Source organism: Neophocaena asiaeorientalis, unplaced genomic scaffold (assembly GCF_003031525.2).
Source record: "Neophocaena asiaeorientalis asiaeorientalis breed wild unplaced genomic scaffold, Neophocaena_asiaeorientalis_V1.1 scaffold67, whole genome shotgun sequence".
Taxonomy (NCBI): Eukaryota; Metazoa; Chordata; class Mammalia; order Artiodactyla; family Phocoenidae; genus Neophocaena; species Neophocaena asiaeorientalis.
The window spans coordinates 2009475-2224585 of NW_020173731.1; the positions used below are offsets into that span (position 1 = coordinate 2009475).

Consider the following 215111-nt stretch of genomic DNA (forward strand, 5'->3'; position numbering starts at 1 on the left):
ATTAGTAGAAGTAGAAGTAGAAAGAAAGAAAGAAAGAAAGAAGGGAGGGAGGGAGGGAGGAAGGAGGGAAGGAAAGAAAAAAAGAAGATAAAGTAAAATAAAATTAAGTAAGATAAAATGTAATAAAGTTATTAAAATAAAAATAATAATTATTAAGAAAAAAAGGAAAAAAATAATTAAAAAAAAAAAAAACCGGACGGATAGAACCCTAGCACAAATGGTGGAAGCAAAGCTATACAGACAAAATCTCACACAGAAGCATACACATACATACTCACAAAAAGAGGAAAAGGGGAAAAAATCATAAATCTTGCTCTCAAAGTCCACCTCCTCAATTTGGGATGATTTGTTGTGATATTCATGTATTCCACAGATGCAGGTACATCAAGTTGATTGTGGAGCTTTAATCCGCTGTTTCTGAGGCTACTGGGGGAGATTTCTTTTTCTCTTCTTTGTTCTCACAGCCCCCAGGTGCTCAGCTTTGGATTTGGCCCCGCCTCTGTGTGTAGGTCGCCGGAGGGCGTCTGTTCTTCGCTCAGACAGGACGGGGTTAAAGGAGCTGCTGTTTCGGGGCCTCTGGCTCACTCAGGCCGGGGGAGGGAGGGGCACAGAGTGCGGGGCGGGCCTGCGGCGGCAGAGGGCGGCGTGACGTTGCACCAGCCTGAGGCTCGCCGTTCGTTCTCCCGGGGAAGTTGTCCCTGGATCACCGAGGCTCGCGCCCGTCTCTGGAGCTCCTTTAAGCAGCGCTCGACCCTCCCCTCGCGCACCAGGAAACAAAGAGGTAAGAAAAAGTCTCTTGGCTCTTCATTAGGTCCAGACTTTACCCCGGACTCCCTCCCGGCTAGCCGTGGTGCACTAACCCCCTGCAGGCTGTGTTCACGCCGCCAACCCCAGTCCTCTCCCGGCCTCCGACCGAAGGCCGAGCGTCAGCTCCCAGCCCCCGCCCGCCCCGGCGGGTGAGGAGACAAGCCTCTCGGGCTGGTGAGTGCCGGTCGGCACCGATCCTCTGTGCGGGAATCTCACCACTTCGCCCTCCGCACCCCTGTTGCTGTGCTCTCCTCCGCAGCCCCGAAGCTTTTCCCCTCCGCCACCCGCAGTCTCTGCCCGCGAAGGGGCTTCCTAGTGTGTGGAAAGCCTTCCTCCTTCACAGCTCCCTCCCACTGGTGCAGGTCCCGTCCCTATCCTTTTGTCTCTGTTGTTTCTTTTTTCTTTTGCCCTACCCTGGTACGTGGGGGGTTTCTTGCCTTTTGGGAGGTCTGAGGTCTTCTGCCAGCGTTCAGTAGGTGTTCTGTAGGAGCTGTTCCCCGTGTAGATGTATTTCTGGTGTATCTGTGGGGAGGAAGGTGACCTCCGCGTCTTACTCTTCCGCCCGGATTTTCTTCATATACTTTAACTGAAGCAATATTACAATAGACTATAGAGACAATATGAAAATCTAGATATCCTCTCTTCAGCCAGACATTAAAGAAATTTGCAAAAATGTCCAATAATGCCACTCTTCCCATTAAATTATTTTTGGTTGAAGAATGTTGTTTTTCATTAAAATATATACTTGTGTTGACATAATGAACCTATTATTATTTTAAAATGAATATGTAGGTAATTGTTTTAAACATTTCTGTTTACATGGCAAATGCAGTAGATATCAGTAGCTATAAGCCATGTAATCAAAAACTTTCTTGGGTCCTCAATAATTTTGAAGAGCATACAGGGATCCTGAGACCACCAAGGTTAAGAATCACTGGTGTCTATTGTGTGGCTTCTTCACACCATATTATCTCTTCAGGCTAGGATTCTAGAAGATAGGATGAGAACTAAAATTGTCTGCATAAAATGAACGGGAATAGGGCAAAAATAATTGTCGTCAGACACGATTCTAGAAATTGCTTGCTTTGAAATAAGGAGAAAGGGACAATTTGTTGTGATTAAAGGTATATACTGATTAATGAATAAAATGTTTTGGGGAGGACATTTATGGTTTCGTTTCAACTGGAAAGTTGTCAAGCTACTGTTTACTGTTTCTGTAAATATGAGGGTAGTTATAATCTTAAAAAGTGCCCAATGGTGATATTCAGTTTCTTTCTTTCTTTCTTTTTTGGCTGCGCCAAAGGGCATGCAGGATCTTAACCCCGACCAGGGATTGAACCTGTGTCCCCTGCAGTGGAAGCTCAGAGTCCTAACCACTGGACTGCCAGGGAATTCCCCCAGTGGTGATATTCTTATCTTTTAACATGGAGAGATATGGATCTTCATAAGTAAAAATTTATTTTTTAAATGTGTTTGAGACCATGTCCATTACCTCTGGCTTCATAATGGTAATTTCTTAGATTTCCCCCATACTCTACAAACCAGAGTAACTTCACTATGGTCTTTCTTTGTTCTAATCAGTGCCTTTACCCAGGCTTGAAATCTCATGCAGTCTTTGACTCTTTTTTTCTACTTTGTTTCTAATCAGCTGCCAAATTGTATTGTCACTTCTTTCTAAAGTTGCTTCACATTTGTTCCTTTCTTCTCTATCCCCAGTGCCCTCCCCTAGTTGGGTGGTCATCACCCAATGCCTGGATTTCTATAGCCGCTTCCTAGCTGATCACTCTGCTTCTGGGTACATTAAAAATCTAAAACAGTGATTTGATCTTTCCAGTTCTGAGCATAAAAGCTTCTGGAGGCTCGCCATTTCCCATAAAATAAAGTTCCTCAGCCCAACATGCAGGGATATTGAACACAATTATTTGTCCCCAGACTATATGTTCAAAACATCTTTCTTGACAGCTCATCATGAGTCCTTTACTTCAGGTAAGGAAGCTTTCCTACCTCCTGCATAAGATATGCCTATTATTGAAACTAGAACTTTACATGTGTTACCCTGGACATAGAAATGTCCTCTTCCTCTTCTAGTTACAGGTTCCATGCTCACTCCTTATCCAAAGTTCAAGTCCCAACTCTTTTTTGAAATACTCTTCCCTTTCTAATAGCATTTATAAACAAAAATATCAGTAAATAAATGATTAGAGTGCCTCAGTGCTATGAAATATGGGTAATATGGGTGACCTGAGGCAGAGAATACTGGATATATATTTTTTATTGTTGAAAGATAGTATGATAAGCAATAGGATTTGGAGTTAGAAGACCAATTTCAAACCCGTTTTGGGTAAGGGAATTTTGACACGTCGTATTAGCTTTATGTATTTGGGGTCCTCACACGTAAAATGGGCATGTAAATATCATCCATCTTATGGGATCATTGTAGGATCGAATAAGAGAATGTTCCTTAAAAATGGTAAAGCTCCATAAGAATGTTATTGTTATGCTATTATTATTGTCATTATTGTTTTTGTTTCATGCATGTATGTATTTTTATACCCCCAATTAGATTGTAAGCTTTTGGAAGGGAAGTGTTGAGTCATTCTTTACTTCGGAATTCCCCCTTGGTTACTAGTATGTAATAAAGATTTGAATAAGGCTTGTTGAATGTACAAATAAATTTTTACCAACAAGAGAATTAAGAGGGCTGTGGTAATCCACAAATACATTTTTGTTTTGTTAAGAGAAAAAATACAGGTTGGGAGGCTAGCAATGTGAAGATTACACTGCTTTCATTGAGGGATTGTCTCACAGTGATGAAAATAGTCTTACTACTGAAATCTTATGAGCCACAAGAATTTTAAAAAGATTCCAAGATAAATAATTTATAGCTTCTCAAGGGAGAATGAGGTCAAAATTCTACAGGGAAAGAATGAACCAAAAAAGAGGAGACTTGAGTATGAATCAACATGAAAAGTAAAACTATAATACAATATAAGTTTAGCTAAATTCTGGGACAGTAGCTTACCTCTTACATAAAATAATGTAAAGAGATTATATATAGTTAAACTCTTAATATTCAATCAACTGAATGATTGGCAGCTTATATGAAGGACTATGGCACTATATGGAAACCAGTGTTAGGTGAATACATTTTCAGTGCTTTCAGAATTATAAGAAATGCTCTTAAATTTCTAATAACAAAATACTGTCTTTAGTTACCATATACTATAACTAAAATTAAATTCTGATCCAATGAGAATGTTCAAGGTTAAGAATAGGCTGGTAAGAAAAGGAATATAGCACCATAAATGTGTATGTATGTGGGAAGAGAGAAATAGAGAAAATGTACCTCATAAATAGAGGGATCAAATGAGTATGACGAAACCAGAGGATGCACCCAAGAGGTTAATGCCCTGCCTGTCCCTGTTTCACTGCCTTCCTCCAACCTTTATAGTTGGACCTGCTATGGGCATTGCTCAGCTCTGCTTCAGACTCTGGAACCAAATCAAGTAAGACATCATAAGCCCTAAGTTAATAGTTTGTTGGCTCAGCCTCAAGTAAAAGACGTTACTAATCTCTCTCTGACTTTGAGCCTTACCTAGTTCTCATCTTCTGCCTCTTACTATGATTGAAGTGAGTCCCTCCTTTGTTTCCTCTGTAACTATGCCCTGGCTGATTTGGGGTCCTGTGCAGTAACATGTTACTTTTTACCACTTCTCTTTGTCACAAACATACCACTGATTCTTCTAAGTCTGGGGGACTTTTTGCCTTCTACACAATATAGGAAAATAAATTGCAAAGCTATAAACAAGATATGCTGAAAAAGCACCTAAAATATAAATTTGATTTTCTTCCCATTGAGGAAAGAATGGACTTTCTGTAATAACAAGTAGAAAAAAGTTCAGAAGAATGGTGAACTCTTGATATTTTGCTGCTGAAGCATGGGACCCACAAGCACATTTATATAGAACTGACCCACTGAGCAAGCACAGTCCAACTCTGACAATTCTATGAAAGCCAAAGCAGTTGAACCAGTACTTCAGGGTCACAATCTAAGCTGTTGTTGAAGTGAAAGTTCTAAGCTGTGCTCCACAAGAACCTTTGGAAATATGATTGTTTTGGTCTTCAGTGAAGTTTTCCTGAACACCTACTATATGCCAAGCTATGTGCTAGCTATTAGGACTTCATAGATGAATGGGACTGGGTTTCTGTCCTCAGGGAGCTCACTGTCCTGGTGGGTAAGGAGAAGAGAAAGAGTTGTGGTGATACATTAAAAAAATGATTGAAAGACTATACTTTCAAGGATCATTTCTATGTTCATTATTGGAGAATTTTCTCTTTGGTGGGAATGTAAATTGATACAGCCACTATGGAGAACAGTATGGAGGTTCCGTAAGAAACTAAAAATAGACCCAGCAATCCCACTACTGGGCATATATCCTGAGAAGACCGTAATTCAAAAAGAGTCATGTACCAAAATGTTCATTGCAGCTCTATTTACAATAGCCAGGACATGGAAGGAACCCAAGTGTCCATCTACAGATGAATGGATAAAGAAGATGTGGCACATATATACAATGGAATATTACTCAGCCATAAAAAGAAACGAAATTGAGTTATTTGTAGTGAGGTGGATGGACATAGAGTCTGTCATACAGAGTGAAGTAGGTCAGAAACAGAAAAACAAATACCATATGCTAGTACATATATATGGAATCTAAAAGAAAAAATGGTTATGAAGAACCTAGGGGCAGGACAGGAATAAAAACACAGACGTAGAGAATAGACTTAAGGACACGGGGAAGGGGAAGGGTAAGCTGGGACGAAGTGAGAGAGTGGCATGAACTTATATATACTACCAAATGTAAAATAGATAGCTAGTGAGAAGCACCCACATAGCATAGGGAGATCAACTTGGTGCTTTGTGACCACCTAGAGGGGTGGGATAGGGAGGGTGGGAGGGAGACGCAAGAGGGAGGAGATATGGGGATATATGTATATGTATAGCTGATTCCCTTTGTTATAAAGCAGAAACTAACACACCATTGTAAAGCAATTATACTCCAATAATGATGTTAAAAAAAAAAGATTGCATGAAGAGATTTGGGACTTCATGGTATTTGGCCACTCTGAATAGTCAGAACAACAAACAAAATTGTATAATATCAGTAATAATTGGGATCCTATTTCATTTGAAAGTCTACTTTTTGTCTCCTAAGGAGAAATCGTAAAACTGTGATGGAAATGAATGTAAGGATTGAAAAAAAAGAGAGATAATAATAATTAGTATCAAACTCTTGCAGTGTAGCAAAGGAAAAATAAATGCATATGGTTAGAGATAAAAAAATTAAAATCAGTACTAAAAATAACAATATGGTACAGCTTGAAAAAACTAATAAAGGACATGATTACAGGGTACTCTCATTTGAATGATTAGAAAAGACTTTGAGAGTAGTTTCTAACCAGAACCTGAAGGTGATGATGAAAATAAATTCTTATCCTATAGCTAAATCTAGGTAAGGACAAACATCAGTAAATTTGGTTGAAGGATGACAATTAAATATTGTTGGCTAAAGCAGAGGGGTCAAACTGATGATTAATACAATATTAGTTGAGGTTTGGTATGGGGAAGATAATGGATGACTTTCAACTTTAGGCTCATGTGGATCTAGGGACTTGTGTGGCAAGCAGTGGAGCAGATCATAAAAGTTTAGAACTAGGACCATATAACCCAACAATCCCACTACTGGGCATATACCCAGCGAAAGCCATAATTCAAAAAGACACGTGCACCCCAGTGTTCACTGCAGCACTATGTACAATAGCGAGGTCATGGAAGCAACCTAAATGCCCATCGAAAGATGAATGGATAAAGATGTGGTACATATATAAATGGAATATTACTCAGCCATAAAAAGGAATGAAACTGGGTTATTTGTAGAGATGTGGATGGACCTAGAGACTGTCATACAGAGTGAAGTAAGTCTGAAAGAGATAAACAAATATCGTTTATTAGCGCATATATGTGAAATCTAGAAAAATGGTACAGGTGAATTGGTTGGCAAGGCAGAAATAGAGACACAGATGTAGAGAACAAAGGTATGGACACCAAGGGGGGAAAGTGGCAGGGTGGTGGTGGTGGTAGGATGAATTGGGAGATTGGGATTGACATGTATACACTAATATGTATAAAATAGATAACTAATAAGAACCTGCTGTATAAAAAAAATTAAATAAAAAAAAAGATACAGTCTCTTTATTGGAACAACCAAACACATGCCTTGATATTTGTGGTACATTTATTTATCCGGCACATGCTTTTTCCTCTAGGCAAATAAGCAGAGAATATGCTAGAAACAAACAAACAAAAAAAGAGTTTAATACTAGGAGTCAGCTGAAAGCAGAGGAATCTGTTGTCTGTGAGAGTCAGGGGAGCAAGTGTTTATGGTCTGCTGACAGAGTAGAGATATTCATTCATTCGTTCATTCATTCACTCATTCCTTAATCTAGTGTTTATTGGTCATTTGCTATGTTCCAAGAAATGGTCTAAGCACCATGGATGCAATAGGGAGTAAAACAGACATGACCTCAAACCTCATGGAACTTACATCCTAGTGGAAAGAGTCAGAAACAGATAACAAACCATAAGAAAAAATACCAGATAACAACTGCATTGCCGAAATTACACTGAATAATATGGAAGAGAGACTGAGTTGTTTTCTCAAATCTGGGGGTGGGGAAGGGAGGTGAGTAGGAGAGGGCCCTTTGAAGACATGACAGTTAAACAAAGACCTGATGTCAAGAAGGAGCCACGCACATACACAGAGGGATGTGTGGCTGGGATATGCACAGTCTGGTGGAACAATTCCCAGCGGACGGACTAATTCCAACACCCCGGGAGGCCAATGTGGTCAAGAAGGAGTAGGAAAGAAACAAATGGAAGGATCTCAGGAACTTAAACCACAATTCTGAAGTATATAGAAGCAGAGAACTAGGTCAGAGAGAACATGTCCAGAGCTGGGTGTGGGCGAAGGTGTGGGATTCAGTCACTGATAAACTGGGCAAAGTTAGAATTCAGTACAGTTTGTTGTAAGTAAGGAACCAGAAGTTAACTTGGATCTGAGGCAGTGTTTTCTGGTGGAGGTATTTATAATAATAATAACCACAGTTATAGTGATCTACCCGTATACCTCTGACAGCCTTTTGTTCTCTCTTTGCCTTTATAGCTTTAACTCATTTTCGCCTATTGGTTGAAATCACGCATCCCATCCTCTTGACCCAACTCCCAAATTTTGGTCAACTTTAGGATTCCTTCCTCAGGGTTCCACTAGTACACAGCGCATTATTATTCCCACATAGTCACATTGCTTTATGTTTATATTTTTATATTTTGCTACTATGTGAGGTTTTTTCAGGGTGAGGGATTACTTCTTTTTCTTTATATTCCAAGTAACTGACATAAGCTCTGGTACAAAGAAGTGCTCAATATATAATTTTGGTTGAATAAATGAACGAAAAAATGAGTAGATGATGGCTTACTTAAATCCTTTGTGAAATTAGGCAGGGCAAATGTATAAAATAATAGTAGTTAAATGAGTGAGTATGTTTAATACATGCCAGGTGCTATACTTGCATTATGTCTGTAAATTCTCATAGCAAGTCATTGTGGTGGAGAGTGAAATCATCTACCTTTCAGAGATGAATAAACTGGAGCTCAGAATCAATAACGAGCAACAGCAAGGTTATACCCCTGGTGATGGGCAAGGCTGGGAAACGATGCTGGATTCTTTCCACCACTGTGCTTATCTTATCCAGTTAGCCCAAGATCACAGCACAGAGGGTGTTAAAATCACAGATCTGTGCAAGAAGGAAAGTTTTCTACGCAGGAGCAAACAGTAACTGATTGCTATGAATGTTTTTGATTTACTAGGCAGTGGAGAACTATTTGAGATTTTGAATGATACTATAAATGCAATATGCTATGATGGAAGTGATCTTTGAGATAAATATTTTCCACTGCTCTGGCTACTTTGTACAGGCTGAATTACAGAGAGACCAGTTGGTGTTTATCACAGTTCTTCCAGATGGGGAATTATGCAGAATTAGTATTGTAACCCTAGAACTAGAAAAGAAACAATAATAGTATAAGAGATACTGAGCAGGGAAAAAAAATGAAAGAACTTAAAATCTCATTAAATGTGGGATAACAAGGAGAGAGTTAATTCAAATGTAACTCTAGGATTAAGAGCACTGGGGAATTTGGGATATCATCTAATTAGAGGAATGTGCTAAATGCTGCTTAAAATTTATTACAGTTTTTAGATATCCTAATGGTCCATGTAAAAATCATGGAATGGATGATTGCATAAGTCATGTCTCAGTTCCTCATCTTTAAACTGGTAAGAATTTTCCTAGGTGATTTCTAGGGTCATTGTCCTCTCTGAATTTGTAAGTTTCTTGTGAATTGAAGCAGTTTCCTTCTTTTACATGCACCTCCATTTCCTTCCCTCTTCTTATTTCAAAATAATGGCCCTGAAAGTGATCATTATCTGGCTGAACAAATATGTTTAAAAACAAGTATATAATCAGAACTCTTTCCCAGGTTTTATACACATAAAGTGCTTTTTTTAAAGTTTGCAAGGCCTGAAAATGTTTGTGGCTGCTTCTTTTTTTTTTTTTTTTTACCTCTTGCGTCTCCCTCCCACCCTCCCTATCCCATACCTCTAGGTGGAACTAAAGCACCGAGCTGATCTCCCCATGCAATGTAGCTGCTTCCCACTAGCTATCTATTTTACATTTGGCCCTGTATATATGTCAATGCTACTCTCTCACATTGTCCCAGCTTACCCTTCCCCCTGCCCGTGTCCTCAAGTCCATTCTCTATGTCTGCATCTTTATTCCTGTCCTGCACCTAAGTTCATCAGAACCATTTTTTTTTTAGATTCCATATATATGTGTTAGCATACGGTGTTTGTTTTTCTCTTTCTGACTTACATCACTCTGTATGACAGATTCTAGCTCCATCCACCTAACTACAAATAACTCAATATTATTTCTTTTTATGGCTGAGTAATATTCCATTGCATATATGTGCCACATCTTCTTTATCCATTCATCTGTTGATGGACACTTACGTTGCTTGCATGTACTGGCTACTGTAAATAGTGCTGCAATGAACATTGTGGTACATGACTCTTTTTGAATTATGGTTTTCTCTGGGTATATGCCCAGTAGTGGTATTGCTATGTCATATGATAATTCTATTGTTAGATTTCTAAGGACCCTTCATACTGTTCTCCATAGCAGCTGTACCAATTTACATTCCCACCAACAGTGCAAGAGGGTTCCCTTTTCTCCACACCCTCTCCAGCAGAGAGGGTGTTTGCAGATTTTTGATGATGGCCATTCTGACTGGTATGAGGTGATACCTCATTGTAGTTTTGATTTGCATTTCTCTAATGATTAGTGATGTTGAGCATCCTTTCATGTGCCTCTTGGCCATCTATATATCTTCTTTGGAGAAATGTCTATTTAGATTTTCTGCCCATTTTCGGATTGGATTGTTTGCTTTTTTGATATTGAGTTGCATGAGCTGCTTGTAAATTTTGGAGATTAATCCTTTGTCAGTTGCTTCGTTTGCAAATATTTTCTCCTATTCTGAGGGTTGTCTTATTGTCTTGTTTATGGTTTCCTTTGCTGTGCAAAAGCTTTCAAGTTTCATTAGGTCCCATTTGTTTATTTTTGTTTTTATTTCCATTTCTCTAGGAGGTGGGTCAAAAAGGATCTTGCCGCGATTTATGTCAAAGAGTGTTCTTCCTATGTTTTCCTCTAAGAGGTTTTTTTTTTAACGTTTATTTATTTATTATTTCTTTATTTAATTTAGTTTTTGGTTGCATTGGGTCTTAGTTGTAGCACACGGGATCTTCATTGTGGTGTGCGGGCTTCTCTCTAGTTGTGGTGTGCAGATTTTCTCTTCTCTAGTTGTGGCGTGCAGGCTCCAGGGAGTGTGGACTCTGTAGTTGTGGCATGGGTTCCAGAGCACGTGGGCTCTGTAGTTTGTGGCTCGTGGACTCTAGTTGAGGTGGGCAAGCTCAGTAGTTGTGGCATGCTGACTTAGTTGCCCCGCGGCATGTGGGATTTTAGTTCCCCAACCAGGGATCAAACCCCTGTCCCCTGCATAGTAAGGCGGATTCTTTACCACTGGACCACTAGGGAAGTCCCTCCTCTAAGAGTTTTATAGTGTCTGGCCATACATTTAGGTCTTTAATCCATTTTGAGTTTATTTTTGTGTATGGTGTTAGGGAGTATTCTAATTTCATTCTTTTACATGTAGCTGTCCAGTTTTCCCAGCACCACTTATTGAAGAGGCTGTCTTTTCTCCACTGTATATTCTTGCCTCCTTTATCAAAGATAAGGTGACCGTATGTGCGTGGGTTTATCTCTGGGCTTTCTGTCCTGTTCCATTGATTAATATTTCTGTTTTTGTGCCAGTACTGTAGCTTTGGAGCCTGATTTCTCCAGCTCCGTTTTTCTTTCTCAAGATTGCTTTGGCTATTCGGGGTCTTTTGTGTTTCCATACAAATTGTGAATTTTTTTGTTCTAGTTCTGTGAAAAATGCCATTGGTAGTTGGATAGGGATTCCACTGAATCTGTAGATTGCTTTGTGTAGTACAGTCATTTTCACAATGTTAATTCTTCCAATCCAAGAACGTGATATATGTCTCCATCTATTTGTATCATCTTTAATTTCTTTCATCAGTGTCTTATAGTTTTCTGCATACAGGTCTTTTGTCTCTTTAGGTAGGTTTATTCCTAGGGTTTTATTCTTTTGGTTGCAATGGTAAGTGGGAGTGTTTCCTTAATTTCTCTTTCAGATTTTTCATCATTAGTGTCTAGGAATGCAAGAGATTTCTGTGCATTAATTTTGTGTCTTGCTTCTTTACCAAATTCATTGATTAGCTCTAGTAGTTTTCTGGGAGCATCTTTAGGATTATCTATGTATAGTATCATGTCATCTGCAAACAGTGACAGCTTTACTTCTTTTCTGATTTGGATTCCTTCTATTTCTTTTTCTTCTCTGATTGCTGTGACTAGAACTTCCAAAAGTATATTGAAAAATAGTGGTGAGAGTGGGCATCCTTGTCTTGTTCCTGATTTTAGAGGAAATGGTTTCAGTTTTTCACCATTGAGGACGATGTTGGTTATGGGTTTGTCATATATGGCCTTAATTACATTGAGGTAAGTTCCCTCTATGTCTACTTTCTGGAGAGTTTTTTTTATCATACACGGGTGTTGAATTTTGTCAAAAGGTTTTTCTGCACTTATTGAGAGTATCATATAGTTTTTCTCCTTCAGTTTGTTAATATGGTGTATCACATTGATTCGTTTGTGTATATTGAAGAAACTTTCATTCCTGGGATAAACCCTACTTGATCATGGTGTATGATCCTTTTAATGTGCTGTTCGATTCTGTTTGCTAGTATTTTGTTGAGGATTTTTGCATCTATGTTCATTAGTGATATTGGTCTGTAGTTTTCTTTTTTTGTGACATTTTTTCCTGGTTTTGGTATCAGGGTGATGGTGGCCTCGTAGAATGAGTTTGGGAGAGTTCCTCCCTCGGCTATATTTTAGAAGAGTTTGAGAAGGATAGGTGTTAGCTCCTCTCTAAATGTTTGATAGAATTCACCTGTGTAGCCATCTGGTCCTGGACTTCTGTTTGTTGGAAGATTATAAATCACAGTTTCAATTTCAGTGCTTGTGTTTGGTCTGTTTTTATTTTCTGTTTCTTCCTTGTTCAGTCTCAGAAGGTGTGGTTTTCTAGGAATTTGTTCATTTCTTGCAGGTTGTCCATTTTACTGGCATATAGTTGCTGGTGGTAATCTCTCATGATTCTTTGTATTTCTGTAGTGTCAGTTGTTACTTCTCCTTTTTCATTTCTAATTCTGTTGATTTGAGTCTTCTCTCTTTTTTTCTTGACGAGTCTAGCTAATGGTTTATCAATTTTGTTTATCTTCTCAATGAACCAGCTTTGCATTTTATTGATCTTTGCTGTTGTTTCCTTCATTTTTTTTTCATTTATTTCTGATCTGATCTTTATGATTTCTTTCCTTCTGCTAACTTTGGGGTTTTTTGGTTCTTCTTTCTCTAATTGCTTTAGGTGCAAGGTTAGGTTGTTTATTCGAGATGTTTCCTGTTTCTTAAGGTAGGATTGTATGGCTATAAACTTCCCTCTTAGAACTGCTTTTGCTGCATCCCATAGGTTTTGGGTGGTCGTGTCTGTGTTATCATTTGTTTCTAGGTATTTTTCATTTCCTCTTTGATTTTTTCAGTGATCACTTCATTATTAAGTAGTGTATTGTTTAGCCTCCATGTGTTTGTATTTTTTACAGATCTTTTCCTGTAATTGCTATCTAATCTCATAGCATTGTGGTCGGAAAAGATACTTATACAATTTCAATTTTCTTAAATTTACCAAGGCTTGACCTGTGACCCTAGATATGATCTATCCTGGAGAATGTTCCATGAGCAATTGAGAAAAATGTATTAGGTCCTGGTTAAACATTTCTTGTATTTTCTCCTTTCTATTTCCAAGAGTTTGGATCATCTTTACTGTCATTACTCTGAATTCTTTTTCAGGTAGACTGCCTGTTTCCTCTTCATTTCTTTGGTCTGATGGGTTTTTACTTTGCTCCTTCATCTGCTGTATATTTCCCTGTCTTCTCATTTTGTTTAACTTACTGTGTTTGGGGTCTCCTTTTTGCAGGCTGCAGGCTCGTAGTTCCCGTTGGTTTTGGTGTCTGCCCTCAGTGAGTAAGGTTGGTTCAGTGGGTTGTGTAGGCTTTCTGGTGGGTGGAACTGGTGCCTGTGTTCTGGTGGGTGGGGCTGGATCTTGTCTTTCTGGTAAGCAGGGCTGCATTGGGTGGTGTGTTTTGGGGTGTCTGTGAACTTAGGATGAATTTAGGTAGCCTCTCTGTTAATGGGTGGTGGTGTGTTCTTGTCTTACTAGTTGTTTGGCATGGGGTGTCCAGCACTGGAGCTTGCTGGCCATTGGGTGGAGCTGGGTATTAGCATTGAGACGGAGTTCACTGGGAGAGCTCTCGCCAATTGATATTACACGGGTCTCTGGTGGTCCAATGTCCTGCACTTGACTCTCCCACCTCGGAGGCTCAGGCTTAACACCAGGCAGAGCACCAAGACCCTGTCAGCCACATGGCCAAGTATGTGGGGAGTTTCTTGCCTTTTTGGCAGTCTGAGGCCTTCTGCCAGTGTTCAATAGGTGTTCTGTAGGAGTTGTTCCACATGTAACTGTATTTTTGATGTATTTGTGGGGAGGAAGGTGATCTCCACGTCTTACTCCTCCACCATCTTGTAGGCCCCCCATGACTGCTTCTTGTCTTTGGTAAGCATTGCTTCACAAAACCACCTGTTTTTCTTTCTTTTTTAAATTTAAATGAAGTTTACATTTTTTTATTTTAAATTTTTAAATTTAAACGAAAATTTAACCCAGAGTTATGAGGCTGTTTTCTATTATGGTTTCCTCCACTGTAATCATTTGATAAACTCTTCTTCTGTTTACCGTACTTTCATTAATTTCACAGCAGACACCCTCAGAAATGGCCAAGGAACTCTACTGTCATCAATCATCCAGTTGAGGTATGTTGCAGAGTGTTAAAATTTCATTCTAGAACCTTAATATGAGAAACAGAAGCATACTAGTTTGTGTTAATTATGGTCCTGAATTCATTGAGCCTTATCTTAAAAAAAATTCAACCAGAATTTGGGGAGCATAATTCAGAATTTGGTAACACAAAGAAGAAATATTATAGGAAAACATGTTATTATCATATATAAAATGCAGAGCAGTGGAATCTTGGAAATTAAGATACTGATTTATCACACTGTTTCTTGAATTAATTAAGATCAGTTATCGAAACTAATAGAATAAAAAATAACAAGACAAAAGAGCTTAGAAAGCTAAGCAGAGGGAATTCATTCATTTCAAAAGATCTATTGCATACTAGTTATTAACTTACGCGGCATCATGTTTTACATAGTTTATACAGCAGAACACAAAATAGACAGTCCTTGCCCTCCCCAGGAGTGTAGTCTAGAGCATGAAACTATAGGAAATGTAGGCACTGCATAAATGACTTGAAGTGTTAAGATGGAGAATCGCAGGGGAAATAAAAGGAAAAGGAGAGAAGCCTGGTTTGTTTGGGCAGAGAAAGGTGGGTGTTGGCCTGGTAAAATCTTTTTGGAAAAAGGAATCTTTAAATTGAAAATTGAAGTTAAGTAGATGTCAGCAAGGCAGAGATGTTGAGAAAGAAATGTGATTTGTGTGAAGGTAATTAGACAGTCAAGAGTATGAGATATTCTTGGAATTGAAAAAAGTCCAGTTAGCTCTGGAGAAAAGAGAAACAGATGATACTTATTGAGTCAAGGTGTTCTGAGACCATGTCAAAGAGAATGGGTAGCATTCCAAAAGAAGTGGGGAGACATTGAAGGGAATTGACAAAAGATTTGTGTACTGCAGTGATCATGATCATGTTAGCTGCTATTAGAGAAAGCTTTGGAGGGGAAACGAGTGAAAGTTGGGAACATATATGTGTATATCTATATGTGCCTCTCAGACAATATGTCTACCAAGCAATAAGGTAGATTGTATTAACTGAAGAAAGAGCAAGAGGAAGTTTGGGATTATGATTTATCACATTTATGCTGCCTGGTGAAGTCTTCCTTCTTGATGACAACACTTGTTAAGAGATTGCAAACATTTGTACTGCTGGAAGTGTTCCCTAGCCTTTCTGGATAGGGTTCAAAATTATGGTTCCCAGACCTTTGGATATCAGGGATCAAAAATTACTTCCCTCTCCCCCCCACAAAAAAACAAAACAAAACAATAACCCAAATAAAAATTTGAATTGCCATTCTAACACCAAACTTTAAAGAATACAATCTCACAAGAAATGGTAAGCCTTCTCATTCCTCTGAAAGGATGGTTAATAACATTTTTGTGCATAAGATTTTCCTCATTTTTCTAGTTCTGTAGTTCACAAAGCTATAACATTTTGTCTTGTTCAGAGTAGCCCAAAGACTGAATTTTGTAAACCTCAGCTCCACCTACCACAGAGACAGGATAAAAACCGGTATTGCCCTTACCTGTGAATCAAACATACCCAAAGTCACTTAAGAGTTTGAAAAATGCCTTAATTCCCCACCTGTGTCTTTTAGGATAGACTAGAAGGGGCTTAACCTCTCTTACCGAGAAAGTGGCAGAGTTGCTTATTCATTGGAGGAGAGCAGAGGTTTCTCAGAGTTTTCCTTTGTTTAATAACTACTAGATTTGTAAATATACCCCTGGAAGACACAACACAATTCTGATGAGTCATCGTGCTTTCATATAAGGGTGCTGAAAAGTAACCTCAGAATAGGAACAGAAACTTAAAACCTCTTATTTTAAGACTTCCCTGACTTGTGTTATTTTTCTAAGGAACATACACATACAATAAAATAGCTGCATATATATTAATATATATTGAAAATATTTAGAAATTAAAGATCCAGTGAGTGAGCATCTCTGAAAATGTTTGTTTCATAGACACTGTATTTTTGCTTTCACTTTATTCTTAATTAAAGTAGTTCATCTGGTGGAAGAAAACTTTGGGAACAGGAAAATGTAATTTTTGTCTCTATATAAAGCAGGCTTAAGAAGGTCTGAGAGTTTAGTCTTAACCTGGAGAGGAATGACACTAGCATACTTCCCACTAGCACATCAAGAGGAGTATTTCCAGAAACTTGAACTTCTTGCTTCCTTCATCATTCCTTAGATATTTTAGAGCAGAATAAATGCTATTATTACTAGGTAAAATCCTGCCTATGTACAACGTGATATTTGTCAAACTTGTTTTAAGTTACATATATTAAAAAAAAACAACAATAAAAATGCCATGGGTTTCGAAATCAGGAAGACTTGAGTCTGGATCTCTGCTCTAACACTTAATAACCTACCTTGGGCAATTTAGTGAACGTGTGCCTTAGTTTCTCATTTATATGAGAATATTATTCATTATTAATTAATGTGGATAATACCCTGTTATAGTGCAGTTGAAAGTGAATGAAACAGCATCAGTATGTTTTCTGGACCCTCAATAAATGAGTACTATTCTCTTCTCATGTTCATTCTTCTGGTTCTAGTATCCAACCCTCCCTTTCCACCTAGATCCCTTTGGATGTACTGGATGTTGGATATCCATCTGCCTGATCTAGAGTGTTCTCCACAGGGAAACATACAAATGTTAACTTTCCCATTGCTTCTCAGATCAAAGTTTGACTCTTCGATTAATTGTGGATTTGAACTGAGTTTTAGTTACAAAAATGTTTAACAAAATTTTGTTTATAATAGTGGAAAATGTTGGAAATAGCGTAATATCTTAAAATAAGTTATCCTTTAATAAATTCTAGTGTACTCATATATTGTAATATTACACAACCATTAAAAATATCTTATTGGCATGGAAAAATATTTCCAACATGCTATGGATAGGGAAAAATAGAAATAAAGCAATGTATACAGTGTAATGATATGAAAAATCATATGTACATGCATAGAATAAAAAACCAGAATGATATACAACAAATGTTAACAATTGTTATCTCTGGATGGTGGGATGTGCGATTTTTTCTTCTCTTTCTTCTAAATAACTAGGCCAGTGGCTATGACTTCTATAAGACAGGATGTAAGAAATGTGACATTTATTTTCCTAGTCAAAGTTAAACTGCTCCTAGTCCCTATCTGGCTAGGACATTTAATTTCAAGCATTATTATTATTATTTTTTTTTGCGGTACGCGGGCCTCTCACTGTTGCGGCCTCTCCCGCTGTGGAGCACAGGCTCCGGACGCGCAGGCTCAGTGGCCATGGCTCACGGGCCCAGCCGAGCGGCATGTGGGATCCTCCCAGACCGGGGCGTGAACCCGTGTCCCCTGCATCGGCAAGCGGACTCTCAACCACTGCACCACCAGGGAAGCCCACAAGCATTATTGAAACTTCTTTCCTCTTAAAATTATCCAAGTTTGTGCAAGTGTCCTGTGGATCTTGTAAAGTTCCAATCATTTAAATAGAATCTTCACGTTTTGTTTTATTGCCATTACCCATGATAAGCCCATGCCCAAACCACATCATGCCTTTAAATCTAAGGAATTTTCTCTTTCCCCTGGGCCCAGCTTGAGTCCTACAAACTCCTGCAGATATAGTCCAATGTTACCTTAGGCACTGTGCATTTTGTGATCCCAAATCTTTTCATTCCTCCTCAAATTGTTCTTCTTATTTTCACATGGCAAAATTGTTTCCCACTATGAATAAACTGGCTTTCTTATTCAGGTATTAATTCATGATGTAAGTGGAAATTGGAAGTTGAAATCTAAATATACACTATTAAATGCATACTTATTATGTATCACTATGTATATACTAATATGTAATAATATGTATTATTATTGTATAAGGTACTAGAATCCTTAATTTTAAGTGGAGTCTCTGAACCATCAATCTTATACAAATTATCTTCTACCATGTGGCCAGGTAGCCATTCCCCAGAGGTCTTGCTACCTGCTCTTGATCTGAGGGATTGGGTTACCAGCACTCTGTAAATAAACAAATCATCTGGATCCTTTCTACCTTGTCTTCACATTTGCTCCCTTTCATAATTCCCTATAAGAACTTGCACTTTGCAAACATATTGGGAAAAAACATGGAGGGAAGTGGGGAGTACAGGGGAGTAATCTTCTCCATGCTTTATAGTGGCTGCTTTAGTGGTTATACTTCTTAAAAGATTATTTGTTAAGGGAACACAATATCATGATTTGGAGTAGAGAAGAAAAACTACCCACAGCCCTGAGAACTAAACACAAAAGGATGGCACATGCATTTTCAAAATGTTCAACAGTGAAATTTTTACCTTTCTAATACGAATTTTTAAAAAAAAAAAACAGCTATCAGGGACCAAAACAAAACGTGTGTTTATAAAAACTCAAAACTTTCCCAATTCTTATTTACTTGGGAGCTTTTTCTTTGACTTCTAAGGCTCAATTAATCTGTAAATAGGCAATGGGAAAGAGCTATAGAAGGAGATATGTAATTTGAGGTCAAAGGTTTGGTTTAAACTTTGATGTTCACTTTTGGGTAAATCACCTACTCTGCAAGGCTGCAAGTGCTACCAGGATGCCCAGTTAATCCCAGAGGTTACATGCAACTCCTTCGGATGACTCTAGTACACTGGAAAGAGTTTCTTCTCTAAGGAATCATGTCTGCCTCCCCGAGGACTTAAAAGCAGAGGACACATTTTATAATCCCAAATCTCCTTCCCCAAATTGTTTTTCACAACTTTCACTTGGCAAAACTGATCCCAGCTAAGAATAAACTGACTGACTTGTTCAGACATAACTATATGAGGTAAGCAGCAATTTGAAGATTAAATCTTGAACCTTAATAAAACATTAAATACATACCATGTATAAGACATTGTCTCTAACTCTAGATTGAGTCTCTGAATCATCAATCTGTTACAGATTATCTTCTCATACCATGTGGTTTGGTTTACTCCTGGAGTTGAGTTTTGTCAAATTGTCTCAACCTTCCAAATCATCTTTCTCATCTTGATAAGTCTCCTCCCCTACAGGGAGTTCACCATTCCTTCTTGACACAGTAATCACTCAGGTTTTCCCCCTCCTCACATTACTGTCTCCATTCTTCAGTCTATGCTGCTGTGTTACTAAATACCAGGTTAATAATGTCATTCCCTTGCTAAGAGCCAAGAAACCAACACCCATCTCTGACAATTAACTACCATATTCAAAACAGAATAGTGCAACTAACCACTACCATCTTTGATAGCTGGGAACTTTCTTTCTTTCTGTCTTTTTTTTTTTCAAATTTGCCATTACATTTATTTATTCTCTTTTTGTAAAATTTTATTTTTTTAATTGAAGTGTAGTTGATTTATAATGTTGTGTTAGTTTCTTCTTTTTTTAAAATTTTTGGCTGCATTGGGTCTTCATTGCTGCGTGCGGGCTTTCTCTAGTTGAGGTGAGTGGGGGCTACTCTTCATTGCGGTGCACAGGCTGTTCACTGCAGTGGCTTCTCTTGTTGCAGAGCATGGGCTTTAGGCGTGTGGGCTTCAATAGTTGTGGCATGTGGACTCAGTAGTTGTGGCTCGCGGGCTGTAGAGCACAGGCTCAGTAGTTGTGGCACACAGGCTTAGTTGTTCCGCAGCATGTGAGGTCTTCCTGGACCAGGGCTTGAACCCATGTCCCCTGCATTGGCAGGCAGATTCTTAACCACTGCACCACCAGGGAAGTCCTGTTGTGTTAGTTTCAAGTGTACAGCAAAGTGATTCAATTATATATATACACACACACACACACACTCACACACACAGGACCTACCTATACAGTAGGTCCTTGTTGGTTACCTATTTTATATATAGTAGTGTGTATGTGTTGATTCCAAACTCCTAAATTATCCCCCTCCCCCTTTCCCCTTTGGTGATAGCTGGGAAGTTTGTTTTTCATCACAGGAAAATGTCTAAATTCCTCCATCTGTTTTTGAAGAATTTTTAAAATCTGACCTCCAGTGTACATTTCTGAACTGCTCTCCCCACAAACTCTTCTCCTTTTAGAACTGCCTTTGCACTTCCTCCCAACCATTAATTCCTGCCTTTGCTACTTAAATTGCTCACAGCTACCCATCAAAATCCAATCCTAGTTTCATGGCCCAGTTTTGATTTCAGATTTTAGTACTTTGTTGTCTCTTCCTCACTCTAGCACTTCCTGTTCAAGACACTTGTAATGGCTTTTAGTCATATATGTCTTTCATGTTTCATGTGTCAATATGGGTTTCTGTGCTTGTACTTGCTGGTTCTTCTGTCTGAACATTCCTCCCACACTGTTTCATGGCTGGTTGGCTTAGTCTCATCTTTCAATCAAAATGTATCCTCAGAGTGGTCTTTCCTGGACTTTTTTTTTTTAAGTCATTATCTTGTTCATCTTGTTCCTTGACTCCCCTGTGCACTAGGATGTGAGCTACATGAAATACAGACCTTGCCTATCAATTGCTCTCTCTCTCCAGTGCCTAACCGTATGCTAGGCACAGGATAAATAGGCAAGACGTCTGGGGAATGGCTATATGGAGTGCTTGGTAAAGTTGGGTTATGTCTTTAGAAGTTCTCAGGACCAATCTTGGCATGGAAGCAGCGTAAAAGCTTCTTACTTTCAAGAGAGGAAGTGACTTGGCCAGTGGGCCTATCAGTAGTAACATGTGCTTACTGAGTTTAATTTTTGCCTCCCCAAGCGTATCACAGAATTTGTAAAGGATCTCCTAGCACAGACATTTAAAAATCATTGTGAATGAGTGATCAGATGAATGAATCATATTTATTGGGTGAATGGATGCTGTTTACTAAACACATATTAACTTCAAAGAGGATGCTGTGTAAAGATTGGTGGAACATTTCAAAATAATGACCATATGTAACTTAAGCCATGCATTTATTACAATTAGCAGAATGGCTGTTAAGGGAAATAGAAATATCTAGAAAGCCAAATGAAAGGGAGATTGTTTTTCTAGAACTATGATTTATAGCAAAATAATCATACCTTCTTCTTTCTCCCTATTTTAGTGATAAATCAAAATATTATCTGATATTGCAGTGCTTTCTTTAAATGTAGCAAGTTATAAGCAGTAATGGACTTACAACTGTTTAGGATATTAGTCTAATATTTTATTTTTATTTCAGTTCTTGGACCACTGCTATTTTCAGGAAAGTAAAAATACCTCAGTAGTGTATTAATTAGGAAATATTTAAATTTGTTGAGTCAACAATGTTTTCTTTAATAGTCCTATCTGTAGAAAACAGTTGGATCATTTTGCTAATTGGAATGAATTAGATTAGCAGAAATTTTTATTTTTTATAGCAGCTTTTGGATTTTTGTTGTGGTTATAAATTATCAAATTTTACTCTATCCTAAAAAATAAATTTGGGATGAACTGAGATTTAAGGCTAGATTATAAATGTAATGAAATTAAATTTTGTTATGTGACTATTCTTGTTATTTGGGTGAAGATTAAGAGTTGTCTTTATTGTGTTTCCAATCAGAGAAAACTTTTATATATATATGGATTTTATATATATATATATATAGAATGAAGGAAAACAGATTTTTCCAAAGAGAACATGTTGGTCTTGACAATGTATTTGAAAAATCAAATAGCAAAAGTGCTTTTGAGATACTTACTCACTGGTTTTATAAACATAAGTACAGGAATGCTGTTATCTTCATCCTCTAATGGAATCCCTTTACTGACATCATCGGAGCTCAGTTAGTTGAGGAACTCTGGACATTTGCTTAGCAGTAATTCTTCCTAATCAGGATTGCCTTCAAAGCAAAAGACATGTGCTCAACCTCTCACATGGTTTCCAGTACATTTAAATTCCAAGAGTACAGGAATTTAAAAAACCCTATAAAGTGTCTGCAAGGCAGTTTCTGAGCTGTGTGATTGGGCTCGTGCCCATTCTGACAGAACTGGTGACATTAGACATGCGCTTGCTTTACCAAATTTAGAGGGATCTTGGAGAGCAGAAAACAGCTTGTACCTTATTTTTTTTTGGAAAATAATTACATTTATTATAGTCCCCAAAGTCAAGGGTCTTATTTTTTTAATAGATCTTTAGTGAAGTATAAATGCTTCACAATAGTGCACTAGCCTCTGTTGCACAGCAAAGTGAATCAGCCACATACATCCTCATAGCCCCTCCCTCTTGAGCCTCCCTCCCACCCTCCCTATCCCACCCCTCTAGGTCATCACAAAGCACCGAACTGATCTCCCTGTGCTATGCGGCTGCTTCCCACTAGCTAACTATACATTATTTCCACAAGTAGGTAAGATGAATTAGGACAACTTGGTTTTGTCAGAAGTTCCTTAACATGATGTATCTGTAGTCAAATTTTGTACTGTGTATTAAGTCATGTTAATCACTGACAATATGACTCCATTTGTATAATATAAATTTGTAAGTCAGGGATTTGGTTGATTTGGGATAGGCTGAAAAGGTGGTCAAACAAAACAAAATTATACACTGAAAAAATTGTCGGACAGACTTGGATTGAAATCCTGGCTTCACTACTGATTTTATGTGCTTAGGATTCTATATAAAGACAGTAATGCATAATTTCATGAATATAGTGGTTAATGATACTGCAAATGTAGTGATAATACAAAGTATGTGGTCCAATATAGGCTCTATATAAGGAGCAACAATGATATTACTATTGCTTTATTTGGTATAGTCCTCTTAATATATTTTTAAAAAAACACGGAGGAGGAGAAAGTTTAATAAAGTAGTAATAATCTGCCTAACATGTTCAATTAAAAGAAGAATAATTAACACGGGGTGGGGAAGAGGAGGGTGGGACAAACTGGGAGATTAAGATGGACATATATACACTACTACACGCAAAATAGCTAGCTAGTGGGAACAAGCTATAAAGCACAGGAAGGGCTTTCCTGGTGGCACAGTGGTTGAGAATCCACCTGCCAATGCAGGGACAAGGGTTCGAGCCCTGGCCTGGGAAGATCCTACATGCCACGGAGCAACTAAGCCCGTGAGCCACAACTACTGAGCCTGAGCTCTAGAGCTCGCGTGCCACAACTACTGAAGCCCGTACACCTAGAGCCCGTGCTCCGCAACAAGAGAAGCCACCTCAATGGGAAGCCCCTGCACCACATCGAAGAGTAACCCATGCTCTCTGCAACTAGAGAAAGCTTGTGTGCAGCAACGAAGACCCAACGCAGCCAAAAATAAATAAGTAAATAAATAAATAAATTTATATAAAAGAAAGAAAAGCACAGGAAGCTCAGCTTGGTGCTCTGTGATGACCTAGATGGGTGGGATGGGGGTGGGTGGGAGGGAAGTCCAAGAGGGAGGGATTATAGGTATACATATAGCTGATTCACTGCATTATACAGCAGAAACTAACACAACATTGTAAAGCAATTATACTCCAAATAAATAAATAATGTTTAAAAAAATGAACTATTAAAAAAAGAATAATTAAGAGAAAATTATTGCTTCCATTTTTCAGGTCAAAATTATTGATGCAAACATATGGTATAGTAAATGTACATTGAAGGTACAGATGATGAGTCCCAGTAGATATTTAGCTATTAAAATAGAGTTCTTATTGTTCATAAATATACTATCTCTAGATCTGTGCTTTCAACACAACTAAGTTTTACTTATTTAAAAATTTTTAAATTTTATTTATTTGGTTGTGCCATGCAGCTTGTGGGATCTCAGTTCCCTGACCTGGGATTGAACCCTGGTCATATCAGTGAAAGCCCAGATTCCTAACCGCTAGGCCACCAGGGAACTCCCATGACATCTAAGTTTTAAATTAATTGTAAATATATTTTAATTAGGATCCATTTCATCCTTATCTCTTATTAGCTTCATATTTACAGGAATTGTATTAGTGTCTGTCGGGGCATAAAAAAATAAACTTCCTCTTCTTTAGTACGGATGGAAATGGCAGTAGGGTGGCAGTAGGGTGCTATTTGGGTGTCAGGTTTAAGACATCTTTGAACCTAATATCATGGATAACAAATTCAACAAACATCCTTTGAACTCCTAATATGTTATGGACTTTGTGTGCCAAGAGGGTTTACTAAAATTAAGAAGGCTTGTTTCCTACTATCATGTAGCATAAAATATTTTTCCTTTAATAAGTGTTCTTACTGAAACTGAAAGATTAATTATGCTGGAAAGGGGAGTGGGTAGAGAAATTTTCCAGACACGGTATAATTGAGCTAACCCTTGCAGAGTAAGTAGGGTTATTTTAGTAGAATTTAAGGGAAAGGTGTGCAAGGAGATTAGTCTCTGTGGTAGTCTGAATGAAAGATGAGAGTTAATTAGCTGGATGACAAAAAATTCACAGGTGAGAATTACTTTCATTTTCTTTGATTGGGGCATCTTACTAACTTGATTTTGTTAATACATAAAGAGAGGAATGACTCATATTAATTGTATTCATAGATAAATAGTAAGAATATCAGTTTATTGTTTTACCTTCACTATAGTTGCATTATGAACTAGAACATGCAAGTGTAGCAGTGGAAAAGAGGGACATATTATTATAAGTAAATTGGTTAATTGGTGACCATTGAGAACCTTCCCTGTTTCTATCTGCAATCTGGATTAGATTTCCCCGTTCAGCATACCATGCTGGCTAATAATTTTCGTTGGATGTATGGATTTAACTACCAAACAGTATCTCATTCCTCAAGTCCAAGTAAGTTTATGGGAGACAAATCACTTTCATATGGTTAGAATACAGGATAGGTGAAGTGGAAGCAGTGAAAATGACAATAGAAAGCAATTGCATATAGAGGAAGAAAAATCAATCATGAAAACTTCAGGTTTTTCTTTTCTGCTTTTCAAGCCATGGGTTTTGACAAGTAGGTACTTTCTGGTAGTTAATTTGGCCAGTTTTTAGGCCATTCCTTTTGCTTAATTATCCAGTGCTTAAATTAGCTTAATATCCTCAGTCTATATTTTTGAAAATATTGATAATTAATGGTAAAGGGTCTGAAACTTATTGACTAGCAATAATGCACAAGGTGGGATTGGACTCAAAGAGGCTGCTACATACTCAGTTTCAGATGAGTCCTACCTGTATTCCTTCTCCTAACAGATCTTCTTGATGGTTAGGCCTGGAAAAGAGGGGTCCGACCAATTCATCCCACAGACTGAGGCAGGCTATGAAAGCAGGGGCTTTCTTACCTAAGGTGGAGATTCTTGAACTCATAGGCTAATGTTGGAAATATTTTTGGAGGAACTAGGACAAAGTAAGGATAGTCAATCTGAATAGGTATCATTCATCTAGAGGTCTATGTACAATGAGATCGTAGGTAGGGAGCCAAACTGAACGGAATGTGGGCAATGGGAGGTGGTCCGGATATCCGTTCCAGAGAGGGAGAGACATACCTGCAGTAGATTTTATTCACTATAAGGATGAAGATGTCAGCCCAATTTAGTAAGGCTGAAAAGAGGCAAATATCTCCCCATATGTTTTAACCCTAGCCATAACATATCCTGAAATTCTCTTTGAAAGTATTTAATCAAAATTTTTCTTATCTTTAACAGATTACACACTATTGGATATCCCCTCCAAATACTGAGTTACAACTTTTTATTATCAACCTGACCCGAGCACTGTGAAGCTGCTTTTCAAAGGAGTCTTTCTTCACCAGGGTCTTAGGATGAATGTGCCCTGCAAAACATATTCTTTCTTTACCTGGGGAAAAAGGTAAAAAAAAATAGTAGTGTGCTCTCTATTCCTCTACTTAGCACACTTAACCTTACAGAAATTTAGGATCTTCTTTGGAAAGAAAACAATCTTGGCTTCCTGAGACACCACAGGCCTTTTTTTAGGAAGGTGAGACTAATAGTATAACAGGTTGAATTTATAGGAGAAAATCAAGACAAAAAGGAGTTGAATTCTGAGCTACAGAAAGCAGATAATCCAGAAGATTTAATGATGGGGTCTGCAGAAATTATATTCTTTGAAAATGTTACAAGAGAGATAGGAGAGTGTGCTCAATGTTAGCTTAAAGACAAAATCGGAAGATCCTGTGTTTGAAAAACAAAGATACACTAAATGAATGTGTCAGTCTTTAAAGACACTAATTTTTTGTTTTGTTTTAAAATTTTATTTTATTGCGGTAAGAACAATTAACATGAAATCAACCCCCTTCAATTTTTAAGTGTACCCCACATTATGGTTGACTATAGATATAATGTGGTACAGCAGATCTCTCCAACTTCCTCATCTTGCTTAACTGAAACTTTATGCTCACTGATTTGTAACTCCCCATGACCCCCTCCCCTCAGCCCTTGGTAACCACCACATTTTTAATTTTTTATCTTCAAATATATTTAGTTGCTCAGAGTTTGACATTCAGAAAAAGCTAAATGTAATGACTAATTATTATGGTGTTCATATTAGCTACAGATTAATACTAAAAAGTTAGAATTAAAGTCACTTATTCTTTTTTTTATAAATGAAATTGATTTTAGTAATATAAGTTTTTTTGGCCGTGACATGTAGTATCTTAGTTCACCAGCCAGGGTTTGAACCCATGCCCCCTGCAGTGGAAGTTGGAAGTGCACAGTCTTAACGACTGGACCACCAGGGAAGACCCAGGTCATTTATTCTAACGTTGCAAAAAAAACCAAAAAAAAAAAAAAACCCTCAAGTTTCTGTTATAATTCATAGCGAATTGCATGATAACATCTCATGGATGATTGATAAAGAATAAAAAGAAAGAAGTCATCTTGTAAAGACAGTAACTGATTCTTGCAGAATTTGGATAAATTTAAACAATATACCTTCTTTGTTACAGTGTTATCAGGTATTTGAATTTACTTTGCATATTTCTAGTTTAACCTGATTTGATTTTTCCCCCTAAATCTCAACATATGTATTACATTCTCCAGTATGCCTTGGGTTATCCATATTTTCAATGGAGTTCTTAACTTGTTTGGAAAAAAAGGAGGAAGCAGTAACTACTTAAGGACAAGAAGTACTTTCAGACACATGCATACATAGACTCCATGTAATTTAGGACTGTTTAACTTACATATTATTTAAGCATGTTTTCTGACTTCAAACTCCTAGTTCTGATAAGTAAACATTTACATTTAAGACATTAGCTGCTCTGAGAACAACGCTTTTCCTCCCTTCCTCCTTAATTCCACCTTAACACATCTGCAAAGACGAAAGGAAACCAGCTCACATTTTAGCCCCTCCTACCAAGGATAAGACTTGAACTTCTCTGTGGTCCCGGGCTGAGAAAGGATCCTGACAGAAAGCTAGAGGTGTAAAGGAGCCTGAGGAATCTCATTGTAAGTCTGGGAACTGTAAGCAATATATTTACTCTTCCCTCGCTTGCTCCACTTCTCTCTCCCGCCCTCCCTAGCTTTTAGTTTGTATCTTGCTTGGAAGGAAGAAAGGACGAAGGGAAGCCTAGGATTCACCGCTGTGAAAAGTCTGCATGTCCTCTGAGTTTTGAAATGAGATACAGATCAGGGACCTTAATTTCCTTCTAACAAATGCCAGTTTGCTTTCCGGGGTCTAAATGCACTGTGGAATCCGACGATAAGGATTTCCTTCCTGTACAGCGCCGAAAGAAAGCGAACGTTCAGAAAGGCAGTAAGGTGGCTCTACTTAGCGCTCCACGTGATGCCACCCGGTGGTTGCCTATTCCCATTATTGAGCAGCCTGCTCTTTGACAGCCCTAAGGATCTTTAGCGAAGAAATTTATCAACTAATTTAAGGTTTAATTAAAAAATAGTCATTTCGGTTACTTACGCAAAGCATTCCTGGGTATTTAATGTGTGGCAGTGTTAATGCGAAAAAACAAACAACATTGAAAAATTAATTGTATATTGACTGGTATTCTGATTCGTCCTTCTAAGTTATTTGACATGCCAGGAGAACAGAGCTCGAAACAAGATATCGGAAAAGATTTGCTTAAATAAGAAAGCTAAGTTTTGAGAGTGAATACTATTTTAGTAATTTTGTATTGGAAGCATTTGTAAAAAAAAAAAAGGCATTTGGCTTTGAAATAATAGTGGTTTAATGGTTTAACTTATTTAAGTTTCCTATAACTTGTACTCATTTTAATCTTAAAATTAGTCATTTTTACCTCAAAACTAGGACAAGAAATGCTCTTTATGTTGGTTGATGATGTAGGTAAGCACTTATTCATCTAAGGCAGATGGAGAATACTAGAGGTGGACCATTTGGATGGATGTCAATTCTAAGTTATGATATTTGCATATATGACCCTTTGGGTTCAAGGAGAATTTCTGTTTTGTTTTGTGTCTGTTTGCTGCATACATTTGGAATTGTAGCCTAAGAGATGTTTGTAGAGAATAGTAGTGAAAGAAACCTTGTTAAGAGTTTTAAAATTATGTTCCAGAGATCTCTAGACCTTGCCAGTCAAGTTTGATATTGGGATTAAACAACAGGTATTTGTTTCTTTCAGTGAGCAGAGGAAGAGTTAAATTTTAAGTTAAGCAATAACTGTGAAATGCATAGAGAAGCGTTTAATCTGCATTTGTTCAAAGCAGCTTTACAAACTTCCTGTAGGGGAAGCACATTTTATGGGACAAGAAACTAAGAAACCTATTTAGTAATTTTCCTTGTCCCAATTAAACATAAATGAAAAATATCTCAAAAGTGACTTGCAATGTTAAAATCCTTTTTTTTTTTTTTTACATTTTACGTTTATCAGTTTCTTGCTAATAGTACCTGATAAAGGTCATCCCACAGAGATACTTTGGCCTGTGTTTTCAACCCATCAGTATCATTCCTAGTGTCTCTGCTTAGAAAGCAAAGTCATAAAATGAAATCATTTGCATTAAAAAAAGATACGTTCCAGGAATGAAAAAGAGGAAGAGAGAATTAGCTGTGTTTCCTTTTCCTCTCTTACGCCTTTTTATTTACCATCAGTTGTTTTCTTCCTCTTACTTGCAGATTTTATAGCATTAGTTATTCTCAGCTTCTTCTTTTTAGTTTGTTTTATCACAGACCCTTTTACAAATCTTATGAAAGCTGTAGACTCCTTCCTAGAATAATGACACTTTTGCTCTCAAACATGCACAAATGTTGAGACCCCTTTAGGAATTTCACAAATCCCCCCAAACGATTCATGTCATGTGAAAACATAGTATTTCTTAGAATTTCGGAGCTTTCTGGCGATTTCAGATAATTAGCAAATTGTTTTACTTATGAGTAAAGAACTGCCTCACAGTGAATATTGCACTTATTCAGTTAGTGTTCTGGAACTCTAAGTAATTGGTGTAATGGAAAAACTACTGCCTGGAAACCAAATGACCTAGATTCTAGACTCCACCCTGATAGTAATTAGCTGTACAATATTAAGCTTGCCATTTTTCTGTGACATCTGATATTTTTTATTGCTGAATGCAATAAGTAAAACATAATAGGGAAGTAAGATACAAGTTATTTTTTATTGGATTGTGGGATGTCTATATTTGCTGCTTTTGTTCCAAAATTCCTAATGATATTTCCCAGCATAATTATGTTTTATAACATTCCTGTTTATTACAAAGATAATTCATGCTTACTGTTTAAATCCTGTTACATATAGAAATTGCAAAGAAGAAAAGGAAAATTGAACATATAGTCCCCACAAAGGGTAACTACTTTAAAAGAAAAAAATTATTTATTTATTTGGTTGTGCTGGGTCTTTGTTGTGGCAGGCGGGCTCCTCAGTTGCAGCTCGTGGGCTCCTTAGTTAGGGCAGGTGGGCTCCTTAGTTGTGGCACATGGGCTCCTTAGTTGAGGCAGGCGGGCTCCTTAGTTGTGACATGCGAACTCTTAGTTGCAAGGGGTAACTACTTTTAAAATTTTATTCATTCAATCAAAATATTTATTGGGTAACTAGCATGCATAAGCACAGAGACAAGGAATTCATATATATACATCTATTTATGCTTCTAGACATTTTTCTACACATACACTCACATGTAGATTTTACAGAGTTGTGATCACACTTGTAAAAGATAAACTGAGGCATATTAAAACTTTTGAGTTCATTTGGCAAAAATTGATTGGCCTGGGGCAGTGCCCAACCAGAAGTGGTCAGGAGCACTTCACTGACATGATATATGGGAGAGAATTTTATAGAGAAAAAGCAGAAGCAAAGTAAGGAATTTATGGATTGGCTACAGCTTAAAGCTTAGTTGGCTGTTTATGAATGACTGTCCTTACGTTTCAATTTTGTACCTTCAAGGCATTTACCAGCTTAGATTTTGGTTTGCTGATGTAGGCTGCAGTGGCATTAGAGTCACCTTAGTCTAATGGCCTCCTTGTTTAATTAATTTAGCACACTGCTGATGCTGTTTCATAACATGCTTCCACTCAATCATGAAATTTTCTCTTAAAACGTATTTTTATATTCATGTGTTATTTTATATTCATTCATATCTTAAATATTACTAAGTCCCTACTATGTGTCAGCCACTATGCAAGTGATGGCAATCTAGCCATGAGCAAGAGAGTATGGTTCTAAGATGTAATTTTTAGTTTATGGAAATGTTGTATTGGCTGATTATAAGTTGCTGGATATTTAGGTGGATTAAAGTTTTCCACTATTATAAATAGTGTTTCATTTAGGACCTCAATATAAATGTTTGTATATATCTTTGTTTATTTCCTTTGGATAGATTCTTAAAATGCATTTTTCAAGTTCTAACAAAAGTTCCACTAATTACAGGTTATGAGATCATAAGCCAAATGCTTTATCAAAATTTTCTTTTCTCAGCTGTAAAAGAATAGTAATAATAATAATTGAGTATTTGGAGGATTTAAAAAGCATTTAGCAAAATATTGTAGAGTACTAGTTATTATTTTTGCCATTTTGCTCTTGAGAAGGATTGGATCCATTTATCAGTAGTATAAGAGAGTAGAATTTCCCTAAGCCAACATTGTGTTATCACTCAAACAGAACAAACAACAACAAATCCAAAAACTGAGACAATTGTTATATGAAAATGGTATCTTGTTTAAATTTGCATTTTTTTTCAGGAATAAGGTTGAACAATTTTCATGGTGGACACTTGTATGCCTATGTTTGCGAATTGCATCTTTCAATGTGATTTTTAAATCTTTTTTCAGTTTTAATTTCTAATATGGTAAATATCAATGGATATAACTCACATAATCAAAGGCTCTTTGCGGTCCTCAATAATTTTGAAGAGTGTTAGGGGCCTTAACATGAAAGGCTAAATTTTGAAATGGAAATAGAAATTCTGTAAACATTGCTTTTTTCAAGTTTAGAGGATTGTTCTTGTTTCCTGATACCTTTTCTTTAACAATGGGTGAGATGCATAGAAAAATGAAAGCAAGTCATTTTTATTCTCACTGTCTGTCATCTTCTACAAAATTCAGGGGACTTGAAGAGGTTTCCGAGAAGAGGGCCAAAACCCTTGTAGAATCTCGCACAGCTTTAGGAACATCCAGACTTGCTTAATGCAAGAAGATGGAGCTAGAGATAGGTCTAAAGGTTACAGGATGATTCTTTCGAAAGGTTTTGTAAGAAAGATGGTGTCCATGTTTGTCAAGAACCAACTTAGAGAAAATGAATATAAGCTTTAGGCCATTCATCTTGTACTCCTTGGCGACTAGGGCAGTGACAGTTGGGAGAACCAAAAGGTTGGTTCAGGGGTTCTTTCCAAAGAAGACATTAAATAGAGCAGATATTGTTCCTGCCTTTTTTTTGGGGGGGTGGGTATGTGGGCCTCTCACTGTTGTGGCCCCTCCCGTTGCGGAGCACAGGCTCCGGACATGCAGGCTCAGCGGCCATGGCTCACGGGCCCAGCTGCTCCGCGGCATGTGGGATCTTCCCGGACTGGGGCACGAACCCGTATCCCCTGTATCGGCAGGCGGACTCTCAACCACTGCGCCACCAGGGAAGCCCTGTTCCTGCTTTTTGATACCACTATTTGCGTGAGCAAAAGAGATGTGCCCAAATTTTGCTACTCTTGCCATTCTGTGATTCTCAGTTTTTTGGATTCTCTTTGATTCTTAGTCTACCCTCAGAACAATTCTTTGAAAATACAGTTTATCTCTCCTCTATACAAATATAAAATAAGCTTAAATATTGATAATTCAGTGCTCGCCATAAGCGGATATATGAAGCTGTACAACCAGTCTGATCACTTATTGAATGAATTCAAATAGCTTTAGAGAAACTCAGCAATCACCTATAAGTGATCGCGGTCAGAGTTTAGTAACCACTGAGTCAAAGATGGAGGGCTGAGAGACCAAGTTGCACTCATTTTCCTTCCATTCCCTTCTTAGGGGGAAGGGAATGCACTTGTAAATCAGCTGCTCCCTTTTCCTTAATCTTCCTCTTCATTTGCTTGACTTCTGGAGTCTATAGGGAAATTTAGGTATTTTAGGTAACAGTGTGTTTTGAATTAGAAAACAAATATCCAGGGCTTCCCTGGTGGCGCAGTGGTTGAGAGTCCGCCTGCCGATGCAGGGGATACGGGTTCATTCCCCGGTCTGGGAAGATCCCACATGCCGCGGAGCGGCGGGCCTGTCAGCACGTCTGGAGCCTGTGCTCCGCAACGGGAGAGGCCACAACAGTGAGAGGCCCGCGTACAGAAAAAAAAAAAAAAAGAAAAGAAAACAAAAATCCATAATATGTGTAATTTCAGTATTCCATAGTATGAAGAATTCATGTATTTATAACAGTTTAGTTTTTCATTTTATTATTTAATTTACAATCTGTTTTCTGATTACCTAGTTTGAAAAAAAAATCAGAGGGACAATAATACCTTTCGTTTGCATAGCATTTTGTGGTTTATAAAGAGATTGCTCAAGAACTTTATTCCCACAATAACCATGTAAGTTAGCAGAGCAGATATTCACATTTTGCAGATGTGAAAAGAGAAGTGTTGGAAAGTTAAATAGCTTATTTAATATCCGAGTCATGATTTCCATTTTGATGCATTTTGTATACTTCAATTAACTAATTGATTAGTTTATATTTCCAGTTTTGATGCGTGTTATTTAAGACTGTCAACCTCCCCCTATTTGTTAACATCAGAAAAATTATACGGGAAGAACCATAAAATACACATCCTCATGCACGTTTCCATATTAACTCAATTGTTCTGTTCTTATAACTGGATTACTGATTGGCATAATAGAAGAAGTTGCACAAATTTAAGAATGATTGAAGAAGTAGCATATGATTTAGAATTTCTCATTTTGTAACTATTCAGCATTTTATAAAGATATATGCCACGTTAACACAATAAAGTATATGAAGTTTAATCCAAAAATACAAAAGAGATATATTATGAGTTGTATAAGAAACACTAATTCTACCAACGGTTTTACTTTCATTTGGTAATAGAGCATTTTTTTAGAATATTCTGAGTATAACCTACAGAGCCTATGGTTCTTTTTGGCTCTTATTAATCCTGGTGGTTGGCATAAAGCATTTGTATCAAAATGGTTACTCTGACCTTGGATTTATCATTTGTAGAAAAAAATCATTATTATTTTACCTTTCCTAACAACCCAGTAGCTTATGGTATACCAGGTATTCCTTTTCAGGAGTAAAAATCAACTTTAGTTATAACGTTGCCTTATTGTACATATGTATAACTTCATAACAAATAATACATAGTAGGTCATGTTTGACTGCTAGATGCAGCTGCACCACTAGAAACGTTAGGTCAGCAAATGGCTTCTGAATTTCAAAGTCAGTAAATTGACACACTTCCTATTTGCCTCATACTTGTACATCCACAGCTTTAATAAGATAAGCAAGTTGGGCGCAGTACCTCGGCAATAAACTGGGATGTTAGACTCCGTGTGTATTCTTGTGGGATTCCTGGATCTGTAATTGTAGAAGAGACAGTGTCTGCCTGGGTTAGTCTAGGGGCAGGAAAATGGTGTCTTTAAGTTTTCTTCAGGCTTTCTCTTATTTATTTATTTATTTTTTGGCCGTGCTGCACGGCATGCAGGATCTTAATTCCCTAACCAGGGATCGAACCAGTGTCCCCTGCAGTGGAAGTGCGGAGTCTTAACCACTGGACCGCCAGGGAAGTCCCCAGGCTTTCATTTTTTATTACTTGAAACAAAAGGGTAATCTGTTTTGTGGACTGTTTACATGTAGTTGATGCAATATTATGAAAGTAGTAAGAAAAGTAATTTAGAGCAATTAAGTAAGAATTTATAGAAAAGTACTCTGGGGAAAAGTATCTAAAGATGTATACGGTTATGAGGATATGCTGTGTAGATTCCAGCATCTATAATTAAGATATCTTAATATCCATCAGTCCCTTGTTATATCTACCACAAAGCTCAAACAGGTATCAACTTCCTTTCCATTTAACTGTCATGAAGAAGAGGCAGATGAGTTTAAAACGGGTTGAGGTCATGAACTCAGATCTCAAAGAGGTAACAGTAGGGCATTTCTGTAGGTCATGGAATAGTCTTCAAAATCACTACTTTCAGTGTACAATGGGAATTCATGTTCAAATATAACTTCAAAGTATCATTATATCATTGATTAGTAGAAGATGCTATTAACATATTTTAGGAAGATTTCTCACAGCAAATTTAAATTCTAATTTAAAGAGATTTCTTAGTTAATTAAAAATTTAGTTGCAAAATATTAAGATGGTTGCTTCTAATCTGCTGCTTGGTACTTATTTTTTGAGGTAGTGACAATCCGGGATTTATATTTAAAAAAAAAAAAGTCCACAATGTTTATATGAGATTTTTTTTTCTTATCCTTATCACTGACAATCCCTCTGTTAATGAAAAGCAATAAAAGCATCAGTTTTGTGAAACTCATAAAGTGTTTGCAGAAAATTTTACTATCTGCTTAAATTATGTGTTAAGTTGACAAGTTGGCTTGGTTGATTAATACCTTATGAGCTATTGTCACAATGAAAAGAACATTCTTGTATGAATTACAATTTTCTGTGAAGAAAAGAATTCCTAGATACTATTTCATGAATATATGTAGCATGCCTAGGAAAAGAGTAGGAAAAATGTACCTTTTTAAATACTTAGAAAAAGAAGAGGTATTAGAAGCAATTTAGATAGTCTGTACTCTCTTTTTCACTTAAGAATTTTACCTGTTGGATCAAGAAAAAAAAAAAGGCAGATGCTAATATAATCCAGGAATTTTTGATCACTGGGCTATGTGCATTTATTCCTTCACCAGTTCAGTATGTTTTAATTAATACTAACTACATGCTAGGCACTGTCCTACATTTAGGGCATACATGGATGAATAAAGAGTTAATTCCCTCTTGGAGGAGAGAGTTGATAATTAAGCAAATAATAAACAAATAATAAAAGAAGCAAATGGACTTTAATAGTACAGGCTAACCTGGGGAGGTGAAGGATGGAAAGGTTTCCCTGCGAGGTAAAATTTAAGCCGAGATGTGAGGGATGAGAAGCCAGGTGTGAGAGGTGCCTAGAGTGAGGGTAGTGTGGCTCAGATGGGGGGCTCCAGGCAGAGAACAGCATTTGTAAATGAGCCTGCAAAGGAACAACCAAGATATCAGATGGAAAACCAGTAGTTAGGATGATGTCATGGGAACAAAGGAGGGAAAGTGCTTCCAGAGAAACAGAGGATAGGAAAGTGATGACCATATTTGAAAACTTGGAGGTCATTAGTGGTCTTTTTTTTTAAAAAAATATTTATTTATTTGGCTGCGCCAGGTCTTAGTTGCGACATGCGGGATCTAGTTCCCTGACCAGGGATCGAACCTGGGCCCCCTGCATTGGGAGCACGGAGTCTTAACCACTGGACCACCAGGGAAGTCCCTCATTAGTGGTCTTGATAAGAGCAGTTCCAGTGGAGTGGTGGGGACTCAGTGAGATGGCAGAAGGGATAGGAGTGGAGGACTCTGAGGACATGGATAGGTACAGTGGGAACAAATGGCCCTTTAGAGAAATTTGTCAGTGAAACCCAGCATAAAAATGGAGACATGGAGGGAAAAGGAATATGGAGTTATGGGAGACTGTAACAAAGCTAGCCAATCAGATTTTCCAGTAGAAGGTAAAGGTTGATGATTCAGAAAAGAAAGGCATGGCCATCAGAGGGAAGTACTTGAAGAAGATAGAGGGATTTTGCGTCTAGAGAGCCATGTGTGGGGCTAGGTCCGCAACACAAGGAGGAGCTCTGCCTCCTTCGTGAGAGGGAGAAAGAGAACCCAAGTGCCTGGGCAGAGGAGTTTGCAGTTTTGCTGGTGGGAAAATGGGAACTTCCTCCTGGTGCCTTCTGTTTCCTCAGTGAAGGGAGATGAGGTCACAGCCAATAGTGAGGGTGAGGTGAGGCGAGAGACTTGCGGGGGAGAGGAAAGTCTTTCTAGCCTGGGACTTCAAGGGCGCCAGAAAAACTTAGAAAGGCGTTGTGTAGTGGTGAGAGCCTCTTTGAGTTCTGAGAATGTAAACATAAGATTAAAACCCAGTCTGTCAGGTTAGGTCGTTTTTCTCCAGCTATGTTTAAATGCTAGGAGCAAACCCAGAGAAGCCAGAATGGTTGAGTTTTCTTAGAGTGGGTTTTTTTTTTTTTTTTTTTTTTTGAGTGTGAGTTTCTAAAGAAAGAAAATCTGGAAATCCTTAAAATGAACAACCAATACACTAAGCAAACAAAACAAAACACCTAAAACAAAAATGCATAGAAATTGATGAATTTGTAGAATACAGATCTTTTTACCTAGGGTAATTATTAACTAGTAAGGAACAGTCACAAATTGGCTTGATTTCCAACATTTAGTCGGCAGGGATTCAGTCTTTGTTCCTTTCAAACTCTTCGTTTCCTTGCCTAGCCAACTGCTAGGCCCAGTTCTACACTTCAGCGAATCTCAATGCCTTTACCTGTTCTAGGAGCCATCACGCTAGGCTCCGTTTCCTTCTTAGTTGCTAGAATTGTTTTCAGTTCTGAATGTTTAACCGTGACCTTGCCTGCCTTTCTTGGATATCTAGCTAAGTTCCTGTGTAGAGTTTATATCTTACCCCTCAACTTTGCCTACTTTACTCCTGCACTAAGGCCACCTTGGTGCTCCCTGAAAGACAGTGCTTTGTAGACTTGGAACCATTACAACTCTGCAGTGTAAAGAGGGCTGAGACATTCAGTAGTAATAATCAACCATCGAAAAAGAGAGTCTTTCTTTTACAGCTCTGTTAGCAGGATGTTCTTTCTTCAACCTGACAAAAATCCTTCATTTTGCAACTAAAAGTCATTTCCTTCTTTTTTTTTTTCAATCTTTAGAGTTTTAGAGAACAGCTGGTTATCATAATCACCATAATCAAACTGATATTTTTTTTAAGAACTAAAACAATTTCATTGAAACACTGACTCTCGTATTTCCTTGAAGTTTAGAAAAATCTTGTTTCAATAAATTTTTAATGCATTAGCCGTTTCTCATAAATCCTTCTCTTGAAGTGCTTTAGTTTTACACTGTTGATGGCCAGGTGCTTCCATGAATGGAAGCAGTGAGTCTGTGTGGGTCAGGCTGAGCAGGGAGGTGGGGAGGACAGATGCACTTGAGTTTGCTTCTGGCTCAGATGTTTCCCAGATGCACTGCTTGGCACTCAGGAGATGCCTCTTTGTCCTCCTTCCCTCCCTACCTCAATAAGACATGTCTATCATGTGTTGGAAAGTCATCCTACACTTTATTCCTGGTTCTGCCCATATTTCCTTAGGCTGTGGTATAGATATAGTTATGGAACTTCTTCCTGTCCAAAATGAAGGGGAGAGTGTAACATTGCTTTTGTTAATTTCATATTTTTACAAAACCCATTGAGGCATTATATCTCATCAGCAGAAGCTCAACTGAAACATTCTTACAGATTTTATTAATATCCTTGGCACCGTTCTCCATTGCTGATCAAAGGTTGAGGAAATGTATATTTCACAATTTGGAGCAAATGAGTATTTCTAGTTCATTTCAACCTGTGTTTATTATATGTAACACCTAAATATTCAGGTTGGGCTTACATGTTTATTATGGTGCTAGCAGAGTACAAAAATAACAGTTTTCTATTGCTTTACCCTTTATAGTGCTGAAAGTTCTTCTGTCTTAAAAAATTTTACATTGAACTTTAGACTTGCATAGATGTACTCCACAGAAGTAGAGAGAGAAAACCCTTCAATGCGTACATTGAGACCATTTAAGGGGTCTACTACACTGCATAGATTCCATGTATTTCAATATAATTGGTTTCCTTTGTAATCCAGAGTTTTTATTTTAAGAACTTCATAGTGTCATACTATATCATGGGGTCTGTAGGCTTCACCAGACTGCCAAAGGGATTCAAGGCATAAAACATATTAAGAACTCCTGAGAATTTCCCCTCAAATGCATACTTTCTATGTACAGAGTTCTTAATCCTGCAAAAGATTGAATTGCCTGTTTATTTCAAAAGTGAATTGCCATTCACAGTGTCTAGAAGCACGTTTCTAAAACTTCTTACAACCTGAAAAAAGAATGATGAACTTGAATTCCTATTGTACGTTACACAATCCAGGACTTGTAGAATGCTCGTGTCATGGTTAGTGGTTTAACTTCCCAGTAACCCACGAGATGGGAGGGTGTACAGTGCCTCTGATCTTCCACAACTCCTGCTATTTTTTTCTGTCATCTTTTTCCACTTCAAGATCATAGTCAACATCCATATTTTAGTTACAAGATCAACCTCATGGGCTGCTTGAAATAGTTACCATGTTAGTTGAGAAGTAAAACAACTTCAAAATGTTATAACTCATCCAGTAATAAACTGTCTCTCATGAAACATTTAAGCCAGCATGACGGTTTTCCTGGGGGTTTTCCCTGGACTCTTTTCTTTAGAAAAAGATACGGCTTTCCCTGCTGTGGCAATCTTGGGTACGTCATAAAAAGAGGCAGCAATTAAGGAGGGAGTGGAACCCTCAACAAAACACAAATACTCCCTAGGGGAGCATATTTGCAAACCCTCTGGTCTGGAGAGAGAAAGTTGTAGAAGTAAATGCACTTTTCAAAGCCCATTCCTTTTCCCGGCATTTTGTGCCACATTGCTAGGTATATTTCAAAAGTGTTAACACTGATACCTCTCCATTATCAGTTTCTTTTAAGTAGAAGGTAAAACATTTTCCATTTTCTGAAAATGAGCATAGTAAACACTTGTCAATGTGGTATTATTCCTTAGTGGTCTGTGTGGGAAGAGGAATTTTTAAAAACAATCCATGTTGCATTTGTAAGTCAACATCTTATAACTATGATTCACATCTAGAAAAATCTAAAAGATGAAAATGACTCTTTTTAAGCTTTATTTGACCAATCACAGAGAGAAATTCAGTTGTTCATTTCCTTCAGATTCATATCTTGAGCCTACTTCACACCACCAGACAATAACTTGGCCATTTAAAATATTGGTCAAACTACATTGTATACAAATGCTCTTTTAATTTTGGCTAAATTCCCTTTTTAGCCTGAGTATGCTTGGTTGGGGATGGCGGTGGGGAGAGGAGAGGGTGTAAAGAAAGGGCACCTGGTTGAGAGTGGCGAGACGAGTTCAGCTGTTTCCCTAACTGGGTGAATTCTCTAGGTTTGTTTATATCTTTAGACCTCAGCTTACAAATTTGCACAAGGTCTGTCTAGGTGGTGATTATGACTGTTTCTTCCAATTCCAAAATTTTCTGACCTTAAAATACAGCCAGAGTGGCTGCTTGTTTTTGGCCACTGAAGAGGTGAAACAATGGAAAATAACAGCAAACTGGAAGGTCAGAGAAAGAAAACCAGAAAACTGGCTCTGGAGTGAGGAGACATTCTTGCTTCATCTGTAATGCAGCGTGTGAAAATGGGCCAGCCAGTTTGCTGGCCCTTAAAATAGGTTTATCTGGATTTGTACTTCCCAATTGTGAAGTGGTAAAATAAATAACATTATGCATTGTGTTTCATTTATGTACTCTGTGTGTGTGTGTGTGTGTGTGTGTGTGTGTGTGTGTGTGTGTGCACTTTTAAAATAACCAGATGAGGATGAGGGAGGCTGGTCCATCTAAATAGTGCTGTGCTCTCTCTTCTTTATCTCCTCACAATCCTAGTTGAGGTGCTTGTATGATATCTGGACTCCTCTGGCTGGTTGCCCCTCCCTCCTCAAATGCCACCTTTCTCCATTAACAACTGTATGCATCTTTGTTTAACTGTTACATTTATATTATTGAACTGTGTTATAGACTGAATTGTGCCCCTCCCCATTCACATATTAAAGTCCGAACCCCCCAGTCCCTGAGAATGTGACTGTATTTGGAGATCAGGCCTTTAAAGAGGTGATTGAGTTAAAATGAGGCTCTTAGGATGGGCCCTCATCCAGTTGACTGGTGTGGTTATAACAAGAGGAAATTTGGACACCCTAAGAGACACTAGGGGAGCATGGGTACAGAGGAAAGACCATGTGAGGATTCAGGGAGAAGATAGCCTCTTCAAGCCAAGAAGAAAGGCCTCAGAAGAAACCAAACGTGCTGGACACTTTGATCTTAGCCTTCTGGCCTCTAGAACTGTCAGAAAATGTTTCTGTTGTTTAAGCCATGTAGGTTGTGGTGTTTAATTATAGTAGCCCTGGCAAACTAATACAAAGTGTCACTTCCACCCTGTCCCCTCTCTCTTCCTGTCCTTTAGAGGCTTTTGTAGAATGGCAGAATGATGTAGAAAGAAAATCTAGTATGAGTCAGAGGGTCAGGATTCTAGGGCCAACTCAACGTTTGTCACCCAGGGGAACGTTGCTTAGTCTTTCTGGGAGACAATATTCCTTGTAAAGTGTGAGTAAGGGCGACCATCTGCCTCAGTTTGAGTTCTCAGTGATTTTTAGACAAATCACTCATGCTTTATCTCTAAAATAGCAATAATAATCCCTCTCTTATTACGAAGACAAAACAAGACGGCGTATATAAATCACTTAGTGCAATAACACTGGCATCTGGGAAATGCATAATGTGAACTTTTGAAATTAAGCATTCAGATTAGTAGTTGCTGAGATATCTTCCAGCTTGTCATTCCAGGTTCTATAATTACACTCTACTTCCCCTTGATTATTTCTCAACCCAAAACCTCATCTGTGGTCTAATCAGCTTTCCCCAGTAATCCATATACATTCCAAGTTTGTTGATTCATCCTTTAGTAAATGGTAATTGGGTAATCACTTGGGGCCCAACAAGAATACAGGGAGAAGGAGACAGAACTTCCCTCTTGTTGTTCACAGCTAGAGGAGACATACCCTCTAAATAATGGTGATAGAGTACATAACACTGCGGTAGGAGATATCAAGGAGAAATATAAGGGTCCTAACCATGTAGATAAAGAGATGGTTTACTTCAGAGAGTGAGTTTATACAGAATCCTGAAGGACAGGAAGAGACTATCCTGCACAGAAGGTGTGTGGGGGAGGGAGTTCCCTGGTGGTCCAGTGGTTAGGACTCTGCGCTTTCACTGCCAAGATCTGGGTTCGATTCCTGGTCCAGGAACTAAAATCCCACAGGTTGCACGCAGCGCGGCCAAAAAAAAAAGGTATGTGGGAGAGAGGTAAGGAGGGTTTTGGGTGGCTGGGTGGCACCGGTGAGAGCCTGAGATGCGATGGGGCATCTCCACTGTGGCTGCAGCTTGCTGCTCATGGCCTTTTCCTAGAGCGCATGTTTCTACCTCCATTTCTAGACATCTAGGCCCTTTTGTGGTTTCAAATATCAGCTCAGGTATTTGCCTTTTCTAGCAAGCCTTGTTTATTTTAAACCAGTTGAATCTTTCTCTGCTCTGAAACTCCAGTAGATATTCCATATATATTTGTCAGGTTAAATAATGAACTTTTAATAATACAAATTTGAGAGATGAAGAAGCAGTGTCAGTGACCTAGGAATAAAAGCAGAGTAGAAAAATTCAATTCAAAAGGAATAGTGTGGATGGACATCAGTGAGGGACCAGGCGTCTCACTGTGGGACCTGAGAGTCATGTACCATACTCTTGGGTTCCTGGCTTGAGAAATAGACCCAGTTCATTAATCTGTTCCTTTATATCTGGTGGCATGCTTGTCTATTTCCTTGGGAACAGGGCAGTTCTCTTAACAGGTTTTCTGTATTAAACTTAGGGTACAGCCTGAGAGACAGTTCTAATATAAAGCAGCTCATGTACTTAATTCTTATTGTTTCTTCATTCCTCTGTGCCTGTGGATGATAACAGACTCTTTGCTTAGCCTAGGTTTAAGAATTTAAAACTTTATTAATGCCCTAGTAACTTTAGTAATGCCTTGGTATATATGAATGATGATGATGGAAACAATAATGCACTTCATGCCTTCACGCTTTTAGAACATTCTTCTATATCCAGAATAATGGAGAAAGCTTTGAATTTTGAAGCAGATAAATCAGAGCCATATATATATAATTTAATGGATCAGAAACAGCAGGACTTTTTAATCTCTATTAAAACTCATTGTTGAATATGATAAAGTACACAGTCTTTATAAAATGTGCTCAACAAATTTACCTACTTGAATTTCTTAGAAATCTCCATAGAACCAAATAAGTCTCAGGAATTTGGGGGAAAACATCAGTTTCCTAAAAAACAATAACAAATGATAATTTTGTATATTTATGGCCCACTAGGTACTATGCTTAATAATTGACATAGTTTTTCTCATTTCATCCTCTCACTGCCTCTGTGAGGTGTGGGGACCATTTCCCCTATTTTATAGGTAAAGAAACAATCGTAATTGTTTTGGGGCTCCATGAACTGCGCCCAGATAAGACAGCAAACTTAACTGGTCAATGTTGTTTGTGTTCTGATGCTCCATCCATTATCTGTTCCCCATCTCTCTCCCTCTCTTCAGGCCTTCCTATTCCCTAAGACACAACAATATTGAAATTAGGCCAATTAATAACCCTACAGTGGTCTTTAAATGTTCAGGTGAAAGGAAAAGCCATGTGTCTCTCATTTTAAATCAAAAACTGGAAATAAGTTTAAACTTAGTGAGGAAGGTATGTTGAAAGTTGAGATCAGTCAAAAGCTAGGCCTCTTGTACCAAACAGTTAGCTAAGTTGTAAATGGCAAAGGAAAAGTTCTTGAGGAAATTAAAATGCTACTCTAGTGAACACATGAATGATAAGAAAGTGAAACAGCCTTATTGCTGATATGGAGAAAGTTTTAGTGGAATGGATAGAAGATCCAACCAGCCACATTTCCTTCAGCCAAACCCTAATCCTGAGCAAGGCTCTAACTCTCTTCAAGTCTATGAAGACTGAGAGAAGTAATAAAGTTGCAGAAGAAAAGTCTGAGTCTAGCAGACGTTGTTTCATGAGGTTTCAGGAAAGAAGCCATCTCTAAAACGTCAAAGTGCAAGGTGAAGCAGCAAATGCTGATGTAGAAGCTGCAGCAGGTTATCCAGAGGATCTAGCTGAGATCATTAATGAAGGTGGCTACACCAAACAACTGATTTTCAATGGAGGTGAAACAACATTAAAATGGAGGAAGATGCTATCTAGGATTTTCATAGCTAGGGAGGAGAAGTCAATGCCTGGCTTCAAAGTTTCAAAGGATAGGCTGATTTTATTGTTAGGGGCTAATGCATCTGGTGACTTTAAGTTGAAGCCAGTGCTCACTTACCATTCTGAAAATCTCAGGGCCGTTAAGAATTATGCTGAATCTACTCTGCCTGTACTCTATAAATGGAAACACAAAGCCTGTGTGACAGCATATCTGTTTAGAACATGATTTACTGAATATTTTAAGCCTATTGTTGAGACCTACTTCTCAAAAAAAGGATGCCTTTCAAAATATTACTACTTCTCACTGACAATGCACGTGGTCACCCAAGAGCTCTGACAGAGATGTGCAATGAAATTAATGTTGTTTTTATGCCTGTTGACACAACATCAATTCATTTGACTTTCAAGTCTTATTCTTTAAGAAGTATACATTTTTGTAAGGCTATAGCTGCCATAGATAGTGATTCCTCTGATTGATCTGGGCAAAGGCAATGGAAAACTTTCTGGAAAGGATTCACCATTCTAGATTCCATGAAGAACATTTGTGATTCATGGGAAGAGGTCACAATATCAACATTAAAGGAAGTTTATAAGAAGTTGATTCTAACCTTCATGGATGACTTTTAGGAGTTCAAGATTTCAATGGAGGAAGTAACTGCAGATGTGTTGGAAATAACAGGAGAACTAGAATTAGAAGTGGAGCCTGAAGATGTGACTGAATTTCGGCAATCTCATGATAAAACTTGAAAGGATGAGGAGTTGCTTCTTATGGATGAGCAAAGAAAGTGGTTTCTTGAGATTGAATCTACTCCTGGTGAAGATGCTGTGAAGATTGTTGAAATGACAGTAAAAAGTTTAAAACATTACATAAACTTGGTTGATAAAGCAGTAGCAGGGTTTGAGAGGATTGACTCAAATTTCGTTTTGTTTTAATATTTAATTTTTTGGAGGGGGCTGTGTCGGGTCTTAGTTGTGGCACGCAGGCTCAGTAGTTGCAGCATGCAGGCTCTATAGTTGTGGTGCATGGGCTTTCTAGTTGTGGCCTGCGTGCTTAGTAGTTGCAGTGCATGGGCTTGGTGGCCCCACGGCATGTGGGATCTTAGTTCCCCAACCAGGGATCGAACCCATGTCCCCTGCACTGGAAGGCTGATTCTTAACCACTGGACCACCGGGGAGGTCCCTTGACTCCAATTTTGAAAGAAGTTATACTGTGGGTAAAATGTTCTCAAACAGCATTGCATGCCACAGAGAAATTCTTCTTGTAAAGAAGAGTCAATTGATGCAGTAAACTTCATCGTTGTCTCATTTTAAGAAATTGCTACACACACAAAAAAGAAATTGCCATAGTCACCCCAACCTTCAGAAACCACCATCCAGCAGCCATCAACATCGAGGCCAGACCCTCCACCAGCAAAAGATTATTATTCGCTAAAGGCTGAGATGATGGTTAGCCATAAAGTATTTTAAATTAAGGTTTGTACATTGTTCTTTTGGATACAATGCTACTGCACACTCAGTAGACTACATTACAATGTAAACATAACTTTTAAATGCACTGGAAAACCAAAAAATGTTTGCAACTTGGTTTATTGAGATATTTGCTTTGTTGTGGTGGTCTGGAACCAAACCTGCAATATCTCTGTGGTATACTTGTGATAACCTCTTATTTTCCCGTTGTCCTGTAACTCTAGGCAGGGAAAGAGAATGACAAAACACTCTAGTCTGTGTTTTTTTTTTTTGTCTTTTTGGTTTTTTTTTCACCTTTCCCAGAGAAGTCCATCTTGCCCTGATAACGTGACTAACAGGGTTTTGGACAGACCACACAATATGAAGCATTCACTGAAAGTCAACAGTTGCATTGCACAGGCAAGTGTGTGTTGAAAAGTGTATCTGCATTTCCCTTTCATTAGTGTTCTGGAAGTTTCTAATTACAGGGCAGCCAAGGAAAAAAAAAGAAATTATGAGCTTCATATCTCTTGCTTCAGACTTAAAAGACTGTATACTCACAAAGACTGTTATTCAGCTTAGTTATAAAAAACAAAAAAACCCAAAACTGCTGTTTTATGAGTATTCATTCATGATATCATTCATGATACATCATTCATGATAGTGGTTATGCAAATTAGTTGCAATAATGTTTCCAGGCTAAGCTAGTTGTTTGGGGGAAGATATTTTCCTGGTATTTAATGTGGCTAGGTGGACAGAAATGCCTTAATTTCACAGAACCTAAAATACCTACTGTTACTATTAACAGTTTAGGGGGAAAAAGGATGAATGGGTGCCTATTTGTAACTGGGACTGAAAATGTCATCACTGTCTGGCAATAATGACCAATGATTTTATTCTGAAGAAAGTGAACCTTACCCAATAATTTTCCCATATGACTCCTTTGTTACTTCTTTTGAACATAACTTTGGAATGAAAATTGTTCATATAAATTACATCTATCCTTGTGTATTGGACTTTTAAACTAATTTTTTATTTTGAAATAATTTAAGGTAAGGAATTGCAAAAGTATGGAACTTCCCTGGCGGTCCAGTGGTTAAGACTTTGCCTTCCAATGTGGGGGGTGTGGGTTTGACCTCTGGTCAGTGAGCTGAGATCCCACATGCCTCACAGCCAAAAAACCAAAACACAAAACACAAGCAATATTGTAAGAAATTTAATAAAGACTTTAAAAAAATGGTCCACATCAAAGAAAAATTGCAAAAAAACTTCCATATATTCTTTACCCAGATTTCCCAAATATAATATCTTGAATGGCCATAGTTCATTATCAAAACCAGGAAACTGACATTGGTAGAATGATATTAACTAAACTATAAACCTTATTTGGATTTTATTAGTCTTTTGTATGTATTAGATTTTATCGAGCCTGACAACCTCTGCCTTTTGATTGGAGGGTAAAATTCATTCACATTTAATATTATAGTTATCTGCAGTGGTTATGTTCCAAGACTCCTGGTGGATGCCTGAAATCTCAGGTATGCTGTATCCTACATATATTATGTTTTTTCTTATTCATACCTATGATAAAGTTTAATTTATAAATTAGGCACAGTAAGAGTTTACCAACAATAATTAATAATAAAATAGAACAATTATAGCAATATATGTAATGAGAGTTATATGAATTTGGTCTCTCTCAAAGTATTTTATGGTACAAATTTAATACCTTTTCCACCTTAGCTAAGCACCTATCTGCACTGTAGCAGTAACGTTTGCAGTTTGAGGTGTGACAGCAAAACTAGCACGGATTTCTTTTTTCTTCTTCAGTTTCACAGATAAAAGATTCCTTCTTACTGTAGATCCTAGCACCCTCAGCATACAATTTTTTTTTCTTTCCTTAAGTTGAGAACATTCACCTTTTCATTTATAGGAAGCACTTTACAGTTTCTCTTTGGCATATCCGAATTGCCAGCATCACTACTCTTGTGCTTTGGGACCATTATTAAGTGAAATAAGGGTTACTTGAATTCAAACACTGAGATACTGCAACAGTCAGTTTTATAACCAGGATGGCTACTAAGTGGCTAATGGGTAGAATACTTTGGACAAAGGGATGATTCATGTTTCGGGTGGGATGGAGCAGGATATTATGAGATTTCATCATGTTACTCAGAACAGTGCAAAATTTTAAACTTATGAATTGTTTATTTCTGGAATTTTCCACTTAATATTTTTGGACTTCAGTTGACCACAGGTAACTGAAACTTTGGAAAGGGAAACAGCAGATAAGAAGGGACTACTATATTATAGTTATGGTTGGATTTCCCTCTGCCATTTTGCTTTCTGTTTTCTATATGTCTCATTGCTTTTTTTGTTCCTCTGTTCCTTGTGTTAAGTTGGTATCTTCTAGCAGACCATTTTAGTTCCTTTGTTGATGTTTTAACTATATTTTTGAGTGATTTTCCTAGTGGTTACTCTAGGAATTATTTCTAGGTGCACCTTAATTTATTACAATCTACTTTATGCAAATAATAACTTAATTCCAGTAAAATATAGAAACTCTGCTCTAACATAGTTCCAATCCCTCCCCACTCCTTTGTGCTATTATTATCATATATATTAATTCTATATATGTTGTAAACCCAACAATACAGTATTGTAATTTATTGCTTTACATATTCCATTTCTTTTAAAGAAGATTAAGAAGAAAAGAGAAAAATTGTATTTATAAAATATTTTATATTGATGTATTTATTTACAATTTCTTTCTTCCTATGGATTCAATTACCATCTTGTGTTCTTTCCTTACTCTGTTATAACCCCAATTTCTTCCCCCTTTTGTACTATTATTTTCAGATATATTACATCTTTAAGTCCAACAACACAATTTTATTATTATTTTATGTAATTGACTTCTAAATCAGTTAAGAGAAGAGAAAAAATATATGTATTTATACCATCATTTAAAATTTTCTATATACTTACCTTTATCAGTGCTCTCTATTTCTTTGTGTGGATTTGAGTTACTATCTGGTGTCACTTCCTTTCAACCTGAATGTTTTCCACTATTTCTTGTAATGCATATCTCCTAGCAAAAAATATTATCTCAGTCTGTATTGATGTGGGAATGTCTTTTTTTTTCTTCTTTTCTTGAAGGATAATTTTATTGGATATAGTATCCTTGGTTGACAGTTTTATTCTTTCAGCACTTTGAATATGTCATCCAATTGCCTTCAAGCTCCATTGATGAGAAGTCATCTATTAATCTTATTTTGGTTACCTTGTACATGATGAACCTTTTTTCTTCTGTAACTTCCAAGATTTTATTTTTGTCTTGGATTCTCAACAGATAGAACTCAACAGATAGAATATGTCTAGGTTTGGATCTCTTTGTATTTTTCCCACTTGGAACTGGTTGAGCTTTTCAACATGTTTTTAATCAAATTTGGGAAATTTTCAGCCATTATTTCTTCAAATATTTCTTCTTTCCTTTTTTTCTCTCCCCTCTGAGATTCCACTTGCATATACATTAGTGTAGTTGATGTTGTCCCCAGTCTTTGAGGCTGTGTTCATTTTTCTTCATTATTTTAATTTTATTTTTCTGTTCTTCAGATTGAATAATCTCTATTGAGGCACCTTTCAATTCACTGATTCTTCTACAAGCTCACATCTGTTTATCCTCTCTAATAAATTTTTCAGTTATTTTTAAAATTAATTAATTATTATTATTATTTTTTGGCTGTGTTGGGTCTTCGTTGCTGCGTGTGAGCTTTCTCTAGTTGAGGCCAGCGGGGGCTACTCTTCATTGCGGTGCGTGAGCTTCTCATTGCAGTGGCTTCTCTTGTTGCAGAGCACGGGCTCTAGGCGCATGGGCTTCAGTAGTTGTAGTACACGGGCTCAGTAGTTGTGTCTCGTGGGCTTTAGAGCACAGGCTCAGTAGTTGTGGTGTATGGACTTAGTTGCTCCGTGGCATTTGGGATCTTCCCCACCCAAGGCTCAAACCTGTGTCTCCTGCATTGGCAGGCAGATTCTTAACCACTGTGCCACCAGGGAAGTCCTCAGTTATGTTTTAACTCCAGATTTTCCATTTGGCTATTTTTCTAATGTCTGTATTTCTTTATTGCTATTTTCTATTTGATATGTTATTGCAACATACTTTCCTTTAATTCATGCTTTCCTTTAGTTCTGTGAACGTATAACAGGCGCTGTGAAATATTTCTTAAGTTCATAATCTGGGGTCCTTCAGAGATAGTTATTACTGACTGCTTTTTTTCCTGTGTGTGGCTCATGAGGTCACAATTTCCTGTTTTTGTTTTTAGTGGTTGTTGTTGCTGAAAACTGGATATTTTAGATTATATATTATAGCAACTCATGGATTCTGATCCTTTCTCTGGGAAGGTTACTGTTGCTGTTTATTTGTTTGTTTTAGTGACTTTCCTCTGCTTGCTCTATGGAGTCTTCCTCTTCCCCTACAATGTTCAGACTCTGTATCAGCTCAGTTATTTTCCATTCTTGTTTTTATTTTTAAGCTTAGTAAGGTAGGAAAAGAGATATCCCTGAATGGATTTAAAGAACAAAAGGATGTTGCTCTAGGATAAAGTGCCATGAGCAATGTTTTTAAATATCTATTTGCCTTGTAGTTTCTAACCTAATAGACCTGGGCAGTTAGCTGTTGTACACATGCTTCCCACTTTTGGCTTTAATATATAGAGAGCCTCTATCCAGGTCTTGATGCAGGATATGGTAGTGACAGTAGTAGTGGTGAATAGTTGGGTGGTAAACACAGGGGTTATGAATGGAGTTGCTAGAAATGAGAAGAGGAAATAAAGTTGCTGACACCAAACTTTGGGCGCCAGTAACAAACTTCCTCTAAACATTTTGAGTACTAGTCTTACACCTTCTGGAATTTCACTTATTCTGCTTTTTTTTTTTTTTTTAAATTGGAGAGTGATATTTAACATCCTTTGACGTTAAGGATAGTTAGGAGTGAAAAAGAGAGACATCAGAAGAGAGTGTCAGTGCTAGTCTGTGAATTTCCTTCGTACGTAAACCTGACATAATGTAATATCCATCCATCCATCCACCCATCTATCCAACAAATATTTATCCTGAACCTACTATATTTTTAGGCATAGCGCTAGGCAGTAGGGATGGATAACTCTTTGAACAAGATAAATGTGGTCACCAAATTTATGCATCTTTAATTCTCTCAGGAAAGGCAGACATTGTATAAGTGGAATGAAAGGCTTGAAAGAGAAGTACAAGGTATAAATGGAACCAGTAACAGGCAGACCAAACGTATTCTGAAGGTCATGGAAGGCTTCTCTGTCAAGGTGACATTTAAGCTGTGTCCTGGAGAGTGGGTGAGCTATATCTAGTGAACAGTTGCCTACAAGGCTCTACATGATCTGTCCATGACTATTATTTCCAAACTCATCATAAGCCATTTTCACTCTTGCTCACCATTCACCAGCCACTTGTCTTCTCTCAGTTCCTCAAATTTCCCGCTTGGAACACTATATTCTAAATTCATTCCGCCTCACCTTCTATAGTTAGCTCCTTTCCAGAGATCAGGTCTCAGGTTATTCTCTAGTTCCACTTTTTGCTTGTTTCCATCATTTTGTACAGCACTGTTTCTAATTGTTTAATATTTCATTTAGCTGCTTTCAAGTTAAACTGGTACTTCAGAATGAGCAAACATTTCTTTTAAAACATCAGCATTAAAATTGAAATTTAGCATGAATATGTTTTTAAAATTCTTAACAAATATCTAAAGTGAAAAATGTTCCTTTTTTATTGTGAATTTGTGTAATACTGAGCCAGTTAAGAAAACAAACAGTGGCATGTGGTTTTTTAATTATAAATAGTACAAAAACAATTTTAATTTTCTGTAATTTCAATATATTTCTCATGAAATACTTGGCAAATGCAAAAAAAAAAAATCCTGGAGTTTCCCAATAATTACTCACAGAATAAATTTGAACAAGAAATATGGAAATTAAGAAGTACTATCAGAATGTTTATCCTTTCCTAAATTATGTGAGTATACCCATGCATATAAACAATTAAGGAGCTCAGTCTAACTGGTCCCCTTGGATAGAGTTTTACTTCCTAAGGTTCACACCCATTATCATCTAAATCTTGGGAATACATCCAAGAGAAGGCTTAACAATAAGGATTGTTTATTTTGTAGGTTTTAAAGAAGCTAGAGTGCCAGAGAAGACTTTTGAAGTGTGAAGAGATTTCCTGTAATTGAAATCAACATGTCATTTATAGATCCTTATCAGCACATTATAGTAAGTCATTTACTGTTTATATATTCTTCTGGGAGGGGGCAGACATACTTTTGTGCGAGTATTGCTGATGTGGCTAGTAAAGTATAAAACTATGAAAAGCCTTGGACTTTTTATGAAAATCATATGAACTTAGTGTGTTTCAAATAAGGTAGAATCTGTAATAAAAGTAACTCATCTCCTCTTTTTATCACTGTAAGTTTACAGAAAAGAGGGACTTGGAGGGAAAAAATACCAAAATATATGTAACAGTATTGAACATTCATGGAACAGTAAAAAGTGTAGTTTTCACTCAGCAATTATCAGCCTGCACACTTCACATGAATTGACAGAGAGAAGATAAAATAATTATTGAGTTAAGGGCTATATTTTGGTGTGCATTTTCAGAGTAATTAATTTTGTAAACTCTCCCTTAGTTAGATGTATTTAAGTGAACTCTTTTATAGGTGGACAATTTTTAATAAAAAGTTGAATAATTCAAATTTTGGTATGTAATTTTCCAAACTCCGTTGGAAGTGTACACTCTTTGATCAAAAAAGCAGAGGAGAAAAATTTCTTTGCTGAATTTAACACTTGAGATCCAGTTAGATTTATATGGACTAGAAATCGTTTTTATGGATGTTAAGGAATAATACAAAGCCTCATTTTTATTCAGAATGAAACACTCTTCTCTTACCCTACAGCCCTTTCGAGCTGCCATCCTCTTTCTTTCCCTGCTTGGATAGCAAGGATTAATGTACTATAACTTTTTGTAGTTCTTTCTTCCATTCACAGCTTGAATCATTGAAAACTGGACTCAGGTTTTCCACTTTATGGAAAGGTCTCATCAAGGGCCTCTTTGGTGCTGAATCAAATGGATTCTTCAGGTCCCCTCCCCCGTCCCCATCTCTGTTGGTCATTCTCCTCTTCTTAAAACTCCTTAAAAGTTTTTTTTTTTTTTGCAAGCTTCTCTTAATGTTTGACTCCTTTTTTAAACTGAGGCATAGCATATATAAAGTGCATACATTTTAATTGTTCAGCTTGATGGATTTTTACATGAAACCATGAAACCATCATACAGATAAAAATACACATTATAAGTACCCTAGAAGAGTTATTCATGTCCCTTCCAGTCAATAAACTCCACAAAACTAACCAATATTTGTCTTCTATTACCAAAGATCAGGTTTCCTGTTCTTGACCCTCATGTAGATGCCTGCATTCAACATTTTGTCTGCGAGATTCATTCATGTTATTGTGAGTAGCAGAATTCCACACTTCTACATTGCCTTGTAGTATCTCATTATCTGATACAGTATACCACAAACTATTTATCTAGTCTACTGATAACCCTCATGTCCTCACCGAATGGCAATGGTACCTTTGCTAAATATCAGGCAACCATATATGTGTGGCTTGGTTTCTTTTCTTTTCTATTGGTCTATTAGTCTTTGTTTGCCCCAGTACCAATCTATCTTAATGTCTATAGCTTTGAAATGTGTCTTTATATATGGTAGTGTGAATCCTCCAACTTTTTCTTCTTCAAGATTGTCTTGGCTTTTCTTAGGCCTCTGCACTTCCATACAGGTTTTGAAATCAATTTGTCAATATACACACACACACATACACACACACACAAATGCTGGGATTTTTATTAATACTGAAATTATTCTGTAGATGGATTAGGGGAGAGATGACATGATAGTAATATTGAATCTTCCAATCTATTTACAATCATGAAACTAATGTTAAACTAATGTTTCACTAGAAACTAAAAAGCTAACGTATTTACATGGAAATACAAGTGTTTTTTATAGATCCAGTGAACTTACAGAATTTCTTTATTAATTCTAATAGTTTGAAGTTTTTTTAGATTTTCAACTTACACATTCCTGTTATCAGTGAATAATTCCAGTTTTCCTTCCACTGTTATGGTGTTCTGTAGATGAATTTTAACATTGAGGGTAGGTGCAGATTAGTTTTTTCTTACCCTACCACCTCAAGAGAGATGGATAATTTCTATAACTCAGAGAATTCAATCAAAGTGTTCATTCTTAAACCTTAACATGAAATCTGGCACTTGAAACTGAGAAGGAAGAGAAGATTAAGGTGTATAGCCCTGAGCTTGAGATAAAAACCAATAATAATTCTAAATCTTAACATTTATACTTTCAATTCAGTTTATCTCCAAATCTATTTTAATATTTTTTTCTGAGCACTTATCACCATTTATTGAATGCCCATTATGTACTACTCCCTGTCAGTAGGCACTGGGAAATCAAAATAATCCTTGAACTGAGCTTATGTCTAGCAGAAAAATAATTTATAATAACTTTAAGGGCTCTGATAGGAACAATGAAGATTACTCTGGGAATATACAACATGAATAATAACAGGAATCCTTCTGGAATTCCTAAAGGAAGTGACATGGGAGCACAGACCTGAAGGTATAGTAGAAGTTAGGTGAAGGGAGAGAAAATGACTTTTCTGGATTGGGAAAAGCATATGTGAAGTAGTCTGGAGGTGAGAAAGTACATGTTGTAAGGAAATGAAAGAATTTCGGTATGGCTGGAGCATAACACATTTCGAAGAAATTATTATTTCAAATGACCTTCACTTTTCTGTCTAATATGACCAGGCCTTATTACTAACTGCTATGCAGGCCTCACATGTCTCATGTCAGATGGCCGTATTAACAGGCCATTTAGTTCCTTTTTTTAACACGGCAGAGCATGTTTAAAACCAAATTGCATCTGGATGTTTTAAGACTCATTTCTGTCACCTTTTCTTGCAAATTTGGTTAACTATAGACAAATATTTAGGCCATAATAATTACCTATGTGGCATCTTAATATGATGAAGCATGCTAAAACCACATATCTATAACACATTTTTCTTGACCTTCTCCAGCATCAGAATTGAACAATCATTTAGCGTTCCGGTGTATAGCCCTTTCCAATGAGAGGGTCCTAAGAGCTTTATACTTTCATTCATGCTTGTTTTTGCTGTGTGTGTGTGAAAAAAAAAACTGTGCATGTGTGTGTGTAAATTTTTCTAGTGACAAAATTTCCTGCCCTAGTTATCACAGAAGGATACTTTTCAAAATATATAACTGAGAATACTTTTATTACAAGGGAAAGATGGGGAAAACTAAGCCAACTTACTAGTAATGAAGGGTGCCAGACAGGTCGACACAGTTTTGGCTGCCTCAAGGCGGTGAAGATTGGACTAACCCTCACCACACCTGTAATGCAGAGACATGTTGGAGAATCGTGTGGGCTGATGCAGCAAGTTCTCTTGTTTCCAATGGTGACAGCTTTTAAGAATGTAGGAGAAAATGGAGTAATATATATAGGGCACAATGCAGTTCCCATATGTCTAGAGTTGTTCTGAGGTACTTTCCATCCTGAAGGGTATTTGTGTATTTGTGTCTCCAGAATCTACTGAAGTTCTTTTGGACCAGGAAGATATCAATCTTGCAAAGATAGATCAAATATAAAATACTTATAAAAATTTCCATCTTTTTACTCTGAAAAGATGAGTCACTTCCCTGGAGTGAAAAAAAATCTAGAGCTCTTCCCACCACCAATTAGCAATGGAGGGCCACTGTCCCACATCCACGGAAAACTGAGTTCTTGTCCACACTGAGGTCAACCACCTGGGTATGTGAGCATGACTGCCTGCTGAAATACAGGGATATTTGAAAAAGGTCATTGTAGGATGACTGGAAATGTTACCAAAAAAGTAGGAAGCTATTATTCTAGATTATTATGGTCACAGGGTGGGGGGGAAAAACACTGGTGTAGGTAATCAAAGAACTAGTGTTTTAGTGGTAGTTCCAGACTTTAGTTACGTGCTCTTGAGCACTTAAACTGACTTTTAGCTGCTTCATATGAAGTATGAGTAGTACCTGCTGTGTCTGTTCCACGGGGCTTTTATAAATAATAAATCATTGTGTACACAAGCATTTTTTTTTACATCTTTATTGGAGTATAATTGCTTTACAATGGTGTGTTAGTTTCTGCTTTATAACAAAGTGAATCAGTTATACATATACATATGTTCCCATGTCTCTTCCCTCTTGCATCTCCCTCCCTCCCACCTTCCCTATCCCACCCCTCCAGGCGGTCACAAAGCACGGAGCTGATCTCCCTGTGCTATGCGGCTGCTTCCCACTAGCTATCTACCTTACGTTTGGTAGTGTATATATGTCCATGCCACTCTCTCACTTTCTCACAGCTTACCCCTCCTGCTCCCCATATCCTCAAGTCCATTCAGGAGAAAAAGTAGAAAGAAAGAATTAGTAGAAGTAGAAAGAAAGAAAGAAAGGAGGGAAGGAGGGAGGAAGAAAGGAAGGAGGGAAGGAAGGAAAGAAAGAAGATAAAGTAAAATAAAATGAAGCTATTAAAATAAATAATTATTAAGAAAAAAAAATTTTTTAAAAAATGGTCGGACAGAACCCTAGGACAAATGGTGGAAGCAAAGCTATACCGACAAAATCTCATACAGAAGCATACACATACACACTCACAAAAAGAGGAAAAGGGGAAAAAATCATAAATCTTGCTCTCAAAGTCTACCTCCTCAATTCATTCATTATGTATTCATGTATTCCACAGATGCAGTACATCAAGTTGATTGTGGAGCTTTAATCCGCTGCTTCTGAGGCTGCTGGGAGAGATTTCCCTTTCTCTTCTTTGTTCTCACAGCCCCCGGGGACTCAGCTTTGGATGTGGCCCTGCCTCTGCCTGTAGGTCGCCTGAGGGCGTCTGTTCCTCGCTCAGACAGGACGGGGTTAAAGGAGCCGCTGATTCGGGGGCTCTGGCTCACTCAGGCCGAACCGACAAAATCTCATACAGAAGCATACACATACACACTCACAAAAAGAGGAAAAGGGGAAAAAATCATAAATCTTGCTCTCAAAGTCTACCTCCTCAATTCATTCATTATGTATTCATGTATTCCACAGATGCAGTACATCAAGTTGATTGTGGAGCTTTAATCCGCTGCTTCTGAGGCTGCTGGGAGAGATTTCCCTTTCTCTTCTTTGTTCTCACAGCCCCCAGGGGCTCAGCTTTGGACTTGGCCCTGCCTCTGTGTGTAGGTCGCAGGAGGGCATCTGTTTTTCGCTCAGACAGGACGGGGTTAAAGGAGCCGCTGATTCGGGAGCTCTGGCTCACTCAGTCCGGGGGTGGGAGGGGCACGGAGTGCGGGGCGGGCCTGCGGCGGCAGAGGCCAGCGTGACATTGCACCAGCCTGAGGCGTGCTGTGCGTTCTTCCGGGGAAGTTGTCCCTGGATCCCAGGACTCTGACAGTGGCGGGCTGCACAGGCTCCCCAGAAGGGGGTTGTGGATAGTGACCTGTGCTCGCACACAGGCCTCTTGGTGTTGGCAGCAACAGCCTTAGCGTCTTATGCCCATCTCTGGGGTTCGCGCTTTTAGCCGAGGCTCGCGCCCGTCTCTGGAGCTCCTTTAAGCAGCGCTTGACCCTCCCCTCGCGCACCAGGAAACAAAGAAGTAAGAAAAAGTCTCTTGCCTCTTCAGCAGGTCCAGACTTTATCCTGGACTCCCTCACGGCTAGCCGTGGTGCACTGAGCCCCTGCAGGCTGTGTTCACGCCGCCAACCCCGGTCTTCTCCCTGCTCTCCGAATGAAGCCCGAGCCCTAGCTCCCAGCCCCTGCCCGCCCCTGCGGGTGAGCAGACAAGCCTCTTGGGCTGGTGAGTGCCGGTCGGCACCGATCCTCTGTGTGGGAATCTACCCGCTTTGCCCTCCGCACCCCTGTTGCTGCGCTCTCCTCCGCGGCCTCGAAGCTTCCCCCCTCCGCCACCCACAGTCTCCGCCCGTGAAGGGGCTTCCTAGTGTGTGGAAACCTTTCCTCCTTCACAGCTCCCTCCCACTGGTGCAGGTCCAGTCCCTATTCTTTTGTCTCTGTTTATTCTTTTTCCTTTTGCCCTACCCAGGTACGTGGGGAGTTTCTTGCCTTTTGGGAGGTCTGAGGTCTTCTGCCAGCTTTCAGTAGGTGTTCTCTATGAGTTGTTCCACGTGTAGATGTATTTCTGGTGTGTCTCCAAGCATTCTTTAGAATCTTAATAAGGTAGGGTATTTCTAGGGGGCATCAGAATGTGAGATAGTGCTGCTGGGAAATCAGAAATATAAAGGTGACAAAACTATTACAAGATCACAGCACTGTGCACAAAGGAATAATGAGTTTTATGGCAAATAGCATTTTTTTAACATCTTTATGGACTATAATTGCTTTACAATGGTGTGTTAGTTTCTGCTTTATAACAAAGTGAATCAGTTAACCCCATATCCTCAAGTCCATTCTCTAGTAGGTCTGTGTCTTTATTCCCGTCTTACCCCTAGGTTCTTCATGACCTTTTTTTTTTCTTAGATTCCATATATATGTGTTAGCATACAGTATTTGTTTTTCTCTTTCTGACTTACTTCACTTTGTATGACAGACTCTAGGTCCATCCACCTCACTACAAATAACTCAATTTCGTTTCTTTTTATGGCTGAGTAATATTCCATTGTGTATATGTGCCACATCTTCTTTATCCGTTCATCTGTCGATGGACACTTAGGTTGCTTCCATCTCCTGGCTATTGTAAATAGAGCTGCAATGAACAGCAAATAGCATATTTTTTGTGAGCACTATCAAATTGTAGATAAGTGAGGAAGAGGGCAGTTAGGAATAAGCTTCTAGCCTTTTCCCGATACCAGCCATTCCCTGCCACAAGCCTCTAACCTGAGGCAGAAGTACACACATTTAAAGTAAGGTCCATATTTCTGCTTCTTCACCACAGAGCACAGATTAGAAATCCTTAGAAGGTCACCAGGTTTACTTCTCAGTTCTTGAATTTTGATTTGGTTCTTTTTAAAAACTTCTGAGCCATTTTTTATTCCTTGGCTATTTGGGGTCTTTTGTGTTTCTATACAAATAGTGAAATGTTTTGTTCTAGTTCTGTGAAAAATGCCAGTGGTAGTTTGATAGGGATTGCATTGATTCTGTAGATTGCTTTGGGTAGTACAGTCATTTTCACAATGTCAGTTCTTCCAATCCAAGAACATGGTATACCTCTCCATCTGTTTGTATCATCTTTAATTTCTGTCATCAGTGTCTTATAGTTTTCTGCATACAGGTCTTTTGTCTCTTTAGATTGGTTTATTCCTAGGTAGTTTATTCTTTGTTGCAATGGTAAGTGGGAGTGTTCCCTTAATTTGTCTTTCAGATTTTTCATGATTAGTGTCATTAGTGTCTAGGAATGCAAGAGATTTCTGTGCATTAATTTTGTGTCCTGCTACTTTACCAAATTCATTGATTACCTCTAGTAGTTTTCTGGTAGCATCTTTATGATTCTCTGTATATAGTGTCATGTCATCTGCAAACAGTGACAGCGTTATTTTGTCTTTTCTGATTTGGGTTCCTTTTATATTTTTCTCTTCTCTGATTGCTGTGGCTAAAAATTCCAAAAGTATGTTAAACAATAGTGGTGAGATTGGACAACTTTGGTTTGTTCCTCATCTTAGAGGAAATGATTTCAGTTTTTCACCATTGAGAATGACGTTGGCTGTGGTTTTGTCATATATGGCCTTTATTATGTTGAGGTAAGTTCCCTCTATGTCTACTTTCTAGAGAGTTTTTGTCATAAATGCGTGTTGAATTCTGTCGAAAGCTTTTTCTGCATCTATTGAGATGATCATATGGTTTTTCTCTTTCAATTTGTTAATATGGTTTATCACATTGATTGATTTGTGTATATTAAAGAATCCTTGCATTCCTGGGATAAACCCCACTTGGTCATGGTATATTATCCTTTTAACGTGCTGTTGGATTCTGTTTGCTAGTATTTTGTTGAGGATTTTAGCATCTATGTTCATCAGTGATATTGGCCTGTATTTTTCTTTCTTTGTGACATCTTTGTCTGGTTTTGGTGTCAGGGTGACGGTGGCCTAGTAGAATGAGTTTGGGAGTGTTCCTCCCTCTCCTATATTTTGGAAGAGTTTGAGAATGATAGGTGTTAGCTATTCTCTAAATGTTTGATAAAATTTGCCTCTGGAGCCATCTGGTCCTGGGCTTTTGTTTGTTGGAAGATTTTTAATCACAGTTTCAATTTCAGTGCTTGTGATTGGTCTGTTTATATTTTCCGTTTCCTCCTCGTCCAGTCTCAGAAGGTTGTGCATTTCTAAGAATTTGTCCATTTCTTCCAGCTTGTCCATTTTATTGGCATAGAGTTGCTTGTAGTAATCCCTCATGATCTTTTGTATTTCTGCAGTGTCAGTTGTTACTTCGCCTTTTTCATTTCTAATTCTTTTGATTTGAGTCGTCTTCCTTTTTTTCTTGATGAGTCTGGCTAATGGTTTATCAATTTTGTTTATCTTGTCAAAGAACTAGCTTTTAGTTTTATTGATCTTTGCTCTCATTTCCTTCCTTTCTTTTTCATTTATTTCTGATCTGATCTTTAAGATTTCTTTCCTTCTGCTAACCTTGGGGTTTTTTTGTTCTTCTTTCTGTAATTGTTTTAGGTGTAAGGTTGTTTATTTGAGATGTTTCATGTTTCTTAAGGTAGGATTGTATTGCTATAAACTTCCCTCTTAGAACTGCTTTTGCTGCATCCCATAGGTTTCGGGTCGTTGTGTTTTCATTGTCATTTGTTTCTAGGTATTTTTTATTTCCTCTTTGATTTCTTCAGTGATTTCTTGGTTATTTAGTAGTGTATTGTTTAGCCTCCATGTGTTTGTATTTTTTCCAGATTATTTCCTGTAATTGATATGTAGCCTCATAGTGTTGTGATCGGAAAAGATACTTGATACAATTTCAACTTTCTTAAATTTACCAAGGCTTGATTTGTGACCCAAGATATGATCTATCCTGAAGAATGTTCCATGAACACTTGAGAAAAATGTGTATTCTGTTGTTTTTGGATGGAATGTCCTATAAATATCAATTAAATTCATCTTGTTTAATGTTATCATTTAAAGCTTGTGTTTCCGTATTTATTTTCATTTTGGATAATCTGTACATTGGTGAAAGTGGGGTGTTAAAATCCCCTACTATGATTGTGTTACTGTAGATTTCCCCTTTTGTGGCTGTTAGCATTTGCCTTATGTATTGAGGTGCTCCTATGTTGGGTGCATAAATATTTACAATTGTTATATCTTCTTCTTGGATTGATTCCTTGATCATTATGTAGTGTCCTTCTTTGTCTCTTATAATAGTCTTTATTTTAAAGCCTATTTTGTCTGATATGAGAATTGCTACTCCAGCTTTCTTTTAATTTCCATTTGCATGAAATATCTTTTTCCATCCCATCACTTTCAGTCTGTATGTTTCCCAAGGTCTGAAGTGGGTCTCTTGTAGACAGCATATATATGGGTCTTGTTTTTGTATACATTCAGCCAGTCTATGTCTTTGGGTTGGAGCATGTAATCGATTTACATTTATGGTTATTATCGATATGTATGTTCCTATTACCATTTTCTTAATTGTTTTGCATTTTTTATTGTAGGTCTTTTCCTTCTCTTGTGTTTCCTGCCTAGAGAAATTCCTTTAGCATTTGTTTTAAAGCTGGTTTGGTGGTGCTGAATTCTCTTAGCTTTTGCTTGTTTGTAAATGTTTTAATTTCTCTGTCGAATCTGAAGGAGATCCTTGCTGGGTAGAGTAATCTTGGTTGTAGGTTTTTCCCTTTCATCATTTTAAATATATTGTGCCACTCACTTCTGGCTTGCAGAGTTTCTGCTGAAAGATCAGCGGTTAACCTTTGGGGATTCCCTTGTATGTATTTTGTTGTTTTTCCTGCTTTTAATATTTTTTCTTTGTACTTAATTTTTGATAGTTTGATTAATATGTGTCTTGGCATGTTTCACCTTGGATTTATCCTGCATGGGAATCTCTGTGTTTCCTGTACTCGATTGACTATTTCCTTTACCATATTAGGGAAGTTTTCAACTCTGATATCTTCAAATATTTTCTCAGTCCCTTTCTTCTTCTCTTATTCTTCTGGGACCCGTATAATTCCAATGTTGTGCAATGTTGTTCCTCAGGTCTCTGCGATTGTCCTCAATTCTTTTCATTCTTTTTTCTTTATTCTTCTCTGCCATAGTTATTTCCACTATTTTATCTTTCAGGTCCCTTATCCGTTCTTCTGCCTCAGTTATTTTGCTATTGATTCCTTCTAGAGAATTTAAAATTTCATTTATTTTGTTGTTCATCATTGTTTGTTTGCTCTTTAGCTCTTCTAGGTCCTTTTTGTACATTACTTGTGCTTTCTCCATTCTATTTCCAAGATTTTGGATCATCTTTACTATCATTACTCTGAATCCTTTTTCAGGTTGACTGCCTATTTCCTCTTCATTTGTCTGGTCTGATGGGTTTTTACCTTGCTCCTTCATCTGCTGTGTGTTTCTCTGTCTTCTCATTTTGCTTAACTTACTGTTTTTAGGGTCTCATTTTCACAGGCTGCAGGTTCATAGTTCTCAAGTTTTTGGTGTCTGCCCTCAGTGACTAAGGTTGGTTCAGTGGGTTGTGTAGGCATCTTGGTGGGGGGGATTGGTGCCTGTGGTCTGGTGGGTGAGGCTGGATCTTGTCTTTCTGGTAGCAGGACCCCATCCGGTGGTGTGTTTTGTGGTGTCTGTGAGCTTATTATGATTTTAGCAGCCTCTCTTCTAATGGGTGGGGTTGTGTTCCTGTCTTGCTAGTTGTTTGGCTTAGGGTGTCCAGCACTGTAGCTTGCTGGTCATTGAGTGGAGCTGTGTCTTAGCATTGAAATGGAGATCTCTGGGAGAGCTTTTGTCATTTGATATTACATGGAGCCAGGTGGTTTCTGGTGGTCCAATGTCCTTAACTCAGCTCTCCCACCTCAGAGGCACAGGCCTCTAACCCAGCTGGAACTCCAATACCCTGTCAGCCACACAGCTCAGAAGAAAAGGGAGAAAGAAAGAAAGAATAAAATAAAATAAATTTATTAAAATAAAAGAATTATTAAAAAGTAGAAAAATTAAAAGGTAATAAATAAGAAAAGAAAAAAATAAATAAAAATGGACAGACAGAACCGTAGGACAAATGGTAAAAGCAAAGCTATACAGAGAAAATCACAGAAAGAAGCATACACATACACACTCACAGAAAGAGAAAAAGGAAAAAAATATCTATATCTGTATCTATATATATATAAAAAGGAAGAGAGCAACCAAATTAATAACCAAATATACCAATGATAATAAACTCTAAATACTCAACTAAGATAAACATAAAACCAGGAACAAATTAGATGCAGAAAGCAAACCTCAAGTCTACAGTTGCTCCCAAAGTCTACTGCCTCACATTTGGGATGATTCATTGTGTATTCAGGTATTCCAGTGATACAGGTATATCAAGTTGATTGTGAAGATTTAATCCACTGCTCCAGAGGCTACTGGGAGGAATTTCCCTTTCTCTTCTTTGTACAGCTCCTTGGCCTCAGCTTTGGATTTGGCCCCACCTCTGCATATAGGTCGCCGGAGGGCATCTGTTTTTCACTCAGAGAGGACGGGGATAAAGGAGAAGCTGATTCAGGGGTTCTGGCTTACTCACGCCAGGGGGAAGGAGCGGTACAGAATGTGGGGTGAGCCTGCAGTGGCAGAGGCCAACATGACGTTGCAACTGCCTGATGTGTGCCATGTGTTCTTCTGGGGAAGTGGTCGCTGGATCACGGTACCCTGGCAGTGGTGGGCTGCACAGGCTTCTGGGAGGGGAGGTGTGGATAGTGACCTGTGCTTGTACACAAGCTTCTTGGTGGCTGTAGCAGCAGCCTTAGCATTTCATGCCTGTCTCTCGTGTCCACACTGATAGCCGCAGCTCACACCCATCTCTGGAGCTTGTTTAGGCAGTGCTCTGATTCCCCTCTTCTTGCGCACCCCGAAACAATGGTCTCTTGCCTTTTAGGCAATTCCAGACTTTTTCCCAGACTCCCTCCCTGCTAGCTGTCGCACACTAGCCCCATTCAGGCTGTGTTCATGCAGCCAACCCCAGTCCTCTCCCTGGGATCTGACCTCCGAAGCCCGAGCCTCAGCTCCCAGCCCCCGCGCGCCCCAGTGGGTGAGCAGACAAGCCTCTCGGGCTGGTGAGTGCTGGTCAGCACAGATCCTCTGTGCGGGAATGTCTCCACTTTGCCCTGTGCACCCCTATTGCTGCGCTGTCCTCCATGGCTCTGAAGCTTCCCCCGCCCCCCGCCACCCCCCATCTCCACTAGTGAAGGGACTTCCTAGTATGTGGAAACTTTTCCTCCTTCACAGCTTCCTCCCACTGGTGCAGGTCCCATCTCTATTCTTTTGTCTCTGTTTTTTCTTTTTTCTTTTGCCCTACCCAGGTATGTGGGGAGTTTCTTTCCTTTTGGGAAGTCTGAGGTCTTCTGCCCGTGTTCAGTAGGTGTTCTGTAGGAGTTGTTCCACATGTAGATGTATTTCTGATGTATTTGTGGGGAGGAAGGTGATCTCCACATCTTACTCTTCCACCATCTTGAAGGTCCCCTCTAGAGAGACTTTAGATCAACTACAGATATAATGCACTAGATTGTAAATATCTGTACAACTTTAATAAATGGAAATAGCCTTTTTTGCTATTAGGTATTGATGTTGATATAATTATTCTCTATAAGTAAAGGAATATAGAAAGAGTAAAGACATTGGGGACAGGAAGACTGGATTCTAATTCAGTTTTAACTTTTACTGTCTTTGAGATACTGGGAAATTACTTAACCTCTCACTTTACTCATCTATAAGTACATATAATAACATCTATTTTATAGGGTGGTTGTGAAAATTTGCATCTATTAGAATGTGTAACAGATGGTTCATACTCAATGAATCCTTCTAATAAAAATTTCATCTTTCTGTACCTGTTATTAATAAACATTTGACGTATGAATACATTTGTAACAGTTTCAAAAAATGTTAAATAATAGATGAGAATTGCTAATCATTTTTATCCTACGAGGGAGTTTTTTGGCATTTGAAAACCCATGTGGTATTAAATTTCTAGGATATGGAAAAATAGCATAGATGATTTGGGGAGTATGTACTATTATATATGATAATTATTGAAAAGTTCTCTTTAGTGGGGAAAGCTAATCCCTAAATTGGATTTTCAAGAACATTTGCTTATTCTCTTTCAGGCTCAGATATTATTTGTCTCTCTCTCTCTTTTTTTTTTTTTTTTAATGTGGATGTCTAGTTTTTCCAGCACCATTTGATGAAAAGGCTATCTTTTTTCCATTGTATTGCCTTAGCTCCTTTGTAAAAGATCGGTTGACTATATGTGTGTTGGTCTATTTTGGGGCTCTCTATTCTGTTCCATTGATCTATTTGTTTATTCTTTCATCAATGCCATACTGTTTTGATTACTGTAGCATTATAGTAAGTCTCGATGTCAGGTAGCATCAGTCCTACAAGTGTATTCTTCTCCTTCAACATTATGTTGGTTATTCTGGAGTCTTTTGTCTTTCCATATAAACTTTAGAATCAGTTTGTTGATATCCACAAAATAACTTGCCAAGATTTTGATTGGGATGGCCTTGAATCTATAGATCAATTTGGAGAGAACTGATATCTTGACAATATTCAGTCTTCTATCCATGAACATGGAATATTTCTCTTTTTATTTAGCTCTTGATTGCTTTCTTTCATCACAGTTTTGTAGTTTTCCTTATATAGGCCTTGTACATTTTTTTTAGATTTATACCTAAGTTTTTCTTTTTTTGTGTGTGTGGGCGATGCTAATGTAAATGGTATTGTGTTTTAATTTCAAATTCCACCTGTTCATTGTTGGTATATAGGAAAAAGATTGAATTTTGCATATTAAACTTATAACCTACAACCTTCCTATAATCACTTCTAATTTCAGGAGTTTTAAAAATCAGTTCACTTGGATTTTCTACATAGTCAATCATGTCATCCATGAACAGAGACAGTTTTATTTCTTCCTTCACTATCCATACATCTTATATTTCCCTTTCTTATCTTATTGCATTAGCTAGGATATCCAGTACAATGTTGAAAGAAGTGGTAAGAGGGGGCATCCTTGTCTTGATCTTTTCAGGAAAACTTCTAGTTTCACACCATTAGCTATGATATTGGCTGTAGGATTTTTATAGGTGTTCTTTATCCAGTTGAAAAAGTTTCCATCTATTTTTAGGTTGCTGAGAGTTTTCATCATGAATAGGTATTGAATTTTGTCAAATACTTTTTTATGTCTATTGATATGATCATGTGATTTTTCTTCTTTAGACTGTTAATGTGATGGATTACAATAATTACTTTTCAAATGCTGAACCAGTCTTCCATACCTGGGATAAATCCCATGTGGTTGTGGTTACAATTCCTTTTATACATTTTTGGGTTTTATTCGCTAATAGTTTGTTGAGAATTTTTATATCTTTCTTTATGAGAGATACTGGTCTGAAGTTTTCTTTTCTTGCAGTGCCTCTGTATGGTTTTGTTATCAGGATAAACCTGGCCTCATAGAATGAGTTAGGAACTATTCTCTCTACTTCTATCTTCTGGAAGAGATCGGAGAACATTGGTATAATTTCTTCCTTAAGTGTTTGGTAGAATTTACCAGTGAATCCATCTGGGCCTGGTGTTTTCTGTTTTGAAAAGTTAAATTTTGACTCAATTTCTTTATAAACATAGGCCTATTAAGATTGTCTATTTCTACTTGTGTGAATTTTGGCAGATTTTGTCTTTCAAGGAATTGGTCCATTTCATCTAGGTTTTGAAATTGTGGGCTTAGAATTGTTCATAGTGTTCCTTTATTATTCTTTTAATGTCCATATGATCTGTAATGAACTTCCTTCATTCAATTATGATATTTATAATTTGTGTTCTCTCTGTTTTTTTCTTATTTAGCCTTGCTAAAGACTTATCAATTTTATTGATCTTTTCAAATTTTGATTTCATTGATTTTCTCTATTGATTTTCCATTTTTAATTTTATTCACTCCTCCAGTTCTTACAATTTTTCTTCTGCTTACTTGGGATTTAATTTGCCCTTCTTTTTCTAGTTTCCTGAAGTAGACACTTAGATGATTGATTTTAGATCTTTCATATATATGTATGTATATATGTATATACACACACACACACACACACACACACACACACACACATATGTTTCAGTGCTGTAAATTTCCCTCTAAGCACTACTTTCACTGCATCCCGCTAAACTTTGGTAAGTTGTCGTTGCATTTTCATTTAGTTCCAAATATTTAAAAATTTCTCTTGAGACTTCTTGTTTGACATTTATGTTATTTAGTAGTTGTTTAATCTCCAAGTACTTTGTGATTTTTTTTAGCTATTATTCTGTTACTGATTTTTAGTTTAATTCCATTGTGAGAGTAGACATTGAAGTTTTGTTCCATGTTAGCTTAAGAATAATATGTATTCTGCTGCTGTTGGATGAAGCAGTCTATAAGCGTTAATTATATCTAGTTGACTGATGGTGCTGTTGAGTTCAACTCTGTCCTTACTGATTTTCTGCCTACTGCATCTGTTCATTTCTGATAGAGGGGTGTTGAAGTTTCTAATTATGATAGTGGATTCTCTCTCTTTTTTTATTTGGCCACAGCATGGCATGCAGGATCTTAGTTCCCCGGCCAGGAATGAACCTGTACCCCCTTCAGTGGAAGCATGGAGTTCTAATCACTGGACCGCCAGGGAATTCTCTGGATTCTCTCTCTCTTTCTCTGTTTTTTTTTTTTGGTGGGAGGACTGCATGTGATTTTTGGTTGTAGTATAAGGCAATATGCCTTTTTTTAAGCACTCATTTTTTTTATGATTGATAATTTCATGTATGTAGAATAAAACTTTGGCAATTCAGAGCCCTTCTGAATATAGAAGGCATTTCTCTTCGACTTGAATAAAAATTACCTTGAAAGATTTTATATGCTTCTCTGCCTTTTTAAACATGACTTCACCTCTTCTTGATGCTGTGTTATAAATCTGGACATAAATTACTCTGTTGATAGAGTGATATCTTCAGAAACTGTTGAATGCTGTATAACTTTTGCTCCTATATCCCACTATTGCTGGTCCTTATGAGTCCACTTTTATAATTTTTTTCTGCCTCCTCACTTTTAGACTCACTTCTCAGTATTGTCAGTATCTTAGCTTCTTTTTAATTAGTTACGGACTTTTTTTTTTTTTTTTTTTTTTTGGAGCCCAGCCGCTCCGCGGCATGTGGGATCTTCCCGGACTGGGGCATAAACCCGTGTCCCCTGCATCGGCAGGCGGACTCTCAACCACTGCGCCACCAGGGAAGCCCAGTTATGGACGTTTTAACAAGTTAAGCAAGTCTATTAAAATTATGAAAGGTAGGAGTAACTTATAAATGTAGGCCTCTCCTAAGATTAAACAAAAATGCTTGAGCTTTAGATAAAGATTTTGTAATCTTTTCAGTTGCTCAGAGAAACTTTGTGAGTTTCTGCTTTCCCATTCTGTTTTGGTGAGTAGAATCATTTGAGAACTAATATCCAGTTACGTGAAGTGTTTAATAAAGTCTTCTACCTGTTAATACTTCTTATGTGCATGCAAGCTATTAGGCTAATAGAAACTTTTAACATTGTCACATATGGTTTTAACAAATAAATTAAAATTAATATAAGTAGCTTGCTGGTTATTGCTTTGGATCCAAAGGATTTTGAAAACTGCTCTGGAAATGTTATACCAAAAAATGACTTTCATTGAACAGTAACAATAAAGACAAACACATTTAGATAATGCAAACGTCTTGCTCTGACTTCACCTTTCTAAGGCAGGTCTTGCTTATCACCTAGTACAAAGCCTGATTGTGCACCTAGAAAGCCTGCAGTCCTGATTTACATTTTTCCCAAGGGCTTGGTAAACCCTGTAAAGTAGGGACTGCAAAGAAGTCCTAACAGTCAAGCTGCAGTGACATTTTAAAGCATGATATAAACTTCTCAATCATTCTGTGCCAGAGAGAGGAAAGGCTCAAAAAAGGAAAAGCCTCATGGTCAAAGAATGTTTCTGGTATGCATGTTACTTCCTTTCAACTGGAATATTTTCAATTAGTCTCAAGGAAACAATGAAAACAATTTACCTGGATCCTGTATTACAGGCTTATTTTAAATTCATTATGAATTTTTTTTTCCAGGTGGAGCACCATTATTCCCACAAGTTCACAGTAGTGGTGTTACGTGCCACAAAAGTAACAAAGGGGGCCTTCGGTGACATGCGTAAGTGCTCTTATTTGCTTTTCTGTTGAAAATACGTAATTATGATTCACTCTTCAGTTGCCTGAGTTCCTTGACAAACCTGGGGCTGTCCCCTTTTCAGATGTGATAATCTTTGTCTACATCTTTGAATGATAACATTTTGAATGGTTCTCTGATGCTCTTTTATCTGTCAGAATAATGTTTTACCTTGACTTTACATTAATTGGGGGTACTTGGGATCAGATAAAATGACTGTCCTAGGACAGAGTTTTGGATTTCAAAGACATTTCCATTCTATTTTGGAAAGATGGCTGAGTCAAGACTTTAAACTAGCTGCCTCTGTGTTTTTTTTTTTTTTTGCATTACGCGGGCCTCTCACTGTTGTGGCCTCTCCCGTTGCGGAGCACAGGCTCCGGACGTGCAGGCTCAGCGGCCATGGCTCACGGGCCCAGCCGCTCCACGACATGTGGGATCTTCCCAGACCGGGGCACGAACCCGTGTCCCCTGCATCGGCAGGCGGACTCTCAACCACTGCGCCACCAGGGAAGCCCTGTGCCTTTGGATTTTTAAGAAATGCAGTTTAATTCTTATGGCTTTAAGTGTGTTCATTATGTGTGCAAATAGCTATAGAAACTGGTGTGGGACAGCTTGAAATGATATGAACCAAAGCCTGAGGATAATGTTGAATTAATTTGGTGGCAGTATCCTTCTACGTTTTAAAATGCAGTTTTCCTGGTTAATCTTACCATGCAAATGACTAGGGGTCGTGGAGCTGGGAATACAAAGAAGGATGGATAAGTATTGTGATAACGCATTGGGTAAAGTTGTAGATTATTGCTAAAATATGGGAATGGCCATTTACCCCTCAGAACGGGTTTGGGGGAAAGAATGGAGATTGCAGTTTACCAGTCTGGGGAACAGGGAAGTCCTTCTGGCTGAAATGGCATTTACACTGGTTCTTGAAGGAAGAAAATCTTAGTGCTGAGAGCAGGGAGAATCCCAGGCAGAGAAAACAGCATGTTCAAAGGCCAGCGAAGGGCAGATTGCTTGTGAGGTCCCAAACTGTTAGAGACACACAGCAAAGGTGAAGGAGGACAGGCACTCATACAACAAGACTGAGATTTTATTAGAAATGCAGTGGGAAGAATTTGATGGCATTTGAGTCACAAGTCGCAGGATTGGCTCTTTATTTTAAAAAATATTTGTTCTGGCCATAGTATGTTAAATATATTGGAGGTGACTATAGAGTATGCTTTTTATATTTAAGAATAGGAGGGAAAGCAGAAACTAACACACCATTGTAAAGCAATTATACTCCAATAAAGATGTTAAAAAAAAAAAAAGAATAGGAGGGACTTGAGCTTGTTGAAATTGCAATGAAAATGGGCCAATAGAGAGAGGTTAAATATTAAGGAATGAAGAATTTGGGCTCTGGGCTCAAGCCTCAGTGAATGAAGGGTGTCCAGGAAGTCGGTAAAAGTTGGAAGGAGGGGGCCGGGAGGTGGAATCTAATGGCAAGAGTTTTTGATGAGCGGTGCTTCTCAGGAGAGGTGACGGGAGCAAGGACAATTTCTTCACATCTAGTCTGGACCAGGGGTTTCTTTTCTAAATTTTATCTCATACATCAATCTACCCCATTTAATCACTCCTTTGCCAAAGCGTTTCGTAAGTTATTCTTTTGCTTTTTATAATTCTTTGCATTTTCATCAATTAAACGAGAGTTCGCTGGAAGAAAGGCTCCTGTGAAAGAGAAGCCAGGGACTTCCCTGGTGGCACAGTGGTTAAGAATCCACCTGCCAATGCAGGGGACACGGGTTCAAGCCCTGGTCTGGGAAGATCCCATATGCCGCGGAGCGGCTAAGCCCGTTCACCCCAACTACTGAGCCTGCGCTCTAGAGCCTGTGAGCCACAACTACTGAGCCCATGTGCCACAATTCAGGGAATTCCTGAAAGCTTCCTTTTTAAAGTGAAGGACGCTTGGAAGGAATAGCCACTGGAGATTAATCACTGTTGGAGAAAGGATAGTGTTGTGACATTCTGTTAACATTTCTATTCAGCATTTGTAATTTGATTTTATTTTTCTTGAATTAAATTTTTTTGGGGGGGAAGGAGATCATTGCCAACCCTTGATATCACCTTAATGAGTTTACAGGAAATCAGGAGGAGATAAAAAGAACAAAAGAGAGTCTTAGAGAAATAAATTCAATGATAAGGTTGGTAAGAAAAAGCAGAGGGACAATATACAGTGCCAAATGATTTTATTTTTGAGAAGTTGTAGGCAATTATAGTGAGAAAAGGCATGGGTGTTAGCTGTCACTTTTCTAAGAGGAGTTTTGATGATATTACTTGGTGAGCTTGATCTATACAGATTACCAAGTAAGCAGAATTTGGGATGTTTGTATACAGAAGTTCTTTAAAGATAGACAAGGATAGAACGGTAAACAATGTCCTAAGATCTGAAAAGGATGATAGAAAATTACCCTCTCTTCTGTTGTTGATAGTGTCTACATTTATTTAAAAAGGCAAATTTCCATAAAGTTTTGCATATTGGTAAAGAATGACAGATTACTATTTGGTTTTTCAGCTTTCCCTGTGTATGTAGGGGCTTTCTCAAGGGTGCCACATGAATCAAATAGTTGACACCTATATCTGCTTTACTTTTGAAAAAAATTGTTTGGCTACCCTGCGCAGCTTGTGGGATCTTAGTTCCCTGACCGGGAATCGAACCTGCACCCCCTGCAGTGGAAGCCTGGCGTCTTAACCACTGGACCGCCAGCGAAGTCCTATATCTGCTTTTTTTTAAAAATATAATACCAAGATTATTTTATTTTTATTATTCATCCTATTCTAACTAGCTTCTTTTAGAAATACCATACTGCATTGCTAGAACATCATAATACAGTCAGCAGCACCCCATAAACTATCTTTAGAGGAGTCAGAGCTGACATTTGAATCATAACATCTCACTCATTTCCTTGTTTTCACCTCAGAGCACTGGGCAAGCCAAGAACAAGATAGCCCCTTCCCAGACATCCTTGCTAATCTCAGTTTGTTCAAATGTATCATGTACGTTTGTTCCCATTGCCCTGGTGCCAGCCCTTCCCTGTATTCTTATGCTCACATCATATGAAGAGGTAGTTTGAAGTTCAGATTTGCATCTGACTCACCATAGTCTTATTTTAAAAAGAAGTAGTTTGCATATACCCATATGAATATAGTGTACTCTTTCCCTCATGTACATAAATATACTCTTCCTCTCATATACATAGATATATCCTAAATATTTTAATATGGTTTAATGCTCCCTCAATTTACTAATCTGTCATTTTATTTAGGACATTTCCAAGAACCCAGGCAGGGTAACTCTACATACCCTGCTTTTCCTTACTCTAGTATTGTGAATACTATTTCCCTCTCCCCTGCAAAGAGCTTTGGTTGAGTTGTGTACTATAAGTGTGTTGACTACAAGAAGTTTGGATAAATGCTTATTGTTACTGAGAACCTGGCTGTTCTAGTATCCTTTTCTTGAATCAAACATTTCCCTGACGTCAGTTGTGACTGAACATGAATTTTGATTTACTAAACAAAGGAAGTTTAAATTGTCATCTTTCACATATTGTCAAAGAATGTAAGTACAAAAACAGGGTGATTCAAACAGAATGGAAGACTTTTAAAATATTCTAGACCACCTGACTTCTGGTGGGGATTCAGGAAGAACCTTGGGTTTGTACCCCCTCGTGGTCTTGAGGAAGGAAGAAACACACTGTGGCTTCACTCCTACCTTCAGGGGTGATGTGGAGTCGAGGATGAATCAGCATCAGTACTGATGCGGGACTTGTGATCTGGGGGATGCACGTGGACCATGTGGAGCATCTGTAAGATTGTTCAAACTAAACATGAAAGTTCGTTTACAAAATTTTTTTTTACTACCTATTTTTACTATCGATTTTTACTACCTATTCATATATAAACCAGGCATCAGATACTAATTATTTGCAAGTGTTTGATTCTTTTTGAATCATTCTGTGTTCTTTTTTATGTCTTTCAGTCCTATGGAGTAATTACTGTAAGAGTTCACACATCACTGTGTAGTGAAACGAATATTCTCCACATTACTCAGGTCCATGAAATCTCACCTATATGATTTTTCTAAATCGCATTAATTTTTCTAAATCGCATTAATCGCACCTATTCACTAGAATAGGTGGGAGAGTGTAGGTGATCTCCCCCTCCCCAGGGTCCTACAGGTATTCTAGGCACTTAGAGTTGCCTGTAAATTAGGAGTGGGTCCTGCCATAAGCCTTGGTGGCTGCTATCATTGGCATCCAACCTTTGGCTAAATGTTGTTTGCATGGATCCTGGCTTTCCACTTTTGGCAAGCACTGGGACAGCTCTCAGAGTAGTCTTCCCAGTGATCACATGCCACGCCAGAGAGACTCTACCCCTGAGCTCAAGGCTACGGTGCTTAGAGTCCAGACTCCATGACCATCCTGTAGTCATCACGCCACCCACAGTGCACCAGAAGCATGACTTTCCAACACTTGTAGAAACTTAAGAAAATCCAAACACATTTGAGTTTTAAGAAAGTAGCCCTGTTACCTCCAGTCTTGTCTCTCCAAAGCAGCAGTCTCAAATCCCCTCACTTCGAGACCATCCAGAGGATTAAGCCTCTTCAAAGGACATGACTCTCAACACAAAGTGTTAATAATTCCCTGGGAAAGGAAGTTAGAATTCATCCTTCCTATTTGCACATGTTTGGGCAAGAGGCATAGTGTTGTGTCTGTATGTAGAGAAACATCATCTATGTAATCTTCTGAGAATCTTTGTTAGCAGCAAGGGCAATGTAGAAATTACTGTGAAAATACATTAGCCTCTCCTGTAGCCATTCCTGAATTCCACGGTCATCAGAATCTCCAGGGAGGAGGCAGAATATATTTATGAAAGAACGTGGTCTTCAGAGGCAAAGCACTACTCACTGGTCTTGTGTCTTCAGGCAAGTTTCCTCTCTGTCTTTTTTCTCATCTTAGAGACATTGAGAGAATCCAATGAGTTGACATATGTGAAGCATTACATGCCTCATGCATAGTAATTGCTCAATGAATATTATCTGTTATTGTTAACATGATTTCAGATATCAACATAAGAAGACATTTATTTCTTAAATATAATCTTTGTATGAGCCAAAGTATTTTCTATTTGGGTAGTTTGTGCACTTGAGATTATTTTCAGATTTTCACCTTGGAAACAAGAAATTTCCATTCTGAATTTCTGTGTTGAGCAGATTATTGGATCCTCCATTTTTTCAGCTCGAGAGAAACAGTAGAATGGTACTTCCACTGTCTTTTTGATAGTCTTGGGCACAATTCACTCCTTTGCTCCCCTGACAGCTATCCAGACCTCTGCTTAACACCTCTCTCATGTGGGACTTCCCTGGTGGTCCAGTAGTTAGGGATCCACACTTCCACTGCAGGGTGGTGGGGACCCAGGTTCCATCCCTGGCCTGGGAACTAAGATTCCTCAAGCCATACGGTGCAGCCAAAAAAACAACCAAACAAAAAAAGCAAAACAAAAAATGCCCCATGAAACACTTGTCACATGTACTTTGGGGCCTATTTCTTCTTCACTTTTTAGAGAATAAGTGCTTAGTCTTGAGCCTGGTATAGTAGGAGAATCTCAGAGAATTTTGGATGAATGAATAAAATACATAAATATGTGTAACTATACCTTTCTTCTAGGATATTGCTTCCTGTTTTGCGTCAATGAAGAGAGAATTAAAAAAATAATTTTATACTCCATTTTTGTAGATTATAAATACCGCTCTGATTTCTATCCATAAGCTATCTAGAATTTTCATGGGTTTCAAGTTTTATAACATCTTGGATTAATTTATAACATAATTAATCTTTTCTTGGATTAATTATGGAGTTGCAAATATTCTTTTTTATAAAGGACCCTGCTGCTCTCATCTTTTCTGAATCAAACATTTCCCTGACGTCAGTTGTGACTGAACATGAATTTTGGTTTGCTAAATATTTTTGTAATGTTTTTGAGTATCTACCCACGATTCTAAAAAATCTGAAATAACTTCCCAGGGGGCTTTTTATGGAAAATAATTTCAAGATGAGTAAAGTATTCCAGAATGCATGCCTCTCTCTTATCTCTTGTCTTGTATTTTCTATATGGTAGGGAAATAGAATGTGTTAGGAAGGCACTCCTCTTCCTCACTCATTTAGAATGTCATGCAGTTTATTAAGCTGTCAAATGGTTTTGTGAGTACGGTTAGTCTTTTTTCCTTTCTATTTAAATTTCAGTAGATTTGTTTGTTTGTTTACATGTATGTATTTGTGTGTTTTAGGTCTGATAAATGTAGTGAATGATACTATTTTATGATATTTTGTTAACATCAATTGATCTTTGTGTGAATTTTCACCACATTTATTCAATAAGATAAATGGAGCTATATTCCAGTGGTATATTTGGCAGTAATGCAGGTTCCTGTCAAAGTGAAGAGTACGTTACCAGTACTAATAGGGACACAATCCACATATTCTCTTTTTATTTTTTCAAGACCTATTAGTGATGGATCCTACTCATTTAGTCTGCCAGGGAATTGGCTCATTTAGTTCTTTATCGCATATATCTTACACTTGAGCTTCTTCATCTTAAAATAGTTTTTATATTTCTCATATATATGCTTTAACATGTTAATGGTCTACAGTTTCTTTAGTTTTCTAAAATTAAAGGAAACAAACTTAATATAAAAAACTTTTTTAAAGCTGAGTGATATGCCACCTTCTCACCATGTGTTAAGTAAACGCTCTTTGCCAGAAATCATATACCACGTCTATATTGAACAGGTGCAATTAATACCTAATGGAATTAAATTTAAAAACAGGTTAAATGTTTCTTAAATTTCCAAAGAAAAGTATGCTATTAAAGTTTTTATTTCAAAGAGAAAAACTCTCCTGGTCTAAAATTTATGGGAAAACTCTCATCATGTATGTTATTTTAGTATATTTTAATATTTTAACTGTTTTCTTAAAAATAAAATTATATGACATAGAGATTGAAATGACTAAACTTAGCTGAGGTATAGCCTGAGGGGTCCTGTAAATTTTACTGATTCTTTGGAAGCACTTTTCCATTCTTACTCCTCATTTGATGTATCAGTATGTTTTTTATAAAATATTTTAGATAAAATCCTAGACAAAATTATTTTGTTTATGTACAAGGGTAATCTAAGCCTCCAGATGCAAAATGAAATAACGGTTTTGAAATTTTAACTTTGAAAAAGACATGTTAAAGAAATAAAACCCAGTGCTTATCCCAGCAAGGCTCCATTATTCTTTTTTTTTTTTTTTTTTTTTTGCGGTACATGGGCCTCTCACTGTTGTGGCCTCTCCCGTTGCGGAGCATAGGCTCCGGACGCGCAGGCTCAGCGGCCATGGCTCACGGGCCCAGCTGCTCTGCGGCATGTGGGATCTTCCCGGACCATAGCACAAACCCGTGTCCCCTGCATCGGCAGGCAGACTCTCAACCACTGCGCTACCAGGGAAGCCCCAAGGCTCCATTATTAATGTCGTCAATAAATGCTGAGCATCTGCTATGTACTTGGTATTCAGTGTCTTGAAGAAGTACAAAAGAAAAAAAAATGAATGCAATACTTACGCTTGATAACTTTACTGAGTGCCTGTTTCATACCAGCAAGGAAGTATGGCTTAATGGTTAGGACAAGGACTCTGGACCGGCTTACTTGGATTCACATCTCCCTTCTCCTTTATTAACCGTGTGAATTTGGGCAAGTTATTTAGCTTTCCTAGGTCTCAATTTCCTCAACATTAAATGTAGGGTAATAATTATACCTTCCTCCTAGATTTTTTTAAATTGAAGTATAGTTGATTTACAATATTGTGTCAGTTTCAGATGTACAGCAAACTGATTAAGTTATACATACATTTATATGTTTTTTTCAGATTCTTTTCCCTTATAGGTTATTATAAAATATTGTGTATAGTTCCCTGTGCTATACAGTAGGACCTTGTTGGTTATCTATTTTATATACAGTAGCATGTATATGTTAATCCCAAACTCCTAATTTATCCCTCCTCCCTCATAATTTTTAATGAGGACTAAATTAGATTATGAAGTGCTTAGAAAAGTACTTGATGCATAATGTACACAGTGTGTTTGTTAAATGAACAAAAATGCTAAGCAGAGGTCTTAGGACTTATATTTCATTTACTCATTTCAGTCACACTACGAGATATGTGATTTTTTTTTTTTTTTTTCGGTACGCGGGCCTCTTACTGTTGTGGCCTCTCCCGTTGCGGAGCACAGGCTCTGGATGCGCAGGCTCAGCGGCCATGGCTCACGGGCCCAGCCGCTCCACGGCATGTGGGATTTTCCCGGACCGGGGCACGAACCCGTGACTCCTGCATCGGCAGGCGGACTCTCAACCACTGTGCCACCAGGGAAGCCCAAGATATGTGATCTTTTAATTTTAATTTTACCAGTGTAGGGATTTGTTTAAAGACATTAAATAAATAGTCCAAAATCACACAGCTCTTCTGTTTTGGGGCTAGAACTCAAGCCTGTCTCACTCCAGTGTCTACTCGTGCAGCAGCTTTGCCTTTGAGCTACTTATGGTCTAGCTAGGAACGTGATATGAGTGTAAATAACTATTTGGAAAGTCAATCCAAGAGAGTATATACTCAGTAATTGTGTGTTTATATTATACAGTATTACTAATTTTGAAAAGTGTTGACATTAAGCTTCTGAGAAGACTTTATAGCTTGAATAGAGACTGAGATGGGTTTTATAACTTAAGTAGAGTACTAATGTATGGAATGGATGTGGGACATTTCAATTTGGAAAAAAAAAATATTTTAAAAATAGGATTGATATAACACTTCTAATTACATTATTTAGGGAATTTGGCTAATTTTTAATGGTTTGCCTTAGGAATAAATGGCAGGTAGCAGGGATAATGCCCTGCCTTAGTGCAGTGTTTCTAAACTGGGAATCAGTTTTGTTCCCAGGCACATTGGGCAATATCTAGAGACATTTTTACTTTTATATTTTATTTATTTTTATTTTTTGGCCACACTGCAAGATATGTGGGATCTTAGTTCCCAGACCAGGGATGGAACCTGCGCCTCCTACATTGGAAGCATGGAGTCTTAACCAATGGACTGCCAGGGAAGTCCCTGGAGACATTTTTAGTTGTCACAGTTGGGGGATCTTACTGGCATTTAGTGGGTAGAGGTCACAGACAGTACCCCAGAGCAAAGGATTATCTAGCCCCAAATGTCAATAATGTCAAGGTTAAGAACTCCTGTTTTAATGAAAAAGGATTATTCTTACATAGAGTGGAATCCAAATATATAGCTAAAATTAATAATATAAATAAGTTAATATGTTTTATAATACTACAAAGAACTTCTGGAGAATTACTGTCTCTCAAACCTAAAGGGATTCCAAGAAACATCCCTAGGTTATAAATCTTTAAACCATTCCAAGCAGAAATACTGATAACAGAAGTATTTTTGTTTCCTTCCAAAAAGGTATCATAGAGATTTAAGTAAAAGGGCAATGCAGGCAACAACAAAATTTTCTGTTCTGTTTTAGATCTGCATTTAACTTTCTTTGGGTCATTTTCCATGTGTCTTTCTCCGTTCTCTCATGAATATCAGCATTCTTTATAATAAGTCACTTTTACTGTATGCTGGGTGGTAGCCCTCTTCATTACTATAGTAAGTCAATTGTTAGTACAAAATGTACCAAGTCGATTGTGAGTAGCTGCTATAGACTTTCTTCCTGGCATCCATTTGGCTGATGGTACTTTCTGATAGCTTCATGTTCATTTACAAAAGGAAACATGTGACACTGAGAAAATACCATGCTAGGTCAGAGGCTGTGAGCAAAAGGAAAATGAAAAATAGTAGGTGTTCAAACCGGAGACTCTGCCTGATAAAGGGATCCCAAAACAGTGTTAACAGAACGGCTTCGTACTTTCAAATGAGGAAAAGGCATTCTATGATTGAGTTCCCAGACAATGCTGCCTTGGTATAAGGGTTTTGCACTTCTCTCTCCAATATATAGAGAATTACAGCCAAAGTTCTGTTTTACTAAACCACACTGAATTTTTCACTAACGTTTCCAGCTTCTGCATTTCCAGCAGTTCGCAGGGACTGCCCTTCAGCACATATAGCCATAACAATTCCAATTTTGAGCCCATTCTGGAGGGAGCAGGGGCTGCTACTCATAAATAAGTCCTTTGGCACTTTACCCTATTCCTTAGAGTTATTAGGAAGGCACACTGGGATTTGAAGATCTGTTTGTTTGTTCATTTATTTACTTTCACATTTAGTACTTGGACATAAAGGTTAAATACAAATGCACTTGGAAAAACATAACCGATATTGATCTATTAAATGATTGACATTGATATTTGTATATTAAAATACAAATAAATGGGGTGGGACAAAGCACTAGGAAGGTTGAGACATACTAACAAAGAGTAAAAAGAAGTTAGGGGAGATTGTTGTGCCTATAATAAAGGTCACCTCTTCTACAGTATTGCTCAGGGCTAGTCCATCACCCATTACTTCAATAATATTTATTATGTCCCTATAATGTTTCAGACTTTGTGCTAGACTCTTGGATCCAATAGTAATTTGGAAGGATGTGGTTTCTGCTATCATGAAGTTTACAGTTTAATAGAGGCAAAAATAGGTAAGAGTTGTTAGTGTTGGTATATTTGAAAGAACAAGGAATTTGGCTTCAGAAAGACGAGGTTAAACTCCTGTTTCTAAATGACCTTTTGCTCAGCTTACTAAATGCCTCAAGGGAGTCTCAATTCCCTTACCTACGAGTTGAGAATAATAATACCTAAATCAGCAAGTTGAAGTGGAATTATTTTTATGCAGATTTACATAGATGAGGCTACTAGGAGACATGATTGGCAGTGGCCAATTTAACCCGATAGAAAAATAGAACAACTAGTTGACTTATGAACTAGATAAGGGAAGCATAGAGAGAACATCTCATTCCACCCATCCTTTAAGTGTACAGTCTTTGGACCCTTATCTTGGATAGTCTTAGGACAAGGACAACAACTTGAATAACATTTAGTTATGAATTACTAGTGTTTAGTTATCAGCTAAAACGTCAAATGAAAACATAATGATACACATAAGTAAAAGAGAAGCAATGTTCTCTTGGACAGAACAGATACTTCTGCCACCAGTATGACTGTGTGGAATGTTTGAAATGTGTGGATTTCAGAGGTGCTCCGTGGCCTGAATGTTGACTTGCGAGAACGATGTTCCAGTGCCTGGTGGAGGAGGGTCACTGACTGGAAGGAAACCCAGGGTCCGGTGGGTGAGGGGGACTTGTAGGCCTTTTATCACAGAGATTAGGCCTGCCTTTGTAGGCAGCAAGAGTCAAAAGTGTTTCACAAAGACGACTATAGCAGCATTATGTAGAGTGGCTTGCATATGGGAGAATAAGCAACTACGAAATTATGTGAATAGTCCAGTTGAACTGGGTAAGTGATATTTTGAGAGGAATTGAGGGGCCAGCGTGTTAGAGGTGAAATAGGTAAAAGCTAGAGACAGATAGGATACAGGAACTATGAGGAAAAGAGAATGACTCTCATGTTTCTGGCTCAGGCAGCAAGAAATATGGTACCATGAAATACATAAGAAAGTCAGGAAAAAGAACATGTTTTTATTTTAGTTTTTTTGGTTTTGTTTTGCTTTGTTTTTCTTTTCTCTTGCATTTAGGGAAAAATTCAAAATGGATTACTTAGCAGTAGATTATATGTGGACATGTAATCAAGAATCTTATATTTGTCATGTTTGTACCGCTACCTCCTTGAAGCCTTGAAGAAATGAAGGAATGCATGATGGCTACCATTTAAACCTGAATATGATCAGCTTTAAAGGATCCGAGAATAATTATACTATAGGATTGATGTGTGCCATGTGACTTGAAGGGTGCACATCGAATATTCTTAAGACTATATAGGACTCCCCTGGTGGGCCAGTAGTTAGGACTCTGTGCTTCCACTGCAGGGGACACGGGTTTGATACCTGGTCAGGGAACTAAGATCCCACGTGCTGCGTGGCGTGGCCAAAAAAAAAAAAAGACCATATAAATAACTGTGATAATTCCTTTTCAAATTGGTTTTGACTACATGAGCACTAAATTTTTTAAAGTGTCCATTTCCTTCTGAAACATTCTAGTGGAGATTTGTAACAGCTATGAAGAGAAAGTCTACAATTTAGTCGCAAGTTTGGGGGGAAAAATTCAGATACAATGAGGAAACATTCAGAGAGGTAGTTAAGGAATCAGAAAAAAAAATGATACCCTGGGCACAAAAGAAGGAGATAATTGCACAAAGGGCATTGCATATATGCCAAATCTGATGAAAATTGAGAAAAAGCTCATTGAATTTTATATTGAAGTTATGATAGGGGCATGGTGATGGGCAGGAGCTGGTGAGGGGAGGGGGTAGATATAGGGAGATGTCCATCAAAAGGTACACACTTCCAGTTATAAGAAGAGTAAGTTCTGGGGATGTAATGTACAGCATGGTGACTATAGTTAATAATACTGTATTATATTCCTGAAATTGCTAAGAGAGTAGGTCTTTTTTCTTTTTTTGGCTGCATTGGGTCATCGTTGCTGTGCACGGGCCTTCTCCAGCTTCGGCGAGCAGGGGCCACTCCTCGTCGTGGTGCTCGGGCTTCTCATTGCGGTGGCCTCTCTTTGTTGTGGAGCACGGGCTCTAGGCTCCTGGGCTTCAGTAATTGTGGCACTCAGGCTCAGTAGTTGTGGCTCGTGGGCTCTAGAGCACAGGCTCAGCAGTTGTGGTGCATAGGCCCAGTTGCTCCGCTGCATGTGAGATCTTCCCAGACCAGGGCTCAAACTCATGACCCCTGCATTGGCAGGTGGACTCTTAACCACTGCACCACCAGGGAAATCCCAAGAGAATAGGTCTTAAATGTTCTCACCACAAAAAAGAAACGGCAATTATGTGAGGTGATGGAGGTGTTAACTAACTCTACTGTGGTAATCATTTGGCAGTAGGTAAGTGTATCAAATCATCATGTTGTATGCCTCACACTTACACAATGTGATGTGTCAGTTACATCTCAATAAAGCTACCAAAAAAAGTTACAGTAGAGAGAATAGACTGATTATGGTAACAGAATAAGGCAGAGCATAGTAGGTTAGGAATTTATAAGTGATGGGATTTAGAAGCAGTAAATATAAACTGTATTTATTTTTCCAAAAGCTTTAATGGAGGAGAGGAAAGATCTTGAGGAATTGGCAGAATTAATTAAAGTTGTATTTATTTTTTAGGATGATCAGTGTTTGTTTATATTTATTGGTTGAGAGGAAGTAGCCAGGCCCAAGCAAATATTTACAGATTAAATTTGGGGTTGGGGATAAATAAATGAGAAATCTCTGAGAGAAGGTGGAATAGTTTGAAATTGAGAGAAGAGTGTATGGAAACTTCTTCTTCTAAGACATCAGAAAAGAACTTAAGTATGAATAAATACAATTTTCAATTATAAATATATTTTTAAAATTGTGAGGTATAGGGAAGAGAAACTGGAAGAGAACATTTAATCCTCTCCTTTTGTTTTCCTAGTGAAGTGTGAACCTGAGTTGTTTTCTTAGATGAGGAATAGTGAGTAGTGACTTGAGAAAAGCAGTAAAAGTTTGAACAGCCATGTGGAGTATGGAAATAAAAAAGAATAGGGATTAGTATATGTTTGGTCAAGTTAGCAGTTGGACTGTTATTGGTCATTGGACTATGCTGAAGTAACTAATAGCGGAGCACTCTTTTCTCCTAAGGTCAATTTAGAAAACAGATTAAATTAAGTTTTAAAAATGTCTGAAGGATTGAAAATCTGCTGAGCCAACTGGGATTTGAGGGACCAGGATCTCAGAGAGGAGAGAAGTCTTTGAAGTAGGCCCAGTATTCTGCAAGCCACTTTCCTCTCAATCCACTGTGGAATCTAGGTGGATTTGGGGGTGATGGGGATGCGAGACGTGGCCAAGCAGTGAAGAGTCAGGGAATCTACTAGAGCTTTGGCAATCTCAAAGGACTTGGGGACATAAAAACTGGATTTCAGAGCCAAGTCAGTTAGAATTTGAGGGACAAGAACCCTGAGAGAAGGGAAGCCTAGAGAAGCTTGCAAGTCAGTGCCTTCACCATGTGCAGGAGACAAATTGGTAAACTGTGCAGGGCAACAGACTAAGAAGCAAACGTAAAATACGAGAAAAGCAAAGAAGAGTTATTGGCAGTCTCACAGTGCTAAGAGGGGAAAAAATTGGGTATCAGAACTGCCAAATAAAAGGGGCCTAGAAAACACCCCAGGCTCTCAGTTGAAAAGCTTTGGGTGGGAGTGAATAAGAAGTAGACTACATTTTACAAAGATTTAAGTCAATTCAATTTTTGATTAAACTGAGTAGATCCATCCCATTCACACTGCCTGCCAGAGAATAAGATGGGTCCTCTGAGGAGGTAGGTCTAGCTCTGGAACAATTTTTCATGAAAAGTTCTGGCATTCAGTCAAGAATTGCCAGGTAGACCCAAAAAGTAAGATCAAGAAAAATAAATAGATTCCCCAAGTATTGGATATGGACTTTAAAATAACTAAGATTAATATGTTCAAGAAAATAGATGGCAAGGTGGAGAATTTTACCAGGGAACCAGTTATATAGAAAAGAAGCAAATGGAAAATTTGGAATTAAAAACACAATAAGTGAAAATTGAAACTCAGTAGATGGGTTTGCCATAGTTTGGAGACAGTTGAAGAGAGGGAATTGGTAAACTAAATAGGTCAGTAGAAAGTATCCAGGCTCAAATACAGAGAACAAAAAATGAAATAAAATATAGAATTAAAGCATAAGGAATATCTGGGCAAATTTTAAATAAAACACTGGGGAAGAGAAGGAGATTGGGGCAGAAGTAATATTTGAAGAGATAATGGCTGAGAATTTTCTGTAACTGATAAAAATGCTGTGTTATTAACTTAAGGATAAATACAAAAAATACTAATATTGTGCATATTGCAGTAAAACTGCTGAAAACTAAAGACAAAGAAAAAAAATCCTAAAAGCATCCAGAGGAAAAACAATATATTCAACAAAGCAAAAGACTGAAAGTAAATTCCTTACCAGAACAGATAGAAGCCATAAGATAACAGAATGACATTTTTGAAGTGCTGAAATAAAATAACTGTCAAAATTATTCTGAAGAAGTTGAAAAAAGAGGACTTATACTACCTGATGTCAAGATTTATTATAAAACTCTGATAATTAAGACAGTGTGGAATTGGTGCAAGCTTAAATGAATATACCAGAAAGTCTGGAAGTCCAGAAACAGACGTATATGACTACTTGATTAACAAAATGTTTATATCGTAGTATTCGGGTTAAAGACAGCATTTCCAATAAATGACGCCGAGTTTACTGGTTTTATATATATATATATATATAAGTACATATATATATGTACTTATATATTTATATAAAGAATCTTCACACCTATCTCACACTTTACACAGAAATTGATTCTAATTGCATTTTAGATATAAAGGTAAACAGTAAAGCAAAGGAGATTTTTTGGAGAAGTCAGTGCAGACAATTTTATGACATCGGAATAGCTAAAGTTTTCTTAAACAAAAGGAAAAAAAGCATGAATCATAAGGAAACAGGTGGATACACTGGACTATATTAAAATTAGGCATTTCTTTTTATCAAAAATATCATTAAAGTGGTGAAAAGATAAACCTCAGATTGGGAAAATATATTTGTAATATATGTGTCTGTCAAAGGACTCATATCCAGAATATGTAAAGCACTCTATAAATCAATTAAAAAACAGGCAATCTAACAGAAAAAAAAATGGACAAAAGACTTGAGTATGCCTTTCACTGAAGAGACTATCCAATAAAAACACATAAAGAAATATACAACCTCATATAGTCATCCAAGATGTGTGAATTAAATCCATACTGAGATACTGTTACATATTCACCAGATGTTTAAATTACAAAACTGACTATTAAACGTTAAGAATGATTGCTGCCATGTAAATATTAACATCAGTGTGTACAATAGCATAATAATTCCATGTCCAAGTAATTCCATTCTTAGGAATTTCACAACAGAAACATAAAAATGTGTGCAACAAATGCCATGTACAAGAATGTTCATAGCAGCACCATTAGTAATAGCCCAAACTAGAAACAATCCATATGTCCACTAAAATGGATAAATGTTTTATGGAATGCTCATACAGTGAAACAGTTTACATTAATAATTAATGAATGTGTTATTCCGCACATGCCAACACGGATGAATCTTACAAACTTAATGGTGAGCAGAATAAGCCAGACCCAGGAGTATATACGATTCTTGGTTCTATTTATATAAAGATAAAAAACAGGTAAAAATATTATTTGGTGGTAGAAGGTAGGGTAGTGGTCACCCTTCTGGAGGGAGGTGAGGAAGGCCTCTGGAGTGCTGGCAGTGTTCTATATCTTGATCTGGGTGGTGGTATCCTGGGTGAGTTCATTTTATGAAAATTCAACAAACTGTATGGTTACAATCATCTGAGTTTTCTGCATGTATCTTATCCTTCAATAAAAACGTTACATTAAGGAAAGAACTAAACTGTTATGGAAATTCATACGTTTATAGTGAGGCTAACCATCACTTTCCTAGGGTTTATACCAGCAGCTCTGCTGGCATAGGGCAGGGATAGTGAAGAAGTTGGCAATCATAAAACACTTAAGTTTTTCAGTCTTTATGTTTAAAAGCTTTAAGTTCACCGTGTAATTATCATTATCACTAACTGATAAACATTTAAAGGAGTGATCACATTGGAAAATAGTATTCAGAGGCATTCTTTCAACAAATTATTTAATTTTTGGTCTTACTATGGCATTCTTACTTTGGTGATAATGAAGCAGAACACTTGAATATCAGTCCATCACCTTAAATAGATTGCTAACTCACGCACCCACACATACTTTATTCTTGGATTTGTTTTCATGTGGTCACTTGAAAATGTATTTAATGGCTTAAGAGAAACAGACGTGAATTACTGGATTGTGCTTAATATAGTCCATGGGCAGAATATCCACGACGAAGTCTGTTGACTTCTCAATGCCGAAACGTTTCTACTTTTCTGTGGGTGTTATTATACCATTGTTCTGTATTTGACTGTCATAATATACTTTAAATCCCGTTTTTCAAACTTGTGTGCATAAATATCGTTCTGGTCAAGTTGTTAAAAATGCAGATTTCCAAGCCCTTGCAGAAGACTGAAAATGCAAGGTGTCTACATTTTTAACACTCCAGATGATACTGTGAAGATACTCTAGTGGACTGTGCTTTGGAAAACACTGCTTTATGCTCACCATCAGTGGACCATAGCTATTCAGAATAGGATATTTTGACTGTGGATTTGGGAGGACTTTTCCTTTGGGGTTTCTTTTTGCTGTATATCACATGAATTGTAACAGGTTATGGGTCATCTTTATTTGAAGCAAAGGGTTTAAGTTGATACTGAGCAAAATGGATATGAGAAAGCAAATGGAGCATATTTAAAATCGAACTTGGAGTTTAGAAGCTGCCACCAGCTCCTGTGATGAATCATATAATATATTACTCAGACAAAGCCAAAATGACAGATGGACCTGTTATGACTTTAGGCGGGCACTCCTTCAACTACTGAAATTTATAAGGAGTTTTATAACCCGGGAACTCTGAAGCTATTTGTGGTGCCTGTAGTTTCATGTCTACACGCATCAGCTCTGTATCCCACACCCCCAACATTTTTGTTAGTCAAGATTTAGATAAAAGGATAAGATGTAAGTCTTTACCCACACATTATATCTTTACCTTACCACCTGTTTTCGCTGGACCTAATCAAGGTGAAGCTGAATCAGTGACTCAACACCCAGTTACCCTATAGGCATTAATTCCCAAAGGCCTGAAATAAGTACAAAGGCGAGAAAAAAAAAAATTCTTTTCCTGTGTTTGACTTTTTTTTTTTTCCCTCAATGCATTTCTAGGAACTTCTCTAAAGCATCGGGCTAAGTTTTGCTGTCAAAATGGACTGCTTCCCCCTTTCAAAGGTTCCACGCGCTACCATGCCAATGAAGATTATAGATTATGTTTAAAAAAAAACTGAGCAGAGATATGTGATTATCTTAATCCAATTTTAAAATAGCTTCTTAAAACTTCTTTTCATCCTGTGGTGTCTACCACTGCTACAGCTGTTTCTTAACTTACAAAGATTAGCAATGACGCAGATTGCAGTATCACAGTTTACAGCTGTCAGTGGTTTTCCACTGTTCAGCACCCTTTGGTGTCTCATTAATGAAGCAAGAGGAGAAACTAGAAAAACCACCAGTCTTGAGAAAAATTTTAGAGTATTGACTTTTTTTTTAAAGTAAAAATAAGAATCTAAAATGACAGCTTTGAACTGGATTCCAATTTTTAAAAGAAGTCTGTTGTTGTTTTGACATATAAACATAGGGTTGGCATCTTGCTGTATGGTAATTTCTTTATTATTTTGTCAGTTAGAATTTGGAAAAGCATATGACCCACCGAGAGTCCAAAATGGCTGAGAAGATGGTAATATCGCTGGTTGACTTATACCACTTCAATTTGCTGCATCCTGTCCCTATCTGGTTCCTCCCAAGGAACTTTACTTTCTACTTTCTCTTTCTTGTTTGACCCAAGAAAACCTGTCCTTCCTCGTGTTCAAAGATTCAAATGACGATTAAGCCTCAAAAGGCCATTTCTCCACCTACGACTTGACTTTATGTGTGTGTAATAACCTGGGTGACTGAGTTATTAGTCATTGGTGGAGTGTATCTGCTTGTCTTCCATTTACTCTTGCCTCTAAAATTAGGCTATTAGCATTTGACTCACTTCCATATTTCAAATCTGCACTTTTGTGTTTGGCTCCCTATCCAAGCCAAGCCAAACTGCTTTTTTTTTTCTTTTTTTGACACAATTAAAAAAGGCTATGTATTCATAAACTTGCAGCAAGTGAACCTATTTGCTGTGTTTTGGCAAGACTTCCAAGGTGTTAGAAGAGCGAGTGTAAGTGCTATAGATTAAAAAGAGGAATTCCTGAGAAAATCAGTGATCTGCAAGCGTTCTATTAAGGTGAGATTTTTGGAAATGATCTTTGGTCTTTAGATACATTTGGTAGTCTTTGGATGCAAAGGTATAAACAAGCAAGTTAGAATATTTCAATAGAGGAAGGATTGTTCTGAGTTAGAGGCAAGGGCTTTTTGTGGTGGGCCATTTTTTGGAACAAGTAGGAGTCCATGGGATGCTTTTTTGTGCAAACTGTCATAATGGTCCTTAAAGGGGTGGTTCCCAGGGCAGGCAGTTCCTCAGAACAAATATAATTCCAGCTTCCACACTCACCAGCTGTGTGATCCAAGTCACGTAACAGATGTGCTGGCCAAACTGCTTCTTGATGGGCAGTTCCTGGCATAGTAGGCATCCAAATATTTGTTGAATGAATGAATGATGTCTACCATCTGCATGTTTCTCCTTCCTGGCACACTTTTTGTTTTCTAGATTAGCTTTTGCTTGGTTTGTGTTTTCTGATATTTGGGGGAAAACATATAAAAGAGCATTAATCCCATAAGAAAGAACCAGCCTTATGAGATAAGGAAGGGCTACATTTTTATTTTTCTACATTTAATGTGAAGTGCCATTGAATATTCTCTTTAAAAGCACATATCTACCTCCATTCAAAAAAGGAAAAATATTTTTCTTTATAGTCTTCTACTACCTGATATTCTAAACATGTAGTTATATTTGTGGTTTGCAACCCTGAGTACTGGAGATGTGGCAGAAACATGGTTAAGGAAAAGGAACAGTCATCTCTTGGTTGAGGAGTGAGTTGAGTCCCCTTGTAGCATGTCCTTCTCTTCTTTGGCCCATTTCCTCTTGCCATCCTTCCTGCCAAGTTTTTTGTTTTCTAATTTGTCTTCCATGGTCCCATTGAGAGAGAAAAGCATTGAGTTAGAAATTGCTATATGTAAATGTATCAAACCAACACATTGTATAGCTTACACTTACACAATGTTATATATCAATTATATCTCAATATGAAGAAATAAATAAATGAAATGGGAATAACTAGCTATTTCCTCCTAAAATAAAATATCAAAAGTGTGAACAGAACATGACCTACATCAGATCAACTAGAATAATTGTTGAAAAATGCAGATCCCTAGTCCCATTACAGATCTCCTGATTATGGGTCTTATGGGATGTGGGTCAAGGGTCTGTATTTTTAATCAGAACCCTAGGCATTTATCTTTTTTCTTCTCTTTCCTTTCCTTTTCTTTTCTTTTCTTTCTTTCCCCCTTCCTTCCTTCCTTGCTTCCTTGCTTGCTTCCTTCCTTCCTTTCTTTCTTGTAGGTTTATTTAGAGAGATACACATTCCATAGACATAATGAGGTCTGTCTCAAAAGGTGAGAAGGGCCTTGGGGGAAAACACACTTCACAGACAGGGTGTGGGCCATCTCAGAAAGCGAGAGGCCCTGAAATGTGTGGTGGTTAATTTTCCCTAGGCATTTACCTTGCACTCTCACTTTTGAGACTCCCCTGCCCTTGACCAATGATGCATAAGCTGCAAGTGGAAAAATTAACTAAAAGACAATCCCAAATGCTAATACCTCATTTGTAGATTTTCCCACTTAACAATAAAAAAGCCCACTTAAAAAATCTGATGACCACATAGAAGAGCTGTGAGGGACATTGATTACATTATTTGACCATAACTACTGTGAAAGGACAAAGTATATTTTTTAAATTATTTTTTTAAAAACTATTCTTTGAAAGACAATCATTTAAGAACTATTATTTTTGCTTTTCCTTTGTTTTCAATTTTTGTATCTTTTTTTTATGAACCTCTGCACCTCTCTCTCTTTCCATCCTTACCCCTTCCCTCCTCTTTTCTTCCTGCTTATCGCCCTTCCTCTTCTTCTCCAAAGCTCTTTTCCACCTCCTCTTTCCATAACAAGCCATACCTATGATCACATCTTTAGCACTTAGGAGCATGATGTCATTGAGAGGATGATTGTTGCAGTCCCATCTTGCTCTGATACTTACTAGCTGTGTGATATTGGACAGATTGCTTAACATCTCTCAGTTCTTGTTGCCTCAACACTAAAAATACTTATAGTGCTCTTGTGAGATTAGAATGAGACTCATGTATGTGAAGTGCTCAACAGAGATCCTATCAGGCATCACTTGATGGTTGGTTTTTGTGGTTATGAGTTGTAATGGCCACATGGGAAAGGATGAGTTAAAGAGAAAAGTCGAGTCCTTAAGTGAGGAGACCTTAAATATTGTGATAGTTGTTAGGTTCTGAAGACATAAAGATGAATAAGACTTGGTTTCTAACCTCAGGTTGTTGACAGTCTTGTAGGAAAAGATAGATAGATGTGTAGTTTCCTTTATAAAATATAGTATGTGCAATGCTGTCAGATGAAGGATTCAAAGGAGCCATTAAAAGGGAGTGAAGCAAGTCAGAAAGAGAAAAACAAATACTGTATGCTAAAGTGCATATATGGAATCTAAAAAAAAAAAAAAGATACTGATGAACCTAGTTGCAGGGCAGGAATAAAGAGTAGACATAGAGAATGGACTCGATGACATGGGGTGGGAGGGCGAAGCTGGGGCGAAGTGAGAGTAGCATTGACATATATACACTACTGAATGTAAAATAGTTGGCTGGTGGGAAGGAGCAGCATAGCACAGGGAGATCGGCTCGGTGCTTTGCGATGACCTAGAGGGGTGGGATAGGGAGGATGGGAGGGAGGCTCAAGAGGGAGGGGATATCAGGACATGTGTATGCATGTGGCTGATTCGCTTTGTGGTGCAACAGAAACTAACATGGTATTGTGAAGAAATTATACTCCAATAAAGATCTATTAACAAAAAAAGGGGGAGTAATCAATATTTCCACATTCAGGGTCAGTTGCCTTGTTGTTAAGTATATGTATAGTGGGAGGAAATTTAAATAGTTCCATTATTTGCAGTTGTTCCTTTCTATTTAAAATGGCACCCAGACAGTATGGTACTGGCACAAAAACAGAAAGATAGATCAACGGAACAGGATAGAAAGCCCAGAGATAAACCCACAGTGGCACCCATATCATGCCCTCAGGGCGTCTTTATGTGTAACAGAAAAAGCTGTCACTTCCTTGAGATGCCCACTTCGATCTTACTGAATACCACCATAATAAATAGAGAAGTATATTTTGACTACTAATGTAAATGCCTCCCTTTAGAGTTCTTCAGTGCACAACCTGTACAACCATATAAGGCAGCCTTATAACTACAAGCAATACTTATGCCACACCAACTTTCATTATTTTGTTTGGCAAATAACATAGTAGGTTAATTTTTTTTCTAATATAAACAATCATGATGATCCTGAACTCATGATCTTGTTGCCATCGTAGTCCTGGGGTGAAGGTTACACTGTGGTTAGCTGAGTGAGATTGTTATCATTGTCTAGCAGTTGGACTAAGTTGTTGATTGCAGTGACCGTGCCCTCTAGGTGGACAGAGGAATTTTGAATAAAGTACCAAATAAATGATTCCCTCTCACAGGACTGTTGGGAAGTGCAGGGACATAATATGTAAACAGTATATAACCTATGACGTTCTTCTATTATATATCATTTTGTCTCAGACATTTTGAATATGTTATTGCAGATTCACTGAAAATAATCTGATAACACATATTAATAAAAACAAATTAGGAATTAATCACATTTTTGCCCCCTTCTCATTTGTGTTTACTGTCTATAGTTGACACTCCAGACCCGTATGTGGAACTTTTCATCTCCTCAACCCCTGACAGCAGGAAGAGAACAAAACACTTCAATAATGACATAAACCCTGTGTGGAATGAGACCTTTGAATTTATTTTGGATCCTAATCAGGACAATGTTTTGGAGGTAAGTGAGTCATTTGGGGACAGTGAGATGGCCATCACCACGTTGAGGTTGATGCTTGAGTTTGTCCCCTCACTGCCTTCATTCTTCTCAGTTTGCTGTAGTTGGAGTCCAGCTGTGCAGTATATGGTAGATGAGCTTCTAGCTACTGCACATCAAGCTATGTGAGTGTCCAGTGGGAAATACAGGAGTTAGGTGGGGCTGGGAAGAATCAGTTATCCTCCTCATGTGCTTTGGAGAAAATATTCGCTCTGTTAGAAAAAGGAGGATCCAAGTACAATAGAATAAAAATATTGTCAATTGATTAGGACTTTAAAATAAATTAACTTTATTAGCTTAAAGTTCAAATAATTAGCTTTAAAACAAGTTCACATAGATCTTTTCCAAAATAGTTGCATAGATTTTCTACATTAATTTCTTTCTCATATTCCAAAAATAGCATTTCCCCAGAGAGGGGATAAAGTTTCATTTTTCAAAGTGTGATAATATCAATCAGGAAAGTGAAAAATTAATTATTATGTTAGAAGCAAATGTGGCATTCAGAAACAAAAGACAAAGTATTGTTACCAGTTGAATATTGAGGATTTCAAATGACTGTTAAATATCACTTGAGAATTTTCATTTTTTAAGTGTGATGGAGATTATAGATATAATTTCCAAAGATTCCAGAAAAATTTGATACCTCTGCTCTACCTTTTACTCTCTATAGATCACGTTGATGGATGCCAATTACATCATGGATGAAACACTCGGGACAGCAATATTTCCCATATCTTCTATGAAAGTGGGAGAGAAGAAAGAGGTTCCTTTTATTTTCAACCAAGTAAGCAGCACAACGAATTATTTTTCAACCATATGTCAGATAAAATCTACTTAACCTGGAAAGTTGGAGTTTAATGTTTGGAAATCCTTCCTTCACTTCCTTCCTAGTCTTCCTTCCTTCCTTCCTTCCTTCCTTCCTTCCTTCCTTCCTACTTCCTTCCTTTCCTTCCTTCCTTTCCTTCCTTCCTTTCTTCCTTTCTTCCTTTCTTTCTTTCTTTCTTTCTTTCTTTAAGTTTGCTGCATTTCTGAAATTTCAATAATTTATTTAAGATTAATAAAACCCTAGAGAAATTATTTATACAGAGCAAACATTGGATTCTGAATTTTACAGGAAACTAGTGTAGTAGTTTATAGCGAGAAATGTAAGCAACTGGTAGACCAGGATTCAGAAAGCTGGTTAGTGTATTAATTTCTTCTTTTGGGGAACAGCTTGGTGTTTTTGTTCCTTGGGATGATTTTCAAATCTCTCCCCTCACCCACATCTCCTTATCCCTTAACTCCTACCTCCTTTCCTAACTGTTAGCATCCCATATGACCTCTTCCTGAACCCCCATGATAATTACGTGTTGTTCATTGGGACCAAATCATTTAAACTGTTCAAACTCAAATCCTGGTCAGGAAACTGGAATACTGGTTATGCATGCCTAATTACAGACCTAATACATAGTTTATATTTATTCCATGAGTATATACCTATTTAGAAACTGACTTAAGCCCAAAGGACCCTGACCAGTTCATGTAATCAGAGTGACCCAGTTGCCTTGAGGACACTCCAGTCACATACTCCCTGCTGATACCTTTAGCTGCTCCAGGAAGCATGTCTTCTATATGTTTTCTACCCAGTGCTAAGAGATACACTGCCCACATTTCTGTTTACCTCTTTTAAAGTTATTTCATTCATTCTTCTTTCAAACGTTTATTGGAGTCTACCAACCATTGTGTTGTGTTCAAGGCACATAAAGAAGAATATGGTACAGGAAGCTGTTCCCTCAATTATCTTCATCTGGGGTGGATGAGAGGTAGGGATTGGAAAAGGAAATGAATGAAGGGAGATCCATTTGATGAAAAGAAACCACTACACAGTAAGATAAGTATCAATGAGGTGTGTTCAGAGTGCAGGGGGAAGACAGAATAAAGAAAGATTATGTTGTGAGAGGAGGCCAGAGATGGCTCCATATCAGTAGATGATTTTGAGCAGGTCGAACAGTGAACATAGTGGTTAATACCTTGTCATTTGAAGCCAGGTTGTTTGGTGTTTAAATCCCAGCTCTGTTTCTTACCATTTGTTTCATCCTGGGGAAATCACTTAGTTCCTCTGAATCTCAATTTGCTCATCTGTAAAGTGGAGATTATATCTCATAGGAGAATCATTATGATTACATGAGTTAGTTATATTTATATATAATATATCCATATAATTATATATTATAATGTATATTACATTTAAATACATTTAGATATAATTATTTAATTATGATTTATATAATTTTATATAAACTATGATTATATATTACTTTGTTTATTAAGTATATAACATTACATATAAAATATATAAGAATAATTGATTCTAGTAATACATATAATACTCACATAGATGTATCTGTACATACATATAATGCTTATTGCCTGGTACATATTAAGCAGTATATAAATGTTTGTGAAGAATAGAATTTCAGTAGGCAGAGAAGCAGTTATGAGCGTTCTAGTTTCTAGTAGAAACTGCAAAGGCATGGAATTTTGAAAGCATAAAACAAGCTGGGGCATGACAAGTTACATGGCTTGGCAAGTATGTGTTGGTGAGCAGTGGGATAGAGAGTTAGAAGTGGCTAAATGTTATAACATCCGCAGACCTTACCTATGGCATGTTGCTAGGATTGGTTCTCAATAAACCCTTGTTGAGGGCTTCATAAGCACAATTGGCCTTTCTGAAATATAATGTTTTTTTCTGCCCTTCAGTCTATGACAAAAAGACTGATTTTAAGAGAAGATACTGTAGGAAAACATGCATTTCCTCTCCTCCTGTCATTTCCTATGCTTAGGTGTGTAACCCTGGGGCTCTAAAAAAGACTTTCTACATTCCTGAATTTAAAGTAGCTTACATATTTTCCTTAGTGTGCTTGAGAAAACAGTTGGCCAACAGCTTTCTTTCATTACACTGTTTTCAAGAGTCCTTTGTAGTTTTCGTCTGAATGACAATTCTTTGAGTTGGTGACCTGTGATGGTAGTGGGAGAAAAGTAAATGCATAATGGCTGCTTGGGGAGAACCCCCATTTGTCCCCCAGACCATGTGGCGTGTCCTAAGCAAGCCATCCAGCCCCTCCTCATCCCTGAATCCCCGTCTTTCAGAGGAGGACTTTTGTCTACAGTGTTCACGGAGGTTATAAGAGAAAACAAGTTGCGAGGGAATCATGTGGGAGAGGAGATTTATAAACAGTTCTTGGAGATGGTTAAGGCAATCTGATATAATAAAAAGACCACTTGAGTTTGGCAAAGGAAGAACTTATGCTTCAAGCCAAGACATTATTAGCAAAAACTCCTTCAAAATTTTGTCATCCAAAAGTTCATACTGAGTCAACATAGAGGGATTTCTGTGGCCAGGAGCCAGCTGGAGAAAGAACAGGAGCCTCCAAGTGGAGATTGCCTGATTCCCAGGGTCCTGCTCTACCCACTCAGGGTAGAAACTGGGAACCGGGAGACCTGGGCTCTCATTTTGTCTGTTACTAACCTCCCTCTAGAGTGTTTGAGTTGTCATTCTTTCTCTCTGAGTCTTATTTGCTTCATCTCTAAAATGAAGGTTTCCATTAACTTTTTGGGGGGAGGTGTACCGGGAGGCATGCGGAATCTTAGATCCCAGACCAGGGATGGAACCCGTGCTTCCTGCAGTGGAAGCACACAGTCTTAACCACTGGACCACTAGCGTAGTCCCTCCATTAACTTATTTCTAAATACTTTTTAATTTATAAAATTCTGTGATCTAGAAAGAATATCTTATTTTTCACTTGACTATTTTTACCCAGAAGTTTTCAATGCTTCCCATTTTACAGATATGGAAAAACATGATAATGTATTAAAAAATCTATATTATGCAGTTTTATAGTACTGACCTATCCATAGATTATTTTTTAATATGAGAATTTGAGCCTTTATTGTGTACCTAAAACGTCGATTAATATTAAGAAAGCTATTAAAAGTTTCATTTTCAAGAAACTAATAGTCTGTTTGGAAAGGAGTAGGCATTCACGTATAAGCTGATGAGTAATATAATAAGCAGTCTCATGAGGCATCTATCTATTCATTGATTTACTTACTTAGGAGTTATTTATTAAACACTGAGTGTGTTCCAGGCAATATTCTAGGTGATGGGCAAACAGCAGAGGACATGGTGGATGATGGTTCCCAGGGAGCTTGCATGCTGATGGGGAAAGTAAATAGGCAACAGGAAGCAAAAGGATAATCAACACAATATCGACTAGTGATAAATACTATGAAAAAAATAAAATAGAGGGATGTGATAGAGAACAGTTGGTGCGCAAGTGAGTTTATATAGTCAAAAAAGGCCTTTCTAAGGTATTATATTTTGCTTCAAATTTTATTATCAAAATTTTCAAGCATATACAAAGTTGAAATATTTCTACATTGGATACCCATATAACTGCTACCTAGATTCTACAATTAACATTTTATTCTACTTGCTTTTCACATATCTTTCTATCTGTCCGTCCATCAAACCATTTTGATACATTATTTATTTATTTGTTTGTTTGTTTGTTTGTCTTTGTGGCCGTGCCATTTGGTTTGTGGGATCTTAGTGCCCCAACCAGGGATGGAACCCGGGCCCTCTGCAGTGAAACTGTGGAGTCCTAACCACTGGACCGCCAGGGAATTCCCCATCTTGATACATTGAAACACAAACTGCAGACAATAGTATGCTTCATCCCTAAAGACTTCAGCATATCATCAACTAGAGTTCATTATTTACAAATTTATAATTGTAAGTGCTAAATAAATTGTGTAGACAATGTATACAGTGAGAGTTATAAGAAGGAATTATTCATCCATTCATTCATTTCACAAATAACTATTGAGCACTTACTGTGTGTCAGACAGTCTTTAGGCACTACCTGTTCAGAAATAAGTAAAACAAACAGGAATCCCTACCCTCCTGGAACTTACATTCTACTTAGTAAGATAAATAAGTAAGATGCCTGTGTTGGATAGTGATAGAGATAAGTGCTAAATAAACCAAGGAAGGAGGAGAGGAGAGTATGCATATGTGTGTGAAGAGGGTTGCAAATGCAGTTCCAAAACTGTGGCTGAGAAAAGCATCTCTGATGATACCTGAGGGGAGAAGCCACTCTGAGTAGGAAGGTCCTGAAGCAGAAGTTTGCCTGGCTTGTTGAGTAACAGCAAGGAGGAGAGCATGGCTGGAACACAGAAAGTAGTAGGGAGAGTAGGAAGAGATGAGGGTGGGGCATGGGGTTACTGTGGACCATTGTGGGTTACAGTGGATATCAATGGCATGGGCTTGTTCCTAAAGGAAGGATGTGGTTGGATCACTAAAGGGGTGGAAGGCCATTCTGGTGGAGAGAACAGCCTGAGGCCTTGCTCACAGTTCTGGGACTAGAAAAGACAAGCATGCTCAGGAAATGGTGTCTAGACAAGTGCCAGGGGACCAGAGCATTTGTACGTGAAGGAAGAACAGGTACATGGGGATCAAACTTTAGCAGAGCCCAAATTCAGGAAGCTGGCTTTAGATATTATCTTATTGACAGCAGTGAGTCATGGAAGATTTCTGACCAAGTAATGGGGAATTTAGAGCAAACAGCATTTGGCTTTTTCCTCAGAAGTATTACTAAACCAAAAGTTGGTAGGTAAAGATAAAGAATGTTTGATATTAAAAATAAGAAGGCTGATGCAGCTTTAGCAGACTACCTCTGTCGAAAGTGGGAGGTATGAGGAATACGGGGTGACTTGAACAAAGTGTAGCATTAGCTTTAATGCGTCAGTAAGAGTGGAATGGAATGATTGGTTAGTGGCAGTGAGGATTGACTAAAGTTGGAAAGCAGGAATTTTTTCAGCTTTTCCGGAGACTATGATTTATCATTCAACTCAATTTCAGAATGCTCTCTCTCCCTTTTTTAAATTTTTATTTATTTTTTTAAGGAGAAAGCCAATTTGGGTCCACAGTTTTGTTTCCCAGCTAACATTTATAAAATCCAGGTTAGGTTGTGCTTGTTGGAATCATAAGTTTAGAGAGTGTCAGAGTTGTCATTTGAGAGAAACTGGTGGGACGTGCAGCTTTTGACCCCAGGCTCCGAGTCAGACAGCCACCGTCTGGTTGGAATCATGATTCGGCTACTTATTCACTGTGTGATGTCAGACAAGTTATTTTTTTTCTCTTCACCTTGCATGCCCCTTTGTGAAACAGAGCTGTATATATATCATACCTACCTCTAAAGGTTGTGGTTATGGTTAAATGTGTTAATACATGGAGAGTTTTAGAACAGTGCCTGGCCCAGTAAACAGTAAATAAATATTAGATATTCTCATTTAATTATACTGGCCAGATTGAACTATTTGTCAAGTGCTTCATGAAACTGACTTAACTGACTACTACACTTACTTATTTGTTTGAACTTACTGATTGAAATGAACTTATTTATATACGGGTAGAGCCTATAAATTTAGTAATCATTGTTTCAACACAGTTCAAAATCAAGAATGCTCTAGTCACCCATTACTGAATATATTAAGTGTGGCTTTGGGTTGCAATATCCCATTTTAAAGCAGAAAGAGTTTCTTCCAAATTTAGTGTGTTTTGTGTAAACAAAGTAGCCCACTTCAAGAAAATCGTCAACATGCTAAGATTTGGAAGTAAGACAGGGAAAAATTACACTTCTTTATTCTCTAGATGAATCTTTATCTTGGCCAATATTCTGAGGAAGGTAGCCTCTGATTTTCCACTGTGTCGTGTTTTAAGTTGACATATTTATTTAGAAGTTAGTGTTATTGTTTAAAAACAGCCATGTCTCACTGTTTCTGTGGTATCTAATTTTGGCTGAATGCTTTCTTTGATTTTTGCTCATTCCTGATTGCAACTTGAAAATGAATGAAAGAGTTCTATAGAAGAGATAGTGACAAAACTTTTAAAAAATGGGAGTTTTGATGGCGAGTCAGTATCAGGATGATTTCATTGGAAAACCATGTATTGATGTGTGAAGACAAAGACAACAATTTAGCAAAGTGAATGAGACCAAGCAGACTTTGGAGGGAAAACAAGAGAAATATATAATTTTGTGAGAAATTTGGGAGATCTTTGGCTAAGATGTGAATGCCATTACATTGATGCAGGGCAGAGTTCAGACGAAGGTCAAATAATTCCTGGCTTTATGAGAGAATGCATTTTTATTTTGGAACACTATCAATGGAAACTTAAGTGAGTCTGTTTTCATACTTCTACAGTTTATAACTTTTAAATTACAGGGCATTTTAGAGTGCTCTTGTATCCTTGGGGTCCTCTTCTGGACCTAAGCTCCATCAGGGACTAGAACACTTTCAGCCTATTTACTGTTGTTACCCAGCCTGACACACATCAGACACTTCCTTTTTTTTTTTTTGCGGTACGCGGGCCCCTCCCCGCTGTGGCCTCTCCCGTTGTGGAGCACAGGCTCTGGACGCGCAGGCTCAGCGGCCATGACTCACGGGCCCAGCCGCTCCGCCGCATGTGGGATCTTCCCGGACCGGGGCATGAACCCGTGTCCCCTGCATCGGCAGGCGGACTCCCAACCACTGCGCCACCAGGGAAGCCCAGACACTCTCATTTCTGAATGCATTTATGGGAAATATAGAAAATCTGGGAAGTGCTCAGACGGGCATAATGAAAGTAAATGAAGTTTAAAAAACAGAAAAACAAGAATGTGAGAGATTTCCATTTGGAGAAAAAAAGATAGTGTTTTGGCTTGGTACTAGTGCTCTAGGAAATCTGGTTTATTGTATAATAGCTGATGATTACACAGCTCTTTCTGAATTTCCAGTGTCCATATAAAGAAAAGGGACCTTAAATTAAGAGCAAAGAGATTGTTGTCTAATAAAAGGAAGAAAGCTCTGTGTGATAGAGTGAAACGTGGCTACAGGGAAAATAGTGTGCTTTTTAATCTTTCAAATCTTTTAAGACTGTCTGGGTTACCTGGGGAGACACAATTATCCTGAATTCTTGGGTGATGGATTATATGATTCCTGGTAATAAATGCTAAATTAATTAAGAAATTAGATATATTAACTAGATTTACTGTGGTGATCATTTTGCATTATACACAAATATTGAATCATTATGTTACATACCTGAAACTAATATGTTATATGGCAATTATATCTCAGTCAAAAAAATGTTAGTTTTTGGTGTTATCAAAAAGTCACATGTGTTTAAAAAGATGATTTTAGCAGTGTATCATTCAATTTTAAACATGCAAAATTTATTTACATGTGACCTTGTTTGTATTGGTGGGATTGTAACTTCTACTCTGCACTTGAATTGCCTATTTGTTAGATCCACATATGATTACTTCTTCATAGGATGAAGTTACAGTTTATGGAAACATGATTTTTTGCAAAAGTTGCCCTTTTTTTGGATATAATTTTATTTGCTATCTTGCATAGGTCAGGTAAATACAGGCAAAGCAAAAAATATTATGTAATTATCTTGAAAGATATAAATGATTATTGAATCAACATGGCAATAAGTTGCTCTTTGTTTCTACCAAGGGGGGAAAAAAAGTAAATTGGGGCTTCCAATTTACAGTGGTTGAGAGTCCGCCTGCTGATGCAGGGGACACGGGTTCGTGCCCCAGTCCGGGAAGATCCCACATGCCATGGAGCGGCTGGGCCCGTGAGCCATGGCCGCTGGGCCTGCGCGTCCGGAGGCTGTGCTCTGCAATGGGAGAGGCCACAACAGTGAGAGGCCCACGTACCGCAAAAAAAAAAAAAAAAAGAGTAAATTGACTCAGGAGGGATCAGAATTCAAAATAAAGTTTTATTGAAAGTGAAGTTTGTAAATACTGGAGTATTTTAGTAAGAGAAGGCATGGCATATTTGATGAGCTCTTTACTAATAAGATAGATTTTCAAGTTAAAAATTATTTGACTGTGTGCATCTTTCGGAGATAATTTTAACACTTAAACACTTTATTTATTCATTTATTTATTTTGTGGTGCGCGGGCCTCTCACTGTTGTGGCCTCTCCCGTTGCGGAGCACAGGCTCCGGACGCACAGGCTCAGCAGCCATGGCTCACGGGCCCAGCCGCTCCGCGGCATGTGGGATCTTCCTGGACCGGGGCACGAACCCCTGTCCCCTGCATCGGCAGGCGGACTCTCAACCACTGCGCCACCAGGGGAGCCCGGAAATAATAATTTTAAATGACTTCCTTAATGCCAGGCACTATGCTTGTTGCATTAGCTTTATTATTTCAAAATGACCCTGGGAAGTTTGCAAGAGAATTCGTGGGTTAGATACTTTTAAAATTATTTTTAAGTCTGAAATGGCTTTTTTAAAAATAGTTTCTCTCCTATAGTTCCCCTCCCTTGCCCCAACTGAACATCTCCCATTGTAAGCGTCTAAAATTGCTTTCCACTGTGGAATTCAAAAAAGAGATTGTTGTTTCCCCCCAAGAACATACAATGAGTACAGCCTGCTTCTCACATTAATAATTCCTAGAAGAGGTGGAGCTCTCTTCATTGTCCTTGTTCCTGGCTAAGTATTATGGGGTGGGGAAGACCCAGGGAAATTTGGTCGCCTTTCCTTCTCATTGCCTTGATAATGCAAGCCACCTGGAAGAGTGCTTCATGGAGTGTGTGGGAAGGAGTTTACAATAATTGTTTAATGCCTCACAGGAAGCACATATTTTTGTGGCACTTTTATCTGAATGACATGTTCCAGGTGAAAGACGCAGAGAGATTGTGAATGTCCGTCTTCATAGCATGTCTGAACATAGTGCATCAAGAGGGAAAATTTTAAACTTCCTCCAGGTTGTGAGTGGTCCACTTGGGCACCACATGGCAGTAAGGATTAGAATCCATGTGACAAGAAACATGGCAGCACCTTCTGTAACACTCCGAATGGTGGAAAAATCCTGTGTTTTGTCTTCTCTCATCCTGCTTTCATTTAAAGAGTCTTAGCAGTCTGTCTAGGATCATGGATGTCTCAGCCAAGAAATGTTGCAGATGGACGTAGAAGGGATATTCTTATGGAGAAGACAAATATGAACATAAACATAGCACAGCTGATTTTCCTTTTGTTAAATTGTTGGGACAAGTAGTCATTAGATATATTCAGGCATCAGATTTTTTTCTTTCCTTTTTTTTGGCTGTGCTGCACAGCTTGTGGGATTTTAGTTCCCCGACCAGGGATTGAACCCATACCCTCAGAAGGGAAAGCACAGAGTCCTAACCACTGGATTGCCAGGGAATTCCGAGGCATCAAATATTTTAAAATGTAAAATGTTTAGGGATCTGCCAGTTGAGAAGCCAGCTTTTTCCCAAACATTTTCTGTCATGAGATGGCACATGGGAATAGGAAGCCCATTCCAGCTTTGAATCTTCCCATTTGTTAGACTGGAAACTAAATATTGAGCTCAAACAACTTCATATTGAGCTGTATTCTTGTTCTTTTAATTTCCATTCTTCCTTGGTGCTTTTGCCCTTTACAGATAAAAACCGTAAATCTAGTCTCATTTTAATAGCAGCTTTCATGTATTTCTTTAAAACAAGCAGACTGTGTTTTACCCATGTCTCATTTTTCTAACTAAATATCTGAAGAAGTGACCTCATTCAATATTAAATGTTTTCCAAGCCCACTTTGGGAAAGACTCCATTTGAAAGTGGAAATGGGGATGTGCTAGGATGTGGTCTGAGCAGTGCTTTCATTGATAGAATGCACAGCAATTACATTAATTGTTTAGAACCCAATTGTCTTTTTGACTTAAAACTGAACTACAGTTCATCGGGGCATGTATAATTCCATTTGTACTAGGATTCTTGATTATTTTATTGACTTCAAAGTAATATTTCTATTCATAGAATTCCACACGTAGGAACTGCTGTCTGGGTGGGACCAGCCCATGATTTTATTGCTAGTAGCAATGAAAATTTTTTTTAATTTAATTTAATTTTTTATACAGCAGGTTCTTATTTGTTATCTATTTTATACACATCAGTGTATACATGTCAATTCCAACCTCCCAATTCATCCCATCACGAACCCCCACACTTGCCTTCCCCCCTTGGTGTCCATATGTTTCTTCTCTACATCTGTGTCTCTATTTCTGCCTTGCAAACAGTTTCATCTGCACCATTTTTCTGGATTCCACATATATGTGTTAATATATGATACTTGTTTTTCTTTTTCTGACTTCACTCTGTATGACAAGTCCAACCACATCTCTACAAATGACCCAATTTCGTTCCTTTTTATGGCTGAGTAATATTCCATTGTATATAAGTACCACATCTTCTTTATCCATTTGTCTGTCAATGGGCATTTAAGTTGCTTCCATGACCTGGCTATTGTAAATAGTGCTGCAATGAACATTGGGGTGCATGTATCTTTTTGAATTATGGTTTTCTCTGGGTATATGCCCAGTAGTGGGATTGTTGTGTCATATGATAATTATATTTTTAGTTTTTCAAGGAACCTCCATACCATTCTCCATATGCCTGTATCAACTTACATTCCCACCAAACAGTGCAAGAGGGTTCCCTTTTTCCACACCCTCTCCAGCATTTGCTGTTTGTAGATTTTTTGATGATGCCCATTCTAACCAGTGTGAGGTGATACCTCATTGTAGTTTTGATTTGCATTTCTCTAATAATTAGTGATGTTGAGCAGCTTTTCATGTGCCTCTTGGACATCTGTATGTCTTGTTTGGAGAAGTGTCCATTTAGGTCTTCTGCCCATTTTTTCATTGGGTTGTTTGTTTTTTTTTAATATTGAGCTCCATGAGCTGTTTATATATTTTGGAGATTAATCCTTCATCCATTGATTAATTTGCAAATATTTTTTCCCAGTCTGAGGGCTGTCTTTTCATCTTGTTTATGGTTTCCTTTGCTGTGCAAAAGCTTTCATTAGGTCCCGTATGCTTATTTTTGTTTTTATTTCCATTACTCCAGGAGGTGGGTCATGAAAGATGTTGCTGTGATGTATGTCAGAGTGTTCTTCCTATGTTTTCCTCTTAAGAGTTTTATAGTGTCTGGTCTTACATTTAGGTCTTTAATCCATTTTGAGTTTATTTTTGTGTAAGGTGTTACGGAGTGTTCTAATTTCATTCTTTCATGTGTAGCTGCCCAGTTTTCCCAGCACCACTTATTTAAGAGACTGTCTTTTCTCCATTTTATATCCTTGCCTCCTTTGTCATAGATTAGTTGACCTGGGTGCATGTGTTTATCTCTGGGCTTTCTATCCTGTTCCATTGATCTATATTACTGTTTCTGTGCCAGTACCATATTGTCTTGATTACTGTAGCTTTGTAGTATAGTCTGAAGTCAGGGAGCCTGATTCCTCCAGCTACGTTTTTTTCCCCTCAAGACTGCTTTGGCTATTCGGGGTCTTTTGTGTCTCCATACAAATTTTAAGATTTTTTGTTCTAGTTCTGTAAAAAATGCCATTGGTAATTTGATAGGCATTGCATTGAATCGGTTGATTGCTTTGGGTAGTATAGTCATTTTCACAATATTGATTCTTCCAATCCAAGAACATGGTATAGCTCTCCATCTGTTTGTGTCATCTATGATTTCTTTCATCAGTGTCTTAGTTTTCCGAGTACAGATCTTTTACCTCCTTAGGTAGGTTTATTTCTAGATATTTTATTCATTTTGTTGCAATGGTAAATGGGAGTGTTTCCTTAATTTCTCTTTCTGATCTTTCATTGTTAGTGTATAGGAATGCAGGAGATTTCTGTGCATTAATTTTGTATCCTGCAACTCTATCAAATTCATTGATAAGCTCTAGTAGTTTTCTGGTGGCATCTTTAGGATTCTCTATGTATAGTATCATATCATCTGTAAACAGTGACAGTTTTACTTCTACTTTTCCAATTTGTATTCCTTTTATTACTTTTTCTTCTCTGATTACTGTAGCTAGGACTTCCAAAACTATGTTGAATAATGGTGATGAGTGTCAACATCCTTGTCTCATTCCTGGTCTTATAGGAAATGCATTCTGTTTTTCACCATTGAAAAGGATGTTTGCTGTGGGTTTGTCATATATGGCCTTTATTCTGTTGAGGTAGGTTCCCTCTGTGCCCACTTTCAGGAGAATTTTTATCATAAATGGGTGTTGAATTTTGTCAAAAGCTTTTTCTGCATCTATTGAGATGATCATATGGTTTTTATTCTTCAGTATATTAATATGGTGTATCACATTGATTAATTTGTATATATTGAAGAATCCTTGCATCCCTGGGATAAATCCCACTTGATCATGGTGTATGATCCTTTAAATGTGTTGTTGGAATCTGTTTGCTAGTATTTTGTTGAGGAGTTTTGCATCTATATTCATCAGTGATATTGGTCTGTAATTATCTTTCTTTGTAGTATCTTTGTCTGGCTTTGGTATCAGGGTGATGGTGACCTTGTAGAATGAGTTTAGGAGTGTTCTTTCCTCTGCAATTTTTTGGAAGAGCTTGAGAAGGATGGGTGTTAGCTATTCTCTAAATGTTTGATAGAATTCCCCTGTGAAGCCATCTGGTCCTGGGCTTTTGTTTGTTGGAAGATTTTTAATCCCAGTTTCAATTTCATTACTTTTGATTGGTCTGTTCATATTTTCTATTTCTCCTGGTTCAGTCTTAGGAGGTTATACCTTTCAAAGAATTTGTCCGTTTCTTCCAGGTTGTCCAATTTATTGGCATAGAGTCACTTGTAGTAGTCTCCTAGGATGCTTTGTATTTCTGTGGTGTCCATTGTAACTTCTACTTTTTCCTTTCTAATTTTATTGATTTGAGTCCTCTCCCTCTTTTTCTTGATGAATCTGGCTAAAGGTTTATCAATTTTGTTTATCTCTTCAAAGAAACACCTTTTAGTTTTATTGATCTACTGTTTTCTCTGTTTCTATTTCATTTATTTCTGGTCTGATATTTATGATTTCTTTCCTTCTACAAACTTTGGGTTTTGTTTGTTCTTCTTTGTCTAGTTCCTTAAGGTGTAAGGTTAGATTGTTTATTTGTGATTTTTCTTGTTTCTTGAGGTAGGATTGTGTTGCTATAAACTTCCCTCTTAGAACTGCTTTTGCTGCATCCCATAGGTTTTGGATTGTCGTGTTTTCATTGTCATTTGTCTCTAGGTATGTTTTGACTTCCTCTTTGATTTCTTCAGTGATCTATTGGTTGTTTAGTAACATATTGTTTAGCCTCCATGTGTTTGTGCTTTTTACGTTTTTTTCAATGTAATTGATTTCTAATTTCATAGTGTTGTGGTCAGAGGAGATGCTTGATTTGATTTCAGTTTTCTTAAATTTACCACAGGTTGATTTGTGACCCAAGATGTGATCTATCCTGGAGAATGTTCCGTGTGCCCTTGAGACGAAACTGTAATCTGTAGTTTTCAGATGGAATGTCCTATAAATATCAGTTAAATGTATCTGGTCTATTGTGTCATTTAAAGCTTGTGTTTCCTTATTAATTTTCTGTCGGGTGATCTGTGCATTGGTGTAAGTGAGTTGTTAAAGTCCCCCACTATTATTATGTTACTGTCTGTTTCGTCTTTTAGAGCTGTTAGCATTTGCCTTATGTATTGAGGCACTCTTATGTTGGGTGCATATATATTTATAATTGTTATATCTTCTTCTTGGATTGATCCCTTGGTCATTACGTAGTGTCCTTCCTTGTCTCTTGTAACATTCTTTACTTTAAGGTCTATTTTATCTGATATGAGTATTGCTACTAGAGCTTTCTTTTGATTTCCAATTGCATGGAATATCTTTTTCCATCCCTTCACTTTCAGTCTGTATGTGTCCCTAGGTCTGAAGTGGGTCTCTTGCAGACAGCATATACATGGATCTTGTTTTTGTATCCATTCAGCAAGCCTGTGTCTTTTAGTTGGAGCATTTAATCCATTCATATTTAAGGTGATTATTGATATGTATGTTCCTATTACCATTTTCTTAATTGTTTTGGGTTTGTTTTTGTAGGTCCCCTTCTTTTGTGTTTCCCACTTAGAGAAGTTCCTTTAGCATTTGTTGTAGAGCTGGTTTGGTGGTGCTGAATTCTCTTAGCTTTTACTTGTCTGTAAAGCTTTTGATTTCTCCATCAAGTCTGACTGAGATCCTTGCTGGGTAGAGTAATCTTGGTATAGGTTCTTCCCTTTCATCACTTTAAATATATCATGCCACTCCCTTCTGGCTTGTAGAGTTTCTGCTGAGGAATCAGCTGTTAACCTTATGGGAGTTCCCTTGTATGTTATTTGTCATTTTCCCCTTGTTGCTTTTAATAATTTTTCTTTGTTTTTAATTCTTGTCAATGTGATTACTATGTGTCTCGGCCTGTTTCTGCTTGGGTTTATCCTGCCTGGGACTCTCTGTGCTTCCTGGACTTGGGTGGCTATTTCCTTTCCCATGTTAGGGAAGTTTTCGACTATAAAATCTTCAAATATTTTCCCAGGCCGTTTTTCTCTCTCTTCTTCTCTGGGACCCCTATAATGTGAATGTTGGTGCGTTTAATGTTGTCCCAGATGTCTCTTAGTCTGTCTTCATTTCTTTTCATTCTTTTTTCTTTATCTGTTCCATGGCAGTGATTTCCACCATTCTATCTTCCTGGTCAGCTATCCATTCTTCTGCCTCAGTTATTCTACTATTGATTCCATCTAGTGTATTTTTCATTTCAGTTGTATTGTTCATCTCTGTTTGTTTCTTCTTTAATTCTTCTAAGTGTTTTTTCTTTAATCCTAGGTCTTTATTAAACATTTCTTGTATTTTCTCAGTCTTTGCCTCCATTCTTTTTCTGAGGTCTTGGATCATCTTCACTATCATTATTCTGAATTATTTTTCTGGAAGGTTGCCTAGCTCCACTTCATTTAGTTGTTTTTCTGGGGTTGTGTCTTGTTCTTTCATCTGGTATATAGTCCTCTACCTTTTCATTTTGTCTATCTTTCTGTGAATGTGGTTTTTGTTCCACAGGCTGTAGTAATGTAGTTCTTCTTTCTGCTGTCTGCTCTCTGGAGGATGAGACTATCTAAGACGCTTGTGCAAACTTCCTGATGGGAGGGACTGGTGGTGGGTAGAGCTGGGTGTTGCTCTGGTGGGCAGAGCTCAGTAAAACTTCAATCTGCTTTTCTGCTGATGCATGGAGTGAGTTCCCTCTCTGTTTGTTGTTTGGTCTGAGGCAACTCAGTTCTGGAGGCTATAGGCTCTTTGCTGGGGCAAATGTCGGACTCCAGGAGGGCTCATGCCAAGGAGTACTTCCCAGAACTTCTGCTGCCAGTGTCCTTGCCTCCACGGTGAGCCAGAGACACCCCCCACCTCTGCAGGAGACCCTCCAACACTAGTAGGTAGCTCTGGTTCAGTCTCCTATGGAGTTACTGCTCCTTCCCCCTGGCTCCTGATGCACACAGTACTTTGTGTTTGCCCTCCAAGAGTGGAGTCTCTGTTTCCCCCAGTCCTGTAGACATCCTGCAATCAAATCCAACAAGCCCTCAAAGTCTGATTCTCTGGGAATTCCTCCTCCTGTTGCCAGACCCCCAGGTTGGGAAGCCTGATGTGGGGCTCAGACCCTTTACTCCAGTGGGTGGACTTCTGTGGTATAAGTGTTCTCCAGTTTGTGAGTCACCCACCCAGTGGTTATGGGATTTGATTTTATTGTAATTGCACCCCTCTTACCATCTCATTGTGGCTTCTCCATTGTCTTTGGATGTGGGGTATCTTTTTTGTTGAGTTCCAATGTCTTCCTTTCAGTGATTGTTAAGCAGTTAGTTGGGATTCTGGTACTCTTGCAAGAGGGAGTGAGCACACGTCCTTCTACTCCGCCATCTTGAACCAATCTCCCAATGAGATATTTCTTGACAGGAAAAGATGCCTGATGTGCTCCCGCTCCACACACACAAGTATCAATGGATACTTATTGATTGTATGTTGTATGCCAAATACTGTGCAATGAACATGTAATAGAGACCTATTTAAGACAGAACTTACGATTTAGTGGGAAAGGCAAATTTTTGGACAGATAATTTCCATACCTTTTTCTTACTATTAAAGTTCAGTACTGAGCATTATCCATGAACTTATTTTAACATTTTGGAAAGCTCCTTCTAGTTTATTTCTTTCCATCCCCTGAAACCAAAAAAGAAAAAGCCAATAATCTATAGCATTTTATGTTGGCTCAAAAAATATCCTCTTCCCATTTTAAGAGGCATATCCTAGTTCTGTTCTATTTGAAGATATTCAACAGGTTCATTCTAGCTATATTCTTATGGTAACTGATGTAATAAAAATAATAGCACCATCTTATACTTGTGCAGGAAACTTCGAAACATTTTCTTATTTGGTTCTCTCAACAATCTAAAGTTACATTATTCATAACTAATGGCAGGGATAGTATTGAGAAGTCCTTTCTATATTACAGATTTATAGCCTCTGGAAAGACATCTTTTAATACCCCTTTTCTCTGTGGATATTAGTAATTCTTTTTTTTATTAAACCCAAATTGGCCCACTGACAGGATGGATTCCTCCCATAAGTTTGGTTGGTTCATATAGTGTTGAAAATATAAAAACCTGAGCCCCACATCCCATTTGTAGATGTTTCTTAAGCTGACCACAGTTTGTTGGCCCCTGGGTCCTGCTGTCCACCTTGGATAGGCATTCTGTCTTCAGTTTACTATAGCCTGCACTTGTCACAAATGCACAAGTGTTAATTTTCACCCAGGTTTTCTTTAACTTTGGCCTCTGATTCTGAGGCCCAGACAGCCCCAGAATAATGACACACATCTTCATATTTTTAGATCTCAGGAAGTTTTTACGATATTTGAGTAATGGTTTTGGTATACACTGCTTCTTTTTAATGAAGAAGGAAAACAACCATGCCAGGACAATTCTTATGGTTGTTAAAATGATGTATAGCACGGTCCCCAAGCCATGGGCCGTGGACCAGTACCAGTCTGTGGCCTGTTAGGAACAAGGCCGCACAGCAGGAGGCGAGCTGCAGGCGAGTGAGCAAAGCTTCATCTGTATTTACAGCTGCTCCCCATCGCTCGCATTACTGCCTGAGCTCCGTCTCCTGTCAGCATTATGGTGAGTTGTGTAATTATTTCATTATATATGACAATGTAATAATAATGGAAATAAAATGCACAGTAAATGTAATGCGCTTGAATCATACCAAAACCATCCCCCCTGCCAATCTGTGGAAAAATTGTCTTCCACAAAACCGGTCCCTGGTGCCAAAAACGTTGGGGACCGCTGACTTATAGGATTTCTCTGGCACTCCAGTGGTTAAGACTCTGTGCTTCCACTGCAGGGGGAACAGGTTCAATCCCTGGTTGGGAAATTAAGATCCCACATGCCGCGTGGCACAAATGATGTAGAAAGTAGGCTTATCTCATGAAAAATAGCAAAAATTTATTTATTGAGATACACCTATAATTTAGGGTCTTCATGGAGCTATGTTACTTTTATTTTTAGTATATTTTTAGGTTGAAAATAATCTGTCACTCAAAAATTATTTTGACTTTGTTTGCATTATATATAATACACTTCCATTTTATGACCCTAATCTGACTAATATATCTATCCTAGGTCACTGAAATGATTCTGGAAATGTCTCTTGAAGTTTGGTAAGTCCATTTATTTCATTGGCTGGATCCACTGACTGATTTTAATTGTTAAAGAGTACACTTTTAATATATGAAATAACTCTGACACCTTTGAGTATCAAAAATGCATTAAATGTACTTTGGGTTTTTTTAGCTCTCTCCTAATAACTACAGTATTAAAAAGAAAAAACTAATATTCTTTGCTTAGTTTTCCAGTAGTTTGGTAGCTAAATCATAAATGTCAGAAGAAGAGCCTTTAGAAGGGGCTCTTCCTCAAGTTAAATATATATTCCCATAGAAATAAATATAGCTATTGAAGCCTATTTTCATTGCTGATTCAGATAGGTATTAAAAAATATGACAGTGAACATACACAGGAAACTATACAAGGAAAAACTGAAAATTGAGACTTTGTTCATAATGATCATCAGGAAAACAAATGGTTAAGTCCCATGATGTGTGTTGCTCTTTCAAAGTGGTCTCCAAAGATGAATGTTGAAAATTCATTTATTTATTTTCATATGGTGAGTCTTAGGGGAGTCAGGCCTGCCTTGAGAATTAGCTCATCTCTGACCTCATGCTGAGGTTGATAGATCCCACCTGTCTCAACCTCTCTGCATCTCTTTGAAATTTCCTGTTGAAGTGGGTTTTACCAGAGTTACTAGGACACATTTTATTTACACGAACATCACAAAATTAATGTAGCATTCTCATTTCTTATGATTTGCTAAATAAATGGTGATGGATACATTGACATTGGGTTTAGGTATTTCTCTTGTTTTGATCCCCAGAAAATGTTGGTTCAACTTAAAAAATTATTACATAAATTACTACTGTCATTCAATATATGTCAGCATGTATCAAAGGACAGTCCAACTTTTTTAGTTGTGTTATTTTCAATTACATCGATTCTTGCTTACAAGTGGTATATTTTGGCATGAGATTAGAAATATTTTTGTTACTTGACTATGAAAATAATGCTATTTGTTTTAATGGGAAATGATCTCCACTGGTGTAATTAGGACAAAATTATGCTTTAATAAAACAGAGTTATCAAAAAAATGTAGGTAAAAAAAAACCTCAGCTAAATGCATACATAGGTCCAGAAGCAATTTACTATATATTTACAGTGAACTTTAATCAAACTCTATTTTTATATGTTAATTTGTCTTGACTCTAAAATGAAATGTTGGATTTCCCTCGTGGCGATTAAGAATCCGCCTGCCAGAGTGAAGTAATGCAGAAAGAGAAAAACAAATACTGTATGCTAACACATATATATGAAATCTAAAAAAAAAAAAAAGGTACTGATGAACCTAGTGGCAGTGCAGGAATAAAGACATAGACATAGAGAATGGACTTGAGGACATGGCGGGGGAGGGGAGGGGGAAGCTGGGGCAAAGTGAGAGTAGCATCAACATATATACACTACCGAATGTACAATAGTTAGCTAGTGGGAAGCAGCAGCATAGCACAGGGAGATCAGCTTGTTGCTTTGCGAAGACCTAGAGAGGTGGGATAGGGAGCGTGAGAGGGAAGCTCAAGAGAGAGGGGATGTGGGGATATATGTATGCATAGGGCTGATTCACGTTGTTGTACAACAGAAACTAACACAGTATTGTGAAGCAGTTATACTCCAGTAGAGATCCATTTTAAAAAAAAAGAATCCTCCTGCCAATGCAGGGGGCATGGGTTCAATCCCTGGTCCGGGAAGATGCCCACATGCCATGGAGCAACTAAGCCCGTACGCCACAACGACTGACCCCACGTGCCACAGCTACTGAAGCCCGAGTGCCGAGGGCCTGTGCTCGGCAACAAAAGAAGCCGCCACAATGAAAAACCTGCACACTGTGATGAAAAGTAGCCCGCGCTCACCACAACTAGAGAAAGCCTGCGCACAGCAACGAAGACCCCAACACAGCCAACATAAATAAATAAAATAAAGTAAAATAAAATAAATAAAATGAAATGTTCATTAAAGAAAAACTCAATTTTTCATGGAATGTCTTCCATTAAATATAAAATAAAATCAGGAAAGAAATTAGAGAGTTAAAGATAGTACATAAAAGAAGACACACACAAGCCATACGTCTGTTACTATATTTATAAAATTGCTCAACATATTTTGAATTTTCTTTTAGATATTTTTGTACTGATATCTTCTACACATCTATGTGAATTGCTTTATTTGTAGATCTTTTAAAAATCATGCTTCTCGTGCTTAATGTAAGATAATGATCAACATAGTACATTACAAGGAACATGAGTTCCAGAATGAGAAACCCTGGATTTAAATATCTACTTGCTAATTTTGTTAACAGTTGAAAGATTTCTAATTACTTTTTTACTCATTTGTAAAATAAGAAAAGTACTTTATATCCATTGTGATGATTTAGTGAGGTGTTCTTCCTAAAGAGCATGTATTATAGGAATTTTTTCCACATGTATACACATGTTTGTGGTGGTACTGTTTGTAGTAGTTTAAAAAAATTGGACATAATGTCAATATTTATGGATACATAAATTGTGCTCTAATTATATAATGAAAATACTCCATAATAGTAAATATATTTGAATTAGTTCTACTTATAAACACAGATGAATCTCAAAAACAAAATGTTCAATGGAAAAAAATGATTTGCAGAATACATACAGTTGATAGCATTTATACAAAAATTAGAAACCTGTAAAGTGACTCTATATATTATTTAGACCTAAATGTATAATGTAAAATACAAGGCTACTGGGGACATTGGTTCATGATCTCTATTTTATATACAGTTCATCCCCAGACCTCCGATTTAGTATGGCTCTGTGTGACCAGGAGAAAGCTTTCCGACAACAGAGAAAAGAAAACATAAAGGAAAACATGAAGAAACTCCTGGGTCCAAAGAATAATGAAGGCTTGTATTCTACACGTGATGTGAGTTGGAAATTTTTCAAATGTTATTGCAACTTAATAATAATTTTGTTTGTACTTTCTCCCAAATTCCACCCAAATGTGACAATATTGAGATTAAGCATTATTTCTCTATCTTTTTAAGATAAGGTAAGTGTTTCATAAACAGAAATTCTTTGAGGAAGATCATCACAAATGCTGCCCATATTTGGTAATATTTATCAGATATAGATTTTAAAAGAGGAATAGGCAGACTGATGCACAAGATGTTCATTTCATTAGTAAGAAAAGTTTAACCTATAAAAGGATATAAAATGATCATTGAATTCATTTTAATACAGACTAAGATTAAACAGTTGTGGGACGTATCATTACTGAACAAGAGCAAAATGTTGTAAATCTTAGTGACAACAATTAACAAAAAATGTTCTTAAAAGATGTGCATAGGGAGATAAAAGGAAATATTTCAAATTATTACTATTTCATAGCAGGAAGTGAAAAGATATCATCCAAAATTGACCAACTAGTTAAAACAATAACCTCCACATTTTAATATTTTCATAATCTTAATTATAGAGAGATGTTAAAATTACAATATTTTCATCAACAAATATTGAAAGTACAGTCCTTCAATTGTACTTTAATTTCTTTTTCTTCCCTTAAATTCCAGCACAGTAAATGGCATTTATTATTCAGTAACTTGTATTTCTACAATCCAGTTTTTGTCTGTTTGTCTATTCATTTATCTCTTCACTCATGTATCTATGTGTCAGTCTCCCTATCTATCTACCTACCTACCTACCTGTCCATTCATCCACCCATCCATCCATCCATAGGTCTATCCTTCTTTCTGAAATCTACAAAAATAAATTGCTGCTATAGTTAATAATACTGTATTATATATTTTAAAGTTGCCAAGAGAGTAGATATTAAAAGTCCTCATCACAAGAAAATTTTGTAACCGTATGTGGGGAGAGATATTAACTAGACTTATTGTGGTGATCATTTCACAATACATACAAATATCAAATCATTATGTGGTACACCTGAAACTAATATAATGTATGTCAATTATACCTCAATAAAACAAAATTAAAAAAATGAATTGCTGCAATGATGCTCATCAAATGATAATAATGAAATTTCTTGTTAGCGGCATATCAGGTAATTTTTTGAGTTTTTCTGTTAATTGAATATTTTAGATGAACATAATTTATTTTTAGAAAGATATTTTCATTAAATGTGTAAGTCAATATATATTTTATATCTATTGATAAGCATATATATTTACCCCCATGCATGTACACACAGACCAGAGATTAAAGATTACTGTAGATTAAGGACAAAATGCCACTGGAAATGAGAAATAAATTCTGAGTAAGGGGGCCAGATGGGTACCCCTGTCCCTCATGTGATGGCACATTTCTAAATGTGTTTCTAGGTGGGTGTAGCAGGGGTCGAAAGCCAGTCTGGGCTTCTGGAGTGGCTTTTGGTACTAGGGGAGCAAACTCTAAGGTAAAATATTGCTGATGGGGATTTTTGCTAAAAGGAAGCTTGGAGGAGAAGCAAAACCTCCATTGAAGCTTCTATTTTAAAAAAAAGAGACTGCTCTTCAATCACGCATCTTGTGGTTGCTTATTGTCTCCGGCTGATGAGTCCTTGAAGACACACATCCTTCTGTATGTATTACTCAGAAGTTTCTAGCTTCCTGGGAAGTCTTTTTGGGTGTTTTGTTTGTTTTTCTGTAGTAAACCTTCCATCAGCAATTCTAGACCATCTTTTTGTCCCCATCCTTGTTTGGCATTGTTATGCCCTTGGAGCAGAGAAATGATATTTCAAGTTTTTTTGATTTCTGCCATTTCTCATTTGTTGAGACACTGTGCTGGGAACTTGAGGTGAATAAAACTGAAATGGTTAATACCAAACAGTCACTTTCCTTGGTGAGTTTAAAACCTAGTTGGGGAGAAAGCCATTTCAGCAGATGAAACAGTGATGGAAATGGATACCTCTAATTCATGGTCGTCAACTTCATTTGGGAGACCCATGCTGGCCGTTTCAGTGTTTCCCAGCCTAGTTGCTTTCCATTTGTTTAAAATGCTTTTTATTTCACTCCCAGCTGCTGATCCACCCCCTGCCTCCCTCACAGCTGATAGACTTGCCTCCTAATTAGAGAAATTAAAAGTCGTCAGGTGACAGATCTTTCATTTCTTGGCATAGGATTGACATGTTTCATAACCCGGGCTTACCCTTTGCCACTTCCCTCTGAGCTCAATGGAGGAAACAACGCCTTTTCTTTCCAGAGTCACATCATCTCAGATATGGATTGCAAACCGTTAGGAGCCCCAACATAGCAACTGTCCAGTCCTCCCAGGGCTGCTCCCCACCTCTGTTGTTTGCCTCCGTGTTTGTATGAAATTTTCCTGCTCTAAACTCTGATATATAGAGAGAAAAAAGGAACCAAAAAAATCCCCATGGAACGTACATTCCCGTCTCCTTTCCGCTCTGCTTCTCTCCTTATCTTCACAAACTTTTCCAAAGTTTCCTACACAATCTCATTCTACTTCCTGCTTTCCTCGGGCTTCTGCCCTCATGACTCTACAGCAGCTGCTTTACTGGTCACAGGTACCAGCTAACAAATGCAAAGGATCTTCTGGCCCTGTGTTCCCTAATTCTGTAGCTGCAAATGACTCATGTTTTCCTACTATTTTAATCATTCACTACCCTTCCCTTACTGTCTTCCCTTTATTTTCATCATGCCTCTCTGGTTCCCTTTGCCAGATCTTCTTCCTCTGTGCGTTATCTAAACGTGAGTTCTTCAAGACTCAGCCCTAGCCCCTCTTAAGAATTTTCTCTCCCTTCCATGTGTCACCCAGCACATTTGGGCTAAGAACTTTCACACGTATATCAACAACCTAGAATCTCTCTTCTGAGATTCACACCCGAATATCTATACCTCTTCTTTCTGATTCCTTCACTTGTATTCTTAACATCTCACACTAAGCATGGCTGAATCTGTACACAAAATCCTCTGGTCTCTATAGTTCTACCGACACCTGTCCTCTTTCTTTCCACTTTCTGTTCACACTGAATTCAGAGTGATCTTTACAATACACAAATATGATTCTATCCAAGCCAAGCTTAAAATCCTTCCACTGCTCTTAGGACTGGCCTCACAGCATCTCTCCAGCTTCATGTGTTGCTGGTTCATCTCAAATCTCCCACGCTCCCTCCTCTAAGTGCCTCTTCGTTCCAGGTCTCTGCAGAACCCTTCCCAGGTGGCGCTCTTGCATGCATTGTTGCTTCTCTCTGCCTAGGCCTCGCCCTCCCCTCCTTCCCTCCACCCCACCCCCTTTTCAGTTAACTAACAGCCTCCCATGCTTTTTTTTTTTTTTAACATCTTTATTGGAGTATAATTGCTTTACAGTGGTGTGTTAGTTTCTGCTGTATAACAAAGTGAATCAGCTATACGTATACATATATCCCCATATCCCCTTCCTCTTGCATCTCCCTTCCACCCTCCCTGTCCCACCCCTCTAGGTGGACACAAGGCACCCAGCTGATCTCCCTATTCTATGCCAGCCTCCCATTCTTGAAGCAGTGAACATGTCACTTATTCAGACAGTCTTCCTCATCCATTCCTCCCTCCCTCCAGGTCCAAGTTAGGTCTCTCCGTCATGTTCTTTCATAGCACAAATATGCACGTGATCTTCTGCGCATTTCCCACAATCGTACTTTAAAATATTTGTATAGGTACTCATTTAACGTCTTTTTTTCTCCATTAGAATATAATTTTCATGAGGACCATGGCAGTGTCTGTGTTTTTCACCTTTATATTCCCAGCACCAGCTCAGCTCCTAACTCGTGGCAGAGCCTAGGGAAATCTTGTGTTGTGAGGGTCAGAGCACAAGTGCAGGCAGTGGCTTGGCATTTCAGCCAGGGGATGGCTTCACTAGAGAGGCATCAGGGGCTCACAACTGAGGAACACTTGCATCAGGTTGTTAGGGAGGGGACAGGTTGAGGGGAAGGCTTGGATGAAAAGATCCCAGTTTGAATGGCTGCATTAGAAAGTCTGTGGGGCATATTGGCGCAGACGTCCAGTAGCCTTTGGTCTTAGGTTTTCCTTTTCGAAAGGAAAGTTTCTGCCTCACCTCCCAGGCACTCCTCCTTCTGTGGAAAGGAATCTTTCTGGGAAAATGAAATTTGGCCTAATATTCATACAGCTTGGCTTTTTTGCAGCAGATGGAGAATGAGGTAATTGTGCTTTTCTCTGGGCTAGTCTTCAAAAATATTAAACTCATGTTTTTGGAAGTCATTCCTCAAATTAAAACTTTTGATGTTGTTGTTTTGGATTTGGTCGAGCCATTTTTTTCTCTTGGCAGAAATCATCCGTTTAGATATATTCAGCACCACCCATTCCCATAATACAAATATCATTTTCCTATTTTGTGTTTCTCCTTGGCCAAGGGCCTCTTAAACTCCCATTTCCCTTGCTCCCTGCCAAGACCTTCACTTTCTTCACTTTCACTTTCACTACTGGCTGGTTGGCCTCCTGAAGGTGAGGGGGAGCAGGCTGCTGTCTAAGACAGAACAGCCCTACTCAATTCCCGATGCAGAGATGGTGCCTGTCTTATTCCCAGTTTTCAACAAATGGTTTGCAGTATCCAGTTTAGGACATCAGTGTCAAATTAAAATGTTGAATGAATTTGGGCAGTAGGAATTTGGGCGCCTTGCTTCTTTCCTCTACTTCACTTGTAAAATGGAGACAATGTCTCATTCAGCTAAAAGGATGAGTACTGAGCAGCCCGAACAATGTGTAAGGCACATCTTCGTTACTCAATACGATAGTAGCTATTAAACCAATACATGGGTGTTGCTGTTACGTAACACCCCAGGGCAATGTCAAATTCAATAAAACCTTAGCTTTCCTACTTGGATAATGAATTAGTTAAATAGTTAAGGTTTCTAGTAATCCAAGAGTTTCTTCTCTTAAGACTTTAAAAAAATTACTCTTAATAAAATGGATGTAAGTCGTTCTAAAAAACGTAATTCTTTGCCCAGACTGAACTGATTTAAGTGCTCTCATGTCTGTGGCTTTTGCAATCAACTACCATTTCCCCATGCTCTATATATTCCCTTGAAGTAATTTCTTCAAATCACCCCTTTCTCTTTCAACTTTGTTGTTGTGGAATTAAAATCTGATAAGTAAGCTTGTTGTTAGAACACTGTCTCTGATTAGTATAATCTCTTCATAAATAAAGGGCTGAGATCGTTCCTATGAGTAAGATCCGTAACACTATGTGCATGGGAATTTTGATATATTAGGGTTATTTAGAGGCCACTTCTTTTAAATGTTCTTGTTCCAAAATAGCTTTTGGTCAGATGTAGTTTCCAGATTACAGTCTGTTCTGTGAAGTGAAATGCTGCTTTACAGTTTTCATGTCCCCACGTAACTGACCATAAATGGAGCAAAGCTGGTTGGGGCACTCAGATCTGGAATTAGAATAGCAGGGAAATGAGAGAAGGAAATTTTACTCCAAACTTCATCAAAGAATAAAGGAGGAAATGTTTCCTGTCAAGGCAGAATATAAGGAATATACAATTAGATAGCTTTGGATGAAAATAGAAGTATAAAGTGGTCCTTAAATAATATAATCTATTATATAGAGTGCTATTCTGTATTTAAGTTTGTCAGATAAATTAAGTGAAAAACTAGAGAAAAAAGAAACTGTCTAGTGACAGAGGGGGAGGCAAAGCAAAACAGTTTCTGCAGGAGGTAATAGAAATCGACCTTGAGTTGTCAATAAGAATTTTTATTCCTTTGTTTATTCTGTTTTCTTCATCTACAATATTCTTCCTCTTGCTTCCACCTTTATTATGACAATAGCACTTGGCTGTGTCAATCCTTATTCCTTTTAGATTGTAAACATTTTGGGGCAGACAGTTTGAACTCCCCTTAGCTAGTTTTGAATGGGACTCAGAGCAAGAGAAGGCTCTCCAGCAGGACTCAGTTACTGCGTAAGCTGCTCTGCCCCTTGGGCCATATGACCATTCAGATCCATTGATGCTTGAAGTGTGCGTGGCAGATAGGGATGCTGTGGCAGGTGAATTGCAGCACAGGCGCCTTTGGTGTTAGGCCTTGCCATCCTCTGTGGATAACTACCGTCCTTGGAAAAATAGCTTTTGGCCTGCTTACTGGGCCATAGTAGAGATTGAATGCTTCACCATGGGTGACCAAGTTATCATGTGACCTGAGCTGACCATCACGTTATCTGACCCACCAAGCCATAAAATTGGGAGTGCACAGATGCACTCCATCATCAGATGGAAGCAGAGTATATGAAATTGGGCTGAACAGGCCCTGAAGATACAAATAAGTTCCATGAAGAAGTGGCCCAAATGTCCATGTTCCCCATTCCTGTTACACTGCCTTCTCTTTTCCATCCTCCACCCAGAGCCTCATGGGGGAGATCCCTACGATCAGTTGACAAAAGGAGAGAAAACTTGGGTCTTGTTAGAGGTGATTGTACACACTATTTAGGCACCACTTGAAAGAGGACAGCTGCAGGGCTCAGCAACGTGGTCTTGCATTCACCAAGGCTGAGCTGGCTATGGCAGCTGCTGAGTACTCAATTGGCCAGCATCAGAGTCCCCAACAACACTGAGTCCCCAATATGGTAGCATTCCTGTGGGTCATCAGTCAGCTACCTGGTGGCAGATTGATTACACTGGACTTCTGCCATCCTGGAAGGGGCATGCTTTGTTTTATTCTGGTTGCAGATTTGCCTTCCCTGCACTCAAGGATTCTGCCAAAACTACCACCTATAGATATACAAAATGCCTTAGTCACAATATTCCACACAGCATTCTGATCAAGGAACTCACCTCACAGCAAATGAAGTATGGCAACGGGCCATGTCATGGAATTTACCAGCCTTACCATGTTCTCCACCATCATGATGTAACTAGCTTGATAGAATGGTAGAATACCTTTTGAAGACTCAGCTATAGTGCGAGCTCTGTGGCAGTATCCTGGAGGGCTGGAACACGGTTCTCCAGGAGGCTGTACATTCTCTGACTCGGCATCCAATATTGGCGCTGTTTATCCCCAGGATTCATGGGTCCAGGAGTGGAAGTGGGAGTGGCACCACTCACTATTACCCCTAGTGACCCACTAGCAAAATATTCATTTCCTGTCTGTGTGACCTTATAGTCTTCTGACTTAGAGGTCTTAGTTGTGAAGGAAGGAATGCTTCCACCAGAAGTGGAACAATGATTCTACTGAACTGTAATTTAATACTGCTGCCTGACCTTTTGGACTTCTCATGCCTCTGAACCAACAGGCAAAGAAGGGAGCTACTCTCTTGGCTGGGGTGGTTGATTCTGACTATTAAGGGGAGATTGGGCTCCTCCTCTAAGGTGGAGGTAATGAAGAGGATGTCTGGAATACAAGAGATCCTCCGTGGTGTCTCTTAGTATTATCATGCCATGAGTTAAGTCAATGGAAAACTATAAGAACCCAGTCCAGGAAGGACTACTAATGACCCAGACCCTTCAGGAATGAAGATTTGGTTACTCACCAGCTGAGGTGCTTGTTGAAGGCAAAGAAAATACAGAATGGATAGTGAAAGAAGGTAGCTATAAATACCAACTATGACCAGATGACCAGTTACGGAAATGAGACTGTATTTGCCATGAGTATTTCTTCCTTAGTTTGTTACGAATATGTGTGTGTGTGTGTGTGTGTGTGTGCGTGCATGTACACACAGAAATACAAAAACAGATTCATATTTAAGTTATGAAGTATCAATGAGAAGAATAAGCATTGTTTAAGGACTTTGTATCCTTTTCTGGGGAAAGGATTAGTGCATTTCCAGTTGTACACAGGATATCTGTATCATGTTAGCCAGGAGTATGACCTTGTTATTGTCTTTCTTTGGATATTAAGTGTGGTTGAAGGAGAGGTGTATGGCTGCCGAGTTGAGAAGGGGTGGACTTGTGATGGTCAGTTTGCATCAACTTGGAGGATGTTTTTTGATGCAATTAATATTTAAGTCACTGAAATTTACATAATCAGGTTGTCGTCTATAATGTGGGTGGGCCCCAATCTAATCAGTCAAAGGCCTGAATAGAACAAAAAGACCAACCTCACCAAGCAAGACGGAATTCTCCAGCAGACTACCTTTGGACTTCATCTGAGGCATTAGCTCTCCTGGGTCTCTGCCTGCTGGTGTTTGGACTAAAACTGCATTATTGACTCTCCAGAGTTCGGAGCTTGCTGTCCCATACTGCAAATTTGGACTTGTCATTCTTCACACCTGTATGATCCAGTTCCGTAGATGGATAGATAGATAGCCTACCTTCCTATGTATCTACCTACCTATTGGTTCCATTTCTCTGGAGAACCCTGACTAATACAGGAACCAGGGAGGCAAAAGTCTTTACATAATTGTCAGAACTTAAAATCTATGAAAACATAAAAAAAAATCCTTGAGCACTTTAGAATTTTCTTTTGTGAGGGAGGAAATTAATAATATCTGCAAGCCAACGCAGGAAGATAATTTAATCAAAACACGGCATATTTGGTAAATAAAAATTCATTTCCTGTAATCGTATGAGAAAAGTATGAGAAATATTGATATCATTTATACACAAATATTGGTGCACTTAAATCTAAATATAACCTAAAAACTCTTGGCAACTTTAATTTGTTTGATTTTTTAAGATTTAAAGCCCGGACTAACAGCTGCCCCTTGTAAGTCCTCAGTTATTCTTTGAAAGTTATTTCAGAATAACTATCACTATTAAAACATCCAAAGTTAGTCTGTTTATTGCATAACATTGTGCTATCATCTGAAGTGATACATGAACCTGAAATGTAATTTAGCTAAATGTCAAATGGTTTCTCTTGATAAAGATTACTCTTTTCTTTCTGAATAATGGGGAAAAGGAAAGAGCATGAGGAAAAGGAAAGAGTTACCACCAATCTGGATGTGAACACGGTATTATATGTGTGCACTCCGTACCTCCTCTTCTGAGATGTGAAAATAATAATGATTTTTGAGAGATGAGAAGATTTTTTGGTTTTGAATTTTATTTATTTATTTTTTATACAGCAGGTTCTTATTACTTATCCCTTTTATACATATTAGTGTATATATGTCAATCCCAATCTCCCAATGAGGGATGAGAAGATTAAATGAAATTAATTTTCTTCATAAGTCTAATTTCCCTTTCTTTTTTATAGTTAATAAACATTTATAATTTTATAGTTTAACAATTCATATTCTGTATGAGTTATAGAATCTAGAATGCTACCAGTAGCAAAAAGCTTCAAGTTCATTCATTCTACCCAATATTTTTACATATAAGTAAAGAGTCCAAAGAGGATTTTCTTTACCTAGGTCCCCCTAGTTGTAGGGGCAGCTTTCAGAGATAGAATGGAGCAGAGTGAATTAAAAGCTCTGGAGTCTGACAGACCTGGTTTTAAATCTGCAAGAAACCACTTTCTAGATTTGAGACAGCAGAAAAATTATCTTTAAAATGGTAATAGGGAGTTCCCTGATGGCCTAGTGGTTAGGATTCTGGGCTTTCACTCCTGGGTCCCGGATTCAATCCTTGGTTGGGGAACTAAGATCCTGCAAGCAAAAAAAAAAAGGAAATAGACCAGAAATTATACATATAAAATGGTAATAATATATATATCATAGAGTTGTGAGAATTAAATGATGCATAAAAACAGATTAATTCATGTGCAATAAATAAAGGATAAATTATAATCTATACAGTCATTCAGTTATTTCATTATTCAAGTTTTATGTACAAATAGTATGACACTTTCTTTCATCTGATAGCAACCCAAATTTCTGACTTAAATATCTTACCTGAAAACACTCTTTAAGAATTAGTGTAAAGCAATAATGAAAACAATGGGTTACATAACACATGAATTCCAGTTTAATAAGTGGCTGTTTCCAGAAAATTCCTAACGTAAAATAGTCATCCATAAGTATGTGTTGGGCTACTGGCACATGAAGAAGGACATCTGGGGAGTTGTTTTCTCAGGATTAAAGAGGTTTTATGTTCAATCTTCCAACTTCTCTTATGAAATCTCTCTCTGAACAATAGCACAGGTTGTGTGTTATATGTTGAAATGAAACAGTGTAATCTGTTACTAAGAATTTTTTTACTCTGAACTACCTGACTTGTATTGGGTTTAATGTTAGTGTTGCAAGTAACCAAATCAACGGGCTTAAAATCCCCTCTGACTTCTTTTCCCCTTAAAGCCCTTCATAGTCTTATTTTTCCCAACTCCCTAGTATACTCCTGCTGCAATAAGAAGGCTGGTCTTTTCATCTCAAAATCACATACCCTTTCTTATTTGTGCCTATCTTGGCCTGACCTTAGGCCCAGTGTTTGGCACATAGTAACAATAAATGGTTTACTGTTATTATTATTATCACTATTATTGTATTGCCTATAAACTCAAGCCTTCATTCAAGGCCTAATCGAAATCCCTCCTCCTTCTCCTGATTTGTAATCTGCCTTCCTTACAACTACTCTTAATATTAATACTATATTATACTCCATTCGCCCACTTTATAACCCACTTTAGTTTCCTATCTTAGCTTTCCTCCCTCTCCATAAAAGTTTTTAAGAACTTATATATTTTACTTTATTTACAATTTTAAAACTATGTTTGAGAGCATTCTGTTCATCTGAACATACACAGGTTCAAAGCCATTTAAATTGCTGCATTGCACTGAACTGGTAGACTGTGTTTTCATTAATGAGGTCTTCAATTTGCATCTGAGTTGATGGCCACTGAGTATTAGAGAAGAGCCCTGAATTTGGAAATTAGTGCTAGGTGTCCTACTATTCACTGTTCTACCTCCAATAAGACCTAACCTCTAGAGACTTCCCTTTCTCTATGAAAGAATTCTATAGCTTTTTTCATCTTTTTAGTTCTAAAATAATGATTATGTGTATATATATATATATATATATATATATATATATATATATATATATATATATATATATATATATATATATATATATATATCTCACATTGGAGAGTGACACCCAAGAGTCAGGATCCAAGTGCTGGGAACACAATGCAGGTGTATTCTCATATCTGCTTTTAAATTCAAATGTTGCTATATCACACATCATGTAGTCTCTGAAAAACTCCTTTGTACACTCATGAGAGAATGAGAATGAAAAAAAGGAAGATAAGATCTTCCTGCTGTTATGGAAATAGTTTTGGCCTTGTGGACCCCCTAAAAACTATGCACACTTTGAGAACTGCTGGGTATAGGGAAACAACCAGGTCTCTTAGGCAATAATGGTTCAGGACCACAAGGAAAATGACAATATCTCCCTCTTCAAAGAAACACCCTTGCATTTCAGTCACGTTACAGATAGCCTATTTTACTGCAAAAACTCTTCATTGGCTTATGCTTCTCCCATCTCCAGAACAGCCTCCTTCCCTGCCCTCATCTCTCCCTATGGAATAACTGTGCATCTTTAACATCAAGCTCAGGTTTCTTCTTTGTCTGTGAAACTTTCTCCACCACTCCAACCCCTCTGACTGAAATTGACCACATCTTCTAGACCTCATGTACTGCCAGCCTGTAGCATTTGACTTTGGTAAGGTGTACTACCAGGAGCCTCGGGTTTGATCCTTGACTCAACTCTGCTATTTATTGGTTGCATGACCCTGAAAAAGTTTTCAAGGTCTTGGTTTTAAGTGCATTGGTTTCCTCATCCTTAAAATGGAAACCTCATAGTGATTTTGTGAAGATTAAATAAGACAATTTCTGTAATATACTAACAGTTCCTACCAGATAATAAGAGCTCAGTGAATATCATCTATTCCTGTGTTTCTTGTTGTCATAATTATTTTTACATTTCTGCCTCACTTAAATTAACTATATTCCCCAGATCCACCCTGGGGATACTTGAAACATAGAGACCACTTAATCAGATTGATGAATGAATTAAAGAATGAAGAAATAAATTTTGTAGGCTTTTTTGTAGTTGATTAAGTTCTTTTTGATGGCTTAAATAACAGCATATTTTTGAAATGGGTCAGCACAAAGGAGTGCTAAGAATTCTGGACCAAGAAGGCAAGGTGCTTACTCAACTGCAGATTACCAGCTAATAGATCTTATACAAGTAATAGCAGCCTTTCAGAACTTCCATCTGAAAAATGAGCAAATACTTTTTTGCTCATTTTACAGCAATTTTGAGAGGATCAAATAAAAAAAAAACTACACCCAAAAGCAAGCCCCAAACTGCAAGGAGTCAAGCAAATATAAAGGATTGTTGTTGCTATTGCTATCAAACAGAGTTAGTTGGCTATTTTAATAATGTCTGCTTTCTAATAGACATTAATTCTTGATTTTCTTAAGTGAAACATTATTTTCTTCTTCTTTTTTTTTTTTTTTTTTTTTTGCGGTACGCGGGCCTCTCCCATTGCGGAGCACAGGCTCCGGACGCGCAGGCTCAGCGGCCATGGCTCACGGGCCCAGCCGCTCTGTGGCATGTGGGATCTTCCCAGACCGGGGCACGAACCCGTGTCCCCTGCATTGGCAGGCGGACTCTCAACCACTGCGCCACCAGGGAAGCCCTATTTTCTTCTTTTTAACAATTAGATATTATCAAGGTATGAGTGAACTTACAATTCTTTGTTACCAAATGTGGGACATAGAAAAACTGAAATGAAAATGACATATTTTATGATTTTACTTTACAAATGATCTCTGTGTTTCATCATTCCAGGTGCCTGTGGTGGCCATACTGGGCTCAGGTGGGGGGTTCCGAGCCATGGTAGGATTCTCCGGTGTGATGAAGGCATTGTATGAATCAGGAATTTTAGATTGTGCTACCTACATTGCTGGTCTTTCTGGATCTACGTGGTTAGTATGCATTTTAAACCTTAGTTTTATCATCCTAAATGCTTAGCATTTATCTACCTGAAACTTAGAAAAGAAATGAGGATTTAGAAAACTGATATTAATTTCAAATTACTGAAATATTCCAGCTTGATGCAGTAATTTGTTCTTAAAAATATTTTTTAAGGCAAATTCATACTTAATGATGACTGTTGTCATAAGTTTGCTCCCTTTAAGCCCATTTGTGACTTAAAATGTAGTTAAACATAAAACAAAAAAATAGGTCAATTGAAATAATTCTATAGAAATATCTCAGAAGTGGAATAACATACTCCACCCATAATTAATTTAATCTTCCTATAATTTACTGATTTGTAATCTTGCAGCGATTACGTCTAAGTACATGATTCGCTAGGTATTCATTTTCTTCTTTAAGGCAAATAGAATGAAATGCAAGATACCTCAGTATACAGAAGAAGGAAACAACTTTTGAATGAAGAAATGCAATAAATTTCACTGATTTATATCTAATTATGAAATTAATCCTTTAAATGTATCTAAGCTCAGCTAAATTTAGAGACAGAGTTAAAGCATCTGCATGTATAACATTTGTATGCTGTAGATTTGCCTTTTCAAGAATATATTTATAAAACGTTTTCAAAGACAATACTATGTACTTTTTGGTTTGCTTACCTCACATAATAAGTATATTGAAAATCATATATCTAGTCCTTGCTTAGATGTCTCAAATAAAAGTATCACCTTATTATAGAACTTCTGATATTGGCTTGTAAGGCCTTTTAGTCACTCAGCCATGATAAAACTTATCTTTTATAATATTTTATTATACATAAATATATAACATATGTATTATATAAGTATATATCATATAATTACTATATATATAATAATATATATTATATATGTCTATATTTTAAAATTTCTGTGTCTTCTCATCCTGTGAGATGGCTATGAGTTTCTTCATCTTTCAAGTAAAGAAAATATGATTCAGAAGGCAAGTGATTTGTCCAAGATCAGAAGCAGAGCCAACATATAGACTTAGGATTTTGATCCCCTACTCTAGGTTCTTTCAACTAAACCAGAACCTTCTCTTGGACAGCTATATATTCTACATCAGTGGTCCCCAACCTTTTGGGCACCAGGGACCAGTTTCATGGAAGACAGTTTTTCCATTGGTGGGGAGATGGTTCAGGAGGTAATGCCAGCGATGGGGAGAGGCAGATGAAGCTTCACTCGCTCGCCTAATGCTCACCTCCCGCTGCATGGCCGATTCCTAAGGTCCGCGGCTCGGGGGTTGGGGACCCCTGTTCTACATAGAGATTCATATTTAAAGAGTCTATAGTTTCTTAAATATTTTGAACCAGTTTCTTTAACTAAAAAACAAAAACTTAGAACCATGGTTGCCACCTTCTTTGTATGTACTCTCAAAATGATTTGTCTTTTTTGAAAGAAAGGTGTAGCCCATCATTATTCTTTCCTTTGAAGGAAAGAGCACGCACCTGCCTGTTCAATGAGTAATATGAATGTGATGGGAAAACTTGGACCCTTAGATTAATTCACCTATTCAAGCATTTTATTATTACTCTTCAGGTAGTTTTCTTTATCTGTATTCACTGGTTTTTAGATCCCTGTGGTCCATCACTGACTAATACATTGCAAGAAGCTTGCTTTCTTAAATTCATCTAACAAAGAAAGACCAGGCCTTGAGTGCTATTTTAGTGGTGTAATAGTGTATATTTGTGTTTAATTAGAGCTGCAGTCATTGCTTTGGTTATAGATTTGGGAAAACATCTCAGATCCCCTCTCAGGGTTCTGAAAACAAGTCCTACAAAATGTAATTAAGAGAATTTTAGATGTTACAGGCCAATCATTTAAATACCATAGGCCACCTTCAATTCCTGCTCTATCCTTCAGTGTCTAATTTCCTCAAAGGTTAGCCTTTTCTTTTTTTGTTTTTAAATGTATACATTTTAATGTTGCAGGAAGTTGACTTTAGAATTAGCCTATCTCTTTTTTTTTAACATCTTTATTGGAGTATAGTTGCTTTACAATGGTGTGTTAGTTTCTGCTGTATAACAAAGTGAATCAGCTATACGTATACATATATACCCATATCCCCTCCCTCTTAAGTCTCCATTCCACCCTCCCTATCCCATCCCTTTAGGTGGTCACAAAGCACTGAGCTGAAGCCTTTTCTTAGTTATTCTATTTCCTTAAAATCCATGTACTCCTAAAATCCTACAATCATTTTTCACCAAGAGGCCACATAATTTCCAAATATAATGGTGTCTTTTGAAGTTCTTATTCTCCTCAACTTTTTGGGGGGAGTCAGGGAGGATGAAGTTGGGAGTTGAGATATTTCACACATTCAGTTGTTCCTCTTTCAAATCCCTCCTACCATGCCTTTTCCCCCCCATCCTCTCTGATCGCTCTCTCCTCATAGCTGTCTTTTCTATTTCCACTACTTTTTTCCTTAAAATGAGCTTCCCTCCAGGACCTGCCTTTTGTTCTATTATATCGACACATCCTCCCTTGGTAATTTCACCAATTTCTACCACTTCAGTTATTACCATCAATAATTTAATTTGTAGTTCTTCAAAACATCCAAAAACTTACTGGAAGAAAGAAAGAAAGAGAAAGAGAGAAAGAGAGAGAGAGAGGAAGGAAGGAAGGAAAGAAGGAAGGAAGGAAGGAAGGAAGGGAGAACGAAAACCCTAATGGACAATGCAAAGTAGCCATCAGAGGAGAGAATCAAGGGAAGATGAGTTTGCAGAGGTCAAGTGTGGGAGTGCTTCACAAAGTAGTGGGTATTTTAATAGAGGAAAAATCTATGAGAAGCTTCGCTTAGAACTGGGTTTGGAGATTTCATGGTTTTAGTGAAAATTACTGGATAAAGTAAATGAAGGGCACTTTTGATCATGAAATTACAAATAAGAAATGAATAGGAGATGAAAGAAAGAAAGGTGGGAATGTGAACCTTAGTAGGAGCCATCTATTATTTCAAGACAGGGAATATAGGACCCAGGAAATGTTTTTGTTTTATTTTGTTTTCAGAATATAAAAGACTAGAGCATTTTTGTAGAAGTCTGAGGTGAAGGAAATAGTGTAGAGGGATAGATAGAAGATAAAGAAATAGATGGATCTTGGATACAAAGAGATTCGGGCAGAGACAGGACAGGACAAGATAAAAAGCACAAGTGAAGCTATTAACCATGGAGAAAAGAGACACTTCCTGAGACAAAATAAAAGGTGGTCAGGATGATTCACATTAACAGTTTTCTCTCAAACACTATAGGTGAGAAGGTAGAAAGTTCAAAGGAAGGAAGTCAGAAACACTTGGAAAAAGAAAGTACACTCTTGTGTTGTATAAGTTTTTATATTCTGCTGATACATGACCATTACCTGGCACAAATTAGGTAATATGGAAATATCTGGAGAAGGCTTGGACCTCCCGTAAAGTTTTCTGTGATCACAAAAGAGAATTTTATGTAAGACAAAGCTTTTTTTTTTATTTTTTTGTGGTACACGGGCTTCTCACTGTTGCGGCCTCTCCCGTTGCGGAGCACAGGCTCTGGACGCGCAGGCTCAGCGGCCATGGCTCACGGGCCCAGCTACTCCGCGGCATGTGGGATCTTCCTGGACCGGGGCACGAACCCGTGTCCCCTGCATCGGCAGGTGGACTCTCAACCACTGTGCCACCAGGGAAGCCCAAAGCTTTTCTTATAATTGCTACTCTCTTTATGATAATTATTTCTGAAATTATTTTTGGATGATAGTTGTTATTCATTAAATGTAAGAATTAGCCAAGCAGGAGAACTGGCCTGAGTGAACTAGTGACAGTAATCCTGTGTTCTTTTGCTCAGTGAGCACAGCTCTCTTCCTCAGCACAGCTGCTCATTTGTGGTGTCACAGGGCTATTGGATTTCAACTGCTGTGTTTGTATGACATTACCGTCTAAAGAGAAATGAGAGCAGCTCTGTGTCTATAGGCAATGGGACCCAATTCGTTAAGCTATAAAAAAGAATTCAAGAATGAAAACTTTCAGTTTAACATCTGAAGAATTCGTGGGACATTGAAAGGTAAACCAATTTTAATAGGAGCTGGCCTGTAAGAAATGATAGGCTAAAAGATCAAGATTATGTTAGAGAAAATATGTTGTTTGAGGTGAGGACTGTGCTAACGAACCTCTCCCACTTGTCACGTGTTTAATGACTAAATGAAGACTTGCATAAGTAACTGCATTTTGGGGAGAAATTAATCTAGGAATTTCTTTAGGATTTCAGGATGTTTGCTTCACAATGTCGAGGGTCTTGTTAAGACACTCCAAACCTTGATTGCATATGAGAATCACTTCTGGCACTTTTTTAAGCAGAGAAATTCTAAATGTTTACCCCTGAAGATTCTGATTAGGAAGGTCCTGGGGAGCCAGACACTGATATTTTAAAACTTTGACTCTGTGATTTGGAGGCAGGAAGTGAACAGAGAATTCCTTGTTCTCTGGCATAATTTAAAGTTTTTTTTTTTAAACTTTGTACTTAGCCTAAAATGCATTCATATGGAGAGAATGAGGTGTCCCATCATATAAATATATTGAAAAATTAGAGGTGAGTATTTTCAGATTTATAGAGAAATAAATTGAAGACCCTTTCATTCAATAATTATGTATAGAGGCCCTGCTATGTCTAAGACACTTAGTTTTTGAAACTTGACTGGTATAATTGGGAGTCACTTATTGGTGAAGAGATGAAAATTAAGGCTTAACTACGGAGTTGATGCTTGTGTGCTTTAGATGGTAATATGTCCACAGAAGCTCATGATAGCTGAATTCTGCCTTGGTGCAATCAAAGAAACAAACAAACAAACAAAAAGCAAAAAAAGCAATTTAAGGAAAATTGACCATTGTCTGCTATTCCATCTTTACCTGTCACCAAAGCCAAAATCCAAGTCTTAGATGTCACCATAATGATGTCATGAAATGTCTGTCCAACTCACACTTGTTACTTCTAAGGAAAATGGGCTCATAAATGCTGAACAAGGGGAGAACATTAGCCCCAATGCAAATGGTTGAGGTATTCTAGGTCCTTCTGTCTTTCCATAGGGCTTGTATACTCGAGCCAATGGTTTCATGGGAGGGAAAGAAAAAGAGAAAGGGGCAGAGAGAGACTCCCCAAGTGAATGAGTTTACTTCAACCTTTAGAGAGCAGAAATGGACTGCAACCGTTCTACATGGAGCAGAAAAGAAAGAATTGGACTGACATGCACATACACTTGACCTCTTAAAATGATCTGCCTCTGAAACTGTGGCACAGATTCCTAGGTTTTGAGCAATCTCTGAACCTCAGAGGAAGGATTTTCTGAGTCTTGGTCCAATGGCAAACATTGGGAGGAAAGGAAGAGAAAAGAGGAGCCTCCAGATCTTGCTGGAGGAAATCCGTGAGGCTGAGGTACTTGTTAGAATCATATGTTGATTCATTTTAAAGACTAACTAAATATAGATGGAGAAGTCTTAAATAACGTGAATGAGATGTGAGTAATTACATCATTCTGCTGAACAGTTAGACATGACAACTTCCAATAGCAGAATGATCATATCATTTCCTCTTCACCTACCCTAAAAAAAAAAATTCTGTGGCTAAATTGATTTCTGCTGACATTGTTTGTTTGATTCTTTTCCTTATTTTTATTCTGCTTCATTAAGGAAATGATTTGATGTATCTTAATAATAAAGTAAAACTGGATTGTATACAATAAAGATAGAAGTGGAAAAAAGTATATGTTTGTGTGTGTGTAATATATATATGTATAAAACTAGAAACTAGATTAAAAGTTCATTCTATAACCTGTAGCTTTGGGAGGCATGAGACACAGACTTTGCTTTCAGGTTTCTAGAATTCAAGGCAAAATCCAAACTATGCACAGTTATATAATGCACATTTTTAATAAGTTATGGGCAAGCCAATGATCCATGGATATAGAAATTATTCTTGATACTAAGACCAGTAAAGAATTTCTTAATGTTCTCATAAAGAATGAAACATATCCTGAATAGTTCCAGAATTGGTCACGTAGAGACTCAAAAAGAAGTTCTATTTTCCCATTTTTATTGTATCCTTAAATGTAAACCAATATCATTACACCGATGTGTGCATTTATTGAAAAGCATGATGAGGTCCAGAATCAGATCTTTGTTCATCTAGGTGAATCATATGGTAGACCTTGGAATAACTATAGGAATGGATGGACTCTGTATTTTTCTAGCAATCTCAGCTGTATTTTTAATAGATATTTGGTGATTATACCAGGCTTGAGTTCAGAGTAAGTCTATCTGATTTATCATTATCTCATGTTGTGAGAAATGTTAAGAATCCAGTTTATATAATAAAGATCTTTTAAGAATGTTTAATTTTTTTTGCAGAGCATGTGTTCCATTTTAGGTCTGTCATCACTCTTCATTTGTTAAGTTTTAATTATTCTCAATTTGTCTCTAAAGAACTCTGAATCCAACAGGTAATTCTAATTTAATGTGTAGTGGGAGTAGTTTGATCTCTAAGAACTGAAATCTTACTTTAAAGATTTTTAAAAAATAAAGGCTATCAGGGGAGAGGACAGATTTTAAATTCGAGTTCTATTATTAATTGGGGAACTGTGAACATGTTATTTTTTTTTTCTGTGATAGTTTTTTTTTTTAACATCTTTATTGGAGTATAATTGCTTTACAGTGGTGTGTTAGTTTTGCTTTAGAACAAAGTGAATCAGTTATACATACACATATGTTCCCATATCTCTTCCCTCTTGCGTCTCCCTCCCTCCCACCCTTCCTATCCCACCCCTCTAGGTGGTCACAAAGCACCGAGCTGATCTCCCTGTGCTATGTGGCTGCCTCCCACTAGCTATCTATTTTACGTTTGGTAGTGTATATATGTCCATGCCACTCTCTCACTTCGTTCCAGCTTACCCTTCCACCTCCCCATATCCTCAAGTCCATTCTCTAGTACGTCTGTGTCTTCATTCCCGTCTTGCCCCTAGGTTCTTCATGACCTTTTTTTTTTTCCTTAGATTCCATATATATGTGTTAGCATACGGTATTTGTTTTTCTCTTTCTGACTGACTTCACTCTGTATGACAGACTCTAGGTCCATCCGCCTCACTACAAATAACTCAATTTCATTTCTTTTTATGGCTGAGTAATATTCCATTGTATATATGTGCCACATCTTCTTTATCCATTCATCTGTTGATGGACACTTAGGCTGCTTCCATGAACATGTTATTTAAATTCATCAATCCTCTGCTTATCTTTAAAACAGAAGAATTGAAAGCTATCACAAGTCTTCAAGACAACAGCTTATGAGCAATTAGCCAGCACAGGCCTAGAACATACCAAGACTCAATAACAGTTAGTTTTCTCCCCTCCATGAAGGGAAGATAAATCACTATGGTGGCATTTTGATATGAATGTCAAGAAGACAGGAGATTTAAATATGTGCTACATTCTCTTTGGTTGGGTGAAGTGGTAGAGTATTTCTTTCATTATTGTGTGCTCTCAGTTCAACAGTTCAATATACTGTGCTTGCCGTATACTAGGAATTTGCTAATCATTGAGACTAAAAAAGATAAATAAGCAAAGTTTTCCCTGCAGATGGTCACAGCTAATTAGGGGAGACAGATAAGTAAACTAATAATTAATATTTAGTTTGAGAGCTACAGTATTAGAGATATTGGTTCCCGGGAGGATCATAACTTAATGTTTACTGTCTAAATATCAAATACCAAGGCATATGGTGATTTCCAGCATCACTAGAGGTGGCCAAAGGGCTGTTGGCCAAGAATCTTCACAAGAAAGCATTTATCTTTCAGACGTACTCCTCTCCATGATTTCACCATTAGATTTGTATGCTCAGAAGTTCTGAGACCTACAGTTGGCAAGGCTTGGGATTCTATCTAGGCCAATGGACAATTAAAAGAAAACAACAGCACACACACACAATTGTCAGGAGAATAAGGCATTCACAATTGTTTGGACAGCGCATTTTCTACCTATAGATAATCATAATGGAAAGTCAAATTATCAGATTGCTTGGCTAGTATTGTATCCAGCAAGTCAATTTATTTACATGGCTCTCAGTGTGTTGTGTCATCAGTCTCTCATGGTCTGATAGGGATACCCATTCCTGGAGACTAGACAGTGAAGAGTTGGCCCAATAGGGCATCCTCTCCTCTGGACTGTGCAGGAGAAGTCCAGTGTTTCCTCTGAGGCCTCTCCTTTACTTCCATTGTAGACCAGCTGTATTCTGATTGTTGCATCCTTTCCTTAAATGAGTTAATGTCTTCAATCAGAAAATTAGTTAACCAACTATTTCTATTATTCTTTCATTTTCTGATGACAAAGATGACTGCTTTCTTTGGAGACTACTTACTGTGTGATGCCCTTTATCGTTACTGATTGTCTTTTGTTTTCTTTACAGGTACATGTCAACTTTATATTCTCACCCTGATTTTCCAGAGAAAGGACCAGAGGAGATTAATGAAGAGCTAAAGAAAAGTGTTAGCCACAACCCTCTTTTACTTCTCACACCACAGAAAATTAAAAGATACATTGAGTCTTTATGGAAGAAGAAAAGCTCTGGACAACCTGTCACCTTTACTGATATCTTTGGGATGTTAATAGGAGAAACACTAATTCACAATGTAAGCCTTGGCTCAGTCTACAATCCTTTTAATACAAGAAAACCATGTATATCATAATGTTTTTTTTTTTTTTTTTTTTTTTTTTGATCAACCACTGCGCCACCGGGGAAGCCCTATCATAATGTTTTAACTAAAACAAAATACGATGCATTTTGTAAAAGTCAGTTGACTCACCTTATCCTATCAACATGTACTGAGTACATACTCCCTGCCAGATATAACTCTTCTATAATACGTTTCATCCTACATTACATTAGTTCTTACCAGATTACTAATTTATTCTAACTATGTATCAGTTTTGTTGTTGTTTTTGGTTTTTTTGGCCACACCGCGCGACTTGCGGGATCTTAGTTCCACGACCAGGGATTGAACCCGAGCCCTCGGCAGTGAGAGCGCAGCGTCCTAAACTCTGGACTGCCAGGGAACTCCCTACATGTCAGTTTGGATGTATAGGGAAATACTTTTGTATTCCTTTTCTTTGGAAAAATACACATTTTAACCCTTAACTGCCCATTCTGCCCAAATAGCAATCTTTTTTAGATAAAGAGGTGAATACAAGTAATATTTAAATAGCAGAAGAAGAATGGAGCTTGCCTGGAGAGAGTCAGAAAAAAAAAGGAGTGAATCACATGGAAGAAACCCATTCGACACATGACAACAGAGCGACATTTTATCTGAACATGAAACAGGGCGGGTAGAGTTTGTGCCAGGGAATCTGGGGGCTCAATTCCTTCTGGGCTCCCTAGCTGCCAAACATCGATATAGTCCTGAGACGTATGGCTCTTTTTAGAATGAAGGTAATTACCTCCATAGAGCTTACTTTTTGCTGTTTTTCAGGATCAGAGGTCCTGAAAATAATCATAAGACTATTTTAGTAAGACTATTTTTATTACAAAAATTTTGTGTCTTGATTGGAAGTACTATTTTACATAGTTTTTAAAAATCTGTATCTGTTTGTATATGTAAAACCTTTTCTTTCTTCTGTGGGCAGAGAATGAACACTACCTTGAGTAGTTTGAAGGAAAAAGTCAATACTGGACAATGCCCTTTGCCTCTTTTCACCTGTCTCCATGTCAAACCCGATGTCTCAGAGCTGATGTTTGCAGGTATGGAATTTCCTCTTGCAAAACATTTCCTGGAAACTTTGAACTGTGGTTCCTAATGATTTTCTCTAGAGGAAGTTCATAAGCAATTTTAGTTGCTTATTTTAATATATTTTCTGTAACATAAAAACTTTTGAAAATATAAGAATATTTTAAGCTAGATGACTTTCTGGTTGTAGAGACTATCCTATGAAACTAGTTACTAGTATATCTTCATTCAAATTAGTGGGAAAGATGATATAAAAGTAAATCATGAATATAATCAACATTCAATTTTAATTATTCATTTCTCAAGGATTTTTAACAAAATACTATGTCTAGGGCTTTTAGGCAAGGCATATATTTTTGTTTGCTGCTTATCTGTTCATTAAATTGGGTAACATGATATCTGTTTATCATTCAAAACACTATTCTAATTTTTATAATTCAGCACCTTAAAAGTCCTAGCCTGTACTTGTGGCAGCTGGTGAACAAAATGCCTCATTTTGTTAAATCTCAGATGTAAACATTTGTTTCTTCTGTAGCTCTGTTTCTTGTTGGGCGCTCTAAAAGTATGTGACTTCGTACTTCTCCAGGCCACTGCCAGTCCTAGTCTGCAGTGTGATAGAATTTCTGACTGTGGCTAGTAGGGTTCATTGTATTTTTAGGAAAAGTATCTCAGTGACATCAGTCACACCATGAGCTTAAAAAATCATTGTGAATGGCATGTAATTACCAGATTTATATCTAGAATTCTTGTGCAGTTTTACCAAGTCTCACTTTTTCTTCAGCTGACTACTGTCAAGCTAGAATTTTGGATAGTTTATAAAAAGCAGTGTACCTGGAATTCATTCATTCAACAAGTGTTTATCAATTATCTTGACTAAAATGTTTCTCATGCTTCAGAAAGCACTTATCATATTTATTGTCCTATTCAATATTTACTACAACCCAGGGAGGGAAGGAGGTATTTTTAGCTCTGCTTCACAGAAAAAAAATAAAATAAAACCTCAGAAAGGTTCAGTGATTTGCCCATTGCCACATAGAAAGTAAGTAGCAGAGCTGAGAATTGGTCTTGAAATACTTTGTTCTTTTTATAAAAATATTGGCTTCTCTGATGACTGATGATGTAGAATGTAGTATGCCAGGTGCGGAGCATGAACTCCCCTTCCCTCCACAGTATATCGCCCTTTTTCTATAAGACCTGATAGTATGTTTGAGAAATTTGCAGTAGTTATTAAAGAAGTTAAAGCACAAGAGAGAACAGAATGTTACTATGCACTGTTTCCTTGACCAAGTTGTGTGACACCTTCTAGCCTCAGTTTTCTCACCTGTTAAATGAGGATGAGACTCTCCTTATAGTATTTTGCTAAATAAATGAGATAAAGTATGTCAAGTACTTAAAACAATTGCAGGCCCAAATCAAGTTTCAGTAAATCTGAACAATGTGGAGTGTTCTATGAAAGCTGTATGAGAAGAGTCAAAGGTCTGAAGATGAATAGAATTTGTATATGAAAGGCAAATTTAATTCTTGGATGGGGGCTTCAGGCATGCAGTAAGAGTGTCGGATAACCATGGCATACTCAGCAGCAATGAGGAACCACACTTTGTGATGGAGTTCATAGGGAGAGTTAAGATTCTATCATACATGAAAAGTAAGGGCCATGATAAATTGTTTTTTTGTTGGTGTTGGTTTTGTTTTGTTTTATTTTTGCTTTCCCATAGCTATTGTCTTATGAGGTCTTGGAATGCTTGGAAATTGGTTGGTAAATACCACTAGCATGCCAGTCAAATTTGTGCATAGCCAAACAAGGCTTCTTTTACCCCAGAAGCATTATGATTTAGTTAAACAAGCATTAAACTAATTTGGAAGCCTTGTCTTACTTCTAAGCTGAAATACCTTGGATGGGTCATTTAATCTCTCTGATTCTTATTTTCCTCATTATTAAAAAGAAGGATATTAATAAACATCAGTTTTATCTTACAGAGCTATTAAGCCAATTGCATGAGATAGGGATAATACTGACTATGATAAAGGGACATAAAAACATAATAGTTTTATTGTTCCTGTTACGATTGTTAATGGCATTTTCACAGTTGTCTCTTTTTATCCTGAAGTTTTAGTCAGCAGCCATTCTCAAGAGAAAATCTGACTACAATAATTAAAGAATAAATAATATTTCCAGCGAGTGAATATTTTAGATTCATCTAGAGTGAGAAATGGCTGTTTTATGTGCAGTTAGTAGTCTTTCAACTTGGATGTGTCTGATTTGGGCCAACTGCCTAATTTCAATATTGTTACTGACATGAGAGAAACCCCATTAACCTTCATTGTTAAGTTTCTGTGATGAGGAGGTTCAAGCTGTTTCTTCCAACAGAGTTGGACAAAGCCATCAAACGTTAGTTATATTGATCTTGTACCCAGATAAGACATTCAAAGGGGCATGTTATGAGTGTTTGAGTAGCTTGAGTTATTGGGGAAAAAAAAAAAGGAGACATGTCTATACTTTATGCCTTTAAATTTGCTTAGATTAAAATGGACATTCAAGAAAAAAAGTTAAAATATTATTAGAATTATATTATAAACAGTCAGAGATCCAAATTACCTTACAGAAGTTTTATCAGCTTTACTTCAGCAATACCAGAGAATGTTTTTCTTCCCTCTTAGAAAAGTTTTAAACACTTTCCCCTTTTGAAGACTTTAAACACATAAATATTAGTAGTTTAAATGGTTACATATTTTTGGTTCCTCCACTTCACTACATTTCTAGTAGGATTTCAAACTTCCATTTTAAAGTTTCCATTGGTCAGTAAATTGCATTTACTGAGCACAATTTATAGACTTAACATCATGTTAAGTTCTTTAACAGATGCTATAGAAGTAAAAATATAGTACTTCCTCAAGAAGTCTATAGTCTCATTAACAAGACAAAAATAAAACATGAAAAATTAGTAAGCCATACACATAGAATACTACTATCTGTTAGAGTACATAGAACTGACATAAATTGTAAGATATTAGAGATTTAGTATGGTCATAAGAAAGACTTCATGAGGGTGATGGAACTCAGATTTAAGCTGAACTTGGAAAGATCTATCAGTTGGGGGTGAAAAGTCAACTTTGTGTGAACAGTATAAGAAAATGTTCAGAAGGGAAGCCAAAGGTACATTTTGGGGAGCAGTAAAGAGACATTAGCCTTGGTCTCATGCGTGAACTGGTGAAGAGTAGTGGTGTATTTGGGAAAACCATTAGTGCCAAGTTATAGAAAGCTTTGAATTCCAGACAGAAATGTTCTTATTCAGTTATGATAATGGGAAATACTTAATGATTTTTGGTAGGGCAATAAAATTATTTAAATAGTGTTTTTGAAAAAAAGTATTTCGGTGATTCATATGGGTAGATTGGTAAGAAAGAACCTGGAAGCAGTGATATTACTGTGTTCCGTTAAATAAGGCCCTGGAACTAGGGAGAAACTGATAAGGAAAGAGAGGAGAAGATGAATGTGAAAAGCTTAAAGGTTACCAGTGAAATGTGCGATGGATGGATTTGATGTGAGTGGGTTTAAGAGTGATTTCAGTTAAGAAAAAATTTTTTTCTGGGCTGTGATAGCGTGATTTACAGAAACAGGTAAGCTTGACTGGGAAGCAAGGTGATGAGCTCCTTTCCAGGCAAGCGTAGCAGGATGTGATGACAGCATACTCAAACGTAAGTGCACAACAGGAAGATGGAAATGGGTAGATGGAGGCTCAGGAGAGAGGGTCAAGTTTGAAATGCAGGAATCAGCAGCAGAGAAATAGTAGTCAAAGTACCGTAGTGAGTTCTTCAGTGAGGATTAGAGAGCAAATCTACCTCTTGAGAATGTCTCTCATTACTGTGTACACAAACCACAACATGAATCAAGAAGAGATTGCTAGAGGAGTAGGAACCAGGAGGTCTTTATTTACTCTTTAGTACCCTGGAGAGGGGTGTGAAATTCAGAGATAAGAAATTACTCACAGTGATATAGAAATTTTCCTAATGGCCTCTGATTCATTGCTAGTCATGTCTCACCAACTCCATGTAAGTCATTATAAAACACACCACTTTGTCATGAAGGGTATATGCACCATTTGGCTTTGATGTGAAATGAATTATAATGTGTTCTCATCACAATTGTGATTTTATAAATTGTTTCACAAAAGTAGAATGTTCCAACCTATACTGTTGAGTAAATAATAAATATATGCATATCCACAATTCCTTTTCCAAAACTTTGAGGACAGATGTTTTAAAATTCAGAATATTTTAGATTTTGAAGTTAAAAAATATACTATATATTACATAATACCCCCATTGGGGTCTTATAATCAAATAGAGTGATTTCTCCAATGGAATGTATTGATATTCACATTCCATGGGATATCTAAAGATTAAGCCTCACATCTTTTCAAGACTGGTTTTTCTGCAAAATGAGTTCAGGTCGACTTTTACTACCAAACGAATAGTAAAAAAAGTGTGGATTTTGGAGTTATTTGGATTTTGGATTGTTGGATAAAGGGTTATAGACATGCAATAATTTTAGAAAGGGAAAAACTGAAAAAAAATAAAGGCAGACAGAGAGTTTGGTGTTAGGCAGGGGTGCATGGTAGTGGGACTGCATAGAAGATGGTCAACAAAGACTTTGAGCTAAAGTTAGGAAGGAGCAAGCCTTATGGTTACAGAAGGGAATAGCAAGCATAAGGGCTGTGAGACAGGAATGAGCTTGGTCTCTTGGAGGAACATTAAGAAGGTGTGTGGCTGAAGTGGAATAAGTAAGACAAAATGTGATAGGAGATTGGTTAAGATATGTAGTCAGACAAGGAGCATGAGCCAGACCATCATGAGGACTTCTTGGCCATGTTTTTATTTTCAGTATAATGGGAAGCCATTGGAAAGCTTGCAGCTGGCACTGGTGTGGTGTGATTTATATTTTAAAAAATCCATCTGGCTACAGGATATCAACAAGATAGTAGGGGAATAGAGAAAGTTTTAAGAGGCTATTGTGGAGATCCAGGAGAGAGTATGGCAGCTTGTACCAGTATGGTCATGGTGAACAAATGGATAGGTAGCCCGTTTCTAACCACATCTGATGATAGAGCCTACAGAACTTGATTTTTTGTATTTGAGGTATAAGAGAAAGAGGACCATGAAGAATAATTCTAACGTATGGATAGTGGTATGAATATATGAAAAGTAGTACCATTTACCAAACAGGGGAAGACAGAGAATGGCAAGGAAATGGAGTCAAAAACCAGGAATTCTTTTTGGATAGATTAAGATTCAGATGATTATTAGGCATAGTTATAGCCACAGGAATACATGAAATATAATAGTGGCTACTATTTATTGAGTGATTAGAATGTGCTATGTCCTCTTCTAAGTTCTTTAAGTTTCTTAACTCGTTAGATCTTCACAACAATTCTACAAACTATCTACTGATTTTATTCACATTTTACAGATTAAGGAACTAAAACACAGAGAATACAAGTCATCTACCCCAAATTGCACAGATTTTAAACATCTGAGCCAGCAGTTTTAAAACTGAGTCTAAAGTTTTCCCTTCTTTAGGATTAAGATGGACTTTATAAAAGATGTCTGAGTCTTTAAATGTGAAAAGGTATTCAATTTGTGCAAATTAAGGGATCCTTTGTGTTCTCATTTTATTCATCGGTAAGCTTTCCCCTCCCAACTTCTCCTATACAATGCCATATGCATAATAGGCATTTGGTTAATTTTTTAAAAATATTTTAAATGAATGAGAATAATCATGACAATGTTGAAGTAATCTTTGTGCACATCTCTGTAGTATTTCCCTATTAATGGATTGCATTTTTTAAAATGATTTCAGATTGGGTTGAATTTAGTCCATATGAGATTGGCATGGCTAAATATGGTACTTTTATGGCTCCTGACTTATTTGGAAGTAAATTTTTTATGGGAACAGTTGTAAAGAAATATGAAGAAAACCCCTTGCATTTCTTAATGGGTAAGTGATAAAAATCTACCATGAGTTTGTTTGACTGTTGTAAATCCTGGTGCATTCTAAGTTATTCTGTTTTTGCTTTATTTTAGGTGTCTGGGGGAGTGCCTTTTCTATATTGTTCAACAGAGTCTTGGGAGTTTCTGGCTCACAAAGTAAAGGTTCCACAATGGAAGAAGAACTAGGTATTGTAAAAACATGCTTACATTGATAATAATTACACTATATTGGTAAATTTCATTAACACATATGTTGAGAGAAAATTAAATGATCATAAAGACTGTAATTGTTCTAAAGTAGGCTAGGCTAAGCTGTGGTGTTCAGTAGATTAGATGTATTCAATGCATGTGCATCTTACAAAATTTTCAGTTTATAGTGGGTTTATTGGGACATAACCCCATTGTAATTTGAGGAAGATCTGTACTCCTTTTATCAATAAGGGTAGCTTTTCGAAGATTAGATTCAACAACAATTTAACGCAGTATAACACTTAAGTTCACGCTTGTCAGTTCATTTACCTCTTAAATACTTCTCACAGCTTATTCATACCAAAAAAGATGGAAAAAGTGTTTCAAATCACATCTAATAAATTATCACCAATGAGTTTCTTTAAATCTAACTCACTAGCCCACCATAAATTAAAAATAATATTTACAAAACTTGAAAAAGACGAACTCAATTGAGGACCAGCAGTATTCATTTGTTATAATATTTATACCATAGAAACATATGTTTTCTTTAATGAATAAATTTGATTTAAAGTAAACAAAACAAAACATGCATTCAGTATCTCCTAAATGTCTTGCCATCTGTAGCTCAGTCAACCCTAAATTTGTTATGGTTATTTTGACTGGCGGGGGGATGGAGCAGGGAGATGTTAAATTTGAATTTGGGGCCAGCCTAGCTGAGGCTGGGGAGAAGCGTCCTGTAGATTATCACCACACTACCTACCTACTACCTCTTGTCTGTATGTGAAGTATCACACATTAATTTGAGGACAGAGTTAACAGAACAGCATAAATGACTTTCTCAACAATCGATTTATCTGAAGAATACTTGCACGTAAAAAACTTACCATAAGATTTTTCTGACAAGCCATCCTGAGTTATTGCAGACAGACGGTTTATTTAATTAAGCTTTATATGCAAAACAAAAATACAGTTGTACTTTAATTAATGTACTACAAATTGGCTTATAAGTAGTACGATCACTCTTCCTGTGAGAATTGACTTTAGATTTGTGATATTTATATTAAGTGCAGTAACTTGCTATAGTCCTTAATATCTGGGGGTAGTTCTTAGTAAATAATGGAGAAGTGATCTTATGATTGCAATACAGCCAAAGATTTTAATATAAAAATAAAAACAACCAAAAAGGCACTTTGTCCTTGAACTTGCTCCTGTCCTCCGAGCATCACTCAGTGAATAAGCAGCCAAGGTTGCTGGAACTTTTGAGTGTTCTCTGACCTTAACTACAGAGCCACATGCTCTTAAGGGTAACTGAAAGGCAAAGTGCATAATGCTGAAAAGCTCTGACTTGATTTATTTTAATGAACATTACATCCCGGATGAATAACCTGTTCTCAACTCTAACTGTGGGAATAACTAACTCTTCTCTAAGATGTGATGAGTTCAGAAAAAAAGAAGAGAAAAAGAACAGAAGTACCACCTCTTATGAGGCTTACTTCTCTGTGTTCTTCTGTGTTAAATAATCCAGATAAATCCAGGGTTTGCTGCTTTTTCCTTCTAAGGCAGGAAGAGAATAGGACTGAAATAACACATCTGAAGGTGGATGAGGCAATGGCTGACGGCCAAGGAAAAGGAGAATGTTTATACTCAATATACTTGAATATTCTTTGTTGTGAGACATCCCCTTTGAGACCAGTGGTTTGGCAGCTTATTTACTTTCTCTGTGTGTCAGACTTAAGGGGAATATTGTGTTCTTGAGAACCACCGGCCAGCAGGATGCGTGTTACCTCAGATTAGGTAAGGGTTTCCAGAAATGAGACGAGAGTGATGACTGAGGGGAATCTGAGGACTCCTGGTGACCCTTTCATCCACTGGCCGACTAAAGTCTACCTCTTAAAGTGGTGTTCAAAGGTGGTTTTTGTTTTGTTTTCCTCTCTTTCAAAGACACACTTTAAGATAAATTGGAGCATAATATGGGGAAACCAAGTGTTATACCTATATTTCTCTCAGTTTAAAAGCCCAAATGGCTCTCTATTACTGAAAGTTATAAATTTGGAGTCAGTTTCTTAGGATTAAAAAAAAAAAATTCTATTGACTAACAGAAGGAAAAAAAGTCACTCTACAGATAAGGATTTCACGTACATGTCCAAAAATTTTTTTGATTTTTCTACAAATGTTGATTATAAAATGGTTTGTGTGCTCCATAATTTGGGTACCTTTTACTTGAAAAAAGACAAGTTATGCTAGGTTTTGTTTTTGTTTTACAGATTTATGGTTTCTATTTTAGTTTTTATAACTGCTCTCTTTAATATGTTCTGAGGAAGCACAAACTGATACCAAAACAGACATTTCAATAGACCATATTCAGTATTATTAAAATCAAAAGATATATTAGTAGCTTCATTCATTTTGATGAAACAATTTTGTGGCCCCCTTGTAAATTTTGGCTTTACCCTGTACTGACCTTCATAAACATCATTTCAACATATTTAATTGAAGAAAAAAAAATTTGATATAATAAGAATTATATAATCAAGTTATTCTTTCTGTCAGAATTAAGATAAACAAATAAAAATTCTCCCCTTTAAAATCATGTATGAATAATTCTAAACTAATTTTTCATACCCTGAGAAATTTTGCTTTCAAATGAGAAATTTGAAAGTACTAGTAAAGCTAAGACATTTAGATTTACTAAATTGATCTAGATTTATACGAGTAAATCTAATAGACCTCACTGTGGTTTTGCTACAATTACTTCCTTACAGTAAATTTCATCGTGAGTCTTGACACCTGAGATTCTTCAATTGTTTTCTTTTCTTTCTGCAGAAAATATTACAGCAAAGCATATTGTGAGTAACGATAGCTCGGATAGTGATGATGAATCACAAGAACCCAAAGGTAAGAGAGCTGGAACCTCCTCTGGCAGAAGTGGATTAGGAAAGGACGTGAATGTATTGTCTGATTTTCTCACTCAAGATGCTAATGGTAGTCTCTGCTTAAGGCATTGAGTGATAGAATGGTAGCTTTCAATTCAGAGCAAGAATTAATGCCATATACGTAATAAAATATGCAACACAAAAGTTGCATATTTTAAAATATGCAATAATTAAAAGTTATTTCATTTCTTTTAAATACCTCAAAAATATTATCAGTTGAACAGAGAACAAACTGAGATGGTAGAAATACCAAATTCTGTGATAAGTCTGATTAGAGCACCAGGCTTCTCAACATGGAAATTGTGATTTGGGAACATTTTTACATGGCTTTAATAATTAAAATTTAATCTTTTAAAATCTTATTATTAAGTAACCTGTAGAAAATGATGTTCTCACTCCATTCCTGAGCCTTATCCCATTGCCAACATTCTATCTCTCAGGAAGGGATCAGTGATGAAGTGCGGTAGAATTACTGAGAAATTTTTGTTTTGTATATTACTTTGTAGTACAAGCGAGAACTTCTACACCTTAACAAGGCAGCTTTTAGCTTTGTGTGGATCACGATATGGGGAGTCGGGGAAGAGATAAGGCAAGGATCACAGTTGTTATGTGGTAAAATGGAATGATTTTACATTTTGACACAGCCATTGGTACAAATATTCCCCATAGCTCAAAAGCCAAAACAAATAAACAAAAAACAAAGAGAAGATTTTATAACAACTGGGTGAACATGTCCTGTTATAGTTTGAATACAATCATCTAGATTTTAAAAGATATTAAATGCTTTCTTGTCCAAAACCTAAAGAACTCCACCAGCCAAGGTATAGATATTGGAAGAGCCTGTTTAATCTTTGCTGAATCCACACTAAAATTAAAGATCTCTTTTCATAGCTGGGCTGTTATTTTTCAGTTGTTCCGGTCTTTTTTTTTTTTTAATTTTGAATTTCCTTTTAATGAAGGGAGATAGTACAAAGGGGGTAGATAGCATATGCCTAGCATTTCTAGAATTAATTATATATTGATTTGGGGACTATCAAGTAGATGTAATAATGGTTTATCAATTATTAAGTAAATTGCCAAAATGATCAGTACATTTGATCACCTCTGCAGTACTAGCTGGTTTTCTTAAGGCTGAGAAGTTCAAGGACCCTCTGAATACGGCTGCTTTGGTTTTAGTGCCAGCCTACATTGGAGAATGATATTTAGGATGTTTCTGAGGATTTCTTATTAGCTCTTAATATTCATTTTTAAAAAATAGCCTTTATAGGGCTTCCCTGGTGGCACAGTGGTTGAGAGTCCGCTTGCTGCTGTAGGGCACACGGGTTCGTGCCCAGGTCCGGGAAGATCCCACATGCCACGGAGCGGCTGGGCCCGTGAGCCATGGCTGCTGAGCCTGCGTGTCCGGAGCCTGTGCTCCGCAAAGGGAGAGGCCCGCGTACCGCAAAAAAAAAAAAAAAGCCTTTATTTATTAGAGTAGTTTTAGACTCACAGCAAAATTGAGCAAAAAGTACAGAGTTCCCATATATTTCCTGCACCCACACACATAGCCTTCACCACTTTCAGCATCTTATACCAGAGTGGTACATTTACTGCGATCAATGAACCTGTACTGACACATCATTATCACCCAAAGTCCAAGCTTTAGGATTCACTCTTGGTGTTGTATGTTCTACAGGTTTTCACAAATGTATAATGACATGTATCTACCTTTATAGTATCATACAGAGTACTTTCACTGCCCTAAAATCTTCTGTGCTCTATTTATCCCTCTGCTTCCCACCCCCAGCCCCTGGCAACCACTGATTTTCTTACTGTTGCCATCATTTTGCCTGTCTAGAATGTTATATAGTTGGAATCATACAGTGTGTAGCCTTTTCAGATTGGCTTCTTTCACTTAGTAATATGCATTCAAGTTTCCTCCATGTCTTTTTATGGCTTGACAGCTCATTTCTTTTCAGCACTGAATAATATTTCATTGTCTGGATATACCATAGTTTATCTGGTTACCTACTGAAGAATATCTTGGTGGCTTTCAAATTTTGGCAGTTATGAATAATGCTGCTATAAACATCCATGTTCAGATTTTTGTCTGGATATGTTTTCAACTCCTTTGCATAAAAATCAAGAAGCATGATTTCTGTATCATGTGATAATAAAGTTTTGTAAGAAACTTCCAAACTGTCTCGCAAAGTAATTGTTCCATTTTGTGTTTCCACCAGCAACGTATGAGAGTTCCTGTTGCTCCACATCCTCACCAGCATTCGGTGCTGTCAGTGTTTTGGATTTTGACATTTCTCATAGGTGTGTAGTGTCATCTTGGTGTTTTAATCTGCATTTCCTTGATGACATGTGACATGGAACATCTTTTCATATACTTACTTGCCATCTATATGTTTTCTTTGGTGAGGTGTCTACTAAGGTCTTTTGCCTGTTTTTAAATTGAGATGTTTGTTTTCTTATTGATGAGTTTTAAAAGTTCTTTGTATATTTTGGGTAGCAGTCCATTATCAGATGTGTCTTTTTTTTTTTTTTTAATTTTGGGGAGGATGAGCAGTTAACAGTTTTTTTAAACAATGTTTTACTTTGAGTAGAATTCTTTTTTTTTATTGTCTTTTTTTTTTAATTGAAGGGTTAATCAATTCTCTTTCTTTCTTGGCCACCCCACACGGCTTGTGGGATCTCAGTTCCTTGACCAGGGATTGAACGTGGGCCATGGCAGTGAAAGTCCGGAATCCTAACTACTGGGCCATCGGGGATCTCCCCAGATGTGTCTTTTGCAAATATTTTCTCCCAGTCTGTGGCTTGTTTTCTCCTTCTCTTGATGCCCCTTCATTTTTAGTCACGTGATTTTGAACAAGGTCTTTAGGCATTTTCAACTTTAGTTTTTTTCAAGTCTGTACTGGCATCATTTTACATACTCTCACAGAATTGCTGTAATCATCAAATTAGCAAGTGCATACAAAGGGTTTTAAGTTGTAAAGGGCTAATAAATAGAAATTTACTATTAGAATTTTAGCTAATAAGCAATAGATATGATTGTTGACTTTTGGGTTCGTCCCACAAATGATGTCACTTCCAAATACATCATAAGGAAAGCAGATCCACTGGTGGTATAGAAGTGGGATAAATTTAATAATAATAATAATAACAACAGTGATGATGAAGAAGAAGAAGAAAAAGAGGAGGGAGCTCCAAACCTTTGGAAAATAATGAAATGTCTTATTCATATCCTGTGTAACGAAGATATAAATCATTCATTTTAAAGCCTGATTCATTTTATTGAAAGATTTTCTTTGTTATACTTGGCATGAGAAAAATGTGGGAGTAGAAAAGACTGTATATTTGTTTTTTCATGACTAGGCAATCATCTGGATTGTTTATTGAGAGAAAGATCCCTCCATTTACTGAGCTCAGTTAAGCTAGTCTTTTGAAGATAAAAATCAATATTTATTTTGGTCTTATGGATGTTTAGTTACCATTTATTGAAAATTATGAAGTTTGAACATAGATTCTTTTTTTCTTCTCTCAACACACACACACACATACACATACAGATTTATATATACATATATATTTATATCCAGGGTTCCCAGAAATCTGAACAGAAGGGATTTAGGTAGGGGAGATTGTACTCTACCATACAGTGTTCTTAGATTCGAGTTATGAATGAATAATATTGATAATGAGGATTATGACTCTATTACAACTATTTCTACTACCAACTAGTGTTTGTTGATAATTTAACTTGGGCTTTAATTTTTCTAAGAAACTTACATGAATGCATTAACTTAGTTTATCCTCACAACAACCCTATGAGGTTTACTGATGAGGAAATGAAGACTGAGAAGGGTCAACCAACTAGTTAACAATGGAGAGAGGATTGGAACCAGGGTAGTCTGGTTCTGGAGCCACTGCTCTAAATAACTACACAATGTAGCTTCCCAGTAGTAGTGATGAGTGCATAGATTTTAAGGAAAAATCATTGAAAACGGCTTCTTTTGGAAGATTCCTGAATTTTAACACATTTTAAAACATATGTTTAATTTACAGACTTCTGTTTTTGTTTTTTTTTTTTTTGCGGTACGTGGGCCTCTCACTGTTGTGGCCTCTCCCTTTGCGGAGCACAGGCTCCGGACGCGCAGGCTCAGCGGCATGTGGGATCTTCCCGGACCGGGGCACGAACCCGCGTCCCCTGCATCGGCAGGCGGACTCTCAACCACTGCGCCACCAGGAAAGCCCTAATTTACAGACTTTTAAACCCCAAACTTTATAAGCAAGAATGAAATGACCGTTCAGAGGGCAAATATATGTTGAATCCTTCAGTTGTCTACTCTCAGTCTGCATGATTTCTGGATGTTTATTAAACAGGACAGGGAAGGAAACTTGGGAAAGGAAGGGGATTAGCTACTGTGGCTATTCCCTCTGTGTGTATGTGTGTGTGTGTGTGTGTGTGTGTGTGTGTGTGTGTGTGTGTATGTGTGTGTAGCCAGGGAAAAGAAAGAAAAGAATTGGGGAAAGGGAAGAACAGAAGTTTCTCTGGAAATTAAAGAATAGGCCAAGCAACACTGCCAAGAATACAGCCTTTAGACTGACTACCGGTAAACAGTACAGTAAGAATAAGTTAAGAACAAAAATGATTAATGGAAATATTTACTATAATTTACACAAATGTTTGTTGAATCAAAAGCTGTGGAGCTTCATCATTAATGTTAACATTCCATTGCCCAAAGATCTTTTTCGTTATTATGGATTTTTGGAGTCTGTATAATGATCTTTTCTTTTTCCTTAGGCACTGAAAATGAAGAAGCAGAAAGGGAATATCAAAATGATAATCAAGCAAGTTGGGTCCAACGTATGATAATGGCCTTGGTGAGTGACTCAGCTTTGTTTAATACCAGAGAAGGACGAGCTGGGAAGGTGCACAACTTCATGCTGGGCTTGAATCTCAATACATCCTATCCAATGTCTCCTTTGAGAAACTTTACCACCCAGGAGTCCTTGGAGGAAGATGAATTGGATGCAGCTGTAGCAGGTAAGTACACAAAATGTAATCCATGGAAGCTAATTCAGGAGATCTTTCTTCCTTCTCTGGGGAGGAGCATTTTAATTATTAATAGTAATTAATTTACAATCAAATTTTAAAACATGCATTGAATGTATGAAGGGCTCTGAGTTGTTTTTTTGGAAGTAGAAATACATTGAGCAGGAAATGACATCGTCATGTCAGCATAAACAGTTTTCATTGAAATATTGAGGGGGACTTTGATCCTCTCTATATTGGTCAAGGTTCACTCACAGCAAACACGAAACCCTCTCCCTTGTTTAAGCAAAAGAGGTTTAAAGTAGGTGCTTACAAAATTGTTCCAGGGCTTGGAGGAGCAAGCTCCAGTCTGAGCATCTAGGAATGACTCCAAAAACACTTCAGGATCACCGTGACAAACGCCCCCCACAACAATGCTTGGCAGTAGAAATAGCAGAAACATAGCCTCTGTCTCATTTCCCCCTTCAAATCTCACGTGGGTGTTTCTCCTTGGCAGAGCATAGGTCTCAGCAGATCCAGAGTTGGGAGGGGATCTGGTACACGTGGTCCTCAGCCTATCTCTCCAGTGCAGAGCAGCAATGTGTGCCCCCTAGGGGTGTGAGTGGAGTTGAGTTCGCCCATCTGCAGTGTCCCTTCCAGTTCTCTGAAAGGTTAGGTAACTTTCTTAAGGCCACTTAAGAACCTCATAAGAACCCACTCACTTTCAGGTTTGTCACTTAACCAAACTCCAAAGAATACTTGCCTTGATTCTTCAGTTCCATGCATGTTCCAAATTAAAAGGTAAATTTGTCTTGGTGACTAATCACTGCATAATTATCTTTCTTATAATGCACCTAGCATCTTAAATTTTTTCTACTTCTTCATACCATCTTTTTCCCCTTAACTGCCCAAATGTCATTTCTCAATCATTTCTGCCTAAGAACATTGACAGGAGGCTATGAGAATGTAAATAGAAAAATTTCCAAAACACTTTCTACTACTGTTTAAGGATTCTACCTATAAAAATTAGACATGGCTTTAGATCTTATTATTGTTTAGGTAATGCTGTTTCTGTTTGTTGCTTGAGCTTAAGGGAAATTGCAGAAGCAAAAGTTACCCCTGTTTTTAAACAAGAGGAGTAAAAACTCACTATATTTTGCATTATGTTTGTGGAATCAAAGTCTAGGACATGATTATATACCTGCAATGCAAACCCTTTCATATGAACTATAATAGAAGTCTATTTGTGATAAAGTCAGTGTCTCTTTTTAAATTCATCCAAAATAAAAACACTTGACCATACAATCAGTGATGTTATTTTTTTGTGTGTTACTTATGATTTAACTTATTGCTGTTACAATACCAATTAAATGTATCTTCTTTAGAAACAGGCTTTATGGATGAATTATGATGGGCTTAAACAAACAAACAACAACAACAAAAAAACTCAGCCTCATAGAGCAATTACGACTAGAAAGAATCATTAGTTATTTTACTCCATAGAAAAGGAAGATCAAAGAAGATAGCATCATGTTTACCTAGAATTCCTCAACTGAGCTAGAATTAGGACACTTGAATAGGCTTCTTGACATTGCTCAGAAGCCTTTCCCTTTGCTCACTCTTCCTCATAGCCCTCGGTTTTATCAGTCATCGTCTTGCTGATGTAAAAATGGAAGTTTCCTTGTGTGTACTTATTACATCTGTTTTATTTTATTACTTTGATCACAATACCAAGCATAGCTCCTTCTGTGGTTTGCACAGCACAAGTTCTGCACTAGACATTTTAACAGCTTCCTGGTGGTTTTGCAATAGTTTATGTAGATCTGGAGGTGTTAGCGTTGCTTGGAAAAATACAGTGCTCAGTTAAATTTGAATTTCAATTTATATATATATATATATAGAGAGAGAGAGAGAGAGAGAGAGAGAGAGAGAGAGAGAATATGAGTATGCCCTTTATAACATCATTTGGGACATCCTTGTATAAAAATTGTTTGCTATTTATCTGAAATTTAAATTTAACTGGACATCCTACATTTTTATTAGATATATTTGGTACCCTTAGGAAGTCCGCCTCTTTCATTATTCTCAGCGTATGTCAGATTGTTCTTCATTTCCATCTTTCTTCTCTCCTTTGTTCCTTCTTGCATTGCCACAGTATTTACAGAACTCCTTCAATGTGTGTGGCACTAGGGATCCAGTTGTCAACAAGACATGCAGTCCTTGCCCTCATGAAGACTAAAATCATTTCATGACCCTTCCTTGAAAATGTGATTCTTGGAGGGACTTATATACTTTATTTAACAATAATAGAAAAGTACAGTAAAACTAAAAGCCAGCAACCCTGATCCTGATGGAACACTGCTCCTCATGCAATAGTAAGTCCATGAGGATGCATGATCTTCATTTGCCCTCTCTCTAGTGCTTGGAGGATAATAGCTGTGCCTCACCTTATCTGACTTCTTTATTCGGTGCCTTTTGAAAAAAGAGTCAGGGACAGTTTTCATAAAATGACATGAAGAGATAGAAAATATTAATCATCCTAAAATACGATATTACACAGGTTGAATATTTCTTTTGTTGAGATATTTTGAAATGTTCTAACCTAAAATTGTTTTAGATTAATGAGCTTCAGAAGGAACTTTAAATATTATTTCTCAGTGTGTATCTCATTAAATTATACTTCAGTCACTTTATATTTATCCGATTGAAAAAACGTATACAGCATGTTGACTTTAGTCAAAAATCCAGTTCGGTGAGTGACAAGTTCATTCAGGTTTGTTGCTTCTGAACCAACATTGCTAAAAATGACTGCATTTTAGACTGAATATACTGAATTGATTAGTGCTTTTCAGACAAAGCCCTTACGAAAATAGACTCTGTTTATCTCCCTCTGGTTATTTCCAAATTTTAGAATAAAACTATATATGTTTGAAATGAAATGTTAAAAGGTTTATCATAAAATATTATCAACGTTGTTCACAAAATCGTCATTAAAACTTTTATTTATTATACAGTTAAAATACCACAATTCAAACATTAATTAAGGTTACTTCTCTTTTATTTTTAGAGATTTTTAAAAATCTTATCTAGATATTATGTTGGGGAAAATCTTACATTTAGTTTACTATTTTGTTTATATGGATTTTGTTTATACAGATTAAAATTCGAGCATTTTAGAATAATCTCTCAACCTAAAATGAGAAAAAGTTAGTGTTTTACTTTTGTGCCTATTGCTTCACCTTGCAGACCATCTTTTGAAAACAAGAGAAATAAGATGAAGAAATTCCCCTCATTTTTTTACTTCAAAATAGTTGTATACCTGTGGAAACTAATTCTGGAGAAGCTACTCATTAGTTACATGACTTCTTTCCTGTTTACTTTTGTGTTTATATTATTCACTGTGACATACACCATCTGGAATTAGAAATCAAGACATGAGTTCATTTAGGCCAGAGTTCAAAACACAAACATCCAAATATTTGTACATTATAAATTGAATCTGTGTGACGATTAACTCATTCACAGGTTGGGAAACCATGTAAACTTTAATTTACGGGAGGATGTTCTTTCATAGGGGCATTCATCAAACTTTCTATGACGTTTTAGTAGATATTAATAAATCGGGTTCAAGTTCAAATAAATTTGGAAAAACTAACAACTCCATCCCCCTCTTCACAATGCCATGGGATACCCTAATGAGTTTGAGAAATCCTACTTAAAGATGCCTCAAGTGTAGTACTTTAAAACAGCTTCACTTGCATTTGAATCCCAGCTGTGTCATTTATTAGCTGGACAGTCCTGAGCCATTACTTAGCGTAACCTCGGCTAACAACGATAGAAAAGTAGAGTGAAACTAAAAACTAGCAACCTGATCCTGATGGACCCGTAGGTTAGTGAGGAAGCAACAATCTTCATTGTTTACTCCAATGGTTGACTTATAAAATAGAAACAATTGTTACCTATCTTATAGAGTTACTGTCAGAATTAAGTAGCATCTCCACTAAAAAGTACTATTAGTCCAAGGCATAGTAAGGAAAATAGGGAACATGCATTATAATTTGTTATTATTTTAAGTTGTTGAATCTTGTGTTTCTCAAACCTATTCGATCATTGAACTCTTAATTTGTATATAGAATATCTGTTAATATCTTGCAAAACTATTTTTTTTTTACAACACAATTAAGAAACATTGCTTCCTGTCAGTTTATATGGAAGGTTGGAACCATGGTGTTTAGCTACATGCCAGAGCTGGGAATTGGTCCACCTGATGATTTTTCTCTCAAATGTAATCTTGGATTTGAAACAGGAAAAAGGAGACTATCAGCTTCATGATGAGAAGGGGGAACTCAAACAGAATAGGAAAGAAATAGTCTGTTTCTGGTTAATCTTTTAGCTAAAATTTAAAGCATCAGTTTATAAAACCAGAGAAAAATATTTGTGAATTATCATTGTACTTTATTATTTTAGGGAAAATCATGTCACTGTAAAAAAAATTCCCATTAATGTGTTTTTAATTTTTTATGCTTAATTGTGATAAAATACACGTATCAATGTGGTTTTCATGATTGATAGATGCATGTGTAGATTGCCTCTATACATTGTAGTTATTGCTTTTTTTTTAAGTTTTTTTTTTGATGGACCATTTTTTTAAAGTCTTTATTGAATTTGTTACAACACTGCTTCTGTTCTGTGTTTTGGTTTTTTGGCTGTGAGGCATATGAGATCTTAGCTCCCCTACCAGGGATGGAACCTGCACCCACTGCATTGGAAGGCAAAGTCTTAACCACTGGACCACCAGGGAAATCCCCAGTTATTGTTTTTTAAATTACCCATTTCAAACCCTTTTAGTCTTATGGCTGTGCCACTTTCTGAAGTAACAGTTTGACACTGTGTAGGGTTTAGACTTCCTGGACCTGGCTTGGAAACTTGACTCTCACAGTGTGAAACTGAACCTCTTAGGGCCTCATTTCCTTATCTTTAAAATGATACTAATAATACCTCCTTTGTCTTCTAAGGAGTTTTCTAAGGATGATAAATCTTATATATGAAATTTCTAATAGATTATAGATACTCAAAATAAAGCTGCTTTTAGGAGAAATAAAAGTACCCAAATATAAATTTCTAGCTTATTAGTAAAATATTTTAAAACTAATATAAGATAAAGATTCATAATTTTTCACCTTTTTAAAAAGCTCACATATGTAATTTTTAAACAATAAAAATTTCAGAGGAATAGATGTTACAGTGGGTTTGATAATATATATATATATTATATATATATATTTCAATTTTATAATTCTTAAGTTTCAGGTTCTGTGATAGATAGATATTTAGAATTCTGGCTGGTGGCAAAGTTCATTGTCACTACATAGATACTTGATAAGAAAATAGAATTAACCTGAAGATAATTATTTAAAGAATGGTATCTCTGTTCTCTCCTTTTTGGCCTAGGCATTCACCCTGGACATAGCAAGACTTTTTTTTTCTTTTTTAACTTGACCTGCCTTTTCATTCAGTTACATGACCTTATTCTTGTCTAACACCCCCATCCCCCATTGTTTCTTGGTTTTCTTTTTTATCATATTTGTTTTTCATCTAAGACCGTTTTTTTCACATCTTCCTACTTTCCTTCAGTACACATCACCTCAGATGTAAACTCTTTTCCACTTTATTTACAAACATCACTAGTAAATGTTTCTAACATTCATTTGTTATTCAGTATTTTAGAGATGAGAAATTTTTATAGATATGAGAGAAGAAAACAGTGACTGTTAACTAGAGAAACTTGTAAGGATATTAATGTTTTCTTAAGTAACTAAACCAAAGTCTAATTGAGAACTGTTTCAATTCACATTGAATAAGCGTGCTGGCTAATTGTCTCATTGGTGTTTTAGTTTCAGCTTCTAATGATGATGAGGACTGTGGATTTTAATCAGACATTAAGAATTTAAAGATTTACTTTCCTCTCTGATCTCTTGCTCTTACAATGTAGTGATAAAATCGACTGTGAGAGAATTGTAATCAGCATCATTCTTATTTAGAAATATATGGAAGGAATTAACATGTGATGGGTTTCTATCATGTACTGAACATTTTCTGGGTAATAGGTATTAACTACATTTTATAGGTGATTTTATAAACACAGGTTGCTCTGATCCTCTAGTTTTTGTTGTTTCCTCTATGAAAATGCTCACCAATGGAATTTAAAATCTGGCTGAGAGGTCATAATGCATGTCTAGCATGAGCACCTTCACTCTATCCTACTGTAATAAACCTCCCTCTTGAGCTTTGCTGCCCTTCTTTCTGACAGAACAAGTGGGAACGGGTGTGAGGACAAGGGGACAGAACAAAATAATTGCATGTCATTTCATTCAGTTCAAATCAATTTAATTCTGATCACATTTCTTTCTCCTAGGAAGAGGATTAGAATCACCACACATAGATGGGAACAGCAACATGTTATCAATATTATTTGTTCATAAAACTAATGATTTCTAGCCCCTGCTTTCCTTCAGATCCCTTGCCATCTCATCCTACTCTCCTCTTAAGTTGTAGCCGCCCTGTACTTCTTCAAACATACCACTCCTTACTCTGCCTTGGGGCCTTTGCTCTAGTTCTTCCCTCTCCCTGGAAGAAAATACCACCCCCTCCAAATCCTTAGATGGCCAATTCTCTCTTATGAATCTGGTCTCAAAGTCTTCTCAGAGAGGTCTCTCCTGACTACCTACCTGAAGTTCCTCCTTATCCCATTACCCTCTATTACTTCCTTCATTGCATTTATCACTGCCCGAACCATCATTTAATATATTTGTTTACTGATTTACCAGCACTGTGCTCTATTGGAGCAGAGTTTGCATCTCTCTTGTTCGGCACCTGGAGTAGGGCCTGAAGAGTAGCAGACAATACATGTTTGCTGAATGTGTCAGCCGGATTATTCTCTTAGACTCCCATCACCTAGAGAGATGCTGTGTGGGATCCCTTCAGACTCTGCCACTCCCAAGTTGTGTCATTTTAGAGATGAATTTAATGCATTTCATCCTCCATTTCTAGATATCCTCTATCTCACGTCTGTTCTAAGACTTAAGCAAGATAATGCACGAGGAAATGTTTTTAAACAGTAAAGATCTATGTAATGTGAAGTAATGCTATGACAGGGATCCTGGCACACAGAGCAGAGTTACTACTAGGGCCTGAGCCTTGCTTGCACTTTCCATGTATCATCCCACTTAATCCTCACAGCAGCCTTGTTGATAGAATCTTTTATTCTGATATTACAGAGGAAGAAACCAGAAGTCTCCAAGCCCTGAGGGCCTAACCATAGGGAATTGTCTCACACGTTTACATAACAAATACTTTTAATATCCTAAATAATGTTAAATGATTGTTTAATTCATTCTTTTCTTTTCTATCCTTTTTAAAGATCCTGATGAATTTGAGCAGATATATGAGCCTCTGGATGTCAAAAGTAAAAAGATTCATGTGGTGGACAGTGGCCTCACATTTAACCTGCCATACCCCTTGATCCTGAGACCTCAAAGAGGAGTTGATCTCGTCATCTCCTTTGACTTTTCTGCAAGGCCAAGTGACTCCAGTCCTCCCTTCAAGGTAAGGAGAATTTATGTCGCATTCCATTATCTGCCACATTCTTTTGCACTGCCTTGTAGCTACCTTAGTCCTCCCAATTTCTTATCCCTTTTAGCCTATTTTCTACATTATTTTCAGTAATATTTCCAAAACACAGATGTGATTCAGTCTCTTCCCTGCTTAAAAAAACGTTTACATGACTTCCCATGACCCTTGTTCAAGTTCGTAGTCCTGAGCAGGACAAGAATGATGCACCATATCTAAAGTTCATGAAGAAAATTAGGCTGAAATTTGGGAGTTAGCAGGTGAAAGATAAGTAAAACGATGCACGGGGAGTGTATACTATGAGAAGAGAAGAGGACATAAAATAGTAACTTGATGATTCAACAATAATATCAGGGGAAAAGGACAAAAACCAAGGAAATGTGCAGTTATAAAACCAAGTCAAGATATTTAACAAAAAAAAAAAAAAAAAAAAGATATTTAACAACAGGAAGTCTTTGGTGAAAAGAAGTTTCAATAGGGTTGAGAAGGCAGAAGTCATACTGCAGTAATTGGAGGGTTAAGTTAAAGTTAAGAAAATGGAGACAATTCTATAAACTGTTCAGGGAAGAAGGAGATGGACTATATCTGCAAGAGGATGTGGAGAATAAGAAAATTGTGTGTGTGGAGGGGTGCGTCGGAGGTACTTTGAGTGTGTTTAAATGTTTCGATGGTTAGGACTCATGAATGAAGAAATGTTATTGGAGAATGGACAGATGACATACATGATAGAGTTACACCCCTGGGAAGGTTACAGGGGTAGGGAGTGGAAGGGAGATACAAAAATACAGGTGGAGAGGAGTCTGGAAATGTCCGTATTGGGACAAAAGAGAAGGGGGGAAATTATGGCTGTGGATGGAGGTTAGTTGTTAGGCACTGAGAAGGGAAGATGGGAAAGTACTCACTTGATAACTTCTAACTTTTAGAATAATTAGGAGTCAGCATTATCTTTTGAGGGTGAGAGAATGGAGGAAGTGGAGTCTGCCTATATGAAGAAACGAGGAAAAGTTCTAACTAGGGCAATGTAGAATGATTGCTGGGCAGCACTCAAGTGAGACCACGAATGTTATTTGTTCCTTTTGCCTCAAACTTTCTTTAGATGCAGCTCAAATGTTACCTTTCTTGACCTCCACAGGTATAGTTTTAGTACAAAGGACTTAGTCAATTCTTCTAACACAGCGATTTTCATGTTCTACTGTCCATATTCGTTTACATCATATTGCTTCCACTGTCTATGAACTCCTTGGGGACTAGAACACTCATTGTGTGTGTGTGTGTGTGTGTGTTTTAATCATTTGGTTCTAATTGCTTTGTAAGTGCTAGCCCAAATTTTGAGTATGTAGGACAGTTTTTGTGGGTGAATGAATGAAATGCTGTAATAGATATGAAGTTATTGTTCCCATTTCATAGATTAAGAAATGGAAACTCACAGAAATTAAGTGAAATAGTTCATGATCTCCCAGCCAGGAAGAGTCAGTGATAACCCAGGTCCTCGGACATCTGTTTTCCTTTATATTGTACATGATTAAACTGTTCTTAAGACTAATAATGGTTATAACTCTTTAATATATATATAAACCTCATATTTTATTTTTATTTTTAAAAAATTTTTTGGCCATGCCGCAGGGCATGTGGGATCTTAGTTCCCTGACCAGTGATCGAACCCACGCTCCCTGCAGTGGAAGTACAGAGTCATAACCACTGAATCGCCAGGGGAAGGCCCCTAAACCTCATATTTTAAAAGTGCTTTCATATTTTACCTTTTTTGAGGCAGTTAGTGGTATTCAGACAAAGAAACAAGGATTGATGAGATAAGAAATCTCATCACATCAACAAATTAAATAAGATAATGGGTGAAAAGAGCATAGCTCAGGATCTGGCTAGGAAAGTGGTAGTTAAGAAGTAGTCAAGTTGGACCAAATTCTAAGGCTCCAGAATGAAAATGTAATGTTCTTCTCTTTTCACTAGCTGCCTCCTTTGTACACCCCTGCACTGTGTGCTATGTGCTGTGCACAGCAGTTAATGGTAACGCAGTTTTTTTTATAACTATGTGATATCTTTGTTTGTTTTTAAAATTTATTTTTATTTATTTATTTTATTTTTAGCTGCATTGGGTCTTCTTTGTTGTGCGCGGGCTTTCTCTAGTTGCAGCTAGCAGGGGCTACTCTTCATTGCGGTGCACGGGCTTCTCATTGCAGTGGCTTCTCTTGTTGCAGAGCACGGGCTCTAGGTGTGCAGTCGTCAGTAGTTGTGGCACGAGGGCTCAGTAGTTGTGGCTCGCAGGCTCTAGAGCGCAGGCTCAGTAGTTGTGTTGCATGGGCTTAGTTGCTCCACAGCATGTGGGAATCTTCCCGGACCAGGGCTCGAACCTGTTTCCCCTGCATTGGCAGGTGGATTCTTAACCACTGAGCCACCAAGGAAGCCCAAAATATGGTTCTTGATCTTGATAAAATTTTAGGTTTTGGTATGGGGGAAGACTTTTATACACAAAGTCATTTGGAAGGAAATTAAGTAACTTATTGTTAAATAGTTACTTGGGTTTATATAACTAGGTGTATTATAGGAGATCCATACGAAAATAGATTGGTGTGTCCTGGAGTAGATGAACAGGGAAATAAATGAAATAGGATGAAAATGGCACTGAAATGGCAATGAGCACATCTGAGGAGTGATCTGATTAGAGTGATAGATATTACACTCCAGTTAGGAGTTTACGGTTGGATGACAGCCAACAGAGAATCAATGAAGCGTTTCCAGCAGACAAATGACTTCATGAAATTGGAATTTTAGCATGATTAATATGATAATGAAAAGTAGGATGAATTGGAGGATGGAGAACAAGAGATTAAAATTAAGAGAGATTTACTGTAATGCAAGCATAGGACAGTGAAATACTGAACCAGGGCAGGTGACTGTGAAAACCAAGAGCAGGATTATTTGATGACCCATGAGCAGCAATGGCAGGTTCGCAGGTTCGTTTCAATGGATGACGCTACCATGATAGTTTAGAAGCTCATTCTGGTAGTAAGAGAAGCTGATTATTCATTTCACCAATGGGAGTGTAAAATGTCAAAGCCATCATTTTATATATGAATCAGAGCTCCACTACATTAATGAACTGATAGTGGAAGAAGGTTTTAGAATACTACTTTGTACCTCTAAAAAGAACCATTGTACTTTGTCTAGTTTTTAAACATACTTTGATTCACTATTTCCAATTAAGAAGAATACTTGTAAAAAATTTGGAAATTTGGAATATACATCAAGTGCTTCTGCTATTCATAGACAATGGCTACTGATACTTTGGTTTTTACTTTTTTTCTCTCTTCACTGTGTGCGTGCGTGCATGTGTGTGTGTTTATCAACACTAGGGTCATATATTTTTGCTTCTTTCTACTTAAAGTTACATTGTGAGCATTTTACTGTGCCATTAAATATTTTAAAAAACATAATTTTAAGCACAGCATGATATCTTTATATGTGGTTATGCATGAATTTATTTAACGATGCTCTCTTTTCACCGTTTAGGTTATTGCTATCTTGTCACCTTTTTCCTCTAATGATCAACCTTGTGCATGAGTCTTTAATCACACTTTTTATTCTTTCTTTAGTTGGCTTCTTAGATATGCATTAGTTAAGATTTTTAATAAGTATTTCCAGATCACTTTCCAAAAAAGCTGCACCATTTTACATTACTATATTAGATTGTACATGCAAGCCCTTGTTTTACACAGCTTTGCTGGCATGAAAAAAATATTACAGCTGTGCATGCTAATAGATGTGCTTTAGAATTATTTTGTCAGTTCCTTACATCCTACCCCTCTTCCTCGTATATGAATATATACTTTATCCTTTAATATTGGTTAAATTGGTTATTGGTTAATATATCCTTTAACCAATAACAATTGGTTATTGGTTAATATATCCCTCAACTAACCTTTAACTATCCTTTAACTACTGGTTTAGTATAGCATGAAGCCTATAATTCTGGAATGAATCAGAGACTTAATATAAAGGAAATTGCAATATATTATATGTAATACATTTTTTCCTCCAAAAATAAACTTCAGGAAATTCAAAGTGAACTTTTCAGCCTCATTTGGAATACTGAAAATGATTTTTTAGACTTACGAGTGTTGTTATATAGAGTGTCATTATAAGAATATTCATTTCAATATGGATCTAAAAGATTACTCATCTCTAATTTTTAAATTAATAAAAATATACTATTAATGCTAAAGTAGAATAGTTATTTTAGGTATAATATTGTAAGGTTTAAAAATTGAATCTACATCAAAGTTTTTGATAGAAGGGGAGAAGCTCCAATGCAATACCTGGATATAAGCAATATGATTTTATAAAGGTGATTAAATAGTGAATAATTTTCTATTTTTGAGACTAAAATATCGATACCATTTGAAATTAAAGAGTAGAGCAAAAAATTAGAACCGTTAACTTTATTCCATAAGTGTAGTTAAATCTCAGATGTTGTCAGGGAGATAGAGAATGATGGATATCATGGCTTTTGATAAAGGCAACAAAGTTCATATTATATTTTATAACTGGCCTTGAAAGGTCATGACGTCAATGTCAGTGATACTGGAGTTTTTTTTTTTTGTTTTTGTTTTTAGATTAGTGGGCACACACCCTAATAATAGTCCAAATATAAAGAGCCTCATGACTCTAAATAGTGTTATTAAATGATTTAAGAAAAACAGCTCTGTGTTTCATTTTGTCAAGTTTCTTTTTGTTAACCATTTAGTAACTTAGATATGTGCTATCCAAATTCATTTTACCAGTAGGATCCATCCAGGGAAAATTTTAATAGGGTTTATCTTTAATTTTGATCATAAAAATAAGCCAGGGTCTTCATATTCAAGTCTGCAAAATAAACAGACTAAATTTAAGGGGGAAATAATTTTGGATGTCTTGAGGAGAAAACAAGGAATATAGGGAAATTTAGTTTACTACTGGAGAGTTTTTTCCTTTACCTTACAAAATTTTATGGAGAATAATAGATTTGGGTTGCTATGCCATAAATTATGTTATTTTATATTATGTTGCTGTATATTGGACATAAATCTCACCGTTTTTCAGGCCTTGTAAAATGCTCAATGACCAGAAGCCAGAACAATGGGTTCATTCTCTTAAAAGAGAAAGAAAGGGGAATTCCCTGGCAGTCCAGTGGTTAGGATGCCACACTCTCACTGCTGAGGGCCCAGGTTCAATCCCTGGTCGGGAACTAAGATCCCACAAGCTGTGTGGCACAGCCAAAAAACTAAAATAAAATAAAAAATAAATAAAAATAAAAGGAAAGAAGGAAGGAGAGGAGGCAATGAAGGAAGGAGAAAAAGAAGAGAGAAGCAAGGAAAATTTTAAATGAGCCAGTCTTTACAAATTATAGAAGCAATATATCTAAATTAACTTTATCTCCCTATATTTTCATTCAAGGTCAAAATTTCATTTACCCACAAATAACACAGAAAAAGAATCTGTATTTTTCCACACTAACTTGATTTATTTATTGACCTTATGGCATGATCCTTGGTTTAGAACCTCTGTATATGATGTACTTGTGGTTTTTAGGTTGGATGAAACCAGCATGGCCAAACCAATCCAAGTGTTAGCTCTGTGGGCATCAGTCCACCATGTCTGATGAAAGGAACTGCATGTTATTAAATGAAGCATTTACAGATTTACCTCTTGTGTTAGTTTCCTGGGGCTGCAGTAACAAATTGCCACAAACATGGTGGCTTAAAACAACAGAAGTGTATTTTCTCACAGTTCTGGAGGCCAGAAATCGAGATCAAGGTGTCCTCAGGGCCACACTCCCTCCGAAAGCTCTACAGGAGAATTCTTCCTTGCCTTTTCCAGTTTCTAGTAACTCCAGGCTTTCCTTGGCTTGTGGCTGTATAACTCCTGTCTCAGCCCCTGTCTTCCTATGGCCTTCTCCTCTGCGTGTGTGTTCTTGTAAGAACATGTGTCTTTGGATTTATGGCTCACCCAGCTAATCCACAATGATCTCATCTCCATACCCTTAATTACATTTGCAAAAACCCCTTCTCCAAATGAGGTTGCATTCACAGGTCTTGAGTGTTGAGGGCATGGACTTGTCTTTTGGAGGGCCACCATTCAACCCATTACACCTGTATTGGTCATGGAGGATCAGATGCCTTGTGATGAGGAGATATACCCAACATTAATTTCTCCTTACATATTTTGGTGAATGTATAGTAACCTCTTAGTGAAAAAGAACTAAGGAGAAGTACAAAGTGCTCTGTAAATTCTATACACTGTTAGATATAGAAAATTATTTCATGTCTATTGCATTATAAAGCTCTTGGAACCTAATATAATACATTTTTTGGAAGTGGGAATGACCATAACCACAAAATAATGAATTCTAAATTGTTGTTTATATTCATTGTATCTTATACAATTGTTGCTTCAATAATTTTTTAAAATTCTGTAAATTTATTTACACAATTATACTCCATACGTCTCCCCAATCTAAAAATAGATTTTGAATAATGATAAATGTCTTAGAAAACACATAGCCTAGGTTTATACAGAAAAAAAAAACCTCATTTCCTCTAGAGAAAAGCTAATTTATTATATATATATAAATTTAATTTAAGTATATATTTACATATATAAATAAGTAAAATGGCATATATATGCCATTAACACTATAGTTTGAATATATTTCTATGTTATTTAGATTGTTTTTCCTATCTTTCAAGATGTTTTAGTACTTAAAAATGAGCACAATATCTTACAAAGTATCACTTGGAAGGACACTATCAAGTTTTTATCTCCACAGAAAATCATTTTAGTTAGTACTACATGAATTTACCATGAATTAGTCTGTGGAAATCTGAACTGTCTGAGGTGTCAAACAATAACCAAAGTGGATGGTTAGAACACAGTTCTGGCATATTGCTGTAATTTGTGGAGCAGCAATTTTTTTGCTCACTGCATTCTTCTAAAATACTCTTTTCAAACTCGTCTGCTCTATTTATAGTTGTGTCATTGTTTCTTAGCCATTACAGACAGAGAAACAAGACATCAGAGAGGAGATGGCTTTTCCATCCTGTAATCACTGCCTTTATAGTCATCAGTTTTTAATCTTTTCCATGTCAGGATCATATAAGGAAAGGGAAAGTTTCTATCACTTCCTGATTCCAGCGTAAAATATTTATCTAAAAATAGCTCGGTCTTTTACCTCACACAATTCCCCTTTTCCTCTTTCTCCACACATCCACACATCACTGGTCATACCCTTGAGTCATGTTTGGAAACACTAGAAAGCTCCTTCTTTTCCTTGTTCTCACGCAATTCCACAGCGTGAACTTTTAGTTTTATTTTGATGTTGAATAATCCTTAATGAATAACTGTGAACAGTGCTAGACAAGAAATAACAGGCTGAATAATTCAGCTGAACAGGAAGAAAAATGGTTTAGAGATAAAAGTTTTCTCAAGTTTCTAACAAACAATTATTCATATATATGTATGGGATTTTCTGTGAAATATAATCACATTTAGCTTAACAGTTTATGAAACAAATGCTTTAATATAAATCAAATCCTTTGTTCTCCCAGATTTTTATTTCTCAGTAAATGGCATTGAGAGAGTCGATCAACTTAAAATTCACGACATTCTAGAAGCATCAGGAACAGTGAAAGTTCAATGAAAAACATATTTTTCTCTGAATTTAAGGTGCTATTTTATTTTATTTTTTATATTTTTCACATCTTTATTGGAGTATAATTGCTTTACAGTGGTGTATTAGTTTCTGCTTTATAACAAAGTGAATCAGCCCTCTTGCGTCTCCCTCCCACCCTCCCTATCCCACCCCCTAGGTGGTCACAAAGCATAAGGTGCTGTTTTAAAGTACTTGTTTTCTTAAATATAAATTACTGAGTTTTTAAAAATACATGATCTCATTTAATCCTCACAGCAATGTTCAGGAAGATAATAGTGCTAACTTTATTTTACAACTCATTTATTTATATATGAGTTGCTGAGAAATAAGAAACAGCTGAAATGTAGATAAAATGGGATTGGGAGCCTGCTATTTCAAGGATAGTACACAACCTGGTCCATGTGCGTTTGTTGTTACTTATGATCCCTATGGTGCCATTAGGAGAGCATCATTGCATAATTCCTCCCACAAAATAATTTCTTCCCTGTTTAGCTGTAGTGATAAGCGGTTTGTCTCAGATCACCGAGCTTGCAAGTCAAGATGTGCTGGGCCTTTCAGGCTGCACAGCCCAGGCATGAAGCCATCCATCATGTTCCCTGCCTCTTCCATACTGCACTATCATATCTATTTTTTATATTTCCCATTGATTTATAATCCCTAAGTATCCAAGGACAGCCTCTCTCTTATGCCTAGAATATAGGTGCTCAATTATAACGTTGAATGAATTAATAAGCGCTCTGAGGAAATAGTCCAGGTATACTGCAAAATCTCACGGCAAATAAATACTTTTTTCATAGCATTTGCCACAGTTTTAAACCTGAAGTGTTATTTGATTACTACCAGGCTATGTACATCCCATAAGAACAAGAGTTTCACTCAGTGTTATGTCCCCACCTCCTAGCATGGAACTTAGATTGGCAACTAATGATTATCATTGAATGAATCAATGTGACTACAAAAGTAGTTAAAAAACTTAAGATGATAGTGGTCATTTCTCTAAAACTTCCCTCCTTTAGGGATTTCCCCAATACCATTGCTATCTCTCTTCCTTTTTCCTCTTTTCTTTCTTCACTTTTCCCCTTCCATCTCTTTTCTTCTCTTTACTGACATGTATTTGTCAAATATTTGCATAGCATGAAATGACAGGCATGGTTCTAAATACTGCACTCATATTAATTTATTTAATTCTAACAGCAGTCTTATGAAATATGTACTATCATTGCCATCTTTACTTTATATTTGAGGATATTGGGTGTGGAGACATTAAGGAACATGCCCAAAGTCCCAGAGCTTGCACTTTAACTCAGGCAATCTGGTCCCGGAGTTGGTGCTTTTCCCACTACCACAGTCTGCTTCTTATTTGTCCTTTTTGCCCTTCAGCTGCATTTCAGTAGAAATAAGCTCTATTCGCTGCACCTCTCTGTATCGATTTATGTTCTTTAGTTTAAATGTAATTATTTTTTGTGCTTACCCGTTGTGTTAGTCAGCCTTGATGCAGAAACAAACCTGAAACCTCAGTAGTCGACAGCAACCTTGTATTTCTTGGTCACGTTACATGTCAGTGGATGCAAATCAGCTCTGTGTCTGTGTGCCAGGTGTCTTCTCATTCCAGTAAGGATGTATAAGCCTTTTATCCGGAAGGAAGTTCATATGTGGAAGCAATGACAATCTGCTACGCCCATTAACTAACTCTTGGTTCCTCTGTATGGCCAATTCTTGGCCACTGCACACAGAATAACAAGTGATGCCAGAAGCTCAGCTTCTTTTCATAAACAAAAGCAAAGAAAAGAAAAGAAAAAAAAAAGCTAATTCAGGGCAACTCAATGTTTTTGCATTCAGAAAATGTATTAATTTTTAATCAGTTTTGTGGAGAAGATGCAGGTAAAAAATCAGTAACAGAGTGCTCCTCATTCTGCTTCAACAAATTCTTTTTGACTCTGAAGGGTTAAAAAGCATTCACTTGGCTTATAAATGCCCAGAACTCATAATATATGCTTATTTCTCTAGCAACTGCATCGACGTAATTTCATTCAGTTCAGTTCGTTAATAATTTTTCAATGCCTCCTATGGAACTAGCCCTATACAAAAAGTTGACAAAATAATAGTGAGTTTGTTTATGGAGTAGTTTTATATATTTTGAGATTGATAAGCTTCTTAAGAACAGGGTCATTTTTCATCCTAGCAAGGAGCATACTGCTAGCACATAGTAGACACCTAACTAATATTGAATAATGTGCAGACCAACTGAACAAATGATCTTTCCCTCTCTTCCATAGGAACTTCTACTTGCAGAAAAGTGGGCTAAAATGAATAAGCTCCCCTTTCCAAAGATCGATCCTTATGTGTTTGATCGAGAAGGACTGAAGGAATGCTATGTCTTTAAACCCAAGAATCCTGATGTTGAGAAATGTTGCCCAACTATCATCCACTTTGTTCTGGCCAACATCAACTTCAGAAAGTACAAGGCTCCAGGTACATTGGGAGTTATATTCTGTAAAGTAGAACTCTGATAAAGACTAACATTAAGCTGGTTCATACTGACACTGCCATACCAGCTATTACAACATTGAACACTTCCCTTACCTTGATAAATGGCTACTATCCTGAGACCCCGAGTACTCCCCCTCTTTCTTAGCCCAAGAGCCCCTGGCTCCTCATCATTCAGAAACTGAAGGGTGAACAACTAGCTCAGTAAAAATCTCTGGGGCTTTACTCCACAACCTCAGATTGTATTTGTTCTGATTGAATGGTACCCTTGTCATAGGCATTGTTAAATATTTTAAATACTACCCTTGTAAGGGAGGCTTTGTTTCAGAACAAATCATGCAAAAAATTCTGGGAATGTTAACTGGCCATAAAAATTAATGTTATCTAGCAGTACGATATGGCTAGTAATTTCAGCTTGCCATGTTATATTCCATAAAAAAAAGAGAATCAAATTTAAGGCATTTTGTTTTGCCACATCCAGAGGAGTCTATAGACTCTTCTGTATCCTGGAAGATACTGATTAACAAAAGGAGATCTAGAGATTGACAGTCAAGATGCTAAATGCCTCAAAATCATATTATTTTAGGACCAGAAAATGTAGCTGTGAAAGGACAGACAAAAAATAGTCATGGAGACTATGGAGAAGACAGTGATCTTCTTCTAGATAGTGGAGGGAGTCAGAGAAAAAAATCAAGAGAGGTGGAGATTATGATGTCATACTTCAACACAAAAGAAGGAAGAATTTGTTGGCATTTTTAGTTATTGAACAGTGGAATACTTAAAACCTAGAAAAATTTCAATTTTCTATCACTATTAATTCTCAAAAATAGGATGTGGAGGGGATTCCCGTGACATGAAGACAATTAATGTTTGGATTTGGATTCTACCAGAAGCAGATTCCAAGCAAAAGGTTCAAGTGAAAATGGTTTATTTGAGTGAACTAGGAAACTTTAGTAAGAGAGCAGGGAACTGATAAAGGGAAGAAAGGCAGACAACAAAAGATGTGTTAGTAAGCTACTACCACGAGGAGAACCTGATCCTGCTGGGAAACTCTAGGAAATGAAATAGAACCTATGGTCTGGAATCATCCTTCCCACTTACACAGCAAGTGGCAAGGGAACTGGGGAATTTATATACCAACACCATAGAGTCTTTGGTTGACTGCTTCCTGGGACAGAGTATTATCTACTGGAATTTCCAGCCTGATGCTAGTGAGCAAAGCATCCTTGAACAGTAACAAGGAGGAGTAGAAAGCTCTTAGGCACAGAGATGCTGAAATTGGTAATTAGAATTTGCCCACGAAAATGGTCAAGTCCAGGAAATATAGGCAGAGGCCTAATACTGTATACTAAGGATTATATGACCCCTGAAGGGGCTACCAATGTTGTGTTTATGGCTATTTGTATGTTTTATGCCCTGGATTTTAGAGGTAATTTGTGGTTTTCAAAATAACACCATTTGAGACTCTTATATTAGGTGTTCCAAGAGAAACTAAGGAAGAGAAAGAACTAGCTGATTTTGATATTTTTGATGACCCTGAATCACCATTTTCAACCTTCAACTTTCAATACCCAAATCAAGCATTCAAAAGGCTGCATGATCTGATGTACTTCAATACCCTGAACAACATTGATGTAAGTATCTCCTACAATCATTGACAATGTCAAATACTTCCATATAACATGAACATAGCAATACCTCATTTTAATTAATTAAAAGTAAGGTTTATGAACGACACCCAAACTGTACCATTTTATTTTTCATGAATTATTCTATTAATCTCCAGAACAACCCCATAAAATTCACAAATAAGAAAACAAATGCCTCCAAATTGGCAGAGCCCACATTTCATAATATTATTTGATTGAAGGATAGTTATCCTCAGCTTCTTTCCCAAAGTGTCTAGTGTATTTCTCATATGAAAAAATAAATTTTAATTAGGAAGAAAAGTGATAAAATGGAAATATAAGAGTGAGAAAGTGAGTGTAACCAGAAGTGTAGTTAATCTGCAAAAATAGCATGACTTTTCATGGATACACTCATGCTTTTAAATGTCTTTATATTTGTGGATCTTAGAAATGTCTCCTAAAGTAGTAGTCTCTCCATTTTTAGCCCTGGAGATATCAAGTATGCTTTGCTTCAGAAATATAAGAAACAAGTCATTCTCTTCAGTATTATTCCAATCACTAGTTTATCTGCTGCTAAAATTCTGTCTCTGTGTAAAATTCTTTAGCTGCTAACTCACCATTTAGGACTATTGTGTAATTGGAATCATGTTGGCTTGCGGTTCCACATCGTAGTGTCTGACAAATGGTTATCAGTTGTAAAAGCCTAAGTTCATTGGCCTAATCAGATTTTGCACATTAGAAAAAAAGAATAAAAGAAAAAGAAAGAAAGAAATCAGATGGAGAGGGAAAGGTATCATGCCTGATTTGTCAGTCTTTTTGGAGACTGTATGAATGGAGTCAAAGAATGTACTGTGCAAATGAGTCTTCCATGCATATGAGATTTAATTACATTTTGTGATCTAATAGAATACTGGCACATCTAGTTTGCGTGTTTGTTTAGTTTGGTCTGAAACTAGTAATGATCAATTGTGTGCAGTTATAACAGTTACACCATAATACATTTATTCATCAATGTCTTTAATTTTTGTAAGCATATAAAATTTTTCCCAATAACCTTCAGTTTCTGCAACTCTAAAGTGTTTCTTGTCAGCCTTCATTTGTGAATATGCGATAATTCAAGTAAAACACGCTTAACAACATTTATAGAATATATCATTGTCTAAATAGATTTATTCCTTTTTCTTTTATATTCAGTGAAAATCAGAAGTCCATATGCTACATTGTTTCTGTGGTGATGGTGAAAATTTAAAGAATATTAAGAGAAAATCAGCATTTTAATCTATGATTCATAGGGAGCAAACAGACATTCTCAAAATGGAGTTGTGTTTTATGAAACCTCATGCTGTTAAAATAGAAAAGAACTAAGGGTTAATACAGGAGTAATCCTATATTTCCAGTATGAAGCCAGTAAACTCAAAATTATATTTTGTACTCCTTGGGATGAAATGTATTAAACTTGATCAGTTGTCCTAAAATGGAAAAAAATAGCTTATAGGAATAGATAAATACCCTATTGGACTTGGGAAAATAAAAGGACACATACACAAAAGTATATCTGTATATAGACATACATGTATATGTGCGTGTGTGTCTATATATATATGTAACTTACACAACTACATTTCTCTCATTGTTTTCAGTTTTGGTTTATGTAAAACCTTGTAAGCTATTGTCTGTAAAGGATGATATAGTTCTATTTATATATTTTACAAACATTCTTCAAAGTAATTTGTTTGACACATAGATGAAACAGTTAAAGCCTGAACAAAACCAGACTGAATTCCAAAATAACTGTCCTGAGCTCATCAGATACAGATTTTTCACAAGCCATTTAATTAAGCAGGTTTTAATTGCTCCTAAGAAGTTTTCTGACACAGTAAGTAGAAGCAAGGTCATAGACTTTATATCATGTTTAGCTCTTAGATGGGCTATTTGTGTGACTTTGAATAAGCTAATTAAACTTTTTGAGGCTCAGTTTCCTCACCTCTGAAACAGGTGTCACAGCACCTATCATACTGGCAGTAGTGAATCTTGAATCAGGTGACGTATGAACAGTGCCCTGCAAATAGAAGCTGCTTAATAAATGGGAACCATAACTATGTGTGTCTATATCCCTTACCACGATGGATACACCTCAAGACCTTTGCAAATGCCCAGAATTAAGAATATAGACAAGTCAATATAGGTAATGGCAGCCTAGGCAGTAAATACATATATTTTTTGAATGAATGAATGTAGGCTTCCTCTTAAATTATATGACCATTGAGACTTCTGTTCAAGTGATTCTTGGTTGTATATATGTGTGTGTGTGCCTCATACCCAGGTAAGACTTCAGTTTTCACTGACATGTAGCTCTCCCTTGATGACTCCCATTCCCTGCTTTTCACCAGGAAAACACATTTTATCAGAATCGAAGCTTCTTGGTAAGTGATGATAAATAAAGAACAGCCAAACTCTGAGGTAGGATGCTGGGTCACTAGGCTCAGTCATGAACCAAATCACTCATTTTCACACGATTCGACGAGAGTAGGTGACTTATTCACACTGCAGCAACACAACACATGTTTACTTGCCACAGACTGTTGGAATTTTTCACCAGTTGTGGACACTGTGTATATAAACTCTTCTAATGCAAAGACATCTGACCACCAATCCCATGGAGGCAGTTTTCAACTCTGTGGCCACCACCACCGTGACTTAAGGCAAATTTTCATCTTCAATTCACATTCTGACTTAAATCTTTACTTTGAAAATGTCAACCTGTCTCTGACAGCTCTGTTGCTGTGCTTCTGTTGCTTCATTTTCCCCAGAGATTCTAGCAGCCCTGCTTTGCTGAAGCTAAATTCCAGTTCATCTTTAGAGAACTTCTGTTTCTGCTCACTTCATGACAGCAGGCTGGGTTTCTCATTAGTGTCGGGTTTCTGCACTTACTCAGTCCTCCCAAATTCCTTTTCACTGAACGTTGCCTAAGTGCTTTTTACAATGGCAGCATTTCATGGGGGTTTTTCTGTGTGTCTTTTTTTTTTATTTTAAGAAACCTAATATATAGTGACTTACACTGGTAGACATGTGGTATGTGGAAAATGCAGAGGCTTTCGAGTTAAACCAAATTGGGTGCTCAGATTTTTGCTTGTGCCTCTTCGCTAGGTGACGTTGGGCGTGTTGATTAACCTTTCCAAATTTTACTTTCCTCATTTGTAAAAGGAAACAATGATACAGATTTTTATAGGATTGGGATGAGGATTAAGTAAAAGAATATAATTTAAGAGCTTGGTGCGTATGAGACACTCAATTGAAACAGGTAATATGTTAGTGATAATAATTACTATCCGTGTCCAAATTTATCTTCTGCTTTTAATTATAAATTTAAACCCTTTAAAAACGATGACTCGCCTTATTTACCTTGTATCCTCCAGAGGTACTGATCACAATGCCCGACACCTAAAATAAATATGCAACAAAATTTTCATAAGTCATTTAAAAAATGTCATCGACTTACTGGCAGAAACTGTTGAAGAGTTTAATGTAATAGGAGGAACGAGTAGTGAGTGTCAGGATACAGGGCCTGTTGGTGGGAGGCAGATGCCTGTCTGTGGAGAATCTCCAGGCCATGTATGCCTGGCCAGGTAGTGTGACTACATGCTGTACCCATAAACTACCACCTCGATCTAGAGGAAATACACTTTCTGAGGTCTCTTTTCCAGGACCAGTTATCACAGGAAAATGTACTGTTATGCAGTCTCACTCATTCAGTTTATTCATTCAGTTGGCATATTCTAAAGACAGTGACAGCATATGCCAATGCTACATAATCATGAGCTTTTAAAATTCTTTCTCCAGTGATCCTGTAAAGTGTTAAATATTAAGGGTTAATTAAAATGAGGAAAAGTGTATATCCAGAAGGACTGGTATTTACTTCTTCATTTACTGATATTTCATCATCATGTTAAGAGTGTCTAGGTACAAGTTAAAGTTTTTATCTTTTACAAAATAATTTAGAAGATTATTATGTATCATAGCCTTATTTTTTTATGTGATATCTCTAGGCATTTCTTTTTAACTGAAGTATAGCTGATTTATAATACTGCGTTAGTTTCAGGTATATAGCACAGTGATTCAGTTATATATATATGGATATCTATATCTATATCTCTATATATATATGTTTCCTTTCAGGTTTTTTTTCCCTTTTAGGTTATTACAAAATATTGAGTATAGTTCCCTGTGCTATACAGTATGTCCTTGTTGGTTATAATGGCCTTCTGTATCAGGCCCAAATTCATTTACCTTTAATGCTACCTATAATCTTTTTATATCTTATTTACTTATTAATTCAATACATATTTATTGAGTATCTACTGTGTTGTATCCTTAGGAACTAAGGATACAGCAATGCACAAAACAAAAAGAACAAGGAAAACTTTTGAGTGCTTAATATAAGCCAGATATTTCCTTTTCAAATATTCAGCATTCACAACTGGCCCATGAGGTAGGTATTTTTTATTTCTATGTGAGGAGACCGAATCATGGATTACATAGGCTGATTGCTGGAAGTCACACTGTTATGTTGAGGAGCTGAGATGGGGCCAAAGGTTTTTTTCTCACTCTTTCCTCCCTTTTGAACCATCTATCTTTCAAGAAGACTTATGTCGTAGTATACCCCAAACACAGCTTCCTTTCCAGCCAAACCACTTCCCAGATGTTTCCTGTACATGCCATGACCTTCCGTCTTCAGCCTCTTTATGAGATTATCCTTTTACTGAGAATGCCCGGTCTTTCCTCTCCACTTATCAAATCCTGCTTGTTCTTCAACTCAACTCAAATCTCATTGTCTCCATGAGTTGAGCTTTATCCTGTTTAATTGACCTCCACTGAGCACCTCTGGGCAGTCATTAATTTCACAAATTTTTATTCTTCCCCTCCCGTGTTCTAAGTGCTGGGATAAAACATGACAAGACTACTTAAGGCCCCTACTTTCATGACACTTTATTGGGAAGCAGGCATTAGCCAGTAAATCCACAGTGATTTACTCCAGAATATCTTCTTGCATTCTGCTATATTTATAATTTTTATTTCTCTCTCAAAATATACTGTAACTTTCTTTTAAGGCTCATTTTAAATTTTCTGTTGTGCGAATCCAGTACTTACTTTTGGAGCGCTTCCAATCTCACGTCTCTAAATTTGTTCCTTTGGGGGAAAGATTATATTTTTCATGTTTTCTTTTTTTTCTTTATGCCTTTACTGCCAAATATTTAAAGGATCTGGCAAATTGGGAGACTATTAAATGGCACAGGTAAAAGATGACACCAGTCTTATTTGGGGATAGGTGATGGGGATGAAGAGGGTTGAGATATAAGGACCCCTGCAAGGATAAAACTGACGGGAAGGATTTGGTCTCTCAATAACTTTTGGGGGGGAATGAAAGAGGAAATTAGGTGTCAACACTATTGATGATTACTCCTAGTATCATTTTAAAAAATAGGAAGACTCAAATATAACATATCGCCTTTTCAAACACATCTTATTGTACCATGTGTCATGCCGAAAGGTTTGAATTTAGCAACTGACGTGATGCTGAGCTCAGCCACTTCTGTTTACATCACAGGATTATACATCAGGGGTCCCCAACTCCCGGGCCAGGACCAGTGCCTGTTAGGAACCGGGCCGCACAGCAGGAGGTGAGCAGCGGGCAAGTGAGCGAAGCTTCATCTGTATTTACAGCCGCTCCCCATCGCTTGCGTCGCCACCTGAGCTCCGTCTCCTGTCAGATCAGCAGCGGCATTTGATTCTCATAGGAGCGCGAACCCTACTGTGAACTGCGCGTGCGAGGGATCTAGGTTGCGCGCTCCTTACGAGAATCTAATGCCTGATGATCTGAGGAGGAGCTGAGGCGGTGTTGCTAGGGCTGGGGAGCGGCTGCAAATACAGATGATCGTTAGCAGAGAGGTTTGACTGCACAGAGTCCATAATAAATCAGCTGCTTGCAGACTCATATCAAAACCCTATCAGTGAGTAGCAAGTGACAATCAAGCTGCATCTTACGGAGTAGACTGGACATAAGCAACACACTTCGGGTGTCACTGTCTCCCAGCACTCCCAGATGGGACCATCTAGTTGCGGGAAAACAAGCTCAGGGCTCCCCCTGATTTTGCAATATGGTGAGTTGCATAATTATTTCATTATATAGTACAGTGTAATAGTAATAGAAATAAAGCGCACTTATAATAAATGTAATGCACTTGAATCATCCCGAAACCGTCCCCCGCCCCACCCTCCTGCCAGGTCTGAGGAAAAATCATCTTCCATGAAACCGGTCCCTGGTGCCAAGAAAGTTGGGGACCACTGTTACACATCACAACAAACGGGTAATCTGAAAAACCTGGTTAATGGTTTCACAGTGTTAATGCGCCACCTAGTGGTTTGACATGCACATTCTAATTGCATATTTGGGTTTTTCAGCTATAAATGTCAATATCCATTTTCCTTTAAAAGAATGGCCTGTTTACTAAAAACACCTTCCAAGGGCCAACTATGATAAACCCACTAGTTCATAATATTGCTATTGATCTTTTTGTGCTCATGAATTCATTGTAAAGGAGTTGACAGCAGTCATGATTAGCACAATGTCCCCTGCAGTTTTTTTTTTTTTTAATATATTTTAAAGCTTTTTGGGTGTTTGGAAAGTAAGGAACAGATTTTTAGTTTTACTTGGGTACTTCTCTGCAATGAGGGTTGGTGTGTCTCATGTTGCTTTGGTGCTCCTTTCAGTAGGAGAAACCAACTGAAAACTTGCTGACATGATCTCTAGAAAGACAGGGAGATTATTAAAAGAAGATGTAGTGGGACACATTTGATAGCAGAATTGATTTGCTGACTTTTACCATATAATAAGCCCGCTATTGGCTATACATGGTGCATTTGTTTCTAGTAAGCTTTACAGCCTCACATCTAATTTAAAGCTCACATCTAATTTAAATGTCCTCACATATGGTCAGCTTAAAAATACCAACAATAAATAGATGCTAGTTGTGGAATGTTTCCTATGTGCCAGGCATTGTGCAAAGTGCTTTATATAAATGATCTCCAGTTCCCGCAAAAGCCAAGATTAGTATTATTATTTCCATTTTAAAGAAGAGGAAACAGGCTCAAGGATATAAGTTAATTCCCCTTGATCTCACACAGCCAAGAAGTGACTGTGCCTGGAGGCCCTCTATCAAGGTGTCCTTCATAGGCTTGAAGCCCCCTCTTCTGTCTCCATAGAATTATGTTTCCCTTACTCATGGGAAAGATGGGGTCAGCGAATATCTGCTTTGCTTAAAAGACTCAGTAACATTTGAGCCCATTTTTCCCAGAAGACCATTGTATATATATAATTATATATATAATTTTATATTTACATAATGTTATATATAATATAATTATATATTTATAATATAGATATATAAGTATTTATATATTTATTTAAAATAAATATGTGTATTTTATATTTTCCCCAGAAGACAATTTTATATATATATATAGTTATATATATAATTGTCTTCTGGGGAAAATATATATAAAATTAAAAATCATAAAGCAAACAAGGTATCACATTCCTGTGATAAGTCCCTCTTTCTAGAATATGACAGTTTGTTTGAAGTTAGCATTAGAGAATAGAGGGCCCTGCCCACTGGGCCTTACATAAAGTCACAGAATATTAACTGCATGTTAGTGTCACCCAAGTCAAACATTTCTCTCCTCCAGGTACTGAACCCAGCTTGCCCAGTTAGACTGGATGTGAAATGGGAAAACCCTACTGTGCACACATCTCCAAGGCCAAGAGGGCCACACCAGCTCTGAGTGAGAAGGGCCAATGGTGTTCTAAACTCCTCAGACTTGCCAAGTATTCCTGCCCATGGTAGAGGGCTGAAAAGCATGTGTATAATACCTTAACGTGGCCTCACAACCCCTGGGGAAGGGAAAAAGTGAATCGTGGCATATTCATGTGACTTGCCTCTGGCCCTGAAACTTCTATCTCATTAGTGGATATATGTATACGTGTAACTGATTCACTTTGCTGTACAGCAGAAACTAACACAGCATTGTAAAGCAACTCTACTCCAATAAAAATTAATTAAAAAAAAAAAACGATGAAATTGTATAGTCCTATCCTGAGAATGGAGTCTTCCTGATTTTGTCAGGGTTCAAAAACAGCAGCAGAGGGGCTTCCCTGGTGGCGCAGTGGTTGAGAGTCTGCCTGCCGATGCAGGGGAAAGGTTACTATCCAGGCCTCTCTTCCAAAAGCCCATTCCCATTGCTCTGCAATAACTGCTTCAACCAAATTCCATATTTTCTCTTCATTCCAAAAGTTCCTAACTAGGTTAACATCATACCAAAAAAAGTATATGATAATTATAATAGCAATTCTTAGAGGTTGTATTCACCATTAATTTATGCAAAGATTATTATATGCAAATAATTATATGCAAAATATATGCAAAGATTATTCTGAATAAAGAATAGCCATCATCAATAAAATCACAAAGCATGGTGTTTCCTAGATAGGACATCCATGTTTTATAACTGCATTTGTTTCACTGAGGAAGCAGGGCAATTCTCCAGCAATTTATTTTCTCATTAGGATTAGGGAAAGTCTTGTACTTCCTTATGGTCTCTCATTTCTGCTTATCTACTAACTATAAAGGACATAAATTCTAGATTTAGTAATTACTTATTCCGTCTTACTACCTTCCCCATGAAGGACAGAAGGAAGATAAATTTACCATGTTACACATATTTTATTCCCTATTTTATCAGCAAAAAATCTGAAACAGGGGCTTCCCTGGTGGCACAGTGGTTAAGAATCCGCCTGCCAACACAGGGGACACGGGTTCGAGCCCTGGTCCGGGAAAGGACCCATGCTCCACATGCCGCGGGGCAACTAAGCCTGTGCACCACAACTACTGAGCCTGTGCTCTAGAGCCCGCGAGCCACAACTACTGAGCTCACACGCCACAAGTACTGAAGCCCGTGCACCTAGAGCCTGTACTACGCAACAAGAGAAGCCACTGTAATGAGAAACCCATGCACTGCAAGGAAGAGTAGCCTCCCCTCGCCGCAACTAGAGAAAGCCCACGCACAGCAACGAAGACCCAACGCAGCCAAAAATAAATTAATAAAATTTTTTAAAAATCTGAGACACTCCCACAACAGTTCTTTCTCTGCTGGGGGAATGAATAGTATCTGGATACAAACTGAACAAGAGTGTAATGTGCACAGAGAAAGACAAACATCATATGGTATCACTTATATGTGGAATCTAAAAACGTACAAATGAACTTATTTACAAGGCAGAAATAGACTCACAGACATAGAAAACAAACTTATGGTTACCAAAGGGGAAAGGGGGAGGGATAAATTAGGAGTTTGGGATTAGCAGATAACACACTACTGTATATAAAATAGATACAACAAGGACATACTGCATAGCACAGGGAACTATATTAAATACCTTCTAATAACCTATAATGGAAAAGAAACTGAAAAAGAATAGATAGGTAGATAACTGAAAAAAAAAGAATATATATATATAACTGAATCATTTTGCTGTACACCTGAAACTAACACAACATTGTAAGTCAACTATACATCAATTTAAAAAAATTTTTTAAGTGTAACGGAGATGTTGAATTTAAATATATACATGAGGGGCTTCCCTAGTGGCACAGTGGCGAAGACTCCTTGCTCCCAATGCAGGGGTCCTGTTTTCGATCCCTGGTCCAGGAACTAGATCCCACATGCATGCCGCAATTAAGAGTTCACGTGCCACAACTAAGAAGCCAGTGAACTGCAACTAAGGAGCCCACGAGCCACAACTAAGACCCGATGCGACCAAATAGATAAATTAATTAAATAAAATAAATAAATATATACATGCATGACTCAGAGATTTCTCTATTTCAAAAAGAATACTATAATAAAAAGATTAATTATATATATATTTTTTGACCAAACAAATGTTTCAGTGAGTTCAGAACAGCACTAATTATACATCTTTTGCCTCTATTCACAGGTAATAAAGAATGCCATAGTTGAAAGCATTGAATATAGAAGACAGAATCCATCTCGTTGCTCTGTTTCCCTCAGTAGTGTTGAGGCAAGAAGATTCTTCAACAAGGAGTTTCTAAGCAAACCTACAGCATAGTTTGTGTACTGGAAAGCTTAGCAATTTCTGATGCAGAGGCAGTCTGAAATTCCATGACAACTGGATTTAAAAGCACAGGACGGATATTAACACTGGTCTCAAGAGACTGGTTAATACTCAAAGTTGCAGTTATTTAGCTGCATAGAATAATACCCTTAAAAGTTTGTTAGATTGACAGATGATGTCAATTGCGTAAAAATATACTTAGCTACATTTTCTATCAGTATGAATTTCCTGATGCAAATGTAGGGACATATGCTGTATTTTTAGCCATTCCTCACCAACTATCTTATGTGTTCCCTTTTTTAAAATGTGGTTTCTTTTTTAGAATATTTAAAGGTTCAGTCTCAATATGGAATTCTTTGTATTGTGTGTGAATGTAAGTCACTGACTGGATTTATTTGTGTCATGAGACAATATTTTTTATTTATATATGCGTAGATACATATATGAAATAAATACGTCTATATACAAATGAGCAAGAGGTAACTGAGTTGTTGTTTGTTATCTTTAACGAAATATTGCACCGTTGCTATGACAGATGCTCAGATTCATGGCTTTCAAACACAAAAGTTGTTAAACCTAAACTCAAATTTGAAACATCATTTTAAATCATGGTGATTTTCCTTAGAAAGTATGTATAATTTGTTGAGCAAATGGCATACATTTATTCAAAGTGTAGAAAAAAAAAAATTTAACCACTTCTAGTTTACTTTGCTGATATTACCCCGTTTGTCCAACAGAGAGCAGTTGACCTCAGAGAAGAATCCAGAAGAGTGACAAGGGCTGTATCTGCAAGGCTTGTCTTAGGGACAATCTGTATTGCATGACTGTGGTTTGTTACCATTGAACTGCTAAGGTTCAGAGTTAAGTGTTCCATATATAAGGGCTTCCTCATCCTTCTTTTTCTGAGTCTACCTTTCTTTAATCTCTTTGTTCATGTCTCTTTTGTCCTCTCACATTTCATTTACATTTCTACTTGTGAAGAAAGACAAAAAATGTAACAGGAAGGGAACACTTGAAAGTTCATTCTTTCATTGGTTGATTAATGCACACAGCAAATGAATGCCCACTACAGGCCACCAGGCATGTTGTAGGGTCTGGGGATACAGCACTGGACAAAACTGAAAAAATTGCCTGCCTTCAAGGACCTTACATTCTAGTGGAGGTGACCAACAATGAACAATACAAATAAGTTTCTAGAATGTTACCGATAAGTCCTAAGGAGAAAATTAAAGAAGGGAAAGAAGGAGATGGAAAATATTGGGGGTGTATAATTTTAAATGGGGCCCTGGGGAAGATCACAATGAGAAAGTTACATCAGATTAAAGATGTGAAAGAGCTGAGGGGGCAGGACCTGTGGATATTTAAGGGAGGAGCATTCCCCGGCAGAGGGAATAGCAAATGCAAATGCTCTTAGGTGGAGCGCCAAGCATGTTCCAGGAACAGGAAAGAGACCAATGTGCCCAGAGCAGCGTGGGAGGGGTAACAAATTAATTTTCACTTATTTGTTCAAGACATAGCAATACTGTTTATATTTAATTTGTCCTTCAAAATACCCCTGTGGAATAACAAGACCAAGAGAGGTTAAGAGACTTGTCCAAGGTTAGTAAAGTCTGGGCTGGAGCCCTATTCTCTTGACCTCATGGCCTCTGTATCACAATTGACAGTGCTTCCTAGAAACTAACTCGATGAACACTTTAAAGACTATTGATTATAAAACTGGAATGATCTAGGGTCCTTGCTTTTTCTTTGTTCACATGCCTTCAGTTTCTTAACGCCAATAACAGAGGCTCCTTAACTAGGTCAGTGTTGCCAATTTGTTCATTTATAAATTTACTAGAGTTCTGATTTTATAAAAATACATTTTGATGACAAGTTAAATCTATAAATTTATATTTTCATTCTATCTCTGTCTCAATGAATCACTGATAAGTGAAATGTCCTCTTAGTCTTCTTGCAAACCATCCACATGCCTCAGTGATTTGGGCGTAGTTCTTTGCCTTTTTGACATACGCATTTGCCTGTTGTTCATGCCCATGACTGGGATCCTACTTTACTTCATCTGGTGCAATCTGATCATTTTCAGGTAACTTTTTTGATAAGTAACAAAAACACCAAGATAGGGCTTCCCTGGTGGCGCAGTGGTTAAGAATCCGCCTGCCAATGCAGGGGGCACGGGTTCGAGCCCTGGTCCAGGAAGATCCCACATGCCACGGAGCAACTAAGCCTGTGCACCACAACTACTGAGCCTGCGCTCTAGAGCCTGTGCTCCGCAACAAGAGAAGCGACTGCAATGAGAAGCCCGCGCACCGCAACGAAGAGTAGTCCCCCTGCTCACCACAACTAGAGAAAGCCCGCACACAGCAACGAAGACCCAATACAGCCAAAAATAAATAAATACAATAAATTAATTTTTAAAAACCCACCAAGATAAAAGTTTAGTATGTGTGTATGTATGTGTGTGTATGTATACATATACACATATTTCATTCCTTCTGAAAAAGAAAATTTTAGACACACTTTTGTTCTAATATTTTAAAACTTCATAAAAAAAATTTGGTAATCGTTCCTCTTCCTTTTCTTTCCCCCTCCTCTCTTTTTACTTCCTAAACTATTTGATCCTAAAACCATTAGGTAGGGCAGAGACAAGTAGGTGGGGGGGAGTGGTCACAGAACCACAACGAATCAAAGTAGGACATGAGAACATGAAGTGTCAAGGGGGCATCCAGGCAGAGGAAGAGCCCTGATAATGTAGATTGGTTACACACATGGAGATTAATTGAATAATTAAATGTAGTGGAAGCCAGGTTTCTCAACAAATGATGAAGTTCTCAACAAATATGAAAATGAAAACCAGAATGTATTCTGTAGTATTAGGTTGAAATTGAAAGTGTATATATATATATGGAGAGAGAGATTCCCTAGGTAGGTCGGTGAGAAGACATAGGACCAGTGACACCCCAAGAACAAGGAGAACACTGGTGCCCAGATTTTGGCCTTTAAATCCCATTATTTACTAAAAGAAACCCAGGCTCCTTGGAGAATTTGGTTCCAGGGCTGGGAAAAGAAAAGTATAAAATGATCCTAGACCATTTTATTCATCAGAAAGCAAAGAAGTGCTCAAAGAATGATTGGGACATGTCAAAAACTCACAGAATCCAGATTGAAGGAACACCCACTGGCTCCATTGGGGGAAATTGAGTATTAAAATAAATATTGATAGGAAGAGATTATGACTCATTGAATAATATTGGAAACCATGACTCCATCTTGATAAATAGGTAAATAAGTTTATGGTTTAATATGGAATCAGATATTTACAACATCTCAAAGTATGTCCTTTTACAAAGTACTTATTTATTACAAAGGGAAATAAGAGTAACTTTACAATGGAGAAACCAGGCAGGCTAAGTAATAAAAATGAATATGATCAGTAACAGGACAAATTGAAATCTTGCACACCTGATACAAGGCAATGAGAAGAATGCAGCATCACTTCTGCAGTAGTCCTGTCAAAGATGTGTCACCTGCTTTCTACATCTGCAACTCTGTTTCTGTTTCGTAAATAAGTTCATTTGCACCATTTTTTAGATTCCACATATAAGCAATGTCATATGGTTACCAGGGGGGAAAGCGGGGTACGGGGGATAAATTGGGCGATTGGGATTGACATGTACACACTACTATATACAAAATAGATAACTAATAAGGACCTATTGAATAGCACAGGGAACTCTACTCAGTACTCTGTAATGACCTATATGGGAAGAGAATCCAAAAAAGAGTGGATATAGGTATATGTATAACTGATTCACTTTGCTGTATGGCAGAAGCTAACACAACAATGTAAATTACCTATATCCCAATAAAAAAAATTCTTAAAAGATGCATCACCTGAATTTGTTCTTGAATAAATATCAGGAAAGCCCAAATGAGAGAAATTTCAAGTCATAATTGTCTGTAATATTCAAAATTGTTAAGGTCAGGGAAAGACTAAAGAACTGTTCTAGACTGAAGATGAAAGAGACACGACAACTGAAGACGTTTCACTCTGACCTGAATTCTTGTTCCGATGAAGGACGTCATCAGGATAGCTGTTGAAACTTGAATGAGTCCTGAGGACTGGATCGTAGTAAACTATCATTATTAAAATCCTGATTTTGATTGTTGTGTTGTGGTTACGTAGCAGATTATCCTTGTTTGTATTAAGTACACACTAATATTTTTACGTGATACGACATCATGCTGGCAACCTACTTTCAAATGACTCACAGAAGAAAAAAAATGTCTTCGAATTCTACTTGCAACCTTTCTGTAAGCTTGGCACTGTTTCAAAATGTGAAAATTTTGGCAGCAGAATCTCGGTTGGAGGATTCTCAAAGAATTCAAGAGGTTTACATGAGTGGCTTTCATTTTATATCCATGATTTTTTCTTTTAACTCTTCTTACAGATGATCACTGTAAATACTATTTTTTCTATATTGAATAAAAGCCAAAGAAATAAATCATAGGCTAAAAAATGGTGCTGAGGATGGAGGTTTGTCTAGGACCTCTGAGCAATAAACATTGTTATTCCTCTACACCCTGTTTTTCTTATCCCTCATGTGCTACTGACATCCGTTTTCCCTGGAAGCAAATTCTTTATTGTAATTGATTTATGCAGTGCATTCTTTAGTATTCCAGTTAATGAAGCTAGCCAATACCTTATGCTTTTACTTGGGAAAACAACAATTCACCTGGACAGTAATGCCTCAACTTACAGAAAGTCCTTATTTCTCACAAATCCTGAAGGCTGATCTGGATGATATAAAGTTCCCTGGGTTCTACCTTGTGGCAATATATGGATGCTTTGCTTATTTGCTCTCCTTCTCAAGGAAGCCATGAGAAGTTAGGAGAACCTTCTAAGTTGGAGAAACTGCATGAACAGAGGTGCAGAGGTGAAACTGAGCTTGGCCCATTTGTCAGATGTGAGGTGACTCACCACCGGCTCAGGGAGTGTGTGTTGATCAGCAGATGGATGGAGCGGGGACCACACAGCTGGATGTAACTTATTGCCAAAGTCTGAGCTTTCATTTTCGCTGTTAAGTCCACAGATGTTTATTACGTTATTAAATACACACATGCAGGCACATATACATACATAGAAGAGGGTCATGTATGGACCATCCATAAGAATGCCATGAGCGAAGGATGAAGATGAAAACAATTCTGTGATCCTGAGGTCCTTTACAGAAACACAAAGCAAAACAGAAATAAAAGCACAGTAATGCTTTTCAAACCCAAATGATCCCTAAGCCTTACTTTATATTCACATTAATAAATGAACAAACAGACTATATATCTCCTGTGGCAAACAGTAATCCTCCCCCAAATTTTAATTTACTCCTGCTCATTTTCCATTCCCCTGCAGCCTAGCCTGATGAAATGCAAGCAGATGTGATATGAGCTACAGCTGAGTCAAGATGAGAACTAAATTTTATTGTGTGAAATCCCTGGGATTTAGGGGTTGATGCCCTGGCATCAACTAGCCTACGCTAATACATTACATTATGAAAACCTCAAAACTTCCAAATTCCAAACTCACAAAATAGATATTATTCACATCATATAAAGAATCCATAACTTTACCAAGAGAATTAATGATGAAACAAGCCTCTAATGCATCAAGAAAAAGGAACCTAAGAAGTGAATTGTCCTGACATGAGTCAATGTTTTGCATGGTAACCTTAGGTGAATTTCTTACTCTATTATGTTTTTTTAAAATTAATTAATTTTTAAAACATGTTTATTGGGGTATAATTGCTTTACAATGGTGTGTTAGTTTCTGTTTTATAACAAAGTGAATCAGCTATACTTATACATATGTTCCCATATCTCTTCCCTCTTGCGTTTCCCTCCCTCCCACCCTCCCTACCCCACCCTTCTAGGTGGTCACAAAGCACCGAGCTGATCTCCCTGTGCTATGCAGCTGCTTCCCACTAGCTATCAGTTTGACATTTGGTAGTGTAGATATGTACATGTCACTCTCTCACTTTGTCCCAGCTTACCCTTCCCCCTCCCCAGGTCCTCAGTTCCATTCTCTAGTAGGTCTGTGTCTTTATTCCCATCCTGCTCCTAGGTTCTTCATGACTAATTTTTTAAAATTTAGATTCCATATATGTGTGTTAGCATACGGTATTTGCTTTTCTCTTTCTGACTTACTTCACTCTGTACGACAGACTCTAGGTCCATCCACCTCACTACAAATAACTCAATTTCGTTTCTTTTTGTGGCTGAGTAATATTCCATTTTATATATGTGTCACATCATCTTTATCTATTCATCTGTCGATGGACACTTAGGTTGCTTCCATGTCCTGGCTATTGTAAGTAGAGCTGCAATGAACACTGTGGTACATGACTCTTTTTGAATTATGGTTTTCTTGGGGTATATTCCCAGTAGTGGAATTGCTGGGTCGTTTGAAAGTTCTATTTGTAGTTTTTTAAGGAAGCTCCATACTGTTCTCCATAGTGGCTGTATCAATTTACATTCCCACCAACAGTGCAAGAGGGTTCCCTTTTCTCCACACCCTCTCCAGCATTTATTGTTTCTAGATTTTTTGATGATGGCCATTCTGACTGGTGTGAGATGATATCTCATTGTAGTTTTGATTGCATTTCTCTAATGATCAGTGATGTTGAGCATCCTTTCATGTGTTTGTGGCAATCTGTATATCTTCTTTGGAGAAATGTCTATTTACATCTTCTGCCTGTATTTGTATTGGGTTTTTTGTTTTTTTGATATTGAGCGGCATGAGCTGCTTATAAATTTTGAAGATTAATCCTTTGTCGGTTGCTTTGATTGCAACTATTTTCTCCATTCAGAGGGTTCTCTTTTCGTCTTGTGTATGGTTTCCCTTGCTGTACAAAAGCTTTTAAGTTTCATTACGTCCCATTTGTTTATTTTTGTTTTTATTTCCATTTCTCTAGGAGGTGGGTCAAAAAGGATCTTGCTATGATTTAGGTAATACAGTGTTCTGCCTGTATTTTCCTCTAAGAGTTTGATAGTGTCTGGCCTTTCATTTAGGTCTTTAATCCATTTTGAGTTTATTTTTCTGTTTGGGCTTAGGGAGTGTTCTAATTTCATTCTTTTACATGTAGCTGTCTAGTTTTCCAAGGACCACTTATTGAAGAGGCTGTCTTTTCTCAATTGTATATTCTTGTCTCCTTTATCAAAAATAAGGTGACCATATGTGCATGGGTTTATCTCTGGGCTTTCTGTCCTGTTCCATTGATCTATATTTCTGTTTTTGTGCCAGTACCATACTGTCTTGATTACCATAGGTTTGTAATATAGTCTGAATTCAGGGAACCTGATTCCTCCAGCTCCATTTTTCTTTCTCAAGATTGCTTTGGCTATTGAGAGTCTTTAGTGTTTCCATACAAATTGTGAAATTTTTTGTTCTAGTTCTGGGAAAAATGCCAGTGGTAGTTTGATAGGGATTGCATTGAATCTGTAGATTGCTTTGGATAGTATAGTCATTTTCACAATGTTGATACTTCCAATCCAAGAACATGGTATATCTCTCCAACTATTTGTAACATCTTTAATTTCTTTCATCAGTGTCTTATAGTTTTCTGCATACAGGTCTTTTGTCTCCTTAGGTAGGTTTATTTCTACGTACTTTATTCCTTTTGTTAAATGGTAAATGGGAGTGTTTTCTTAACTTCACTTTCAGATTTTTCATCATTGGTGTATAGGAATGCAAGAGATTTATGTGCATTAATTTTGTATCCTGCTACTTAACCAAATTTATTGATTAGCTCTAGTACTTTTCTGGTAGCATCTTTAGGATTCTCTATGTATAGTATCATGTCATCTGCAAACAGTGACAGCTTTACTTCTTTTCTAATTTGGATTCCTTCTATTTCTTTTTCTTCTCTGATTGGTGTGGCTAAAACATCAAAAACTATGCTGAATAATAGTGGTGAGAGTAGGCCACCTTGTCTTATTCCTGATCCTAGTGGAAATGGTTTCAGTTTTTCACGATTGAAGACGATGTTGGCTGTGAGTTTGTCATATATGGCCTTTATTATGTTGAGGTAAGTTCCCTCTATGCCTACTTTCTGCAGGGTTTTTATCATAAATGGGTGTTGAATTTTGTCAAAAGCTTTCTCTGCATCTATTGAGATGATCATATGGTTTTTCTCCTTCAATTTGTTAATATGGTGTATCACATTGATTGATTTGCACATATTGAAGAATCCTTGCATTACTGGGATAAACCCCGCTTGATCGTGGTGTACGATCCTTTCAATGTGCTGTTGGATTCTGTTTGCTAGTATTCTGTTGAGGATTTTTGCATCTATGTTCATCAGAGATATTAGCCTACAGTTTTCTTACTCTGTGACATCTTTGTCTGGTTTTGATATTAGGGTGATGGTGGCCTCATAGAATGAGTTTGGGAGTGATCCTCCCTCTGCTATATTTTGGAAGAGTTTGAGAAAGATAGGTGTTAGCTCTTCTCTAAATGTTTGATAGAATTCGCCTGTGAAGCCATCTGGTCCTGGGCTTTTTTTTTTTGCAAGATGTTTAATCACAGTTTCAATTTCAGTGCTTGTGATTGGTCTGTTCATATTTTCTATTTCTTCCTGATTCAGTCTTGGCAGGTTGTGCATTTCTAAGAATTTGTCCATTTCTTCCAGATTGTCCATTTTATTGGCATAGAGTTGCTTGTAGTAATCTCTCATGATCTTTTGTATTTCTGCAGTGTCAGTTGTTACTTCTCCTTTTTCATTTCTAATTCTATTGATTTGAGTCTTCTCCCTTTTTTTCTTGATGAGTCTGGCTAATGGTTTATCAATTTTGTTTATCTTCTCAAAGAACCAGCTTTTAGTTTTATTGATCTTTGCTATCGTTTCCTTCATTTCTTTTTCATTTATTTCTGATCTGATTTTTATGATTTCTTTCCTTCTGCTAGCTTTGGGGTTTTTTTGTTCTTCTTTCTCTAATTGCTTGAGGTGCAAGGTTAGGTTGTTTATTCGAGATGTTTCCTGCTTCTTAAGGTGGGCTTGTATTGCTATAAACTTCCCCCTTAGAACTGCTTTTGCTGCATCCCATAGGTTTTGGGTCGTTGTGTCTCCATTGTCATTTGTTTCTAGGTATTTTTTTATTTCCTCTTTGATTTCTTCAGTGATCACTTCATTATTAAGTAGTGTATTGTTTAGCCTCCATGTGTTTGTATTTTTTACAGATCTTTTCCTGTAATTGATATCTAGTCTCATGGCGTTGTGGTCAGAAAAGATACTTGATACAATTTCAGTTTTCTTAAATTTACCAAGGCTTGATTTGTGACCCAAGATATGATCTATCCTGGAGAATTTTCCATGAGCACTTGAGAATAAAGTATAATCTGCTGTTTTTGGATGAAATGTCCTATAAATATCAATTAAGTCCATCTTGTTTAATGTATCATTTAAAGCTTGTGTTTCCTTATTTATTTTCATTTTGGATGATCTGTCCATTGGTGAAAGTGGGGTGTTAAAGTCCCCTACTATGATTGTGTTACTGTCGATTTCCCCTTTCATGGCTGTTAGCATTGGCCTTATGTATTGAGGTGCCCCTATATTGGGTGCATAAATATTTACAATTGTTATATCTTCTTTTTGGATTGATCCCTTGATCATTTTATAGTGTCCTTCTTTGTCTCTTGTAATAGTCTTTATTTTGACGTCTTTTTTGTCTGATATGAGAATTGCTACTCCAGCTTTCTTTTGATTTCCATTTGCATGGAATATCTTTTTCTATCCTCTCACTTTCAGTCTGTATGTGTCCCTAGGTCTGAAATGGGTCTCCTGTAGACAGCATATATACGTGTCTTGTTTTTGTATCCATTCAGCCAGTCTATGTCTTTTGTTCGGAGCATTTAATCCATTAACAATTAAGATAATAAGGTTATTATCAATATGTATGTTCTTATTATCATTTTCTTAATTGTTTTGGGTTTGTTATTGTAGGTCTTTTCCTTCTCTTGTGTTTCCTGCCTAGAGAAGTTCCTTTCACATTTATTGTAAAGCTGGTTTGGTGGTGCTGAATTCTCTTAACTTTTGCTTCTCTGTAAGGGTTTTAATTTCTCCATCGAATCTGAGTGAGGTCCTTGCTGGGTAGAGTAATATTGGTTGTAGTTTTCCCCCTTTCATCACTTTAACTATGTCCTGCCAGTCCCTTCTGGCTTGCGGAGTTTGTGCTGAAAGATCAAGTGTTAACCTTATGGGGATTCCCTTGTATGTTATTTGTTGTTTTTCCCTTGTTTCTTTCAATAATTTTTCCTTGTCTTTCATTTTTGCCAATTTAATTACTATGTGTCTCGGCGTGTTTCTCCTTGGATTTGTCCTGTATGGGACTCTGTAGTTCCCGGACTTGATTCACTATTTCCTTTCCCATATTAGGGAAGTTTTCAACTCTAATCTGTTCAAATATTTTCTCAGTCCCTTTCTTTTTCTCTTCTTCTTCTGGGACTCTTATAATTTGAATGCTGGTGCGTTTAATGTTGTCCCAGAGGTCTCTGAGACTGTCCTCAATTCTTTTCATTCTTTTTTCTTTATTCTGCTCTGTGGTAATTATTTCCACTATTTTATCTTCCAGGTCACTTATCCGTTCTTCTGCCTCAGTTATTCTGCTATTGATCCCATCTAGAGTATTTTTAATTTCATTTATTTTGTTGTTCATCATTGTTTGTTTGCTCTTTAGTTCTTCTAGTTCCTTGTTAAACATTTCTTGTGTTTTCTCCATTCTATTTCCAAGATTTTGGATCATTTTTACTATCATTATTTTGAATTCTTTTTCAGGTAGACTGCCTATTTCCTCTTCATTTGTTTGGTCTGGTGGGTTTTTATCTTGCTCCTTTATCTGCTATGTGTTTCTCTGTCTTGTCATTTTGCTTAACTTACTGTTTGGTGGGGGGGGTCTCATTTTCACAGGCTGCAGGTTTGTAGCTCCCATGGTTTTGGTGTCTGCCCCCAGTGACTAAGGTTGGTTCAGTGGGTTGTGTAGGCTTCCTGGTGGGAGGGGTGGGGGGGACTGGTGCCTGTGTTCTGGTGGATGAGGCTTGATCTTTTCTTTCTGGTGGGCAGGTTCACGTCTGGTGGTGTGTCTTGGGGTGCCTGTAGCCTTATTATGATTTTAGGCAGCCTCTCTGCTAATGGATGGGGCTGTGTTCCAGTCTTGCTAGTTGTTTGGCATAGGGTGTCCAGCACTGTAGCTTGCTGGTCATTGAGTGGAGCTGGGTCTTAGCATTGAGATGGAGATCTCTGGGAGATTTTCACCATTTGTTATTACATGGAGCTGGGAGGTGTCTGGTGGACCAATGTCCTGAACTCGGCTCTCCCACTTCAGAGGCACAGGCCTGACACCCGGCTGGAGCACCAAGACCCTGTCAGCCACACGGCTCAGAATAAATGGGAGAAAAAAAGAAAGAAAGGAAGGGAGAAAGAAAGAAAGAAATATAAGGCCTTTTGGCCAACTTATTTTTCTTACAGAAGTTATTTCTTCAAGAATTAAGAAGCCAAATGTAAGACTTAACCGTTAAAGACACCAATAACTGAAAGTAAATAAATTATTAACTCTTAGTGAACAGGAAAACATGTATTCAATGTATAAAACTCCTTGACTCACATTTGAAAGAAATTTGCTGAGAAATATATTCACAAGTGAATAAATTTCTCAATTTGACCACTAGATGGCAGCATTCCCCCAAAATTGTTCTACCTTAGCACTTGTGTAGGTCTGTTAAAGCAAATACAGTTCAGGACACGTCTTGCACTTAGGAACACACATACAATATTATGTTATTGGATTACAATAATGTAACACATATTTTTTAAAGTGATTCAACCATTCTTTTGTTCATTTTGTTTGCTGCTGTAAAATAATTTAAAGATACATAGGAATAAAATGGAGTAATGAGAAAGACATAATGAAAACCTGTAAGTGAATGATCTACTCAGCACACTAGAGAATCACCTCCCAATTTCTAACCTTGCCTTTATACACGTTGTCCCTGGGCCTGGAATTTCTTCAAAATGCTAGCATTTCCAGGTGTTACTTGCTTTCACATTTTCATCCTCCCCTTCATCCTAAGGGCAAAAAAAAAAACCCATTTATCCTCTGTGGTTCTTCCCTGCACCTGCACTCCCCATGCATATCTCCATTATAGCACCATCCTATTGTCCAACGATTTATTTATTTATGTCTCCCCACCTTGCCATGAACTTCTAAGCACAGGAACTGGGGTGTTAGTCTGGCAGTGGTACTTATTACATGTAGGGAACCAAAGACTGTTTGCTGAATGAACCCTAAACTTACCTAATTCTGTATAAATTCTCCTACACATTGTACCAAGATATTATTTGGCCCCAATTCATCAAATCAAATCTTCTGTACCCTCTTCACACATTTCCAATGTTGGCCATACCCATGAAGATTCAGGTGCTGAAACAAATCTTAATGACAGGGTTTTAAACTGCCAGAGTTTCTTATGTCTTTTGTGAACATGGAAAAGCTCTTTAAAGTCATTATGCTAATTTTATGGCAATTACATAATATAAAAGGATGTAGGTAAATAATCTTATTTCAGAACTTTCTTGAACCCGTTTCATGATTAATAACTAATGATATGAATAAAACCAAATACTGTGTGTTATGGAATTTGAAGAGGATCTGAACCATGTATAGAAAATATACCCCTTGGCACTATTTCTAAAAACATTTGATGAAATGAATGTTGTCACCTGCTTCTCAAGGAGATCCTCTTCTAGCCAAGTTTAAAGAACAACTAATCTAAATTTATTATAATGTTAGGTCCTGGGAGATGTGAGCTATCTTGGTCTCATTTGTGTACAGCATTTGGATTTTCTGAAGGTTTACCCAACATCAGACTACTATAAAATTATACTTAAAACTCACCTCCTATAACTCCAGATTCTGTTTTACTGCAGGTAATACATATAATGTATATAGTGGAGAGATTTACTAGGCCAAGAATACTGCATCCCTAAGTGAGATGGTACCAATAAGAATTTGATGATTATGCATTTTTCAGACTGGTACAAAAATCATAATTTTGAATACGTGATTTAAGCAGACATTTTAGCTTAGGTTTCAATTACAGCTCTTATAGGATTTTGGAAAAGCAATAATTAAGCTTTACCACATTATTGAAGCATTTTTACATTGTGGTGGTAGCAAGAAAAATAATAAAAACAGCTAACATTTATAGTACCTCACAGTCTGCAAAAAGGTCTTTCATGTACTATTTCATTTGATTGATAGAACCGTCTCTAAAGACAAGCAAGGGGAGTATAAGAAAAGAACTAGAAACTCTTGGAGTTCAGTGACCTGCTTAACATTATACAACTCACCACGTGACAGAGCTTAGCCGGAAGTCCTGGTCCCCTGGCTTCTGACCCCACCTGTCCTCATAATCATCCAGATGTACTGACCTCAAGCCAGAAGCTCCAGTCTTATGTCACTTAAGTGCCATGTAAACATTAGCACATAAATAGTTTGAGTTTTGTTCTCCATGTTTGCAGAAATGAATGTCTCTTCTGTTTGACAAGATTACTGTGACGTACATCAAAACCGACAAGTCGTGTTTGAGGTGTTAATGTGATCTCTCAAAAATATGTGTGCAATACAACTGATCCTGTAGGCCTGTGAAGCCAAGATCGTTAATTATTGCAGGGGTGGGGGTGGGGTGAGGAATGTCTTTTAGGTTATAGAGGCCTCCGCTTAGATTATAGACCGTTGAGAGCATAGCACCTGAAATCAGATAAAAATACATTTTAATACTGCTCATTTACCAGTAGTGTAACTTTTTGTTTTTTATTAATAATAACATGAATCATCATATGTGTCTTTAAGTTGAACAACTGATAGATTCAAAATGTTTATTTTAATTTGCAGTATATAAAAAAAACTTTAATAGTAACAAACTAATCCTATTTTAGCTTCAAAAATTTTTTTGGACAGAAATTTATATGAAATTTGATACCATAACCACACTGTGGCATTCTTTACTTACTTAAGACTTTTCATTTCACATTTTCTCAGTAAATCGTGCTTATAACATGCAATGCCATATTATTCCTGGGGAATTCATTGGGTTTTCTTACATATTCCTAAGTATTTTGATCATTTACTACAAGTTTTCATAAAGATTAATTTAGTAATCCCAGACAGTTGAAAAGTAAAAGTTTATCATCTTGACGTTGCAACATCAAATTTGGAAAACACTGTAGCTTCTTGCTTTTGATTGTGTAAGAGAGTGTGTGTGGGTGTGGGTATGTGTGTGTACACACACAAAGCAACTTAGTAATGAAAGAGCAAACTCACAAAGACTCCAACAAACTACTTGACACTTCCCACAAAACCTAACATATCAACCAGATGACTTTGTTCCCAGAGGTGTGTTGCCCTAATATGCTATAACTTGAGATGTTGAATGTATTACTTATCAGGAAGAGAAACAAAACAGTAGCCTTCACTGAGAGGAGATAAAGTCAAGCAACAAATTGAGGACCTTATTATATTATATTCAAACTACCAGAATTTATTAAATCCAGATGTGACCCACAAGTCCCCATCAATGAACTGTTCAAGTTTTTTTCCCACCAGAAACTTTCAACGAATTACGTGGAAGAAGAATAGACAGTGATACTGGAGAAATCTAGAACATTCTGGACAGAGAGACATACAGGCTTGCTAGAGGGTGAAGCAGCTAGAAGACTGACTTTCTCAGGAAATTGAAAAAAGAGATACTCCAGTGGGATAGAGAAGGTGAATCCTCACACCGACCGTGTCCCAATTCTCTTTGTAGGTTAAGGAAAGGATGGTGGAGGACCACCTACAGCAGTCTGACTCTGGAGCAACCTACAGAAATCGGTAAAACTCAGTTGCTCATGCTTTCAACATACATTTATTGAGTATCTACCTTTTCAAATACAGAGTGGCAGGTACTGGGCATAAAAATTATATGCTTGTAGTTCTAATCTCAAGGCATACACACACTAGTGTAAGAATACACACAGGCTCACATAACCATAAATAACGTAAACCCAACTGTGGAAAGTTCCTTGACAGAGCAGAGATGCTCAAGCATATATTATAAATTTAAAAATCATGTTATTTATTTAGCATTTGCTACGTGCTAGGTGTCATGATAATTTTTTAATACAAATAATCCCAGTTCTTACGAAACTCCTAAAGGGTAGATATTTTTATCCCTATTTTGAAGGCAAAAAGTAAGATTAATTGATCTGCCACAAACTGAGGTCTGACTCCAAAACTCATGCTTTGAAGCTACCATTCCAGGCATTTTGACTCCAACTCCAGTGACATTTTCACCACCCAAAGGACAAAAGGATCATTGAGTAAAATCGATGACTGTAGGAGCAAGGGACACAGGTGGGTAAGCACATGCTGACTGAAGAAGCGATATAAGCAATGGCATGATGAACAGTACGGTTCGTCAGACTTTCTTCTAACCATCAGCATTTATTAGAATCGACTACGACTGCTCCAAGCCTCATACGTTGGGCCATGCTCAATAATTCATTCACCCCCAAGTATTTTAGCTGTATAATGTGTTGTTAATGGCTGTATGCTTAGCTAGAGTAATGGAGTCCACACAAGATTATCTTCAGGGTGAAGCAACAAAGCCAGCAGCGCTTTAGTTAAGGCCAGAAGTCAATATATGATGGGTGAGACCAACTTCAGCAGCCATGATTCACCCAAAAGTTGCTTCTCCAATGGTTTCTATTGCATTTGGAATAATACCTGATGGCTTAAAGCCATCACGTGGCTGGGTTACTTCTTTAACCTCATTTCCTACAATTTTTTTTCCCCTAAATGTTTTGTTCTAGCCACACAAGCTGGAAATCTATCAAGTCCTCTCCTGCATCAGGATCTTTGCTCATGCCTTTTTCTTTGCCTGGAATGTTTCTCACTCATATGCCTGCTCGGCTAGTCTCCCCAACTAGCCACCAGGTGACATTCACCAGTGCCACCAGGTGACACTTTCTGCCACCACCCTGTGTAAAGTAGCAAGCACACGCTACTGCCTGCCCCTCTTAGACCATTTTTCTCTATAGAACTCATCACCATTTAACGTAATGCACTATATAGTGTATATATACACTGTGTGTTTGATTGTCAGTACATTCTGAGATGGCAGAATTTGCTTGCTTTGTGCACTTTTGTAACCGCAGTGACCAGAATAATAAATATTTATTGATGGAATGATTGTGATTATTTTGCTAAGTTATTTTTCATCACATTTCCATTAAAGGACCATGGTGTATTCAATTAAATAAGTTTTGTGCACTGACTATATATGCTAGACACAGTAGTATGTGCTAGCAAAACAGCAGTGACCAAGACTGTCCCTTCAAGGACTTCAGGCAAGTAAACAGGTAATTTATAGTACAGAGTAATAAGAGGATTCCTTTCCAAGGTGCTCCAGGTGAACATAACATGGGCACCCAGCCCAGGTCTAAAAAATCCGAGTACATAGCCAAGAAGAGATGGCATCAAAGCTGAGATATGAAGGACAAGTAGAAGTTAGCCTAGCAAAGAAAAGAGGGAAGAATATTACAAATGTGTATAAAGGCAAGTTATGCCAAACCGAAATCACATGAAAAAATATAATAGTTTTTAAAAATTGTTTTCCTTTTTGCTACGAACCAAGGCTCTCGAGTTGAAAATACCTTAACAGACACTCACTATGCATTTGAGTAGTGTGTCTTCTCGATCTATGGTTGCTTAAGAAAAGCCATTTCCTGATCTTGGAGGAGAGTAAAGTTTTATGGACAACGGACCTGGATTTAAAATCTTGTCTATTTAACAGCTGAGTGTTCTAAGCCAAGGGTTCTAATCCTGGATTTCCAGTTGTAAAACAAATATGCCATTACCCACTTCATTAGGTGGCTGTGAGCATTCATTTATTGAAACCAAAGATCCCACTGGATGCCAGGAACAATTTTAGAACTGAAGTTACAGCTGCAAAGATGAGTAAGAACCATACCCACCTGGCGTTCTATTCAATTTAAGTGCATATATGGGCTAGGGGGAGAAGCAGACATTTCACCAATAAATTTAAACAGAAGCGAGTGACGTAGGAGCACGAACATAAGGACAAGGTGGTATAGAGAAGTGGGGAGAGGGTTATTTTGGATCATGTGACCATGGATATTTTCTCAGAAGAAATATAATTTCTCTGAAAACCTAAAGCGTAGGAAGAGTCAATTGCAGGAATTGGTCGGGGATGAAAAACCAGTATTCGGGTGGAGTGAACAACCCGTATTAGGGCCTGGGGCTGAAATGACCAGTGTGTTTGAAGCAAAGAATACAAGGTGTATATTGGATGGAGGAGACGGACAAAGCATGCAGCTCATACCCTAGGATCAGACGTCAGATCAGGAAGGCAGCTGCAGGTTAAATTAGGATTTTCCCATCACCTTTATGGAGGTATAATTGACAAATAAAATTGTAGTATAGTTAAAGCATACCATGTGATGATTTGATATACACTGTGAAATGATTACTGCAATCAAGTTAATTAACACATCTTTCACTTCACATAGTAACCTTTTAATTTTTTTGTTTGTTCACTTGCTTGTTTTTGGTGAGAGCACTTAAGATCTACTCTGTTAGCAAATTTCAAGTATTCAACACGGTGTTATTAACTCTGGTGACCATGCGTATTAGACCCTCAGCGTATTCTTCAGAATTAATATTCTTAACTATAGTGTCAATTCCACTAAATATGTAATTAATATTTCTGGTAATTCATTTTTAGTAGGTGTTAGAAGCAAATTTTCTCTTTGATTACCTGACACTGACCATTGAAAAGGCTGTTGAATTTGATGGACACACTCATTCCAGGTACTAAGGAGGACAGTGGGTCTAACTACTGTAATTCATCAACAATAAGATGCCATCATCTGTAAGATGTGCCAATAGTTTTGCTGCATTAGGAAAGAAAAACACTGCAAATAAATGCTTTTGAAATAGAATTTGATTTCATACTGATGAAGGAGGTCTTTTAAACTTATTTAAACATCGATTTTTATTGCATATCACTCTTGTACATATATAAGGAGGAAAATGTTAGTAAAATAAATGGTTAAGACATTCCTAAAACTTCTTTATATTTAGTGTCCATTTGTTTTTCTCAAAATCATTGTATCTGTATCTCTCATAAATATACTTCCATGAAGACTTTGGTGATATATACACTTCTTAAAAGAGTATTCCGCTGTTGTCACCAGGATTTTATTTCAAGCTACTGCTGCAAATACTGGTGTTGAAGCTTTCTTGATCTTATTAGAAGGTGTCAAAGGAAGATTTTTAGATGCTGATAAGAGTTTATATTCCTTCCTCAAAAGATCCTTAATTGGTTTATTGACTGAAACATCACGGGGTTGTAGTTATTCAGTCATATTACCAGGAATATCAATCACGTTTGTGGATTCACAGTCAATGATAACTACATCACCATTTCAACAACGCTGACAGTGACACCAAGACACCAGCGATTATAAGATGCCAATTTTAGAGACGTTAAAATTTGAAAAAAGTGCCTTATGAATGATGAAATATGGAAAGTAAAAAGATAGATTATCAGGCTACTGCAGACTGAACATTTCTTTTATGCATATAATTTACTTTGCTTAACAAGGAATCTAGTTCTTTTTTTGCAAACTTTGATACCAGGAAGGTAGCCCTGCATTGCAGACTTTCATATTCCAGTCTCTAGAAAGATGAGTCCTATAAGCGATGTAAGCTAAAATGTACCTAGCTCTTAGTATTTGCTTGATACTTTTAAAAGTACTTTGCAAATATTTTTTTAGTACTTTGCAAATATTAACTCATATCATCCTCTCAACCACCCAAAGAGGTAGATATGTTATTATTTTCATTTTACAGATGTAGAAACAGATGAATAGATAATAAGTTGCTCAATATTACAAAGCTATCAAGTGGCAGAGATTCGATTCAAACTGACGGAGTCTTGTTCTTGAGTTTTATATTTGTCTTTAAGCCATTTTTTAGTTTATTTCTGTATATGGTGTAAGGGAGGGTTCTAATTTCATTGATTTCCATGAGGCTGTCCAGCTTTCCCAACACAACTTGTTGAAGAGACTGTCTTTTCTCCATTGTATATTCTTGCCTGCTTTGTCAAAGATTAATTGACCGTAGGCGGGTGGGTTTATTTCTGGGCAATCTATTCTGTCCCTTTGACCTGTATGTCTGTTCTTGTCACACCAACTTTCTTTGGTTAGCACTTGTATATATTTTTATTCTAAAAGTTTACTGCAAACTTTTCTATATCCTTAAGTTTCAGATGTGTTTCTTATAAATAGAACGTGTCTTGATTTTTAAAAAGTCTAGTTTCACAATTGTCTTTTTCTTGGAGAAGTTAGTCTATTCAAATTAGCAGTTGTTACTGAGGTATTTGGATCTATTTCTTCCGTCCTATTTAGAGTTTTCTACTTGTCCCTTTCCATGTTTTTAAAATTCATTTTTCTCCAAATTTGTTCTTTCTACTAATTTGGAAGTTACACTTTTCTAATTTTATTATTTCAGTATGTAGTTAACAAGTTCTATAATTAATATTTTTGACCATCCTTTCAATCAATAAAAAGAACTTAAAATTCTGTAGTCCAAATTATGCTTCTCTCAATTCATGATATTATCTAAAATTTTGTCCTACATATTAAACAATTTTATTATGGTTCTATATAGCCTACTTCTTTAATTTACTCAGGTTTAACAGTTCTTTTTGGCTCATAATATGTATGGAATGTTTGACCTTATTTCTTGGATCATTCTCCTTCACTCATTCATCCTTTTGAAGATTATTAATGAAGCATATTTGTGGTAATCTTTCTCAGTTTTTATTCACCAATTTTTGGAAAACCTCTCTATTTCAGACTTGATATTGGAAGATAGTTTTTCTGGATACAAATTTTTATGTTTAAAGTTATTTTGTCTCAGCATTTTGAATATTCTATCTATCTATCATCTATCAACTACCTATTGTTTTTATTGTTGCCAATGAGAAGTCAGCTGTCAGGTTATTCGTCACTTTCTGCAGACACTGGGATGAAGCAAAAAGCCTGATCAGAATAAGCATTGTTCAGTTCCCAAGGGGCACAATTTATAGATAAACCACAAGTGAATAACACTACTTAGTACAGCGCACATGTTACATAAATGTACCTGGCAGCCCTCAAAATTTCTTTTCTACTATACTGTTTCTTTGCTACTTTGTATATTTCTTTTTGTCTTTGAGGTTCTCACTTTCACTGCAGAAAACCTATATGTAGATTTCTTTTTACTTATTCTACTTGAATTCATTTGGGTTCCTGAATCTAAATAATGATGCTTTTTCTTAATTCTGAAGAAATCTCAGCCATTCCTTCTTCCCATATTGCCTTTCCCCCATTTACTCCTTTCTTCTGTTAAGAATACTTTCTTTTTCCTCTTTTATTTCTCTCAATCTCTCTTTGTTTTATTTTCTTCTCTCTATACTTGATTTTGTGTAATATCTTCAGATTTATCCTCCAGTTCACTATTTTTCTCCTGGTTTCGTCTAATCTTCAATTTAACATGCTTAGAGAGTTTTTCAAATTTTCAATTTTTATGTTATTTACTTATAAAAGTACTTTTTTGATATTTGCTTTGTTAATTTTTATATCCTCTTATATTTTTATCATACTTGAAATCTTTTTTCTCTCTTTAAATATGTTAAATATATTCTGTATCTGAGAATTTTAATACCTTTTTTTTTGTTTGTCTGATTTTACAGTTTGAATTTCTGCTATAGAGTGCACATGGTGCCTTGTTTTCGGGTGTTTAGTGAATTTACAAATTGTGAGCTCATGTTTCTTCTATATTTATTTACTGGCATTTTAAAGATCTACTAGCAACCTGGGAGGATTTTCAACCTGAATCCACTCCAGACTAAACTTTTGATTTGCATTTCTTGGCCACATTCATAAAATTTGTGTCACATGAATGTCACCTAATGGGTTATGACTTTTAAGGAAGACTTTGTCTTTTTAACTCCAAGTCTACCCAGAGCCAGATCTGAGATCAGCAAGTCACTTTCTTTGGGGGTGCATTTTACCTGGATCTTCCACTGAGTATGGAATACCTTTGGGTATACCAGCTTTATGAAGTGATCTCATTTTAATTTCTATCTAGGCAGGCTTCTAAGTTTTTGTGGTTATTAAGTTCCAGGCTCTAGACTACAAGGGATTATCAGATAACCTTTAGTTAAATAATTATAATCTGCTATTTTCGGATGGAATGTCCTATAAATATCAGTTAAATGTATCTGGTCTATTGTGTCATTAAAGCTTGTGTTTCCTTATTAATTTTCTGGCTGGATGATCTGTCCACTGGTGTAAGTGAGGTGTTAACATCCCCCTCTATTATTGTGTTACTGTCGATTTCCTCTTTTAGAGCTGTTAGCAGTTGCCTTATGTATTGAGGTGCTCCTATGTTGGGTGCATATATATTTATAATTGTTATATCTTCTTCTTGGATTGATCCCTTGATCATTATGTAGTGTCCTTCTTTGTCTCTTGTAACATTCATTTTAAAGTCTATTTTACCTGATAATATAATGCGCATGTTGGTGCATTTAATGTTGTCCCAGAGGTCTCTTAGGCTGTCTTCATTTCTTTTCATTCTTTTTTCTTTATTCTGTTCCACAGCAGTGAATTCCACCATTCTGTCTTCCAGGTCACTTATCCGTTCTTCTGCCTCAGTTATTCTGCTATTGATTCCTTCTAGTGTATTTTTCACTTCAGTTATTGTATTGTTCATCTCTGTTTGTTCTTTAATTCTTCTAGGTGTTTGTTCTTTAATTCTTCTAGGTCTTTGTTAAACATTACTTGCATCTTCTTGATCTTTGCCTCCTTTTTTGTTTTCTGAGGTCCTGGATCATCTTCACTATCATTATTCTGAATTCCTTTTCTGGAAGGTTGCCTATCTCCACTTCATTTAGTTGTTTCTCTGGGGTTGAATCTTGTTCCTTCATCTGGTACATAGTCCTCTGTCTTTTCATTTTGTCTTTCTTTCTGTGAATGTGGTTTTTGTTCCACAGGCTGCAGGATTGTAATTCTTCTTGCTTCTGCTGTCTGCCCTCTGGTGGGTGAGGCTATCTAAGAGGTTTGTGCAAGCTTCCTGATGGGAGGGACTGGTGGTGGGTAGAGCTGTGTGTTGCTCTGGTGGGCAGAGCTCAGTAAAACTTTAATCCACTTGTCTGCTGATAGGTGGGGCTGAGTTCCGTCCCTGTTAGTTGTTTGGCCTGAGGCGACCCAGAACTGGAGGCTACAGGCTCTTTGGTGGGGCTAATGGCGGACTCCAGGGGTGCTCACATCCAGGAGTACTTCTCAGAACGTCCCCCCTCCTCCTCCTCTCCCCACTCCTCCTACTCTGCAGTGAGCCACAGCCACCGCCTGCCTCTGCAGGAGACCCTCCACCACTAGCAGGTAAGTCTGGTTCTGTTTCCTATGGGGTCACTGCTCCTCCCCCTTGGGAAATGATGCACCCACTACTTTGTGTGTGCCCTCCAAGAGTGGAGTCTCTGTTTCCCCCAGTCCTGTCAAAGTCCTGCAATCAAATCCCGCTAGCCTTCACAGTCTGATTCTCTGGGAATTCCTCCTCCTGCTGCCAGACCCCCAGGTTGGGAAGCCTGACGTGGGGCTCAGAACCTTCACTCTAGTGGGTGGACTTCTGTGGTACAATTGTTCTCCAGTCTGTGAGTCACCCACCCAGCAGTTATGGCATTTGATTTTGCTGTGATTGCACCCCTCCTACCATCACACTGCAGCTTCTCCTTTGTCTTTGGATGTGGGGTATCTTTTTTGGTGAGCTCCAGTGTCTTCCTATTGATGATTGTTCAGCAGTTATTTGTGATTCCGGTGCTCTTGCAAGAGGGAGTGAGTGCATGTCCTTCTTCTCTGCCATCTTGAACCATTCTCAAGTGGTATATTTCTTATCCCTATGAAATATCACTTTTTGTTTACTTTCACCAATTGTTTCCTTTTTACCACAAACCACTACCTACTGGACAGACAATTCCCCTGTAAAGTATTTGAAACTTCTCCACAAGCTTGTCTTTGTAACCAAATATTCCTAACTTATAGTCCTTATTATATTATTTTCATAGCATGTCTAATAATTTATGACACTTTGTTTCCCTGTATTGTCTCAATTGATGATAAAGCCCTTAAGTACAGGGATTGGTTTTATTCATCTCTGTATCTCCAGGACCTCAGACAGTGTCTGGCTTATAATATTTTGGTGATTGAGTGAATGGAATAATGAATGAACTCCATTCTTTCCTGGTTTTATGCCTTTGCTCATACTGTCCCTATGTTTGAGAGGTTCATTTTCTTTGAATAGCTTCCATGTTCATTATCTGCCTTAGATGCTACCTCTTGCTCACAGCCTTATTTGGAAGCAATGTGTTCTACATTGCTGTGGCAATAAGTTACTTTCATATCGTCCTTGTTCTTTTATGTCTTGTTCTATAGTGACGGTTTCATTCATTTCTATGTTCCCCACAGTGTCTGACACAGTGCTGCACTTCAGGTAGGTTCTTAATAAATACTTTTTAATTGAATAGAAAAATAGAGTCTTCTTAGGGGCCCATTTCAGGGTCAAATTTTAAACTACATTATCGTAACCATTTGTTTCGCCTTTTGTCCCAAATGTCTTTCTCCCATCCCCAAATGTTTTTCCATTTTTTTTTAGGAGCTCAAACTCTGGCAATAATATTACAAATAGTAATAGTTTGTAGTATTTACTGAGTGCTTATCTTTTTCGGGTACTGTTCTAAGTGTTCCACACGTATTAACTAATTTAATCTTCCCCCAAAATGCAATGAGAGGTTTATCACCTTTAAGAATATAAACCTTCTAGAACAGGGATCTCCAACCCTGGACCACACAGCAGGAGCTGAGCTGTGCATGAGTGGGTGAAGCTTCATCTGAATTTACAGCTGCTTCCCATCGCTCGCATTATTGCCTGAGCTCCGCCTCCTGTCAGCATTATGGTGAGTTGTATAATTATTTCATTATATATGACAATGTAATAGTAATAGAAATAAAGTACACAATAAATATAATGTGCTTGAATCATCCCAAAACCATCCCCCGCTCCATCTGTGGAAAAATTGTCTTCCATGAAACTGGTCCCTGGTGCCGAAAAGGTTGGGGACTGCTGCTCTAGAAAGCTTAGGGAACTGTGAGTTTTCAAAAAACTGGAGTAGAAAATCAGCTTTATATTTGGATTTGATAAATGACTTTAAGTAATGAACTCTCTGTATTTTGGTACCCAAATCTGTAGAATTAGAATACACTATTCTAACTTTATGATACTTTTGTTCCCCCCAAAGAATATTTTTATCACCTGCTTCTCTGTGAAATGAGAATAACACTCACAATATTTTTGTGAGAATTAAGGTAATGCATTTGAGAGACTCCAAAACGGTGCTTGACACACAACAGGTACCAAAATAATTCTTGTCAGGTTTGACACAATAATTTCTTCATTTCTGGAATCCAAATTCATCTTCCAACTTTTGTTGTCACTGAAGACAGATATTTCAGAAACTGTGAATGTTGTTGAGAAGGCTCTTCATTATCACCTTTCTCAGTGACATGGCACTTCTCAAGTTCTGCTTTAAGGAAGAATTTTGAGCCATTAATCTTATGTGAGTGGATTGCTTTATTTACTCTTGGTAGAGGTCTCGTATTAAGGATACCAACTAAGCCAACAATTTAAAGATAAAAAGAAGTTTTCTGAGAAAATATAACAGCATGGCATAAATCTATACAACTACAGATTCCTTTCCCACAGTATAGTATTTGAAAAACTATAAACAAGTTTTCTTGATTTCACCACTTAAATTCAACCACTGATAGATGGAGACCTTAGAGCAAAATCAGTTTACCAAACACCCACCAGAATAATTTTCATCTTTTGATACTGGGCACCGTACTAAGTTTACTGGAGGGATACAAAGAATTTAGTACCCATGTTCCTGTTCCTTCGACTATGTCCCTTGGGACCTCACCCTCATGCCAAGCTGCCTATCAACATAGTTTTTAAAAATATATTTAGTATTTTTCTTAAAAGAATTTCCAGAACTAATTGCTAAGAAAAGAAAACTGTTTCCATTTCTTACATATGTTTCTATCTTTGGAGTAGGTGCTACCTTTTCCCATGGCTCATTTTGATTCTAGTTTATGCCAGGGGGTGTTTGGAGTTTACTGCTTTTTCAGCCCATTGATTAAGGAAATACAAGCAGAATCAGCACTGGCTCTAGGCTTGCATTTATCTCGTTACTGATAAATTTTATGTCCTAGTTATTTTCTCTCACAAACAGATTCTAGATAAAATTACATCTGGTATAGAAGAAGAACTTAATAAGTATTTTTTAAATGAGTCAATAAAGGGTAATTTGTCAGTTGGAGGTGACATTCTCCCCCCATCCCCTTCCTCATTCCCATTCAGGTTCCTGACATTAGGTCTATTGTTCTGTCCTGTTCTTGACCTCAACTCACACATCTCTCTCTTCTCATCGAGATGATAAAATTCCCTCTCTTGCTTCTCATCATTGACTCTACTAAAAATTCCAAACCCTGTATGATGTTTCTCCGGTACCTGTAGTATTAATTGATTAATCAAGTATACTCCCGTATATAATCTGCTAATTGTGTTTTAGCTATCTGGTCATTCCATATGCACCTTTTCTGTATAGTCCATTGATAAATAACTCTATAAGACCACAGCTAGTTGGAGGGAGATGATGTTTTTGGTGTATAGGTGTTTTTATAGATGTTTGTATACTTCCTCCCAAATCTCACCTATTTCACTTTCAAATAAGGTCCACCAAGCTTACTGGTTTGATATTATGATGCTAGAGGTCTGATACTAAGAATGTTTTGCTTGTTCTAGCATGTATGAGTCATGGAGTTGTTTATTACACATCAAAGCCTCCTCTGAAGCCCTTTTTTAGCACCTGGAGGAGAGAATCAATATAATAATTACAATTGAGTGTTTCTGCCTCTGAATACAACTTGGAATTGTGAATGATGATTGTTTTTGGTTTTTTTAAAACATGTATATAGTGCTCTATATATGCCAGTACCTGTTCTAAATATTAACCCATTTGAAATTCAGAACAAGTCTATGAGCTAGACACTATTATTGTGCTCATTTTACGGATGTGGAAACAAACTTTCTGATCCGCAGAAAAAAGTAACTTGTGCAAGGTCACTAAGGTAGTTAGTGACAGAGTTGGACTACAGACCCAGGGTCCATTACTCCAGGGTCCGTGCTCTAACACTGCTCTGCTGCTCTTGGAAGTGAAGATTCAACAGTCCTCAAGAGAATGCCTCGAAATTTATTGTTTGAATGTTTAGATTCTTTTTTCTCTCTCCCAAATCATTCTCTTCTGATATGAAAAAGGGGTTTTATATATGAAAAATGTGATTCTGGGCTGTTTCAACAGAAAAAAATTCGTTGAAAAGATGTTACGTAGATCAAAAATCATCAAGAATTCTAAAGGATTGAACTTGGTAACGGTGCAGGAAGAAGAGAGGCCAAGGAGCAAAGTCACACCCCAGAATCAGGCCAGTGGAGACACTGTTGTTGTTGCTGCTGCTACTGGACACAGGATGCCAAAGCTTTCATTGCTGGGCACCACTGCAACACAATCGTTGTTGTTGCCATGGAAACTTGATATTACTGCTGTGGCTATTACCACTGACTAAATGGAGTCTCCACTGTTCCTGCTTCTTCTGATTCAAGGTCTGGTCAATCTAGTGCATCTAATTGATTAATCTTTAGGTCACAAGGCCATCCTAGGTCACATCCTACCTACACAGGAGGTTGGAAAGCAAGATCTTGCCTTCTAGGGTTGCGGAATTTGGGGGACATCCTTACTGGGGATTTACTTACACTAAAAATGTATTTTCTGTTTATATGAACTTTAAATTTAGCTGGGCATCCTATATTTTTATTTGATAAATCTGGCAACCCTATTGCCTTCTTAATTTCTATATCCAGGAGAAAACAAAGATTCACATGATGGATAATTTTCAAAACATAAGTTCTCTATTGAGAAGAAATAAAAAGACTAATATTCACTATACTGCCTTCTAATATTTTTCCATACACTCACAGCACAATAATGTCGCAGTGGGGGAAAAAGTACTCTCTGGCATCAAAACAACACTGAGACTATAACAAGATTTCTTGTTTACCAGTCCCCCATGCCAATGTTGTATCACATCCAATTTAATTCTCTGTAATTTGTGGTGATATTTTGGACAACATGCTTTTATTTCTAACATAAATCTCCTTTTTCAGTAATAACTGGAGCCCTCATTCCCAATCCTGAGGAAGTTTCACTGTTGCAGCCTATTCAAGCTATACAAATATATAAACACCTTATATTGCAAAATGCATAATAAGTCAAGAAATCTATGTCATAAAAATTTCACTATGTATCATTTACTGCTCTGTACTTTAGGGTCTCACCTTCACTTTCTGAAGTGAAATATTTAGGAAGATAATATTCACTGAGCTTTAGGAAGCTCTTCTGATACTTCTACAGATAAAGGTAATTAAAAATTTTTTTAATTTTATATTGGCGCTAAAGGTGATTTTGCATGTACAAAATATTAGCAGCTTAGAATAAAATAATTTACCGCATAATTATTTTTAAATAAAATGTTTTTGATAAGTTCACCCTAGAGTCAAAGAGGATAAAGTAATTGGCAAAATATTTTATTTTGTTTCAAAATTTTTAGACATTTTCAGTCTATATGTCATATATATGCAATTTTAAGCCCTTGAGAAGGAGAATTGGAAAAAAGGCAATAGTCTAATAATTAAACAGATCTCCACATAAAGCTGCAATCAGAAAGAGAAATTTTTTATTAAAATACCACCATAATCATTTAGACTTTCTATACTGATTTGATATGAAAATATAGGTTTTACCAATATTGATGCATTCCATAATCATTGCTGGAAGAATTACCAAATTTGATAAGTAATGAAAAGGCAAATCATTTGTAGTTTAGCAGATGAAAACAATCTCTTAAAAGTTACTTGCTTTTTTTATGCTAGAGAGGATGTGGAGAAAAGGGAACTCTCTTGCACTGTTGGTGGGAATGTAAATTGATACAGCCACTGTGGAGAAAAGTATGGACCTTCCTTAAAAAACTAAAAATAGAATTACCATATGACCCAGCAATCCCACTACTGGGCATATACACACAGAAAACCATAATTCCAAAAGACACATGCACCCCAATGTTCATTGCAGCACTATTTACAATAGCCAGGACATAGAAGCAACCCAGGTGTCCATCAACAGATGAATGGATAAAGAAGATGTGGCACATGTATACAATGGAATATTACTCAGCCATAAAAAGAAATGAAATTGAATTAATTGTAGTGAGGCAGATAGACCTAGAGTCTGTCATACAGAGTGAAGTAAGTCAAAAAGAGAAAAACAAATACCATATGCTAACACATATGTATGGAATCTAAAAAAAAAAAAAAGTTTCTGAAGAACCTAGGGGTAGGACAGGAATAAAGATGCAGACATAGAGAATGGACTTGAGGACACGGGAAGGGGGAAGTGGAAGCTGGGACGAAGTGAGAGAGTGGCACTGACATACATATACTACCAAATGTAAAATAGGTAGTCTAGTGGGAAGCACCTGTATCGCACGGGGCTTCATTCCTCCTCCAAAACTCTCCTTGACACCTGCCTGCTTGGGCTCTTGGTTTTTTTCTCCTGCTTTGCTTTCTATATGCCACTGTTTGATTTTTTTAAGAATAATTTTTCACTCTTTCTGCTGCAAATTCTCATCTCCACCTCTCCTATCCACCCCCATTCTTACCTTTCTCAGATTATCCTGAGATAGGTATCCTGAGAAAGACTAAGATCATTCTAAGAGTTTCACTCCTTTAATCCTCATAACAAATTTATGAGGTAGAAACTATTATTATTCTCACTTTACCTATGAAGGTACAGAGAAGTTAAGTAACTTGCCCAAAGTTACACATTCAGTGAGTAGCAAATCTGGAATTTAGATACAGGCAGTCTGCTTGTAAGAATATAATTTATTAACCTCTTTTCTGATTTTTTTGTATATACTAGAAACACATACATTTCATTTAGGTCTGGCTCCATTTACCTTCCTTAATATACTTGGCCTATCAGTTCTTCTCAGTTGCAGGTAATAGAAAAATGCAATCCAAACCTCAGAAGAATAAAAATGGAAATTTAATGGCTCATGAACCTGAAAAGTGGTCCAGGAGTAGAGCTGGTTTCACGGGCAGCTTAATTTGAGTCTCAGACAGTTCTGCCAGAGCTCTGACATTCCGTCTTTGCTACGTTATGCTGTCTTTGGTAGGTTGGTTTCATTCTCAAACTTTACATGGTGGTCAAATGTCTACACTGGCTCACGTTCAAATTCAGTTCTAAAGAGAGTATCTCGGGCTTCCCTGGTGGTGCAGTGGTTGAGAGTCCACCTGCCGATGCAGGGGACATGGGTTCATGTCCCGGTCCTGGAAGATCCCACATGCCGCGGAGCGGCTAGGCCCATGAGCCATGGTCGCTGAGCGTGCACGTCCGGAGCCTGTGCTCCACAACGGGAGAGGCCACAACAGTGAGAGGCCTGCGTACCGCAAAAAAAGAGAGTGACCCTTTTTTGGTAGCTCTTGCTAAAGTTCTCTTATTCAATGTATTTGGACCAACTTTGGACACAGGGTGGTGGAAGGGTGAATTCCTAAAGGAAAATCAAGGATGTTGTCACAAGGAGAAGAAAAGTAACAGTTCCTATTCTAATTCTCACCAATATTTCAACTGTAACTCTTAGGTTTGTTCATCCCATACTTGCACCTCCTAATTGCCCCATTTTTGTTCACTAATATAATAAAGTAGGATTTTGACAATGGACCCACTGCTTTTCCTTCCTCTAACCAAATTTCTACCTGTCTTCTAGGAGAGTTCAATTTTTACATAGATGACTATCCAATAGTACGGTTTTATATTTCTTGGACTTAAATGGACCTTTATTTACCTCCACTGAATACAAGCTGTTTAAATAACATTTATTGTACTTAACTGTTTGCATACCATTTTCCTGCATATCATATGTTCTTTGAGGTTGGGGTTGTATATCTTCATCCTAACCTCTCGGCTGCTATATCTGTTAAATATGCACAAAATTAGTTAATACCCCTTTCAGCAACACCCTGGGACTGGAGTGGAAAAAAAGCACAGTTGAGTGGAGACTGGCAAACTGGTTGTGGCAAACCAAGGGAGGGAAACCAACTGAAAATACAGTTGGATCATTTTCTTCAGTGAAATTCAGAATGAGAAAGAGGAGAATTAAGGGAAAATTGAGAAAACAGGGAGTTGTCAAGAAATTTAAAGTTGTGGTGAGCTTGAAAAGGGAAGTTTAGTCAGAAAGAGTGAGAGATGGAAGGAAAGGAGTTGGTAGTTATAACTGGAGATTTCACCGTTCAGTATTTCAAAAGTGAATCAAATTGGACAATGATGAAGTTTATGCTAAAAGGACTTCGACATGAGGAAACAAGCTCAAATTGAGGTGAGAATCCTTAGGAGGCAGCAGAGCTCAGTTACCCAAGCCTCGGCTTTTGAGATCAGAGTTGGACATGTAGTTAGTTCTCTTACTTAGTCTCTGTGTAAACTGAAAAAAATAAAATAAACACCTTTATCTGTTTTCTCATCTATAGATGGGAATAATAATATCTACTTCTAAGATTCTTGTAGAAATTTTTATTGGGCTATAATGAGGTAAAAATTGATTAATTGTTACTATCATTATAGTAGAGGATCCACGAGACTAAAAATCTTGAGCCATAGTCTGATCTCCTTGGACGACAGAAGAAGCCAACGTGGAGAGGGAAACAGTGAATCTGGCACTAAAATCCTCATCAAACAGAGAGAAATGGGCTAGAAAAGTGGACAACGAAGCTAATCTTATATCAGTTGGAGGCATGAGGTTCAAAGAAGGAGCTCTTGTGGATTGAAGACAGCCACCAGTGGCCTGGAAACTACAAGGTGGAACCAGGAGAATGTGGGCCTTTCCTCATGGCCCCCAGGTCAGGTAGAACATAACCAGCAGAGACACAGCTAGTCTTTGGTGTAATCAAATGTCATGAACGTTAAAGGAGGGAGGAGGGTGTCAAATGAAGGTGAAAATAAAACGAAATGAGAGCAGTAATGAGGGCAGCTCCCAGGGTGTTTATTATGCATTTGGACACTGCAGTACATGGGACATAAGTGAGTAAAGAGTTTCACATTAAGAGAGTTGCAGAAAAAGCAATACCCTCAAAGGATCCAAGTTCAGTTAAGGAAAGCAAATGGAGGCATCAAGAGGTAAAAATCAGAGATTCACTCCATTGCAAATTCATCATTTCCAACCTTTAAAAATATTGTCTGGTGATCATTTTCTCTGTCTTCGTTTCCCTTTTCTCCCATTCACTGTGGGTCCTCCTTTACCTTTATACTGCTCCAAATGGATTTTTTTTTTTTTGGAAGAAGAAGAACTAGGAACATTTTGGTATCATATGTGTCTTACTTGAGACCTTGAACCTGCCCTAGTCCAAACAAATGACATTATGACCATTCTTTGCCACAGGCTAAATATGTTCCAGAAATGTAGCCCTAATGTACTTGGGGAAATTGATACACTAAATTATTGATGGACAGTTTCTCAGATTATTCTGAGCCGATTTAGGACTCCCAGCTATTATGTTGAATGAAAAGGTCTTATCAGTCATTGTACCACAGCAGAGAGAGATTTGCTTCAATAGCCGCAGAATATCCAGAAGCTACTCACAGGCAGGTGGAATCCCTAGGCACCTTGTTCATGCTCCTCTGCCCCTCTTGAATATTATATGAGCAACGAGTTATTGAAACATGTCATTTTTTTCCTTTATGGAAGGCCTGGGAATCACAGTGTCACATATTAAATAGACTTCTGCAAAAGAAGCCCCTTCTTTTCACATTTAGATCTGCTTCCTTCCTCCCCTAAAAAGGAAGATTTTCTTTAGAACAAAGGACTAGTCATTATCTGACAGCAGTTTGAGTTGTTGGAGTTCAGGAGTTAAATGGTATCCAAAAATACCTGAACGTGGGTATAGTCACTGATAGCGCAATGGTTAACAAGAGTTTTGGGTTTACGGATTTATAGGCTAACAACAACAGCAATTTCAGTGACTTCTGCTTGTCACTGCAAGAACAAACCTCTCCAGATTTTATGGGTAGAGTATGGTTGCTTTTGATTCTTATATGATCCGTGGTAGGATCCCACATGAATGTCCAATATTAATATTTACAATTTTGAGTACTACACACTATACTATCCTGATTTTATAGGTGAGAAAATTGAAACTTGGAAAAGTTAAGTAATTTATCCAAGGTAACACATCTAGTAAACTGTAGATTCAGAATTCTAACCCTCACTTTTTTCTCAGTACTATACCGCTTATAACTAAAATATTAATGGTTTATTCCAGAAATAAAATTGCAAACATTATTATATTGAAAACAGTAACGAAAGACTAAACAAATTTTACAGAATATTTATTTAAATTAATGCTGACAGAGCAGAAAGAAATTTGATCAGGTGTTTACATTTAGATGATGATCTTTCCATTATTTTGAAATAATTAGGGGAAAATACACTATGACTTAATTTCCAAATAGTTTCTTTCCAAGCTGATGGTGAAACGGAATGACGCATTGGAAAATTTATAACATCAGTGAGCAGTTTGAATCAAATTAGACAGAATTTAAGAAGCAGAACAATTGGCTTTGAGACAAAATGTTTCAAACTATTTTCATATATCCTCTAGGACTGCGACAGAATTACTGTAGGTTTACAGACCAGACATTTTCGGGTATGTTTTCTCACTCAGCCTTGTGGGTCTTACGGGTCCATGATTTCCAGCCTACTCTCTCTGCTCTGGAGCCTCCTCTGACCTAAGGCCTCAAAGTAGCTGCTTTAATGTGATATCCCAAGCCATTTCCCCAGTTTTGTCACCATCATCACCACCCCCATCAAGTGTGCCTTCCTGCCAGCCACCTGTCACTCTTAGTTTGAACTTAACTTTTAATGTAGTATGTAGAATGGGCGTTTTGCATAAAAGCTTTTGGAGGATCACAATTTTAAGTTATTCTTTAAAAATTAAACTCTGATGATTTGAAGTACAGTTCCAATAACACTAATTACTGAGAAGTGGATCAATTTTAATACACTTCAGGATGCTCTTTTGCACCCCAAAGTTAATAGTTAAACAAGTTCTTTTAAGACCTATAATTAGTTGTCAGAATCAAAGTTTACCCTAGAGCTGATCAAAATGAGTTCCAATTCTAATATATTACTGTGGTATTTCTGTGATCATTCCTGAGCAAGGTGAACTATACCACCTTCAGGAATCTCTCTCTCCCAAGAATAACTTCTTTATTATTTTTTAAAATATCTTTATTGGAGTACAATTGCTTTATAATGTTGTGTTAGTTTCTGCTGTACAACAAACAAAGTGAATCAGCTATATGTATACATATATCCCCATATCCCCTCCCTCTTGATCCTCCCTCCCACCCTCCCTATCCCACCACTCTAGGTGGTCACAAAGCATCGAGCTGATCTCCCTATGCTATTCAGCAGCTTCCTACTAGCCATCCATTTTACATTTGGTAGTGTATATATGTCATTGCTACTCTCTCACTTAGTCCCAGCTTCCCCTTCCCCGCCGTGTCCTCAAGTCCATTCTCTACATCGGCATCTATATATTCCCGCCCTGCCACTAGGTTCATCCGTACCGTTTTTTTAGATGCCATATATGTGCGTAAGAACATCTTCCTTCAACACAGTGATGCTACAATGCATGTAATATTTCTAGGTATCATTCTCAGATCCTGTTTTTGAATGCATATTTAAATTTGATTGTTTGGATGCATGGGAAAATTTGGGTGGATCTTATGTTGGTAATTCCTCAGGTGTGAAGATAAAAGTTGATACAGGTTATGGAAAGAGCATGTTGAAGATTGCCAGCGAGCACATGAAAGGATGCTCAACATCACTAATCATTAGAGAAACGCAAATCAAAACTACAATGAGGTATCACCTCATACCAGTCAGAATGGCCAACATCAAAAAATCTACAAACAATAAATGTTGGAGAGGGTCTGGAGAAAAGGAAACCCTCTTACACTGTTGGTGGGGATGTAAATTGATACAGCCACTATGGAGAACAGTAGGGGAGGGGATATGGGGATATATGTATATGTATAGCTGATTCACTTTGGTATACAGCAGAAACTAACACAACACCGTAAAGCAATTATACTCCAATAAAGATGTTTTAAAAAAAAAAGCATGTTGAGTCAGGTTTCACTTCTATTTGGGTTTACTCTCTCTTAAAAGGAATTAAAGCATTCTCCTCTATTCATTATTTTGGGGTTTGGTTATACAATAAACTAAACACTTTAACTTTCATTATCAGGGCATTTATTCAAAACAATTTCTGACTTGAATTTTTTTTGCATTTTGAGACATATAGGCAAACTCAGTCAGTGCCAAAAATGGACTGCAGAGAGAGAAGGCTGAAGTAAGGCTAATGCTTAGGAAATGATGCCAGGAGTTCATAGGAGAGAAAATGAGAGCTGGAATTCAGTCAGGGATGCTGAGTGTGGAGCCCCAGTATCATATTTTTTGGATAACAGTTTGGGCTAATGTAATGTTGTGTACCTTTTTTGAGAACTACATTGCTTAAAAAAATTTTTTGGTATATATATATATATATATATATATATATAAAACATCTTTATTGGAGTATAATTGCTTTAAAATGGTAAGTATGTCCATGCCACCTTCTCACTTTGTCCCATCTTACACTTCCCCCTCCCTATGTCCTCAAGTCCATCCATCCTCTAGTAGGTGTGCATCTTTATTCCCATTTTGCCCTTAGGTTCTTCATGACCTTTTTCTTTTTTATTCCATAAATATGTGTGAGCACATGGTATTTGTTTTTCTCTTTCTGACTTACTTCACTCTGTATGACTGATTTTAGGTCCATCCACCTCACTACAAATGACTCAATTTCGTTTCTTTTTATGGCTGA

At 37.3% G+C, this 215111-nt stretch overlaps 1 protein-coding gene and 1 non-coding gene across 4 annotated transcripts; one reads left to right on the forward strand and one right to left on the reverse strand.

The window, feature by feature from the left end:
• The first annotated feature begins 27684 nt into the window (after positions 1-27684).
• On the forward strand, positions 27685-180342 carry PLA2G4A (phospholipase A2 group IVA). 3 transcript variants are annotated; one of them, XR_003003926.1, is made up of 19 exons: positions 27685-27762; positions 51579-51681; positions 68806-68887; positions 91753-91901; positions 92608-92721; positions 110490-110527; positions 113288-113429; positions 126189-126325; positions 134788-135010; positions 136002-136116; positions 141960-142097; positions 142184-142276; positions 145106-145177; positions 150005-150247; positions 157656-157840; positions 167843-168038; positions 169530-169687; positions 174057-174170; positions 179733-179777. XR_003003926.1 is itself a non-coding variant. In XM_024751088.1 (18 exons), the coding sequence occupies exons 2-18, from the start codon at positions 51649-51651 to the stop codon at positions 179862-179864; spliced, it is 2250 nt and encodes a 749-aa protein (XP_024606856.1). In that variant the 5' UTR covers positions 27685-27762; positions 51579-51648; the 3' UTR covers positions 179865-180342. The 3 variants fall into 3 exon arrangements, 2 of the variants coding, with proteins under 2 accessions (XP_024606856.1, XP_024606857.1); XM_024751088.1 differs by lacking the exon at positions 174057-174170 and having other exon boundaries at positions 179733-180342; XM_024751089.1 differs by lacking the exon at positions 174057-174170 and having other exon boundaries at positions 27701-27762; positions 51588-51681; positions 179733-180333.
• On the reverse strand, positions 36173-36245 carry TRNAW-CCA (transfer RNA tryptophan (anticodon CCA)). Its single transcript has one exon. It is a non-coding gene; the product is annotated as a tRNA-Trp (tRNA).
• Positions 180343-215111: the final 34769 nt, after the last annotated feature.

Coding starts and splice junctions, on each gene's coding strand:
- PLA2G4A (XM_024751088.1), top strand. CDS start 51,649: ATGTCATTTATAGATCCTTATCAGCACATTATA. Junction 51,682..68,805: donor ATCCTTATCAGCACATTATA/GTAAGTCATTTA, acceptor TTTTTTTTCCAG/GTGGAGCACCATTATTCCCA. Junction 91,902..92,607: donor ATCAGGACAATGTTTTGGAG/GTAAGTGAGTCA, acceptor TACTCTCTATAG/ATCACGTTGATGGATGCCAA.